Below are 242814 nucleotides of genomic sequence, written 5' to 3' on the forward strand. Positions count from 1 at the left end.
TATATATGCACAATCAAATAACTGAAGTATAAACTTCTTGTGACAAGGTTAATGTTGAATAAGAAAAACATGTCATGATAGAAGGACATGTTTTCTTTTTAGCTGCCCTTAGGTTTTTGAAATGTTGACCTTTGATGGTCCACCTTATAAATATCCTTTAATATTTTATAAAGGTATCAAATTTTTATAAAACGAGTATTTTCAATTTTCTTTTTTTTAACATTCTGTTCAAAATCTATTGTAAACACTTAATCCAATTATTTAATGGATAGAGGGCTGTAAATTCCATTTCCTCACCCTCCCCAAACTCTCAGTTCTGTCTTTTCAGCTGGGCAAGTCTGCTAGCCTCTGGGTTGGGGTCCCCTCCTCTGGAAACCCTGTGGGTAGCAAGCTGGGACAACTGTTGCCTTACCTCATTTGTTCCCAGATCCTTCTCCTGCCCACCTGTTGTCCAGTGTCCGAAATCTGTTGTTGAATATATTTTGTCCATTTTAAAATTGCTTGAGAGGGTAAATCCAGTCATTATTACTTTATCAAGGCTAGAAACAGAAATCCCTGAAAATGGATTGTGAACAGTATCATTACTTATGTCCACCAATATAACACTGAGTGATCAGTCAGTAAATAAATATTGCAGATGGTATATACTTTGTTATTTTTATGTTTCCTTATACTCACAAACATGTATCAGCTTGGATGAAAAGTTATCTGGTAACTAATTCTAGTATTTTAATAATATTTGTTGATGTTCAGTACTAAAATCACTCATAAAATTTTGGATTATATGTTTTAATTTAAATAAAATTAGAAAGTGTGTCAACACCTTAATTTCCTTCACATGCACTAATTAATGAGCCCATTGATTAAACTTTGAAATAACACTATATAATTATCTCTGATTAAACAAAGCTTTCAAAATTTAAGAGGATTCTGTCAAAAGCCTGGCACTGAGGCAGAATTCAGGATTCCATGTTATTTTTTAAAACCTGATGTGCAAAAATTTCAGTTAAATATATACTAATCAGTTTATTTCACTAATATATATCCTTGCTACATTCCTCTTGTTTTACTCTGTTATTTTTTTCATCCTGTTCCTCTTATTCCCCTTCTTTACACAAATTTGATATATATCCTTGAGATCTTTGAATCTTGATAAACATGTAGTATTTTAAGTATATATTTATTTTTAATTTACATTAATGGCTTTGTACCATAACATTAAATCTCTTTTTTACATTTCCATGCCATATATCTTAAGGTCTATCTATGTGACTATATTTATATATCTGATCCTTTGTTTTGAGTTGCTACCTAGTGTATCCACTATATTTTATGATACAGTGCTCTAGAGATGGACAACATCATTGCCTCAAACTCTCAACTATGCAAATAAATTGATGATCATCCTTGCTCACTACCCTCACTGACGTGTGTGGGGATTTCTCTGTGATAAATGCAAGAATGGGTTTGCCGGATCATAAGTTCTCTGAGTAATGCAGGTTATTATTATTTTTTAAGTTTATTTCTTTTTGAGAGCCAGAGAAAGAGAGCAGAGGAGGTTCAGAGAGAGGGAGACAGAATCCCAAGCAGTCTCCATGCTATCAGCACAGAGCCCAATGTGGGGCTCAAATTCACAGAACTGTGAGATCATGGACTGAGCCAAAATCAAGAGTCGGATGCTTAACCGGCTGAGCCACCCAGGTGCCCTGTAGGTTATTACTCTTGAAATTTATACCCAAGTATATTATCACTAGCAATATTCTCCACATAATTCTCAACATTTGGTATTTTTGTAATTTATGCTTTACCAATCTGATAGGTATAAAATAGGTCAGTATTATTTAAGTGTTCATTAATATGATTACAAGTAGGTTTAAGCCTCTGTTTTCTCTTCTTTTTCTAACTGATTTATACATGTTTCCTATGTATTTAGAGATAAAATCTTTTTATTGGTTTAGGTCTGGCTATATTCTTTCAGTTTTCTGTTTTATATTAACCTCACCTAACCTTAATATTGATATAATGAAATATGGCCCCTTTCACTTCATTATTTATGCATTTTCAGAAGCTCTCCTGTACTCCTGGTTCATAAAAATATCTCCTACATTTTTAAAAAATCTTCTTTAAGTTTTAACTTTCCCAGTTTGGTCTTTGACTCTTGTGGTATTCACTTTTGAATACCCATGCCTTATTTTATTCCACGTGGTGAGCTATTTTTTCCATTCAGTCTTTATAAACACTTTTTGCACAGTAACCAAGTTCACAATATTTGTCATATGTATGAGGTGATGTTTTCAACCTAATAGTATTTTTTAATACAAGAAGCGGTTATCTCCGTACATTGATAACATTTATAAATTTCTAGGTATTTTTTTAAATGTGTTTGTTAGATATTTGCATATTTTATTAGCTGGGATGATCTTCTGAAACCCACCTGCACAAATGGTGGCAAGTGAGACAGTATTTAGCTACTAATGACTCATAGGGGACATTTGGGTGGCTCAGTTGGTTGAGTGTCAACTTGATTTGATCTTATGGTTCATGAGATCGAGCCCTGCATGGGGCATTGTGCTCACAGCGTGGAGCTTGCTTGGGATTCTTTCTTTCCCTCTGCCCCTCTCCCCGCCTTTCAAACTAAATAAATAAACTTAAAAAAAATCTGTTTAAAAACAAAAGAGAAAAAAAGGAAGATGTATAGGTCCGAAAATGTCAAAGCTTACAGCTTTATGGTTTACTGCAGGGAAAAGGCAACAGCATTAAATAAGACCATGCATCCCAACCAAAAGCAGCCTCAGGGAAAGGTATCTGAGGAGACTGGGAACAAGTATAGTTGTCCTCCCTCTGCAGGGCTGTATCAAGATGCACCTTTTCTCTCTGATCAGGAATGTCCAATACGTGCATTTTATACCTCAGAACTAGGAGACCAAAAGGAGTCTAGGATGGTCACATAGGTATCATTTTTCTCCTTCTTCTTTTTTTTTTTTTTCTCAAATTTTTAAATATTTATTTATTTATTTTTGGAGAGACAGAGAGAGAGAGAGAGAGAGAGATTAAGGGAGAGAAAATCCCAAGCAGGCTCCACACTGTCAGCACATTACCTACTGCACTGTTCAATCTCACAACCGTGAGATCATGACCTGAGCCCACATCAAGAGTCAGATGCCTAACTGACTGAGCCACTGAGGCACCCCTAGACAGAGTAACCAGTGACAGGGTCTTCTGGGGTCTCAACAAGAATAGGCATAAATCATCCATTTCACTATTTACCAAATAATGACGTTGATAAGTTGGTACACACAGGTCCATGATTACAAAGCAACACTATTAATCAGTACAATGCATGCCTTGCCTATGGGGTCGGTGCTGTGCAGGTAGTTTAGTAAAACAGCTCAAAAGAACCTTGGGGAAACTACTTAAGACAGTAGATGACTTTCTGAAGGCTTCAAGTAACCTCAGCACTGTTCACCCCCACCCACCCCTCCCCAACCTCGCTCCATCGAGTGAAACCAAAAGGGAAGGTAGTAGGTGGAAGCAGATGTCATCAGGACGTCTGTACCAGTAGTATGTGAAGAGAGTAAGGCTGCAGAGTGGTCAGCCTACAGTCGGCTTGCATCTGAGGCTCAAGTCTTGCCTGTGTATCATCATTCCATTTGTTGTCTTCAGCCACCTCTGCTTTTGCTCAGCTTCACTTTCTTCAAATATAAAAAAATACACAGGTATGTTTTCCCAAGGTGCTGTGTGTGTGTGTGTGTGTGTGTGTGTATGTGTTTTAGTCTGATGTTTGTGTGTTTATTGGAAGGAATGTTTACATAAAAGTCACACCTGGCTCAACCTTAGAGAAACAGGGAAACCATGGTCTATTTAATCTTGGGAAAATCTATCTAAGCATTTTACAGTTCATGTTTGTTCTAGGTTCTATTACCCCATATTACATAAGAGTAAAATAGGGCTTGGAGAAGTTAAATGATACATAACTAGTAAGGAGCAGATCTATTCGTGTGATTTCTGAGCATGAGATGTTTTCCATTCACATGGTATCTGGTGGAGGACACACTTAGTGGAAGAAGCAACATGAAAAAATATGGAAGTATGGAGGAATTTCCAGGAACTCCAGATATTTCTTCATGACTGGAGCTTAGGATGTGTATAAAAGCATGGGATAGGGACCCAAAAGAAAGGACTAGAGGGGAAAGGTGGAAACTGAGGGCCTCATAATTGATTCTTCAGGCAAAAAGCAGTCATTGAGTCTTCAGAAATAAGTAACATACTCAGATTTGAATTTCCAGAAAAATTTTCTAAACTCTCCAAAAGCCCTATGGAAGATAGTGTCAAGGATACAAGCTGAATCGAAGAATTTTTTGATGATGAAAGTGATGATAAGTGTAAAATAAGCCATTAGTAGTGAATATAAAGAACCTGGGGAACTTTGAGATTTTCAAGAGTAAATATGCATGAAACTTGGTCCTGAAAGACCCTCGTGGGAGTGTGGGTAAGGAAACAGGAGAAATCAAGCATGTCTCCAAGGTTTCCTGCTTGGGTAGTTTGGGGGTTGGGTAGTTGGATCATGTGATAGTGATTTCCTGGATTGGAAATATAGAGAAGGGAGATGAGAGGAAAGATGGCAGCGTAGGAGGACGCTGGGCTCACCGCGCGTCCTGCTGATCAATTAGATTCCACCTACACCTGCCTAAATAACCCAGAAAACCGCCAGAGGATTAGCAGAACGGAGTCGCCGGAGCCAAGCGCAGATGAGAGGCCCACGGAAGAGGGTAGGAAGGGCGGCGAGGCGGTGCATGCTCCACGGACTGGCAGGAGGGAGCCGGGGCGGAGGGGCGGCTCGCCGGCCAAGCAGAGCTCCGGAGTCTGGCTTGCAAAAGCGGAGGGGCCTGACGGACTGTGTTCCGACAGCAAGCGCGACTTAGCGTCTGGGAGGTCATAAGTTAACAGCTCTGATCGGAAAGCGGGAAGGCTGGAGGACAAAGGGAGGGAGAGCTGCTGAGCCCCCGGACGACAGAGCTCAGTTTGGTGGGGAACAAAGGCGCTCCCCAGCGCCATCTCCCCCGCCCATCCCCCAGCCAAAATCCCAAAGGGAACCAGTTCCTGCCAGGGAACTTCCTCGCTCCGCGCAAACACCCAACTCTGTGCTTCTGCGGAGCCAAACCTCCGGCAGCGGATCTGACTCCCTCCTGCTGCCACAGGGCCCCTCCTGAAGTGGATCACCTAAGGAGAAGCGAGCTAAGCCTGCCCTTCCTGCCCCTGTGCACCTTGCCTACCCACCCCAGCTAATACGCCAGATCCCCAGCATCACAAGCCTGGCAGTGTGCAAGTAGCCCAGACGGGCCACGCCACCCCACAGTGAATCCCGCCCCTAGGAGAGGGGAAGAGAAGGCACACACCAGTTTGACTGTGGCCCCAGTGGTGGGCTGGGGGCAGACATCAGGTCGGCCTGAAGCCCCGCCCACCAACTCCAGTTATACACCACAGCACAGGGGAAGTGCCCTGCAGGTCCTCTCCATGCCAGGGACTATCCAAAATGACCAAGCGGAAGAATTCCCCTCAGAAGAATCTCCAGGAAATAACAACAGCTAATGAGCTGATCAAAAAGGATTTAAATAATATAACAGAAAGTGAATTTAGAATAATAGTCATAAAATTAATCGCCGGGCTTGAAAACAGTATACAGGACAGCAGAGAATCCCTTGCTACAGAGATCAAGGGACTAAGGAACAGTCACGAGGAGCTGAAAAACGCTTTAAATGAAATGCAAAACAAAATGGAAACCACCACAGCCTCGGATTGAAGAGGCAGAGGAGAGAATAGGTGAACTAGAAGATAAAGTTATGGAAAAAGAGGAAGCTGAGAGAAAGAGAGATAAAAAAATCCAGGAGTATGAGGGGAAAATTAGAGAACTAAGTGATACACTAAAAAGAAATAATATACGCATAATTGGTATCCCAGAGGAGGAAGAGAGAGGGAAAGGTGCTGAAGGGGTACTTGAAGAAATTATAGCTGAGAACTTCCCTGAACTGGGGAAGGAAAAAGGCATTGAAATCCAAGAGGCACAGAGAACTCCCTTCAGACGGAACTTGAATCGATCTTCTGCACGACATATCATAGTGAAACTGGCAAAATACAAGGATAAAGAGAAAATTCTGAAAGCAGCAAGGGGTAAACGTGCCCTCACATATAAAGGGAGACCAATAAGACTGGTGACTGATCTCTCTTTTGAAACTTGGCAGGCCAGAAAGAATTGGCATGAGATTTTCAGTGTGCTAGACAGAAAAAATATGCAGCCAAGAATCCTTTATCCAGCAAGTCTGTCATTTAGAATAGAAGGAGAGATAAAGGTCTTCCCAAACAAACAAAAACTGAAGGAATTTGTCACCACTAAACCAGCCCTACAAGAGATCCTAAGGGGGACCCTGTGAGACAAAATACCAGAGACATCACTACAAGCATAAAACATACAGACATCACAATGACTCTAAACCCGTATCTTTCTATAATAACACTGAATGTAAATGGATTAAATGCGCCAACCAAAAGACATAGGGTATCAGAATGGATAAAAAAACAAGACCCATCTATTTGCTGTCTACAAGAGACTCATTTTAGACCTGAGGACACCTTTAGATTGAGAGTGAGGGGATGGAGAACTATTTATCATGCTACTGGAAGCCAAAAGAAAGCTGGAGTAGCCATACTTATATCAGACAAACTAGACTTTAAATTAAAGGCTGTAACAAGAGATGAAGAAGGACATTATATAATAGTTACAGGGTCTATCCATCAGGAAGAGCTAACAATTATAAATGTCTATGCGCCGAATACCGGAGCCCCCAAATATATAAAACAACTACTCATAAACATAAGCAACCTTATTGATAAGAATGTGGTAATTGCAGGGGACTTTAACACCCCACTTACAGAAATGGATAGATCATCTAGACACCCGATCAATAAAGAAACAAGGGCCCTGAATGAGACATTGGATCAGATGGACTTGACAGATATATTTAGAACTCTGCATCCCAAAGCAACAGAATATACTTTCTTCTCGAGTGCACATGGAACATTCTCCAAGATAGATCATATACTGGGTCACAAAACAGCCCTCCATAAGTTTACCAGAATTGAAATTATACCATGCATACTTTCAGACCACAATGCTATGAAGCTTGAAATCAACCACAGAAAAAAGTCTGGAAAACCTCCAAAAGCATGGAGGTTAAAGAACACCCTACTAACAAATGAGTGGGTCAACCAGGCAATTAGAGAAGAAATTAAAAAATATATGGAAACAAACAAAAATGAAAATACAACAATCCAAACGCTTTGGGACGCAGCGAAGGCAGTCCTGAGAGGAAAATACATTGCAATCCAGGCCTATCTCCAGAAACAAGAAAAATCCCAAATACAAAATCTAACAGCACACCTAAAGGAAATAGAAGCAGAACAGCAAAGGCAGCCTAAACCCAGCAGAAGAAGAGAAATAATAAAGATCAGAGCAGAAATAAACAATATAGAGTCTAAAAAACTGTAGAGCAGATCAACGAAACCAAGAGTTGGTTTTTTGAAAACATAAACAAAATTGACAAACCTCTAGCCAGGCTTCTCAAAAAGAAAAGGGAGATGACCCAAATAGATAAAATCATGAATGAAAATGGAATGATTACAACCAATCCCTCAGAGATACAAACAATTATCAGGGAATACTATGAAAAATTATATGCCAACAAATTGGACAACCTGGAAGAAATGGACAAATTCCTGAACACCCACACTCTTCCAAAACTCAATCAGGAGGAAATAGAAAGCTTGAACAGACCCATAACCAGCGAAGAAATTGAATCGGTTATCAAAAATCTCCCAACAAATAAGAGTCCAGGCCCAGATGGCTTCCCAGGGGAGTTCTACCAGACGTTTAAAGCAGAGATAATACCTATCCTTCTCAAGCTATTCCAAGAAATAGAAAGGGAAGGAAAACTTCCAGACTCATTCTATGAAGCCAGTATTACTTTGATTCCTAAACCAGACAGAGACCCAGTAAAAAAAGAGAACTACCGGCCAATATCCCTGATGAATATGGATGCAAAAATTCTCAATAAGATACTAGCAAATCGAATTCAACAGCATATAAAAAGAATTATTCACCATGATCAAGTGGGATTCATTCCTGGGATGCAGGGCTGGTTCAACATTCGCAAATCAATCAACGTGATACATCACATTAACAAAAAAAAAGAGAAGAACCATATGATCCTGTCAATCGATGCAGAAAAGGCCTTTGACAAAATCCAGCACCCTTTCTTAATAAAAACCCTTGAGAAAGTCGGGATAGAAGGAACATACTTAAAGATCATAAAAGCCATTTATGAAAAGCCCACAGCTAACATCATCCTCAACGGGGAAAAACTGAGAGCTTTTTCCCTGAGATCAGGAACACGACAGGGATGCCCACTCTCACCCCTGTTGTTTAACATAGTGCTGGAAGTTCTAGCATCAGCAATCAGACAACAAAAGGAAATCAAAGGCATCAAAATTGGCAAAGATGAAGTCAAGCTTTCGCTTTTTGCAGATGACATGATATTATACATGGAAAATCCGATAGACTCCACCAAAAGTCTGCTAGAATTGATACATGAATTCAGCAAAGTCGCAGGATACAAAATCAATGTACAGAAATCAGTTGCATTCTTATACACTAACAATGAAGCAACAGAAAGACAAATAAAGAAACTGATCCCATTCACAATTGCACCAAGAAGCATAAAATACCTAGGAATAAATCTAACCAAAGATGTAAAGGATCTATATGCTGAAAACTATAGAAAGCTTACGAAGGAAATTGAAGAAGATTTAAAGAAATGGAAAGACATTCCCTGCTCATGGATTGGAAAAATAAATATTGTCAAAATGTCAATACTACCCAAAGCTATCTACACATTCAATGCAATCCCAATCAAAATTGCACCAGCATTCTTCTCGAAACTAGAACAAGCAATCCTAAAATTCATATGGAACCACAAAAGGCCCCGAATAGCCAAAGGAATTTTGAAGAAGAAGACCAAAGCAGGAGGCATCACAATCCCAGACTTTAGCCTCTACTACAAAGCTGTCATCATCAAGACAGCATGGTATTGGCACAAAAACAGACACATAGACCAATGGAATAGAATAGAAACCCCAGATCTAGACCCACAAACGTATGGCCAACTCATCTTTGACAAAGCAGGAAAGAATATCCAATGGAAAAAAGACAGCCTCTTTAACAAATGGTGCTGGGAGAACTGGACAGCAACATGCAGAAGGTTGAAACTAGACCACTTTCTCACACCATTCACAAAAATAAACTCAAAATGGCTAAAGGACCTGAATGTGAGACAGGAAACCATCAAAACCTTAGAGGAGAAAGCAGGAAAAGACCTCTCTGACCTCAGCCGTAGCAATCTCTTACTTGACACATCCCCAAGGCAAGGGAATTAAAAGCAAAAGTGAATTACTGGGACCTTATGAAGATAAAAAGCTTCTGCACAGCAAAGGAAACAACCAACAAAACTAAAAGGCAACCAACGGAATGGGAAAAGATATTTGCAAATGACATATCGGACAAAGGGCTAGTATCCAGAATCTATAAAGAGCTCACCAAACTCCACACCCGAAAAACAAATAACCCAGTGAAGAAATGGGCAGAAAACATGAATAGACACTTCTCTAAAGAAGACATCCGGATGGCCAACAGGCACATGAAAAGATGTTCAGCGTCGCTCCTTATCAGGGAAATACAAATCAAAACCACACTCAGGTATCACCTCACGCCAGTCAGAGTGGCCAAAATGAACAAATCAGGAGACTATAGATGCTGGCGAGGATGTGGAGAAACGGGAACCCTCTTGCACTGTTGGTGGGAATGCAAATTGGTGCAGCCGCTCTGGAAAGCAGTGTGGAGGTTCCTCAGAAAATTAAAAATAGACCTACCCTATGACCCAGCAATAGCACTGCTAGGAATTTATCCAAGGGATACAGGAGTACTGATGCATAGGGGCACTTGTACCCCAACGTTGATAGCAGCACTTTCAACAATAGCCAAATTATGGAAAGAGCCTAAATGTCCATCAACTGATGAATGGATAAAGAAATTGTGGTTTATATACACAATGGAATACTACGTGGCAATGAGAAAAAATGAAATATGGCCTTTTGTAGCAACGTGGATGGAACTGGAGACTGTGATGCTAAGTGAAATAAGCCATACAGAGAAAGACAGATACCATATGGTTTCACTCTTACGTGGATCCTGAGAAACGTAACAGGAACCCATGGGGGAGGGGGAGGGAAAAAAAAAAAAAAAAGAGGTTAGAGTGGGAGAGAGCCAAAGCATAAGAGACTGTTAAAAACTGAGAACAAACTGAGGGTTGATGGGGGGTGGGAGGGAGGAGAGGGTGGGTGATGGGTATTGAGGAGGGCACCTTTTGGGATGAGCACTGGGTGTTTTATGGAAACCAATTTGGACAATAAATTTCATATATTATAAAAAAAAAAAGAGTTAAAACTAAAAAAAAAAAAAAAAGGAAATATAGAGAAGGGACAGATATAGGAGAAAAAAAATGAGTTTAAAAAGTCTTGTGTGTATCTATTGTAGGTGTCTGTGGGACAGAAGGTGGAAATTCCCAGGAGACATCTGGATAGATAGCTCTAAATCTCAGTGAAGTCTGTCCTAGAAATATAGATGTGTGTCTAGATCCTACCCTAGACCAACCAAATCAATTTCTGGAAATGGGCCCATATGGTTCCCATTGAATCAGTCTTATATTGGACAACTTGAGAGAGATATATTAAGGACTATCTAAGAGAGGACAGGTAGTATATGGCAATATTTTTTTTACAATGGGAAGGGGAAGACTAATGAGTTAAGGCTATACAAGGGCTAATCAAAAAAAAAAATTTTTTTTTAATTTTTTAGTGTTTGTTTTTGAGAGAGACAGAGTGCAATTGGGAGAGGGGCCTCTGGAGGGAGACACAGAATCGAGAGCAGGCTCCAGGCTCTGAGTTGTCAGCACAGAGTCTGATGCAGGGCTCGAACTCATGAACCTCAAGATCATGACCTGAGCTGAAGTCGGACACTTAACTGACTGTTTTTTTTTTTAATTTTTTTAATATTTATTTTTGAGACAGACAGAGCACAAGTGGGAGAGGGGCAGAGAGAGAGGGAGACACAGAGTCTAAAGCATCAAATTCTTACGTTCTTCAGATTAAAAATATTCTATCATAATTTAGTATTTAACTTTGTACACGTTTATTTCATTTTATCTTCTACTAGAGAGATATCTGAACATGATTAAAACATATTTTTTTGGAATTTTTTGCTAGAGACCATGGGATCTCCAAAAACAAAATAACTTCTTTAATTCTACAACACGTATTTAAATCTTTAATACAAGCAGCCTATTATTGGTAGAGTTGAAAAAAGATGTGGTTGATGTAAAGAGACTTGGCTCTGCTATTTCTTGTTTTGGTCGAATTGCTTGCTTTGGAGTTCATTCGATGAATTTACTGACTAACTACTATGTACATAGCACTCTGCCAGCAGTATAGGGTATCCTGAGATGTATGTAATGCTACCTCTTCTCTTAAAAAGCTTATACTCTAATTGTATACCCTTATACTCTAAGCTCATATGGAGCTTATCTCTGCATACCCCAGAGATATAAATGACTTGGGCACAATCATATGACAAAGCAGAATAGGATAAGTGCAAAAAAATGGGTGGGGGTGAATACAGGGTTGTTATAAAATTTTAGAGAGAAAAAGATGGCAAGGGAAGGGATTGAGTACGTATTATGTGCTTTGTTTCTTTCTAAATAATATACTAGAATTTTAGAACATTCCATCTAAAACCAGCACTGTTTGGTACGAGTTTAATTTTAACTAATTATTATTTTTTTAATGTTTATTTATTTTTGAGAGAGAGACAGGACAGAGAGTGTGAGCAGGCGAGGGGCAGAGAGGGAGGGAGACACAGAATCCGAAGCAGGCTCCAGGCTCTGAGCTGTCAACACAGAGCCCGACGCGCGGCTCGAACTCACAGACTGTGAGATCATGACCTGAGCCTAAGTTGGATGTTTAGCCGACTGAGCCACCCAGGCGCACCTAATTTTAACTACTTATTAAATTTAGTTAAATAGGGCCATGTGGTGTGAGGCCTAAAATAAGGCTCAATATTTTGTTCTGTCTTCATACCTGGTGGAGCCAGGAGGCCTTTGGTCTAACTGCAAGTTCTCCTCCCCACTCTGCTACTGTGAAGAAGTTCCCTTACTCAAACAACCATCCTTATCAAGAGGACCAGGTGCCCTTTTTGCTTTTCTCTGAGTAGGGATTTCTGCTTGTTCACGCTGTTCCTGAATGCAACCCTGGCCCTATGTGGTGTATGATTCTCTGCTCCCCCAGGCTATAAGTGTGCGTGACAAATAAACCACTGTTGATCTCATCTGTTCAGTGTTAGGTGTCTGTATCTGGCCATCTCATAATCCTAGGGTGGGAGTCCCTTCCTCACCAACAGGGTGATTAGGGTGTGATTAAAAACAGGTCATGAATAATTAAAAATAATAATCTAACATGAACTTGACAATTTAGCAATTTGCTTAAAATTTTTTAAAATGTCCTTAATTAAAAAACAAAAGCAAATGCAAACAAACAAAAAACAAAGGGTGAACTCCTTAGATAGGTAAGAAATTTCTTAATCTTAGTTTGTGCCTACCTCTCCAATATTATTTTTCACAGCAAGAGTCTACCTCCATCCATTCTAACCATTTATATTGTTTTTTAACTCTCTATGTTGTGAAAAATAGCCATGATTTTACTCTGTTGTTTCTTCCGTCTGGTAAAACATCTCTCTCATCTCTTATTCAACTCCTAAAAACACAACTCCATATCTCCTCCACAATGAGGCTTTCCTATACACCCCACCAAAAAGCTATGTTTATGACTTCCTTTATATTCTCACCGCACTGTTTACACATCACTAAAGCCCCTATTAATCCACAATGCAATTATTTGTTTATATACTTTTCTCTTTTATTAGTTATAACTAGCTTAAGGATAGGGTTGCTTTTTTTCTTATTAATGCTTATGCTTCCTGGAACTTAACCATAGTGGCTAGCATCAGATGATGGCATTGTTCCAAAATTCTAGTTTAATACATGCTGTTGAAGGAATGAATGTATCATTGTGCAATTGTGTCTAGCCAACATGGATTTTATAGCCACAAAACTCTGTATGCAAAGAAACAGTTTGATTTCTGCTTTTCTTTCTTTCCTTAACCCTTCTCAAGATTTGAGTAATGAGAAGCTTAAGTGTCATTCTGGTAAAGGAAACTCAGTTCTTCAACCATCCCATGACATCTGATGACCACCACTGAGTTGCTATGGAATGTGTGATCTTTGGGCATTGGTGTTTATATCTAATATGGTGAGACAATTGCAGTCCCAGTGTGGCCTCACATATGTCCAGTGAATTACTCTGCATTTTCTTCCTCCCCTAATTAGACTCCTCTGCTTTCTGTGTCTTTTGTGCCCTTTTAGGAGCCAAGAGATCGTTGGCTATTCTCCCTGCCCACCTCTATGTTATGCACACTGAGCCCTTCCTTGGGCACCACACTCATCATTACTAGAGACTGCTATTCTGACTCCATACTTGTACTCTCTCTGGGTTATACCCAGGAAACAAACCACACTTTCTCTCTGCTTTAGGAATGTCTAAATTTATCTAGAGACTGAGGATTATCTCTACCATTTTGATCACTCATTTTAAAGTCCCAATCAATTCCATCTTTTTAGGTAAGCATTTCCTAGAGGGAAGAGAACACTGTTCCCATCTGAATGCAAAGGGATCTCTTCTTCTGAACTTCTATTTTATTATCTGGCTATCTAGTTGGCATTTATCACATACGGCTATGAAATAGCATATATATGTATATATTTTTCCCAACTACATTGTATATTATATATTTGTTTTAGCTTTTCAACGACAGCCTAAGCTTCCCCTCCTCATTTTGCAAAGATTTTTTTAAATAAGTGAAAATTGGGGTGCTGGGGTGGCTCAGATGGTTAAGTGTCCTACTCTTCACTTCGGTTCAGGTCATGATCTCAAGGTTCATGGGTTGCAGCCCTGTGTTAGGCTCTGCATTTATAGTGCAGAGTCTGCTTGGGATTCTCTCTCTCTCTCTCTGTCTCTCTCTGCCCCTCCACCACTCACACTCTTTCTCTCTCTTTCTCTCTGTTTCTCAAAATAAATAAAAAAACTTAAAAGAATAAGTGAAAATTGCCCAAAAAATGCCATTATCTTTTAAAAATTACATATACTCTGATTATGGTATATTATTTCTGTGATCCTCTATTGATCTGCCACTGTAAATTTAATATAGTAGCTGTGTAAAGAATGGTTTCCTGGCTAACAAGAAAGAGCAAACTTTACACTAAATAATATTTTCATTGCAAGTTAAATTCCACTAGAGCAATGAAAATTCCCAAATACCAGAAACTGTTCTTAGCTCTAGCTATGGCCCACTTATTTCAAACAATACTTAATATAATAGCATTCTAGTATGACAATAGAATTGAGACAATCCCTTAGAGTTCATGCTAATTAGGTTTGCAGATGGCTTTAAATCTTTTCAATTTTTTTTTCTTATTTAAATTTAAACACAATGGGGAAATGGATTAGATACTGCATGCCAGTTAACTCAGCTACACTGTCAAAGAAGTGCAATATCCAATTATACATGTCATCTATCCACGGGCTTACTCAACTGTAGGAAAATGGTCTAATGTGTTGTCAAACACAATCAAACTAAAATATTTAATCCAAGCAATTCAATATTTGATGAGCAAGAAAAAAATGACATGTGTTTGTCTAATGAAAGACCTAAATGCCTGGACAAACAGATATATTTCTAGAAATATAAAGGTTTTGTTTTTCTTTGGTTCAGATTGTGCCAAGTAGGAACAGTGTCTCCATTACTGTGAACATTTTATTATCATGTCTCAACAGGAGTGCTCTGGTTGAGAAAGCACTTTTCATTCTAAGTTTCTTGTCCCTTCCGGGCTCTAAGTTTCCTATTCTTACTTTCAAAGCAAAACTGATTTTTTTTTTCCCTCTTGAAATGTTTGATAAAATTTCTATGTGCCCAATTTTGAGTTACTGGAGCATAAAAATGGTAATTTTTTTCCATCAGATAGGCAATTTTTCAGGTGCTCTGGGGACAGTTCACTTAAGATTTTTTTGAAAAGTCAGACATTGTTCAGAATATAATTATTCAATAGAAACAAATTCATCAGAAGTAAGACCACTGAAATAAATGAGTGGCAGACTGAAAGTTGGAAGGTGTATAGAATCTGAAACATGAAAAATAGCTTTGTTATAAACAGCTGAATCAAGGACTTCTCTTCTTTAGTACGTGGAAGAGGATTAGCGATGGGCGGCCTGTGGCTGGGCAGTTATTCCACTTCCAATATGGGCTTTTCTATATCCTCAATATCCTTGGGCCCGAGTCCTGCCTTCGTGCAAACTCTCATGTCAGAAGAAACAGTAAAATAGGGTACAAAGAGTTAAGAATGTTTCTCCAGACTCAGTGCCCGCTCCTTGACTTCCTTTCAGTATGTCTCAGAAAGTCCAAAGTACATGGTGCTGTTCGCAGAGATTTGTCACCGCCCCATATCACAGCGGGGTCTTGGTGTGTTGCCTTTCCTTTCCTTCCCTAATTCTGTTTTTGCCCTGAGATTCCAGCAACTGAGATTATCCAAAAGAGTAACTTATTTTTTGTATTTTAAAATGTTTTATTAATTTATTTTTTTTGAGAGAGTGTGAGAGTGTGAGTGAGCAGGGGAGAGGTAGACAGAGGGAGAGAGAGAATCCTAAGCAGGCTCCATGCTGTCAGCGCAAGAGTAACTTATTTTTTTTAAATCACTTTATTGATGTATGATTGACATGATGTACATATACAATTCTTTCTGTCATGTATTTATTTATTTATTTATTTAAAGTTTATTTGAGAGAGAGAGAGTGCACACATGTGTGTGCACAAGTAGGGGAGGGGCAGCGAGAGAGGGGGAGATAATCACAAGCAGGCTCGCACCATCAGCGCTGAGCCGGATGGGGGGCTTGAGCTCAGGAGCTGTGAGATGGTGACCTGGCTGAAACCAAGAGCCAGATGCTCAACCAACTGCACGACCCAGGAGCCTCTTTCTGTCTTTTAAAAAGAAGCATAGAGCCGTCATTTTGTCCCTGAAGTTAAGACCTCATGGAAGGAGAAGCAATCTAGCCTGTTGTAGAAAGCATTAAGACTTGGTTTGAATCCTCGCTCTGTTAGTTTCAGCTACATGATCTTAGGCAAATTCTGTAAGTCTCTCAATAAGGTAGTCTCCTCATCAGCAAAATGAGAGTTTTGCAACTTTGAAGATTGAAGATAATGTATGTAATAACTTGGCGTTCAGTAGCCCCTTCACAAATGCTGCCATTAATGTCACTGAGACCTTGAACTTCAGAGAGAACTCTGGCAAAAGGGCTTTGGCTTTCTTGAGAGGGAAGTTTGCCTTGATGCCCTTGTATTGTTTGAAAAGTCTCTGTCTTACACAGAATTTACTGATTCATTTGAGACAACGTGTGGCATGATGAAAGCAGCCCCCACTTTGGAATCAGGAGACTTAAGTCTTCACCCTTCTCTTCTGCTAATTATCTCTATAACCCTGAGCAGGTCCCTTAAAATATGTGGGCTATAGTTTCCTCATTTATAATAAAATCAGGTTGGATAGAGGATCCAAAGGTCCCTTTAACATTTTTTTGTGATCTAAAATAAAATAAAATAAAATAATGTTGTGATCCTAACATTCTCTCTCTTGAAGAGCTCATGGCAGACTATGGGAGGTAGTGACAGCAGATGAGAGTAACTGTGAGAGCAGCTCCCTGAGGTATATAGGTCCAGGACAATCTGAGACAGAGACAGAAAAAGATAATCCCATCATTAAAACTAAGTTCAAAAAGAGAAACAAAGTCATTGCTCTTTCAATGTATTTTGGAAATTTGGGTTCTCACAGGGTATTTTATAGAGCTCATTGACATTAAAACCCTTGATGCATGTAAACTACATGTTTCTAAGACTGCTTCTAATGGCATCAAGAGGCCCAAATCTTTGAACCAGAGAGCAATAGATTCAAAGAAGGAAGAAAAGATGTTATGAGTGTAAGAGGGATTCAATTGGTTGGGGTCAAGGTGGTCAATGACACTGTTTTTTTCCTTTTGTACTTATGACCTCTACATTAGATGCGTCTATTTTCCAGGAGAGAGATTATCTTCATTATGATTCTGAAACATGTGCAAAGAGCTACTTCCAGCTGAGACAGACTTACCAGAGTCCCTGCTGGGAGATAAAGCATTAAGATATGTGCTGTGATTTCAGCCCTGTAGGACCAAAATGTACTGAGAAATGACTGGTTTCAGACCAGTCCACCACTGCACAAGCTGCCTGCCAAAGAAGCTGTTGCTACCTCAATGAAAATGGATCCGGTTTTCAATTTTCATCTTAAATACTAACATACACAGTACCTATAATGCAGCCAACCTCAGAATATGGCTATGAATGCAACTACCTCCTTTATTTTCTATGTTAGAGCAAATTGCAGAGAATTTGATAACTATGCTATTAAAAAAAGGTACATTGCCATAACAGCTATTGTAAATATTTTGGTCAATTTTTATTGTTGAAATACATTTTTTATTGATGATGATTAGGGGAACATATAAAGCATAAACAAGAAAATAAAAACCACCTGTAATAGAATCTTCCTGAAATAGCTCATGGATAATATTTTATGTACATCCTTTCAGTCTTTTTTTATGTGCATGTATGTAATCTCCCAAACTGGGATAATATGCCTATTAGTTGACATTTAAAAAACAATTAAAACAATATCATACATAAGGTTATATTTAATACATACAATTTAAGGTTGCTATGAAGATTTGCTGAATTGAGATATTATTAAGCACTCATAAAAATAACTGATAGTAAACACTTATACATTAGCTATTATTTTTCATATTTTCTGTAAAAATAAAATTAATAACTATGAATCACACCAGTATCAAATGAGATATTATATCTAAAAGCACTTAATCTCGGGCCTGGGACCAAGTAGCCCTCAATGATGATAGTTATGTAATAATCTGTGTTCTACCTGTAGTGAAATTGTTTCAGTTTCTCAAATGAGTGACACTCTCTCACCTCCAGATCTCTGGATACTCTGTTCCCTCTGTCTGGAAGACTGTTCCACTATGGTGACTCCTATTCATACTTGAGGTTTTTGCTTACACATTGCTTCTCTGGGAAACTGTCTTCGTCAACAGCGCAGAAGGGCTAGATGTCCTTGCTATGGCCTCCCCGTCCTGCTCTAGCACCTTCTCATGGTACAGTAGTGTGCCCTGCCTCTCTTGTCCGTGGTTCTGCTTTCCACAGTCTCAATTACCCACAATCAACACAGTCTAGAAGTACATGATCGTCCTTCTGACTTCTTGTCAGAAGACCAGTGCCTGCCTAACATTACATCACGGTGCCTACATCATTCACTTCACTGCATCTCATCACGTAGGCATTTTATCATCTCACGTGATCACAAGAAGGGTGAGTACAGTACAGTAAGATATTCAGGTATCTTGAAAGAGAGAGTCCATATTCACATAACTTTTATTACAGTATATTGCTATAACTGTTCTATTTTATTATTACTTATTGTTAATCTCTTACTGTGCCTAATTATCAATTAAACTTCATCATAATTGTGTATGTATATGAAAAAACATAGTATGTATAGGGTTCAGCACTATCTGTGGCTTCAGGTACTCTCTGGGGGTCTTAGAAGTTATCCCCTGTGGATAAGGGTAGAAACTACTGTATTTATTACCCTTTCCAGTAATTGCTGATTTTATTGTCCTTCCTCCCTACTTGCCAATAGGCAATGTGAGAGAAGCTGTGTAGTTCCTGATATATAACCTACATTAAATAAGTAACAATAATGACAATAGTAAACTTGTTGAAAAAAATAAGAGAAAACCAGGATAGAGTAATTCCATGAAATTCAATGGACAAATGTGTTCCAACAAGGGATAATTAAACAGTGCCAGATGCTGGTAGACATGTCAGGGAAGCAAAGGATTGAAAGGTATATGTGGAGTTGGGCCATTAGGAAATTAGTAGTGACCTAAGAGAGAGCAATTTAACGATGTGGTGGAGCAGGGAGCAGCCTGCAGAGGGAGGAGCAATGAAAGGGAGAGGAGAACCTGGAGCAGCGGTTTCCAAAAGGCTTGGCTATGAAGCAAAAGAGAAGCCAGGGAGAATAGAGCACCTGGAGACAGAGTATGTGCGTATGAGGCCGGAACTCTGGGGGGTGTGCCTGCGTGTGTATGTGAGACAGACAATGCGTGTGTGTCTGTGTCTGTCCAGCCATGTCTACATGTAGCTGTGGGTAAAGGTACGTCTGTGTGTCTCTCCCGAAGTGTGGTGTATATGTGTGTTTGTGACAGGGTAGGGTGTGTAAGGTGGAACAGACTCGAAGGTGTTCCCCGGTTGAGGAGGAAGGGTCAGTGGGAAGCGAGAAGTCACCAGAAAACCTGTTAAGCCTCAGGATGTGACCAGAGAAGGAGCTCGGAGGGCTGAGGTTTCTGTGAGTTTTGCCTGTGAGGATTTCTTTTTACTTGGTTTTATCATAACCCACACACTTAAAAAAAAATTTTTTAACGTTTATTCACTTTTGAGAGACAGAGAGACAGAGTATGAGTGGGGGAGAGGCAGAGAGAGACAGAGACACAGAATCTCAAGCAGGCTCCAGGCTCTGAGCTGTCAGCACAGAGCCCGACGTGTGGCTCGAACTCAAGAATTGTGAGATGCCGACCTGAGCCAAAGTCAGATGCTGAACCGACTGAGCCACCCAGGCACCCCTATAACCCACACACTTTGATTGTGTATATTGTTTCCCTAATTTCTGTCCTTATCTCTCCCTCCCACCACCCCTTTCCAGTCGACATGGGTCTGGGAAAACCCGGCTACATTTCCCTGTCAGTGAAAATACTTGAGTGTCCCTAAGACAACCAATCATCGTCTCCATTTTTACTTATAAGACACTTTTTGTGCTATCATATAGACAGAGCCTGAAAGCAAATTAACAAGGGATGCATTTATTCGTTGGAAGTATTAGCATATTCTAGATATGCTATACATAGATTTAGAACTTCTGAATTAAAAATGCAGGGGATAATATTGTTTAAGCCTCTGCTTCTGGTTTTGAAACTTTTGATATTTGTTCATTCAAAAGGACATTGGCAGGATTCAGCAGGGGATGTTGAATTCATATTATAAAGAGTACCAAGGACAAGTAAATGAGTCAGCCACTGTTTGCAATTTGTCGCTGTCTAAATTCCTGTGACATGAGACTTACCGAAAAAATTTTTATTTTCTTAGAATGCTAGAAAAGAGGGAAAACTTTGAGCAATGTTTTCAAGAAAATGTTTTTGCTCTGAAAAATATCACACACAGAAAAGAGAAAGGTTTTTATCTTTTATTTTCACAGCAAATCCTTTTTCAAAGGAGCTATCAGAAATATTCTGGCCTTAATTTAAAAAATAATGCTTGAACTTGAAAGAAAATATTTTTGCTGAGTACTCTTTAAAACTTCATTTTGAAGGGTGCCTGGGTGGCTCAGTCGGTTAAGCGTCCAACTTCGGCTTGGGTCATGATCTCACGGTTCGTGGGTTCCAGCCCCACATCGGGCTCTGTGCTGACAGCACAGAGCCTGGAGCCTGCTTTGTATTCTGTGTCTCCCTCTTTGCTCCTCCCCCACTCGCCCTTTGTCTCTCTCTCTCTCTCTCTCATAAAATAAACATTAAAAATATTCATTAAAGAAACTTCCCCCCACTTCCCCTTGGAATCCATGCGCATGTAAAATATTCACAAAGTGCCAAATGAAATAGAGTCAAAAGTAAGTCTTCTGACTCCCACTCACCAGGTCTCCACCCTAGAGGTAACCACTGTTATTAGTCTTTTGTGGCTTCTTCGGGACATATTCTCTGCCCTTACACTTGCACATATTTACATGTTTCCCTCCATTAGTAGCAGGCTATATACACTGTCACCTATGTAGCTTTTTTTTATGAATGGTCCTTGAACTAGAAAAGTATAAGAAAAATACTACCAGACATCCCCACCAGCAAAGAGCATTGGCCCATAAAGGACCAGTGAGATCTCCACCTCCCCTTCCCTTCCAGGCATTAACATGCACGGAGGCTTCTGTTTTGGACTGAGGCACGAGGGAAGAGCAGGAAGGAATTTGGGGCAAGGAGTGTCTGTGGCTGGTGCAGAGTTAAGGAGGAGAGTTATTTTATAACCTTAGACTGGGTAATATGCCCAAGGTCAGAAAAGCAAAGGATTTATGGGAAGTAGGAGATGGTCAAAAGTTAATTTCTGGGAATAAGAGCCATTTCGAGTCCTGGACACCAAAGGCCACACACAATTGGAGAGGAGGCCATTCCCCCCACTTCCCCTTGGAAACCAGCAATGATCTGACACTCCTCAAATCTGCAGGCAGACAATGTGGAAAATTATAAGCCAGAGTAGGAAGGGAAGGAAAAAGCAGACACCACGCAGTTACAGACTGGTTTGTGGGCATTTGTGTGGCATCCTTTTGGGGAACTCCCAAAAATAACTTGGGGACACTTGGAGATGTGCTAATTACTAGTCATCAAAACAGTTGGAACTCTTACCATCATATTTTGCGCATAAAAATAGACTGCAACTTTATTTTATACTCCCAATCTGGTGAGGCTCAGAAGACTTGGATTATATGTAAAACATGAAAATACTAAATATACAACATATGCAATACCTTGTAACAGAATGGTGGGACAGAAATTTTGATTTCAAAACAACAGTTACCTATTCCAAGTTGAAGTGCTGAGCCAGGATTGAAAAGTAAGAGACTGAGAACTAGCAGATAATTTTTATACTCCTCACTCTTATCAGGAATGTAGAAATGTAGACAAGAGTTTGAAATATAACTTCTTTTTTATTAAGTTTTTTTTTAATTCTAGCCAAGTTAACATACAGTGTTATATTAGTTTCCAGTATACAATACAGTGATTCGACACTTCCATACATCACCCTGTGCTCATCATGACAAGTGCACTCCTTAATCCCCACCCCCTATTTTATCTGTCCGCCCAACCCACCTCCCCTTTGGTAACCATCAGTTTGTTCTCTACGGGTAAGAATCTATTTCTTGGTTTGCCTCTCTCTCTTTGTTCCCTTTGCTCATTTGTTTTGTTTCTTAAATTTCACACATGAGTGAAATCATTTGGTATTTGTCTTTCTCTGACTGACTTATTTCACTTAGCATTATACTCTCTAGCTCCATCCAGGTTGTCGCAAATAGCCAGATTTCATTTTTTTTATGTCTGAGTAATATTCCATTGTGTGTGTGTGTGTGTGTGTGTGTGTGTGTGTGTGTGTGTGTACCACATCTTCTTTATCTATTCATCTATCAATGGACACTTGGGCTACTTCCATATCTTGGCTATTGTAAATAATGCTCTTATAAACATACAAGTAAACATTTATCCCTTTGAATCAGTGTTTTGGAATGTTTTGGATAGACACCCAGTTGCATGATTATTAGATCATAGGGTAGTTCCATTTTTAACTTTCTGAGCCAGTTTTTGACAGTGGCTATACCAGTTTGCATTCCCACCCATGGACCATAAAGATTCCTTTTTCTCCACACCCTTGCCAACACTTTTTCTTTCTTGTGTTTTTGACTTTAGCCATTCTGACAGGTGTGAGGTGATATCTCATTGTAGTTTTGATTTGTTTTTCCCTGATGATGAATGATGTTGAGCATCTTTTCATGTGTCTGTTGGCCGCTGACATATAACTTGTTAGGAGGGTATCTTAGGAGAGCTTTACTGAGAGTCTATGTCCTCTACAAGGGCAGGTTCTGAGGGATGCCTGCCCCTCACCTTATGCCACGTCTTTAATCAGACCAGCAGGAGAATCTGACAGGTGTTCTCCACGGTTGAAAGACACAGTGGGCATATAACTCTCCAGAGAAGTCTCCTGGGTGAGATTGGCTGCAACAGACAAGCGGAAGAAGTGGTGTAGTAGGAGCCATCAGCCTCCTGGAGTTCACTGGGGCTAACAACAGGTGCGTACTTCTTGTGGGTGTGCTGTGGGCCATTGGTGAGAAAGTTTGACCCTGGAGGCATCCTAGGTTCTTTCCAGAAGGGCTGCAGAGAGAAATTAGAGGTGGGTATTGCTGGATTGCTAGGGGCTAAGGAACGCATAAGAAGCCAGTCAGCACAGAAAGACCCAGATCCAGAGAACTTCAGGTGGCTGATTCCTAGCAAATGAGTGGGTTTTCAAAATAACCCATAAATGTGTTCCTCAACAGAATCAGCTTTAAGCAGCAACCGAGTCCAGATGGTGCTGCTACCACATGCCTGGTCAGAGGACTCTTGTTCCCCTTGACTCTCCCCTGCTCTCCAGCAACATCCACTCCATGCTTGGACAAGCAAGTGGGGAGGAAGAATAGAACTGGATGAGAGGAGAAGCTGACTGACCATACTCCAGGGGTGGAGGGAGGCTTCAGCTTTTAATCGTGTTCTGAATCTTGATTACCGCATGACGCATGATGGAACATTTTAACTGAAGTGAGACTATTTAGTAACTAACAGTAACTGTAGTGACCACATATTTCCATTTCATTCAAGGGCAAAGGATAAACTGCTCTACTAGATATACAAGGATGCAGTGCTGCACGATCTCACTCCACACGCGGTGTGTTTATGGCTGATAATACTCACCTGTAGAAGTGGGGCAGAACGTAGACGACATTCTTGACTTCTGCATTTTCTCTTCCTATCTTCCGGAGGTTCTTCAAGTTTTACTTCCTTTGCATGAATTTCTTTTTTGCGAGGGCACTAACACTTCCTGTCATGGCTTTTGTATCATTTCTTTCCTCCTTTTATTCTCTCAGGCTTTCTTTCATTGTCTCCGGCACTGCTCTGAGAGCTATTAGCTTTCTTCTCAGGATGATATGTTCACTCCCCACAGTGACAACACTGGCATTTTCATTCTCTTCCTTTAGAGGGAACATCCCAAGGATATTGCCCTCTAGCACCTGTGAGCACTCAAGAGCTAGGGTAGTGGCACAATGACTGCCAGAGACAGGTCAACACCTCACAATTCACTCGAGGTATCTGGCTACTTGTTGAAAGTGAAATACCTGTAGTTAGCTGTGTCTAAGAGCAATCACTGTGGATCCTTCCAACAATTTAAATCAGGCCATCATTTTGGCAGACTTAAGGCTCTAGCTTATAAACACCTGCAGAGGTATGAACACCAGACTACTGGCTCTGGAGGCAGGGAAATGAGCTTCAACTTCTATATCCACTGCAATATATATTTGTGCAGGCCTGAGATGATTACTTCTCTGAATAAGGAGGATAGTGATACCACCGTCCATTAAATGAGATAATAAGCATGGCATGTTTAGTGCCAAAATGCTAGTGATAAGGAAGCATTTGCTAGGTATTTAAAAATGTTTTTTAAATATTTATTTATTTTTGAGAGAGAGAGAGAGAGAGAGAGAGAGAGAGACAGAGCATGAGTGGGGGAGGGCAGAGAAAGGGAGAAACAGAATCCGAAGCAGGCTCCAGGCCGTGAGCTGTCAGCACAGAGCCCGACGCAGGGCTCAAACCCACACACAGTGAGATCATGACCTGAGCTGAAGTCGGACACTTAGCCGACTGAGCCACCCAGGCGCCCCAGGTTAGGTATTAACTATTATATTTATAATCCTGACTCATTTTATTAATCCCAGATTTATCCAACTCCCAGGGAATTTATTATTCCCAGGCTCTTAGTTACTTCTTCCTCTTCTTCTCTTTCTTTCCTTTCTTTCTTTTTCCTTCCTTCCTTCCTTCCTTCCCTCCTTCCTTCCTTCCTTTCTTCCTCCTTCCTTCCTTCTTTCCTTCTTTCTCTCTTTCTTCCTTCTGTTCTTTCTTTTCTTTCTTTCTTTCTTTCTTTCTTTCTTTCTTTCTTTCTTTCCTTTTTGGTCAATGGCACTTTCATTTACATAGGTTTTTCCTTCAAGGCCAGGGACTTCTTAATGATCTGTATGTACAGGAAGTTTAAATGACTTGCAAATAGTAATCCAGAAAACTGTGTCCTTGTTGCACACAGAATTGATTTCCCCTTCCAACCTACCTTAAGACTAAGGCTGTAAGATGGGAAAGGGCATGGTTAAATTATAAAATATTAGTTCAATAGGATTTCTTAAAACTTCTGCTTCTCTTGGTTGATGTTTCCCATTTTGTCTTCCTTTCTTATTGGTTCACTGCTGAGCACATGGAGAGGTTTAAAAAATACTTCTTGACATGACAGCTGCTTTGGACTGTCATTTCTAAGTCTTCATTGATGTTGGAATCCTCAGTATATTCCCTTCTCATAGCCATGTAGCACTAGAATTTTTTTGGCTCATGGGAAGACTACACATCTCTTCATTCCAGGTAGAATCAGGATCTCAATTTGCATACTATTGATATTTTTGCTCCCTAGTAACTGGTGGAGAAAGAAAAAACAGCATTTGGAAGAAGATTTGATCCCTGAGGACCTTCATTGTGGGCTTGATGGATGGATGGATAGATGGATGGAAAGAAGACACACCACGTACCTCAAGAGGATTCAAGAACAGAGCCCCTCCCAGAGGTGAAGGCAAGTACACAGCTCATCAACCTTTCTGAATGCTACCTGGTTCTATCATCATGTCAGTTATGCTTTATTTCGCGGGGTTAAAGCAGAATTTCTTATAAAGCAAAATAAGATCTATTACGGTTTGGAAACCCTTTGAAATAGTAATAATTTTACTTTTAAAAAATGTTTTAAAAATATTTATTTTTGAGAGAGAGAGAGAGAGAGAGTGAGAGAGAGAGGATGAGTGGGGGAGGGGCAGAGAGAGAGGGAGACAGATAATCCAATGCAGGCTCCATGCTGGCAGCACAGAGCCCAACAAGGGGCTCAAACTCTCTAGCTGTGGGGCGTGCGAGTGGCTCAGTCAGTTAACCATCCCACTTCAGCTCAGGTCATGACCTCGTAGTCTGTGGGTTTGAGCCCCACATCAGGCTCTGTGCTGACAGCTCAGAGCCTGGAGCCTGCTTCGGATTCTCTGTCTCCCTCTCTCTCTGCCCCTCCCTTTTGTCTCTCTCCTTCAAAAATAAATAACCATTAAAACAAATAAATAACTCTCGAGCAGTGACATCATGACTTGAGCCAAAGTTCGATGCTTAACTGACTGAGCCACCCAGTAATAACCTTACTTTTTAAGTGAGATATACATATCTCAAAGCAGGGTGGTTAAGTTGCCTGCTTGATGCATGGATACAAATATTTTATCGCTTTGATGAGCAGCTGTCAGGGAAATTGTAGGCAGTTGGAGAAATCTTTACAATGTTTTCCTGCATTAAGCCAGGGCACTGTGTGTTTCTTAGCCCATGGTTTAAGTTCTACTTCGGAGGGAAAAAAATAATAAATTTAACAAATATAGATTAATGATGATAAAAGTTTAAAAAGTTCCCATACTTAATATTTTATTCAAATAGTTTTGGGTTAACTGACTTGCAGTTTTTGTTACTCTTTCTCATCTGCCACACTTCGCAGCAAGAAAACTCATTAATATGCAATGTTTCTATCCCTTCGACTGCTTCCTCCTACTGTCCAAAATATATTCAATTCAAAATCTGTTTAGTCAAGCAGACATGAGGAAGAAAGAGAATTTCTATGGTGTTTTCAAAAGCTGATTTGTGGCAAAATCATTTTATTTTATTTGTTCAGGCCTCAGAGAGGGGAGTCTAGAGAAAATTTCCCTATGCCATGAGAGTCTCCCAGGGGAGCCAAGAGGGGATGAGCAGGAGGTGGCCTCACAGCAATTCCCCACAGACCCCACCCTCTCCTGTCACAGGAGGGTCACAAGGTGCTCCATCTAGACTCAGATAAGCTGAGGTTCAGCCTTCCCCTACAAAGACACCCCGAAGTCACCAGGGTGTCGTCATGGAGTCTTTCCCTGCATTCTTCTTAGTCAAACAAGCTAGTTAGAAACTTGTTGCAGGATGACAGGATACATAGGTTAAATAAATTTTAATGAAACTGGGTCTTAGGCCCTCCTACTAGTGCTTTTTATGTTGCTTATAACTATGCTAACTGGTAATAAAATATTATCCATTCTTCCATCCTGACTCCAGTGTCGTGACCAGCTCGATACTTGGAATTCTCCCATTTCTCATTCAAGCTTTCTCATTAACTATCACTGGGATTTTAAGATCTATGCTTTTAAAAAAATTTTAACCAAGGTCAAGTTGAAGTAATTTTAAGTGTATAACATGTATTTCTACACACACTATACCAGGTCAATATTCAAATGAAAAACGAAAAATTAAATGCACTTCAGATGCAAGCAAAACCAAGTTCCACATTTCACACCTTTTCAATAGTTTATAGAACCAGCCAATCTTTCTTTCCTCTGTAAATTGCTTCTTCCAAACCCTGAGACTATAAGACAAGTAGCAGGCAGACTAGTTTACATTTGAAGTCACTGCTTCTATCCTTTTGCCATAGGATCACCTAATGAAGTAAGAATGTATATTCCCCAGGCGCCTGGCTGACTCAGTCGGTGGAGCATCTGACTCTTGATTTCAGCTCAGGTCACAATCCCAGAGTTGTGAGATCAAGCCCTGCATCAGGATCCGTACTGAGTGTGGAGCCTGCTTAAGATTCTCTTCCCTCTCTCCCCTGCATGCACTTGCTCTTTCTCTCTCAATTTAAAGAAAAAAAAAAAAAAAGAATGTATCCTCCTTAAATGGCCAGAGCTCTTCATGCAGGACAATACGTATCCACAATTTTGGCTTGTTGTTATTTCCTATTTTTAAATTAAAGTTTTCAATTTTATGAAAATTTAGAAACACGTACATCATTTGTAAAGTCAAATGAGGCATATTAAAAATAAGCAGTGCCTTGCTGGCCCTTTTCCCTATTCTGCTTTTGTTCACCAATGAAGCAAACCCAAGACCGAATCTTGACAAGGGGAGGACCAGCTACTTATGCAACTACAGAGCCAGAGGCGTTGAAGTGGGCAAGAGGCCGCTCTGGTCTCTTTCCTCTAAGTAGGTCATCAATGAAATTACTCAGACTGAAAATATTCCCTTCTATTTTTTTAGTTTTTTTACGGAAATTCCATAATCTCTTTCTACATGTTTTTGCAGTATTCTATTACCTGAAGAAGAAAACAGAAGCTTTAGAAAATAGTGATTGTGAACATGCCCTGTTTGTAAAATCTGTGGTAAGTAGAGTCGGTAGGAGATGGCTAACTACACTTTGAGGTGGCCATGAGAATCGAGGGACTGCTAATTCTGTGTCATTGTTACAAGTCTCTCGGCGCAAATGGATAGTTCTGTATTCAGTCCTCGGTGCCCATAGCACCCACTGAGAAGCCCTGTTCCAGGACAGACACCCCTTAAGTCTGTTTTGAATAACAGTAGACTTCAGAGAATGGGTGGAACATATGATTTGAAGGGCTGACTCTGTGAATCAGAACTTCAGGAAACCACAGTGAATTATCTGGCAATTAAGCATACCCCATTGATAGAGCCTGAATCCAGATCAGCCTCGGCCCTTTGCTTTAGGATTGGCAAAACGGCCCCTGGAAGCCCAAACAGTTTTGTTCTCGGGCCATGGTTCCCACCTACTGCCTTCTTCTCTAATCCCCTTTCAATGGGAGGTGGTATCAGAAATACCATTTCCGCTACCGCATTAGAAAGCAATAGAGCTCATGATGTTTGTCCTGTGTCTTCCGAAACCAAGCGTCTCCCATTCTAAGACTTTCAAACAAAATTCAAAACAGTGGCCTTGGAGCAGAATTTCAAGGGAGGCCCCTACAAAGCCCGCCAACTCCATGGTTTCCAGTAAAAGGAACTCCTGCTCCAGTCTTTTGAAACCTGGTTCAAGTAAAATACCATTCTCATACCAGAGTGTGAATCACATTTCCTCCATCCACACAGCTTCTATAGTCTTGCCAGAGAGAGCATTTACCCCTCCACTTCCTGATTAAAACACACACACACACACACACACACACACACACACAAAATTTGGCTGGCCTATTTTTAATATGCTAATTATCTCCATCTGTAAGTGCTTCCTAGCCTCTTTGGCTTTTCTTGGCCCAGCCTCAAATCCCAACCTCTCTTCCAAGGGAAAAAAAAATGGGTATCCGCCTTACGGCCAGAAGCCAAGGTGCATAAAGAGAGAACTGAACCCTTCAAAAACTAAACATAAATATGGTGCAAATTGGCAATCAGAGTTTTAACACTAAATCTTTTTAAAGATAAACTTTACACGAATTTACTCTTTTTCACTTGGTTCCTATGAAGAACAGCTCCCCAAGATATTTAAATCATGGAGACTCTTATGTAGACGTTCCCTGATATATAAGAAAAGCAGTATCAGCCCATCTAAGTGAAGCAGTAGACGCCATGATGTTAAGCCTCCAGGCTTTCTATGGGCCATGATTGTTTTGTTCGTGGACCTTATGTTTAGCTGTAAAGGCTACATGAGCTACCACATGAAACCTCATACTGTGTGATGCAGGAAATAACAACAACTTTGAAAAATGAAGTACACTTTCAAAATAAAATGTTTTCTTTGGCCCCTGGGAATCTGTTTTTAAGGTTGGGAGAGGAGGGATGCATCTTTAGCAGAAGCATCATTTATTTCATGCCTTCTGTTTAGGGAGGAAGTCGTTGGGGTAAGGCCAAAACTTGTATAATTTCCTGACAAATGTGTAAGGACAATCATTTCAAAAAAGCCTGTTTAACCACTTGATGAGAAGTGTGCTTTTTGTTTTCCTACAAATACTTTAGAAGTCAGAGAACGATTTTTGTGTGTTTTAACTGTCGAAAAGCTTCCAAAATCCACAAAACTATTTTAAAATTGGTCATATCTTACCGTTTTCACTCTTGCCACCGAAGACTGGTTTTGGCATTTAGCCAGAACAAATTCATGGGGGCAGATGCTATTGGTTGGAAGAAGAGAGTAAAACAAAATAGAAAACAGAACCCAAAGTGACAAAGACCCCTCCTTGACCAAACTGTGGTCGGATTCCTCTCAGCCTGCTTCTTGACGAGGCTTCCTCCTTGGCCTGCCTTTAGCAAGCATCCTACTAAATCAGTTTAGTGAGAATCCCTCCCCTTGATATTTGATCAAACTCCTCATCCCTTGTCCTTGGCATTAAATATTTGGCCTCCCTTTAGCAGGAATCCTGGTAAGCCTGCTTTAACAAGAATTCCCCACCCTTGATTTCTGAGTAATTTTCTATTGCTGTCTGCCTTTGCTATATTCAGAGTTCAACTCGACTTCTCTCCCTATTGTAATAGTCTTGCACAAAGCCTTCCTTGCCATTTTTAACAAGTGTCGGAATGATTTTTCTTTAACAAGGGATATGAATAGGAATTAAGACTGGAAAAAACATCAGGAATTTAAAGGTCCCAAAACTACAAATGCTCATCCAAATAAGTATTCCCTAAACAACCTTTGAAGGTTATTTGAACCTTAAAATTACTGTTTTCTAATATTTACTATTTAAAAAAAATCACTTACCTATGATGTCTTCGTATTTCTGCACATTCCACTGCCATCCCGAGTATGACAACACTTGCTGGTGTAACTCTCGCACACTTTTTGCAATTAACCATTTTCACCTCTTGTCTAAAAATATAACAAAAAAATTCCATTCAGTTACATGTATGCAAAAATATGTGTGCATGATTACAATAAAGAAAAGAAGAAAGAAAAAAAGCAGTTAAGTAAGGATGAACAAATAAAGTCATTTTTTCCTTAAAAAGTTTCTTTTGTTGGGGCACCTGGGTGCCTTAGTCAGTTGAGCATCTGACTCTTGATTTCAGCTCAGGTCATAATCTCATGGTTGTGGGATTGAGCCCTGTGTCAGCTTTGTGCTGAGTGTAGAGCCTGCTAGGGATTCTCTCTCTCTCTCTCTCTCTCTCTCTCTCTCTCTCTCTCTCTGCCCCTCCTCTGCCCCTCTCTCCCCATTTGCATTCTCTCTCTCTTAAAAAAACTTTTTTTTGTTAACGAGACTTATTGTGGTGATCATTTTGCAATATATAAGAGCTTTGAATCATTCTGTTGTACACCTGAAACTAATGTTATATGTTATATATATATGTTAACATATAACTTAATGTTATATGTTAATGTTAATGTTATATGTCAATCATGACTTGGTAAAAAAGTTTATTTGTATATTTATTTATTTATTTATTTTTTCAACGTTTATTTATTTTTGGGACAGAGAGAGACAGAGCATGAACGGGGGAGGGGCAGAGAGAGGGAGACACAGAATCGGAAACAGGCTCCAGGCTCCGAGCCATCAGCCCAGAGCCCGACGCGGGGCTCGAACTCACGGACCGCGAGATCGTGACCTGGCTGAAGTCGGACGCTTAACCGACTGCGCCACCCAGGCGCCCCTATTTGTATATTTAAACAAATGGATATGAGTAGCTTATGACTTGGGCAAGTCGTTAAACCTCTCCAAGCTTCACTTTGCACCTCTCATTTCCCCACAAATCGGAGCCCCCGAGTGGCGCATGGCAAGTACGACATCGACTGAGGCTTTGTGTTTTACAGGAATAATTTGAGCAAACTTTGTATCCTATTTACTTTACGTTTTAAGTTTTGCTTTCACATAAAAGAAAATAAGGCTTTAAATAACTGACCATGGAGAAAATCCACCATGTTTCTTCTGTGTCTTAGAGAGCACTCTAGCACCCCGCTATCCACCACAATTTGAAAAGCCAGGCACGAGATACATGCTGTGTAAGTGTAGGAAACGAGAGCAAACAATATGCAACACCCGCTCTCTTACAAAAGTGTTTCTCACTTTCAAGTCACATACTTAATACATGAACATATACTTCTTGCAAAAACTCAAGTTAGCTGCTTTTTACCCCATTCCCTTACCAGAGATAACCACTGTAAACAATTTAGCATTACTTCAGATTAAAAATGTTTTAATGTTTATTTATTTTGAGAGAGAGAGAAAGGGAGAGAGAGAGAGAACACAAGGAGGGGAGTGGCAGATGGAGAGAGAGAGAGAGATTGAGAGAGAGAGAGAGAGAGAGAGAGAGAGAATCCCGAGCAGGATGCAGTGCTCAAACCCATGAATGATGAGATCATGACCTAAGCCAAAATCAAGAGTTGGGCACTCAACCGACTGAGCCAGCCAGGCGTCCCACTTCAGATGTTTTTTAATTAATTATATATGTATACATAATTGACTTCCCCTTATAAATAGCACACTGAACACTACTGACTAATACAAAGCTTTTTTTTTTTTCTTAGTCTTTCTGAAAGAACAGTGTACTGTAATACAGTGTCCTTCTAAAGTCTAAACTGCTTTACCTCACTTTGGTTTTCAATCCACATTTATATTCCACAGCAATAGGCAGATGAATTTAAGGAGTAAATATTAACCCTGGCAGAAACTGTATACTAACTTCTAATTTTGTATGCTGTGGTATCTAAATTTAACAATAGGAATACTATCATATCTCTAATTTTATTTAACAATGTAATGAGAAGCTTAAGTGGATCTTTTCAAAATGAGATCTTAATTGCCTTTGTAGCTTCCCCTTGCTCTCGGTAATGACAAATCCATTATTCCAAAGGCAGCAAAGATCGTGGAACTAGAGTTGTAGTCCTGCTTTAAAACTGCCTGAAATTCTGTCCTGGGATTTTCTCTTTCCGTTTTTCCTTAAGGCTGTATTTTAAAATATTTATTGGACTTTAAAATTGGCTACATTGCCTTGGAAATCTGGAACCCAGAGATATCAGCCCCCAAAGAAAGAGGAAATGAGCATCTGAGTGAGAAGTAATGTACATGAACTGGGTCCTCTGTTGTGTAAATAGTGGTCTTGCCTGACCAGGCTTGGATTCAGATTTATCCTGTCCTTTTTATTGTTCCTTAAATTTAGCAAGACAAACATTTCCCCTAGCTATACCCTAAATCATATCGAACAGGTCAATTTGATTTGAGGTCATAAAAGGCAACGCAGTCATAATAAGTTTTTGCAAATGTACTGCATTATGTTTTGTGACCACTAGGGTTCTCAGACCAGCTAATTCATTACATTTGTCATCAAGTGGAAGGAATTCTTTAGGAGCTTTACAATGTTTAGGGGCATTTTTTTGAAGAAAATAATAGTCTTTTTATAATAAATATTCTGATTTAAAAAACATCCTTGCATCTATTTTTTTTAATAAGACTCTAAATTTTTGCTTTACGATATATTCCTAGAAGGGGATGCTCTGTTCTTCGTAATGTAAGACCCTCTTGCGTTCATGCTGTTCGAGAGGAAGAATCTGAGTAGTAGACTGATTTGTCTTTTCTCCTGCTTAAACATGCCTTGCTCATACTCTCCTCTCTGAAGTCACGTTCATCGCCAGCATCTGCAGTGGCACAGCCCGTAAACCTGCACGGTCCTCATGACAGCAGCCAGGACGCAGGGCAAGAGACATAGATAATTGTGTCTCAGAGGCCTGGATGGTGTCAATCATTAGAGCAGGTGTTTAGAGCCCCCGGTTGTGCTGTAGCAGCACTGAACAGTTCCCAGGGACAGTCCCACCCAGGTGCTCTTTAATACATTTAGTGTTTGTTTGTGTTTGTGTGATGTGGGGTCACCTGAAGTACAGGGTCCAGGGAAATGCTTAGTTAAGTATGCTGTTGCATAAAGGCCACTCCTTGTTTCAAAATAAAGAAAAATGACAATTTTAACTTATAGTTTTCAAGCAATATTTAACTTAAAGAATTTTGTCAATAACTGTATGTGTGTGGAGGCACAAGGAGTTTAAATTCCTTGTTTGCTTTTATTTGTGATGACTGATGCCTCCTGTATATGTTTACCCTTTTGAAATGATTACCAGGAATTCATAAAGGGTTCTCTTGAGAGAAACAGATATATAACAACTTATGCACACATGTGAGTTAACATAAAAGAAAAAGCCATTGTGAATTCAAGCACCAGATGGCTTCTATATGAAACCTCATCCCGTACATGACTGATTTTGGAATGATACAACTACCTAAAATGTAGTGACACATTCCAATTTCTTTGCTAGAGCTCCGGTTTTCATAGGATGTGTTGTAGTCTTTGGTGCTATTATTCAGGACACATAATCTCATTATCTGTTAAATTGATCAAAACATTAAGACTAGTGTTTTGTATTACTACACATTTTTATGAAAGTAGAATAAATTTAAATAATATTATGGTTATACATGGCCCGTGTTGATGGCATTTGTGGCTGGTTTGTAGAAAAATTCATACTCAGGGCAAAAAATCAACTCCTTCTCTGTTAATATATTCCTGCTTGTTAATCTTGCGGGAATCTTGGCATATTCACTCAGGGCAGGGAAGCTGAGGGTAAGTGAATGGATACAGGGGTCCAGGAGTCAGAGGCCTTGGTATTTAGCTCTGGGTCTGCAACCAGTTACGATTTGTTCCCAGTCACCTGTCTGTCTCATAAACTCCTCTGGTAAAGTAGTTTTCTGGCTGATCCCCCAAGTAACCTGAATAACCAGGTTGTGTGGGAAGGGATTTGAGGAGTATGCAGTCAAGCTGAGTAATAAGGAAATAAAAATTTAAAAAAATTTCTGGGTGATGTGCTGAGGTGCTAGGGAAATCGGTCAGAGTACAGGCCATAATCTGCCATCATTATCGGACGTTCTTGTCTATGAAAGCAGAAAAAAAGAAAAAACCTTCCTCAGTTTAGAAAGGTCACATCTATTATCTGTGGCAATGTTGCTAAGAATCCAGTCTGGAAGTATGGAGCTGTCTTTTTACATGTAAGCCAGTTTGTTTCTTTTCATACCTTATCATAATCACCTCCACTGGGCGTAAGATGGATATAGAATTACCCAGTTGGAAGACAGATTCAAAAGCTGGTAGGAAATGTTCACCTTTTGGAACTGATACAGGAAAATACAACAGTAACTATACCCTCTGGCAGTTCAACAATTATACATTTCCTTTTGTTAAAGTAGAGACAGTCAGTAAAAATGACTTCGGAGCACCCCAAGGAAAATAAGTTAATCAGAAACAGTGTGGGTCTACTGACAACTGGAGAAATGCAGAGGGATATAAGAGAGATCCAGGCACTGTGCTTCTAATCTGTTAAAGCCACAGATGTAACCATGGTGCCATGATAGCTGAAGAAGCTTCCTTAAATTAGCACAGATACATAGAGCATGAATGCTTTACACACACGCGCACACACACACACACACACACACGTCAGACAGTAAGAATGAACATTTATGGAGCACTGCTGCATGCCAAGTATTGGGCTAAGCACTCAGACCAGTTCTTTGAAGAAGGTTCCCTTATCCCCACTTCACAGATTAGGGCACTGAAATTTAGGAAGACAACCCACTGCCTGGGAACACAATGCTAATGAACTGTCAAGTTGCAATTCAAAATCCAAGTCTGTTTGCCTCTAGATCTCTAGACCTTAACATTTATAGGATACTGGTTCTAGGTTTGCTTTCCAGAGAACCTGTACCTAAAATGACATTTCCATCACTTGCCATCGTCCTTAGCTTTCTTTATTTTTCCTTTCACTCCATTTACCACTACTATGTGCTAATGTGATACCAGATACTTTACGTGATTACATATATTATTATGTACTGTTTACTGTTATTGTATATGTATTGTTAATTCCTACCTCTTCTACTTTGTCTGCCTCCATACTTTGTCTGCTGCTGATCTCCTGGGCTTTGACCAGTGCCTGGCACAGTGTGAGTGCCAATACATATTTGTTGGATACAACTGCAAATAGCAATTTGTTCAAATGAGTGTCTCTGCAGTTCTATTTTCTTTCATAATTGGATATTTTTTCTTTAGCCAGATTTGTATTAATTTTAGCTACTGCAGATTTTTTTTAACTTACTAACTTTACTTTTAATGTTAATAGAAGATTAGATGATGGACACCAGGAGGAAGAATAAATGTCGGATAAAATATGTGAGACATATTTTAAAAACAGAAGTTGAAAATTTTTGCCCCAAGTGGGAGCTCATAAGCTGACATCAGTTCAAAACATTTCACAGCAAGAGCAAGAAAATGAGTAATTGGGCTTTGACCAGAGACACGGAAGGTCACTTTACTGGAAAATGCTTTGTAAAAACTTTTATCAGAAAATTGCTTTATCATTTCAAAGTCTGAAGTGTTCCCCTTTAGCTTCTAGGTTCCAATTCAGAAATAACTCTCTCATCTTGCCATTCAGCAAAGGTATTTGCTTTACAGCTTTCGTTTCTGTTGCCAGAAAGACTTTTTTGAAACGCTTTGTGCTGTAGCTTCCGTACTTTTCAAGGTGATGAAACCAACCTGAAAGCACCTCTTTGTGTTTTCAACAGTATTGGAATTAGCCTCAAGAAAATTTAATAATTCAGGTACACTATAAATCCATGAATGATAATTGTTTTCATTTACTGCTGTCTGCCCTTGCCCTGAACTTTTAAACTGGTCTGACTCACGTATCCCTAAGTCCCCTGGGAAATAAAAGCCATTCTATTTGCAGTGTATGCCTGCTCCCCCCACCCCCTATGCCCTAACTCCCACTTACCGTGCCCACTGAGCATGAGTTCTGCTGACCCCTTTTGCTTTGTTAAAAAGCAAAGCTTTTTCTGGTTTCAGGCTCACCTTTGGCTTTGAAGATTGAGTGACTTAAAGGAATTTGGACTTTGGGTATCCTCTGTGTAGACTTGGCTCATATTCAATGTCAGGTTTCTCCTAAGTTTAGTACTCTGAACACAATACAGTGCCCCTGGTTGGTTCAGCTCCCAAGATCCAGACTTGCCATTGTGTCCAACCAGCGCCCATTTGGTTCCTCTCTGAGGAGTGTTAGGTAACTACTGAACTGGTAGGTTTGTATTTTTACCCCACATACAGAGCTGTTCATCTGCAAGAGGCCAGGCAGTAGTCTTTCTGATGTGAAAAAAGCTCAAGCCATAAAACAAGCCAGCTGCTGCAAGAACGTAATATCTGTGATCACACAGAGGTCTGTTTACAGCTAGAGAATGTGACTCATTTTCTAATCCTGTGAAGTGCGTGGGACTGCATGGCAAAGCAGGGATGTATAGTTGCTGAATTGAATTCATCAGAGCTGATGCTCAGTATTGCCAAGAGATGGCAGATGTGAGCGTTTCTCTTTAGTTCAAACCATATTTTCACAGTTTAGCTATGACATAGTCCTTGAGCTTTCTCTGCTCTAGTTTGGGCATAAAAATCAGCTTAGCCAATGTTCATTCTCTGCATGCAATTCAGAGAGAATGAGGGGTTAAGAAGAAGCACTACTGATGTCCGTCAAGGGTATGCCACCTCACTCTATGAAACGTAGAGCAAGGTGGGTCTTCTCCTGGTTCCCGCTTGTATCGCAACAAGGCTTGAGGTGAATTCCACAAGGTCGCACACTGTGAAGGAACCGATTTTCAAAACTTACGAAGCGTGCTCATCAGAAAGAAAGGCCACATGGCAGTCTGTCTTTTATTATCTCTGAGAGAGCCTGGTGAGGTCAAAGCTCGGCAGGACCCCCCACGAGTATATGTTGCAGGAAAGAAACATTGCCCCTCTGTACTCGCTCTCCCGACAGGGTGACTATGAGGGCAGTCTCACCATTGTGAGGATCTGGAGTCCGCTTGGGTGGTAGGCAAGCAGAGGTTTGGTGCTGGTTGTTCATAAGTGCTCTCTGGGAGAGCCAGCTGCCTGGGGCTCACAGAGCTCGAGGCTTCCAAGGGGTAGTTCCTGGTGCGGGCGGAGGAAGCCCTACCAATCACATAGAAAGCGGAGTTTGGTTTCATTCTTCGCACCGACTGCCCAAAGCCTTGGATAGTTCATTGTCCAGGGAACCCAAGAGTGTCTCAGTGATTGTCAGACAATCTGGAGTGCTGCATCGGACCGCCTGTTTGGGAACATTAGTGATCATGCTATTTTAACTACGCTTAAGAGGTGATTAAGAGAATGGTCAGACTTACAAAAGATTGCACGACAGAGGTAAATGGTTTTTGTGTGGGGAGGGGCGGGGGTAGTTCTGTACTTTCTATTGTTGCATACCATGTACAGAAGCCGGGACAGGGAAATCATTGTGTGAGTTTGATTTGAGTTTTTCTTTGAACTAAATGTGGATATAGATGGAAAGATGGTAACTGGGATACACAGGTAATTGCTGCCACGGCGGATGGAGCAACTGTGTGGCTCCCAGATGATAAGGTATCCGAAAGGTGAGTATAGCACACGTTTGGGGTTTGTATCTATTTTTTCTGACCAAACTGTGGCATGCTCCAATCAGTCATCATCACACACAAAGAATATTGCTCAGAACTTTTTGATCACAAATAACGACAAACTAACTTAAACTAGCTTGACTCAAAAGTGGAAATGTTTATCCGGCAGCCAAATTAAAGGTAGGACTTCTGAGAATATAGGAATCCAGGACTGAACATCACAGGCACTACCTATCTTTCTCTCTCTCTCTTTTTGCTGTGTTTTCCTCAGCAGCCTTCTTTACACATGAAGGCGTGGCTGCCCATAGATTCAGAACTCACAGCATCCCAGCTTTCCCACCACAGGAAAAGAAATCTGTTTTTCTTAGTTCTGTTTTTTTTTTAATGTTTATTCACTTATTGATACAGAGAGAGACAGAGAGAGAGAGAACGCTTGCACACGCACGTGCACATGAACAGAGGAGGGGCAGAGAGAGAATCCCAAGCAGGCTCCCTGCTTTCAGCGCAGAGCCCAATGTGGGGGCTCAAACCCATGAACCGTGAGATCACGTTCTGAGCCAATATCAAGAGTTGGACGCTTAACCAACTCAACCACCTAGGTGCTCCATCCCACTTCTAATTTTTAAAACCTCAAGGAAGCTTGAGTTTTGTGCTTGTATGGCTAGGGCACCAAGATCATATAATGGCAGTGGTAACCCTGGAAAAAATACAGGTAAACAGTAAGGTGGAGGGGTGGAGGGTAAAACAATGGGTGCTCTCAGCAGGGGGGGGGGCTCTGCCAAGAAACCTCTGTATCAGGTAAAGTACTTAACTTTGACTCAGTGGTAATGTTACTTAGTCTACCTGAGTCCATAAATTAAAGATTAATCTGCACAGAGGACAAAGGCCCTGAAGAGGGGGGTTTCCAATGCGGGCATTCCTTCTATCGAGAGGGCTTTTCCTCTCCTGTTTTAAGCAACACAACTTCAAGAGTTAAATTTTTCTGCGTGGTTTTGCTTTCCTAATTTTGTCATTTTGCTGGGTAGCCACTACTTTAATTGTATTTTCCTGGGAATTCATTTAAATGTACATGAACTCAATTTATGCTTTTCAAAAAGTGTTTCAAAACAAACTTCAATCATGTGTTTACATGTAGATGGTTTTGTTAGGAGTTCCTGAAGTTAGGCAACACCTTGCCACAGAAGAAGTAAACTGCAGATTTATTTATTTACGGCACAAATTTTTGGAATATCAGGCTTTAAAAAATACTGATGCAAGTGTTTTGTTAAATATTTCTAATTTTTAAATTAATGTGTTAATTAGTAAAATGGAAGACACAGCCCATGTTCAATGCTGTAACACTCAATTATTTTAGTAGCAAGAGGAATGCGTACTGGGTAATTTTAAATGAGATATATATACATCAGGGAAAAATCATTGTAGACTGCTAAAATCAGTCTAGACAAGGCAACATTTGTACCAGTTACTAAAAATTCTGGACAAAGCCATATTTATACCAATTACTAAATTTCATGTGTTTGGGAGACTGTGAGTAGAGGCTAGCATCAGAAGTGTTTGGTATTAATTAGACACACATCATAGCTTTTCCAACAAACTCTGGACAGCCTGCCTAACTAAACTCTGAATGGTATGGATTTATCTCATAAGATGCAGGAATAAGCTTGGTTTTAGCAACATGAAGGCTAAGTTTATGAGTACTTAGACTCAAAACAAAACGGATTGCATTAATTAAAATCACCACGACCCACTGTTTCCAAAACAACTGACTCATGGTCTGTCTCTGTCTCTATTTCTGTCTCTTCATCCCCCTCCTCACACATGTCTCTTTCTTTAATTTTAGTGAATGTGCATTAAAACTAATTTAATGAATTTGCTATATTTCACCTGGGCATTTGGTTAATGTTTTGTGTAACATTCCATTCCACTTTCTTGTTTGCAATACGTGGCGGTTACAAAAGGCAGATGCCATGTCCATTGCTCTGTGGTCCCTGCTGTCAGGAGTTGGCTGTGTGAATGTGTGGGCCAGGCTTCCTTTATCAGAATTGGGACAAGCAGCTGGGCATTTGTCTATTAGTCCATCTGCCAACCCCTAGCTAAATCACGCAAGTATTTCCGAGGCTAATGCGGAGGCCAGTACTAAGATAATGAGCTCAGATAATGAGGCACCACTTCCTCTCAGATATCTTAGTTTTACAAAAACATTGTGATGAGAAAGTACTGTTTTGGCCTAATGGAAATATCGCTTCTAAAATTTAACACGGAGACAATTTCCCCCAAAGAAAATACATTCTTAAGCTGGAAAATTCTCATAGAGAGATACGATCTCCAAATTGGAAGAGAAGATTAATGGTCATTTGGTTCAATTCCTCTGATATATAAATCACTTCTAGAACATTCCTGACAAGTGTTATTTAGTCTCAGTTTGAAACTCTCCGGTGATAGAAACACAAGCAGTCCTTCTTTTTTTGTTAGAGGTATATTTGGAAAGGGAAGTAACCATGACGGCAACAACCACTTCAAATAAATGCTCCAGGAGAAACAGGGTAACAGGAAATCCATCACCACCCCCTTTTCACCCTCCATGATTTAGGAAAAAGTCTTCTCTTCCTTGATATGAATGTTCTGAGGAAAGTTTGGGACACAGTAAACTTCAGGGTTTTCTGAAAGGAAAAAGGTCTAAAATATCCAACAGCTTCTTCTTAAGGTTTAAAATTAGGGAAATTTTTAAAATGTGGATTCAAATGGCTCAGATCAAGACCTAGAGGCAGAGTATGGTAACGATCCTCCTGAAAAAGTTACCATAATGGAAAGAGCCAACCTGTGCATATGGTTAGGTAGGTGAGGACTGGGAATGGACGCCCTGGGTCTGGGAGCTATTTATTCCAGAACGTGTTTCTGATGAGCTTTAGAACCAAGAGGAAAGCACTAACCTGGGCACTAAGGGATTTCAGTACATTATGGGATACATCTGGCGATGGAGTGTGGGAAGGGTGGGTGGGAGACACCGTGCACCCCAACTTGAGGTATCTAAACTCTGGTTTCGTTCACATTAGGTCCTTATTCTATATTTTGAGCCCAAAGAGATCTGTCTGTACAGTGGCAGTCATTCATGAATTTGATGATGCTCTACATTGACTTCTTCATTCTGAACTTTCTAAACTCCTTCATCAAGGACATCCTTTTTACTAAGTCATCTTTTCAGCATAGACCTTTTCCTCTTGATCCTTTACTTAAATGCCCTTTTCTTCAGCACTCAACGTCCTTACTTAAACGTTGTTCTAGAGTCAAATCACAAGGTGAAAATTATCTTCTGGTCATTTGGAACATCTGGAATGCAACTGGAGAACACATTTTGTAGCCAGAGGCCCTGCTCCTTACTTGCTGTGTGACTATCTTTAAATTACGGAACCTCCCTGAACATGCTACTTTATTTATATTCCAGCTCACCTACTTTGGCAGATGTTGTCACTGTCCCACACATATACCTTGGCACTCACTTTTAGAGTTTATATCCAAGGTTTCCTTCTGCAAACCTCTGCAACTTTTACCCAAGCACTTTCTCTCAGTGCGAATGCCAAAACGTTACTATCTCTGGGGGTGGGCCTCGGGTGATAATGAAGAGAACTGGAGATTAAATAGTCCAGCCTCCTCCCCCAATGGAGGATGCAGTTCTGGGTCTGGTGTCACACTCTCCTTCAAAGTTGCCCAGCGGGGCTGGGCCTCAGACGCCCACATGGCAAAAGGCACTGGAGAACACACCTTTTTTGGATTCCTTCCCTTGTCTGTCTCACCACTCGCTCCCCTCCAATGTTCCTGGGTTACCTCAAAATTAATTAACATGCACTTAAATCCTCATTTCCAGGGCCTGCTTCTGGGGGACTCCAAACTAAGATACCTAGGGTAGTGCCTGAAAATGTAAGGGAACGTGGATAATCGTCAGGAAAACCGTTTTCTCTCCTGTAACTAGAAGAAATGATGTGTAATGTGTTTGAAGGGAAAGCACCCTCACCTTCCTGACTTGGGGAGCAGGAAAAGATTCTGCTAACATGCTAACACCTCTCTCAAGATCCAGAGTCTTCTGATTTTCTCTACAACCTTGATAAGAGTGAGGGGTTGAGAGTCACATATGACTTTCACAACTCCCCTTTTACAATTCCTGTATCACAACCTTGCACTTCACTTTGAAAGAAAGGACCCATTGACACGGAAGTCATTTTAATATCCTGTTGTGTAGGGCACACGTTCTCTCTGCTCAAGATTCCTCAAACTTTCCGGAAGTTCTATGTTCATGCTTTTCCAGTGGAAGTGGAAGTCCTGAGCACTCTCTAGAGTTGTTAACTGTATCTGAGAAGTGCAAGCTGGGAAGGAGGGAGCTACATAGGCTACAGTGGCTACGCTGCAGGCGGCATCAGCTTCAGGCAGGAATCCCTCGATGTTACAAATGCCCTTATCAGACCGAATATTGATCGGACGGTAAGAAATAATAAAAAGTGAAATATATCCCCTATTGATTTTTAGGGCCTTCCTCAAGTATGAACCCTTCCCCATTTCCTCCCTGAAGCACTTCCCCTCTGTGGTGTATATGGACAGTGTGAATGGAACAACCGTCATATAAACAGTTACTTAAAAAAAACGGAGGCAATGATGGCAGTAATTGCCTTCCACAGTCTCTAAGGTTATTTAAATGGAATATGTAAAGTTTTATATTTCCTATCTACTTCATATTTTGGATTAATTCTAATCCTTCTAGAGTTTATAACATTTTGGAAAAGAGGGGACTGACTGCGAGGGCCACTTAACTCCGTGTCCTCCACACCATCTTACTACACTTCTGCTTTGACCTTACAGCCTCTGCTTGGTCACAATCACCATGAGGGCAATCGTCATCTTCCCAGCGGCCAACTCATGTATAACAGATAGAAGGAATTCAATCAGCACATGAATGACTGGACTGGTTGGCTTTTGGGGTGCTCTACTGCCCTGGAATCTGCTTTCGTATCTTTTGCATTTCATATAGGAACTTTACTAATTGAAAGGCTATCTGGCATCTGCTGAACATCATTACTAATGATGGTATTCTGCTATGCCACATACTCCCAAAGAAAATGTCACCAAAACATTTACATTCATAGAGGTCTGAAGCTATGGGATATTCAATATAATACATGATAATCCCAGTAGAAATTTTCCACATTAATGGGAAACATTGCAATGTAAGTATGCCACCTTCAACAATTTGCACACATCCCGATACCCAAGTTTTGACCTTTAATCAAAACTTAGAAGTTCACAGTAAGCAAATATGTCCTTGTGTCTAGTTCAGATATTTTATAAGCCAATAAATATATCTTTCTTTTTATTTGAACGTAAGCTAATCTCCAAGACAGCATTTAGGGCACAGAGAAAGGCCAGAAGACAGGCACCAGTCCAATGAGGAGGTCAGGTGAGGAGTGGAAGAATGGTTTCCTGGTTATTCCCATTTAATCATTTTCTAATTGGCTACATCAGCATTTTCTCCACTGTGTTTTGTAGAACTCAGTTATTCTTCAAGTTATTTTCCTGGATGTTAACAGGTATTTCATGAGGAAAGAATATTTCTATTGTTTATTTTTAAACAAATATGCATACTTTATCCTCACACAGAGGCAAAATGTCCTTGGCATATTAAAAGCATTGGAAAATCCTGCAGCAAAGCAATCTGTCTAATCCACTGGTTGACCACAGAATCTCTTAACCACCCCCGCCCCGGCCCCATAGCTATTAATAATATATATTCTATGGTATACTGCATAGGAACCCCAGCCTGCATCTTCTTTTAAAAACATAAATTGCTGGGTTCCTGGGTGGCTTAGTCAGTTAAGCATCCAACTCTTGAACTTGACTCAGGTCAAGATATTATGATTTGTGAGATCAAGCCCTGCATCAGGCTCTGCACTGATAGCATGGAACCTTCTTGAGATATTCTCTCTCTCTCTCTCTGCCCCTCCCCTGCTCATGTTCTCTCTCTTTCTCTCAAAATAAAAAATCAAAAATTTAAAAAATTAAAAAAAAACCCATAAATTGTAAAATTAGATTAAGCAATACAGCAGGTGTGACCTAATCAGTAAAAAGAGTGGATTATTTAAGACACAATTCTATTAATGTAGCAAAATAACATATTCACTTTTCCATGCTGTGGTTGGCTTGTACTAAGCGTAGTGTCTAATACAACTTCCATGTCTTTTCTTTCACAGGTTGTACTGTGTGGTTCTTGTCAAATATTCGTAAACAGATAAGCAGAAAATATGACCTTCATCCCTGTTAAATTCCAGTTTGCTAAACCTAGTTGATTCTTTACCTCAGTCGCATACATACACATTAAACTAAAGATGAAAAACACACTTATAATATTGTAGGTCATTTAATTATTTAATTATGAAAATTGTTCCATTTAATTTATATAGTCACATACGATTTATTTTTTAAAGTGCCATGAAATGATATGAAACATTTAAAGATGCCATATTTTCTTATTTAAAAAAAGGAAATTATGGCCCAGAAAATCACTATAGTTAAGAAATTTATATTTGGCAGTTACTCTCATAAAAGATGAAAGTCAGCCTCCCAGACTGAATTTGAGGAACAGCAGAAATGGAAATGATGGCATTGGTTTATTGATAAACTCTTTAATTTTCAGAATGTAACCAAACAGAAAATTCCAATTAACCCTAAGTGCTATCTAAAAGCCACACATTGTTAAAGCTAAAACAGAGCTGACATTTCTCATTTGGAAAGTGACATGGAAAATAGGACATGAAACAAGAAGGTGAAAGACATTCATATAGGCTGAAGTAAACTCAAGAGAAATGATTCATAATAATTAATTTACTTTTTTCCCACATATTGCTGTTACAAGCAAAAGGATGTGGTGAGCAGGAAGTTCTTATGTTTAAATATATTAAATATCGGGCATAAATGTAGAACAGTATTCTGGTAAGTTTGAGAAAATATTAACAAATTATTTCCATACTGAGGATCCTTTTAAAACTTAATCATCTGAATTTGTACAACTTGACTTGTTTTTAGTGAAGAAATTATGTTCTACTGCTAGTTACCAGCAAGATGAAATTTCCTCAAATTCTCAGATGATCTTTAATGGTGAAATATTTTGTTGGTGTATCAGTGCCTGTTTAAACTTCTTTAAGTTTTTAACCAGAGTTTACAATTATATTTTATATAAGGGAAATGAAGTTTTCAAAAGCAGTTAATTTGATAATATCTATTTTAATATTATTTCCTAGTTTAGTCATCTGTATTTTAAAAATATGAGTCTATTATGTTAAAAACAATCAGGTTATTTTGCACTCACAACTATTTAAATGTATGTCCTTTTGGTAGCAATAAGCTTGGTTTTCAGGTAAGCTTATTACCCTAAATTATTATACTCAGAACCCTCAATACAAAAATGTGTTACATGCACATTGAAAGGAATCTATTATTATTGTGATATAAAATGAAAATATGGAATTAAACAAAAATAAGTTTGATGTATACTTGACCAAGAATATACAGGGTGTTTACTTCCTTTTCCTGCAATAACCAAAGTAATACTGTCATTGACACAATTATATTTTCAATCTGTGCAGATAAAATTTATTTTTAAAAGATATACTTCAATTATTTGGAATTACTGGGAAAGAATATGAGCAAAATTACTTTGTGGGAGAACAGAGCAAAGAAAGACTCAATGGCAAAATGGAAAACGGAGAAAATGGGGGAAATGACTAGAATTAAGGAAATTCTATTTTCAGGTCCCATGCATCTGGTATGAAAAAGGCTGTGGAAAACAGAATGGGATTGTTAGGTTTGGGAACAGTGTTATTGTTTAAAAGGTTAGCTATAAATATCTGCAGCCACTATGGAAAGATAGAATACAAGTTACACATTAGCCCATTCATTCGCATTTAAACGCAGGAAGTGAGACAAAAATTGCTTCAACATGACAATATCTTTAAATATTAGAAAAATGCATTTGATTGATTGAAAAAAATCTCCTCACTTTCTGTGCTGCTGGATATTTGATACTTCATGTCTGGAAAGTACTTTATACAGGAAACAAAAGGATGTGTATTCTATTTGGGGGTGAGGCTTGGAGTGTGGAGTAATACAAGACAGGGAGAAAGGGAGATCATTTTTAGCTTTTACTCTTGCCTTTAGAGCGATAAAAAATGAAGACAGAGAAAACAGTTTTCAGGGCATTCTAGAATAATGAAGCAAAATGTCAAATTTTCCCAAGTTTTTCATGTTGCCCTAGGAAAACAAATTCTTTACTGCAATATCCGACTCCAAAATGTTATCCTCAGGAATGTACCATTCTCCAATAGCACTTCTCCCAGGCTTACTGAAATCTCATTGCAGCCTTAGAAGACCTCAGTTAGTAGCTACTGTTTACCTCTGAAGTCTAGATTTGTTTCTCAGCTTTGAAGTCTCAGAAACTTGACTCTTTAACACTCCTGCCCACATGTCAGGGGCAGACCCATATTAAAACTTCAAAACCAACATATAAGACCTGAACATTAACTTTTTACTTTGGGGAGAGAAATAACTAATACAGGGACCAAAAAAATTAATTGTGAATAGCAAACACATTCTTTTCTTGTAGGAAAGCTAAAAATAATAATTAAAAGTCTGCTTAGTAAATACAGATCAAAGCAAAGAAAGCTGGCTAAGCGAAAAGGATATTCAACAGAATCATGGGCAAGTAGTCTCATGCACTTAGCCCCACCGTAGAGATGGTCTTGGGAATGATACCAAAATCCTTGGGATACTTTGGCTATGACACCTCCATTGACTCAGTGCCTCCCTAATTGGTTATTCTGCTTTGAGAGAGAGCCTCAAGGGCAGGTATGCTTACAGCAGGTCTTTGATGAGTTGAATGGTATTTTCCTAGGGAGATCAAAAAAGGGGCCAATAATCCCACAGGGCAGGGAAGAAAACATTTTTTGGCTGATGACCAATTCCATGACTGACCAGAACTAATTACTTGAAATAAAAAATTGTAGTAACTGTGCAAATGAATATCTACAATATGTCAGTCACTTGTGCAAGGTGCTCTAATTATAGAATATTAAAAATGAACATTAACCTTAATTCCCACCGTCTAAGAAGGAGATCATTTCAACAAGGAGCTTAATAGAGATAAGTACAAACAGAATCTGAAACAGCAATGGTCTACTGTAAGAAGAAAATTCTTACTTTTTGTATCCACTAAATCCAAAATCCTCTCCTCTCCACATAAAACCAAGTTTGGGTTCTTACGCAATTTTCTGGGCCTATTTTCTGCTAATCTTCAAGTTTAACAATCGAGGCAAGAGAACAAATCATACTGGGTAAACCCATTAGCTGTGTGTATAATAACCCAGAGTGTTAGAGCTGCTAGCGTTCTGTCTCTCATCCACTGCTTGTTTTTGAGCTTAATCCAGTTCTAACAAGGCACGCCTTCAGAAGAAATGATGCTCTGGGGCCTTTCACCTGACTTCTTACACTCTTGCTTTGGTTTCTGAACTGAGTCAGAATAAGGTTGATCTAGAAAGAAAACCGAGAAATCTATTTCTACTGAAAAAAAAAAAAAAAGTATTACGTAGGGATTCTTTAATTAGAGAAAAGTCCGTGGCAGGACTTAGACACTCAGTGCGACTCACTTATTTATTCTGTGGACAGAGAGGACACAGTTGTTCTCCCCCCACTACCCCCAACCTTTTCCTCACTTTGTGGGAATATAGCCGTGACCTGCCACCTCGGAAAACTGCCCAGTGGACTGACATCATGGGAATGTACTGAGCCTGTTTGTGGAGGTCATCTAATTCTTGGCAAAAGGGTTCCGGGCAGGAAACCTTCTATATTTCCCTGATAATGAACCAAAAATCACCAGCCCAAGAAATTGAGACTGCATTTCATTAACACAGCTTCCCAGAAAACAGTGTGATGTGAGGCAACCACTACTGTTGCTTTTATGGTCTAAGCTCGTGTAACCTGTATGAAGTACTGTCCCGCGTGAGTCATTATCTAAAGCATACAGCCCTTCACCTGCAGTTTCAAGCAATTTTCAAATTCTTCCCTAGAAAAATGTTGCTGTGTCTACGTCTACTGTACATCACCTATAAAGCCCTGAAATCGGGGAAACAGAGTTGCTAATCCTGTGAGAAATAGCCAAATATTTAATGCAGGTAAAATGAAAACTGTGACATTGTGTGAAAAATATATTATCAGTCATGCATGGATTTAGAATACATTATTAGCATTATCGTGATTACCATTGCTGTATCAGTATCATGTTGCGGGTATACGTAGAACAACTCAAAATCCTTTTTGCAACAAGGTTGACTGACTGTAGCTATTATGATTTTATCAATAAATACATACCAGCCAATACTTTAATACTTTATATATGTTAACTCATTTTATTCTTACTTTTTATAAATGAGGACACTGACAAACAGATTGGTGAGGTAATCTGCCTATATCCCACAAATTGTAAGTAGCAGAATGGAATTTGAACTCAGATAATCTAGTTCTGGATTCTGTACTCAATCTCTGTGATAATACTGAGTCAAAGTTCAGCATACACGGATTGCATAACAGAAAGAAAGTAGTAAGTTATTTGAGAAGTACAAGTGACTTTAAATAACACTAATGATACTGACATTCTCTTTAATATTTTCTTTCAATGTTGATTTTTTAACATTCCCACTCCCCTTTTTTATTTGAGTACAGTTGACACACAACGTTACATTCGTTTCAGGTGTACAATTTAGTGAAATGACAAGCTTAAACATTATGCTATGTTCACCACAAGTGTAGCTACCATCTGTCTCGTTACAGAGCTATTAAAATACCACCGACTGTATTCCTTATGCCGTGCCTTTTATTCCTATGATTTATTCATTCCATAAGTGGAAGGCTATTATCTCCCACTTTCCTTCCCCCATTTTGCACCCCCCCCCCCGCCCCGCTTCCCCTCTGGCTACCATCAGATTTTTATTTTGAACCATTGACAAGGTTACAGAATAGCTGCAAGTCTAGTTAGTACAAAGAGTTTTATTTTTTCCCTGAACCATTTGAATTGGGACCTGATGTCCTACCATCCCTGAATAACTTAGTGTCTACTTCCTTCATTCTCCACCATATGTACAATACAGTCATCAAATTAAGTGAAACAGTTGGATGCAGAAATGCACTCCTACTGTATTTCCTAGACTCCATTCAAATTCTGCCAGTAATGTCCTTCTTAGCAAAAGGACCCAGCTCAGGATCATGTATTCAATTTAGTTATCATTGCTATTTTTTGTAGGATTTTTTTTTACCTATATTCACAAGTGAAATCCGTTTAGATTTTTCTTTCCTTTCTTGAGTGGCGTGGGTGTTAACGACTAAACTTAAATAAATCTGGTCATTGGCCCTCTTGTTCTAGGCTTTGAGATTTTTAAATTTAATATAAGGATTGTTTGATTCATGAAAGTTGGTAAAATTTATCTATAAAAATATCTTGGCCTTGTGTCTTTTGTGGTAAAAGACTGACTTCTACAAAGTGCTAGCTTTTTCCTCTGTTGGTCATTTTTTCCTATTTCTGCAGCATTGATTTTTATACTTTTGTTTCTTCCTTCCTTCTACTTTATTACTTGTTTTTTGTTTTTGTTTTTGTTTTTGTTAGCTTACTTAATAGGATGCTTAGCTTAGTTCAAACTATGTTTTTGCTTTTGAGTGTGTCTTGCAATTTCTTCCTGATAGTTGGACAGGATATACTGCTCAAAGGAACTGCTGTAAGGTGGCCTTTGCTAATGTGGTAGAAAGGTATGTGTGGGGAGAAGTGTTCTACAGTCTAATGATTACGTCGTTACAGCAGCCAGATTTAAGTGTTAACCAAAAACCAGATAGCTGAGAAGCAGCTGAAATTTTACCTAATGAAGTAGATATGAAGAGACGTAAAAGTTAAGACTGAATTAGATGAAAATATATCTTATGGACTTCAGAACTGTGTACCTCTACTACTGTGCTATGATAGGTTGGCAATTCTCTATAGTTTGATATTTGTAGTTAACATACAGGTTAAGCTGCTTTAACAGAAGCCTACAAATGAAGGAGCTTAATAAAATAGATGTTTGATTCTTTTTTATGCAACATCTCTGCTCCATGAGGTCCCCCAAGGACAGATGGGAGGTTGGCCTTTGCCCTCGTCAAAGTGTGGCTTCTAGCTCCAGGAGGTGGTTCTTCCACTCGTCCCCGTCTCCAGTCCATCTCCAGCCCAGTCCATAGGAAAGGGGAAAAAAAAGAGAGGAACTGGAGGTCCTGGAGGTAGCATGGCAGTGCGCAGATTCCTGCGTGGTGGGAATTTGGTAATAATGCCACAGCTAAATGCAAGTGAGGCCAGGGAATGTAGTCTAGCTGGGTGGCCTTGTGCTGCTCAGACTTCTGTAAGGACTCTGTGTGATTTACTAATAAAAGGAAGAGCAGAGAATGGTTCGAGGGTCCAGTTGATGGTGTTTGTTATAATATTCATAAAGAATTCAGGATTTAAGAATACACACATGTGCATGTGCACACAAACGCACACAAATAAATTGGGGGCTTATTTCCACCAGTTTTAAGTAAAAGGAACTATGTTGCTAACCCTTAGAGATAATTTAACTTTTAAAGGAAAGTAGAGAACAAGTTGACATAAGAGCTTGAGGTAGAGTCAAATAAGACACAAAAATGGAAAGAAACAAAAATGAATTTTTCTCTCCTCTCTTCTTCCTGTTTTCCACATTCACTCCTCATCTTCAGCTCAATACAGAAACAAAACTAGGTCAGTAAAAATGTTTCCATGGTATCCGAATTTTCTCCTTTATAATAAAACTCAAATACTGGCCACTTTTGATGATCAAGCTATCACCTACTTTAAGCAAAATGGTGTCAGATTTAAATTTACTGACGTGTTGGTAGAGGGACCATATGATAATTAATCCTTTCCTTTCTCTCTATATATGTATATGTGCATGCATGTGTGTATGTGTGTGTGTGTGTGTGTGTGTGTGTGTTTGCTTGTGTGTCTGTCCTGTAACTGATTTTGTTGGATCAACTAAGTATCTTTGCATACAATCTATGTATGTTTACAAATAATCCATTTCTCCCAAGCTATGTGTTTCTGAAATACAATAAAGTATTTCTCTGGCTCCTCACTTACATGCCTTTTTTTGTTTGTTTGTTTTATCACCAGTCTACCTTACATTTCTTTCCAGTGGTTCTGGGAGTTTTTAAAGCATTGACAATGCATCTAAGCCTTTCTTTAATGGAAATTTTTGAAGTGTGCCCTCTCCTAAAAGATTGTTCCTGTCCTCTTCTAACTAGTCTCCATACAGCACCAATTATTTTCTTCCCTGTAAGCAAAGGTTTGCAGTGGCAAGTGTATCTTTCATAGACTATCATTAAGGAAAGATGAACCCAGAGGACTCTGGAGGCTCATTTTCTCTCACTTTCTAATAGCCTAGAAAAAAGCTAGCGCAGCAGGTATGATAGGAGTTAGCTCAACTGATAAACAGGCTGAAACCAGCTATTGAACTCCAGAGACTTTCTTTTTCTAACAAGCCCTTTTTTGGGGTCAGAAAGCTTCTGTTGTAACATACTGGTCCAGATCTATTCCAGTCCTATAAATATGCAGCGTTTGGCTGGGTAGGTCCCTCAAGAAGACTTCCTCATGATGCTCATCCAATTATACCTGGCTTAAGCACAGCTCTAGATGGGACCATGATGGCTGAAAGGATCACATGGGCTCTGCTATTTGACTGTAAGTTTCCTTCCAGTAAGATCCTCTTCTATTTACACAAATTGGCATCAGTGGGATGTGTTTCTAAGGCTCCTTTGTGTGATAAACATCAACATGGCCATTCTTCACCAATGCCCATTAAATACACTACCAATTTTCCTAGAATCTCTGGTCCAGGGCTCTTTATCTAGTGCAGCGGATCCTAAAAGCACCACCATTGTGCTGCTGTACTTTTAACACAAAGAATGGCATTTATGTCCCTGGAGACTACTGCTACCAATGTCTCTCCTTTCATATTGACTGAAGTTATGGAGGGGAAGCACATTTAGATTTTATTCATTGTCTTTTAAAAGCCTTTTACCCAAGAACACAGAGTGGGTTCCAGAGGAGGCTGAGCCAGAGGATAACTGAGTAGACTCTTTCTTGGTGAAAACCCAGATTTTGCTTAGCCCCTCCATTCAAGGGTTCACTAGGAGTTGTCTATTCTACCTCCTATGCATCCTTCCCATTTTCCTTCATTTCCTATCTCTAATTGCCAAAGTTCTAGTTTAGGATATCACCATCTTACTAGTTTCTTTTTCTTTTCTTTTCTTTTCTTTTCTCTCGCTCTCTCTTTTTTTTTTTTAAGAGAAACAGCATTAGAGGTGGTGTGGGGGAAGGTCAGAGAGAGGGGGGAGAGGGAGAGGGAGAGGGAGAGAGAGAGAGAGAGAGAGAGAAAGAGAGAGAGAGAGAGAGAGAGAGAGAGAGAGAGAATATCTTAAGTAGGCTCCATGCTCAGCACAGAGCCCAACTGGGAGCTTAATCTCACGAACTGTAAGATCATGACCTGAGCCAAAATCAAGAGTCTGATGCTTAACTGACTAAGCCACCTAGGCACCCTGACCATATTTCTAGTTTCTTACATAAACATATTTGACTAAATAATGAAGGAAGTATAGTTTTTAATACTGTGTTATTTGGGGTTTTTTTTTTTGGGGGGGGTAGCCATCAAGGGCTGAGAAGCATCTTGGGAACAAAGCAGGGCAAAGCCAGGGGGAAGGGGCTGATCAAGACGCCAACAGGAATACTGAGCCAATTGGAGGTAGAATTAGGAACCCTAGGGAGCCCTTTCATGAAGATGGCACTGAAGACAAATAAGGAAGCCCCTACCCCTCCCAAAGCCAAAGCCAAAGCAAAGGCTTCGAAGGCCAAGAAAGGGGTGCTGAAAGGCATTCAGTTATAAAAAATGAAGATCCACAGGTCACCTACATTCTGGAAGTCCAGGACACTAGTTCTCCACAGGCAGCACAAATATCCTCAAAGAGCACCCCAGGAGAAACAAGCTTGACCACTATGCCATCATCAAGTTCCCCCTGACAACTGAATCAACCAGGAAGAAAATAGATGACAACACACTTGTGTTCATTGTGGATGCCAAGGCCAGCAAGCCCCAGATCAAACAGGATGTGAAGAAGTTCTACAATACTGACGTGGCCAAGGTCAACATCCTGATCAGGCATGATAGAGAAAAGAAAGCATATGTTCAACTGGCTCCCGACTATGATGCTTTGGATGTTGCCAGCAAAATTGGGATCATCTAAACTAAGCCCAGCTGGCTAAATCTAAATATACATTTTTTCACCAAAAAAAAAAAAAACCCAAAACAAAAAACAAAACCAAAAAAAAAAACACAAAAAAAAAACAACCACGAAACAAAAACAAAAAACCCCCACAACTAAACAAATAAAAAAAACCTAGAGAGAAGACCAGCCATCAGAGATCAAGTCCAGGAACCGCATTTTTCATTTATGGCTCTATCTTTGGTCTGTAAGATAGTACCTGTCATATGGTAAGTGATCAATCAATATTTCTTGATTGAGTTAATAAATTAATGAATAAATGGTCAAGAAAATAGGGAGGTTGTTTCTATAACGTCCTTTAATAAAACCAAGTTTCAATATTCCAGGCTTGGCTATTGCACCAGCTGTTAAAGTATTGCCTCTGAGCCCCAAGCCTACCCTTCTCCACCCTGCTTTGTGGTACTGAAACTCAAACTTCCAAATACTTCTTTGCCAGCAAGTGCACTATTGGCGTTGCAAATAGAGAGCCCTGGAGGAACAATGAGGAGGGAGGGTGCTTCTTGTCCTGGATATGGTGTGTTTTTGGTTTTGTTTGCTTGTTTTTTCTGTGCCTTTCAGTGTGCAGCTGCAAGTGGCAGTCACCTCCCCAGTGAATCTTCCCACCACTCCAGTCAGTGGCCATCCAGTGAGTTAGGAAGCCACTCCGTGCTTGGCTTTCCTATTGGAAAGCTTCATGGGCACTTTTTTGTGCCCAGAGGGTGGCTTTTTTGCAAAACTCCATCACCCCGGTAAGTGGCTTCCATGCAAGTTTTCAGTCCTTGCTGGTACCCTGGCTGACTTTCCAAAGAGGCTAATTAATGCTCCAGTGGCAGCTTATTGTTGAGTGCAACCCTGAGTGCCAGGCCATGCTGAGGCCGTTCAGCAAAATTCTCTGCCATCTAGTGGGCCACATGGGCACCGTTTCCAATGAGGTCAAAGTCTCCACCATGGATAGGGCTCTCTTCTCAGTTATTTCCTTCCTGGGTATTGTGGTAGCTACTCCCTATATCGGTTATTCCTGTAATCTTGAGAGTTCTCCTTGCCTCTGTAGGTAGTTAATATCCTGTTACTAGTTCACAATTATTTGTATTAAATTTCTCTGTTCAGATAACTAGTGTAGCTTTTTTTTCCTGGCAGGATGCTAATGGTTATAGCCATGGAGGGGATTATAGAATCTCCCACCACCATAGGAGGTCACCTATGCCCCGTAGTCCTGGCTCTTGTTCCTTGCAGTGCATCTGCCCTGTAGAATCTCTTCCAATCACTCAAGTCACCATCATATCAGCCTCAAGGAGATAGAAATCCATTAATAAAGATTAGTTTCAGATCTGCTGATTGGAGGGGTAAATGCCATTGATATACTGCCTGGCTGATGCTTCAGTGATTGCAGAAGAGAGGCAGTGTGCCACCTATTAATAAATGGTTAGAGCCTCAACCCCCGAAACTGGGATGGAGCTAGAATGGACACACATCATCATCTTTCCAATAAAGTAATTCTTTCCATGCATGAGCTACTTAAACACATAGAAGAGGAGTATGTCATTGTAGAAACAAAGTAACATTGCAATTTAAGGAAACAGAAAACAGTCATACTACTGCAAATCTTGCTGCAGGGATTAAAGATAATTTAGTTGCTAACATCCATTTTGTGCATTTAATTTATAAAGTCCTTACAGGAAACTAAGTTTTAATACTAAAATAATAGAAATGGACCTTGCTATGCTCTTTGACTCCTTTGAAATAATAATTAGGTCATGCTAATGAGCAAGACTCAGGATGCTACCAAAATAATCAATAGTACCATGTACACTAAATTACTTTACTAATAATCAAACCGAATTTGTTTTCCATACAGACAAAATTCAGGAATGTATTTTGTGTTACATTTTCTTGATGGCTTTTAAATTAAGTTTTATAGTCTGTCACAACTGTCAGCATCCTCACCATTATCATTACCCGCAAACATTTAGTGCACACCCGCTGGGTACACAGCACCGTAGGATTCGTTAAAGAGAAAGAGCTGTTATTCCTTGCCCTTGAGATAGTAGAGGGGTAATTGTTTACTCTGAGTAGTCTAGTTCATTTAGCAGTGAAGGAGCAGGAGGTCTTGGAACTGAACGCCCTAACGTCTTTATACAGTTTTATCACCACTACAGCAATAACATTAAATTTTCTGGATTTTGTCTTCCTTATTTTAGATCATAAAATAGGGGCACCTGGGTGGCTGAGTCGGTAGGGCGTCTGACTTCGGCTCAGGCCATGACCTCGTGGTTTGTGAGTTCAAGCCCCATGTTGGGCTCTGTACTGACACCTCAGAGCCTGGAGCTTGCTTCAGATTCTGTGTCTCCCTCTCTCTCTGACCCTCCTGACTCACATCTGTCTCTCTCTCTCTCTCTCAAAGATGGATGAACATTAAAAAATAAAAAAAAATGCATTGGTGTATTGCACAAGAGTTAAACAAAACAGCAGTCACAGAGTAAAAACTAAAATTCTCCCTTAATTATAATGATGAACATTTGTTTCATGATTGCTAACTTATGTAATATTTATTAAGTGCCAACTCTATTCTAAGCAATATTCACATGAATTAATACACTTTACAGATGAGGAAACTGAAGGATCTAGAGAGGACATACACTAAGTGGTCAAGATCCAAATTTAGGAGGTCTGCACCACAATCTATACAGCAGTCTCCCGTATCCACAGTTTCAGTTACCCACAGTCAACTGCCATCCAGAAGCAGATGATCCTCCTGCTGACATATGGTCAGATGATCAGTGGTAGCCTATAATGCTGTATCATTCACCAACTAGTATCTCATCACGTAGGCAGTGTATCGTCACATCACAATAAGAAGAGTGAGTGGAGCGCAGTAAGGTATTTTGAGAGAGAGACAACATTCACATAACTGTTATTAGAGTATATGGGCATAATTGTTCTATTTTATTATTGCTTACTGCTGTTAATGTCTTACTGTGCCTAATATATAAATTAAACTTTATCACAGGTGTGTACATATAAGAAGAAACATGATATATACAGGGTTTGATACTACTTACAGTTACAGTCACCTACTGGGTGTCTTGAAATGTGTTCCTTGCAGATAAGGAGGGGCTACTGTTCCCTTAACCACACTACTCCATACGGTCCTTTTCAAATAATCCTCCCAGATGTAATCACTACCAACAAGTGGTGTTTATTCTTCTAGGGCCCATTCTATGCATTGAATACGTATTGTACATACATGCATATCTTTTAAAAATATAAATGGGATCACAGTAACATTTAAAAATTGTTTCATTAAAAAATATGGTTGTATTACCATATACACATTCAAGAGTGTGTGTGTGTATTTAGATGGATTTTTAATATTCCATAATTCAGATGTACCATTTGGCATTTTAAATGGTTCCCTATTTCCACTCATATATAAAATACTGCAGTGTACATCCTTCTGAAAATCTTTGTACATAGGCGGGATTGGGGGGGGGGGAAAGATTCCTAGTAGTGAACCCGTTGGATCAAAAGGTATGTATGGCAATGTTTTAGTGCTTATTTTTCTCCTCCCTGAAATGCTGTATTCTGATCACACACAATATAAATACAACACCATCAATAATATGTGTTATTCAATGGTTTACCTGAGATGCCCTTTCACTCTCTTGCTCATGTATCGGTGTCAGATTACAAATGAGAGAGAATAGTGACATTTTGTAGTGCACATATCAGTGTATTGCAAGATCACGTTCTTAAGGTATTCTTGATACTTATAATGGCTTTTTACGTAAGGCCAGAGTCTCACCTGCCTTTAATTATGTTTCAGTGCACTGAATAATATCTCCACTGATATAAAGTCCCAGTATCTTAGTCCAACTGGGCTGCTATAACAGAAAACCATAGCTTGGTTGGCTTACAAACAACAAAAATTTATTCTCACAGCCCTGAAGCTGAAAGTCTAAGATAAACATGCCTGCATGATCGGGTGAGGACCCTCTTCTGGGTAGCAGTCTTTTCACTGTAACCTCACATGGCAGAAAGGGACAGGATCTCTGGGGGACATCTGGGGGCACTACTCCCATTCATGAGGGCTCCACATCATCACCTAATCACCTCCCAAAAGCCCGACCTCCCACCTCCATCACACTGGGTGTTAGGATTAAAGCATGTGAATTTGGCGGACACAGACACTCAGGCTAGAGCACTCAGTGACTTTGCTGCAAGAATTCTGGAAGTCATCTTCGACTTTCTTTGACTAAACTTACTACCATCCCTTTGCCGTAAATTGACTGGTTTTATGACTTATACTTGAGGCTTTGGATAGGTAAGGAATTTTTGCAGCTTGATTTCAGGATAAACAAATCATTCTGAATACAAATTAAATGTTTCCTAGCCCAACAAGTGGCCATAAATAGTGAAGGTACTGCCTTCATTGGGCTCCTTGTGGATTTTTAGGTTGACTGCTCTTTTTCATTCTCTCATTATCTTCTCCTACTGTCTGTGTCCCTCCTCCCCTGACCCCCAGATAGCTTCCAGAAGTAAAAGATCTTAAGAGGTAGAGTTTTGGTATCAAAGCATCAGTACACTAGATATTTATATAGTTAGTTTGTGACCTTCAGCATCTCTTGGGGACATCAAAATCTTGGTACTTTTTTTCTCCTGCAGGTTGTTGGATTATTAATATCTGTCACTTGAAATCTTCCCACATATATATAACTGTTTAGGAATGAATTTTAAATCTCTATTATAGCTAGCACCATACTTCAAGTTCCTAAAATTCAATAATCCCTTTAAGCTAGTAAAGAATGATGAAGAAAAAAAATCAGTAGGCTTTTCCTCTCATTAGAAAGAATAGGCAATATCAAGAATAAATCAAATGACAAATGAACAGCATGGATATTACAGAGCTTCTTTTTTTTTGTTTTTTGTTAAATTATTATTTTTGTCATAGTTACACAAAGACATAGGTTAAGGGTCAAATACTTTTCAAGTTTTATAAAAAAAAGTTTTATTAAAAATAACAACAGAATCCCCCTACCCCAAAACACCCATCTCTCCTTCACCAATTTAAGTAATTATTTTGGTGTTTAGCTCCACATTCCTAAATAACATGCTTGCTTTGTCATTTCATGGTGTTTTAGTTTTAGGCTGGGCTCATTAACTTCTGTGTTGGAAAAAAAAGAAGGTTTTAACTGTCTTTGCTTTCCTTGCCCTTACCTCCTAATGGTAGACATTCCTCGGTTTAATTTTGATTTTAGATAAATATTTTGTGTTTATATGAGCATAACAATGCAAATACAATTTCCTTAAAGCCATTTGGTAAGCCATGATCATTTTTGTCTTTCCTGCACATCTTTTGTTCCCCGGTATTTATGGCTTATTATGTTCTGTTACTAACTCTTTGTTCGGATTTCTAGGGACTTTTCCCTGTTTCAACCCCAATCTCCTCAGCAAATGTCTCACTCTGCTCTAAATGCATTCAGTGTCAGGTATTCTGTCAATTTTATCTTCCTGAAGACATCACTTCAGGAACCTTCTGACATGCTCCAAATGAGACTGGGTGCCCCTGTGTTCAGTGCACCTTTCTTATACCAGACCCCTCTTCATGTCTCCTATTGGCTCTCCTATTCTCCACATTGCATTCTTTTCTCTGTACTTGTTCACTCTCTCATTTTGGTAGGGCACATTTCAGGAGCTTCCTGAGACAGAATTCACGGGAAGTAAATTTTCTGAAATTTGCTTTCCTGAAAATATCTTTATTCTATCCTGAGCATGCTTTGGTGCCTTCTAGCTTCTGAGGTTGATGCCGAGAAGTTTAAAGATATTCTGATTCCCAGTCCATTACTGGACTCAAAGGATTCATCTTCCTTTTCAAAAGCTTAGCTCTTATCTTTGTCTGAAGTTCCCCGAAATTTTCAAATTATATGTTTCGGTGTGGGTCTGTTTTCATCCATATAGCTCAACTAGTGGGCTCTAACAGTCTGAAAAGTTACATGGACCACATAGCTGGAAATTTGTTTGAATTATTTCATTTCTAATTTATTTCCTTTTCAATCTTGTTCTCTCTTGGGTCTTATTATATAAATGTTTGACTTTCTGAACTGGTTGTCAGATTTTCTTATCTCTGTTCTTACAGTTCATAGTATTATTTGTTAGCATCATTTCTTAAAAGATTTCCTATTTTTTTCCAGTATACCCCATATATTCCATATTCCACTATTATAAATATTTTATATTAGTATGGTGCATTTGTTATAATAATAAGCCAATATTGATGCATTATTGTTAACTAAAGTCCATACTTTATTCAGACTTCCTTAGTTTTTACTTAATGCCCTTTTCATGTCCCAGGATCCCATCCAGGTTTTATTTAGTTGTCATGTACCCTTAAGTTAGATTTCCTACATTTTTATATCCCAACCTTTCTGTTGAGTTTTTATTTATTTAAAAAATATACAGATACATTTAAAATGCCTCTTTATTTGTCTGAGTATTACTTTGTAAAATAGTATTATCGTTTCATGATTAAAATATCTTTTATTACCTATTGATGGATAGGTAATAAATGAGTTGTGGGGATTACTTTGTCTCCTTATATCTGCAAGACCTTTATTCTCTCCTAATTGATTTTTAAAATCATTTTTTAAAAAATTTGCTTGTTTGCTTCTCAAACTTTCATTTCAGCAGTTTTCCTCATCTATTTGTTTATATTTACTGATAGGGTACTAAGGAGTTGATTGGAGACCCTGAGTTTATGGTGGGAAACAGCGGGTTTTACTGCAGGCAACTGGCTGGGCCACGTAGTTGGGAAAACCCTGATTTCAATAGCTCTTAAGTTTTTCCCACCGGCTGTATCAGGATCCTCAGAGAAGAGTCTTTCCATCTCCTGTCTAGAGAGTGGAGCTTTTGCTGCATTATTGAGTCTTAGAGATGAAAGGGGGTTGGATGGGAGGGGACATTTGTCTCAGCATCCCAGTATGTTGACAGTCACCTATTACTCCTCTTTTTGGTTCTATCTGTTTGCATGAGTGATTTGGGGGATAATTACGTGTTTATCATAGGGCTGGCGTAAGGTTGAAATGAGTCAATAAACGTAAATGCTTACAAAATACTGGGCACACAGTAAGTTCTATGCAAGTATAGCTGTTATTTTTTTCTCATGTTTGGCAGTCTAAAGAGCCTATATTTGAAATAAAATTCAACTACTTATTTGCTTATTTATTTACTTTGCTGGAGATGACAGATGTGAGGACCTATGTATTACTCACATAGACTCCTAACCATTTTCCACTTTCAGGGGATGGTATCACTAATTCCTAAAACTTTAAAGGATTCAAAGATTGTTCTTGGCTCTCCTTATAGCCAGTTTAGAATTCATTTTTTTTAAATGTTTTTAATGTTTATTTCTGAGACAGAGAGACAGAGCATGAGTGGGGGAGGGGCAGAGAGAGAGAGGGAGACACAGAATCGGAAGCAGGCTCCAGGCTCCAAGCTGTCAGCACACAGCCCGACGTGGGGCTTGAACCCACAAACCGTGAGATCATGACCTGAGCCGAAGTCGGTCGCTCAACCGACTGAGCCACCCAGGCGCCCCTAAAATTCATTTTTGAAGAGTTTGCTAAATCTACTTATTCAACTTCTCTAGGCCTTCCAAAATTTTGTTGCTGTTCCTTTTTCTTCTGTTCTTCACATCTTTGTGAGTATATACCTGCTAAAAGTCCCTTTATTATTGTTTCCATGGGATTAGGAGGAAATAAAAGTAGATACTTGCATTCAATCACTTTTTTTATCCAATAGTTCCTGAATAGTCTCTCTTAATGAAAAAACTGACACCAATCTGAGTGATTTGAGCCCAGCCATGCCTTTTCAGATATTTTCACATTATAGAACCTGAGGATGTATATGTACTATATTTATATGTACCATACTATGTATTATAAGGATATATTATGTGTGTATATGTATGTATATATACAATAATATATGTTATGTGAACATAAATAAATAACATAAATGTTGATATTGTTTGAGGTATGATAAAAAAAGATTTATCTATAGATAGATATAGACAAATATAGATACAGATAAAATAAGGATATATAGCTGCTACTGCCATAAACATAAACAGCATCCTGCTGGGGTACATTTATGATAATCCTTCTCTTGATTTCTGCTCAGTTTCAAAGAAAGCATGAAAAATTTTTGGTTAAAATTTGTGGAGTTTTGAGGCGGATCAGTAGAAGAAACAAGGAAAACATATTCCATCATCTCTAAACTGTTCCAGCATTTGTTTATACCACATTACAGCTCTGATCACACTGTAAAGCAAATTATTTTTACCATGTCTGTTTCTAGTTGAATGAGAGCTTCTCCAAGGTTGGGGGACTTTTTCTTCCAATTTTGAGTCTCCTGAATCTTGCACACTACTTACCAGGAGGCTGGAACACACTGAATCATGCTGATCGAAAAAGACTGAATACTTAACTACAGAAAATCAACTGATGGTTACCAGAGAGGAGGTGGGTGGGGATGGGTGAAATGGGATGATGGGGATTAAGGAGGGCACTTGCTGTGATGGGCATTGGGTGTTGTATGGAAGTGTTGAATCACTATATTGTACACCTGAAACTAATGTCACTCTGTATGTTAACTAACAGGATCTTAAATAAAAGCTTAAAAAAAGAAAAAGACTGAATATCTAGCATCCCCAAATATATCGCTTGCAGGACTGGACAGTTGTCATTTTTTTATTTTTTATTTTATTTTATTTTATTTTATTTTATTTTATTTTATTTTATTTTATTCTATTCTGTTTGATTTTATTGTAATGTTTATTTATTTATTTTGAGACAGAGGGAGAGCCAGCCAGCATGGGGAGAGGCAGAGAGAGAGGAGTGAGAGACAGAATCCGAAGCAGGCTCTGTGCTGTCAGCGCAGAGCCCAATGTGGGGCTCGATCTCAAGAACCATTAGATCATGACTTGAGCTGAAATCAAGAGTCGGACGCTTAACCGACTGAGCCACCCAGGCACCCCCAGTTGTCATTTTTTAAAAAGTTGCTTGATGGCATTTGATAGTACCAATACATGCTGACGTGCATCAATTTCATTTTAACCAATTCATTCACTTCAGATCATTTAAAAATTGGTATGACTTACCACATGGCTGATTTAGATGTGACCATCAAGATTTTTTTTTATGGGTAATAAAAAAAAGGAATAGATTAAATGACTCTATTTGGAATCTTGATGAAATAAATTTAGGGGAGGAAGTACTGGATGGGGAAAATTCTCCAACTATGACCTTGAATGCCCGGTCATATGGTAACTTTCCTTTCAAAGGAAGGGGTATTATTAGAAGAGAAAAGCTAGAAAAAAAAAAACACACAGTAAAGGTGGGGGGGGAATAAAATGATACAAAGTGAAACATTTTGAAGAAATTCTAAGAGTGATAATGTGCTTTTTGAAAAATGGAGGAACAGAATTCCTTCTGCAAAAAAAGGATAAACTCTCCCTGCCCCAACTCTTTCCTCCTTGTGTGCTCACAGAAGCCTCAATAAAACAATATCTAAAATCTAGAATGACACTAAGGGTTAACGTTGAGAAAATTCATGAGGAAGGATGTTTCCCCTATGTAGTTAGAACAGATGCTAGTATGTGAGTTGGGAGCATTGCTTACTCAGTGGTTCAGCAAATGTGTTCCAGACATATGGAAGATTCCTGGAGAGGGGAAGGTGGTATAGATTCAATATTAACTATTATTTTGTTTTCAAGAAGTTCAGCACTTTCTCATAAGATGAGAAAAGCAGACAACCAGTATGTAAATACAGGAATAAATGTAATAAACCTAAGCCATAATTAAGGAGAAAAACATGGTTTAGGAATTTTCTCATGCAATCTCTTCTGAATAGGAGCTCCTTTTTAAATTTTGGAGCGAGATCATCACTTCATGTGTCTGTTGGCCATCTGTGATGAATGGATTAAGAAGATGTGGTTTCTATATACAATGGAATACTACTTGGCAATGAGAAAAAATGAAATCTGGCCATATGTAGCAACATGGATGGAACTGGAGGGTATTATGCTAAGTGAAATAAGTCAGTCAGAGAAAGACAGATACCATATGTTTTCACTCATATGTGGATCTTGAGAAACTTATCAGAAGATCATGGGAGAAGGGAAGGGGAAAAAATAGTTACAAACAAAGAGGGAGGGAGGCAAACCATAAGAGACTCTTAAATACAGAGAACAAACAGGATTGATGGGGGTTGGGGAGAGGGGAAAGTGGGTGATGGGCACTGAGGATGGAACTTGTTGGGATGAGCACTGGGTGTTGTATGGAAACCAATTTGACAATAAATTATATTAAAAAACTTTGGAGCAAGAATTTAACAATCTATTTTTCTGTTTCTTTTTTTTTCACTTTTAATGGCTTTATAGAGCTATTATATACCAAACAATTCTCCCACTGTAGATACACAGTTTGATAATTCTTGGTAAGGTTATACACTTGTACAACAATAATCACAGCCACATTGCAGAACACTTTCATCACCACTTAGAAGATCCTTTGTACTTGTTTACAATCAATTGCAGCTCCAATTACCAGGCAAACTTTTTTCTTTGTACAGAGTTTGGATTTGACTCTTCTAGAAATTGTATGCAAATGGAATCATGCAGCATATAGATTTGGGGGTCTGCCTTCTTTTACTTAACATGATTTTTGAGGTTCAGTCTGTGGCCATATGGTCAGTTTCTTCTTCGCTGCTATTATTCCACTTTATAATGGTTATACTGCAGTCATTATACTGTATTGTGTTTATCCTTTCACAAACTGAAGGATGTTTGGATATTTTTCCCTAGTTTTTGGCCATGATGAATAATGCAGTGCCGAACATTTGTGCACAGGTCCAAAGACTTGGACATATGTTACCATTGCTCTTTGGTAGATACTGAAGACTGAAATTTCTGGGTTGTAACTATCAAACTTTTCTCAAAATGACTCATTTTATATTCCCATTAAGAACTAGAAATGGGAATTACAAATTCCCATTTCAAATTAGTTTTACCACACGTATATTAGCTTCCTATTACTACCATAGCAAATTACCATAAACTTAGTGGCTTTCCGCAACACAGACGTATTATCTTACAGTTCTGGAGGTCAGAAGATGAAATGAGTCTTATGAGGCTAAAATCAAGGTGCCAGCAAAGCTGCCTTCCTTCTGTAGGCTCCAGGTGAAAATGTGTTCCTTGTCAGGCTGCCCATGTTCCTTGGCTCCTCGACTCACATCATTCCAACCTCTCCTTCTGTTATCACTACTCTTTGACTCTAATCCTCTCGCCTCCTTCTTATAAGGACATTTGTGATTATATTGGGCCCACCTTGACCCAGGATAATTTTCCCATTTTAAGATCCTTAACTTGTCCATATCTGTAAAGTCTCTTTTGCCACACAACGTAACATATCTGCAGGTTTGGGGGATTAGGCAAGAACATCTCTAGGGGTGCAGAGGTCATTACTCTGCCTATCACAACATCCTAACACTTGGTATTGTCAATCTTTTTGAATGGCTGCCAGACCCATTCTGACTTCATTGTCATTTTGTCATTTCCCTAGTGACTAATGAGATTGAACATATTTTCATTTGCTTATTAACCTCATGTATATTTTTTGATAAAATGTCTATTTAAATACCTTGATTTTCATTGTTTTTTTTTTGTTATTAAAAAAATGTTTATTTATTTATTTCAAGAGAGAGAGAGCACATACACAGGGGAGAGACAGAGAGCCAAGGAGAAAGAGAATCCCAAGCAGGTTTCTTACTGTCATCACAGAGCCTGACATAGGGCTCGATCCTAGGAACTATGAGATCATGACCTGAGCTGAAATCAAGAGTCTGACTGAGCCACCCAGACATGCCCCCCTTTTTTGTTATTATTAATTGATGTGCTCTTTATGTATTTCAGATACAAGTCTTTATCAAATATGCGATTTGCAAACAATTTCTCCCAGACTCTGACTTGTCTTTCTCTTTATAAAAAAATTTTTAGTATTTTTGAGAGAGAGAAAGAGAGAGAGAATGAGTGGGGGGAGGGGTAGAGAGAGAAGGGGAAAGAGGATCTCAAGCCGGCTCTGTGCTGAGAGCCTGATGGGGGCTCAAACTCATGAACCATGAGATCATGACCTGAGCCGAAGTTGGACATGTAACTGACTGAGCCACCCTTTTTATTTTCTTAATAAAGTCTTTAGAATAGCAAACATTTTAAATTTTGGAAGATCTAACTCCTTGATTTTGTCTTCTGTGGAACCCTATGTTCTTGGTGCCCTATCTAAAAAATCTTTGACTAACTCAAGGTCAAAAATTTTTCTTCAATGTTTCCTTCTAGGAGTTTTATAGTTTTAACTAATGTCTATGATTCATTTTGAGTAAAAATTTATTATGGTGCTTGAAATGTACTAAGTTCACTTTTCACAATGAATATCTGTGATAGCATGTTTTGTTGAAAAAATAATCCTTTCTCCATTGAATCAGCTTAGCACCTACATCAAAATTCAATTGACCATGAATGTGTAGGTTCATTTCTAGATTCTCTATGCTATTACAATGATCTGTATTCTTACCCTCATAACAATACAATTCTGTTTTGATGGCTGTAGCTTCAAAGGAAGTTTTGAAGTTAGGTAGTGAGTTCTTTTTCTTTATTCTACTTTTTCGAAATTGCTTTAAGTACTTTGAGTGTTCATATAAGTTTTGATTTTAGCTTGTTAATTTATTTAAAACATTGGATGGGACTTTGATAAGGACTTAACTGAATCTTCATTTCTCTTTGAAAGGAATTGCCATATTACCATTATTGAAACTACTAATCCATGAGCAGTTTGTCTTTTTTTTTTAAACCAGTTTGTCTTCTTTGAATACTTCACCTATGTCGTTTTACTGCCTTCTGATTTCTATGGTTTCTGATGAGAAGTCAGCTGTTAATCATATTGCTGTTCCTTGCACACGATGAGTCATTTTGTTATTGCTGCCTTCAAGATGTTCTTTTTGTGTCTAGCTTTCAGTAGCTTACTATGGTGTGTGGATGTCTTTGTGTTTATAAAACTTAGAGTGTGATGAGCTAGTTTAATGTGTACATTAATGGTTTCCAACAAATTAAGGATGTTTTCAGGCATCATTTCTTTAAATATTTATTCTGTTTTTTTTTTTTTTTTTATTCTCTCCTCCTGGAGTTGCAATTACAGGTATATTTATGTGCTTCATGGAATCCAACAGATTTCTGAGACTTTTTTCATTTTTCTTCAATCTTTTCTAACTGTTCTTTAAATTGGATAATTTGTTTACCTACTTTCCACTCCTGTTTTTATCTCGTCCTATATTATCTGATCTGCTATCAAACCTATCTTGTGAAACTTCTATTTAAATCATTATACTTTTAAATCTAAATTTCAGTTTGGTTTTCTTTCATATTTTTATTTCACTATTGAAATTCCTTATATGTTAATTTTTATTTTTTGAATATAATTGCCTTTAATTCTTTTGCACATATTTATAATGGCTGCTTTGAAATCTTGTGCTACTCTTACTTGAAGCTCTAGCAGTTTGTCAAGAATAAAAACTCAATTTATCTGCCTTTGGTTGATTTCAAGACATTTGGTTATTTTTGTCAGATTTTTTCTAGTTTTATTCTTATTTTTTATGGAGAGGATTTGATGACCTTTTCATGTTACAGTAACAGAAGTTTTCATCTGTTTCGTGTTGAGTAATGGAACCTATGACTTACTCACTCTGTAACTAATTTGATTCTTTTCAGGCCAGCCTGTTACTTTAATTTACCATATAAGCCTTAGGTGAGGGGAAAGAAGTATATTCTTCCCTGTGGTCCTGGCTTTACTGGCAGTGACATTGGCTGGAGAATGATAGGCTAGGGAAACTCTAGCCATATTAGTCCTCCAACATCTCTATAACATTGAATGAGTCTTTTCCTTTGCACCTAAGAAACCATAATATATATATTATAATATATAATTATAAAATATAATATTTTATTATATATACAATATATATTTCTATATATATATAAACCATAATATATTATAATATATAATTATAAAATATAATATATAATTATATATATTAAACCATAATATGTATATTATATATATGTATGTATATATATATAATATATATATGTAAGATTGCTGTTTTTAATCACATATTTTAAATTCTGCAACCACTAACTGAGGAAATAAACTTTCCAAACATGAGAAACATGAGAAAGGGGGAAGAGAAACATAGTGAGGATAATGATAGACAGTATGGCAGATTTAGGAACTCATTGCGAAGTTCTATTTTATTACTCTGCTATGAATCACTGTCCTCATAAAAACATTGATAGATACATTTAATAAATTCCTTGAAATAGGATGATACTGAATCATCATCCGTCATCTCTGGTGGGGCCTACTAAAGCCCTTAGACTATAAATATAACAAATTACTCCCCTCAACTAATGTAGAATCTTATTTTAAAATATGTGTGCCTATATCTCCTTTTTACATCATAAAATAACTTCCTGAAGGACAGGAACCTATGCTGTCAAATTTACTTTCTTAAAGCATCTAACAATGCCATATACAACTGAGTGCTTTAGTCTTTTTTTGATAATGATAGATTTAACAATACTTTTTTAATAGAAATTCAGTATAAATGGAAATGAGGTACTTTATCAACAACAGAGTCATTATGGAGCATACAAAGAATTCTGGGCAAAAGAAAAAATAGACATTTTTTCTAATGGGTAATCAAGAGATTATGCCTGGGAGTCAGCCTGGGGAGTGTTAAATTAAAGATTTGGGTTATACCTTGGGAATATAAATATGGGAACAAAAGATGAGATCTTTATTTGAGCCGTGTATGATACTGGGATGGGGACACAGGCAAGAAGAATGAAACTGGGATACAATGAGTGATACATGGGCAAAACTGAGTCTAGTATTCAGACCATCTACATATGTGAGACAAGAGTAAGCCATCATCAAGTAAAGGATGTAAGTGGAGATCCAGGCAGTGAATGGTCTAGAACGTCAGACAAATGTGCCAAAGTCACGGTTAATTGAGATTTAGGGTCAGGAATACCAGTCACTGGGAATATTCTTCTGCTACAGGAACTGGAATCAGTCAGGGGTTTCACTAATTGAAGAATTATGGAACATGAGTGAGTTCTGCAGCAAAAGTGATTTGATGCTGAACTGGGTATTAGAGAAATACTTTTAAGTGAGTTCAGTCTAAGCAGCTATAAGGATGTATTTATTAGCTCACTCGGCTGGCAGGTTATAACCACTACAATCCAATTTTCTCCACAGTTTTAAAGTTTGGTCCAACCCATACTATCAATTCCATCTCTCCAGCTAGTGTCATATATATTGTGTTTCAAAACTATTTTTGACATAACTCAACCTATTCATGCCAGGATCTTCCAAAAATACGGTTTTGGTCATTTATCCCCACTTTTTGGTGTTAATGGTAATGTGTAGTCATTTCTCTGAGGGGTAAGAAGGATCATGGGAAAATTTATGTGAGGCTAAATCTTGTTACCTAACATCATTTTGAGCCTTGGTTCAATTATTTTTCCTGAGCAGAAGCATCAATGTCATCGTATAATGATAATGCCTTTGATTTGGCAAGAAACACAAGAAAAAATAGAAAATTTTGAGTTTCAAGCTATGAATCAAATAACCTGAACTACAGTACTAGTCTCTGGACTACCACTCAAAATCCTATGTAGTATATAGAGATATAATCTTTACTATATGTTACATAAGAACATTAGAGTGAACAACAATTCTAATTATTACAACAACCGATCAATAGATGGCAATCCTTTTAAACAACCAGCATAGACATTTAAGAATAATATCAATTTACTTTTTCCAAAGTTCACTATGTCTGTATATATTGAAGAGAAACCCTTTATTAAGAATATTACAGGGGCGCCTGGGTGGCGCAGTCGGTTAAGCATCCGACTTCAGCCAGGTCACGATCTCGCAGTCCGTGAGTTCGAGCCCCGCGTCAGGCTCTGGGCTGATGGCTCAGAGCCTGGAGCCCGTTTCCGATTCTGTGTCTCCCTCTCTCTCTGCCCCTCCCCCGTTCATGCTCTGTCTCTCTCTGTCCCAAAAATAAAAATAAACGTTGAAAAAAAAAAAAAGAATATTACAATACTTGTATTTTTGGGAGTATTTTTATTAAATGTAAACTATGCTGAGGAATTCACTTTTGACTTTATACAACTATAAATGTTAAAATTATTATGTGACTTTTATTATCAGCAAAACAGATTTCCATTTTAAAAGTGATAACCACTGTATTCCTACAAACCAAATAAGGGAGAATTTGACATGCCTTTTGTCAGGAAACCTGTCTAATCTAAATTGGATGTGGGAAACAGAAGGACAAAATGTAAGAGTTAAAATACCTCAGTTTTGAGAGTCCAAATATGTCAAAAAGTGTCTGCTTTTCCTGATGGTTAATTTCCTGACAGTGCATATAGTAATTTTTTTCCTTATGATATCATTCCTTAGCTTTCAGAAGATAATGATTCATGCAGAAACCATTCTGTTAGTCAAGACTTATAAATCACAGGGCTGTGGCTCTAAGAGATGAGAGAAAAGATGACCAAAGGCCTAAGGATAAAAACTATGTCTTTTCCACCATTCACAACTTTTGAAATTAAATGATAAAACTCAGAGAAATAAGAGGAGGGAATGTCTCCTGGATATCTATACTTAAATCATTTAACATGTTTCTTAAGACTTAAAATGATTTGAAGCAGAAGCAATATTAGATTGTGAAGAATATGCAAGCTATTAAATTCCTTCTCAAAGAAAGTTTCCTAATGTAAAGTTCATACTAAATATTTGCCTTCTTATAATTTAAAGAATTAATTAGTTCCTTTGGATGGTTACTATACAGCACTAATGATATTTTTTTATTGCATGTAGGAATCTGTGTATTCATAAACATACATATCATTTTATTTTACTTTTAAAACTTTTTAATGATTTATTTATTTTTGAGAGAGAGACAGTGTGAGTGGCGGAGGGCAGAGAGAGAGAGAGGGAGACACAGAATTCGAAGCAGGCTCCAACCTATCAGCATAGAGCCCAACATGGGGCTTGAATTCATGAACTGTGAGATCATGACCTAAGCAGAAGTCAGATGCTTAACTGACTGAATCACCCAAGTATCCCAACATACATATCATTTTAGGGAAATTCAAAGGAATTAAATTATCAACAGATTTAAATAGTACTTAAAATCCTAAATTAAATTCTAGAAAACAGAGAAAAGATTCAATCAAAAGATGATTTGGAGGCATGTTGGCTTTAAGAAATTTGTTTTGATGTTATAAAGGCATCAGGATCAGGTTTCAGTAAGGAAGGATATTTTTTGTTTTGTTGTATTGTGTTTTTGAATTTGTTTGCTTGCTTAAACCAAGTCAGATCCATAGGCCTGGAGGAAAATATCAACTTGTATGCATTTGGGGAAGGACATAAAATGTAGTGTTTCTCATCCAGTTGTATATGCCTAAGTGAGGGGACTCAGCTTTGAAATATGTACCTTAAGAAATGCAAAGGAAATAGAATTTAATTCACCAGTATTTTCATTTTCCATGTTGATTCTCTACTCATATTTTTTGCTATACATTAGCTGCTTCACAAAATATTGATTATTAGTAACTTTTGTGAGAATAACATTCACTCCTTTGGAATTTTTTTCCTATAAATGGTATAAAGCATTTAGCTTATAAATTACAACAAACATATACATCCTTATAATATCCATTAAAACATATTCTACTATATTCTTTACTTTTGTGTATATTTTTTCAAATTCTATTTTACTCCCATCATCTCATTTTAGTCTACTTCAGTGTATTCATTTTTTCAAATTCTCAAACAATTTCCTTTCTTTCTCCCCCCTTTTTTTCTCTAATCTGTCAAACCACTTTCAACACCCAGACCAAAACACACCTAGGATCTTGCATCATTTATTCGATTTGTGTGTGTTTTTAATTTCTTACTTTTAATACTTTTTTACTTTTAATTTTTTTAATTTTAATTTTTCTACCTCATTAATTACTTTTCTCCCTTCAAAATGACAAAACGAAGGAATTCACCCCTAAAGAAAGAGCACAAAGAAACGACAGCCAGGGATTTAACCAACACAGATACAAGCAAGATGTCTGAACCAGAATTTAGAATCATGATAATAAGAATACTAGCTGGAGTCGAAAATAGATTAGAATCCCTTTCTGCAGAGATGAAAGAAATAAAAAATAGCCAGAATGAAATTAAAAATGCTATCACTGAGCTGCAATCACAGACAGATGCAGCGACAGCAAGGATGGAGGAGGCAGAACAGAGAATCAGCGACATAGAGGACAAACTTATGGAGAATAATGAAGCAGAAAAAGAGGGAGATTAAGGCAAAAGAGCACAGTCTAAGAATTAGAGAAATCAGTGACTCATTAAAAGGAAACAACATCAGAATCATAGGGGTCCCAGAAGAGGAAGGAAGAGAAATGGGGGTAGAAGGGTTATGTGAGCAAATCATAGCGGAAAACTTTCCTAACCTGGGGAAAGACACAGACATCAAAATACAGGAAGCACAGAGGATCCCCATTAGATTCAACAAAAACTGACCATCAACAAGGCATATCATAGTCAAATTCACAAAATACGCAAGCAAGGAGAGAATCATGAAAGCAGCAAGGGAAAAAAAGTCGCTAACCTACAAGAGAAGACATATCAGGCTTGCAGCAGACCTATCCACAAAAACTTGCCAGGCCAGAAAGGAGTGGCAGGATATACTCAGTGTGCTGAATCAGAAAAATATGCAGCCAAGAATTCTTTATCCAGCAAAGCTGTCTTCAAAATAGAAGGAGAGATAAAAAGTTTCCCAGACAAACAAAAATTAAAGGAGTTTGTGACCACTAAACCAGCCCTGCAAGAAATGTTAAGGGGCACTCTCTGAGGGGAGAAAAGATGAAAAATATATATATATATATGTATATATAAATACCAAAAGCAACAAAAGATTAGAAAGGACCAGAGAACACCACCAGAAACTCCAACTCTACAAGCATCATAATGGCAATAAATTCATATCTTTCAGTACTCACTCTAAACATCAATGGAGTCAATGCTCCAATCAAAAGACATAGGGTAACAGAATGGATAAGAACACAAGATCCATCTATCAGCTGTTTACAAGAGACCCACTTTAGACCTAAAGACACTTTCAGATTGAAAATAAGGGGATGGAGAACCATCTATCATGCTAATGTAATGGTTAACAAAAGAAAGCCGGAGTAGCCATACTTATATCAGACAATCTAGACTTTAAAATAAAGACTGTATCAAGAGATGCAGAAGGGCATTATATCATAATCAAGGGATATATCCACCAAGAAGATCTAAAAATTATGAATATTTATGCCCCCAATGAAGACAACCTAAATATATAAATCAATTAATCACAAACATAAATAAACTCATCGATAGTAGTACCATAATAGTAGGAGACTTCAACACCCCACTCACAGCAATGGACAGACCATCTAATCAAAAAACCAACAAGGAAACAATGGCTTTGAATGACACACTGGACCAGATGGACTTAACAGATATATTCAGAACATTTCATCCTAAAGCAGCGGAATATACATTCTTCTCCAATGCACATGGAATGTTCTCCAGAATAGACTATATACTGGGACACAAATCATCCCTAAGTAAGAACAAAAAGATTGAGATCATACCATGCATATTTTCAGACTAGAACACTATGAAACTCGAAATCAACCACAAGAAAAAATTTGGAAAGGTAACAAATACTTGAAGACTGAAGAACATCCTACTAAAGAATGAATGGGCTAACCAAGCAGTTAAAGAGGAAATTAAAAAGTATATGAAGTCAATGAAAATGATAACACCACAACCCCAAACCGCTGGGATGCAGCAAAGGCAGTCATAAGAGGAAAGTATATAGCCATCCAGGCCTTCCTAAAGAAGGAAGAAAGATCTCAGATACACAACCTAACCTTACGTCCTAAGGAGATGAAAAAGGAACAACAAATAAAATCCAAAACCAGAAGAAGACAGGAAATAATAAAGACTAGAGCAGAAATTAATGCTATCGAAACCAAAAAAAACAAACAAACAAACAAACAAACAAAAAAAAAACACAGTAGAACAGATCAATGAAACCGGAAGCTGGTTCTTTGAAATAACTAACAAAATTGATAAACCACTAACCAGCTTGATCAAACAGAAAAAGGAAAGAACCCAAATAAATAAAATCAAGAATGAAAGAGGAGGGATCACAACCAACACAGCAGAAATACAAACAATAGTAAGAGAATATTATGAGCAATTACATGCCAATAAAATAGGCAATCTGGAAGAAATGGACAAATTCCTAGAAACATATACACTACTAAAACTGAAACAGGAAGAAACAGAAAATTTGAACAGACCCATAACCAGTAAGGAAATGGAATTAGTAATAAAAAATCTGCCAAAAAACAAGAGTCCAGGGCCAGATGGCTTTCCAGGGGAATTCTACCAAACATTTAAGGAAGAGTTAACACCTATTCTCTTGAAGCTGTTCCAAAAAATAGAAACGGAAGGAAAACTTCCAAACTCTTTCTATGAAGCCAGCATTACCTTGATTCCAAAACCAGACAGAGACCCCACTAGAAAGGAGAACTAAAGACCAATTTCCCTGATGAACATGGATGCAAAAATCCTCAACAAGACATTAGCCAACCAGCTCCAACAATACGTTAAAAAACTTATTCACCATGACCAAGTGGGATTTATACCTGGGATGCAGGGCTGGTTCAATATCTGCAAAACAATTAACGTGATTCATCACATCAATAAAAGAAAGGACAAGAACCATATGATCCTCTCAATAGATGCAGAGAAAGCATTTGACAAAATACGGCATCATTTCTTGATAAAAACCCTCAAGAAAGTAGGGGTGGAAGGAGCATACCTCAAGATCATAAAAGCCATAGAGGAATGACCCAACACTAATATCATCCTCAATGGGGAAAAACTGACAGATTTTCCCCTAAGGTCAGGAACAAGACAGGGATGTCCACTCTCACCACTATTATTCAACATAGTATTAGAAGTCTTAGCCTCTGCACTCAGACAACACAAATAAATAAAAGGCATCCAAATCAGCCAGGAGGAGGTCAAATTTTCACTCTTTGCAGATGACATGATACTCCTTGTATGGAAAACCCAAAAGATTCCACCAAAAAACTGCTATAATTGATTCATGAATTCAGCAAAGTTGCGGGATATAAAATCAACACAGAAATTGGTTGCATTCCTATACACCAACAATGAAGTGACAGAAAGAGAAATCAAGGAATCAATCCCATTTACAGTTGCACCAAAACCCATAAAATACCCAGGAATAAATCTAACCAAAGAGGTGAAAAGTCTATACACTGAAAAGTATTGAAAGCTTATGAAAGAAATTGAAGAAGACACACACACAAAAAAATGGAAAAAGATTCCATGCTCTTGGATAGGAAGAACAAATATTGTTAAAATGTCGATACTACCCAAAGCAATCCACATATTCAATGCAATCCCTATCAAAATATCACCAGCATTCTTCACAGAGCTAGAACAAATAATCCTAAGATTTGTATGGAGCCAGAAAAGACCCTGACTAGCCAAAGGTATCTTGAAAAAGAAAACCAAAGCAGGAGGCATCACAATCCCTGACTTCAAGCTATACTACAAAGCTGTAATCATCAAGATAGTATGGTACTGGCATAAGAACAGACACTCAGATCAATGGAACAGAATAGAGAACCCAGAAATGGACCCACAAATGTATGGCCAACTCATCTTTGACAAAGCAGGAAAGAACATCCAATGGAATAAAGACAGTCTCTTCAGCAAGTGGTGCTGGGAAAACTGGACAGTGACATGCAAAAAACCGAACCTGGACCACTTTCTTACCTCATACACAAAAATAAACTCAAAATGGATGAAAGACCTTAATGTAAGACAGGAAGCCGTCAGAATCCTCGAGGAGAAAGCAGGCAAAACTCTTTGACCTCGCCCACAGCAACTTCTTACTCAACACATCTCTGGAGGCAAGGGAAACAAAAGCAAAAATGAACTACTAGGACCTCATCAAAATAAAAAGCTTCTGCACAGTGAAGGAAACAATCAACAAAACTAAAAGGCAACTGACAGAATGGGAGCAAATACTTGCAAATGACATACCAGATAAAGGGTTAGTATCCAAAATCTATAAAGAACTTATCAAACTCAACACGCAAAAAACAATCTAGTGAAGAAATGGGAAAAAGACATGAATAGACACTTCTCCAAAGAAGACATCCAGATGGCCAACTGACACATGAAAAAATGCTCAACATCACTCATCATCAGGGAAATACAAATCAAAACCACAATGAGATACCACCTTACACCTGTCAGAATGGCTAACATTAACAACTCAGGCAACAGCAGATGTTGGCGAGGATGTGGAGAAAGAGGATCTCTTTTGCATTGTTGGTGGGAATGCAAACTTGTGCAGCCACTCTGGAAAGTAGTATGGAGGTTCCTCAAAAAACTAAAAATAGAACTACCCTACGACCCAGCAATTGCACTACTAGGCATCTGCCCACGGGATACAGGTGTGCTGTTTTGAAGGGACACATGCACCTCCATGTTTATAGCAGCACTATCAACAACAGCCAAAGTATGGAAAGAGCCCAAATGTCCATCGATGGATGAATGGATAAAGATGTGATATATATATAGAGAGAGTATTACTCGGCAATCAAAAATAATGAAATCTTGCCATTTGCAACTACGTGGATGGAACTGGAGGGTATTATGCTAAGTGAAATTAGTCAGAGAAAGACAAAAATCATATGACTTCACTCATATGAGGACTTTAAGAGACAAAACAGATGAACATAAGGGAAGGAAAACAAAAATAATATAAAACAGGGAGGGGGACAAAACAGAAAAAACTCATAAACATGGAGAAGAAACTGACGGTTACTGGAGGGGTTGGGGAGGGGGAATGGGATAAATGGGTAAGGGGCACTAAGGAATCTACTCCTGAAATCACTGTTGCACTATATGCTAACTAATTTGGATATAAATTAAAAAAACGAAAACAAAAACATCCCCACATATCTATCCTTAGCTGCAAGTGCTGTTTGTTTGTTTGTTCTAATCCACTTTATTGAAGCATAGTTTACATTCAATGAAATTTTGCCATTTTAAGTACACAGTTTGATATGTTTTAACAATCATGCATATAAAATATATACAGTCATGTAAATACCACAACAAATGAAATATAGAATGTATCCATCATCCTCAAAAAAAAAATAATCCCTAGATAAGTGGGCCCATGCAGTTCAAACCTGTGTGTTCTTTTTACTATCTCAGCAAATATAAAAGTACGTCAATTTGGGTTTTTTTTTCCTAAGAATCATAGAATTAAATTGCTTGATTTTATAAATTTAAAAAATATTTATGAAACAATTACCATAAGTCAAGAACTATTTTTTAAGTGCTTTGTTATTAATACTAACTCCCTGGTTGTTTTTTAAAAGAATAATGTCTATGAATAATATATGGCATAATACCCATTATCTCTGCGAATATCCTCTCATTTCTTAAAATTTCCCACATTTTTTGTTGTTTTATAAGATCCTTACTTAATTTTCAAAGGCTATTCATCCAGAATTTCTGACTCATTTCCCCTGTTTCTTTAAAAGCAATACTAAGATTTATTAAGTGCTTACCCTGTCTCAGTCTAAGACTGATGCTTTTCATTCCCTTACTTTCATATTCGCACTATTTTTTTTCATGTGGATTTGAATTATTTTCCGGTGTTGCTTGCTTTATGTCTGAACAAATTCTTTTAGTATTTGATCTAAGACATGTGTGATATCAACAAACCCTCTTAGTTTGTTTTTTAAAATCTGTCAATGTCTTTACTTACCCTCTTTTATAAAAGATACTTTTGCTAGACATAGGATTCTTGGTTGACAGCTATTTCCCCTCCAGCACTTTGAGCATATTATCCCACTGCCTTCTGTCTTCACTGCTTCCTATAGAAAGTCAACTGTTGGGCCACCTGGGCAGCTCAGTCGGTTAAGCATCTGACTTTGGTTCAGGTCATGATCTTGTGGTTTATGAGTTTGAGCTCCACTTTGGGGACTCTACCATCAGTGCAGAAACTGCCTTGGATCCTCATTCTTCCTCTCCTCTGTTCCTCCCCCACTTGTACTCTTGATGTCTCAAAAAAAAATTTAAAAACTTAAAAAAGGAAAAAAAATCAACTATTAATCTTATCAGTTTCCTTGTATGTGCTTTCCAGATTTACTCTTAGTCTTTTAACATTCTGACTATGAAGGGTCTTCATGTGGACCTCTGTGGATTTAACATAATTGAAATTGTTTTCACTTTTGGGATGTATACATTAATGTTTTTCATCAAACTTGGAAACTTTTCTGATCATTTTTTCTGTCCGTTTATTCTCTTGGTACTCTCATTTATATATTATGCTGGACTTAGAGGTTTCTTCCATTTCTCTGAGATTCTGTTCCTTTTTATCCATTCTTCTTTCACACTATTCTTTAGATTTACAATCTCTATGAAGCTTCTTGATCTATCTTTAAGTTTACTGATGTTTTTTCCTGCCACATCAAGTCTGTTATTGAGTCTCTGGCGAATTTTTCATTTCGATTACTGATCTTTCCAACTCCAGAATTTCTATTTGGCTCTTTTAAATAATTTCTATCTCTTTATTGATATTCTCTACTTGATGAAACACTGTAATCTTCCTTTGAGTTTTTAAGCATACTTTCTTTTACTTTTTTGAATGTATCTTCAATAGTTTGAAGTTATTGTTTTCTGGATCAATCATCTGGGGTCCTTTAAAGGCAGTTTCTGTCGCCTGCTTTTTTCTCTGTATGTAGGTAATATTTTCCCATTTATTTGCATGTCTCATAATTTTTTTATTGAAAATGGACACTTTAGAAAACATATTTAAGCAACTCTGGATGTTGATTCCTACCACCCCCACACCAAGGTTGTTTTTGTTGTTGTTTTGTTGATTGTTTATTTTCTGAGTGACCTGGCTGAACTAATTTTATGAAATCTATTTCCCCTGCTGTGTGCAAACTTTGATGCTCCTGCTCAGATTTCTTTTCTTGTTTTTATATTTTAGTCTGATAAACTAAGATTTGTGTCTGTGCTGGCATGAGCCACTCATTGACTAAAGTTTGTGCTTAAGCTCCCTTAGTTTGTTATATTTTTACCCTTTAACGTTGGATGTAGATGTAAGGCTTGGAAGCTGCTATTACAGTTCAGGGATTTTATGTGTGTTTTTCCGTGTTCCTCCAGGACCCAGTATCTTGGAGGTTCCCTTTCTGACCATTCCTTAGAGTCCACAGTCTTAGGTATGCATACATTCTTCCAGAGTGCTAGGGAGGGCTATTATTTAAGTTTTGAGCCTGGCTTTCATTCTTGGATCAGAGTGACCTCATTTTCAGCCAGTGTTTAATCTGAGGTTGTATTTAAGACCTTTGTGGCATTGAGGCTTATGTCCTGTGTTGATGGGGACTATGGGACTAGAATGGCTTTTCAGAACTGCACCAAATTGAAGCCATCAGTCAAACACTGGCTATGTATCACCCCCGGGTGCAATAGTGGTAACTGATGCTATTGAACCACTTGAACCTGAAGTTTATTGCAGCATTTGGTTCTGTTCTTACCCAAATATTGATGTACCATTTCCATCATATGATCAGTTGTTGTTGGATCCATGCAGTCTCATGACTTGGTGGATCTGAATGAACCCAGATCTTTTTTTTTTTAATTTTTAAAAAAATATTTATTTTTGAGAAGGGGGAGAGAGAGAGAGAGCGAGGAAGGGAGAGAGAAAGAGGGAGCCACAGAATCTGAAGCAGGCTCCAGGCTCTGAGCTGTCAACATAGAACCCGATGCAGGGCTCGAACTCACAAACCATGAGATCATGACCGGAGCCGAAGTCAGATGCTTAACCGACTGAGGCACCCAGGCACCCCAAGAATGAACCCAGATCTTAACCTTTGATTTTGGTCTCTGAGTTTCTTTTTTTTTTTTTTTTTCAACGTTTATTTATTTTTGGGACAGAGAGAGACAGAGCATGAATGGGGGAGGGGCAGAGAGAGAGGGAGACACAGAATCGGAAACAGGCTCCAGGCTCTGAGCCATCAGCCCAGAGCCCGACGCGGGGCTCGAACTCACGGACCGCGAGATCGTGACCTGGCTGAAGTCGGACGCTTAACCGACTGCGCCACCCAGGCGCCCCTGTCTCTGAGTTTCTATACTAATGTCAGGTCACTGATGGAATTAAAACATATTTTAAAATATTTTATCTGTCACTTCTATTTTTTAGCAGAAAAGGTGGCGATATATCTAGTCTGGCCACAGTAAAAGATAGGAAAATTTCAGACATGGGTTTATGATTGGGCACTGAAATGATAGGTACTTGTTTTAATACTACCTCTAAGAGCTTTTTACTATTTTCCCCTCTGACAAAATAAGTACTATCAGATCATCTCCTCTGTCACTTAAAATTCTCCAGGAGAAGACACTAGGACAGAACTAGAAGTGCCAGAGATTTAAGTAGAAAAAGAGGGAGAGCAAGCAGGAGCAAGCAAGGAGGGTCTTCAGATAACAACGCAGGTGAGGCACTTGTGAAAAGAGGGAAGGAAGGAAGATTTGGTAAGAAAAAGCTTAGACTGCATTGCATCTCTTAGAGAGTCTCAGCCAGGTCAGGTGGGAGGGAACGCTAACATGATTTTCCACCAGAGGAGTGCTGTACTGGGCAGAAGTGGTCGCCGTACTCAGTCGTCTGGGGTCATCTGGGGAGAACATGGCCTCAGCGTTTGTGCTGCAGCAGATCCTGATGGGACAGCAGCTGGCTGCTGTCAGCTAACTACACTCCTCACAGTAGCTTCTCCCTTGAAGGGAGATACGAATGGCACACCTTGATGGTTGCAGGACCCTAATCTATACCATGGAGCTTGCACTGATGCTTCTCCAGCTTATTTTACTGGGAGAGTATAAGTGGTTTCTACTCTAAATACCTCGTATTTAAGATTCACTGAATGATCCCATCTTCTCTTCTCTGGGTAACCTTACCCCTAAGTGTCCGCTGCAGTATATCACAGTCTGTCATTTCAAACAAAAAAACCCATTCCTATTAACATATAAGGGACTCTGGATTTAACATACATCCCTCACTAGGAAATGGACAAGGCTGATATCTCCTACTTCTTATAGTAAAGGGTTAGAATGCTGATGGGTCTCTCTATGACTTTTCCTTTTCCCCTACCCTTCTTATTACAAACTACACAAATCTGTACTCTTAGCATCATTGATTGGTCTTGCTGGCTCAAACCACTTTCATTCTCACATCCACCTGATGTCCCTTTTATAAAAAGATGTGAAATAGGACTTTTGCTCCTGTCCTGGAATTGACATTAAGGCCCAAATTGGGAAGTGTCCAATTAAGGCCCAAATTGGGAAGTGTCAGACAACTATCCTCTCTACTCCCTTTAGTTAATATGAGAAGAGGGAAAGGGATCAGTCCCAACAGGACTCTAGCTCCTCCTTCCATGTGAGGTCAGAGAAGGAGGAGAAAAGACCTGAAACAGCACCAGCAGAAAGGCAATTTCCCCTTTGCTATATTTCATAATGGCTGAAGAGTAAGGAGAGCCCTCGGCTCACTGGTGTTGATTTTATGTAAAAGAAAGTACAAAGTCATGATTCTTGCCCGGCTCGAGGATTCTTCCTCATAGATCTGGCACTTTGGCCTCAATCTGAAGTAAAATTTGCCTATAACTACATTAGCATAACACAACTCAGCCTATTGCCATCCTTACCTCTAGCATTTTTCCTGAAGCATTAGTAGAATACTGGAAACTCCACCATACACACATTAGTCATACTTGCCTAAAATTCTTCGGATCATTGTTAATTTATAGGAACCTGAGAAAAGAAATCTGAAGGATTTCAGGATTTCTTTTCTCCCTATGCCATGAAACAGGTTCAGAACAGCTTACTATTTGCTATCATGGGTCAAATAATATATCAAGCTTTCAATATTGGCTTTCATAGTCATTGGACAGGCAGAGCTGATCACAGTTACACAGTAAACCGTTCTTGGCACCAACCCATTACTTATTCTCTCTCCATTCACGAAAATACAAAACCCAACTTCATTATGCGCTATAGCCATTAGCCACTTCTAATAATTTCCAGCTAAATTAGTTCAGAAGCCTAAATTCTATTTTAATCACAGAGTGATTTACATTCTCCTTCTTTAGAGTTTTGGTTTCAAATGTCAAGCCAATTATATGAGTCATTTTAGACAGTTGTTTCTATTCATTACTAAATAAGTGTCCTTAATCTATAACTCTTTGCAAAGTATTTTTCCTAATTACTTGCCATACAGTAGCTGTCTTGTGATACAGACACTTTTTTTCTAGCTGGCAGTCTTAATGTATTAAAACCACCTGCTACTCATATGTAATTTTTAAAATAAAAGACTTTTCCTCTTTTTTTTTTTTGGCTTTTAAGGCCAGAGTCTGTAAAGAAAATAACTTTAGGAAAGAAAAGGACCTTAATTATATTAACATGGTTTTCCTTTCTATAACATAATTATTCTTCTATTTATTTTCAGATGATCACTAGAATTTATAAAGGGGAAAATCACTCATGTGAAAATGAGTCTTCAGATATATTCCCAATGACGAGATCTGACTAAATAATGAAAGGTATATGTTTTCTAGGAAATAAATTCCATTTTTTTCTATATATCTTCTCCATGTGTAATGGGAGAATATTGCATGAAAATATTTTTAGGGGAATACAAAAAACTTCCTCCTATTAGCTGATCACCTTCATATTCCGGGTGCCATAGACCCACTCAGGATCAAGGTTCATCATCTCACTTTCAGGTAAAACTTGCTCTTTTCCTATTTCACAAATGTAGAGAGGTGGATAATAGTGAGTGATGGTGAAGGTGTGGATAGAAGGGAGCTCTCGCCTGGCTGGTGGGAGATTAAATGAAGAGAGCACATTGACAAGCCCTGCAAGGACCAATGGTGACAGTGCACTGTGGAGTAAGGACTTTGATTGCTCCAGTCTCTGCAGCTGAGTTCCAAAACAAACAAAGTAATAGTACTAAATATAAAAAAGTTCCTGAGGGAGATATATAAGGAAGTTATTTTATATGTGTCTCCCATGTTCACTTGTTACAAAGGTGGATATTCTAGGAGTGGTTAGAGATCACTTTAGTATTTTCACTGGGCATGATGAGGGTCACTTCGGCCAAAGTTAATACTAGTTCAAGAATAGAGCTTTTTGGGGGCACCTGGGTGGTTCAGTCGGTTGAGCATCTGACTCCTGATTTCGGTTCAGGTCATGATCCCAGGGTCGTGAGACTGAGCTCAGCATCAGGATGAGTGCTCTGTATGGGGCCTGCTTGAGATTCTCTCTCTCTCTCTCTCTCTCTCTGTCTCTTCCTCAACCCTTCCCTCACTCACATACATGGTTTCTTGCTGTCTCTCTAAAATTAAAAAAATATATACGGTTTTCCAATTTTATAGGGGAGTTCTGGGTTTCCAAAAAATTAATTCATTTTGAAAAAAATCCCAGAGAAAAAATGTGTAAATGAAAGTACGAGTATACTTAAGTATTATTTGTATTTATTATAACATATTAAAATACATATGTGATATGAGCCAAAACTCATAGTTCATATTGCATCTTCTATGGGCTTCTCAACCATTTTTCCCATACTCTGAAGATCATTTTTAGTAGACTGGAGATTATAATGAGTAAAATCAGGTTAGTTAGAAGCTTTCTTATTCTAATTTTCCCTCATACCCTTAGAATTTGTCACAACCAGTAACGGAATTGTATCTCTACAATCCCTATCTTCTGATAGATGGGAATGTATACACATATATCTTCACAAAAGGAAGAAGTGAGGCTTAATTTCTGGTGTGAATCAAAGAGTGATATGTTCATACCACTACATGTTTAGATTACTTGCAGTGACTTCAATGAAATTAAGCCTATGACTTAGCTGCTCTGAAGTGAATAAAAGAGCGTCTCCCAGAATATAGGATGGACAGTAAGTATCTTAAGAGTACAATAAATATTTTTAAAGTGTGTATCACTCAGGGGCCCAGTGCCATTCTTATAATTGAAAGGTGTTACCTTAGAATCTTTATGAAAATTCCAAATCTGTTCCCCACCACTGCTAGAAATCTGTAAGTCAAATATCCACCATTGTCATTAACCAACACTTACTGTTACACCCACCATGTATAGAGCAGAACTAAAAAAAAAAATTCAACAGGTTATTTTCCTACTTAGTATTATTCTACTGTAAAAGTGGCTACAATTTAGTAGAAAGTTTAGTCAATACGGAAAGTTAAAACCTACTTACAATATGTACTAATCCCATAACAGTCTACTCAAGATTATTTTTTCAAAGGTATTCATGTAACTTTTGTTACTCCATCTGGCATTAAGAGTGTCTCTGCTTTCTCAATTCAGTGACTTTTATGCTACCATGTAAATCAAGTAAAATGTCTTTAGGTAATAGGATACTTTTATATAGCTATAAATATTTTATCTTCATTAAGCCTTTAAATTAGTAATAATTTAAGAATTATTCACGAATTCAAAGTTATCTTGATATCAAGAAGTACTATGTGCCTATCAGTACATTAGTTTGAATGATATACCCATGTCAAAAAGATATGACCTCTGGGGCATCTGGGTAGCTCAGTCGGTTAAGCATCCAACTCTTGATTTCGGCTCAGGTCATGATCTCACAGTTTGTGAGATCGAGCCCCGCATCAGGCTCTGCACTGGCAGTTTGGGATTCTCTCTCTCTCTCTATGCCTCCTCTCTCTCTCTCCCTTCCTCCCTCTCTCTCAACAATAAACATTTATGAAATTTTTAAAAAAAGATATGATCTATGATGGTTAAATAATTCAAGAACAGCACACATAATGCCTTGAAATAATTATAGATCTGAATTTTCCTTCTCTAGACTGAGATTTTCTAAAACTCAAGGACTCTGTTTTATATATACTTTTATATTGAACATCTAATATAGTACTTGGCATGGGACAGATGTTCTAGGGAGGCTTGTGGAATGAATGGATACCACTTATAATCTGGTTGAGAGGGCAACATTGAATATTAAAACAAAAACAACAAAGAAAGGTAGGTTGGTGCTTCAAATTCTGTCTCCCTCTCTTTCTCTCCCGCTCCCCCCCCTCAAAAATAAGTAAAAACATTAAAAAAAAAGAAAGGTATGTTGGGTTCAAAGCATCTAAAGACCTTAAATATCAATCCAAAGAACTTTGTTTTTATTTTCTAGGAAATAGTGGTTTACAGAAGAGGACAGAAAGGAAAATGAACATTTATTGATTACTTGTTCCATAATTATGTCCATCTAATTTTATTTGCTCATTTTAGTTTATAAGGGCCCAAGTCAAGGTACAGTTTGATCTTCACCCTGCATAGGTAACTCAACTCTGACCACCATTTGAAGAAGGAGCCAAAAAGGCTAGAAGCTACAAGAAAACTGAGCAGGAAGTGCTTATTTAGGAAAATATAGACTTATTTGCTAACCATAGTTCTATGATTCTTACTACCTGAATGGATTGAGTGTTGGGTAAAACATAAACATTTGTGTTGGTACCTACCATAGATGATAGCAAAAGGGCCGGAGTCAGATGAAACTCTGGATCCTTGCAACCACTTATTAGCTACACAGATTTGGGTAAGGTTTTTAATGTCTCTAGGTCTCAGCAAAAGGGATATAACTGTCTCCACTTCACAGGGTTTGTGTGAAAATTATTGGAGAACTTTTCTTATAAAGTGCTTTCCCAGCATGCCTGGCCAGGTTCCAGGTTATTCACAGTCAAATGTGGTGCAATTTTAGACGTCATAATTCTACCTTTATTTGGGTGGCCATTTGATTAAAGCCTGTCTCCCCCACTGATCTGCTCATGCTCTGAGGGTCAGGACCCTGCTCTTTTTTGCCCACTTGTGTTCCAGATCTCAGCAGAGGGACTAGCTCATGGTTCTGCTCAAAATATGTGCTGAATTTATGAAGCTGTTACTGTTAAGCAGAAGTGAGTACTTGGACTATATATATATATATATATATATACACACATATTTTTTTATTTTACTGATTCCAGTCATAATTATATCTCTAGGAAAAAAGAAAGAAAGAAAAAGGAAACAAAGAATAACAGCAGAGGTTAATTTAATTTTTAAAATACACTACACAACTTGCACAACAAAAGAAGAGAATCAAGAGAATAAACCAGAGAGTGCCTGACAGGTTAACTTACTAGCAAATTTTCCCATTTTCTTGACTTGTTCCTTACTTGATATATTTTCAAAATTAAAAAGCAAGTGTTTGTTGCAACAAAGTAAACAATACAATAAATCACGTTTGAGGCAAAAATAATTATTTCTTCTTCTCCTTCCTATTCCCATCTATTGTAAAAGTCAGTATTAATCGTGTGGCATCTGTACCTTTATATGCTTCGGTCCTTGCTCATACAACCACATATAGGCCTACAGATACGGATATGGATATGGATGTAGATACAGATATAGATATAGAGACATATATGATATTATTCGTTTGTATTTTAAATTATTACAAGATATAAAAACAAAACTATATGAAACATATAGAATAAAAATAATTTGAATAAAATAATAATAATAAAGTCAAAACCAATGTAAAAATTATCCACATAAAGATCAAAGATGCTTTCAGAACTAAGCAATCCCAGTATGTCTTTTTCTATCCTGAGATAACCATTATCCTAAGTTTAAAAAAAAAAAGTTAACTTTTTTTATTTTTGAGAGACAGAGAGACAGAGCGCAAGTGGGAGAGGGGCAGAGAGAGAGGAAGACACAGAATCCAAACTAGGCTCCAGGCTCTGAGCCGTTGGCACAGAGACCAACAAAGCTCGAACCCACGAGTGAACCATGAGATCATGACCTGAGCCAAAGTTGGGACACTTAACCCATTGAGCCACTCAGGCACCGCTATCCTAACTTTTGTAATAATCATTTGTATGCTTTTTAAAGAGGTTTTGGCACTTATGATTACATTCCTAAATATAGTATAGTTATGCATATTTGAATATATTAATTGCTTCATAATGTATGCAGCTTAGGGGTGTGTCTTGTATCTCCTATTCATTAGTTTGTGAGAATCATTATTACTGTTTCCACCTGCAGATGTTCACTTTTATTACTTTACGGCAGTGGTACTCAGAGTGTCAACCTTGAACCATCCACGTCAGCAGTATCCTAGAAACAGGTTAGACATGGAATTTTAGGTCTCTACCAAGATCTACTGATTCAGAAATTCTGGGGATGAGGACCAGCAATTGGTTTTAACAAGCCTTAACTCTAATTACCTCTCAAAGGTTCCATTTCCAAATACCATCACACTGAGTTCTTAGGACTCCAAAATATGAATTTTGGGGGCACATAATTCCGTCCATAGTACTTAACGTAACAGTTTTTATTGAATGGGATAGATTTCCAAGAGTGCAGCAGCTATGTGGAATTATCTAGTAAATAGTACCAGGTCGATATCCACAGATGTTATAACAATTCTCATTTTTGCCACTATACATGAGAATATAGGAGAGTAATTTTTTCATCTCATCCCCACCAGCACTGGAATTGGTTATTTATATCCTTTTTCTATTTTTCTATTGAGTTGTTTGCTTTTCTGGCCAATGTATAGTTCTATTTATATTCTGTCTGGCATTACCCTTTATAATTCCTCTATCCTGGAAATAATTTTCCCTATCATTTGTCCACTGCCTTTGTTTTTAGGACTGTTTCCACATAGTTAAAAATTACATAATCAAATATGTCCATCGTAACTTGGGTTCTATAGTTTTGATTAATAAAGTGTCTCTTATCCCTATATTTTTAAATCTGGGATTTATTTATGCATATATTATATGATAGAAGTTCCACTATATTTTCTTTTAAATAGTAGGCACTTATATGCATTCATTTAATAAATAAAACACCTTTCTCACCTAAACTGAAGCACCAACTTTGTTGCATGCATGTTAACTTCTCATATATTCTGGGATTTATATCTGGCTTTCCAATATTGTTCTTCTGATTTATTTTTTTTCCAACAACAGCTTTTCACTTATTTGATTGCAGTGTAAGGCCTTCACTCCTTCCTGTCAACTCAATTCAGTTGAGTAGTTGAGTGCCTTTCTCCCTTTTTCCCTTTCTTAGTTTCTGTATTTGTCTAGATTTTCTGGACATTTGTTTTTTCATATGAACTCTAAGATTATTTTAATTCAATATTTTTAAAAATTCTTGTTCAAAATTGAATTGTACATGTATTAGATTTATGCAATAACTTTGGTAAAAGTGTCTTTTTAATGATTTACTTAATATACTTTATTTCTTCTGTTTTTATTATGTTATTATTTGTTTTGGAGTGTAGCTTTCCTGTTTTATTTTTTCCTTTTGTAGGGAAGGTTGATTGAATCACTACTTATTCCTCTTTCTCTGTTATTAAAGCCTAGAAAATTCCCTTCCCTTTTCTGGATCTCATAGGTTAGCACTTAGTTCTCTGATACAAGAAAACCAGCCTCCAACTGCTTTTCCAGTGAGATGTTCTTCTTTTCCACTGTTTTTATCCTCCCTCCAAGCAGTAAGCAGTTTGAAACACTTTCATTTCCTTCAACTCCCCCCTCCCCTCTCCTCCCAAGTGTTGCTGAGATAGACTAGTATTTTTAGTTCTAGACTATTATTAGAATTTCCCTTGCAGTATTCCAGAAATTATCTTCTATTTCAAAAGTCCTTGTTTAGCAGTTACACTACATATTTCCAGCACTCTACAAGTATCCAAGGTTTATGGCTCACCACTTTTCATCTCCTATTTGAAGATGTAGTGGGTTTAACAGTGACCTCCCAAAAGATATGTCCAAATCCTAATCCCCATTCCCTGTGAATGTGACCTTATTTGGAAATAGGGTCTTGCTGGAGGTGATTTGTTAAGAATCTAGAGACAAGATTATCCAGGATTTAACATGGGCCCTAAATCCAATGACTAGTGTCCTTAAAAGAGAAAAGGAGATGGGGATTTGAGACACAAGGAGGAAGACCATGGGTGAAGACAGAGGTAGAGATCAGAGTTATGCTGCTACAAGCCAAGGAATGTGAGGAGCTGCCACAAGCTGGAAGCAGTCCCTGGGCAGATGTGACTGCTCCCAGACTATCGAGGCCAATGTCAGGGCCACTTCCATCTGTACTGTTGGACTGAGGTCAGTGGGTCTACCACTGGGTAATCAGAAGGATGTGTATCCCCTAGCTAGACAGGAGTATTCCTGATCTGTGGCTGAGAGGGGCTGGAGCCAGGACACAGGCCAATTCAGGGTCCCCAGCCAGGGCTGAGGTTGGCTGGCCCATTACACAGAGCAGAGGCAGGCACACTCCTGCTGAGTCCCTGGTGGGTGGTGCTGATGGCAGCACCGATGTCAACAAGGGCTGTTTCCAGGTCTGTTGCTGGAACTCTGGGTTGGCCTGTCACCTGGGCATGGGCCTGCCATCTCAAAACAGCCCTCTTTGGTTTGGCTCCACTAGGGTTTCACAGTCTCTTACCTGGATCTCCAAGCTCCCACAAAGGCACTTTTGTCCATGGACAGTTGCCAAATTATTGTTGCTGGCAGGGGATATGAACAAGAGACCTCCTGTTCCACTGTCTACTGATACTACTGCAAGGTTGATTCTCTCAGATGGCTTGTGAGAGAATCAACATCTCTACATCTCTACCCTAGCTTTTGATGGGTTTCTGGCAATCTTTGATGTCCCTTGGCTGACCTCTGCCCTCAGGTTCACGTAGCTGTTTTTCTGTGTGTATGTGCGTGTGTCTGTCTCCAAATTTTCCCTTTTTATTACGACACCAGTTGTATTAGAATACGAGCCCGTCCTACTGCAGTATGACTTCATTTCAACCACTTTGATCTGCAACGACCCTATGTACAAATAAGCTCACATTGTAAGGTACTGCTGGTTAAGACTTCAACATGAATTTTAGGGGGATGTGGAGCTTCCTGGAAAACAAGTAGAGTTCTTCCTAAAGTGTAGGAAACTAGGATTTAAGAAAATGAGCTTACTTTATTTTGTGAAATCATTGGAAATATATAGATGAATTTCTTAACTATATGTGTATGTGCTTTATATATTCATATCTTATGATTTCAAGATACCCATTGAGCTTTATATTCTACATCTGTTTTAAAGTAAAAATGTTATTTTGCCCTTCTCTTTAACTTCTTTTGTAATTACTACAATGACTTGGATCTATACTCAGATGTCACACAGAGAAAAGAAAGTGTAGGTGTTAATCATCACCAAAAAAGCCTTTCATAGTCTGCAAACTGTAAGTTAGTCTGGTTAGTGTAACAAATCCAAATGAACATGCAAAGGCCCACACAATAATTGCAGCTGTCATTGAGCAAATGAGCCAAACTCCTTTTCTAGTTGCAATAGAAAGGGAACGGAAAAAGGAGAGCAAGGCTTCTCTGATGGTGTGACTATTGATATGTAGGAACAGTAATGCGATTGGAAGACCAAGAAGCTGGGACAGCAGCAGAAAACCAGGATCCAGAAATAAATACAGTGAGGGAGGGTAGGATCCAAATAGTGATTGGCCTTGTGCCCCTAGAATCTGCCGAGACCATGTTCCTGGATATGCTTTCTTCTAGGAATTTCTTAATTTAGTCCAACAATTTATCTTTCTAATAGCACAATTTTCTAATAAATAGAATCCACAGATCTCTGAGAAGACATTCTTTTAACACATGGCCAAAGAAGGAAAATATATCTTCAATATTGCTGTAGGACTTAAATAGGTATTTTAATTTCATTTTTTGCACATTTTAAAGAAACTATATTAATTATTAATCTTTGAGGGCAGACTAACAACTGTAGCGAATACGTCCTAAATCTCAGTGATTTAATATAACCAATGTTTGTCACTTATGTTGTATCAGATCTGGGTCAGCAAGGAGTTGTGTCATTATTCAAGCACATTTAATCTTTTTAATCTGGTAGTTTCCTCATTTCTTAGGGCCTCAGAGTCCTCTACCAGATCCTGTTCAGGTGGTAAGACAAGAGAGTGAGCGAAAAGTATCACCCAGGATGTTCTCTTTTTTAAAAAAATGTTTATTTACTTATTTTGAGAGAGAGAGAGCCAGCAGGGGAGGGGAAGAGAGAGAGAATCCCAAGCAGCCTTCATGCTGTTGGCACAGAGCCTGACATGGGGCTCTAACCCACAAACCATGAGATTATGACTTGAGCTGAAATCAAGAGTCAGACACTTAACCAACTGAGCCACCCAAGGGCCCCTCACCCAGGATGTTCTTATAGCCTAGAAATGGCAAATATCACCCCACTCATTCATGGACCAGAAATTGGCAACACGACCCCATGTCAGGGAAGGTTAGTTTCTAAACTGTACCTCTTGTCTTTAGAAAGAAAAAGAAGTTTAACAGCCAGATAGCAGTGCCCTGCCACACACTGGAACACAATAATTCTAATCTGTCATTATCAAAATAGGTGAGAGGTAGATAGATAATGCGTGTGTAGAGACTCTTAACGCATTGACAGTGTAACTGAAATTCCAGATAGAATGGTTGCCTCCTTAAGCTAACAAATTCACTCAGGTATCAGAAATAATCGCATGCATAAAAAATGTAACAGAAAACTGAAAACAAAGAGGCTTGTCATCGGTTAAGTCCATGCTTTGATAAGCCTATGTACTTGAAAATAATGCAAATATTTCTTGGGATGATTGATAACGCAGGCTCTAGTTATCTCAGGCAGACTTCTCCCCAGTTGCTCAGTTCACAGTTAGTGAAGTTATATTAGCCTGGGTTCTATTGAGATAGTAAAAATCAAGGATGTACTATTTCTAAGAGCATTTATATTTGCACTAATAAACAGCTCACCCTAATTTTTTCCCTTTCATAACCCTTGTAAGTAATTAAATAATGTATTTTGGGGGGAAGTATCTTTGTTAATATTTCACTAAGTTTGTGTCAGCATGTGGAAAGTAACAGGACCATTACAGCCTACCTGAATGCTGTTTAAAGAAATGGAAAGGTTAGAAATTCTGTCCTCATGCTAGGGCCCGCTATTACTTCTTGAAGGTCAAAAGTAATGCTTGGCACTTTGAAGAGAGGAGTCTTGCAGGATCTTGACTGATGGAAACATTTATATGCAGAGATATGTTGCCATGTATACTCCAGGGATACAGATCATATCCCACCTTGACCACAGCCAATTACCAGTAGAAAAATAATGTAATGGAAGTCTCACCACTTTTCTTGGGAGGTGTCATGCCCGTCTGAGGCATTGCTGGAGATATTACAGTGCCATAATGAGACTCATAATTCATGTCAGCCCGGAGCCTTTTCATTCATTTATAAATGTTTTAAAGCCCTATGATTCATAGTGCCATGAGCTGGTCTTCTTTCAGAACCGTCATGCTCCCATTAATACCAACCATTCTTGCTTCTTGACAACAGACAAGCCCTGCAGTAATATATCATAAAGTTTAGTGCTCTCCTTGAATTGTTATAGTCAAAATTCTTTCCTAGGTGCTCAGTTCATGTAAAAGAAAAGTTTTTAGAGAAATACTGAAATTTGAGAAAGAAATCAAGAAAGCGAGGAAAGATCTCTTCACCATCTAAGATGTCCGTCTAGAGTTATTCCCCATTAGTAATATAATTCCCATTTTCTTTGTATGCAGAATGATTATACTCTAAGAAAAGGGCTTCAATGCTTAACTGACACAAAGCTAAAATGAAACTGGACACCTAAACCAGAATACTTAAAATAAGAAGTCTTTTGGGGCATCAATCTGATTTTTTTTATCTCCTTCCTAATAAATACTGTATACAATGTATATCTTTTTTTCAAACCTCATTCAACAATTCTTTTTTCTAGAAACAGTTAAACATTATTCTATTAAGCAAATAAAAGCAGTTTTTAAGATTGTTCACAGTCACATGGCATAAAACACATGTCAAGGTGCACGTTACCCTGTCACTGCTGAGGCCTTATCTCTACACCTGCTGTCCTTTGCTGGCAATATCCTCCCCAGAATTGTTTGCCATTCTACTTGGCATGGTTGATTTGTTATCACCGAAATCACAACGTGGCACAGCAGTGTGGCACTGCAGAAATAATCTTTTATCCTATTCCATTCAACATAGTTATTTGGACCCACCCATTGTTTGAAAGGTCCACTGAAGAAGGCTCTATCCAATTCTGGTTCCTGAGCTAATTTTGATTCAGGTAGGAAGTAACAGCTACTGATGCCTCATACAACAGGGCTTGCAATTAGTTTCCTCTGACAGATCTGGAATCCCATTTTCTAAAGATGACTTCTGCAAGTCTTTGTTTTTGGTCTTCCCACTGCCTTATGTTGTTAAAAGAAAGCCTGGTTTGGGAACCTGGGTGGCTCAGTTGGTTAAACATCAAAATTTGGCTCAGGTCATGACCTCACAGTTTGTAAGCTTGAGCCCTACATCGGGCTGCATGGAGCTGGCTTTGGATCCTCTGTCCTCTTGTCTTTCTTCTCTCTCTCTCAATCTCTCTCTCTCTCTCAAAAACAAACATTTATGGGGCGCTTGGGCGGCGCAGTCGGTTAAGTGTCCGACTTCAGCCAGGTCACGATCTCGCGGTCCGTGAGTTCGAGCCCCGCGTCGGGCTCTGGGCTGATGGCTCAGAGCCTGGAGCCTGTTTCCGATTCTGTGTCTCCCTCTCTCTCTGCCCCTCCCCCGTTCATGCTCTGTCTCTCTCTGTCCCAAAAAATAAATAAATAAACGTTGAAAAAAAAAATTAAAAAAAAAAAAACATTTATGAGAGGGGAAAAAAAAAGGAAAAAGAAAGAAATTCTGGTTCCACTTCTTGAGTTTCAACCCACCACCTCTCTCTGAATCCTGGATTCATGGCTGAGGGGTCTTCTGCTCCAGACTCTCCATGGCTCTCACTGGGGAGAAGAATAGGAAATAGGAGAAGCATGGATTCCAGAGAAAAGAAAAAGGGGGCCAAATTAGAGGTCTATTTCAGTATCTCTAAATGATTTCTAGTCAATTCTTTTTTCCCTTAAAAATAAATAATTAAGAATAAAAAGCAAAACAAAACAAAACAAAACAAAACCCTAACCCTAGGGATTGCCTGGGTGGCTCAGCGGATTAAGCATCCAACTCTTGATTTTGACTCAGGTCATGATCTCACAGTTCATGGGATTGAGGCTTGTGTTATGCTGACGGCACGGAGCCTGCTTGGGATTCTCTCTTTCCCTCTCTCCCTCTCTGCTCCTCCCCTGCTTGTGCTTTCTCTCTCCCAAAATAATTTTTTTTAAAGTTTAAAAAATTTAAGAAATAAAAATAAAAAAACTTAACTCTAAGAGAAAATAAACCAATAAACAACTTGGGAGACAGATGACACTTAGGATCAGAGTACAGCCTTAATTCTAATATTATTATTATTGTGTCTCCTTCACTCTCCTTACGGGTTCACATTTTAGGCTGAGTAGTAACTGCCTTACTTCACCCCAAATCTGTCATTGTAAACCATCAGTTCAATTTATTTCAGCAGATCTCGATTAGGCAATGACTATAGTAAGTAAGTGGTTGAGGGCTTATGATATTCCAGAAACTTTTCTAGGAGTTTTATATGTATTATATAATTCACTATTCAATAATCTCCATGATGTAAATATTATCATCATTCTCATTTTACAGAGAACACATCTGAGATACAATGAAGTTAAGAAACTTGCCCAAATTCACACATCCATTACATGATGGAGCCAGGACCTGAACCCAGAAGGTCTGTCATCAGAGGCCACACTCAACACTATAGCCATGCACATGTCATATATGTACATACAGAAATTGTCTCAATGATTCCAACACTCAAGTTGGCTATTAAAGAAACGGGAATATATGTGCTGTACAACATATGCAAAAATCTGCTTATAAATACTCAAAGCACAGCTGCTTTGCTTGTAGAACTTTGGCAATTCTGGCAAATAAAGCAATGCTACATTTCACATTTCATGATCATTTTCATTCATTTTATTCTCCAAACCAGCTCCCTTTCTTGTTTTAACAGGAAATGATAAAAGTGCCATACTATTTAGCAGTGTTTTTTAAAAGTGTGTTCCATGGAGCATCTGTATCCAAATCAAATTTTCAGATTCAAAGTTTTTACCCCAAAATTTCTGCATCAGGGTCTGGGGTGGGGCTTAGGAATCTGTAGTTTTACAAGCTCCTCTGACACGTTCAACGTTTCTAGAATTTGTGTTGGAAACTCAGAGCTTCCTGGCCAGCTCTCAGTTTATCACTTTTAGCCTGCTCCAATTCAGACTAATTAGTTAGAATATATTGACTATCCACTCTCCAGTCTTAATTAGATATCGAAGAAATATAATTTCTTTTAAGTTGTTTGCACAGCCTTGATCTCTCCTACACAGATCGCAAAGAGAAATAAAGAAAACTCACAAGCTTGCGTCCCTGATTATCCAGTCCTTACTAAGTGAACATGTTTCCCTCACTGCCTTATTAGCAGATACATCATTTATACTTTCCTCCTTTAAGTATTTCTTTAAAAAAATGTTAATTTACCTTGAGTCAATTCTTCGCTAAGCACTGGCTCTAAATGTTTCATAACCTGTGTTCTACACGTGTCTTAAATCCAGATTTCAACCTCCTAGTGTGCTTCCGAGGAAACTTTAAAACGTTTTTTGAAACGTTGAAAGGTATTTTGAGCAGAATAGCGTCCCACCAGATTCATGTCTCCCATTGCATATTACACTACCAACATAATTTCATTCTTGCTCAGCCATAGTTAAAATTAGCTCGGAAGCCAGAGATTATCGCTACCAACGGAGTACTTTACCACAACCAGCAAGGCTTCCTATGCCTTGCCCAGCTAATGTGTGCAGCAAGTGAATGGCAGGATCCCAAACAATAGCTGTGGGTCAGCTGAGGCGGATGCTATAACTACATCTGCGGGATAGGCCGCCTGGGTGAGCCTGGCTGGCTCGGTTGGTTGAGCATCCGGCCCAGGTCATGATCCCAGAGTCATGGGATTGAACCCTGCGTTGGGTGCTAAGCATGGAGCCTGCTTAAGATTTTCTCTTGCTCTCCCTCTGCTCCTCTCCTCTGCTCTCACTCTTTCTTTTTCTCAAATAAATAAATAAATAAATAAATAAATAAATAAAATAGTAAAAGTAACATGGCAGGGACATACTGAGAGATAACTGTAAATGGTGTAGATTATTTGTAACCTGTTAAGAAAGGTCAGAAGAAGAGCAGATCCCCTGGGTAACATTCAGAGTTACGATGATTAATTTTGAAACAGGCCACTCCTCAAAAGCTGACACATTAGTGGGTAAAACAGAGTGGGATAGGAGCACATTTCCCACAATCACGTAGAAAAGAATACAATATGAGAATATATTTTACAAACCACAAAGCCTTATACAGGCTTTATTATCATTCTTATACACTGAAAGTACAGCTAGTCGAATGTCAATCTTTTCAAGCCCCTGCTAAATTTGTATTTCACTATCGGTCATATTTCTAATTTATGTTTTCAACTGCATTGAAATGTCATGCTTACAAATATCAAAATACTTACAAATGTCATGCTTACAAATATAAAATATCAAAATCGTTAATCAAAATAGGGTGACCACTATCTGGCACACATGGAAGTCTTTTAGCTGGAGATTGGGGCAAGTAGGTATGATATATATATATATATACACATACACACACACACATATATGTATATATACATATATATACATATATATATACATATATACATATATATACACATATATATACATATATATGTATACATATATATATATATACACACACACACACATACACACACACACACACACACACACATATATATATAGTGCTACAAGAGGCTTGTTCTTGGGTGAAATAAGCATGGTTTTGCTCAAAAGTCTTTACCTTTCACATCAGAAGTAAATGTGAAGTGTGTTACATCAACTTCAAAAATATTTCTTAATTATACTGTTAATGTTAACAATTTACATTCAAAGCCTAGAAGCTTGTGACAAAATAACTTAAGAATTCCAATTCCATCTCCTATATTTGAGTAAGTAAAGTATTTTTGGCTATACCTAATAACATTAGAGTGATATTGAATTACATTAAATCAATGTGTACTATTCTTGTTAATTAAATGAATTATCTGGGTTGAGAAAGTACACAATATATATCTATTATAACCCATAATTTTGAAAATAATCGTTGTCATTTACAAAAAAAAATATTTCCTGGTAAATTTGGTATCTATCTTTCGGGATCCACTCTAATACTCAAGTTATCTAAGGGCCCAAATTTTAAAAGGTGCAATTCTGACCTCCCTATTCAAAGCCCTCCTTGCTGGAGGTTGCTTGCCTATTTTCTCATTGATAGCTTCTTTGAAGTCATCAAGCTCACTCTTAGCACTCACTGGGACTTAAGGTTTAAGTAGAACATTTCTGAGTTTCTAACACTCTGGTTCCTCTTTCAGCAACCTCAGATCACCACAACCCCAATCCTACTATGGGCATTATACATACCGAACACTAATTTTGAGGGGTCAGAGTTCCAATTGCAATGATACCTACTCAAGTATTTGGCTCCTTTATTTTTCATTGCTTAGTTCTTTGCTCTCCACTTTTTTTGTTTGGCTGAACTGTGACAAACTTCTCCCTGGTAAGGAAATGTAGCACTAATCGTGGTTTATTTAGCAAAAAAAGCTACTATCTTCAATGGCCAGGATATCCAGGGGTTGTAATTAAGACATGTCCTTAAGGTATGCCCTCATCTTTCTTTAAGCCAGTTTTACTGAATTAAATAACAATTTGGTTAAGTAATCTATCTCATACTACTGAAAAAATAAAGCAACTCTGAATTTAGATTTTTTAAGTATCTAATTTCTCTTTTTTCTTCCTCCCTCCCTCCTTTCTTTTCTCTCTTTATCCCTTTGTTTCTCCCTTCCTTCTCTCACTTTTCCCTTCCTTCCTCCTTCCCCCCTTTCCTCCCTCTTTGCCTCATTGCACTCTCTTTTTCTTATATTTTGCTAACTGGCTTTCTAAACATTAATGAATGGAATAGGATAGTTTCTCAAAATAATTAGCCATGCATCAAAAATAATTCCAAATAAATCTTCCAAAGTGGACCAAAATAAGGAAATTTCCCCTCATTTTATTAAAAAACTAATGGCTCGATAATGAGATTCTATGAAAAATTTAAAGCACTTGTGATTTTTTTTTTATCTACACTTTGTGTACTTTACTTTTCAGTGGTTTAACACATTTTCCCTTAATTTCTGTTAGAATAATGTGTAACTTCACTAAAACCTCTACCCTGCATGAGCCTGAAATAATTAGAAAGGCATGAAACTTTTGATAATGCATAGCAAACAAAGAGAGACCAGAATATCAGTAGATGTGCAGGGCTTCACTCAGACGGTAAGACTTAATGTGAGGAATAAAGAGTGCTTAGAATTTGGATGAAGGGGTGGATGGGTGGAGGAGAAGATAAGGAACCGTTATCAGGAAGGGGAACAGATATAGGAAAGATAGCAATGAAATGTTACCTATACTTCCTTTTCAGAGTGTTTGTGTTTGGGGCAATTTCCATAAATGTATTAAAGGAATCTCTTTATTTATTTATTTATTTATTTATTTATTTATTTATTTATTAATATATGAAATTTATTGTCAAATTGGTTTCCATACAACACCCAGTGCTCATCCCAAAATGTGCCCTCCTCAATACCCATCACCCACCCTCCCCTCCCTCCCACCCCCCATCAACCCTCAGTTTGTTCTCAGTTTTAAACAGTCTCTTATGCTTTGGCTCTCTCCCACTCTAACCTCTTTTTTTTTTTTTTCCTTCCCCTCCCCCATGGGTTTCTGTTAAGTTTCTCAGGATCCACATAAGAGTGAAACCATATGGTATCTGTCTTTCTCTGTATGGCTTATTTCACTTAGCATCACACTCTCCAGTTCCATCCACATTGCTACAAAAGGCCATATATTTCATTTTTTCTCATTGCCACGTAGTACTCCATTGTGTATATAAACCACACCCAAAAAACAACCCAGTGAAGAAATGGGCAGAAAACATGAATAGACACTTCTCTAAAGAAGACATCTGGATGGCCAACAGGCACATGAAAAGATGTTCAACGTCGCTCCTTATCAGGGAAATACAAATCAAAACCACACTCAGATATCACCTCACGCCAGTCAGAGTGGCCAAAATGAACAAATCAGGAGGCTATAGATGCTGAAGAGGATGTGGAGAAATGGGAACCCTCTTGCACTGTTGGTGGGAATGCAAATTGGTGCAGTCGCTCTGGAAAGCAGTGTGGAGTTTCCTCAGAAAATTAAAAATAGACCTACCCTATGACCCAGCAATAGCACTGCTAGGAATTTACCCAAGGGATACAGGAGTACTGATGCATAGGGGCACTTGTATCCCAATGTTTATAGCAGCACTCTCAACAATAGCCAAATTATGGAAAGAGCCTAAATGTCCATCAACTGATGAATGGATAAAGAAATTGTGGTTTATATACACAATGGAATACTACGTGGCAAGGAATCTCTTACCAGTGGTTGAGACATATTTAGAAATCTTGCTACACTGATTCCCAATATATTACTGTTTACCTACTTTCTTAGGCTATTCACTGCATAGTTATGTTTAATTTGTTAGTTTACATTATGTTTATCTGTTAACCCCAGATTTCAGAGATTTACCACAATACAGATTTATTTTTCACTCACATTCCAGGCCAATTCCAGGGCTCCTAGTTGGCAATTAGGTGGTTTTTGTTCATCTTGAGATTTAGGTACGTGGATCCTTCCATCTGGCACCTGCACCATTCCCTTAGTGTCTCTTAACAGGTGGGACAAGAGAAGACACACCAACCTCATCAAAATCTTGGCCAGAAATTGATCACTTCTGTTCACAATCCATTAGGAATAACTGGTCACACAGCCCTACTTAAATGGAAGGGAAGCTTAGGAATGTAATTTTTGTCTGGGCAACTGTTTTCCCACAACTCAAAACTATGGGAAGCACCAGTTTTGATGGATAGTTAGCTATCTCCAGCATACTTACCAAAAGTGTTAGCTTTCTATAGATATACTTATACAATGTGGAAAATTTAGAGGAAAATATTCAAGAATCCTTAGAATTTATCCATTTCTTTAAAAAGACACTTCAACAAGTAAATAGTCTTTGAAAGTACCTCATATTCTGCATTTTGGTCCTATAATCTTAGATTTTTGTATAATAGTTTGGCAACCAAATTGTAATTTGCCATTTTAATTATTTTCATATAATGTTCATCTCAGCTAGAATATGACACATGTTCTCAGCTCATTAACATTTCCTGATTTTAAAGTATTTCCCATTCAACTTCCTTTCCCAGTAGGTCAAGTCCCCAGGACTTTCATTGTGGTTGTCTGTGGATACCACACAGAACGGTTACAGGGAAAAATATATAGACTCTGAATTATTCTGCAAAGGGGCCCTAATTGGGTTCTCCCTTTCATAGAAATAGATCTTTCATCAATGACAATTCAGTGCAATTAGGGAAGGTCTCCTATAACTTGCCATGGGTGCAGTCAGTTGATACTAATGTTTCTTTGGGAAGCACTTGAATAAATGATGTCTCATCATTTTTATGTGAGAATTCCGTAGCATGAGAGTTGCCTTCCAATTCAATACTTAGGACTGAACTATTTTAATTCCAATGGCTTTACACTGAATTCTAATTTCTTTCTTCTTTTTTTTTAATGTAAACTTTGCTGTGTGGCTTCTTGAGGTATATTCCACATACTTATTTGATACCTTCTAATAGGCCTCTCCTTTATCTAACCCTGTAAAGGATGTGTTTTTCTATACAGAAATGACATATTAACAACAATAATACTGGCATTGCATTTAGAGCTTACAAAACTACTTTCTACCTTATTTGTTTAATATTTAAAACAACTTTGTGAGACTCAGAGAATGATTTGCCAAAGGAAACACAGCTGATCAATAGCAGAAATGATTTTTAAATTAAGTCATTAGATTTGCTACTACATGATGATGCCCATTTAAATTTATTACAATGCATGAAACTGAAATAATCTGAGAGTCATGAAACTATGTTATTGATAGTAAGTGCATAGAAAGGTATCAATATGTAAAGCTTCAAAATATATGTAAATATATTTGTAAATATTGGTAATATGTAAATATGCAAAACTATGAGTTCACATGTCATAAAGGGTGGAGAGAATGAATGGATGAGTGGGTTGAGTGGGTAGAGAAGATAAGAAAGAGCTATTCAGTAAGAGGAGGTGATTCTTGCGTAAAATCAGGAAAGAGAGGCTGTGTACAGACACTATGGGGACACTGAAATATATGGTGAGAGGGGGTTGGGGGGAGGGGGAGAAGAGTGATAAGGAAAGAGGCTAGTTAGATCAGCTAAGAAGGCCTAAGTCTGAAGAGCTTTGAAACTCTGGCAGAGAAATTTAGACTTGACTAACAGGGTGACATGAACCAATGTGATTTCATGAGATAGAAATATTCGGAGAAAGTGCTTTAAAGGAGATATTTGGCAGAAGACTGCCTGATAGCTTGAAAACAGAAAAGCTGAAGTCAGTCAATCTGTTGCTGCCAGATCAAGATGTGAAAAAGATCTGGAGCCGGTGGCAATGAAGTGTGAAACAAAACAGAGGCCACGGCTCAGGGCTACATTGGGCAAAAAGAATAAATTGTTAAAGATAAAGCTTTAAGGTTTTAACCAAGGAAGACTAGAAGAATGTGGAATTCAGGAATAACCTGTTTTCAAAAATAATGGTGAGATAATCTAAGTCTAGTTGTCAAATTACAACTTATTGATGTCAAAATAAATACCTGTTTTCTAATGTAAGTGCTTTTCTTATTTATTTTCTTACTAGAGAGAGAGAGAGAGAGAGCAGGGGAGAGGGCACAGGGAGGGAGACAGAGAGAGAGAGAGAGAGAGAGAGAGAGAGAATCTTAAGCAGACTCCATGCTCAGCACGGAGCCCAACAGGGGCTCAATCCCGTAACCCTGGGATCGTGACTGAACCCAAATCAAGAGCCCAAAGCAAGATGCTGAACCGACTGAACCACTCGGGCACCCCCTAATGTAAGTGCTTTTCCGTTGATTGTCATATTTCTAAGCTATGCAATTTTGATTTAATTCCCAGGTATTAGAAATTTCAAAGAGACTGTTTATTAGATAAATATTTAACAACAGAGCCACTTTATTTCTTTTTTAAAAGTTTATTTATTTTGAGCGAGAGAGACTGAGAGAGGATGCATGTGTATGTGCGCGGGTATGGGAGGGGCAGAGAGAAAGGAAGAGAGAGAATCCCAAGCAGGCTCCACGCTGTCAGCGCAGGGCCCCATGCAGGGCTCGACCCCATAAACCGGGAGATCATGACCTGAGCTGAAATCAAGAGTCAGTCACTCAACCAACCAAGCCATCCATGCACCCTGTCACTTTATCTCTTAAGAATAGAATTCTTTGGGGTGCCTGGGTGGCTCAGTCAGTTGAGCTCTGACTTCAGCTTAGGTCATGACCTCACAGTTTGTGAGTTTGAGCCCTGCACTGAGCTCTCTGCTGTCAGCACAGAGCTTCCTTTGGATCCTCTATCCCCATCCCCCACCCCCACCCCCACCCCCCACTGCTGCCCCTTGCACCTTTCCTGCTAGCTCTCTCTCTCAAAAATAATTATAATAATAAAAATAAGAACAGGATTATTTTACCGTCCTGCTGTGACTACTGTGTCAAAAATAAGTCAAATACTAAATGTCTTCATAGAAGAAGCCTGTATGTTGTTCATACTGTGAAGCTATTAATTCTGACCTTTAGAATAACTTGCCAATTTATACACAAAACAGGACTTTGGCTATTGGACTTTGAAGTAAACATGCTTAAGACATTGTTCTTCAAAACAGCTGGTATTTATAGAAACACAAAAAATTTTTAGAGATTATATTTCAGCCTCCAATTTTACAGATGGTAAAATAGAATTTATCCAAAACACAGATCCAATTAGTAGCAGAGATGGATTGGGATTTAGGTTTTTGACTCTGGATTCAGTATTCTAGAATATTCTTTGTAGAACATTGTTAACAATAAATGTGAGAACTTGGATGCCAGGAATAGTTCGAAATTTACATCTATTACCTGAGAAATACTACACAACAGCCCAATGAATTGGATACAATTATGACACCTCCCTTTCCAAGAAGAGCAAATGAGATGTGTACAGGTGGAGTAAAGCCTGATTCACTTACGCAAGATTACATACTAATGAAGCTGGAATTTGAAGCCAGGTAATCTGGTTCCAGAGGCTGCACCCTTGCTGCTTCCCAAGCCTCAGCCCCAACTCTATTCTTTCCAAATGTTGTATGTGCCAACTTGCAAACACAGAATAGTAAGTATAAGGAAATGAAATAATAGAACTCCCAACCATGTTCTGCCTTTTCTGTTTTTTCTTTAAAAAAAAAAACCTTTAAAAAAATGTTTATTCTTGAGAGAAAGAGAGACAGAGCATGAGCAGGGTAGGAACAGAGAAAGAGGGAGACACAGAATCTGAAGCAGGCTCCAGGCTCTGAGCTGTCAGCACAGAGCCCAATGGGGAACTCGAATTCATAAACCGCAAGATCATGACCTGAGCCGAAGTTGGACGCTTAACCGACTGAGCCACCCAGGCACCCCCATGTTCTGCCTTTTCAACCAAAGATAATCTGTAGTTTTTGGCAAGAGGTTATTTGATCATTAAAAGCCCGAGGCAATTACTATTACAGACTCCAGTCAGTGTTGAGAGTAGTAGGGCATTCAACCAGGAAAAACAAACTGAAAAAAAAAATCTTTCTTATTCCACTGTTCCCAGGACCCAAGGGAGAGTGAATTCTGTGAAGGAAAACCTGAACATTAGGACATTGAGAATGAGGACTCTAGAAGATGGTAAAGTGTAAACAAAGATGCTGTGTTTCAGTAATGAAGGAGGTGGACGCATCAAACACTGCAGGAAATTCAACGAAGAGTGGGATTGGAAAGTGGTTTTTGGATTGGGGCCGTCAGTGAGTTTTGAGAGAGCAATTTCACTGGAACCTAGATTGCAGAAGGCCAGGGAATGCACATGAAGAGGTAAATGTATGCTGCATGCACCCCTCCAGTTTATAAATGTGTAACAAAACTGGATTACATTTCAGAAAGTTCACCTTTGCAACAGTCAGACTGAGAATATTTATTTTAGTTTAAAAATTGTTTCTTTAATAAGCTGCTACTGTTTTATAAGCATGGAGCAAGTATCAAAGGTTTAAAAAAGTGAGCAGTGCCAAGTCTTCTTCCCTTCCCCATTCACCATCTGCACTGTTCCCATCTTTTCTTTTGAGTAACTCTCTACTTATTTCTTCATCTTTTTTTTTGAGGTATTTTTCTTTAAGTAAGGAAAACATACACATATTTTGACATGATGGTCATGTACTATACTGTTAAGGATTTCTTTTGTTCCCCATTAAATGCATCTTGAAGACTTTTCCCATCAATACGTGGGTTTCCTTATTAGTTTTTAAGATTTGGACAATATTCCATTAGGGATGCAGTACAGTTTATTTAACTTGTTCTGTATAGAGGAAAATTAGGTTGTTATATAATATTTGCTGTCACAAACAGAGCTGCTCTGTTTCACATATATATCTTTGCACATATTTCATTTATATAAATGCAAGTAAACCTCTTAGGTAAATTCCTGGAAGTGAATTTGCTGGACTGGTTTGTTTTTCTTTTCTTTTCTTTTTTTTTTTAATTTTTTTTTCAACGTTTATTTATTTTTGGGACAGAGAGAGACAGAGCATGAACGGGGGAGGGTCAGAGAGAGAGGGAGACACAGAATCAGAAACAGGCTCCAGGCTCTGAGCCATCAGCCCAGAGCCCGACGCGGGGCTCGAACTCACGGACCGCGAGATCGTGACCCGGCCGAAGTCGGACGCTCAACCGACTGCGCCACCCAGGTGCCCCTGGTTTGTTTTTCTTAAACCATTACAATATTGTTATATACTGTCAAAGTGCTAGCTACTCATGGATACCGTGCCAATTTGCCATCTCTTAATCAACGCATGAAAATACTTGTTTTCTACATTTTCACCAATCCTGTGTTATCAAATTTTGAAATTTTATTTTGCAAATCTTATAGCTAAAATAGGAGATCCTAATACAGTTTTCAATTACTTCTTATGAATGAAAAATATTTTATTATATGTTCAAGAGCCATTTGTAGGTATTTGTAGGTAGGGATTTTTGATTTTGGTATTAGGATCTAGTTTTAGTGCCCTAGGATTTTAATTGCTACTTTTAGGAAACTACTGCTATTTTATTCATGGTGAATATTCCTTAGGCATTTGAGAAAAGGGAATAGTATCTATTTTAAAGATACAGTATTTGATATTTATCTATTAATTATATTATTTAGTATATATATATATATATATATATATATATATACACACACACACTAATTTTGGACTGTTACAAATAATTTGTAAATTATAAATTGATAAATCACAAAATTTACATAGTTGTATTATTTATTACACATGCACATATACACACATATACAGACACATACACCGAGCTTTTTGCTTGTCTAATTGATCTGTTATGGAAAAGCAGTAGTAAATTTTTCTCCTATTACTACTATGTTTCTATTTATCCTTGTTTTGACGAATGATGAAATGATGATGCCCTGTTGTCTGGTTGGTAGATATTCATCAATATTTTATTTTCATTTTGAACTGCATGCTCAAGCATTATAATGTGTCTTTTCATTTTTAACTGCATACTTTAGCATCATAACACATCTTTCTTCACTTTAATGCTTTTTGTCATGAATTCAACTTGGTCTGACATTAAGATCATGACCTTTGCTTTTTTTGTTTGCATTTGTGTAATATAGCTTTGCCCATCCTTTTATTTTCAGCTTTTGCTGTGTGTTCTGTGTATTAGAACCATGTACTTCATCTACATTAATGATGGCTGTATACCACACAATCTTGGATTTCATTCGCATAGACTACTGGTATCTTTTTTTTTTTTTTTTTAATTTTTTTTTTCAACATTTATTTATTTTTGGGACAGAGAGAGACAGAGCATGAACGGGGGAGGGGCAGAGAGAGAGGGAGACACAGAATCGGAAACAGGCTCCAGGCTCTGAGCCATCAGCCCAGAGCCCGACGCGGGGCTCGAACTCGCGGACCGCGAGATCGTGACCTGGCTGAAGTCGGACGCTTAACCGACTGCGCCACCCAGGCGCCCCAAGACTACTGGTATCTTTAGAGTAGTTCAGTGCACACATACTTTTGTCTACTTAAGCCCTATTCAGAATAGAATTGGGCTTTGTTTTGTGATCTAATCTGAAATTACTTTCCTTAATAAGTGAATCCAGTTGTCCAAAACACAGATATGTTTAGCCTTACATTTATTATGTTACTTCGAATTATATTTTCTGCAATCATAATTATCATCATCATCACCATCATCATCATTTTATCTTTCAATATGTGGCTTGTTTTCTTTCATGGTGTGTGTGTGTATGTGTGTATGTGTGTGTGTGTGTGTGTTTCATTAGTTCCCCAGTAAGAAAAAAATAATAAAGTTGCAAATTTTTTCCTTCCTATTCATCTTCCCTCTCCCTTGCACAACTTTATATTAGTAATATTATTTGTTTTCACTTTCATGTAATGCATATCACATTATGATATGCCTATAATTCTATTACTTTGTCATCCAGTGATTAGGAATGAGGCAATCAGTAAATTTAGTGTCTACTTCCTTCTTTACCCTTCCAATTTTTGTCAATGATATTTCTAATTTATAGGACATATAATACTTACATTCTGATGTGTCACCATAAACCCTTCTTAGTTCTATTGTTAAGTATATTCAATGTGCCTTATCTTACAGTGGCTAAATTTATCCTCCTGTAGTTTCCTTAAGGAGGGATCATGGGAATAAAAATCTCTGGTTTCTTGCATGTTGCAAACTACTTCTCTGTGGGCTTTATACCTGGAAGTCAATTTGGCCATATGAAGAATCTTTGACTCACGTTTTTTTTCTTTAGAGGCTTGATTAGATCATTGTCTTCTGATAGTGCACACTCTAGTGGAGGCTGAAAGAGCCTAATTTTTGCCACCTTTTAGTGACATCAGTGTGCTTGACTATGCAGAAAGCTCTTTATCTTTGTAATCTGGTATATTTCCTAGATTATATTTCAGTATTGACTTTTTTAAGATTACTTTCCCCTAGAAGGTGATATGTCCTTTCAATACAGATGTGTAAATCGTTCTTTAAAATAATTTCAAAAAATTTTCTTGAATTATATCTCTAAATATTTGTTTTGTGATTTTATCTTGGTTTTCCTTCAGGAACTCCAATTATCTGTATGTTGCATCATCTTTGTCTTTTTTTTACTTAATTATTTTCTATTTAACTTTATCTTTAGTTTTATCTCATTTTCTTTACTTTTCTCATTTCTATTCTCTGTTTCTTACTACATTTTCTACAGTGTTTATTTGCTTATTCCTTCTAATATCCTTTTTATTTATTCGCTGATTTTTTTTCTTATTTAACATAAGTTCACTGAGCACACTGTCATCTCTTCTGCTCTTTTGCCATCTTTTCCCTGAGATCTGCATTTCTGTTCTAGAAACAACTTCTTCACTAAATGTTGTTTGTTGTTTTGTTTTAATTCAGGGAAAATTTTTGGTCCACCTTTTAATAGGTTCCACATCAACTTTTTTTTGTTTGGGATTTTTTTTTTGGGGGGGAGCATCCATTTGTTTTTACATTTTCTGACATTTTCCTTTCTTTTTCCCTTTTAGCATCTTTATATGAATAACATGCTAATCATTTTTTATATTTGCCTTTAAATGAGTTGCACTGGTTCTTTGCAAACCGTTATTATTACTTGTCTTTTGACGAGCTGGGCAGCTATTTCCAGAAATTCTTACCTGCTGGGGTGGAACAGAATTGTAGTATACTTATACTTCAAAACCTAAGGGCTTTCTTCTAAGCTGCCACAAAGACAAACTTCTTTCTGAAAATGTGATTTTCATGTAACACATCTCCTCAGCTTCTCTGAATGGAACTTGTTCCTGAGGGACATTCGGCATGAAGCTCTCACCCCATTTCTCTCACCTGCTATTCCAGTATACAGCATAGTTTTTATACATGACATGTATAAAAGCATGTCCAATTTCTTTAGGAAATGCATTCTTTGAGGGGCTTTCTGAAATCTTCAGCTGCTAGGTTTTCTCCTCAGCTTTTCTTTATCTATCTGCTAATTTCCTGCATTCCACTGGAAGCCTTAGATACTCTTCAAAGTATCTTGTAGTTTGTCTTCAAATTTCACTACAAATAGAATTTTTACTTTTGTCATCAGTTCTCCTGGTTATTTTGGGAGAAGAAAGAAGGCTTAGTTTATGTAGCTACATTTGTCTTGTAAATCTTTTTCTCACTTATCCATCCCAAGTGGTAAAGGACATTAAAGCATTACAACTTGCCTGTCTTTCTCTGAATTTTGTGATTTTCAGAGAACTGTGGAGAGCAATACAAAAACAACCAAAAAAAAAAAAAAAAACAGAGTCTATTTCTAGTTTCACATCACTGTTTTTGATAATCACAGTTCCCTTCTCTTTTATGGTTCATGTTACATCAGTACCATGGGCACAAAAGCAAATCTCACTTCCATTTCTTTTCTGTATTATTTCCTTCCCAAGAGCCTGTGTCCTTCTGCCTTTCAGGGGCCCAGAGCCATAAAGACTCTTTGGGGGTTGGTTGTTTCTAGCCATTGCCAACACAGACATGTTGCACCTGCCCTATAGCTGATACTAGCCACTGGCTCATCTCTGTGTATAATTCAAGTTTCTGAACTTATGATATAAAATTATGCAGGCTCCGATTCTTGGCTCGTTTAGAAATTGACTTCTGTTCCTCTATTTCATTCGTGCAAGCAAGGATAGCTGGGCCATCTCTGTTGACAGTGTCCAGGTTTGAACTGCAGAGTAATGGAAGCCAAGTCACCCTTCATAGTCCAGAACACATCTTCTCCCAGCGTCTCTGACACAACCTGAGTGCTGCTGACACCCAGGGTGGGGTGTCACACCCCAAGCACATAGCCATTTCCCTAGGAAACCACCTAATATAGGACTTTTTAACACTGCTATTTTATTTCTATGGATGCCATTAAAATACTGGTCTATGAACCAGAAAAAGAAAACATTTCAAGTGAACAAACAGAAAATTTCTCCCAAAATGGCTGAGTCTGTGGGGCGGGCATTTAAATATAACACATAGTAAAAACAGTAAGTACAGAAATGACACAGTGTGGTTTGACCTTATGAACTTTCCTTTTAACAATCTCGTTATCTTTGTATCCTAATCATATTTTAATAAAATGTAAAAGCACAATTATTATCCAGTGTTTAGCTAAGCTCAGAACTCTACTGTGTATGACAGCATCTTTTATTTTTACTCTTAGGGCATTTTGATAAATGAAAAGCAGAAGACACTATTTATTCACATATACTGTTCATTGCCAATTTTTAGCATTAGACAACTGTAGGCAATCTCTCAAACCCACTACACAAATTTGTCAGTCTAAAATGTATGTATTTCAGGGGCACTTGGGTGGTTCAGTTGGTTAAGCATCTGACTCTTGATTTTGGCTCAGGTCATGAAATCACAGTCATGAGATCAAGCCCCGCACTGGCCCCACATTGGGCTCCATGCTGGGCATGGAGACTGCTTAAGATTCTCTCTTTCTTTCTCCCTCTGTCCCTCCCTTACTTGTGTGTGTGTGTGTGTGTGTGTGTGTGTACACTCTAAATAAGTAAATAAATTAATTAATTAAATGTATATATTTTAAAAACCATGTCCATTTAGTGAAATTAAAATTTCCCAAATATGCAGATATATGTCAATATATTCCCATATATTTAGTTTTAATTTCATCTGTTTCAAAATATAAATAAAATTCCATTGGGTCAGAGTCTCTCTCTCATCATTCTTATTTGTCACTCCCTTTCTTTCCAGCTCCCTCACTCTGCTTGTCATATGCATCATCGAACTTGCTTGTCTTTGTTTTCCATCTCCAACATACCAATCCTCTTTCACTATTGCTAGTGTAGTCTCAAACGCTCTTCAGGAGAGTGTTATATCATTTATACATACAATACTCATATCACTGTTCTGTCCTGGAGAATGTATCGATCAGCTATTAGGGGCCTAATGTTTGGGAACTTTGTTTAATATTAACTTAAGATACATTACTATATAAGAGAAGCTGATTTAGGCTGATTCAGCAGAAGTTTGTTAAAAGAATATTGGATAGGTCACAGAATTGTTGGAGGAACTAGAGAACAAGACTTGAGGTTACGCTTCTAGGCAGAATGGTCAAGACTGTCTCAGAATTGAGCTAATGAAAATCTGCCACAATAGTGCTAACCCACAAAACATTACACAAAACTGCTACTAATGTTGCTGCCCACCAGTGCAAATTCTGCAAGAGCAAAATGACCTTTCACACACTGGGAAATCACTCCCACTCCCACCATGGTCACCCCCGGAACCACTGCCACCAAGGGATGTCCCAAGTTGAGTTTCCTCTAAGATAAGAGCTTAACATGCAGGATCTCCCCTGTGCAAGAGAAGGGAAAGAATTAGGACTAGCCAAGGCCAGAAGTCAGGCTATCATATAAACTCAAAGTAGACCTCAGCTGATACTATGGCAACCTTTGGGGCTAAAGGTTGTTCCTAGTTGGGCCAAAATGGCAAGATTTTTAAGATACTAGGAAATCAAATTCAACAGCATATAAAAAGAATTATCCTTGTATCAAACAATCATTGGATATGCGCTACACAGAGAAGGGGCGTGACCTTGGGAAAGATGGCTCTCTATAGCTGAAGCAATGGTTGAAGTTTGTTTGCCAACTACATCTTCAACATCGAGGGAAACAAACACAGTCCACATGCTGCAGTGCTCAGATCACATCCATGGTGTAGTTCTGTGACCTCGGTTTCCTGATTTAGAACATGGGGATAATAGTATCTATCTCATTAGGATTCCTGTAAAATAATCCATGTGAATGTGGCATCCCTTACAGGGATCCAAATGAGATAATACTATTATTCCTTGTTCTAAATCAGGAAACTGAGGTCACAGAATGACTGCATGTCCGAACAGGGATTTCAACCTTTTTGCCACACTATTTTGAAGTGAGGAGCTAACTACATTAAGCACAATCTTTTTCTAAATAAACAGACCCAAAGATTTGTCTTCCATGAAGACTATGGATATGCAATACTGTACACACATTGAGATATTTGTTTTTAATTTTTTTAATGTTTTTATTTTATTTTTGGGAGAGAGAGAGACAGAGCATGAACAAGGGAATACACACACACACACACACACACACACACACACACACACACACACAGAATCTGAAGCAGGCTCCAGGCTCTGAGCTGTCAGGACAGAGCCCGATGTGGGCTTGAACTCACAAACTGTGAGATCATGACCTGAGCTGGTCAGAGGCTTAACTGACTGAGCCAGCCATGCACCCCAAGATATTAACCAGGAATACACATATGTGTTTTGTGTGTAAAACACACATACACAATGCTCTCCATAATCTATTACCAACATACCTCTCCAATTTCATCTCCAACACCCTTATACCTTATGACTTCAGTCATTTTATATCATCTGTCTGGAGTCTCATTCCAGTAACCTTAGCCTAAAATTCTGCTGGCTGCAACCTCCTGACAGCCAGTCTCTCGGTTCCACCTAACCTTTCTCTTGGTGCTCCCTTCGTCTTTCTATTTTACTCCTCTTTTAATACTTATCACAGTATAGCTCTCATTAGAGGTAATCATGTACCTTCTTCGTGTTTCCAACAGTCTATGAAGTCCTTCAAGAGTGTGATTAGACTTCACTCATTTTTTCAGCTTTACCACAATACTTTGTTCATAGTAGGCTCCAAATAAGTGCATGTTCTACTAAGCTCCCAACTTTCCCAAGACTTTTCAGTAAGTGAACTAGGTGTTTATATATACAGGTCATGTTATTTTATAACTAGTTCATGTGGGCTAGTTGTACTGATTTGGTAGTGCTTCTCTGATCGACTGGAAATGAAGTTTACTGGAAAAAAGAGTCTTCTGTGGGTCAACCTCACCCCAATCTCATTTCTGGAGTTAATGATGTTACTCAAAGGACATTCTCAATGTTCTGACATCAAATTCATTTCACTGGGAATATTTAATGCTTTTTAAGAAGAATAATTGGTTCTCATGGTGTTTTCATGACAAGCAGTAGAGCATGGTGGGTAAAAGCATGAACTTTAGAGCCCAACTCTCTGGGTCTGAATCCTGGCTCTGCCGTTTGCTAGTCACGTAACCTTGGGAAACTTATCAGTGCCTTAATTTCTTCATTTGTAAAGGGATATTCAAAATACCCACCTAATTGAATTTATATGAGGATTGAATGGGTGAATATAAGCAAATCACACTGAACATTTCCTTGATGTGATAAAGCATATGTAAGTATTGGCTATTACTGATGGGTTTTTTAAAACTTTTTAAAAGTTTATTTTTAAGAGAAAGAGAAAGAAAGAGACATACACACTTGCAGGGGAGGGGCAGAGAGAGGGAGAGGGGGTTCCATGCCTACAGCAGAGAGCCTGATGAGAGCCTGATGTGGGGCTCAAACTCATCAACCATGAGATCATGTCCTGAGCTGAAGTCCAGTGCTTAACCACTGAACCAAACAGGCACCCCTGACTATTGATGATGGTTAGCATACTTTCCTAAGTTTCCCTTCTCTTAAATAGTAAATTCTTTTGAAACAGCAGCCAACTATAAAACATTCTTCTACTTTAAAAAACTCGCAGAATAGCATGAAAGAATATAACTATTTCTTAAAATATCTGACTTTTGGAAACACAAGTGATTTCAAATAAAATGTCAGACCTAACAAAACTATGCAAGTCCTATAAACATAAAAAGTGTAAAAAAAAAAGGGGGCACTTGGGTGGCTCAGTCGGTTGAGTGTCCGACTTCGGCTCAGGTCATGATCTCGCGGTCCGTGAGTTCAAGCCCCGCGTCAGGCTCTGTGCTGACAAATCAGAGCCTGGAGCCTGCTTCAGATTCTGTGTCTCCCTCTCTCTCTCTCTCTGCCCCTCCCCCGTTCATACTCTATCTCTCAAAAATAAACATTAAAAAAAGTTTTAAGGCTCAGGGAAATGTACAAAAGGGGTCATTATTTCATAATTATTGTTATACCCTAGTGCAATTAACACTTGTCTGCTATCTAAGTTATAACACTCGTCTGCTATCTAAGTTATAACACTCGTCTGCTATCTAAGTTATAGCACTCGTCTGCTATCTAAGTTATAGCACTCGTCTGCTATCTAAGTTATAACACTTATCTGCTACCTAAGTTATATCTTAAACTCCACAGATCTAGCTCGCACCAACGAAACCTCTTTTATGTGCATGTGCCTGTGTGTCTACTATCATAGTGATCTTATAATATCTAAGTATCATAAAATCAAGTTGAAATGTCAGATTAGGTAAAAAAAAAATTTTTTTCTCCTTTAAAAATTGTTTTTCTCTGGCTAATAAACCAGAAAGGCAATGCCAGTTAGCATATCTAAATTTTCTTGGGTAATATAATTAGCAATTTTATTATCTCATAATTTGCCGTTTTAAAACCACAGTTCTGAATTTATTGTGCAATTATTTCACTTCATTTACCCATAAAATGCTACAGTTTCTACAGTAAGATAGTTGCCCTGTGGAATTTACTATCAATAATACATGGTATCTTTTGAACAGAATTGAATGGGTGTCATCCAATTGAACTGATGGGGGAAGGTGGGCAAGCTGAATGTAATTACCAAAGATGGCATGTGCCCAGCATCCTGTAAATGACAGCCAGATGCTCTTATGAATGATGGGGTTGCTAGGCTTGTTGCTAGATGGACTGCATGCCATTGGTCTTGCAGAATCATAAAATTATTTTCTTTTTCATTATGCAAACTTGTAAAGATTACTTAGGGTTTTTGAAATGAAATTAGAGCAGCTAGTGGTAGGTCACATCAAGGATGTTAGAGCAATCTGACAGTGACATCTGTCACTCTATTGTATGCCAGGTTTGATTCGAGGGATTTGGCTAGCAGGAAAATGTCCAGTGATTCCCTCACCATGCTATATTTGTCATTCTGCCTTTGGCACTGGCCGCATCCTCAGGATATCACTCAAGTCAAAGAGGGTGATACTCCCAGATGGAGGAGGACCAGTGTGTAGTCCAAGCAATAGAATTAGCTGAACACTCCTGCTAAAACCTCCAAATAGGTCTGCAAGATTCATATTGAACTGACAATTTAAGTTTTAGTTTGTGAAACGTTGAACATATTTTAAAATGTAGTGAAATTGTTCAATCGAAAGCAAATACATTCAAGGAATCTGCTTGTTGATGGATCTTTAATGTACTCTGTTCTGGGAAAATATTACTCATTTAGTCATTAATTTAACAAATATTTAGCAATTTCATTCCATGCAAAAAGAACAGTATTTGAAAGGGCCTGGAAATGAGAAAGGATATGGCAATTTCAAGAAGGAAAGGAGGTAATTATGGCAAAACCAGATTGGGACTAAGAAGAAGAAGAAGAAATTTACTAGTTTTAAACAAGGAATTGCTTATCATACTGCATTTTCTGGTATATTACTTTGGTACACAATGTAGAAGTATACTGGAGGGGAGGAGAAGGAAAAAATGTGGCGAGAACCACTAGGAGGTTATTACAGAAATCTAGCAAGGGGTGATGCCCCGACATAAGATGGTGGAAATTAAAACAAGTGGATCACTTTAAAAGATATTTAGAGGGGCACGTGGGTGGCTGCGTAGATGGGAGATCAGGGGAGATGATGAGTTCAATTTAGACATTCGGAATTCAAAGAAGATGTGGGATATCTAATAGAAATATCTAGTAGGCAGTTGCAAATATAAGTAGAAGGTCAGGAAGAAAGACGGGAGCCTAAGATGTGCTCACTACAGCCATTTTGAATAAAGGAATGGAAAACTTCCGAGGAAAGTACTCAACTCAGAAAAGAGATAAAGTGATTTTGGATAATGGACCTGAGATAAGTATTGTAGGGAAGGAACAGTCCTTTCCACCGTATGTTGTCTACTTTCAACAGAGCTCTTGGCTAAGCTCTCATAAGTTTTACATCAAAAAGTCAACCTTAAAAATGTAATGGCTGGGGCACCTGGGTGGCTCAGTCGGATAAGCATCTGACTCTTGATTTTGGCTCAGGTTCTGATTTCAGGATTGTGAGGTTGAACCCGACATTGGGCAACATGCTGGGGGTGGAGCCTGCTTTATATTTTCTCTCTCCCTATCACTCCCTTCCTGTCTCCAAAAAAAAAAAAAAAATGTAATAGCTAAAAAGGGTGATTTTAATAAATGTTTCAGGATACCTTGAAATCAGGGTGTCAGCAGCCTTGGTGAAAGTTGAGTAGGCTGTGCTGACAAATGGAAGACTTCATGAGACCTAGCATAAATCCCTGAAACATGGTATTAGCAGATCTAGGCTCACATACCCATAGGCATCACCAGCAGAGGGGTATCTTTACAGAGAGCTTCATGGATGGCAGAGCCTTGGCAGACATGGGTAGCTTTGACTGGAACTACCACCAAGAAAATAGCAAGTGCTATAGAGTCACTACGATGACTGATTGGTGAAGGACATGTGAAATTGGGTATGTAGAACTAATTTAACAGAGAGTTGGCATGCTCTCTGGATGTGGTGGTGATAGAGCCAGAGACACTGTCTTTTTACTGTTTGGAGGACCTTATTTTTTTTAACACCAAGCTGGGGCAACTAAGGAGGGGTGGTACAACCTACTTGTCGCGTATCTGTGGTACATATTGGAAAGTTGTGATTTTAAATGTGTTTTTAAAGATGAGTTTTATGTCTTATATTTATATTTTAATAACCCAGTCAATTGCTTTTTAAACAACATGGATCCTATATTTCATTATCCCCTTAGATCAGTGGTTTTAAATGGAAAAGTGTGTTCCAGCTTCTCTTTACAGTCAAATAGAAGGAATTTTGTTAATTATATTTATGTGATTATGTTTTATATCAGGGATAATACTCAACTGAAACAAGTCTCCCCACCATGAGTGAAAAGTAAAGAATGTGCTTCTCTAATTTAGATTTTAATTTCACCTGATCATTAATTATTTTCACACATAAAGTATGTTTTGTCAAATTAACTAATTAGGGCAATTGCTTCTGGTCTCATGTGTCAAACATTATATGAGGTTGGAGAAATGCTATCAAATTATGTTTTTAATTTGTTAAGAAGCAATATCTGGTGAAAAACTTGCAAAGACAAATAAGAAGCTGCTAACTTTGAATTAAAATACTCAAAACTTCAAGTTGCATCATGCTATCATTAAGCTTTACAGCTGGGCTTTGAGGCTAGGCTCTGCTACTTTGCAATCAAGTTACTTGAATCTCTTTGAGCTTTAGCTTTCTCTTGGGTAAAATGAATACACTACTTGGAAAATATTAAATCAATGTGCTTTTATTTCTTTCTATAAATCAAGTTCCCTTGATGTCACCTCCATTAGGAAGAGGCTAGGACACTGGGGGCAAAACCCTGACATATAATAATGGGAAAGAAAAGAAAGCTTTTCTGGCTCTAGAGGAGGAGGTGGGAAAGGGAACAGGTTGTGAGAGAAGGGATCAGGCAGTCAACTAAATTCCAGACCACTCTCCCCACCCCATGTGTACTGCCAAGTTCAGTCCTCAAGTATGTATGGGAAAGCAGTGATTCATTTCAAAAAGAAGCATGGAGGGGTATGTAGGGTAAAGCTTCAATCCAACTTCCTTGTTCAGACTCTGAAAGGAGTTCACCTCATGAGAAACCAAAATGGGGCAGTACCTCAGAATAAAAAATGGTGGCCAGATGATAAGATGCCTGAAATGAATGCACTGAATGAGACATTCATCCAAGCCATGGGAAGATTCTAGACACGGTGAAAGTCAAGATTAGGCTGACGCAGCACAGGAGATGGATGGCCAAAGAACCTGAGAGATTTGCCAATATTTCACCACCATGGACTTTCAGCACCACAGCCCACGATGCCTTAAAGCTTATAAGTGCCTCCTCACCAATATGAGTTCCCATCCCCATCACAAGAAGGCACATAAAACTTAACTTCCTTCTTTATCTGGAGACCATCTTGAAAAGGATGAGATGGGGGCGCCTGGGTGGCGCAGTCGGTTAAGCGTCCGACTTCAGCCAGGTCACGATCTCGCGGTTCGGGAGTTCAAGCCCCGCGTCAGGCTCTGGGCTGATGGCCCAGAGCCTGGAGCCTGTTTCCAATTCTGTGTCTCCCTCTCTCTCTGCCCCTCCCCCGTTCATGCTCTGTCTCTCTCTGTCCCAAAAATAAATAAACGTTGAAAAAAAAAAAAAAAAAAAAAAGAAAAGGATGAGATGGAAGAAACTATGCAGTCTAAAATACACTGTCCATGAAGGAGGATGGGAATGTACTAGAAAAGACTGATTTTTTTTGATAAGTTATCTCTATTCCCCTCCCCACTACAGTTTGAGGCCCACAAAGAAGGTAAAATCAGTTATGGAACATTTTCAAAAGTATATACATTTTGGCACTGAGTTACAGGTATAAATTTCCAACCTTAAAAAGTGCAAGCAAAGCCCAGCTAATATTTCTTTTTTCTTCTGCTTTTGTTTTTTTTTAATGTTTATTCATTTCTGAGAGATAGACAATGTGCGAGTGGGGGAGGGCGAGAGACAGAGGGAGACACAGAATCCAAAGCAGGGTCCAGGCTCCTGCTGTCAGACATAGGGCTTGAACTCATGAACTGTGGGATCATGACCTGAGCCAAAGTGGGATGCTTAACCAACTGAGTCACCTAAGCGCCCCCAGACAATATTTCATATATTTAAAATATTTGTTAAACACCTAAGAAAGCATTTTTCGTTCACATTTTTTTCAGTATTATTGAGATCTAATTGACATATAACGCTGTATAAGTTTAAGGTGTACAACATAATGATTTGATAGATGTATATATTGTGAAATGATCATCACAATAAATTTAGTTAGCATCCATCACCTCATATAGTTACATTTTTTTCCTGTGATGGAAACCTTTAAAATCTACTCTTAGCAAATTTCAAATATGCAATACAGTACTGTTGTACTGTTGACTATTAGCTGCCATGCTGTGCATTACATCCCCAGAACTTATCTTGTAACTGTAAGTTTATACCTTTTGACCATACCCCCTGCCCCCATCCCATTCACACATAACAAATATTTGTTGGGTTATTGAATGTCATATGGCAGGCTATCTGCTAGACATAGAGACAGGTGGGCAGGCACAGTGGCATGTCCTTGACTACAGTAGTTCGTAACACTGCAGATGGGGAGAATTAATTCAAGTTGACCATCAGATTGAATTAATGCCTCTGGGTGTACTGGCAAGCCTAAAGTATATCAGTGAGGAAGAAATTATATGAAAAGAAGGGAGGTGAAGAGAGGCAAAGGTGTAGATAAGATAGCACGTCATCAACAATTATCCCAACCATCATTCAAGGACATTTTAAACTTCACACTGCCAATGCTCAGGCTTGACCTAATTCTGAAAAGGAGTCTAATGGGGTTGAAACTATGAATGGCAACAGCATGGCTCACTGCCTCTTCATGAGCTGACTCAATATGCCCCAAGGAGATTTGCTTTGCTCATGAAACCACATACATCTCTGGAGCACTAAGCATATTCCAGGCTTTTGCTGCTTGTAACACTAGATACTAAAAGCTAGTCCAAGTTTTTGTTTTGATTTTCTAAATTGAACATAATCTCACAGTCTTATAATTCAAAAATGTTATACTTAACAGCAATATTCTCATTCAATTATTTAAGGAGAACAAGAAGGAGGATATTTATTTTTCCACAATGCAACAAAACTCATTGACGGGGGCTGTTATTAATGTTTTGGGGTATTTCACATTCCTAACGGCAAGCCATTTAATACTACAATGAGGTTCTTAGAAATTAAGTGACCAGGGATCATTATCAATTCAGTGACTTTAAATTTAAATATTGCAAAAATCCTTAAAACATCAAAAAAAGATCCCAATTCCACAAAATATCTGTAATGAAATTTCATTGAGTTTATATAAAATTTCTAAAAGAAATGTTGGGGTTGGACCCAGCAGAATGTGGAGAGTGTAGTGTGAAAATTTTCATAGATTGAGCCAAGGAATGGGTCAAGAGAGAACTTGTAAACAAAGGTTCATTCATGTTCTAACACAAGACCTTGGTTTGTGGTGATGGTCCTTTTATGTGGATATAGACTAGAGATGAGAAAAAGCATTATTTATCTACTAAGTCAGTAAGGGCTTCTGCTAAAAGGCTCATACCACATCCCAGGAATACTCAGAAAAATGATTTCATGGCCAAGTTCCATAGACGCTACAGCATGGGTAACAGTAATAACCCAACACTAGTTGTCACCTAAACATTGTTATGAATCTATATTGTAGGGAACAATATGCCTTTCTCTGAATTTGCCAGGCTTTTTTATATAAATATGTTGATTCCTCCGCTTGAAATTCCTCTTCCTTCTGCCTGAAATGGCTTCCCTTCCTCCTGCCCCATCCTTCTCAGACTTCCATTTCATGTTATGTATTTCCTCTGAAAAGTGTTCCTCGGCCTTTCTTTGTCTATTCTCCTAGGCATCTTCTAACAAACTCCATTAAAGCACTTTTATTTTTTTTAATTTTTTTTTCAACGTTTATTTATTTTTGGGACAGAGAGAGACAGAGCATGAACGGGGGAGGGGCAGAGAGAGAGGGAGACACAGAATCGGAAACAGGCTCCAGGCCTATGCGGGGCTCGAACTCCCGGACCGCGAGATCGTGACCTGGCTGAAGTCGGACGCTTAACCGACTGCGCCACCCAGGCGCCCCTCCATTAAAGCACTTTTAATGCTGTATTTCAGTTGTTTGATGGCATATCAGATCTAGGCTGTGAGCAAGGTGAAGACAGAGACAAACCATGCTTTCAATTTTCATAACTGCAGTGCCTCTGGAGTGCCTGGCACATAGGAGTGGCCCAATATATATTTACTGAATTGATTTTTAAAATATCAAAAGTGAGTCTGCGTTACCTGAGAGGCTCAGTCGTTTAAGCATTCAACTCCTGACTTGAGCTCAGGTCATGATCTCGCAGTTTCTGGAATGGAGCACAGTATTTGACAGTTCAGAGTCTGCTTGGTATCCTCCCTCCCTCTCTCTCTGCCCCTTCCCCACTCGTGCACATGTGCACACACTCTGTCTCTCTCTCTCAAAATAAATAAATAAAAATAAAATAAAATAAAATATTGGGGCACCTGGGTGGCTCAGTCAGTTAAGCATCCGACTTCGGTTCAGGTCATGATCTCAGGGCTCGGGAGCTCGAGCCCCGCGTAGGGCTCTGTGCTGACAGCTCAGAACCTGGAACCTGTTTTAGATTCAGAACCTAGAACCTCTGTCTCTGCCCCTGCCCTGATCCTGCTCTGTCTCCCTCTCTCTCTCTCAAAAATAAAACAAAATAATAATAATAAAATTAAAAAATAAAGTAAAATAAAATAAAATATCAAAAGTGAGTCAAACCAGGTCAACTAGGTATCAAATCACAAAACTAGTTTTGTATTTATGTACTTCCCCTTGCACTCTCCTCTGGTGAACTGTGCAGCCATGGTATCATTCACTGAGCAGGCACCACACAGCAGGCACCATTTCAGCAGGTGTTGATAATGGGGAGGGGTTCACCAGCGGGACAAGGAGAGGAAGAGCAAGCTGGTGAAAAGACTAGCACATAAAGAGGCGGAGGCGGAGCATGGAGCAGGAAATAGATCTTGAATTTCATTAAAGGAATCTGGGTTTGACTGTGGGCACCGACAAGCCACTGAAGAGTTGAGTGGATATTCATTTATTTGAAAAATAAAACGGCAGAGGTTAATAGAGGAAGAGCATGATTAGCAGGAAAGATGATGTTCACTTTTTAAAAAGTGTTCATCTTGAATAAATTATAGGAAGACCAAACCAGATCACCACTGGAGACCATGGGGCCGCATCCAGCAATGGCTACCCTACCCAGTGTTTAAAATAATATACAGCAAATTTAAAATTCAGAGAATTTCACATGAAAATCCAGATTTCTGAAACTTCTTTAAAATCGTGGCGATTTGGTGATGCTTTGTTCACATGTCCACATGGCAACATTCTTGAGGAAGCAGCAGCCCGGAGCAGTAAAGACCCTGGGCAGTGGGGCCAAACTACTAATACTTATTTTATGAGTTCTTAAACTTAGTAGCATTTATGCTAAAAGAAATGTTAAGATTACTAAATGTATACTTTAATCCCTATATTTAATTGCAAATAGATATTGTAGTGTTCTTGTCTTCTGGCCCCATTTGGTTTTCAAGCACCTTCCTTTCCAACTACCATACACCAAAAATGTTACAAGGACACACTCCTCCCTTCTCCTAACCAAATCATTTCAAATGTAGCTATGAAAGAAAAAGTTCTCTTTGGAAGCAAAGGAGTGAATTACCCCATGTAATCTCTTCTTGTCTATTATTGCGAAACCCATTCCCCATGTGAACAAAAGTCATCCTAGAACTTGGATAATCAACCAGAAAATAATTCTTAGTCTTGATTCTTGATCATGACCTCTAACCACCCATCAAAAAACTGAAAGAAAAGTAGGCATAAATAAAAGCCTTTCAACATCTTAGAGGTTTCATGTAAATACAAGGTACTATTCATAGATACCACACCTTAAATAACTTTCTCCTTTCAATAGAAAAGAAGATGAAATACAGCCCAACCCCCGAAAAGCCTGCTGATCAACTTGACTACAACGTGACACTGATTATAGACTTAGGAGGGTTAACATAGCTATTTGGAACCATTAGGGTTTTCATCATTCAGTGAAGAGTTTAACAAGATTTAACTCTGAGTTAAACTTGTATCTATTTAAAATACAACTTTTGAGACTCTTCACTTACTATGAATATAGTAACATATGTGCCTACCAGCCAAGAGAGAATTAACAGCCCACCTCACCCCACACCCACTGGGAAGTAAATCCTTTGTAGTCCAGTTCTTTTCTGGCCTTCAGATAAATCGTCATTCAACTAAGAGTCAACTCAGGCTTGGTCAGTTGGGCATTCTTTTTAATGGAACCATACACCTGTCTGGATAGTGATGTTAAATGAGCACGTAATGGGGTCCAGCTGTCCATGTTCATTACTTGGCCAAATTACTTAACCTCTGTGACTCAGTTTATTCATTTGCAAAAGGAGGAGGATAACATCACCTACCACTTAGGACTATACGGATTAATCAGGTCATCTTCGTTAAAGGTCTTAGCACGTGTGCATGCCAAGTGCATGTGTGCCGATATGAAATCCCTCCAGCAGAAGCAAGCATCTTGCAGATTGGGGCTTCTGCCCAGCACACAGTGGGTGTTTGCTAAGTATTTGTTAAATGACTGTTACTTTTCTATGGTCTCTATATATATGAAGAAAGACATTTATATAGTATTTATTACATGCTAAACACTGTTCTAGGTGTTGTATGAATATTCACTCATGAAATTCTCAAAACATCCCCAGAAGGGAGGCACTAATATTATCCTATTTTTTCAGAGGAGGAAACTGAGGCATAGTATAGGTAACTTGCCTGAGTTGCCCTGCTCTTACTAGGGATTTAAACTCAGTCTAGCCCCTAAGTCCATGCTGCACTTCTGCACACAGAACTTCTCACGCTTCAGTGTGTAACGGTCTCCTGGAGATCTTGTTAAAAAATACAGATTCCAGAGCCCCATCTTTGATATTCAAGCATATACAGTTGAAGGTGGGATCCAGAAATGACCATTTCCACCAGCACCTGGGAGTCTCTGGTGCAGGTGATCCCTAGCTCACACTTAAAAAAATGCTGGACCATAGTGATGACAAAACAATGTGATTAACTGGCCACTACATTAAATAAATGGCAGGACTGAGAATAAGTCAACCTTTTGATCAACGTGATACTTAAATAATACCACTGAACTCAAAATAATACTTTTGCTCCATTTTGGAATGAAGTCTGGGCTTTGTCACACTTCTGGATAAAATAAGAGATACAAGAAAATGCACCAGAGTCAAATCATGGACTGGTAGCAAAATACCAAGACTGAAATGCTCAGCCATGAGACAGTGCACCTGTGCATGTGCAGACAGAAAAGCAGTTCAGCTTGGACAAAAGTCATCTGAAGTACCACCATTTCTTCATTGTAAAGAAATTAAGCCTTTCATTTCGTCATCTTTAGAAGGCAGCTGGAATTCTCTGTGTCCGTTTGACACATTTAAATAGAAAAAGATACAGTATACTTGTATAGCATGGACCACATAATCAAGCTTGATTTCTGGCAGAATGAAAAAATACCTGGTATATCTTTGATGTCAAAGTGCTCATTTTTATGTATTTAATATTCTAAAACTAGGAATATATCTAACAATCAGCATATTCACTAAAGGAGGTAGTAATTTTACCTCTCTATCCAAAATAGGACCTTAGAATTGAAGAAATACAGTCACTTACTATTGAATCAGTTTTTAGATGGCACAGATTACAATACATATGTATACATATATGTATGCTTTAAGTAATAATGTTAACTTTAAGTTGTAATCAAAGAAAATGGTTTGTAACTACTGTTTTTTAAGTTTATTTTAAGAGAGAGAATGAGCATGGGAGGAGGGTCAGAGAGAGAGAGAGAGAGAGAGAGAATCTCAAGCAGGCTCTACGCTGTCAGCACCAAGCCCAACGTGGGGCTTGATCTCACGAACTGTGAGATCATGACCTGAGCTGAAATCAAGAGGTGAACACCTAACCAACTGGGCCACCCAGGTGCCCCTACTATTTTTTTTTAAGTCAAATAAATCCAGTGTTTTTTAACATACAGATCAAGATTCAAATTTCAAAATTAGGCTAACTTGTCTAAAAATGAGCTCTTTATTTAAAGCAATTTAAATGTTTCTGATGATGGCCACTTACAAACTGTTAATCGCTTCTTTCTCACATTCTCTCTCCACCCCCTGCACCTCTCTGCAAAGCTGTATAGTAGATGCTCCCTGGAACATGTTTTACCAGAGAAAGTAAGTAGTGATATTAATAGATACGTATTTTTTCTCTTGTTTGTACTTTTTGATTTTTGGATGAGTCCCAATACGAAGTAAGTTGAAATAAAGAATAATAAGAAAGAAAAGAAAGAGACAATGAGGACAAGACATTCTCTAAATATGGTTCTGAAAAATCACCAGTGAATCATTGAGCTATGTAAGAGTTTTATTAAGCAGTTGATGGATGAATGAATGAATGAATGAATGAACGCTTAAAAGTTATGTTTAAAAGGAGAATTTTTTTAAAGTTTATTTATTTATTTTAAGAGAGAGAAAGAGACAGAGAGGGGAAGAGAGAAAGAGAGACTCCCAAGCAGGCTCTGAGCTGACAGTGCAGAGAGATCGTGAGATCATGACCTGAGCCAAAGGTGGATGCTCAACTGACTGAACCACCCAGGTGCCCCCACAAAGGAGGAACTTAAGCCCCTGAATTTAAGACCATAATTATATATAAATGATATTTTCAGAGCAGCAAAATTCTAAATATTTATAAAGAAATTACCTGTGCCAAAACATAGACAGCAAGAGTGAAGTTGGTAAAATAAGAAGAGGTGAGAAGAAACTCCGAGTCCCATGCATTAAAATAGAATTAATGAAGTGTTTGCTTACTCACTCATTTTTATGATCATTCAACAAGTATTTTTAAAGGATGGAGTTTATAGGCAATTTCAGTCCTGTGAGATCAGTGACCATGCCCTGGTTGGCAGAGTCCTATAAGGCATGAAGGAAAAGTACCATTTAACCAGATGGAGGGAGGTAGTGTTATTGGGAGCTACCATCAGAGGTGAAGGGAATGACAGAGTAGAGGGGGACAGAAAGGGTGGCTCATTCTCAAGGCTGCAAGTTTTCAGTACGGCTTGAGCACAGAAAGCAGCAGGAACAAGGGATGTTGAGGAAGAAGGTGAGGGGACCAGGCGAGCAGAAAAGTAGTTTTGATTTGGGACCACCTGGGTGGCCACTGAAGCCTTTAAAACAGGAGAAAGCAATAAGATACGCATTTAAAAACATCCCACTGGCTTAATTTTGAACTATAGAGAAAGCTGTCACTTTGATCTTTTTCTAGAGTATTATTTTTATAATATTTCAAATTTTGTTATTAATGTTTAAGTCCAAATAACTCCAAGTCAATACAACTGACTCCTTAGTACAAAACAAAAAGACTTTTATCTTGGGCGAGCATGCTCTTGATAAAGAAGAAAGAGCATCCTGAAACAAACAAAATGGGGTACAAAAACAAAACAATAAAAATGATTTGTTCCTTTTTTACTATGGTTCTTTCTTGAAACAAAGTAAAGAAAGCAGAACAGTATCACAACGCATCTGGAAAACATAGTTAAGTTTAGAGGCTAAAACCTCTAAAGAGGATATCATATTTCAAAGAATAAGCAAATAATAAGAGCATGGTAGAATAAAACTGATTTAACAGAGGTTTTTTTAGATGCATGCATGCTTCTCGAAAGTAGGCTGCTTAACAGCTCTGGGATTTAACAAAATTATTTACCCTTCTTTTCTAATTAATTTTCAAAGCTCTTTCCACTACATTTTATTCCCCTTTTATCTCTAGTTATGATGTCTCCTGTTGAAGGAGAACAAAAGCAGGGAGCTTAGTGCTGGAGTTCAGGGGAAGTGGGGAGAGGCAAAGCGTTTCTTCCTGCAGGACAGGATTGAGACCATTGGAAACACCGCATATGGCTTCCAGGTCCCTAGATTCTTTCCCATGATTCACTCCTTGATTCATACTTGGCTGTTGGGTATAACGTCTCCCCTCTGATAGTAAGGAAACCCACTCAGAACATCAAGCATGGACTACTGCATGGGCTCCAAGCCTTTGATGGTGGTGCCAAGTTATCTTGGTTTCTAAAGACACCCCTGCCTTTCTTTGACCACTTTAAAAAGAAGTTCTTTGCAGAACTAGTATAAGAAGCATTCGCTCACTTATTAATTCAACAGCTATTTGCCATGTCTATACATGTCACTATTGTAAATGCTATCCTCCCCTAAAATTTCACTTCTAATATCACAAGATATTTATGCTTTTCTTTTGTGTTGATTAGAAGAATATCACTAGCTATCAGTGGTATATGCAACAAGAGGGGCCTCCAATAATACATTCTGTCAGACATAAAGTTGCCATGTGAGTTGAACCATAAAATCGATAAATAGCTCAAAACAGATATGCAAAGTCACTGGGCTCTAAGAACCATCAGACTTTATCTTAACCAGAGTGAAGATGTTCTTATTTCTAAAGAAGGGATGTGTCTTGTAGAAGGAAGGTTTCTCAGTCACGAAAGCATTAAAAAAAGAGATTTCCAGAGAGGAAATCATTTTTCATCCAAGTTCCATAGGGGTGGGCATCAAGTTATCTGTTGGATCAAGATGAAGAAATAGTCCCCTTGGCAGCTATATACCTATGAGAGAAACCCATCAGCTTGCAGAACTCAATGGTATAAACATTTACATCATACAGCTAAACTCCTGTTTTGGTTCCTTGTTCAATCTGATTTTCCCCAAGGGAGAAGATACTCTGGTCAACTTAATGTTAGCATTAGGTCCACTTGCAGTTGTGGTTTTCACTGCAAATTAAACTTTTCCAGCATTTCTCAGTTACTTGGTTGGTTATTTAGCAACAGTGATTGTCCCTAAATCCAATCCATTCCAGAACACGGGCAAATTCAAATTCTGAGCCTCTTAGCTTAAAAGCTAGTCTCCGGTCTTCATTGAGTTCAACATGATAAATATTTCCTTATTAGATCCAGCAGTGGCCACCACTTGTGATATCTCAGTCTCATTGCTTAATGTACTTTTTAAACACTAACACCAAACTTAGAGGTGTGGCAAGTGGGATAGTGGCACAAATCGCTGGTTAACTGACTGAGGGTGGCAGAGGAGGGTGCTACATGACATAAAGGAGTTGACTCTGTAAGATCAGGTCTGCATTTAAAAAAATATTTGAAAAAAACAAAGATTTCTATTTTTATCTCCTCCCACATGCACACATTCAAAGCTGTTATTATTCTATTGTGTGAATAAAAATTTGAGAGCAGGTTTTAATGACTCATGAAAATGAGCATTTTGATGGAACAAGGAGACTAGATGTTGAATTATCTGCATTCACTTTAAAAGATTTTGAACAGCGTAATGTATATGTACATAAGTTCATTTTATGGCTATCCTGGGGATGGCGGGGGGGGGGGTAAGTTAGCAAACATTTTAAGGACTCTCATCAGATAGACACACTTCAAGCATGGTTTGTTAAACTATAAAACTGTAAAACTCTGATCAGATTCCAGAGGCAGCTTCAAAAAGTTCCAACACTCCATATCCAGGTATTCACTAGAGGGTTCTAAACTGCATGAAGGGTATCAGAAATAGGTTTTAACTGGTGAAATAATTGGTGTCTGAGATTTGTGAATTGGAGTGAAATAGTGTTTAAGCACTGCACAAACTATAAAATGCCTAAGACTAAGGATTTCAGTTTAGTGCTGGGTCTTGCCACCAAAGGATACTGCAGATCTCACTGAGGTTCCTGGACCTCAGTTCTAACCAAAAGGCTAGCTACATCCTGCTTCTAGAATAGTATCACATGTGTCTCTAATGAATGTTTCAGACAACATACCCAAGTGTGCATAAAAGGTCTGAGACCCGGGAATTTCCTGGAGTGGAAAAAAAAAACAGCGTAATATGTTGGGGTCTGCTGACTCATAAATCTTTGCACTGGGGCAGATTTGTTCTGACACTTGCCTTGATTTGACATTCTACGTGAAGGAGAATGGAAGAGGAGATTTATAGACCTTCCCATTTCTAAGGTTAGGTTCTTCTGTATCTCACAGTGGCGAGTAGCCAAGTGGGTTCAGGTCAGGTCTTAACACTTTGGCTCCAAATGAGAATATACCATTTTCCAAGTTTAATTGTAGAGCCAGAATTTGCCCCAATTAATCACTGAAAAGACACATATTAGTGAGCATCTAGGCATTCTTATAATTTATTTTTTGCTGCTAAGATACAGAGTTGAGTAACATGGTAGGCACTAGGAAGTTTTTCCTCCTCTCATTTTTTATTGCTCGGACTCTTTTCAGGAGTTATTATTTTCAAGGAATGAAAACAAAATGCTAAAACTCCATTGACTTTGTGTTGCTAGGAAACTAACTCAAAAGATTTGCTTGCTGGTGCTTCCATCCATCTCAGACCACAGAATTTGGGTGTCTTAGTTTCTCTCTCCCTCAGAGAATCTCCTCTCTCTTCTAACAGCTTTGTGAGGCGTGTGTGTTGCAGGTGGGGGGCTTATGTTTCTTTCCAGGAGGCTTAACATTTCTTTCATTGACCTGTCTCAAATCCCCTTCCCAAGAAGAACAGGGTGGATAACATCTGTTACTCAATTCCCTTTCTTTAAAAGGCATCCAGGCTCATAACTAGGCCCTTCTTCAGGGAAAGAAACCAACCGTCTAGTACATTCATTAACTAACCTTGACAAACAACAAGGGATTCAGCTTATTAGCTGCACTCCCAAAGAATCACTGGGTCCTGGGGACTTTCTTTGTTTGCTTACACTTCAGTTCCCAAGGTAAGAAAAGTCCCAGAACAGCTTTCTAGGGAACTGTTGGCCAACTTTCAGCTAGCAAGGTTTTTTAATTAGCTATTTCATTTCATTTCATTTCATTTCATTTCATTTCATTTCATTTCATTTCATTTCATTTCATTTCTTTTCTTTTCTTTTCTTTTTCATTTCTACTAAAGATATTGGAGATCAGTAGAAACCTTTTCAGAGGTTACTAAGACAAGGAGGAAGAAAAAGAGAAGAGGAAAAGCAGGGAAAAGTCAGGAGACAGAAAGATTAGAAAGTCGAGGAGGCAGGAACTGAACAATGTCCCACTTCCATTCCCCCCCCCCCCCAAAGGCCTGAAAAGAGTCCCAGCTGTTGGGTTCCTTCAGCTATCCTGGAAGCTACCATATGCACCGTCCTCAAGGAGATTCCAGCCTCCATTAAGCTCTGTAGTCAACTTCAATCCACAGGTAAAAGTCTTTACATTTTTACATTTATCAGTACATTGTCTGTATTTTCTTGGCACCATTCTCTAGGAGCAATAAGAAAATTCTCCGTTTTTCAATTTTTTTTAGTTTCCATCCTAATTTTCTAGGGCTGCTGTAGCAAAGCAACAAGATGTGATGGTTTAGAGCAACAGAAATTTATTCTTTCAAGTTGTTGGTGGGGCCATACCTCCTGTGACTTTTTTAGCAGAGGATCCTTCTTGCCTTTTCTAGCCCCTGAGAGCTCCAGCATTCCTAGGCTTTGGCAGCATAACCTCAGAATTTGCTTCCAGTGTCACATGCTTTTCCTCTGTGTGTTTCTGTGTCTCTTTTCTTCTTATAAAGTCATCAGTTATATTGGATTATGTCCCACTCTAATGATCTTATCTTAAATTGATGACATCTTCCAAGATCCTTCTTCCAAATAAAGTCACTCACAAATACTGGGGTTTTGGAGAGTAATAGTCCTCCAGATACGGAAATTTAAGAAGCAGAAAGTGAGGCAAGAAGGAAAATAGTTGCCTGAGACACTTAATTTATCTAACTTCAAATTGCCAGCCTATGATAATAATTGTAATGTGTACTACTTATAATACCTTCATTAATATTATTTTATTTTGTTTTGTTTTCAAGAAATCTGTTATTTCATTTGACTCCTACAACAAACCATGAACTCTCACTAATAAGGGAGGCCAATATGATCATGTCTTTTATTTTCTTAGTAATGACAAAAGGTTCTGTCTACTTTATTAATAATCAGACATCTCGCTTTTCAGGGTTATGTCCTTCTCGCCCATGAACTGTCAAACGCCACACAGTTGACAGTATTTGAAAGGAAGGGGTCAATCCAACTCTTATATGGAAGTGGGGAGAACACTGGAGGCTTCAGGCAAGGTTTTTTCTTCTTTCTGCCACACGGTGTCACTGTTGAGAATTGGTGCTACTCTAACTGGTGATGCTGATCCCCCCCAGAACCTCGTGGATCTTTGTAGATGGAGGGTCTCATTCTCTTAGACCCAGTTAGCCTAGAGGACTCTGCAGTTGAGCAAGTTTGCATCACTGAGCCTTAATTTTCAGGCCCTACCATCATTCTCAGGCTATAATCTGGTCCCAAGAAGGTTGTTGAGCCTAACAATGCATTCATCCAGAACCCTTGCCTTCCCCGCCCTCTTTGGAGATGCCTTGCTCAGTCTTCACAGGTCACCTTGTCTCCAAGGTTAAGGTTTCTTGGACTCATCCTGCTCAAAGACACAAAGAAGGGTTTGGAGAGTGTATCATAAAGAAACCTAGGAATCTGGACTTGGAATGCACAGATGGAAGCCCCGTCTTCAACTAAAGCCCTGCCCTGTGCCACCTTGCTTTCGGTTCACTCTCAAAGTCACATGCTGAACCTCCCATGGGCTTTGAGAGGGCTGTGTAAGAATTGGCTCTGCAGTTCTCCACTTTTTGGATCCTGAATCTCATTCCTATTTCCCCAAGGATATCTTTCTTACTCAGATCTGCCAATTTTTCCATTTTAGGAAAGGTTCCTGGAGAACCTTTCCATACTCTATAAAGTTATATTCTGTAATTGCCAGCTACAAAGGGTCTCATTATATGCCCACGTTGTCAACAAAAGAACTAGTTGCTCTATTCCTGCCCTTCTGAACACAGCAACCCAAAATGACCCAAAATGTTCTTCTCCATGTTCTAATGGGGTGGAGGTAGCTTCTCTCCTTAAATTTCAGATGGCTTCCTCCTACTTTAGCAGGGCCCCTTGTGCTGTGAAGATAACAATGTTTCTTTATGTGTGGCAAACTGTCTGAAGCCAGTTTGGCCATTCACAACTGTTAAGTTTGGGAAATTGGAAGCGGATGGAGTTATGTGTCTCTTTCCCCACAACTTCACTAAGCAATGGAAAAATAAGTCTTGCGCTATATCTTGCCCTTTATGCAAATATTTATTAGCAGGCAGACACGAAAAACATCATACAGCCTGTTCTGTAAGCTAGGTGAAGTCCTAGTCCTGTCCTTGCAGGGACTCTGACAAAACTTGGCAAGGAAGAAAGAAAGAAAGAAAGAAAGAAAGAAAGAAAGAAAGAAAGAAAGAAAGAAAGAAAGAAAGAAAGAAACAGAGAGAGAAAGAAAGAAAGAAAGAAAGAAAGAAAGAAAGAAAGAAAAGAAGAAAATCCTTCCATTTGTGAAAGAAGCTGATGTTCTCACCACTGCTGCCAGAGACTGTGATCCCCTAAATCTAAGCCCTTCGACAGCTGAGTTACTAGTTACAACAAAGACAGGACACCCACAAATCCTAAAATATTTAGTATCAGATCTTTATAAAAAAACATGTTGACCCCTTGTCTAAAGCTTTTCAAACTCTCTGCGTTAGAGGGCTTGTTTTTTCTTTCTTTGTTCCGAATTCCCAATCTGTAGTGGGACAATGCTTTTAAGTACAATAGAAATGAATTTGTATAAAACATAAAAATACAAAAGTATGAGGCCTGATTTTCTTTAAATGTTAGGTTCCACATGGGGTGCCTGGGTGGCGCAGTCGGTTAAGCGTCCGACTTCAGCCAGGTCACGATCTCGCGGTCCGTGAGTTCGAGCCCCGCGTCAGGCTCTGGGCTGATGGCTCAGAGCCTGGAGCCTGTTTCCGATTCTGTGTCTCCCTCTCTCTCTGCCCCTCCCCCGTTCATGCTCTGTCTCTCTCTGTCCCAAAAATAAATAAACGTTGAAAAAAAATTTTTTTTTAAAAATGTTAGGTTCCACAAACAAAATTACTCTGTCAAATTGCTAAGGACGTCTTTCAAGTGATTACTCTTGATGTCTGTACCTACTGCAGACTGAGTCCTATTTGCAGATGTGCTCTAGCCTGTGGACGGCGCTTTGAGAAGCTTGCGGGTTAGAGGTGCACAGTCAGCTTCTGGCATTTCCATAGCAGCTCTCCCAACCTGCCTTCGGACAGCTTGTTTAGTTGCACGACAACGAAACCTAGGAATTATAAATGTTTCCTCGGTATAGGATGCCATCACTCTTTGGTAAGATACTTCTTTCAAGAACTTCAGCTGATGTTTTATTTACCACTTTCTCATCACAGCTGCTAGTTTCCATCTGCCTTCTCATTTCAGAAATGTATGCAGCCAACACTGCTACTTTGCATTAAGTGGTGCTCACTAACTTACTCCTGAGCTTTCAATTTTAAATATAGTATCCATGTTCACACTGCTGAAGGAACAGAACCCCCAAAGGGTATCACTCTGCATACAGGAAGAACTCACTAAAGTTTGTTGTCTAATTGACATGCAGAGAAAATGAAAGACTCCAGAAAAAAAAGGTACAGGAACACACTTTCCAAACTCCCGCTGGAAAAATTACCTGCAGTCTAGGAAAATAAAAAGCCTCCGACTCCCTTTTATTAGCTGATGTCATGTTGCTAGGCGACAAGCTATCACTAGCTCTTGGCTTGTGTCTGCAGCCAGGATCTTAGGAGTCAGGCTTGTGTCTCTTAAGTCCCTAAGAGTCCTCAGCTAGGACTCCTGTCTCTTCTACCTCCTGGTCACTTTTTTTTTTTTTTTTTTTTTTTGGAGACTGCCTGATTCTGGGATCCTGGCAGGATCCCTCACTGACAGCCCGCCCAACAGAGCTATGACCCTCAGGAATCACAGGTGGGAGAAAACTTAACAGGACATCTGCCCCTGTGTTTGGAGCCTCGAAGAAACACTGCAGGCCATCACACTGCACTGTGGGCTGACCAAATGCTTTCATGCAGACCTCTTGGAATCTCAAATGTGTGCATGAAACAGACTGAGAGTATATACAGGACAGGGATAGAAAGCACATTGGGTCAGAGAGTAGCACCCCCTGCCAGCACACAACTGTTCTCTACTTTTTACTCTTCAAGGGCATGAATAGAGCTGTCCATCATCATAGAGAATAAGTTCCCAAAGCCCAGAAAGTGGCATTTTTGCATTATCTGTAGAGCACACACCACTAGGTAGGCACATAAATAAATGTTAAATATTAATAAATGTTACTTTCTAAGACATAAAGGAACAGAAGAAGGGTCAGCTGCCAAGTAAAGTTGCCGTAATAATAGTCAGTGAATTTCAATAATATGTTCCATTTATCACCATATATAAGAACAGGAAAAAAAAATGTCCAGGACCTTCCATCAGCACATCACAGTTCTGAGCATTAAACTGGCCCAAATGAGAAATCCAGGAGACAGAGGGAACTGAAATCACATAATTTTCCTGATGAAGGTCAAGGCAGGAACAAGATGAAAGAAACTGCTCATTGCTCTCGTAAAATGCAACTATTCATTGAGGGCTCACAGTGCACCAGGCCACTTATAATGAATCCGGACAACAGTTAAATAGTAACTTAAACAGTTACTTAAACAGTTAAGGTAAGTAAACCTTTTCTCACTTTAAAAACAAGGACATGTTGGCTCAATTAAGCATCTTGTCCAAGTTTGAGTTTTTAAATGGCATGGGCAGGATTTGAACCTGGATCTGTTTTTGTTCATTCTCTTCCTACGAATTGCAACGCCTCTATCAGTGCCTCCTTGGTGGTGAATCCTAGTGCTCAGACAATTACAGGGTCTTAAAAAATATAGCTGGAGTTAGAAAATAAATAATAAAAACTTCTTGACCATCAATATCTGAGACGATGATAAAGAGGAATGCTCAGGCTTTCAATAGCAAGTGTCAAATGGAGAAGGGGTGAGGGTGGGAGGAAGGACTAAGGAGACTACAGAAAATGCATCAACAGGAATATGAAACACTTTGAAGCTTTTTGTGCTTGTTTCTCAGTCTCAACTGGCATTTAAAGTGTTAAATATACTAAAATAATAGCTTCTAAGAATAGATTCAGTACATGGTATTTTCGAGTTATGTTGTACTTGTACATCAAAGGGTAAACATATCAAGCTAAATTATTCAGTGAGGATTTAGTATTCATCTCTTGCTGCTGAATACTAATGAGGAAATGAGAACATGGTTTATCATTTTCTATTACAATAGAAGAGAAAGCTATTGGCAGAATCCCTGAGAAGTGTCTTTCATAGGTCACTAGCCTTTAAATATTTTGGACCATCAAGCAAGAAGCAAGTGCTTATGAAGTATCAATTATATATGGTGACTTTTGTATGGTACACTTTTTTTGCTCCCATCCCACTCTCCATTCTTTGACATCTTCGCAACTTCTTTTGCTGGCTTCTACCCTAACTAATTTTCAAATGTTGACATTGCTAAGAGACTTTTCTCTTCTTGTATATTCTTTCTACCTTTCAGCTACACAGATGGGTTTAATTATTACCCACTTATATGACCTCTAGCCATATGCAAAATATTTCCAAATTTGTATTTGGAGTTCATACCTTGTTTTTCCTGAATTCCAGGTACAAATACATTTCCCTAATCAGCACCTCTACTTTAATGTCTCCCAGGTGCCTCAACTCAACGTATTCTAAGATGAATTCAGATTCTTTCTTTCTGCTTTCCCCCACAAATGAAAATGAAAAATGCAGCATTCTGAAACATGGATGCAGTGAAAGCAGTGCTCAGAGGAAAGTGTTAGCTGAAAATTAAACAAAAAGAAGGATCTCAGAACAACAACCTAATTTATACTGTAAGGAACTAGAAAAAGAAGAGTTAATTAAACCCAAAACTATCAGAAGGAAGGAAAAAATAAAGATTAGAACAGAAATAAATGAAATAGCATATAGGAAAACAATAGACTGAACTGACAAAACCAGAAGTTAGTTCTTTGAATAGATGAATAAAATTAACACACCTTTAGCTGAACTAAGAAAAAAAGAGAACATATAAATAACCTAAATCAGAAGTGAAAGTGAGGACATTACTATAGTCCTACAGAAATAAAAAGGATTATAAAAGAAGGCTATGAACAATTGCTCACCAACAAATTAGATAACAACAAAATAGATAACCTAGATGAAATGGAAAAATTCCTAGAAATACACAAATTACCAAAACTGACATAAGAAGAAATAGACCTATAAAAAGATCTATAATAATTAAAAGACTGAATAAAAAAAAATTCCAGTGAGATCTACAGTTTCATCTACATTTCTGTCTTTCTGGATGGCCCTAGAAGGTTAATGGAACACCATCTATCACAGTCTCTGTTCCTGAGACAGCTTTGAGAAAATGCCAGTTGGCATACAGAATGAGGCCAGCACAAGGCCTTGATCCTGCCTCTGGAGGTTGACTGAGGAGAAACACCATTGCTTCGTAGAAGAGGCTGGCACTCTGGCCTCTACTCAGCTGGAAAGTATCCATAGTTCCTGAGCTAGGCAGATGTGATGCCTTTCCTCTACGACTGTAACTCCAAAAGCAAGGGTCAGCCCGTACCTCCTGGCATGACAAACCTGTATATCTATGGCCAACTGATTTTTTAGAAGGCCAAGACCATTCAATGGAGAATGAATAATCTCCTCAGTAAATGGTGCTGAGACAACTGGATAGCCATATGCAAAGGAATGAAGTTGGACATTTCAGCTATGCAAAATGAATAAGTTCTGGAGATCTAATGTACAATATGGTAATTATAGTTAGTGACATTGTATCATATACTTGAAATTTGCTAAGAGGGTAGATCCAAAGTGTTCTCACAACAGAAAAAGAAAGAAAGAAAGAAAGAAAGAAAGAAAGAAAGAAAGAAAGAAAGAGTAACTATGTGAATGTGTTAATTAGCCTGATTGTAGTAATCATTTCACAATGTATACATATGTTAATGTGCACATATATCATGAACTATTATAGTAGGAAAAGACATAAAAGAACCTTAAATGCATGTTATTAAATGAAAGAAGCCAATCTGAAAAAGCTACACCCTATATGATTCCAAATATACAGCATTCTGGAAAAGGCAGAAATATCGAGAAAGTAAAAAATCAGTGGATGCCAGGGTTTTGAGGGGAAAAGGTGGGAATGAGTAGGTAGAATGTAGATTTTTAGGGCACTGAAAATACTCTATATGATGCTATAATAATGAATACATTTCATTATACATTTGTTCAAACCCAGAGAACATTACAAGAGTAATGTAAGCTATGGGCTTTGGGTGATTATGATGTGTCAATGCAGGTTCATCAATTATAACAAATGTACCACTTTGGTGGTGAAATGATGATAATAGGAGAGGTTATGTATGTGTGGGAGCAAGGGATATATAGGAAATCCCTATACCTTCCTCTTAATTTTGCAGTGAAACTTAAAACTGCTCTTAAAAAGGCATTTAATTTTTTTTAAAAAGGAGAGAAAATAGTAACTATGTGAACTGACAGGGATGTTAGTTAGCTTGATTTTGGCAATCATTTCACTATATATGTATTAGCAGAACACTAAGTTGAATATCTCAAATATATACAATTTTCATCAATTATATGTCAATAAAGCTGAAAACCATAAAAATTAACTCAAGATGCATCAGTAACCTGGGGCTCCTGGGTGGCTCAGTCAGTTAAGCGGCCAACTTCAGCTCAGGTCATGAACTCACAGTTCATGAGTTTGAGCCCCATGTCAGGCTCTGTGCTGACAACTCAGAAGCCTGGAGTCTGATTCAGATTCTGTCTCTCTCTCTCTCTGCTCCTCCCTTTCTCTCTCTCTTTCTCTCTCTCCCTCTCTCAAAAATAAACATTTAAAAAAATGCTAAAAAAAGGATGCATCAGTGACCTAAATACAAGAACTAATAACATAAAACTCTTAAAAGAAAACATAGAAGTAAATATTTATCACTTTGGATTTGGCAATAGATTCTTGGTTATGAAACCAAAAGCAACAAAAGAAAAAAAACATAAATTGGACTTTGTCAAAATTAAAAACTTTTATGCATCAAAGGACATAATCAGGAAAGTGAAAAGATAACCAACCAAATGGGAGAAAACATTTTCAAATCATACATTTGATAAGGGTCAAGTGTCCTGAATATACAAAGAACTCTTACAATTCAACAACAAAAAGATAAAGAACCCAATTTAAAAATGGGCAAAAGAATTGAGACTTTTTTCCAAAGATATATAATGGCCAAGAAGCACACAAAAAGCTGGTCAACATTATTAGTCATTAAGGAAATGCAAATCAGAACTACAATGAGATACCACTTTAGAAAAGGAAAATAAGCATTGGGGAGCATGAAGAGAAACTGGAACCTTCATACATTGTTGGTGGGAATGTAAAATGATCCTGCTAGGACACCTGGGTGGCTCAGTCGGTTAAGCGTCCAACTGCAACTCAGGTCATGATCTAGTGGTTTGTGAGTTTGAGCTCCACGTCAGACTCTGTGCTAACAGCTCAGAGCCTGGAGCCTGCTTCAGATTCTGTGTCTCCTCTCTCCTCTCCTCCCATGCTCATGCTCTGTCTCTCAATAATAAATAAATGTTAAAAAATTTTTTAAAAAAATAAATAAAATGATGCTGCTGCTGTGGAAAACTGGCAGTTCCTCAAAAGGTTAAACATAAACTTACCATGTGACAGATACTCCATCCCTAGATATATGCTCACAGAATTGAAAACCATTCTCAAACAAATACTTACCCATCTATGTTCATAGCAGCTCTATTCACAATAGCTTAAAGGTAGAAATAACCCAATGCCCATCAACAGATGAATGAATAAGTGAATTGTGGTGTATACACGCAATAGAGTAATTGCATGAATAAAGTACTGATACATGCTACAACATAATGGAACCTTGAAAACATTTTGCTAAGTGAAAGAAGCCAGACACAAAAGATTGCTTATTGCATGATTCTACTCATATGAAATATCCAGAATAGATAAATGCTTAGAGACAGAAAGCAGCATGGTGGTTGCCAGGGGCTGGGAGGGGGGCAATAGGGAATGACAGCTTAATAGGTATGGGTTTTCTTATGAGATGATGAAAATATTTTGGAACTAGGCATAGGTGATGGTTTGTACAACATTGTGAATATACTAACGGCCACTGAATGTACATTTTAAATGGTTAATTTTATTTTATGTGAATGTTACCTCAATTAAAAAAAACAAAACCACTGGTATTATATAAGACCAAGAAGATAATCAACAGAATCTTCCTACTTTCCCACACTTCATTTAGAGTCAATAAGTCAGTTATTATACTTTATATGATAGTAAAATTTTAAATGCTTCCATCATCTTGAAATAAATACATGATTAAAGAAACTAATTTAAATATTTTAATTGCATAGTTAGGTCTTCCTTTATTAATTGAATGGCTCGTTGCCAAATTATATTTCTTTTAACACACAGAATCAGGAGTTTTTTGATGTAGTTTAAATTAAGATGATAGAAAGCCTAGTATCTTAGATTTCTTGGCATGTCACACATCTTCCACTTGTTTAGTTTTGTTTCGTTAGCAAGCCAAAGAAAAAGTAATTTTTCTTTTTGTCCTTTCTTTCGTTAGAGTGAAAGTTAAAGTAAAATAAAATGATTCAAGGAAAACAAATGTAATGGCATACAAACTGAAAACTTGTAACTTTTATACATCTTATCTCCCTTACTAATAAAAGTTATAAAAATATTCACAGTAAAAACACATTTCACTGCAATCAGCAAAGGAAGTGAGTGCTTTCTTTGGTATCTTGATTAGATGGTTTTAAATGGAAACATCTACAATGGGTTTTCTTATTTTTTTTTATTTAACTATAGTTGACACAATGGGTTTTCTTTAAATATTACTATTCACAATGTTCTCTACAGATGAACGGAGACCAGGTGCAATAAAAGTATTAATATGATCCTCCTACAGCCCCTGAGTGTTATTTTCATAGTCAGTATGTGGAGTCCTATACCATTCTTTTTTGAATGTTGTATATTATTTATGACTTAAATTATTTAAACTTCCAACAATAATAAAGGAAGGTGAGAGAGACACAATAACAATATGCACGGATCAAAAGGGAGTGAATTATGAACTACAAATCCTTAGATCTTGTCTTAGTTTGGAGTCCCCAAAGCAGACCCCAGAAAGGTTTGGATGCAGTTAATTCATTTGGGCATGAGCCGAGGAAGGCAGTGAGGGAGTTAGGAGGTTAAGACATGAACGGGAGAGTGGTCATAAACCGGCCATATGAATGAACCATTATTACTGAAGGCAACTGGAAGTAAATCTGAGAACCCTCTGAGAGACTGTAGTGCCTTCCTCCCAGTTTTCCCTCTGAGATGTGAGAAGGCTGGGATATTTGTCCACCAGTCCCCCACCATCCTCATCCTCTTTAGGTTGGGCACTGCTCCTGGCTATTAACCGTTTCTGTCTGAAAAGAAAAGAACTGAGCATGCTTCCACAGCTAGAGAACACCTGTAGGCAGAGACACAAGAAGCTGCCTATAGGGTCAGGAGCTGTCTGCAGGAGACCTCTGGGGTGTCCCAAAGGGATACTAGCAGGACACTGTTGCAGGCTGAGTTCTCCTGGAAGCAGACTCTGACATGATGCATAATGTGCAGGAAGTTACCTAATCAGTGTCCTGGGGATCAAAATTATGAATGCAAAGAAAGGGAAGCACCATTAATCAGAGGGCAAAGTCAAGCTTCTAAGATGTAACATATTTAACTTAGACATAGAATGAGAGCAAAGTCTACCTAGAAGAGTGAAAAATCTTTACCACAGGATATTCTTAAAAGAATATGGCCAAATAGAGGATTTTTCTACCCTTCTGTTAATGATAAATTGTAATCTATGGCAACTTGCCCCATTATCAAGTGTACTCAAATGCAAATAGTTAACATACAAAAGCAAGTAAAAATTAACTTGTAACACTCCTTATATGTTACTACTAATTGACTTAATTTTAAATTCTTCAAGTTAAAATGATGAACTATTTATTTTAAATGATGAACCTTTCAACACAATGTGTGTCTTAGAAACATTAAATTAATATATGGTCCCCATACCACTCATTGGTGCCTTTCTAGGTTGCATATGCATTGGAATAAAAGTGGAGCACATAAAATACACATTTGTAAAGATTTTCAGACCAAGGTGGTGATTGTGTCAATGTGGAGCAAATTTTAATGTGCCAAAGAGAGGCTCCTGGGTGGCTTAGCCGGTTAAGCGTCTGACTTCGGCTTAGGTCATGATCTCATGGTTTGTGAGTTTGAGCCCTGCATTGGGCTCTGTGCTGATGGCTCGGAGCCTGGAGCCTCCTTCAGATTCTGTGTCTCCCTCTCTCTTTGCCTCTCCCCTGCTCACACTCTGTCTCTCTCTCACAATAAATAAAAATAAATAAATAAATAAATAAATAAATATTAAAAAAAATTAATGTGCCAAAGACTTCATTTGGCATATTTAATTTTCAGATATAGTAATTCTTTAAAAAAAAGCTTTGCTGGCGGGTACAATGAACACACATAAAATTGCATATATTTAACGTACACAGTTTGATGAGTTTGGACATAGGCATACATCCATGAAACTATCACCGCAATCAATCATAGACACAATAGACACATCTGTCACATCCAAAAGTTTCCTTGTACCTGTTTTTTTGTTTTGTTTGTGGTAAGGATGTTTAACATGAGATATACCCTCTTAAAATTGTTTAAGTGCCTAATAAAATATTGTTAACTATAGACACTATGTTGTACACCCACCCTACATGTGTCCATCATCAGATGAACAGATTTTTAAGAGTGGGTTGTACATACAATGGAATATTATTCAGCTTTTAAAAAAGAAAGAAATCCTGCAATTTCCAAAAAAAAAAAAAATGCTGGTATTCTTACCACCACCTCCAGGGATTCTGATGAAATAAGTCTGAACAAAGTGCAATTAAATAAATATTTCACATCATTCTCAGTCAGTATCCCAGGTACCAAAGTCATGAAACACTGAGTTAATGGAATGTTTAGAAGAGCTAATCATTTTTATAGACAAGGAAAAGAAGAGTTCTATGTGGAAAGTAGGATAACAATTATAATCCTTATTTTTAAAAATATAATTCATATTCAAAAAGTTTAAGAGATGTGTCCATGGTTATACAGACAGTAAATGGAGTAAATGAAATCAGGAACTAGATCTCTGGGCTTTAAATTCTATTCTCTTTCAAATATACCACCTTGACTGTCAATTTAAAATTACTTCTTACTATGGATCACATCAATGAACAATTAAATTCAAGTTGGAAATGACCAGAGAAGAATATTTTACCAATTAGTAATGGAGAAAGGCATGTAGCAAGCTAGAAAAAAATGAAAAGTCAGTTCTAATCAAGCCAACATCCATGGATCCGTTCTCAAATTTCATAGCCGAGCAAGTCTGGCTGTCTTGGGGGGGACCCGAAAGAGGCTGAGATCTTTCTCCATAAGATGGGCAGAGAAACAATGCAGTGACTTAGCTGAAATTAATAACAAAGTCTTCCAGCCGCAGAGGTTAGTACCATGCTGTGAAAAGCTATTTTCTTTTCCAAATATCATTTCACAGCATAGTTTGTGATCCTTAAATTTTATGTATTTTAATGAATGTTACAAACTATTATAGTTTCACATAATTTTTTATTCTGCTCATTTTCTTTATGGCTATCCTCAAGTCAAAAGGATTTAACAGGGATTTAAGAGAAAACAAACAAACCAAGATTTTTAATAAAACAGTTATAAATGAAATGCAATGTTGTTTTCTTATGTTTATTTATTTTTGAGAGACAGAAACAGAGTGTGAGTGGGGGAGGGGTAGAGAGAGAGGGGGACACAGAATCCCAAACAGGTTCCAGGCTCTGAGCTGTCAGTACAGAACCCTACGCGGGGCTCGAACTCAAGCTTTGAGATCATGACCTGAGCTGAAGTCAGATGCTTGACTGACTGAGCCTTCCAGGCACCCTGAAAATGCAATGTTTTAAACCCTATACTTCTTTACACCAAGTCAGGATGTCATGCTGAACACTCTCTTGCACCTGCGAGAGAGAGACTCTCAGCCAGAAGAGAATCTTAGGGTACATGTAGCCAAGTGTCAAACAGAAGGGCCCGAACACTTCACCCTGGCAGGACTCTGTGTTTCCAGTCTCCCACAATGAACACTGCAACAGCATTGCCTCCGGGACGCATAAGAGCTAAAGAGGAAAAACCCTGCTCTAAACATTTCACACTGACCTTTTTCAATAAATTAAAATCTGCTTTTCTGTACACTGACTGTATTTCTAGTAAAGATTTCAAAAGGGCAGAGAATCAAAAATTTTTCTTTCTCTTTCTCATATACCAGCAAAATGACTTTATTTCTTTATTTTTTAAGTAGGCTCCATGGTTGAACTCACGATCCTGAGATTAAAAGTTGCATGTTCTACCAACTGAGCCAGCCAGGTGCCCCGCCAATAAGATGATTTTAGAAGATTTAGATAATCAAACAAATTGATACTAAATACTTTAGTGTCAGGTACAAAGAATAAGCTCCAGAAATACTGTGGTTAAGATAAAAAGATACAAGAGAAAAATGTTCAATAATTTTAAATGTCTAGATTTTGGTCATTTTCATGATTCTTTCATGCTATTATTATATACTTGCTGGGACATTTAAAACATAAAGAGAGTGTATCATCCATTTCAAGAATAATCTGGCATAGAACAAAGAGGCAACAAACCACAGGTGATAAAGACAATTTAAACTGTGGAATTAAATGCATTCATATACAATGAAATGGCAAACACCAATGCTTGAAATGAGGGCTCTGGGGAAGAAAAAAGTTTCAAGCAAATTCTGTCTTGAAAGCCCAATACAAAGTGAGCTGCTAATAAAAGGGGACCATGTGCTATTCAGCTTATATCCTTAGTACCTGGAACATAGTACCCAATGGTTGCTCAATATCTGTTATCTCTAAGGAGAAAAGCTAGGTTTTGTGTATCTAGAAATAGGAAAATCTCCTAAGTCCAACTTTGGCCGAGGTTGTAGATTGTAGGCTTTTGGAAACATCCTTCAAAAATATACTAACACATTTCCATATTTTCATAACTGATGTTCAAAACATTATAGTGAATCATACAGGATATCATGGACTTATGGTCCAAAATTAGAAATTTATCTCTTATTACATTAGAAGATGAAAGATAAAGGGAATCAGAAAGAACAAAGAAATTTAGTGTGAAGGAATGGAGAAAGAGAAGAAACAAAGAGAAATAAAAAGTTAAAAATCATGGACTACAAATAAAATATACATAAAATAAAATCTCATAAATTGTTAAGCAGGGACTTAAATAATAATATGATTTTATGAGTTAAACTTAAACCAATTTTTAAAACTGGCTTTATCTATGGTAGAGGTTGTTGGAATTATTGAAGGGCTTTCATTCATTTATTCTTAAAGCATCACTATCACTACTGTGTGTATTACTCCCAAATCACTGAAGCCTGAACACTCCTCTGGATATCAAGACCAGGGTTTCAACCCTCAGATGCCTTCCCCAGAAAATCCCTACCAGTGTTTTTTAAACTTAATATGGCTAAAGCTGACATGGTTATCACCTGCCGCACCAAACCTTCATTGTAATGGCATCATTAATATTTCAGGCATATAAGGCTACAGAATCAGGGTCAACTTCACCTTTTCTTTTTTCTTCACATTCAATTAGTTCTGAAGCCCTACTACTTCTGTCTCTACAAACTTTCCCTTAGCTGCCCCCAACTCCCCACCCCCACTGCTTCCATGATCATATTATTCCTGCCCTCATCCTTTTGGATCTGGACCTGACCGGTCCTGAGACATGCTCCAACTTTTCAACATTATACCCCTTTCCTTGCCATGCATCAGTATCAAGCACCTCACGTTTTCCCTACACATGCTATGCACGTTCATGCATCAATGCCTTTGCTTTCATTGTTCCTCTGCCTGAAATGTTCTTCCTGAACCAAACTTCTACTAATATCTGAAGTTCTTCCATGTTCTAAGAGTGTAATCTGTATTTTTTCTGCTTTCTTAATCATTTTGATCTATGTTTCTCTTAAAGCATTTTTTCCACTCTGCTTTATAATATACTTGCTTTTTAATATACTTATCCCTGCCAATAAATTCTAAGTAGTTAAGGGAAATGATGGTGTTTTTTATGCTTAAATCCCTCAGAGAGACTTGGAAAGTACTTGACTCATAGCAGGCATCCAAAAACCATTGATTACTTACACTTTTAACACCAAAGTGGTTTAAAACTAAAGACAATAGGAAATATGGTTTCCAACAGAAAAGTAGATTTTTTTGGTGAAAGTAAAACAATGATTCTAAAAAATATACTTGTTCACACTGATATTTAAGTCTTAGAAACAAAAGTATCCTATCAAAGATATGAGATTTTATGTACTTATCTTAAATAATCATAATGACTGACATTTATGAAATGCTCTCTATGTGCCATGCACATAGATTCAATTATTTGATCCTTAAAACCATCCCATTCAACAAATGAGCAAACTCATTTAAGATGTGGACATACTAATAATTTTCCAATGTCTTAAAGATTGTAATCAACAACAAAAGGGTCTGAAAAAAAAGAATATAGATGTAGAAGAATCACATCATATTTTATTGATTTTTTCCACCAAATTTCTTCCAAGTAATTGGTGTTGCTGTAGTTAAGAAACCCACCAATGATTTCCATTGCCAATTGTTCAACATATTCGTGCTGTTTTAAAATAAAAATTTCTGGGGCACCTGAGTGGCTCAGTTTGTTAAGCCTCCAACCTCGACTCAGGTCATGATCTTCCGGTACCTGGGTCTGAGCCCAATGGTGGGCTCTGTGCTGAGAGCTCAGAGCCTGAAGCCTGCTTTCGATTCTGTGAGTGCCTCTCTCTGCTCCTCCCCCACTCGTGTTCTGTCTCTCTCTGTCTCTCAAAATTAAATGTTAAAAATTTTTTTAATAATAAAAATAAATAATAAAAATTTCTAAATCATACGCTACACTAAATGTATATTTAACAAATACTACTTCACAGGCCATTTCAAGGTAAAAGTAAGTTTGAAATTTTACAAAACATAATGATAATACAGATGCTTAAGGAAATGTTTGATTCTGAATATAATTTTCTACTCTTAGATGAATTTCCTGGAGGTCAAAACATAATTTTGGGGGGCCATTTATTTGCATTTTTACCACTGCTTCTTCAGAGTTAAATGCTAGTGCTTGGCTAAAAGGACCCCAAGCATTAAAGTAAAATAAGAATAATGTGAAATGATTCCTTATCTTCTAAAAGCAATGCTCACCACTAGCCCACATATAATTCTACATAAGTTCCGTATGTGACTCAAGGCAAACATCCGTAGCAGAATATTAGACATGGCATTTTTCAAAGAAAGCCCAGGGAGTTTCAACTCTTCCATCAGGCACTAATGAAGGCACGAGTTGTGCCCCAGATTTTCAGTGAAGGGAAATGGAATGAAGAGACAGAGGTTTAATCCAGTCCTGCAATACGATGGCTTCAGCATAACTTAATATTCAATCCCTGTGAGAGAAGCGAGGGGATGAAACTATACACATTTGCACAAGATTGTGATCCTGACGTGACTCCCATCAAGTGTGAACCTCCAACAGCCTGTCATCTTCCAGGGACATGACTCAGTTAAACAATGCGACTGAAGAGGATCATAGTATCACTGTGTCCAGATACTCCTTCATTCTCAGCTTTCTACAAATTCCCATCTTTTTTCTTCATTGCTCATGATTCCACCAACAAAAATAGTTCCTTATAGGAAAGGAGAATTTTTTTCTAGAATGAAAATGGCTGAACTTCACAAACATATAACAACCAGAAGTATTTACCTGAGCTTCACTTTAGGTTTTTATTGCACACCTTAGTGACAGAATCATGTATCAACAAACTATGTGTTTCCTTGGTGTGTAGCATTGCCTTTTTTAGTAGGAGTCCAAGAATGTCTGGGAAGCAGCCCGCCAGAATCGTCCTTATAATTGTACATGTTTTACCAGTTACCAAATTCTTTCACACATACTTAGCTTTAGCTTCGTAACAACCCTGTGAGGAACAAGGCAACGTTACCATCACTTTATTTTAAGGAGATGCAGAAATTGAAGCTTAAGACATTGTTTCCTTAGGTCTCAGGGATGGTGAGTATGAAGACACAGGACTAGAACCCACATCTCATTTGTCAAGATTCAAGGATGGTTCTATAAGTCACACAAACAAGCATGAACTAAAGAGAGAGCAGGACATGTTTATCAAAATGGCAGGCTTAAATCAGGGAAATATTAAAAAGCACAGAGCTCAAAAGCAAGGCAGGGTCTGGTCAGCATTGGATGATCATATATTTTAAAGTATTTTGAGAGTAAGAGGATATTGCAATATTATGATCATTGTTTATAAGAAATATGTATTTGGTCTTTGTCCCCATTTCATACACAAAATTCCTAAAACCCTTGGAATTTCCTCCGATGAAGAGTAATAAAGGTGTCTTTTGTTATATTAATGAGGTGACTTTGGGAAAGCACTTAAAGATGGGGGCTAGTTGCCAGTGGGGCCAACCACGTGATCAGAAGGTTGGAACTTTCACTCACACCTCCCAACCTCCAGGGAGGGAAGACAGTGGCTGAGGGTTGAATTAATCACCAACAGCCACTGAATTAATCAATCTTGCCTATGTAGTAAAGTCTCCATAAAAACCCAAAAGGATGGAGTTTGGAGAGCTTCTGGGTTGGCGAAGATGGGGACATGTGGGGCAAGTGCGTGCCTGGAGAGGGTAGAAGTTTGGGCCCCTTCCCACATGCCTTACAAGATGCATCTCCTCCATCTTGCTGTTCCTGAGTTATATCCCTTTATAATAGACTGATGATCTAGTAAATAAAAAGTTTCTCTGAATTCTCTGAGCCACGCTGACAAATTAATCAAATCTGAGGAGGCGTTTGTGGGAACCTGATTCATAGTCAGTTGGTCAGAAGCACAAGTGACAATTTGCATTTGTGACTGGTGTTTAAGGGGTGAGGCAGTCTTCAACCTGTGGAATCTGATGCCATCTCTGGGTAGGTAGTGTCAGAATCGAGTTGAATTGTAGGACATCCAATTGGTGTCAGGGCATTGCTTGAATGTGTGTGGAAGCCCCCACTCTACACTTTGGAAATTGAGTACAGGAACTCAAAAAAGGTATGTTAATAATATGCCAAGACAAAAGGTGCTTACCAGGAAATGAGAAACAAATCACTCCAAGCTACAAGATTACTGTGAGTGAACTCTCACAGATAAGTTAGGGTATTTGAGGACAAAATTTCCAAAATGGGAACCCAAAACTGTTCGTTATAACTTAAAGTTGATGGAGGTCAGTAAGGAACAAATAGTGAGAGGAGGAAAGAGCAGACAGCCAGAAAGAATTGAACACTGTTTCTGGAGACAGGTAGTAAATGGAGATGCGGAGTATTATAATAAAAACGATTACAATAACATAAATGTCTGCCATTTATTGAGTTTCTGCTAATGCCTCAAAAACCCTGAAACTTACCCATTCCCACTCTTATTTTACACAGGAGATAACTAAAGTTCATAAGGGTTAGGTTATCTACATTCCCTGAGCTAGTAAAAAGCACAAAGTGGATCTGAACCCAGATCAGTCTGAATCTTACAAAATATTTTAACTATGGGGTAAAAAGACCAATACAAAACAAGTTATTATTATTTGTGGTCTAAAAACCAGGGCAGGAACTCAAGAGACAGCCTGACTGTCAGAGCCAAGAACAAATGAAAGAAAAGGGCTACTAGCCAAGGTCAAACTAGGTCATCTGGAGGCGAGACAGAGTCCGAGACAGGGTCCTATACGTAAAAAAGATGAGTTTGTCGATTTCAATAGGCAAGGTGCTATAGAGCAAAACTCCACTACAGTTTTCAGCTTCATCTCCTGCATCTTTCCTCATCTTAAGGCTTTGATACAACCCATTAACATAGGAGACCTAGTACTGAGAAAAGGGCATTTGAATCCTTGACTCAATATGATACTGCTTCTCCAAGGTGTGAGGTCAAGTGAAGGAAGGAAGGTTCATCTAGAAACGAATGTGAGTATGTAGTGATCTTCGGGGGCAGAAAGATGAATAAAATAAGTTGAGTATGGAAGGAAGTTCCTGTCCATAGTAATATATCTGAGCCAAATAAATAAAATACCATGAGAATTTGGGTTAGATTAATAGTGTGATTAGAACCCAGAGTTTTGCCCAGACTGGAGTCTTTAGAGTAGGACTATGTATAGAGTGGATTCTGTTGATCCCTGCTCTTTTTAAAAAAAAAATTTTTTTTTACATTTTATTTATTTTTGATAGAGCACAAGTGGGGGAGGGGCAGAGAGAGACAGAGACACAGAATCCGTAGCAGGCTCCAGGCTCTGAGCTGTCAGCACAGAGCCCAATGCGGGGCTCGAACCCACAAACTGCAAGATCATGACCCGAGCCGAAGTCGATGCTTAACCAACTGAGCCACCCAGGTGCCCCTGTTGATCCCTGCTCTCAAGTAAAGGGGCACTGAAGTCCAAATCGTTGTCCCAGGATTTGCAGGGCCATGACAAGCATATCTACAGTAAAGGATTAAAATGGACAGCAGGCAAGTCATAATGAGCAGGACTGGGAAATGTGTCCAAAGGTCATCAGATGCAAAGGGGGTACTTTTGAGACACATGTGAATAGACAATGAGCAATTGATGTCATAAACCGGTCTGCTTACCAACCCTAAACTCTCTGTTTTTAGTAACGCTTAGTGCACACTTGAAGAGACCATGAGTGTACCATTTAGTAGACATTGTGTTACAGAAAGAGGTATGATCAGAGGAACACCAGCAGGAAAGACCTTGAGATCAAGGATGTAATCTCCTATGGCGGATACCCCAGAGCTCCTTAAGATCCTGCTATGGTGGGTGAGGCCTTGGTAACTTCAGTTGGGGATACACTTTCTTGACAGAAGCCTTGAGCGGGACTAATTCTTCCCAAGAACGACGGTATTTGCACATTCTTGGGTAAGGCTGGTCACAGGGAGTATGAAGTGTTTTGTTAACTTCTTACCTCTACATCCACATCTCCTTGATAGTTTGTGGCTCCTCTCTGTGGCCTTATACCTTGTGCCTCATGTCCTCCCCAGAACGGCCCTTCTGGAGCCTGCAGAGGACCAGAATAAAGGAGCATTTTTAATTCCTGAAGTGATATTTTTGATGTTACTATTTGTAATATGTCCCACCGATTAGGAGATGCTAACGTTAACAAAACCTTGTTATTCCTTTGCAATTGGCAGTAATTGATAGTGACAAGTGTCATGACTTGCATGAATGGGCTGGACAATAAACAGCCATATTTTGATCGAGGTAGTAATTACTGTTTCTTCATTAATTCATCAACCACATGGGTCTTTGAAGTGTCCCTGTCTAGTGATGCCATCTCATGTCACTCTCGGTGGGGAAGAAAATCCTGATTGATTTTCTCTCACAGTCACTCAGAATTGTTTCACTCTCTCACGGTCAATCAGAATCAATTTTAATGTAAGCTCCTAAACTTTATACAGTGAAGGGTGGTAAGGAAAGAGAACTAAAACAAAAAGGATGTTTTCAGATACTGTTGTTGTTGTTGTTTTTATGACATGTCATTTTCCCCTTGGGTTGCTAAAGTCCCAGCACCCTTTATCAAGGGTTCTATCAGGGTATTCAAAGCAATGTCTCAATCCTATAGAGTATCCTTAAATTTACCTATCTTATCCACGACTATAAAGCCAAGTGAGTATATATGTATAGGGGGTGCATGTATAGGATTTTATACACAGACCTTTCTTGATTAATGGTGAGGCTACATTCAGATAAACCCTCATTAGCCTGTAGTTGGACAAAAAATCATCTAACACAAAGTCTACTTTATAATAGAGTGTTGAATATTTCCTGTAATTTACTGAATACTGTATTGAAAGTGAAAAGCAGAATGGCTGTATGGCTACAGAATGTATGGGCTATAAGTGGATCATAGCTTACTCTCATGGCTGCGTGGCTGATTGGGAGCTGTGGCTTGATGCCACTGCCCAGCATCACAACACAGCATCATACTGCATATTGCTTTCCAGGAAAAAGACCAAAATCAAAAACTGGAAGAATGGTTTCAGTGGAATGCGTATCACTTTTGCACCATCATAAAGTCAAAAAATTGTTAAGTTGAGACACTGTAAGTTGGGGACCATCTGCATATGTAGATGTACACATCGATATGTGTATTTTATACACCCCATGTATCAGGGGAATTATTTAAAATTTAGACTACTTCTAGGTCCTCTAAAAGAAGCAGCATCCAAGAACATTTGTCAAGTTTGGTAATGAGTATGAAAGTGAAATTTAAAGACACCAAAGAAAATCAAATTTTAGTTCACAGTAGAGTCAGATGCCAAGAGAGGAGATGTGGAGGGGAGGCTTACAAAAGGAAAATGATGGAGCTGACATGGCTAAAGAAACTAACAGAAGAGGGTTAAAGTGACTGGCACTGGAATCGAATTCTAAGGAAAGACAAGACAGTTCTCAGAAATGCCCCGTGTGGATGTCATGCCCTCACCCCAAGCTGCATATCAAAATATTTCTTCCGACATGTATAAAACCCTCCCGGTGAAGAGTTCTAACAAATAAACTTTTAAGACAAATATGTAAGAAAAACAATCACAGATATAAATACACTTTCATTAACAGGAAAATGCAAATGTGATGTTGTGATTGTTAGTTTTATGTGTTTATTGACTAGGCTATTGGCGGCCTATATAGTTGATCAACATTATTTCTGGGCATGTCTGTGAGGGTGTTTCCAAAAGAGATCAGCATTAGAATCCATTGACTGAGTAAAGAAGATCACTCTCACCAGGGCAGGTGGACATCATCCAACCCCTTGTGGCCCTGAATAGAACACAAGGGTGTAGGAAGGGTGAAGCTGCTGTTTGCTTGAGCGGGACATCACCTTTCCTGCCCTAGGACATCACTGAATTACACAACTGGCTTTCCTGTTTCTCCAGCTCGCAGATGGCAGATTATGGAACTCCTCAGCTTCCATAACTGCATGATGCAATTCCTATAATCTCTCCCCCACCCATAAATGCATACACACATGCATCTGTATACATTATAGATATGTCACAACTATATCTGTATCTGTATATACATTTATATTTGTGCATAACTATTCTGTGTAGGTTCCTATTGGTTGTTTCTCTAGCAAAACTTGGCTAATACAGATGTGCTACAACTTAGTGATATTGGTAATAATCCATTTATTCCACTATATATAGACACTACCTCTTTTTTATCCATTCATCTATAGATGGACACATGGGTTGCTTCCATATCTTGGCTCTTATAAATAATGCTGCAATAAACATAGGGGTGCATATATCTTCTCAAATTAGTGCTTCCATTTTCTTTGTGTATACCCAGTAGTGGTATCATATGGTAATTCTATTTTTAATTTTTTGATCAATCTCCATACTGTGTTCCATAGTGGCTTGCACCAGTTTGCATCCCAGAACTAATGTTTCTAAGCACTATGTCACACTATTTCTACTAAACTGCATTGTGCATGATGCAATCCCCTATACTTGAGACTATCTGCATCTATTCACCTGAATTATAGAACTTTCTGGCAAAATAAAGGCTATTACCTACCCCTTTGAACTTTGGCTAAGTTTCCTTAGTATGCAGTGTAAGGAAATCTTGGTAATACTTCATAGACATCTATCAAACTACTGAGCTTTACTTTATTTGTTTTTAGAAATTGGAAACCATTCTTTTAGTGCCTATTATTTAGAGCCTCTGTTAAAAATACCATCCCCTCCAACCGACTCAAAATATATATTCCAAATCATAGTATTTAGCTAGGCATATGCAGGAATACACAAGTGTATATCTAAATTAATTACAGTTAAGAATTTGATAAAATGTCAAGCCCTGTATGCTTGAAGTAATAACAAAATAACCCCTCAAAATCATGGTTTCAGAGGTACATAAGTTAAAGCTAAATACATCATCACTATTTGTGAATATCAAAATTAATTCCATTATGGTGTTCTATTTCTGAAATCACAGAACCATCCTCTGAGAATATGACAGCAAAATAATAGATTTTATATCCACAATTGATTCATCTTGCCATATCAGTGGATTAAAGTGAAGGAGATCTATGTGGCATTTATTACAACCATCAATCATTGAGATTATTGCTAGCTTTCCCATATTTAACCATTGTCACTTTTCTTCTATTTCCGTGGTTCTCTAACTTGAATGTCAAAATATTAACCTACAGATTCCCAGGCACAACCCCCAAATATTCTGATTGTAGGTCTGGCATGAAGCTTTGATAAATAGCCGAGATAATTCTTAAAATAGCCGAAATGATTCTCATACAGCTTATCTCTGCCTCACACTTGAAAAGATAGTGCCTCATTTAAATATTAGAATAATCTGTCCCTTATTTTGTTTTTGGTAAATGAAAAATAAGCTTTTTATTTACAAAGATTATTCAACAAATATTTAATGAAAAACTGACAATATAGAAAAATAAAAGAAAAAGAGACAATAATTGTTACCTATTATCTGTTAACTCCTTGGTAAATACGTTTCTGGAGCTTTCTTCTATTAATATATGATATGATTATTTATGTATTCTACATTTATAGTATATTCTATATTCTACTATTTGTGTATTCTTTTGGGTTGTTTCCAGTTTCACAGGTCAACATTTGGTTTCCTTTATTTTTAATTTTGTCTTTGTTTCTTAAATTCCTATGGAATCCTGTTGATCCGTTTCAAGTTCACTATCTCTTCCTTTGGTGTGCACCACTAGGGCTTATATAGAAGTTGTTGCAGATAATGTTCTATAGTCACCCCTTAATTTGTTGTTAATTATGTTGTTCAAATCAGAAAATTTAAACGTCAGATTTCTTTACTGGTTTTTTCTTTGTCTTTTCAATCACTGAGAAATTCATGCTAACCTACCCTATTCTGATTTAGATTTGTCAATTTTGTATTTTTGTCCATTGTGTTTTCTATATTTTGAGACTACTGTAATTAGGTGCTGACAAATTATAAATTGTGATGACTCACTGAAATGAAATTCGATCATTACTGACTCTCTTCATCTCTGATAATGCTTTCTGGTTTTAATTCTATTTTGTCTATGAATCTAGATAAATCGGCTTTATTTTAGTTTAGTTTGCACAGCTATCTTTTCCATTCTTTTAACTTAAATGTTTCTCTGTCCTAACAGTTTATATGTGTCTCTTCCAAATAACATTTTATTTATTTTTTAACGTTTTCTTTCAATATTTATTCATTTCTAAGAGAAAGAGAGAGGCAGAGTGTGAGTGGGGAGGGGCATAAAGAGAGGGAGACACAGAATCCGAAGCAGGCTCCAGGCTCTGAGCTGTCAGCACAGAGCCCGACGCCAGGCTCAAACTCATCAGCTCATGAGTTCATGACCTGAGCCAGTCAGGTGCCCCTCCAAATAATATTTTAGCTGAATCAAATGAAATCGCAATGCCTATGGTCTGAAAATTATCAACCATTAGCAATTTCATATGATTTAATCTCATGTTTGTATTTTTTTTTTTACTATACAATTAGACAATATTTGTCTTTTAACTGGAGCACTCAATCCTCTTTCTTTTAATATAGAGTACATCATGTGGCTTTTAGTCTGCTAACCTATTTTGTGCTTTCCATTTATCACACTTTTCTATTTCCTCTGCTCTTCTTTTAAATACATTTTTAATATTTTAAATTTGTTCTCTTTTTGGAAGTTATATATGCAATTCACCTGCTTTTAATTCATAGTCTATGAATTCCTACATGTATTCCTAATTTATAAAGTTTAATGTTAATCAATATGTTGGCCCTATTCTTGGACAAATTCTTAACAACAGTTTCTTTGTACTCCCTTCTCAACTAATTGTTATTTTTTTATTTATTTTAGTTCTTTTTTAAGAAACTTCAGGTCATCATTATTTTTACATACAGTTAATATTCATTTATATATGTCAACATATTTACCATCACTGCTGTGTTCTTTCCTATTCTTAGATTTCTGACTTCCATCTGAGATAATTTTCCTTCTGCCCAAAGCAGATTTTTAAATTTCTCTTGAAATTGTCTGTTTGGTTGTTTGTTTTTCTTGCCTCCATTGTGGAAAATACTTTTCTCAGTATGGAACTCAAAGTTGGAAATTATTTTCTGCCAGTACAATGATATTTTTATTTCACTGTCGTTTGGCTTTCTTTATTACGAGCTATATTAGAAACTAGTTCCATAAATTCTTACCATTTTGTGAAGGTTTTCATACTTTGAAGGTGTTTAAAAAATTTTTTTGTCAGCTTCATAGATGTCCCTAGTGGGAGGGTTGTTCATAATTTTCATTACTGAAAATAGCAATTTGAGCCTTTAACTTTTTACTCTATTTAAATACCATTTAAACATTTATTCATGTGTTATTTACATGCTAAAAAATACCAAAGTTACCTGTAATATACTTTTTAGTGGCTGAATTCTACTGTATAGTAGATAAATTTTGGCTTATTTATTAATCTGTTTTAATTTTTTTGTCATAATTTTTAAATAAGTAATAAATACAGAACATCTTGTAGGTGAATCTCTAAGTTCATGCTTAATTATTTCCTTAGGATAAATTTCTAGAACTTAATTGGTTATGCCAAAGGATTTGTACCATTTTAAAGCTTTTGGTATATATTGTTCATATCCTCCTATTAATATTCCCAACAGTATGCAAATTTCCCCCACACTTTCTGTAACACTGGATTTTATAAATGTGCTATATCTGCAGTAGTTTTTATAGTTTTAATAATTTAGGTCTTTCACATGAAGAGAATACATTCTGGAGAAATTAATAATTAATAATTATGCTTTTTAAAAAAGAACGTAAATGTACATAAGAGTTTGCTTTAGGCCAAATTGTAAATTAGGAAATTCCATGAGGTTGCCCAAATTATTTCATGTGCTAGAATATTATCGTACAGAATACTACTTGAAATAACAGGAAATTAAACAGATTAGAAAATACAAGGGCATCTGGGTGGTTCAGTTGTTCAAGAGTCCAACTCTTGATTTCAGCTTAGGTCATGATCTCACCAGTGGTGAGACCGAGCCCTGCATCAGGGTCCAAGTTGGGCATGGAATCTGCTTGGGATTCTCTCTCCCTCTGTCTCTCTCTGTCTCTCTGTCTCTCCCTCTGTCCCTCCCCTATGTTCTCTCTCTTTCTCTCAGAAAGAAAGAAGGAAAGAAAGAAAGAAAGAAAGAAAGAAAGAAAGAAAGAAAGAAAGAAAGAAAGAAAAGAAAATACAAGGAATTTGTAGTGTTGTTATAATGAAAATAAAATAATCCTTTTTCAAAGAGATTCTTTCAAGTACCCTGCAATTTGTAAGCCTGTCTTCTTGAAGAGAATTCTTCATAATTTCTAATATTTATACAGCATCTACTGTATGCCAAGCATCTTGAAGGACTATTCTTCCTTTATTATAAAGGAGTCTGTCTTACATATATAACCTGTTGCCATGCTCCATGTGATTGAGTACAGCATGCCCTAAACACAAACTCTAATCATGAGTAGCTCATTTTGAAAACATTAAGCAATCCAGGACATGGTTCGAGATGATGCCAATTATAATCCTGTTTCTTTTTTTAACACCTTGAAGTGCCCAGATACCTCTGACATTCTTAGTGCAAAAGGACTCACTTCTCTCCATGATCTAGTTCCCTCAACCACTTTTCTCCTCCCCACCAGAGAGCCTCTTCCGGCACGTCACATTTCCTTCTACCTGCACATCCCTCTGGGGGAATGCAGTTAGGGGCTCTATGATAGCATTACTCAAGAGAACTGCACTCTTCTTTTTAGAGGGCAGGAGAGGGAGACACGATAAACTGGCAATACCTGTTCTTTCCGGAGGGGAGGGAGAAGGAAGGCTGCGAACTCCTACTCCCCCTCCAAAACACACACACTGACCACCACCACCACTTTTGCCCAGCCACCTTATACACCAAAGAAGAAACTTCTTATTAGGGCTTTTCAAGACCTTGAAATTTAATGATCATGTAAGTGTGTCTTTGTTTTAAGCAAGGAGCAATGTATAAAATATGCACTTACTCAAAATTAAATTAGCTATTATGTTTCACTTTATACAAGGGTACTTCACATATTTCTTTTACGTTGGTAGCTGTTCCGGTACAATTGTAATGTAAGTCCAGATATAGAATAAATATACCCGTGATTTTAGAAACACTGGTAATAACATAACAAAGTTGAGTTGCAAGTCTAAAAATTAATTTATAAATATACGTATTTATACGTATTACATACAATTACATCATATATTTGACCAATATAAGTGGGACCCTGAAGAATTCTTATAGTTAAAGTATAATCTGGGAGAGGGGATAGGAAAAACAGAAAGGGAATTAAGAAATACAAAATTTCAGTTATAAAATAAATAAGTCACAGAGATGAAAAAAGACGCAGCATAGGGAATATTGTCAATAATATTGTAAAAACGTTATATGGTGACAAATGGTGACTACACTTACCATGGTGGGCACTGAGTAACGTATAGAATTATGAAATCAATATAGGGGCGCCTGGGTGGCTTAGTCGGTTGGGCGACCAACTTCATCCCAGATCATAATCTCACAGTTTGTGGGTTTGAGCCCCACATCCGGCTCTGTGCTGACAGCTTGGAGCCTGGAGCCTGCTTCAGATTCTGTGTCTCCACCTCTCTCTGCCCCTCCCATGCTCATGCTCTGTTTCTCTCTGTCTCTCAATAATAAATTAAACGTTAAAAAATTTTTTTTAAATCAGTATGTTGTACAACCGAAGCTAATATAATATTGTATTGTAATTATACTTCAAGTAACAAAAAGATCATCTTCCCTTCTGGAATTAAAAATTTTCCAAACACTGAAATTTCAGCACATACTTGAATATAGAACACCCTGATGCCTGTGGTTATAATTTAAATTTAGAGTCTTACTACAGTGGTACAGTAACATTTGAGCATTTTTTAATTATTATTTAAAAAAAAATTTTTAATGTTTATTTATTTTCGAGAGAGAGCATGTGAGCAGGGGAGGAGCAGAGAGAGAAGACGACGCAGAATCTGAAGCAGGTCCCAGGCACCAAGCTGTCAGCACAGAGCCCAACGCAGGGCTCAAACTCACGGACTATGAGATCATGACCTGAGCTAAAGTCAGATGCTTAAGTGACTGAGCCACCCAAGCGCCCCATTAAAAAATTATTATTATTGCAGGGATGCCTGGCTGGCTCAGTTGATTAAGTGTCTGACTCTTGATTTTGGCTCAGGTCATGGGTTCGTGGGTTTGAGCCCCACGTCAGACTCTGCACTGACAGCTTGGAGCCTGCTTGGGATTCTCTCTCACCCTCTCTCTCTGCCCCTCCCCTGCTCACATGTTTCCTCTCTCAAAATAAGTACATAAATAAATATTGTTTTCAAATTTGTAATTATTATTATTGCAGGTTTTGGTATATCTCCAAGCTCATCAAGTAGGGGTCCTCAGGTGACTATGCACAAACTGTGTATTTCCCTATGTTTAAAGTGCAGAGCTAGGATCCTTGATGAAATACTGAATAGGAAAAGCAGAAGTCTCCACTTTGGTGTTAATTCTAAAGAACTATTTTAATGAAGTAATGCACTTGTCAGGCATTAGGTCAAAATCTATTAAAAGAAAATCAAATATTCATTTTTACCAGATATCAAAAATTATCAAGTTAAAATTTTCTTTTCATCCCCCCACCCCAAAAGATGCAAATGGTTTTGAGGAAATATTTTTTTTAATGCAAGGTTTTTCTGTAAGACAATTTTCAGCTAGAATACTGATATATATAAAAGCTATCTACCCTGCAATGTCATTTCCCTCAAGTAGGAAAAAAAAATGCTCCTTTTGGCAGTTTCATTAAGCACTTTATTAATCTCAGTTACAGAATTTATTTCTTACTGGCACTGACATTTTATTCCTTCTAACTCATTGAGGACAGGACTAGACCTTCTTTATCCCATTCTCTCCCCAGAGCAGCGCTGAGTTTAACACATTTTTCACCTGCATTGAATTAGGAATTTTGGAATATCAAATATATTATTTATAAATTAATAAGTCATAAAAATATATTAATTGAACCATAGAACTAGAAATAAGACCTCAGAGAGTTAAATTATTAAAAGTCAATACCCTGTTAATGGCAAATATATATCTAAATCCCAAGCCTTCTAATGCTCTGTACAAGATTCTTTCTTTAACCAAAGTTTCTTGAATATTTATTCAAATATTAATTAAAAATTAAAATTTACCATTTGAAATTTGCTTAAAAATTTTTTAAGTTATGGATACTCAATATAATTGCCGTATTTTCACTTATTAATAGTGGCATTTAAAAATAGTCTAGGGGCGCCTGGGTGGCTCAGTTGGTTCAGTGCCCGACCAGCTCAGGTCACAATCTTGCAGTTCATGGGTTTGAGCCCTGCATCAGGGTCTCTGCTGTCAATGCAGAGCCCACTTCAGATTCTCTGTCTCCCTCTCTCTTTGTCCCTTCTCTCTCTCTCTCTCTCTCTCTCTCAAAATAAATAAACATTAAAAAAAAAGGAACAGTCTATATTGGGTTGTTTGGTACTCTTGCTTTACTTTTGTTGTTCTCATATATAAAAAAATAAGTTCCAGCGGGGCACCTGGGTGGCTCAGTCGGTTGAGTGTCCGACTTCGGCTCAGGTCATGATCTCATAGTTTGTGAGTTCAAGCCCTGCGTCGGGCTTTGTGCTGACAGCGCAGAGCCTGGAGCCCGCTTCAAGTTCTGTGTCTACCTGTCTCTCTGCCTCTCCCCTTCATGCCTTCTGTCTCTCTCTCTTTCAAAAATAAACATTTAAAGAAACTTTAAATAAGTTCCAGCAAGTTTAATGTTTTAAAACATATTGTGTTGCTAATCTTATTACCAGAGAGTATAAATCAGATTTTATGCTGATGTTTCACAGTCAGAGAATCAAGTGAAGGACACCAAGAAGAGCTAGTTCCACTTCGTCCACTCTGGTCTTCCTCATTTTATACAAAGAAGAATGTTTTCATGACTTCAAGATATTTCTCCTGTATCAGATTAAGAATTAAATCAACTTGTATTTGTAGAACACTTTATTGTATAGAAAGCACTTAGTGTTGTATAGAAAGCACTTAGTGTCTTGAATCATGTAGATGTTGAATGAATATTTATCAACTATGACCTGTGTGGAATCGTGTTTCCTTTATCTCATTGAATCTTCATGTCAACTTCATGAAGTAGGGATGTATATGTCCACTTTACAAATGAGCTTATATATGTCAGAGCTGAGATTTTAATTCAACTTACCCTATTCAAGTTTTCTTTCTCTCTAGTAACATTCAGAGATGCAAATTTCATAAGAACTATTTTGTGTAAATCACATCTTACCTTAAAATATTTATAGTATAGACTTGTTGAGATTGTTTATTATCTGTTTCAGTCAGAGCCATGACACTGCACACACGATACATTCTAATAGGTGTTGAAGGAGGCTTAATAAAAGAACAGTGTACAAGAGTGTAAACAGGATGAAGAGAAGCCAACAGGTTCTAGGGTCTAGGGAGCTAGCCACAGTGGGTGGAGAGATATTGCCATCTCTTGCCTGAAGGGCAAAAGAGAAAAGATGGTGATTCCACTCTTTCAGCCACCATAATAAGCCAAGCGATGAGAAAAAAGTGGGGAATCCATCTAATTTCCCCTTGGGGAGCAGGATTGGGATCTGCCTTCAGTGCTACTTAGTTAAAAAAAAATGAATTGGAGAAGTACAGCAGTACAGGGACTCTACTGGAGCAGTCTATACTTCTCAGATACAAACTCCTAGGAGGGTATCCATGCTCAAGTTGTCTTACTAATATTATGACCAGGAGGACCACAGCAACAAGAGAATATGAGAGGCACCCTTGAGTAGGAACCTGCGTAGAACTCTTTAAAAACTCATACTTGCATTCCACGTAAGAGAGCCAGCCTTCTGGAATGCAGGTATGAACATTTGGCCTTTCTCATATTTCTCTTCCCAGGCTCCAATGTAGGAGGAGAAAAGAAACCCAGAAAGGGATAGGACAGAATTAGAAAGGGAGAAGAAATGAAAGAACAGGACCCACAATGCAGTTTCCTTAGACTACTAAGCACAAAACATAAAGAGAGGAACTGGGTTAATTTGGCATGTTGCTGAACTTACGTCATTCCAGAATGGAATTGATTTTTTAATATCTTGGAATGGATGAAAAGTTACAAAAACAACCTGAGATAATTTTAAGAGGACTAGAAAGAGTGATTTAACAGAGCGTGGTTGAAAATAGCAATTGGAGAAAAAAATATAATCATTTTATGCTTATACTTCACCAGGATAAAATTGTTTAATAAACCAGTTGACTCTGTAAGCAGTGACCACCATGAAATATCTATTTGACAGTGGTACTGCAAAGAGTTAAGTGCAAATAACGTTCAGCCTTGTTAGCTTTACATTACCAATAAGCTTGGGTAAGAAAATTGACCATAAATCTTCAGGTTAGTAGGAAGTCATGTTTCACCATGTATTACAAAAATTTATTTAAACATGATCTACTGTTTGTCATCAAATGCATATAGACTCCTATTAAAACAAACAAACAAAAACAAAAAACAAGGTTCACTTCTGTTTCACTTCCTCTGTGAATGACAAAGTCACAGAGCCAGGAGCCTAATTGTCAACTTCAACTTCCGACTTATTTTCATGTCCTTCTCCTATGTATTTTGAGTGAGCATAGAAATGAGCTTTCTTTTTCTGTTTTCCACAGGATTAAATTCTTTACTGTTTTCCACTTCCAGCCCTTTGAAAACCAAGCAAAGCAACAGAAACATATCCAGAAGCCTTGGTAACAAGTTACTAAGAACAATCCAACCCTTTTAAAATGATTCATCCCCTTAACATGTAGTCAATTCTTCTAGCTGGAAGTTGAGTTGAACTGCTTATCTTCAGCATCTGAGGATTAGAATTACCTGATTTTTTTGAACCATACAGCTTTCAGCAGCAAAATTCTAAGAATCAAGTCACTATTTATTTATTTAGAATCACTATTTATCTCCCCATATTAAGATTAGTATTAATCTCCTTGAAAACATTAATAATACAACGTCCACCTTCAAATTTTTCAATGAAATATCAAAAAGGTTGTTAAAAAAAAAAAAGAAAAAAAAATTTCCCCTCCTCTGCCCCTAAATGAATGAATTTTCCCCTGAGCTTTCACGTGTCCAACTTTTTGGTTTCCTTGACTACAGTTGACCCAGTTGGTGACTGTTTCCCTGAAATCTTCCTTCTCCTCTGAAAACATGATATCCTCTTTCCTCAGCTATAGTTTCACTGTTTCCCATCTCCTCCTCTCTTCTTGACCCACCTGTGAGGTCAAAGCTTACTTTAATATTTTGTTCTCCTCTTTCTATGGATTCTATTACCCATTCTTGCAGTTTTCAGCTATCACACTCATGTTGGTAATTCCTGAAGTTTACAAATTTATGTCTTAACATTTCATCCTTTCCCATCATCTATGTCAGAGGGCATGTCTTAGGGAGTCTGTGACATCTGAAATGTAAATAAGCCTTAAACCCAGCCAACTGACCCTACTCCTTTAACTGGCACCCTGAATCTGCCCTTAGTCAATGCTGTCCTGCCCCCACCTCTCCTACATTTATAGCTTCCTTTTCCTTACCCTAGAAACCTCTCAAGAGCAGACCTTCATCTTACTAGGATATGCTAAGCCTCTAGCTTCTGAACCTGTCATTCTATGCTGCACACAGCTGCCAGCATTATGTCTTTCAAACACTTCTCTTATCATGCTAGTCTCTTAGAATCTCTTGTCTATGACATCTAAATCCTTGAGTCTGGCATCTAAGGCCCTTCATCACTGGAATCCACAATTCTCATATTTTCTAGCCAAATACCTCATTACTCCTCAACATACCATTGCTTTAGCTTCATTAAGTAAACTCTCACTTCCCATATATATCTTAATCATCCCCTTTGTGTTTTTTTCACAACCTCAAATTCCCTCTTTTGTCCTTTTTACTGGCCCATGCTTATTACTTGCCATACTTACTATCTTTGGCTGTATAATTACCGAAGCATTGTCATTCCTGAGACTATAAAATTTCCTCTACTTCTCATCTAGTCTATTGTTTTTTTTTAATTTTCCAGGAGGGTCTCATGCTTAGCACTTTCTATATGTTGCTGACAATCACAATCTCATATCATTACATAAATAAATTGTCAACCTGAATATAAACAAACTATGTATAATTTCAGATGAGAGGACTAACCCTTAAAATGCCTCATTTATCCATGAAATCAACAAACATTTATTTAGTATCTACTCACGGCAGCAACTATACCAGCAGCTAGGAATAAAAAGATATATTTAAAAAAAAACTCAAATAAAAATGTGCTCAATAGTTTGAAAAGCTCCTCTTAAAAATTATTTTCCCATCCATTAGCAAGCACTAGTCATTTTTAGAGTTTAGTTATCATTGGGTCATTTAAAAATATATGCACTTTATTTCTAGAAAGCATTTATATAATAGCTAAAATAATTCCTTCATTCAACAAATATTTATTGAGTATCTACCAGATGTGGAAGGCATCAATGAGTTAGTTCCTTAATGAGGGGGATTTTTTGTATCTTATTCTATCCTTTGTCAGAGGAAATACATTTTACATTTTAAAATATACTGACAAAATACATAAGAATGTAGAATACTTGCTTTTAGGAGCATTAAAAATTACTCTCCATATTTAATAATATCACGCTAAATGAAAACTCCAAACAACATCCTTATAATTACATCAATGATCTAAATATCAACTATTCTACCTTCAAAGGCAGACCAAAACTTTACCCACTCTTCATTGTAAAATTCTCTAGGAACATGCAAGTATGCTTTTCTTAACTTCTGAAAGAAAAAGATATTTTAAGCCAAAAACAGGAATGCCATATTTATCTTATACAGTTGAACTGTTTACATAATTAAACCAATTACGATTCCAACTAATTGTTATGGAAAGAAATCCTTTGGGTACTAAAATATGTTCTTAAAATAAAATTATCACAATTCCTCAGTGAATGCAAACTAATTTGTATTTTGTACATATTAATTACCCTGTTAAATTTCTAGACTCTTTCCTTTATACTTTTTTAGTACAGGTCTGTTGGTTTCCCTTACATTATTCCCTTTATCAGCTCTGCTATGTAGTTATCCAGGAGTTCATAAACCTATGAACTCCACATTGACCCCAAAGGTTTCCATCATACATCCAAGTGTCAATGACCTGGATGTGTCCAGCTTCTGCCTGTTAGTGTGGTGTCTCATTTTTCTTACATAATATATATGATGAACAGGTTCTTTTTTTATCTCTTAATAGCTATGTATTAGAAAACTAAATAACAGCATTTGTGCAATCAAAACTGTTAGAAAGCAGTCTCGTACAGAAAACCTCTTCTCTGTTCCTGACCTTGTCTCTGAGATGGGTCTTTCTAAGGCTATCACTGTGACATGAGTAGCAAACACTACAGTTGTTCCATAAACTATCTGTTTACAGGATATGTATTTCTAAAGTGTCAAGAAAGAATCCAGCTACCTGTCTGACATTGTGAACAAACCACAAAATAAGGGCAATCCAGATTTTGTTTGGCCTGAAGCTTATACAATATTGGGAGAACTTCCACAAAGAAATACAGAAGTGCAAAGACAACATTAGGTACAAAAGTGGACATTTCACTCTGTCATCTCTGCACTGGGAGCAGCTCTCCTGCCACAGCCCCTCATCCTCTGAAAATGTCTGCCTGCCCAAAGTTAGTCTCCGCCCCTTCTTGGTCAGGAGCACCTCTCAGCTGCTGAGCCAGTCACTGCCTGCAGTGTCGCTAAAACCACTGGAGACACTGACAGATGGAGCCTTAGCAGCTTGGCAGTCCCACACCCCCCGACCTCACGTATTCCCAGCCGCAGCTTCCGAACCAGCGCCATTTCAAGGGACAGGACACAGCAGCCAAGTGCACTGGGGCTGGGGCTGCCACGGCAGGGGTGGCTGGCTCCAGGGCTGGAACTGGGACTGCATTTGGGAGCCTCATCATTGGTTATGCCAGGAGCCCCTCCCCGAACAGCTCTTCTCCTACACCATTCTGGGCTTTGCCCTCCCGGAGGCCATGGGACTCTTTTGCATGGTGGTGGCCTTTCTCATCCTCTTTTCCATGTGACAGAGCTGTCTCTACTTCCCATAGGTCTTTTTCCAGTGTCTCCTCTGCCCTGTTTGCTCCTTTTCCTCTATCTCCCCAGGCAGTCTGGGGAACGTGGCTGGCTCAGGATTTGACAGAGGGAAGACAAATAAATACTGTATCAATAATAAAAGAGAGTAAGCATTTAGTTAGAACAAGAAAATAAACCACCAAAAATTAATGCAGATCCAGGTCCTTTTCTTGTGAGAGCTCTTGGGCCATCTACCAGAGGTATCGACAGAGAAATGCTTCTTGATGGCAACCTGGCTTCTCCTCTCTACCTGAGACTCACAAAAACTCTCAGAAACTCTCAGCACACACCAGGTGAGGCACCCTGAAGTTTCGATTCATACGCTACACAGTAAATTTGCTCCCGAATAGTTGAAACAAGCAAATGACCAAACAAAACCTTAATACTCTTTTAGATGGTTGCTTGGATCCTAGTCTCAGCCTTCTACTAAGCTTCTGGCCTTTTCTGGGTCTCCTATGATATGATCGTCATCTTTATTAAACAAGCCTATTTTTATGCTACAGAACATGGTATCCAGGGACCGCTAGATTCACATCTTGACAAAGCTGTGACCACTCTCCGTCATCCCTCATTGTGCAGAGGAGATCAGCATGGTAACTGTGCAGCCTTCATTTTTGCTCCCCCAGATTCTGTCTGTGTTTTCCAGACAAACATCCAAACATTTCAACTCTTTGTTTGCCTTGTTTATTCTCTTGAGTTTCTCCATGTCCACCATCAGCATGACATTCAGGGCCACATACCCTCAGGACTAGGCAAACTAAGGGTACTAAGTTCTTAGACAGGTCTTCCAGTTTCCTGGAGCACCTGTAACACAGCGGCTAAGCCAGGACATTTGCTGAAGCCAAAGAGAAACATTTCCAAAAGATATTTCACATAATGAAACAAAATAAAGCGAAATTTCCCTACATACTCTAGAGATCTATGGTGCAGTTTATAAAATAGCCCAGTTTCACACACACACACAAATTTATATTGCCCTTTTCTTGCATCTACAGATTTACAAAATGGCTTATACTGAAAGTATATTTTCTGGTTATAAATAGCATATTTAAGCACACTATGCACTGGGAGATCTTGAGCCCTTAGTGAGCTACAATAGTAATGCTAGGCTGCTATGGGGATTATCTCATAAGGATAACGATAATAAATTTTGCTTTGATATTTCAGATCAGGCTTTTAGGAACACTAGCTGGGGCAGAGCCTTGGACTGGGAGTTTGGCCCCTACAGGTCTATTTCTAGTTTCTGGGAAAAAAATGTCTTTGGCAGTTCACTTTAGACAACTCTATTGAAGCTCATTAAGAAGCTACTGGACATTTTTGTTATGGTTCATTTAAACGTTGTTGAGCTGCTTTTCCACTTAAGGAAAAAATTGGTTTGCCTCAATTTTAGCAATTCTAAAGTAAATTCAAAATAATACCAAGCTGCCTTTGTTAGAGGCCAAGCTGTAGAGTCTGCAGCAGTGTTATGGAAACTGTTTAATGGGTAGAAGAAAATTTTCTCTTATATAAATATATTGCTAATCAAAATCAGCAGCCAAATTTGCTAGAAAAAATAACCTCCCAAGAGAATAATGCTCATTTTGGCAGGTACATTCTGGTATGTTTCTGAGTGGATCAATCCCTTCTCAGTATCTGTTAACAGAAATTTATACATAACTGATAATGTGCTTGTTATTGCTATTTTCTTTGTACCAGTTTTTAAATAAGTCCCCTAAATATAAAACTGTGTCATTTCTATTAGCACATATAGGATATGAATAGCTAATACCTTCTAAACATATATTGCTATCAGATAACCTAGGACATTTTTCCAAGGTGAGTATTTTGAGATTCAACTTTACTAATATAGATATGGAAAGCACATTAATAAATCTTCCCTTATATCCCAGTGGTTTTCCTTTTGGAACCAAGCCTTAGATCAGTGACCTTCAGAGTATGACCTGAGGACTGATATGAAGGCTCTCTTCATTATTTAGAAACTTATTAAGTGAGCTATAAAGTTTATTAATATTTTCCATTCATAAACCAAAATTACTTTGTTAGAAAATTTTTCTTAAGGATTTAATGCAGCATTCTGTTCAGAAGCCTGGCTGCTGTGTTCTGCTTGATAATGTTGTAAAGTCCCACTGGGCAGATTGCTTCATAGAGTTAAGATTCCTAAAATTTTACACTATTATCAGTGTATCATCAGGGGCACCTGGGTGGCTCAGTTGGTTAAGCGTCCGACTTCACCTCAGGTCATGATCTCATGGTTTGTGAGTTCGAGCCCCGTGTCGGGCTCTGTGCTGACACTTCGGAGCCTGGAGTCTGCTTCAGACTCTGTGTCTCCTTCTCTCTCTGCCCCTCCCCAACTTGTGCTCTCTCTATGTCTCCCAAAAAATAAATAAACGTAAAAAAAAATTTTTATCAGTGTATCATCAGTACAGCTTTTAGTCAATTACAGCATTCACTTGCTGCTATTCTTTCTTTGACTTTAATTCCATATCATTATTCATCTTACTTTATCATTTTTTTTTGTTATAGATTGTTTTTGTTTTTTTCTCCTTTAGTTTGTATTGATACAGATTTTCTTAAGCATGTTAAAAGGTCTCGGGGCGCCTGGGTGGCTCAGTCGGTTAAATGTCCGACTTCGGCTCAGGTCATGATCTCAGTTTGTGGGTTCGAGCCCCACGTCGGGCTCTGTGCTGAACACTTGCTTGGAGCCTGGAGCCTTCTTCAGATTCTGTGTCTCCCTCTCTCTCTGCCCCTCCCCCACTTTCACTCTGTTTCTCTCTCAAAAATAAATGCACATTAAAAAAAATTTTTTTTTAAAGGAAAAGGTCTCAACTTCAACAGTCATCAGAGAAGTACAAAGTAAAATAAAAAGGGGGTAACATTGAGCTTACTAGTATGGCTAAAAATAAAAAGAGTAAATTTATATCTATATCTATATCTATATCTATATCTATATCTATATAATCTCTCATGGATACCATAAAGTTGAATGTATTCCTACCAGAGTTAGGGAGAGCACACTGTCGAGAGAGTTTTAGTAGTATCTCAGAAAGGGGACAGAAAAATCAGGGTATTTGCAAGGATCGGGAGCCAGGTTTAAGGTGGATATTCAATTCAGGGTCTTTAGGATTGGTATGGATCATTATAATTTAGTACTGGTGGACACACATTTTGAAGCATGAGTTTTGAAGAGTTTAGGGAAGTTCACAGTTGTTTGATGCTATCTGTTAAGCATTTGAACAGTTTGGTGCTTATTTAAATGGGGTTATTTTTTGTTTGTTTTGTGTTTTGTGTTTTTTTTCAAAAAGTCCCTGGAACAATCTATAAAGATATTTGTATCTTTTATTTTTCTACACAAGAGCTTCCTGGAATAGTAAATTCATATTGGTGAAGAACAATAAAGTCAATTAAGACAGCGAAACAAAGTCATGTTTATGTAGACCATAAGCTATAGGCATGTAGATGCTTTCAGTATCACTGTCCCACCGTGTGGTCATTCTTCCAACCTGACCTATGAGAAGGTTCATTTTTTAAAGTTTATTTATTTATTTTAAAAGACAGAGAGAGAGGGGCGCCTGGGTGGCGCAGTCGGTTAAGCGTCCGACTTCAGCCAGGTCACGATCTCGCGGTCCGTGAGTTCGAGCCCCGCGTCGGGCTCTCGGCTGATGGCTCGGAGCCTGGAGCCTGTTTCCGATTCTGTGTCTCCCTCTCTCGCTGCCCCTCCCCCGTTCATGCTCTGTCTCTCTCTGTCCCAAAAATAAACAAACGTTGAAAAAAATTAAAAAAAAAAAAAATAAAAGACAGAGAGAGAAAGAGAGAGAGAGAGGGGGGGGGATTGCCAGAGAACAAGCAGAGGAGGGACAGAGAGAGAGGGAGAGAGAGAATCCCAACGAGGCACCACGCTGTCAGCACGCCCAATGCAGGGCTTGAACTCACGAACCATGAGATGATGACCTGAGCCAAAACAAGAGATGCTTAGCCGACTGAGCCACCAGGTGCCCCAAGAGGGTTCCTTAACATCTGGGGATGTGTTCGGTCCAAGTTCTCATCAATATTTGAGTTGCCGGGATATTATATCATGTTTCCAGAGATGGTTGTTTCAACCTCCACAAGGATAAGGTTTTCCTATTCTTTTTGTTGGAAGATCACCTGTTGGATCATTTGATGGCACGGCGGCTGTTCAGCAATATTCAAATTTCTGGTGATCACACATCTGAACGTTACAACCAGGCAGTTGTTAAAGGTATAATTATGATTAGAGTTTATATTTCACTTGTCAGCCAGGAGACAAGGTGCCCAAATTAGACAGAAAATAGATCTCATCCCTAAAGCAAAAAACCCACATACCAGATAGAAGTTTCTTAGCTAAACTGACAATCCTATGGTTTGTTCCTTCCCAAATCTCTTTCACAACATTAAAGGTACCAAAGAGGCCTGTAAGAATCTAAGCACAACACACCTCCCCTAAAACATCACATATTCCCTCTCAAGAGGCCAATGTTATATCTAAAGAGGCTCTCTTCTGGACCAGCATCTGCCCAATTTAATGAAGGTCTCAAGTGTCACTTCCCTTGGTGGCATTCTCTAGTTCTTTAGCTAGTTTGTAAACAATGGCATATTGGATTCTTCCTACTCTCCAGGCCTATTTTAAGGCACAGGGTGAAATTTTTCTAAAAGGGAAAACTGAGGGCCAAAATGGTCCCTAAGTGATGCAGAGACTATCCTAAAGAAAGGAATCAGATTACCAACATATAACAAGTCTCTTCCCATTTGGCAGTTAGAAATGAGTAGTCATTTGTACACAAATCCAATACCAGTCATTAGGAGCCATTAAATGATCTGTTTTTAGATAATCTACCCCAACAGATTGCAGTGTTGTAAAATCTGGAACTACTCGTCAAGCATGGCCCAGTACCAGGCAACGAGTTTGCAGGACTGAGATGAGATCCTTAGGTAGACCTAAGGCCAAAGAAAAATAGTGTGTCTTTCCTTTGAAAGTTAGTTGGTCTTCCAGTGAATACCATCTCTACTCTAGTCCTCTTCTCAGTTCTATTTTTGTGCAAGCTCAATTTCAAAACTGAGGCCCAACAAAAAATCACTGAACGCTGTTTCAGTGAAGACAGGAACTTTCTTTTCTAAGTGCAATATGATATGGGGTTTCAGATTTCTCTCTGTCTGGTCTATTGTGGGGTTTTCTACATACAATGTTAGCTGACAGTCAAGTACAGTTACCCTGGAAACCAAGAGATTTATTATAAGGAACTGGTACCAAAGGAAGCTGGGTGGCTCCAAATGGAAGTATGTTTTCTGATGTTTAGTCATATGCATACATTTATTAACAAATTGTAGCCATTCATGGGATTCATACAATGGAGTGACTGAGATGGCATAACACTGAAATTAGGAATGGAGTTCTTACAATAACTTAGTTAAATATAGCCTTACATAAGCAACAAAGGAAATAAAATGTCCAGAAAAATAAACAACAAAATAAGGCCTATTAAAGAATTATAATCTACAGTATTATTTTGTGAATCCTGGGTGAAAGCTGTCTGTGTAACACTTATCTCCTTCTGAAGATGGTCTGACTCTTGAGATATTCAGAGAATCCTCATCTTGAGATCTCTAAGAACCACCTTCTAGTGACTCAAAGATAGTTTGTGCCTCTTTATTTGAGAGGCGTGAATCCAAGGAACAACTGCTTGGAATTTTATTGCTGTTCTAGTTGTAAACAGTACTTAATGGGCTCTTTCTAGAAGACCTGGTCTCAGGTTTTAGAGCCTTCAAAAGTTGTTTAGAAGGATTATAAGAAAGGCTGCTCAAACCTCTTGAAAAAAATACTGCATGCATTCCTAGAATCTCCTGCAATATTGGACTATGTCTGTTTTTAGTAAATGGAGTCCATAATTGCAAGTGATGTTTCTATAAGTCAACCATTATCAACTGAAACGGGAGAGTCAATGAATCCCAAAGGGAGATGATCTCAATGGCAATATCTTCAGCCTCAGAAGTTTGAGAGTCTCTGAGAATTTTGCCAGTCTGAGTTCTCCAGTTCTGTTCTTTCTTCCTTTTCTAGAGACTGGGGGCAATATGAGCAGTAAAGTTTCTGAGTGGCAGGATTTTGCAAAGCTTTTTAACAGTCAGAGTAAAATGGGTACTCTTGTCATTAGAAACATAGGTTAGAAATTCCTAGTTTGGGAACACAAAATTAAGTAATATTTTTGATACTGTTTCTAGCTCTCCAGGCAGAAAATGCTTCAAAAATCCTAAGAAAAAAGCAATGACCAGAACATACCAAAAATCTGCTGGGCGAATGCAATAAAACAGAAAGCTCAGAAATAAACTCATGCATACACAATCAACTGATCTTCAACAACAGTGCCAAGAATACACAATTGGGAAAGAATAGTCTCTTCAATGAATGGTGTTGGGAAAAGCTCTCTGCTTTCCACCATGTGAGGATACAACCAGAAGCAGCAGTGTGCAAGCAGGAAGAGAGCCCTCAACAGAAGTGTCCATGCTGGCACCGTAACTAATCTCATACTTTCTAGCTCCCAAATATGTGAGAAACACATTTCTATTGTTTAAGCCACCCAGTCTATGTTATTTTTGTTATAGGAGCTTAAACTGACTGAGACAAGGACTTTGATTCTGATCACCAATTCTGAAGTGTGGGTTTTTTTTCCCTACACCAAGAAATTTTCTAGTATCAGCTGGATATTCTACAATTCAGTTCAGTTCTGACACTAGTATACAGGATCCCACTTATACTAGGAACCTAAAATAGTCAAACTCATAGAGTGCTAGTTACCAAGGGTAGGGTAGAGGGGATATTGGTCAAAGGTACTAAGTTTCAGTTCTGTGAAATGAAGAAGTCCTAGAGATTTACTCTATAGCATCATGCCTATAGCTAACATATTCTTAAAAATTCTCTAAGAAGATAGATCTAATGTAGTATTCTTATCACAAGAAAAAAAAGCAGGAAGAAACTTTTGGAGGAGACTGATATGTTTATGGCATAGATTATGGTGATGTTTTACTGTTTTATACTTATCTCCAAATTCATCAAATTGTATACATTGAGTATGTCCATCTATATGTATGTCAATTATACCTCAACCATGAATAGAAGGTTGCAACTTTAAGTCCTACCCTTGATTTCTAGAAAGGGGTGAGGGGCTACAGTTGGCCTGTTATTCTGATTCAACTTCATCAAAATCATCAGAATTAATAGCTTACTATAGTCCCTATAAACACAATGGCAAAAGCCTACCTATGATGTCTAAGGGCACTAACCACAGTAGATAAACTAATGGAGGCTTCTGTCAATTTGGTTTGGTTCTATATGTAGGTCAATCATACACCTATTCATTGTTGATCCCCTTGGCAATCAAACCCCATCTATAGGTGCTTTAGAAAGTCACCTCATTAGCATAAACCAGTGGTGAAAAGTGCTTGTTATGAATAACAAGACACTCATTTCACCTTATGGCTCTGAAGTATTTTCAGGAACTGAGGACAAGAGACCAAATATAACAAATGTTGTTCCCATTGCTCCTATCTCTCAGGAAATTCCAAGAGTTTGGTTTGCTGTGAGCCAGGAACTGTGGGCGAAGACCAAATATATATGAGAAATGACCAAATATACGTAAGAAATGACAAAACATGCATTTCTTATATATCACAAGGTTGCAATAATAAGGCAGATTTCTGGAAAGAGTAGGAGGTTTACAAGTCTGATTATTTCATCAGAGAGTTCCTTAAAAGGCTTATGAAGAGTAGGAGGGTATTTTGTTTATTCCTAGAAGACAAAATCAAGTCACTATCTGGGGAGCTAAGGAAAAGAAAAAAAGGAAGAAAAGAAAAAGATTGAAATAGGAAGTTGGACCCAATGCAATATCCCTGAGTTGAAAACTCAAGAGGTCTCAGAAGATTGCTCTATTTCCAGATTGAGAGTCTTGGGTTGTAGAAGTTTGATGTCTTTATCAGATCTCAGTGGGCCTCCAAGATTGTCAAAGAGTGGCTTGCTATAAACATCACCAAAACAACCCCTTTTTTATGTTTATTTATTTACTTATTTATTTAGAGCACACAAGCAGGGGAGAGGGGCAGAGGGATAAAGAGAGACAAAGAGAGAGAGAATCTTAAGCAGACTCCACACTCTGCACAGCCTGACACAGGGCTCAATCTCACAACCATGAGATCATGACCTGAGCCAAAATCCAGAGTCAGACACTTAACCAACTGAGCCACCCTGGTGCTCCTAAACTCTTGATGAGACAAAGTTGAATTTATTCCTCATGGAATAAATAAAGATAAAGGAGAACACTATTTTATCAGCGTTTTCATAGCCTTTCCAAGGGGGAACTACAAAGTTGGGAAATACATGAGATTTTGAGATTGGTTTAAGACAGTCTTTCAACACAGAGAACTTTACTGATATTGTATAAGGATCATGATTAGAATTGGTGAGCATGGTAAGATGAGGTTTTCTAGAGGATGGTTTCAAAGAGTCTTGAAGAGGCATCTGACAAAGCATGTGCAGGGGATGGGCAGAGAAAGAGGGAGACAAAGGATCCAAAGCAGGCTCCAGGCTTTGAGTTGTCAGCATAGAGCCCGATGGTGGGGCTTGATCTCATGGGCTGCGAGATCATGACCTAAGCCAAAGTCAATGCTTAACCAACTGAGCCACCCAGGCGCCCCTATTTGGCACAGGACTTTAAAATCTAAAGTATATAGGGGCGCCTGGGTGGCGCAGTCGGTTAAGCGTCCGACTTCAGCTCAGGTCACGATCTCGCAGTCCGTGAGTTCGAGCCCCGCGTCAGGCTCTGGGCTGATGACTCAGAGCCTGGAGCCTGCTTCTGATTCTGTGTCTCCCTCTCTCTCTGCCCCTCCCCCGTTCATGCTCTGTCTCTCTCTGTCTCAAAAATAAATAAACGTTAAAAAAAATTAAAAAAAAATAAAGTATATATATATATGGTAGTTTGACATAAAGGAATATCAAATTTCTTTCCATCCCCTTTGATAATCTATTACAGATAATATGAAGCTGCCTCTGGTTTTTCAAGTAGTGTTTTTCAGATACACACACACACACACACACACACACACACACACACCCTTTCCTTTTTTAACATTTATTCTTAGTGCTTACTCACTAGCAGGCATTTCACAAATATTTCTTAATTAAATAAATGAACTTAAATTGACTTAGATCTGGATTCAAAAAAAGAGACAAATGCACAGAAACAGAGCAGACACAAACACCGAAAACCACAGTAGAAAATACACAAATAACTGCTTTATTTATTAAAACAATAGAAAAGTATGAAGAAGCACACATTAACACACATATAGTTAGGAGCTAGAAGCCTAGGTTACATTTTTCTAAATTGTGTTCTGAATTAATACCAAGTCATTTCCTTGACTTTTTAAAGTTTACACTGCTTAATTAGGTTATCTAAGTTCCCTATGAGGTGGCTACATTCAACCACTGTAGATTAAAACTTTTGCAAATATTATATCTTGGAGCCATTTTATCACAGCTTCCCTATCACTGTCTTATTCCAGAGTTCAGCCATTATCTTTCCTTCTTTTATAAGAAAAACACCCTTAAACCAGGCCCCAACTTGCTTCAAGAGTGCAGAGAGATCCTTTATGTGTTGCAGTATATCAAGTACAGAGGTATGTGCCTTGAGGATTTATTTTCCAATGTGAGATAAGTTTAGACTTGTATCAGGGATTCTAAGGTAGAAATCACCCATATATATTTTTTTTTACATCAATTGGCACACTGATTGTATCTCCCCTGAACTGTGACTCATCAGTGACTAAAAAACAGGAACAGCTGCTCAGAAGTTCTGGCAGATAATTCAAAAGACCCATCCTTAACCATTATCAATTTCTGCCCCAAAGTATAGTCATAATTTACACAAGATGTTCGCAACAACAAAGTATACGCCTAGTGCCTATGAGAATGACCCCCAGGATCAGGCAAGCTTCGGGTTCCAATGCATTCATTTTTCAAAATATTAGTAATTTTTGCCCACCTATTCAGTTCTAAATGCACAGAAATCCCTTTGGGAAAATGAACAAGCCACAGCATGATTAGAAATGATAAAACATGGCCTTTCTCCTTTCTCTAGCCTGGAAGTTCTAAGAAAGCAGGGAACATGTCTGTCTTATTTACAATGTACCTGGTACAAAGCAGGCAGTAGATAAATGTTTCTTGTTTGAATTAATTAAAAGGATGAATGAACAAAAGTCTTTGCTAGCAGTTCTCTTTAAGCAACAACAACAACAACAAAGATACTTACTTAACTCATACATAAATATGGCAAAAATATGCTTTCTGGCATCTTTAATTGGTAGCCATGGATTAAGAAGGAGAAGCATGGTACCTGCTAGGTTTCCATGCACTTAGCTCCAGCTTCTCATGTGCAGTCCATCACAGTTCTTTTTCTAGGTTATAAAGCCTCGGAAATGAGAATCATACAACCAGTGTATCTGTAAACCAATAGAAATCTCCTAAAGCTTTACCTGTAAAAAGAAAGCCAGCATTTTGGGCAAAAAAAGGTACAGTGCTCTCCTATTTCACACCGTAATTGATTTCTGAATAGCTAGTTTCAGGTAACATCTGACTATAAATATTTAATATATCCATATTAACACAAATGTCTGAAGTTTCTCTTGGAAATTTTATCCAGGATCCTAAGCTTTTGAAGCCTTTGGTTGTCAATCACCCCATCTGTTTTGGGCAGCATTTCCCCAGAAGTGAGATCTTTGGGGTACTTGTCCAAGCAAATGTTCCCATGGGGGTAGGGGGAGAAGAAGGAATCTTTCTTTTAAAAATGGCAATGAACATTAGCATATTAAGATTCTGAGAAGTCATGCAGTTAAAAGAAGTTTCATTTTGTCAAGACCAGCATTTCCCACCCAAATTTATGCAAGCTGGAAATTCTCATTGAAGTCAAAACATGTATGTACCTATCATGGAACACTGTTAAGGAAGTAGCTCTAACACAAATTGCTTCATGCAGTTCTGTATCTCCAAACTTCATCTTGTTAAACTTTCTGACAAATAGTGTTATGTTGATGTTTTTGTTTTTGTTTTAATGCTTGCACTAGGAGTACGAGACTATTTTGTTTATTCTAAATGTTTGCCATATGTTCTAGGAGTCTGAAGCCATCTCTCTGTGGGCAAACTGGAAATGTTAACATGTCCTAGCTCTATTGTTAAACAAATGTTCAGTACCTGGAGACACAGTGTGAGATTATAATTTAATGTGATCCCAAACACAGGAAAATACCATGGAATGAAGGACAAGAATTCCTGGGAATTTCCCGGGAAACCCAGGGAAATGCAAATAAGCTTCACTTCCTCTTCAAGACAAATGACGTGAATAGCCAATCAAAGCGTGTTTGGTGATAAAGGAAAATGGGGAGGCCTTGGGCCATACATTTAAACACATCCAATGAGCTTCCTTTCTTAAGTGCCTACCAGTGAATGAATCTATATTTCAGGCTCCTTAATAAAATCACTATATAAACCAGTTTATGATTTTCTTTCTCCGATCATTGCAGCTGGTCATTACTGAAAACGATGATCTCAGAGTCGGCTGTTCCTGCCAGAGAGCTTGCACACAGAGAGATGCCTTTGTGAAGCCAGCCATAGAAACCTGCATAAAATTGGCCTTCTTTCCTTAATAGAGCCACACGAACAAAGATGAGTTTGTTGCTGACTCAGAGCTGAAAGCTTTGTTTTGTAAAGCTCTCTGAATGTATTGCACTCTGCCAAAGGAGAAGGGCTCCTTCTTAAAAAAAAAAAAAAAAAAAAAAAAAAAAAAAAAAATGAAGAAGAACAGTAAACGGAAACCAGACAACAAATCAAAGTGCTCACCCTTCGGGTGGATATTTGTGACTAAAGTGGCCTGAAACTTTTTTTTTTTTTTTTTTTTTTGTGTGAATACTGGTCACATTTCACAAACTGAATAAAAATGAAAGGGAAAGGAACTTTAATTAATGGGATGTCTTTTGATTTGCAGAGCAAAACTGCCAGAGCAGATGTACTAGCAAAGAGGATTAGATTGTCCCTTCTATGATGCACTGAAATTTTCCTTTTTCCCCTGTAGTAACCCCATTGAAGAGAGGCTGTCTTTAGTGTCTAAGATTCAGCATTGCAAAGAAACCGTTGTCCTTGGGCACAATGGGCCACTCTCACAAGACTAGACAGAATATGTGAGGAGAGAACTAATATCCCTTTAAATATTGGCAGGACAGTTTCAGTTTTACTATTTTTAAATGGCCAAAAGAGAAATTTGTGATGTAGTCAAAATTGATAAAATATGCATTAAAGTGAACCTTAAAACACTCATGAATACTATTCACCAATTTGAAAACATAAATTGAATCAAGAAGGACTCTGCTAATTTTCGTTTGTTTTAAGTTAATCATTCCCAGGGTGTTTGAGAGGGTTTTTGTTTTGTTTTGATTTATTTTCTGATTGTTGTTGAGATCTAAAAATATAGGGCTACTTCCATTAAAGGGAATAACTACCAGAACTGTTGACTTTAAATGCCATCTGAGAAACCAAAATGATCTGGAAATCATTCAGTTGGTAAATGGTATGCTTCCGTGAGTCTTAAGTGAGGGGAGAAATAACATGTTGTCTCTGTTGTTATCTTTAATATGCTTCTGGGAGGAACAGGAATGGTGGAGAAGTGCATTTGCTCTTAATGTCTAGTGCCAGGCCATTTTGTATTTCTTCGGCTCTGGGAAAAAAGTGAAAGGGCAGAATGCCACTGAGCTGGGATCTGATTCTACTGAAAATAGCTGTGGTTCTCTGCACAACTCAGGTTGTGGAAAGCAATGAATGCTGGCACCACCACAGAGTCACTTATTCAAAAGAAAAGTGAGGTCAAGCTACTGAGGAAGGGAAAGAAATAATCCTCTCCCTCCTCATCCTCCCACTACAGCTCCTCAATGAGGAGGTGCAGATCTGCCCCAGGGTAGGGAAAAGTATTTATGGAAATGATTTCTTTCTCTCTGCACTCAGCTAACTCTGGGGTCTATCTCTTTTGCAGTTATGAGGTTTTGTCTTCTGACAAACAAGTAAATATGAAATTCACATACATGCAAACACACAACCACACAAATAAATCTACCCTCCCTGCTCCCATTTTAATAGCAAAACTGTGTTTGTTAACAGTTCTTGCTCCTTAAGACAGAATCAATGCTCCTGTGCAGAATAACTTTCACATTACAGTGTAAGCGATTTTTTAAGTACCATCTAATTCAATGCATACCAGTACAGGCTGATTGAACAGCTAATAGATGGTGACCATTCCTTCTTCCCCAGTCTCTTAAATCTCTAAAAGATTGGCCAGTCTTCTCATTCTGACAGGTGGAAAAAGTTCTGAGGCTTCTTTTGTCATATCCCAGATAATTGGGCAATACATTCTTGGATTTCTCTTTTCCTCATCTAGACCAGCACTGCCATAAAGTGTCATCAGGAGAGAGTACCACCACCCCAGGCCTAGTCTAACCATGGTCATTAGACACAATTACATAAAGAGCACACATTTGGGAGGGGGCCCTGCACATGTAACAGACAAGAGAAGAGCACTCTAGGAGACCCTTGTAAGGCAACAGTCAACACCAACTAATGTTTAAATGAATTTCAGACACATGGACAATGGCCCAGACACTGGCCACTCTGTATTCTCACCTACCAGCTTAATAAAAATCTTAATGGCCTTTAAAGTATCATTGCTCCCTTTGTTTCTATAAAGTTACACAGAAACATGGTGGACAAAGAAAAGACCCTGATGTTGAAAAATACGTGAAAAATAATTAAGCAAACTATATTGTGTTCTCCTTAGTTGCATCCTCAGTAGAACTAAAACCCAGCTGGGAACCTTCTTTTGCTTAATCACTTGATGTAAATAACTAAAGCCTGTTTTTTTTAATTTTCCTATATCCTTTTGTTTCCATGCTAAACCATCCCAGTTCCTCTGATCTTTCTCTGAGTGTTTATTTCCCGGACCTGTAATCTCCTTGTATCTGAATACTAGAAATCCTCCAAATTCTTTCTTCTTTCCATCATTTCTAGGAGCGTGTTTCATCAATGCAACTGGTTTTTCCCTCCAGACTACAAGATTTTCGCAGCTTCCTCTCTGCAGTTGAGCAAATAAGTACCTACTGTGAAACTTCTGATTAACTGTGGAAGAAGCGGTTGAGGGAAATAAAGTCTTGAAAGTAAAGATCCAGGGTAAGTTCACAATCCCTTGACAGACACAGATATGTATCAAATAGGCCCTGATTTAAGACATAATGAAATAACTGTTCTAATAGAGGTTCGAGAAATATGCCATGGGTGGGCAAAAGAAATGAGTAATGACATTGGACTTAGGGCCAAGGGATACAGTTCAGGAAACATGGCCTATGGATAAGTGGTATGAGCCTGAATTGGAAAAGGAGCCAGATTTTACTTAGGTAATGAATGATCCCTAAAGGAAGGATTGGTGGGTAAAGGTCAGCCTTCTAACATTCCAAAGTGTTATAGGACACCTTTTATGCAACCATACTTTCTCAGCAGGATGACTGGCAGAAGCTTACAGGTGCACTTTGCCTAGGGACAAGTGGGTCCTTGACCTTCTCAGCCCATCAGTGGGTCTCCTTGCATCCGAGGTATATGTCTTTACTGTTTTTATTGATATCCCTCCTTTCCCATCAAAGGAGCTTTGGTAGATTAATTTGTTTGGAAATTTTTACCAAGATGACACAAAAATGAGCTAAATGTTCAGAGAGGTTAGACGATCCAGTGTGAATAGTTCAGTCGTTGAAAAATTGAACATAGCGATTAAAAGCACACTTATCTGCTCACTCCTTAGGTATCCTATTCTTTGGCTACATTTCCCAAGTGGGCATTAGGAAAGGGTGGCTGAAATGTATTTTCTGAAATGTATTTATGCCTCTCGTTTCCACATACTATTTCTGTGCTGTGAAAGTCCTCCTGCCCTTCTCCACCCCTCAGCTGCTTGTTTTCGGTAACTTGAGCTCCTTTAAGATCTCTATGCAAATGACATGTTCTCTGTGGCGTCTATCTCTCACCAGACCCAAGCAGATATATTCAGTAGCTCCACTGTGCTCTCAAAGCACTGTGTACGCATTGTGAGAATCTCTTAACCATACTTGACGAACTTGCAGCAGCATGCTGAATTCACCGACATCCTCTCCATTCCCTCTGAAAGCATATGGACAGTTGTCCACTGCCTAATCAAAGATCCTAATGAGTAATCTCTGTCCAGTATGCTTGCATCCTTCTGCCTCTGCTAGGAGGTGTATGCTACCAAGAAGCAGTTGATTTATTCCCATACTTCTTTATGCCATTTGTATTTAATACTTTATTTATATATTATATGTGCCAGTAAAATATGAATGAAATGAAAACCAAGTCATCCGGTGGGCAAGCCTCTAAGAAAAACTTCTATTGAGTTAGATGTGGGTTAGGCAATAATAAAAGAAAAGGGGAAAAATCATTACAAAATGACAGGATTCTATAAGCGCTTTGTATGTTTATCTGTTTTCCAAGAGTCTTGGAGATCTCATTCTACACTAAGAAAACTATAATTACTAGGAGTTACACAGCATGTCGTACAGGTTATGGTTTATGGAAGAAAGGTAAGTCAGACTTCAATCAGTTGAGCCATACTCAAAGGAATTACACAAAATATTAAAAGACTGATCATAAATGTATATTTATATGGGCTGAGTTAAAGTTATATATGTATCACTTATATGATATTTTACTTAAAATCACTTTTACATATAACCAATCTTTTATCAGCATGAATCTAATGGGTAAATGGGTTTCTGTTGTATCTCTAATTATGTATTTATTATGATAAGCAGCCATGATTTTTTAATGTTTATTTTTGAGAGAGACAGAGAGAGAGAAAGTGAGTAGGGGAGGGGCAGAGCAAGAGGGAGACACAGAATCTGAAGCAGGCTCCAAGTTCTGAGCTGTCAGCACAGAGCCTGATGCGGGGCTCAAACCTACAAACCACGAGATCATGACCTGAGCCAAAGTCATATCTACCTGACCGACTGAGCCACCCAGACGCCCCATAAGCAGCCATTATTTATTGTCTGACTTCCTATCTGTGGAAAGGGACTGTGCTTTATTCATCATTACACCCTTAATGCCCAGGAGATTACCTGACACACCTTGTTCCATATGTTTCTTGAATAAAAGTTCATGTATTATCTTAGTCGATTTTTATAATAATTGGTAAAATAGCTAATGTAGATATTATACTCATTTTACAAAGGAGGAAACCAAGTTTCAAAGGCTGACTTGCTCAGGGGCAAGAGTTTGACGTAAAAGAAACCTAGGCTTTTGTGTCCTGGCCAGAACTCCAAAGAGCTTATGGCATCAATAAGTTTGATCAAGGAAGTTTGCTTTGGTAATTTTCCAGAGAAGCTGAATCTTGTCTCTCATAGGAAGTGAGACCTATTCAGTGTCCTATATAGAACTATTTTTCCTTTTCTAGTCAGTCTTATGGAAAAGCATGTGTTTGTTAACCCTTTTGGTCACAAAGTCTACATAAGGGGAGTCAACTGGGCATGTACATCACAGTTCCAGAAAGGTTACAACCTATGGATGATTATTGTTGCCCCAAGTCTCCAAAAGCCAAAAGGAAAATCAACCCCCCTTTGATAACCCACAAATCATCTTAAAGTTGTTCAAGTATTTGCTTTACTCATTCTACCTGGGTCTTAAGAAAATAGCATGGGAAGAAATGATAATGGTATTGAGGAAATTCAAAAGTCATCTGAAATAAGAAGTAAATTGGAACAGCGCCTGGGTGGCTCAGTAGGTAAAGTGTCTGACTCATGGTTTTGGCTCAGGTCATGATCTCAGGGTTTGTGGGATTGAACCCCGAGTCAAAGCCTGCTTGGGCTTCTCTCTTTCCTCTCTCTCTGCCCCTCCCCCACTTGCACACTTGTGTGCACGTGCGCGCTCTCTCTTTCTCTCTCTCAAAATAAATAAATATTAAAAAAGAAGTAAATTGGAGTCTTCAGTTGGCAAGCATCTGAGGAAATGTTAGCATTCAGGAAATCCAGAGTTTAAGGAGTCACTGGGCAGGGCCTTTGGTGAGTGAAGACCTGAGGCTAAGTCAAAAGGGAAGGAAGAATGGCTTAGGCTGAAGTGAGAGAAAATCATCAGCCTTGTTTTCACTGCTGCACACCCACCTCCTGAAGGGTTCCTGGTATTTATGTGTTCTCCCCTCAATCTCAAAGTCCAATCTGATATTAACCATTGATATCTCAGGATGAGTAGTTTTAGATTCAGAAATGATAAGGAGAACTACCTGAGGCTTCTTTTTAAGAGTTCCTGGGACTGCAGGAGCATGTATGTGGCAGGAATGTTTCTCTGGTTCTTATAACAATTACATAGAATTTGAAGAACAATGTCAGAAGGAGGTTTTCAGCTGGCTGTAGACACCTAACAATCATTTACTTTAGCTGTTTTTTCCTCTATTATAAAAACTACTCTTTTTTCAGCACCTTCTAAGTGCCACATGCTCTGCATACAAGGTCTTATTTAATTCTCATAATAAACCATCTCTCTTCATTCATATGTCAGATACCTGAGCTCCCCTGATTAAAGAGAGATGTGATGAAATATTGATCAGGTGACTAACCCCTGCTAATGTGTCAGCTAGCTAATTTGTAACTCTAGCATTTGGAAGGGGGAAAAGTATTCATTTATTTATTTAGGAGATGTGTATCTCCGGAAGGTGACTATGGCAGGAATTTCAGATCAAGTAAATATGAATCAAATTTGTATTCAAACTGGCCTTTTGAGGGCCTTCAGATTAAACAAAGTAGCTGCCTCATCAGTTTCTTTATGGAACCAGCCCTGCTGAAAATATGCTCAGAGGGCAGGGTGCTTCAGTAACCTTGGTAATGACATGTGAACACCCTGTCCATAGACTCTCCATGACTCATCGTAAAGAGCCATTTGGACAATTTTAGTTGAGGCAAGCAGCCAGCTCCCAGGCCAACTCTTGCCCACCCTTTACTGTCAGTAGCTGTAGAACCAGATTTAGAAGACATGTGCCTCTAAATATTATGTAACTGGGGATCTAACAGCTCTTTAGCAATGGTGCAGACACCTTAAACACTAGGAGCAGATCTAGAGCTTGACACAGAAACCCAAGGAGTGTCCTGCCAAGGCCCCTCTGATCCCATTTATAGCAAGACATCTGCTATAAGGATGCAGTAGAGGAATAGTCCTACAAGTAAATTTGAGGAAGAAATACAGCTCACAGAAGAAACACATCTGAGGAAGAATCAGAATTCAGAGAAGATTTAAAAGCATTTGATCTTGAAATCATAGATCTTTGTTTTGTACAATCGGTACTTTTGAGGAGCTGACTTAAGTTGTATGGATAGACCAGAAATAACATAGGGTACTGATAAAGTTTTAAGAAGAAACAGAAACTAGGAAAAGTGTGAGTCAGTGAGGAGGTGGGGGAGTGATATTCAAGGGGAGTATCCAGGGAAGTCCTTGAAGAAGGGACATGTAGGCAGGGTGTAATAAAGTGAGAGAGCAAATCTCCCTGAGCACACTCTTCCGAAGTGGAAACTTTTAAAAACACAGAAGACTATAGTAAAAAGCTAATAGAGGAAGCAGGGTAAAATATTTAATGGGAGGAATGTATGGAGGTAATAACTGGAGGTCACATGTTAACTAAGGTAGTAAAAGGTAGTAACTAAGGAGAGATGTCGATATGTGATGACACTCCTCCAAACTACAGCAGCCTCCCTCACACCCAGCATTAGGACATGGCTAGAGCTTGGATCCAAGTCATTATGAATGTCCCTGATACCCTGGTTTCCAAGTGCTCCCCCCAAGAACTGATCCCTGTAAGCCTGTAAGCATTAGCCCTTTATCACCAGACCTAGTCATGGGAGTGCCCGAATGGTGGGAAGAGGGCACCACTTTTTTCTCTTTGTGGGAATAGGTGTGGTAGTCAGGATCTTAGTGCACCTGTCATACCTGCCTAAGGCTGGTTCCAATTAGACTCCTCCCAATGGAACCAAGCAAAAGTTAGTTAATGTTTTTGGTATTTTCTTCTTTAGTGGTTCAGCAATTATTCATTTCAAGCTCAGCCCTTGAATGAGTATCCTTCCAGGGTTACCAAGCACTGCTCTGATGCCATGGGGTTTATATTTTCCATGGTGTAAGCTCTTGACTTAAATGACATTATATACTCTATAATATACTCTACCAGTGAGTGTTGCTTTACTAGCATCTAAGGTAAGAGTCTCTTCTGATGCAGAGGAAATTGTTATTACAAATAAACAGACCATTTTCCTGAAATTGCAACCTTTAGGAAAGCATGCAGGAGTGGATTTGGATGAGTGTCCTATGAATTTTTCCTAGGTGACTCCAGTTATGATCAAATAGAAAACTTCAAAGGAATAATCTATATTTGTTTCTGGAAACGTTCAGGATTTTTTGAGTCTGGAATACATTAGTTTACTTCTCTCCAGGTTTCAGCTTACCAAAGCTAGGTACAGAATTTTATCACCTTTAATAAATGTATATCATTGCAAGGTATAAACTTTAAATCTTGGTATGATACCCTCCATAGAGTGCACTGTCCTCTTGCTTATTCAATAATACTTAGAATATTATGATTCATTTTAGTGTTTAATCAAGTACTACAAAATGTACTTTAGTTTTTTTGTTTTTTTGTTTTTTTTTTTTCAACGTTTATTTATTTTTGGGACAGAGAGAGACAGAGCATGAAGGGGGGAGGGGCAGAGAGAGAGGGAGACACAGAATCGGAAACAGGCTCCAGGCTCTGAGCCATCAGCCCAGAGCCTGATGCGGGGCTCGAACTCACGGACCGCGAGATCGTGACCTGGCTGAAGTCGGACGCTTAACCGACTGCGCCACCCAGGCGCCCCAAATGTACTTTAGTTTGATACAAAAGAATACCAATAGCTAACATGTAGTAAGCATAATATATACTTAGCTTATTCTAGATGAATATTTTAATATAAAACATATAATATTTTATAACATATACTACATGTAATATAATATATAATATATAAACATTATTTTATTTAATAATATTTCTTATTTATTCTACATGAATATTTTATTTAATCCTCACAACAACCCTATTAGGTAGGTACGATTATCATCTCTCCTATCTTATAAAGAAAATGAGGCATGGTGAGGTTACAGTGATTACTGGAATTTGCGCAACTGGGAAGTGCAGTCACTAGTTTTTCAACCTGGGCAGTATACCACCACACTCACACATATAACCGTCATGCCATACCGCTTCCCTTTAAATAGTGCCCTAACTAAATTCTGAATCTCTAGAACTTTCACACATACACGTTGTGTAACGTCTGGCACTTTAACCTCTTCATACTATCATATTCTCTCCTATGGCAGCAGGTACATGTGACCTAAGTGGGCTCTGACTCACACCAGGCCCGTTTCTCCAATTACACATCACCTCTACCATTGTGACCTGATTTATATTTTTTTTCTGTAGCATCTACCTTCACATAATTTATGGAGAAGAAACTCTTCATTCCTTAATATTGTTAATAAGGTCGTTGCTCAAAGTAGCAATATATAAACCTAAGGAAAACTTGAGGGACAGAGGTAGTTTCTATAGTATGTCCTATATTAGTGTTATTCAAAGTGCAGTCTGAAGACCAGCTTCCCATCTATGAAGTGTTTTGTTATCACTATGCGATGAGATAAGGAGTTTGTGTCAGAAGGTAAATCAACTATATCACTGTCTCAGTCAGTTCAGGTCGCTATAATGAAATACCATAGACTAGGGTAACCTATAAACAACAGAAGTTTATTTCTCACAGTTCTGGAGACTGGAAGTCTGAGATCAAGATGTGGGAGATTTGGTGGGATCCCACTTCTAGACAACTGTCTTTCTGCTGTGACCTCACATGGCTAGAGGGGCAAAGGAGCTTCCTTGGGCCTCTTTTTTAGGACCACAAATCCCATTCATGAGAGCTCTGTCCTCATGATCTAAGTACTTCCTGAAGACTCACTTCCTACTGCTATCACCTTAGGGGTTAGGATTTCATTATATGAATTGGGGAGGGGGGATACAAACATTCAGTCCGTTGCAATCAATAAGCACACTATCTAGTTTAGCTGACATTTTTTTCCACATTGAGACTTTCTCAATGAGGGATGTAGCGAATTGATTTACATTCTCTTACAAGCTTTTTACTTCATCATGAATTGGCACATAAAGCAGCATGGTCCTACACTACATAAGGCTCCTGGGTGGCGCAGTCAGTTAAGTGTCCAACTCTTGATCTCAGCTCAGGTCTTGATCTCAGGGTTGTGAGTTCAAGTCCCACGTTGGGCTCCACATGAACCTACTTAAAAATTTTTTTCATACCTGTCTCATTTAAACAGGAGCAAAATGCTAGATTATGTCAGTCATGTGATATCTTCTCTGGAATTAGTATTGTCATTCCCAAACACAATTAGGTGTTTCAAGCAGGCCAAAATACTTCAGGTTGCTCATAGTCAATATAGCTTTTTTATATGAGTAATTAGAAAATGACGAGCTATGGAGGAGAAAGCAGGCAACAACCTCTTTGACCTCAGCCACAGCAATTTCTTACTCGACACATCTCCAAAGGCAAGGGAATTAAAAGCAAAAATGAACTACTGAGACCTCACCAAGATAAAAAGCTTCTGCACTGCAAAGGAAACAATGAACAAAACTAGAAGGCAACCGACAGAATGGGAAAAGATATTTGCAAATGACATATCGGACAAAGGGCTAGTATCCAAAATCTATAAAGAACTCACCAAACTCCACACCCAAGAAACAAATAATCCGGTGAAGAAATGGGCAGAAGACATGAATTAGACACTTTTCCAAAGAAGACATCCAGATGGCCAACAGACATATGAAACGATGCTCAACGTCACTCACCATCAGGGAAATACAAATCAAAGGCACACTGAGATACCACCTCACACCGGTCAGAGTGGCTAAAATGAACAAATCAGGAGACTACAGATGCTGGCGAGGATGTGGAGAAACGGGAACCCTCTTGCACTGTTGGTGGGAATGCAAACTGGTGCAGCCACTCAAGAAAACAGTGTGGAGGTTCCGCAAAAAATTAAAAATAGAACTACCCTATGACCCAGAAATAGCACTGCTAGGAATTTACCCAAGGGATACAGGAGTGCTGATGCATAGGGGCACTTGTACCCCAATGTTAACAGCAGCACTTTCAACAATAGCCAAATTATAGAAAGAGCCTAAATGTCCATCAACTGATGAATGGATAAAGAAGATATGGTTTGTATATACAATGGAATACTACTCGGCAATGAGAAAGAATGAAATGTGGCCTTTTGTAGCAACATGGATAGAACTGGAGGGTATTATGCTAAGTGAAATAAGTCAGTCAGAGAAAGACAGATACCATGTTTTCACTCATATGTGGATCTTGAGAAACTTAATAGAAGACCGTGGGGGAGGGAAAGGGGAAAAAATTACAGAAAGGGAGGCAAACCATAAGAGACTCTTAAATACAGGGAACAAAATGGGGGTTGATGGGGGTTGGGGAGAGGAAGTGGATGATGGGAACTAAGGAGGGCACTCGTTAGGATGCGCACTGAGTGCTGTATGGAATCCAATTTGACAATAAATTATATTTTTAAAAAAAAGAAAGAAAGAAAATGACCAACTGGTGGCCCAAAAATAGTTTGATGTACACATTTAAATTGGTAAAAGCCAACAAGGAAATCAGTGTACTCTTATCTTTATTTTCTTGTTAAGGTGAGAATCAAAATTAATCCACATAGAATTCAAGAATTATCTTGAATTTACAGAATGATTTAGTAATTTCTTTTAATCTATAAATTCAAAGCACAGATATTTATCTACCTTCTAGCTATTTCTTGTCTTCTTTTACATCAACCAATATTGGGTAATATATAAGAGCTACAGGGTTCCATAATAATTCCATTAATTAAGAATTAGTTCAAGCACTTATTTTGGCTCTCTAACTCTGAAAGAATAATTCTCAGATTAATCCCAGGAAAGGCTCAAGTTTTTCTGAAATGAAAGTTTTCACAGAATCTCCATATTTGAAATATATAAAAGTATAGTCTACTAACTGGAGTAAAATCAGAGGGACTGAAACTTTTTCTACCCCCAACCCTCATCTCCAGGAAGCACTAAGAGGAGCTTCTTAGGATTCCATGCAACACAGTTTCGAGAATCACTGTTACACTCCCCAATTTCTGGGATATCATTTACAGACTATAGATATCTGAAGTCATCTCAATCATCATTTGGAATTGTAGTTAAGAATATACCACACAGAACCGCTCATATTTCTTCATGCTTCTAACCTTAGGGTCCAATTGCCAGAAGTGACCATGCACAGTGATAAAAGGCTTATCAACGTTTAAAACATGAAACTACAGGAGGCAAGCTTCCCAAACATTCCAACAAGCATTGCTCCTTCCCAATTCTGCAATTTTATCCAGCCAAAGTTTAAGAGCTGTTCCTCATAATATGGCAGCAAACAACCTCTAAAAACAAAACTTAGCTTTTAGTAGTATATCAGGTCAAATAGTACCACTTACTCATCCCTACATATAATATGTTCCAGGCTTTTGACCCAAAAATATGTTCCAAGCTTTTAGCCAACCTATTCTAGCAATTTTGTCATAGATTTCTTTTCTTTCTACAAAAAGAAGTAATTTTTCTAATAAGTTATAATGTTGAGGTTAGATGTTATTTTTCTATGTACTCTTTCTAAGATATTTAGCTCTCCCTGGATCTCAAAGATCATTGAAGATGCACAAGGCAATAATTGAACAGAACTCCCTCCTAACCATCCCATTCACTACATAATAGCCTCTGTATTAGTCTGCAGAAACCTTTGATATTTGCCAGCCATCCTCACAATTTACAGATATATCTGATATCTCAAAGTTTTCCCACTTAAAACTCATAATAGCTTTGGCTTTCTCTTCTACTCATTCTATTTAATCCTTAAATGAAACTTTTATGCAAGTATGATATTTGTTTATACATTATTTTTTGTATACAGCACCAAAGGAGTGTGTGTGTGTGTGTGTGTGTGTGTGTGTGTGTGTGTGTGTGTTTATTTGTGGTAAAGATGAAGAGAAGACATAAGCCTTATTTTATTTGACACTTTTTCTGGAGTCTTGATTAAGAAGTTGTACTGAGTTCTGAGTTTTCAAAAATTTAGAAACATTGGTAGAATATACACAGTTGTTTTGTTTTGCTTTTGCCTTGGTGATGGAAAATAATTAGCCTAAGAATGAGCACTCTTCTAGGCCCTAACAAATCTTATAAGCAAACACCTGAAACAACCAATTTCTCAAAAAAAATGCAACTGTATCACAGAACAGAGCTCAAGAATACTTATAAAAATACAAGTATATCTAACAGCCAACAAGGTAAAACTAAAATGTCTCACATCCAGTCAAAAATTATCAGGCATGCAAAGACGCAAGAAGATATAACTTATAAAAAGGAAATAAATTAATTAAAGAAAAACAACCAAGAATGGACACATACATTAGAATTATCAAACAGAAATAGTAACAGAGTTATAACAATATTCTTATATTCAAAAAGTTATGCATAGACATAGAAGATACAAAAAGAAGACCCCAGTCAGATTTTTAGTGATTTAAAAAACACCAGAGGGAATAAATGGCAGAAGCAAAGATTAATACACTAAAGACACGCAACAGAAACTATCAAACATTAAATAGAGAAAAAAAAGCGCATCGGTGAGCTCTGGGACAATTTCAAGCAGCTTAATATATATGTAATTGGAGTCATAGATGGAGAAGAGAGGGAGAATGGGGATGAAAATCTGTTGAACAAATAATGCCTAAAAATATTCCAAATTTGATGAAAATTATAATCCAACATACTGAAGAACTCAATGAGCCCAAGGTATGATATGCATGAGGAAAACTACATCAAACCACATTGTAATTAAATGGTTCAAGAAACAGAAAAACTTAAAAGTAGTCAGAGAAAAAAAATGACACACTATGTAAGAGGAATAAATGTGAGAATAACAACAGATCTCTCATCAGACACAATGCATGTGAGAAGACAGTGGAGCGATATCTGTACTATATTGAAAGAAAAAACTCAGATAATACCTTTCAAGAAGCAAGGCAAATAAAGACTTTTTCAGACACAAAAAAGATGAAAGAACTCATCACAAGCACACCTGCACTACATGACATGTTAAAGAAAGACCTTCAGGCAAAACAAAATGTTACCCAGGGTGAACCTAATCTGTATCAAGGGATGAAGAGCATCAGAAACTATAACTTCATGGGTAAAAAATAAGATTTTTTTCCTATTATGGAAAGTTCTTTAAAAGACAGTGATTATTTGAATAAAATAAAAACAATGTATTATGGGGTTTATAACACGTGAAAGTAAATGTATGCCAGTGTTAACTCAAAGGCTGGAACAGAAGAAATTGAAGAATATTATCATAGGATTCTTATACTACTGAAAAAATTGTATACCATTTGAAGGTAGAGTGTTATGAGCTGAAGATATATACTATAGACCCTAAAGCATCTACTAAGATGATAGAACAAAAAAAAATCATAGATAATAAGCCAACAAATAAAACAAAATTAAATCACAAAAGAAGTATTCAATTAATCCCGAAGAATGCAGACCAAAGAATACTACCAGGTATAAAGAAAATCATTTCATAAGGTAAATAGGTCTATCCATAAAGAGGACATAATAATCCTAGACATTTATACACATAATAAACCACATGAAACGAAAACTGAAAGAACCACATAGAGAAATAGATGCAAACATAACGGTAGTTGGAGATTTCAATAGTCTTCCCTCAATAATTGGTAGAACAAGTAGAAAAAAGATCCATAAGGATATAGAAAATTTGAACATTATTAACCAAACTGGTACAACTAACATTTATAGAACATGATGTGCAACCACAGAATACATATTCTTATCACATACATACATTATATTTTACCAAGGTAGACCATATATTAGGTTATGATAAATGTCCCCCAAAATTCAAAAGAATTCAATTATACACGTATGTTTTCTGACCATAATAGCAGTCAATTAAAAATCAGTAACAGAAAGATCTCTGGAAAAGTCCCCAAATATTTTAAAATTAAACATACTTCTAAATAACCCATAGGTCAAAAAAAGAAGTCAAAAGGGAAATTAGAAATTTTAAACTGATCAAAAAGAAAATATACCACATAAAAATTTGTGGGCTGCCTGTATTTAGAAGATAATTTATAGCACTAAATTCTGTATTAGAAAAGTCTCAAAACAATGACCTCAGCTTCCAATTAAAAAAAAAAAACATAAATGAAGAGCAAGTTAAACAAACTAAACAGAAGGAAGGAAATAATAACTACCAGAGAGGAAACCAATAAACAAAACCAATAAAGAAAATGAATGAAGTCAAAAGCTGGTTTTTGAGGTTGTTAAAATTGATTAACCTCTAGCTAGGCTTACAAGAGACAAAATGAGGTAACACATATTACCAACATTAAGAATAAGAGAAGTGAGATCACTTCACAATCTGAAGATATTAAAAGGATATACAATATAGCTTTTTTATGTATTATATATAATTATATATATTACAATACAGGCATATTATGGAAAAATTTATGCCATTAAATTCAACAATTTGGATAAAGTAGACAACTTGAAAGACAAACTAACAAAGCTCATTCAAAAATAGGCTTGACTATCCTGAAAAGCTTCCTTATGTCTATTAAAGAAATTGAGTTCATAGTTACAAACCTTCCCACAATGAAAACTCCACATACATACAGCTTCACTTGTAAATCTTCCCAAACACTGAAGGAAAATTACTACTCTACACAATTTTTTTTCAGAAATTTGAAGGGGGGTAAATATTCCCAACTCTTTTAAATAAGGCCAGTATTACTCTGATACCAAAACTAGATAAGAACATACCAGAGAAGAAATCACACATAGTTATTCCTCATAAACTTAGATGCAAAACTCTATGACAACATAGTAGCAAATCAAACAGAACAAAGCATAAAGAGAATACATGATGACAAAATGGAGTTTATTCCAGAAATGCAAGGTTGATTTAACATTCAAAAATCCATCAAAGGTATTTCCCATAACAACAACCAAAAGAGAAAAAAAAATACATGATTGTCTCAATAGACAGAAAATGCATTTGAAAGAATGCATTTGAAAGAACTGAAAGAATGCAATATCCATTCCTGATTGGGGAAACACACACACACACACACACACACACACACACACACACACACACAACTCGTACCAAAGCAGAATAGAAGGAAATTTCTAAAGTATGCTATACGTGGTGGTTAAATTTCTAGGGTACCTCACAAATATATTTGGTCCTTGTATAAATTATTATATCTATTGCAGTTATAAAGAATTGGATACAACTCTGCTGAAATCTATAGCCTGATATTTCAGTTACACATATTCCTTCAGCACCAGGGTCCTTTGGGGATAAGCTGGCTGCTGTCCCAGCAAGCCTGGGCTTGCCTATGAAACTCAGTGACATTAAAGTGTAAATAATTAGTGCCAGCTCAGTCTTGACTCTATTAAAGGGATGAAAACAGAAGACCATGTAACACTACAGAGGAGACGGAAGGACCAATTTGGAATTGCTTACCTTTTTAATCCTATTAAAGGTTCTCCTTGTCCACCTCTCTCCTAGAATAAAGGCAAGGTTTTAGTACATATTGAAAACCCATGGGAGAAGACATTATGGAGGAAGAGGACTTATCCAGGCCACACCAAACTTGAGCAGGGTAAGATCTATAGATATCATAGATCTGGAGGAGGGAAGAAGATTCCCTCCACAGGATTTTCATCCCATTAACCAAAACAGGTCTTGTACTCGCTGTACCCTGAAGTCAAAGCTGATCGCTGCTCAAGGCCTGCTCTGTCCTGAAGAATCTATTGTCTTGCAATTCAGAAACCTAAATGGAAGGAATCATACAATTTAGCTCTCAATAATAAAGGCTCCCATAATCCTTCAGACTGCACAGAAGCAGTTCAGAATGAAAGAGAAAAAAAACACTATGAAGGGACATTTCCTGTTTATGTCTCTTAGGTAAGTGCCTATATTTAAGTATGTGATCTACATCACTACGAAAACTCACATGCACAAATGCAAGACTATTTCTGCTTCAGCACTGTCTAACCTCTTCACTCTTCCCCGGAAGTCCCTTCTCTGCTCCCCACTGCTGACATGGACAATGGGAAACTGGTGTTGGGTGTATCATTTATATACCACAATAAACTGAGGTAGATTTCTGGAACTTATAGATAGAGGAGATGAGAGGGAGGATGAGGCGGGTGCAGAACCATAAATCCCATGGAAAAGAGTAAGAAACTCATCTGCTTCATCTTCTGACCGAGTCCTACTGACAGGTTTCAACTATGAACAGACTATTATACACTGTCTGCAGAAAGTACTTGAGAAGTTTCATTGCCAGGGGCACCTGGCTGGCTCAGTCGGTAAAGTGCACGACCTTTGACCTCTAAGTTGTGAGTTCAAGCCCCTCACTGGGTATAGAGATTACTTCAAAGCAAAATCTTAAAAAAAAAAAGTTTCACTGCCAAAGAGGCAAACAGCTCAGGGGATAGAGGCTACTTGCCATACGACATCTCCCATATGACAGGTACTATGCTAGGTTCTAGGGTTACAATGACAAGTGTAGCATGCTTTGAAGAACCTGAAGTCTAAACAGAGGCAAACAGATATCATGACATGTACAGGCAATAAACACTAATGCTATTATTGAAAATCTCACAAGAAATAAACTATGCTAAGAAAAAGAAGCAAAAGGGCTCCTGGGTAGCTCAGTTGGTTGAGCCTCTGACTCTTAATTTTGGCTCCGGTGGTGATTGCAAGGTCATGGGATTGAGCCCCACTTTGGGTCTGCACTGAGCATGGAGCCTGCTTGGGATTCTGTCTCTCTCTCCCTTTGCCCCTTTCCCCCACTCTCTCTCTCTCTAAAAGAAAAATTAAAAAAAGGAAGCCAGACAAAAAAGAGTTCATACTGAATAATTCTGATATATATGTATATAATATACATATATATACACACATATATATACATTATACAAAATGTAGTTAATGTCTAAGGACAGAAGGTAGATAAGTGACTACTTAGGGATGGGGTCATGGGGCCAAGGGGAGTAAGGAGAGGAGCTGGAAGAGATTACAAAGGGGCACAAGGAACCTTTGAGGGGTGATGAATATGTCCATTATCTTAATTCTGGTGATGTTTCATGGGTATATACATATATTAAAACCTTTTAAAATGTGCACTTTCAGTTCATGCAGTTTATTGTACATCAGTTAAACCTCAGTGAAGCTGTTAAGAATATATCATAGGGTACACACAGGTGGATGCAAAGGATGAGATACTCTGGAGAAGCCTCCTAAACGGATATTGATATATACCCAGTTGCAGCTCTCTGTATCAGACAGGGTCTTCACAGGAAACAGAGGGCACATTCAAATTGTGTGATTTGGAAGAAATCAATGAAAGGACTATACACAAAGGTGTGAAGAAGATGTGGGAAAATATGAGGGATCCTCTGGCTAGTAGCACAAGACATGCTTAATTTCCCTAGACTGGAAGTGGAGAGAAGTGGTTCCTGGAACCTGGGGGGTAGGTGTCCTGCAAAGAAGGTCACTTAAAAGGGAGCAAAGACCTTAGAGAAAACATCCAACCTGCATGGACCTTTTAGGAAAGGAACACAGCAAGAAAGACAGACCCCAACTGTACTTCTACCTCCCTTTCATTTTCTCCTGGTGCTCCTCACTGTCCAACCCCAACCAAAAACAAAAGAATAAGGAGGCATCCATTCAGGTCAGCCTCCTCAGTCTCAGAACAGCATAGAAAATGAATCTGAAAAGACAAATTGATGACACGCACTATAATCCTCATTGTAGCCTGCTTTCTCATTTTCTGTTCCAGGATCTAAAGATATAAAATTATATAGAGGTTATACAGAATCACAGTTTTTCTCTGGAGAACAATTACTTCAGACTTTGACTTCACACTATAAGCCTTAGTGTTTACTCTCATTGGATAATCTCAGTTCTGACATTTGGGCAGTTGTGGAGAGCGTGAGTCTGACAAGCAGTGCCCTCCCTATGCCAGGAACTGACAAGCCAACTATGGTTTGTGGGCTAAATCTGGCCTACCACCTATTTTGCACAGCCCATAATGTATGAATGGTTTCTGCGTGTGTGTGTGTGTGTGTGTGCGTGCGCACGTGCTTTGGGTATTTTTGTTTTTAATTTTTTTTGGCGGGGGGGTTGAGGGGCAGAGGGAGAGAGAGAGAGAGAGAGACAGAGAGAGAATCCCAAGCAGGCTCCATGCTCAGCACAGAGCCCAACACGGGGCTCAATCCCGCAACCCTGGAATCATGACCTCAGCCAAAATTAAGATTTGGATGCTCAACCAACTGACCCCAAGGTGCCCCGGTTTCTACAATTTTACATGGTTAAAAAAAAATCTCAAAAGAAGATTTTGTTACGCATGGGTATTACATGCAATCCAAATTTCAGTGTCCACAAATAAAGTTTTACTGGAACCAAGACGGCCCATCATTTACATATTTCCTGTGGCTGCTTTTACACTACAATGGCAGAGAGTTGAGCAGTTGTCCACAAAACCGAAAATCTTTACTTCCTGGCTCTTTACAGAAAAAAACTGATGACCTCTACCCTTCACTAACGAAGCTGGAAAAGAGACAAATTTACCTGAGACCAGACCTTTGCTCTACCACTACTTGGATGTGTTATCCTGACATACTCAATCTCTGTGAGCTTTGGTTTGTAGGTTGTTGTTGCTGTTGTTTTTCCAAAAAGAGGATTATAAAAAAAGAGGGGGGGGGATGATAATGTCTACTATATAGAGTGACTGTTGAGGATAAGTCCTGGAAAAGAAGTGAAGTGTCTAGCCTAGAGACTAATACACATGGAAAATTATTTCTGTCCTTAAGCAAATAATGAAGGTGAAGAACCATGCAACATAAAGCAACACAAGTCTTCTTACCTTCCTTTCCACATGCCTTTTGTACTTCATCATATACTAAATATGTCTATCTTCTTGTCATTCCAGCTGGCTTCAGAGGAGATTTACCCCTTATCTAAAGCTGCTCTCTTGCCTGTAGATATTAAATTCAATCCCTTTTCAACCTGCTTACATAATAGTTCTTAATCTTCAGTTTGCTCAAAAAGCATCTCAGTGTTAAAATATAGATCCCTGAGCCCAATGAGGGATCTGAATTTTAACAATTACTTTAAGAAATATTGACATAATATTCTCCAATTTCTCTCTCTTTCTCTCTCTCTCAAAAAACACATACACACAGGCATCCTTCCTATCTACCATTTTTCAATCTTTTTTTCACAGACTCCTTCCCCCTTTCAGTATCCTTTATCTTAAAAAAGATTAGCACTTCTATTGTCCTAATATACCCTCTGGCTACCTTTTTTACTTTTACCATGAAACACCTCCTATGTGCAATCTATAACACATCTGAAGCTATTTTGGGGGAATTTATTGTATGATTATTATATCTGTACGTTCCTGTTATCACCTCTCACTTTCCATCTATTTTTTCCCTCTTTATTTCCTTTCTTATCTCCTTTTAATTTTCTTTTCATCCAACAGAAGACCTGCTCTTTTCAATTTACTGCCATAAAGTCCCTTACTTTCAGTGAGTTCCTCCAGCTCTGTTCAGAGCCATCACTAGGAAATGGCATAGTGTAAGGTTAACATGCTTTTACTTCAGGTATTAGAGTTGTATTCAGTGTATCCAGACATGGTTCCCAGGTTGTGCAGTTAGGTGGAGCTCAAGAGGTAACATCCATTTTTCCCTTCCTGAGTTAACAGAAGAGCTAGACTGAGAGATCACAAACATAAAAGGAAAAAATATATATATTCTCTTTTTTATCAATAAGGCTGACTTATTGGTAGGGTATGTCAGTAACTAAATAGGCTTTGCAATACTGAACTGCTGATTTGGACAGATTTCCACAGTCACAGTCACTGCCGGGAAATATCAGAAATGAAAAGGAATCCCTCATACAACTGTGAGTCTACTCAGAGGAAGAAAGACCCTCTAGCCAATCTTAACCATCAATGAAGAACAAATTGATAATGTGGAAATGCAATAATGTTGGGTAGAGGCTGAGATGCTACACAGGACTTGGTAACAATGATTCTTACCAAATAACAGTATGGTATAGGAATGGAAAACTCTGCCTGACTTTAAGAAAATGTATTTCCAAAGTTGATAGAAAAAAAATGCTGTTATAAAAGGACAGGACTTGTGATAATAGGGATAATCTGGAATGATCTAGAAGGAAAGAATCTTAACTAAGAAATCATTTAAAATGCTCTAAAATTTTAAGGAGGGAAGCAACTTCTACAGAAAGAAACTTTCTAAAAGGGACTAGGACAAACCATGGAATGTGGCCCCACACCCAAGGCTAAGGCAAAAGATCAATGTGAACTTGTATGAATAGTATCAGGAAGACTAAAGTCCTCACTGAACAACAGGAGGCTCAAAAATTCTAAACACAACAAAGAAAACTTCAAAGATGTGTTCCAAATAAAAATACAGAGAAAAAGACTCAGGAATATGATGTAATGTTCACAGATGACAAAGAATAGGCAACTGACTCAATATTCCTTTTTGGGCAAGTCATTTCATCTTTCCATGACACAGTTTCCTGCCTCTTCAACAGGTGAAAAGCTGTTGGACACCAAGGTCCGATTCAAATTAATTTTGTTTCCAGTGTTCAAAAAGGAGAATTATCTACAAGCTAAGAAAGAGAGTATATATACCAAAGAGCTTTAATTATATTCATAGCATAGTGAGAAAATATAGGTTGAATCAATAAATCAAACAGCTACTGTAAGTACACTAGAAAATAAGGCATGTCATACTGACTACATTTCTGCTGATGTATTGAGAGGAAAAAGTCACTGACATAAAATTTCTTGATTTCAATGTGTGATGAATTCAGTGTGTGAAGAATCCCCCAATTATATAATTTTGGATAAAACAATTAGAGAGTAGAGAGAAAAATAAGAGTGGAATTAAATACGAACAATAGTAATAGTATGTATTTTTATTGTTTTACCTGTGTGACTTTGTAAACATTATTAAATTTCTCTGGGTCTGTTTCCTACCTGGTTAAAAAAAATAAGCACTTGGGGCACCTGGACAGCTTAGTCTGTTAAGGGGCCTACTCATGATCTCATGGTTCATAATTCAAGCCCTGCATCTGGCTCTGCACTGACAGTGCAGAGCCTACTTGGGATTCTCTACCTCTGTCTGCTCCTCCCTGAGGTGATTTCCTATTCTAAAATTCCAAAATTCTAAAGTTCTAATAATTTGATATCAACACATAAGATGACCTTACTAGACTGTAACAAGACCTTGTCTTGGTTTTGCATTGCCCAGGATTTTTATCAGAAACTTGCTTGAAGATACTGAAGACTTGCTTGGAATCTACAGATAACACAAAATCTGGATTCGGTAACTAAAGTGATATGGTGCAGACATAGGATTTCAAAAAAGTTTTAAGAGATTAAAACTTATAATTGCTTTTGTATGCCGATGAGAGTATCTATTTTATATGTGGAAAAGTGCAATAATGACCTCAAATTTAGTATGAACAGTGTAATATAGATGTGTGTGTATGTGTACGTGTGTGTGTGTGTGTGTGTGTGTGTGTGTGTGTGTGTGTGTGTGAGAGAGAGAGAGAGAGAGAGAGAGAGAGAGAGAAAGCATTGCACCATATTGTCAATATGTATCAAAAGCCTTAAAAGAGTACCTTAGCCATAAGTTTCCACTTCTAATACAGTTCATTCTAGGGAGGCAATGAAGAATATATCCCTAAATATCAGTTACACAAATATTTATTGCTGAATTATTTGTACTTACTCAAAATTTTTAAAAATATATTCAACAATAAGAAGAGGGTATGGTTGAGTAAGTTGGTGACAATCATTTCAACAGATTTTGACAAAACCAAAACTGTGTTTATATATAATTATAGATACCCATATGAAAAGTAGTCATGACATACTATTGAAATAAAAAAGTAAAAACAGGTTTACCAGACAATGTACCTAGGATGCACTTCTTTTTGATAAATAAAAATGATACATAACAGATTGTCTCAGAATTCCAAGTATATATATGCATAGTACACCTTTCCAGGTATAGATGGACAATATCCCACTGGTTCGTATTTTCACTAGTATACCAAAGGACAATGGCAAGTAGTAATTGTAGTAGATATTTGTTGGCTTCACGCAGTTTGGCATCCACTTATTTTTTTGTAAGAGTGATCCAGTTCCTTCTGGGGCTAGCCCTATCCACAGATCTAGAGGTTGGCATATGACCCAGTACCTTTCATTCTCCTGTAATTATCAATTCAGGAATTGTCAAAGGACAGATTTGAGCCTAATAATAACTTTCTGAATGAAGCTGAGAGACCTATTTTTCCCTGAATTTGAAACTGGAAGGATGTTGGTTCAATCTATACAGTAGCCATATTTCCATGGAACAACAGAGAAAGTAGAGCTCAGATGTACAGAGAGAATCCAGATCCTGGAAGCTGTCATCTGAGCCTCTGTCTACAGCTCTACCTGGAATCAGTTTGTCTCACACTCTACAATTTTCTGCTGGTAAATTCCTGATAAATTCCTATTTGGCTTTGCCTATCTGAATGGGGTCTTCAGGTTCTTATAACCCTAAGTATTCTAATGATACTGTGGGGCAAAGTGACAATAAATCTAGAGCTTACTGTCGAGGATACTGATGTGCCCCCTCTGACCAGCCCTGCCCACTGGAAAGTCAGAGTCATCTGAAACTCCAATGAGGTAGACATTTCTCCAGTATGTGGGTGAAAGAGAAATATCAAGGTGGCCTTCACAGCCCATGCCTCTACCAACTTTCCTGGGAGTGGAGGCAAGTGCAATGGGAAGACCCTGAGACAGGAAAGTGATCAGAGGAAAACCTCGAAGTCAATGTCTCCTAGAAGAGTGATTTGGGTTTCAAATTGGCATTAATTAGAAATGTCAAAAGGAGTCATATATCAGGCATTGAAGCCACCTGTGCGATGGCAATGACTACAGCTAGGAACACTTCCTCATGGTGTGGGCATCACCATATGACTCTGACAGCCATGTGGGTAGCATATGATGTAGACAGGAAATCCACTAAAAACTAGAAAAGAATGGCAGTGGTGCCAAATCCTGACAAAGAAGGAGCAACTGCCCACAGACCCCGGAAAGGGCTGCAGGCAGCTTCTTCAATGCAGGGAAATGACGCCGGTACAGGAACAAGCAGCAACAGTATGATGATCTCCAAGCAGCAGGCCGGTGCAGACAGTGGCAGCAGCCTAGATCTGAGAGGAGGGCTAAGATCTAAGAGCCAGGGCAAGGTAAAAGCAAATGCACACATATCAGCTGAAGGACTGTGAAGAGTGGGAGGTGCCAGCCAGGGGTCTCAAAATCTTATGAAGGAGTAGGAACATCCGTCCTGCAGTCATGCAGCTGCTGGCCACAGAAGCTAACAAATATCTGAGCTAAATGGCTAAGTGACTGCTCTGTATCTAAAAACTGGAATTCGGGAATATGGAATTCTGTGTTACACTCTTCTTTTTTTCCTTCTATTTATTTCCTAATGTTTCCATAATGACCATAAATGTGTAATTTAAAAGGTTATATATATTTTTTCATAAAATGGCAAAAAAAGAGGTCTTTGCTTGCATTAATAAAAAGATAATTCCAAGGAATTCTACCACTACAAATCATGGCCATACTCTAACCTTTGCTGGTCAGCTTGCCTGTACATATGATTTTGATATCACACTTTAAGGGCAACATTGATAAATTAGAGGGAGAGTGGGAGTAGGAAAAAGGACTTGACACCACGTTTTTAAGAGGAGCAGTTGAAGTAACTGAAATAACCAGCCTGGACAAGAGACTTCCGAATGTAGAAAAGAGCAGCTGTACTTAAGCACAACATAGGTGCTTATTTCATGCTCATAAATAATCAGTAATTAAATAAATGCCATTTAGATTTATAACTAGATTATGGCTAACTAGATTATAAGATTCTTATGAGAGGAAATTAGGAATTATACTTTCCTCTATCCCTTCAGAGCCTATTACCATGCTTTGTTTAGGTGAGGGCTCAGTAAATATTTAGTGGTGGATTATATTTAATTTGTAGTCCCCACCCTAGTTTGGATATATAGCTAGAAGCAGATTCTAGGATCTGGGAGACAAGTAAGAAATACTTTTTTATCTGCCTTCTCTTCCAGCTCATCCTTTACCTCCAGACTACGGAGCACTAAAAATTTCATCTTATCTCCAATGACCTTCACCTCCAATCCAGTTGATCCATCCACTGCTCCTCATGTCGGTATTGTCCGTTATCTACTAGCTCTAACAAGATTTTAAACTCTGAAATGCCAATTGCATTGTCAAACTTCCAAACAGAGGCCTATCAGTGCCTCTGATAACATGGTTAAGACTACATTCATCATCTTGTCATCCAAACTTGTTCATCATAAGGTTTTCCATGTTTCTGGTAGCAGTGCCATTAGTGCCCTATTAACTAATATTTAAATCCTCCAAGTTATCACTCTGCCAAATGCAAATGCTCCTCCTTCACCATACTCCTTGAATCTGCATTCTGGAATATAACAATAGCATTCTGATTCGACTCCTTACTTCCCTTTCTCCACATGACAAATCTCTCCTATCGGTCTCAGACTGGTCTTCCCAACGCTTCACTGGCTTTTCCGTGAGTAATACCATGCTTAAAGTGAGGAATTGGGAAGATCAGACTGAGAGTAATAGATGCCTTACTGGCTCCCTTTCTGACTAAATAGAATCTTAATCCTCTGGTTTGTCACACAAAGTTTTTGACAAGCTGATCCTAATCTCTTTTCCATCATGATTTCCAACAACTTCCATAAATCAACCTCTGCTTCAAACAATTTGTTCTACCTAAATATGTTTCATGCTTCTCAGCCCCCCAACTTTTTTATAGCTCTCCTATTTTCAAGCCCCACTTCAAACACCATCCCCCTGACTTGTAGCCTATTCTAATCTCCCATCCTTTGAGTCAAAAAAGGTAGTTTCTCCTCCTCCAAACTTCTGTATCACTTTCTTTCTCTCTTGTTACTCCTACCGCTTCCTCATATTTTCATAGGGATGCAAAAATGTAGCTGGTTTTTCATAAAAACATATGATATAGTGAGGCCTTACATAATACATCCTTGTATTAGTTATTCATCCAATGATTTGAAATGGTTATTGAGCACTTCATATGTACTAGGTGATGGGGATAATAATAAACAACATGGCTTTGTCCCTATTTCCTCAGGACTTCATTCAGCATGGAAGACTGTCAGTAAACAAATGACTAATAAGTAGCCCACTAAATAAAATTATGATAAATGCTAAACATAAAAAGTATAAGATGCTATATGACTATATAGAAAGTGCACATATACAATAATTTTGCTTTATACTGCAAAACACCTTTTCAAAATGGAGCCATATATAGTCTAGCTTAAAAGTGTTTGCTAGTTTAGTAGAAACGATTTTCCTTGATTTACAGCATGATATGGCCATTACGAGGAAAGACAATAATACCTGAGGGACAAAATAGGAAACAAAATTCCCATTCTGGGGCAAGCATAACTGACTAATTTAGTTGCAAACCTAAGGCAGAAGTATAATATTGCTTTTTTTCTTCCTGTTGTTTTACTCTAAAGTAGCTATTTTCTGCTTTCACTAGTTGCATGGAGCCATCAATCATGGCCAGTAATCTCCAACAAAATAAGAAGAGCAAAAATTTAAAGAGGCAAGTGATTCATCACTAAGCCTGATGCCAGCTGTAAAGGAAAAGGCCCTTTCTGACTTAGAGCTCGCAGGCACAATAGCACATTATTCCCAAAGGAACTATGACTTGAAATTTCTGAATGGGCTCACCACCAGTCTCAGCTGGCAGCCCAGGCATGAAAACTCTTCAAATGTACTTTTTCCCCCAGTGTTGGGATCTTTCCTGGTATTTGTATAATCATTAAAAAAACAAGGTTAGATTTTCATTTTTGCATTCTCCTTCTGCATTAATGCTTCTAACAGTGAGAATATGAAGCTCTTAAACAAGGGCTTTCTCTTTCTCAAACATAAGGTACTAGATAGATTTTGGCACCTCTGAGTGTCAGTCCATGAGTACTGAGAAGACCAATTACAGGCAATTGATAGACATATAAATGGAGCAAGAAGGCCACCATCACGGCCACTTTTATCATGTGGCATGTGGGTGAAAGAAGGGACGCTAGGACAGAAGGCAACATTCCCGGTAGAGGCTGCCCCATTGGGTATGAGACTGCCTAGCAGAATTACACACACGAAAGGCCAGTTACTAGGGAGAACTAGTTATTCTATGGCCATGAACTGAAAGGAAAATGTAGTGAACTAATAAAGCCATTGCTGTTGTGTCCTATAATTAAATGTCATTTACATGAACCTAAGAACTATGATGAACACACAGGGCATACAGGAAATTTTCCACAAAGAGCCATGAATGTTGCCTCTGCAACAAAGGGTAAAGGGGGAATGGAAAAATAAAATATGCTTTTCCATGCATTCTCCCCTTTTTCTTAAAAAAAAAAAAAAAGAGACACAGAGAGAGAATTTTTGTGGCAAGCATATTGGAGACATTGTTGAAGAACAGTTCCTCTTCACATAAAGGTTACCTCTGTAAAGCTGCCAAGGTCAGCGCCCTGGTGGATTATCTGCCAAGTAAGTGCCAGTTGTGGGATCTATACTGTGGCAGTCATGGAGGCAGGCTGCGCTCTCCCGCCCTCCTTATGAATCACCGTTCTTTGCTCCTTTGTACCAGAGTTGCCACTTTTCCCACTCTCTGCCCTCCCTTCTCATTGGAGCATCTCTTTCCTCACATATGAGCTGAATGTTCCGTTGTTTGCCAGGAAGCCAGGCTTGCTGAATGCTGATTTCATGGAAGTCACACAAGAGAGACAAACAGTAATTTTCCAAGCAATCTACATAAATAGTGACCTTACAAGACATAAAGTGTTCATCTTAGCTCATGATGCTATTTTAAAGGACAGAGGAATACACACACACACACACACACACACACAACTACATGTATTATGAAAATATATATGTACATATCACATATATATTTTCCCCTTAACATATATATGTACATGTATATGTTTTTATTTCCATTTATTGGTTGAGTGTTTCAAACAGCTTTGTCTTGGGGCGCCTGGGTGGCGCAGTCGGTTAAGCGTCCGACTTCAGCCAGGTCACGATCTCGCAGTCCGTGAGTTCGAGCCCCGCGTCGGGCTCTGGGCTGATGGCTCGGAGCCTGGAGCCTGTTTCCGATTCTGTGTCTCCCTCTCTCTCTGCCCCTCCCCCGTTCATGCTCTGTCTCTCTCTGTCCCAAAAATAAATAAACGTTGAAAAAAAAAAATTAAAAAAATAAATAAAAAAATAAATAAAAAAATAAAAAAAAAAAAACAGCTTTGTCTTTTTTATGCAATGACTTATTTTTTTCTCTTTTTTTAAGAACCACAGAAAAGGGCAACTTAAAACTAGCTGTTCCATTTTTTAAATCTTTCTCTAGTATATTCAGACCACTTAATAACTGATTTCTAAGATATAATATGATACACATATTTCATTTATTTTTCCATATAAGATGAAAGGAGCCATTCAAATGACATATATAAATGTTCAAAGATATTCCTCTAATGTACAAGATAGCTCCATAGTTACTTGCATATTGTATTACTTTCTACAGTCCTCAAATGTAAAATTTTTTAGCATATGTCATCTCTAACTGTGACCCTTTGGGCATTTATTTAAATTATTTTTATGCTGAGACTTAACAGAAATTAAAGTGAGATTAGATAATTGCTTGTAGTAAGCTGTGTCTTTTTTTACTCTAAACAGCTCTATAAGGTGAACTGTCACACATCTTTAAGTCATCTGTCATTAAAGTGCATATGGCTTGATAAACCCACAGGGCAAACACTGCTTGATTGTAATGATTTGTTTTTACATGGCAGAGGGAAAGGTTTCAAAGTTATATTTTGAATAACACACATTCATAGGTACAATTCTTCAACACCCTGGAAAACAGTTGCTTACAACAAAAAGCATTCTATATGTGTATACATATATATATATATATATATATATATATATATATATATTTAAGTTTATTTATTTAGAGAGAGAGCACAAGTTGCTTACAACAAAAAGCATTCTATATGTGTATACATATATATATATATATACATATATATATATATATATTTAAGTTTATTTATTTATTTTGAGAGAGAGCACAAGTGGGGGAGGGGCAGAGAGAGAATCCCAAGCAGGTTCTGGGCTGTCAGCAAAAAGCCCGATGCGGGGCTTGATCTCACGAACTGTGAGATCATAACATGATCCCAAATCAAGTGTCAGACATTTAACTGACTGAGCCACCCAGGCACCCCCACCCCCATAGTATATTTTAATATCAATTGTCTATATTGTGCTAAAACATAAACTATGTCTAATTTTTCTCTTCCTGATGTCACACATCTTGTTAATGAAGTAAAACTACCAAAAATAGTCCTGTTTAATATATGTTTCCATATTTATGATAGTTATCAAAAAAATCAAAGTAAGGTAATGTCACACAAGAGAGAAATGTATTTGTTGAAAATTCAGCTGACACTGAGTTGCAAATTGTGACAAGGACAACCATTGAGAAACGAAATATCCATGTTAGTAATGTGATTCCACTATGGACATTTTTCATAGTTGTTATTCATTTTTCCCACTGTTTTCACTAATGAAACCAACAAAAGCCATCAAAATTAAATCTGATGGGAAGTCAGATCGCTCAGAATCTGTGAGGGAAATAAAGACTTAGTGTAAGCCTGCCTGTCAGCTCAGTCCAAATCTACAAACAACTAAGAGCCGTTTGGCACTGGGCAATCTTGGCAGAAATTTGAAAGATTGAATAGAGACGAATTCTTAATGACTTCCTAACATTTAGGTGGGGGTGGCTCGCTCCAGAAGGAGATTGAGACACAAGAATTACAATTACAGAATGAGGGAATTGGGTACTTTGAGGCTTCTCCTTAGGATGGAAATAGAAGTCAATTGTCATCAGACATGATTCTGCCATTAGATTTAACTGTAAACAAGGGAGTTCTCAATATACATTTAAAATATTAGTTTCTTTTGGGGCACCTGGGTGGCTCAGTTGGTTAAGCATCTGACTCTTGATTTTGGCTCAGGTCATGATCTCACAGTTTGTAAGATGGAGCCCCATGATGGGTTCCGCACTGATGGCATGGACCCTGTTTGGGATTCTCTCCCTCTCTCTCTCTCTACTCCTCCCCCATTCACATTCTTTCTCAAAATAAACAAATAAACTTTATATATACGTATATATGTATGTATGTATGTGTATATATATATGTGTATATATATATATATATATATATATATACCTTTTTCTCCCTCTCTCCTCCTCCCCCATTCACATTCTTTCTCAAAATAAACAAACTTTATATATATGTATGTATATATATGTATGTATATGTATATATGTATATGTATATGTATACATATGTATGTATATATATGTATGTATATATATGTATGTATATGTATATATGTATATGTATATGTATATATGTATGTATATGTATATATATATACCTTTCTTTCGAACAAAGAGTGTTCGTGTTGGTTGTCTTCTGAGACTTCTTAAGATATTTAAAGATAATGCTGTTTTCTGTAATCTTCTCTAGTCTAGGATATCAATTTTCCTTTCGGGTCAATGTCAATTGGAAATTACATTGATATTTGATATTTGGTCCTAATGCTATGAATCTCTAGGTAGTCCAATTTGAATTTTAAGGAGGTAAAATATCATGTGCTAGATTAAGTACCCTTTGCCCAGTTTGTATATTTTGTAAAGTCGTTTGAAAATAAGAGTCATCACCAATCATGAATTCCAGGATGAGAATATCTTTCTCTATGCAACCACATTTTTCTTTAAGTCACATTGGTCATGTGTCCTCCCTGTTGTCCAATATGGAAGGCAACAGCCACAAGAGGCTATTTAGCACTTGAACTGTGGCTAGTCTGAGTTGACTTACAATGTGAATGTAAAATACATACCAGATTTTGAAAATGTCATGTGAAAAAAGAATGAAGGTATCTCAATATAGTTTTTATACTGGTTACATGTTGAAATGATATTTTAGATATGTCATGTTAAATAAAACAAAATTAATTTCAATTGGTCATTTTTACTTTTAGAAATACGGTGGCTAGAAAATTTGAAATTACAGTGTGCCTCACATTGTGTATTATTAGATGGTACTAATAGTTAATATAGCTGCAAATCCTGAGTAAATCACTTCATATCTTTTGCCCAGCCTAGTTTGTACCTTTTATGCAGCCTACAGAGATATTTTGTCTAGGAAAATCTGTGAAGATCATGTTAGGCAGAACCATTTATACAGAAGATGCCCCTCAAATCAGCAGTACTGTTATGATCTTCAGGAAAGAAGGGTCCTTAATAACAGAGGTGATGGACATAATCATTGACTTATCCAGGTAACGATCACAAGCACAACTCAAAACGGGAATAGAATTCATTGTAATGAAAACATTCCCTTTAAAATACACACACAAAACTACAAAATTATCTCAACACTGAACTTACCATTTCTTATTCTCATCAGACAGCTCTAGTTCTGGCTTCTACCATCTAACAGGGCAAATTGGCCTTTCTACTGGTTTGGTGCCTACATCTTCAAATATTTGGTAAATTAAGTAAATTTTCCAAACAATTCTTCAGTTTTAGTTGAAACACCTCTACATTTCCTTAGGTCTTTTATGGTCTCCAAAATCAAACTGACATTCCCTATGTGTCCCACAGCACTTGTTCCCTCCTGGTCACTGTAGGAACCAGTAAAAGTCATGAAAGGTATTAGACTAGGGAAAAAATTCTCTTTTCATAAGACTGATTTCGATTTGTTGAAATAACTTTTTTAGGCCTAAGATGAAGTCACTCCTCTCAGGATGCCACATCACAAACAAGATTGAGTATGGAGCCCAGCCAATCAGGTATATTCTATTTTTCTTGTCCTTGTTCTTTATTCTTTACTCTATAATAGCTTCCTGCCTTTGGCCTCATTTTGCACTTCTCCAAAAGGAGACTATCAGCTTCATGAAATGTTAAATGAAGTTTGTTTTTATCACCTAAACTATCAACTTTAATCATTTTTTCATACATCAATGATCATATTTTCTTTACATAGAAGTAAAAACTTAGCCAAATACTAGTTTATGTTCAATTCTAAAAGATGTATGTCATGTTTTTTTAAGCTAACACCTTACTACACTTATTTCATTTAATCCATATCACAACTTTGTAATAAGTACTGTTGTCCTCATTTTACAGATGAGGAAACTAAAGACTAAGTTGGTAAATAATTCATCCATATTCACACAGCCTGTGACAAATGAAGGTCTATCTGACTCTAAATTGGTTCCCTTTAGTCATGACTGCACTGCCTTTCAATGTATGAATTATGCACACCAAAGCCAGATGGTGCATATGTTCTAAATTTGCAAAACATTTCATCTGCCTAGTGAAAAGTGTGAACAAGAAGAGAAGGACATAGTTAGTCATCCTTTAATATAAAAATATTGGATTGTACAAGGGGCATCCTTTCCCTCAACATAGAACAAGAAACTTGAAATATATAGCTCAAACATGGATTTATAATAGAATAACAAATCTAAAAACCAAGAGAATATAATATAGTTAAAAAGCAGAGAATTATAGATAAGTTATCAATTGAAAAATTTGTCCTTTCCTACTTAGTACCAAGTGCTTTGAAAAGTATTCATTTGTATCTCTACACTTTTTAAATATTTATGTTTGACTCACAAAGAAAGCAATGTATACATTTCATATGATTTTGCTTTCAATTACTTTTTTATGCCTTTTTTTCTTTGAGAATTTCTACTAAAATTGCTTTTAGAATGCAGGGATTTTTCCTTTCAGCCATGAAATCCATCTGTTGTTATGTACAAAGCCAAGGGCAATTAACAGAAGACTGGGATAGAATTTCACTGGAACAAGTAGGGAATATTTCTGATCATTTTTTGAATAATGTGCTCTTTTTCAACAAATATACCTGGCTTAATATAAATTAACAGCTGGTCAGTGCATGACACAATAACATAATAACAAGTTTCACCCACAAACTAACAGATTGCATTTTAGGTACCAAAAAAAAAAAAAAAAAAGGCAGTCAAATTTACTCATTAATTTTTCAGTGACATGAAAAAAAAACTTCTAGCATGTTTTTTTTTAAGATTGGATTAAATATACCTTAAATGTAAATAAAATTTGGACACATAAATTGGACACATAAATTTGGACACATAAATTGGACACATAAATTTTAATGTATGTACATATTAATTGAAAGAGTACACGCCTTCTGGATTCTAAATTGTTTCCAGTAGTTTAAGATAGTCCTCTCCTCTCCATCTATCCCATCTTCTGCCATAAAATTTTATGTTCCTTTAATATACAAGCCATACCTTCTTTTATTTTTTAACAATCTGTGACATACTAAGATATATCTATCTATATCTATATCTATATCTATATCTAGATCTAGATATAGATCTAGATCTAGATATAGATATAGATACAGATATTTAGTCTCTGCTCCTGTTCATGGCACAGATCTCCTAAAACCCTTAAAATTTCCTGAGTAATAAGGATGAGAGGGGTACCTTTGTTAATTACGAGAAGTCTTGTTTAATGATACCTGAGTGTATGCTAATGAGGTGATTCTTGTGGAAGGAGACTGGTTGCCAAAGGGACCAACTATTGAAAGTTGGATCTTTCAGCCCCAAATCTTTATCTCTAGGGAGAGGAGAGGGGCTGGAGATTAACTTAATCCCCAGTGGTCAATCATTTAATCAGTCATGCCTATGTAATGCAACTTCCATAAAAATCCTAAATTAAGTGCTTTGGAGAGCTTCTGGGTAGGTGAACATATGGAGGTGCTGGAAAGGTGGCAGAGCAGAAAAGGACATAGAAGCTCCATGCCCCTTCCCCATACCTTGCTGTATACATCTCTTCCATTTGGTTGCTCCTAAGTTACATCCTTTTTAATAAGTGAGTAATAGTAAGTAAGTAAAGCATTTCCTGAGTTCTGTGAACTATTCTAGCAAATTATCAAATCCAGGAAGGGGGCCGTGCGAACCCCTCATTTACAGCCAGTTGGTCAGATGTACCAGAGGTCTGAACTTTCAAGTGGTGTCTGAAGTGGGGAAACAATTTAGAATCTAGAAGGAGCGTACTCTTTCAATTAATATGCACATACATTAAAATGTATGTGTCCAACTTAATTTTATTTACATTTAAGGTATATTTAATCCAATCTTTAAAAAACATGCTAAAAGTTTCTTTTTTGAAGAATTAATGAGTAAATTTGACTGCCTTTTTTTAGTACCTAAAATGCAATCTGTTAGTTTGTGGGTGAAACTTGTTATTATGTTATTGTGTCATGCACTGACCAGCTGTTAATTTTTTCCCTTCACTCCTCTTACAGAGAGGTCTGTTGATTCTTAGGGCCTCACACAAATACAATTTTTATAATCTAGCATATAAAATAATATGTTAAGGTATTAATGTATTAAAATATTTACCTACTTTAAAAAAATATTTACCTACTTTTACATATTCTGAATTATCTTAGTATTTTTACTTGTCTTTGGAATGCTCTCTACAGAGACCTGATCCAACTTTAGGAAAAGAATGGCATAAAATGCCCTCACCTTCCTAGTCTGGATTGAAGGTAAAGAAGTAAACTTGTTGTTATACAATATTGCTCATTATTTAGTCTTTTATGCTTTATTTTTTTCCCACATAATAGTGGCCTCATAAAGTGTCTGTATTTTTAAATATTGGATCTTTAGGTACTTTTAATTCTTGGGGTTTTTTTATCCTTGGGTATTTTTTATCCTTGGGATTTAGAGGTGGGGGTGAAGAGAATGGCTGTGATGGGCAAATGGAGGCTCCATTTATCCTGAGTGAACACAGATCTATTTGTATTTCTTACTAGAATTTTACTATTTAGGTTATTATTAACTCGGGAAGAATTAGCATCTTTATGAATTGCATCCTTGTAACCTAGAGCATGGTAGTGCATTTCCATTTGTTCAAGTTTTCCAGACTTTGCGGATATGAGGGTCGCTTAAAGAATTTTTTATAGGTCTTCAGATACACACATTTTATACTAAGTATATTCCTACCTACAATATATTTTTCAGCTGTTATTTAAAATATTTTTTTTGTTTTGTTTGTAGTTGCCTAGATTTTCTTTACCCATCCTTTTAATTTTTAACCACTTTTTTATTTTATATATATGTGTACATATATATATATATATATATATATATATATATATACACACACACACACACACACACACACACACACACATCACACATCACGTCACAGAGTTGGGGGTAGCAGTATGATCAAAATAGCAATTATTTTTATTTTAACAGATGACTTATAATATTTTACATTTGTCAATATGACAGGAATGGGTGGTTTGTTAAATTATTTGATACGTTCTCTGTATATCTTAATTATTCATTCTGTTGTCTGTTTTCTTAGTTTTTGGTATATGCTTCTCCTGAAAACTGAGTAGTGTTATATTCTACTCATTACCTACATAACTTTATTATTAAAATAATCATTTTCTTTTAATTTTTTTTCACATTTATTTATTTTTGAGACAGAGAGAGACAGAGCATGAACGGGGGAGGGTCAGAGAAAGGGAGACACAGAATCTGAAATAGGCTCCAGGCTCTGAGCTGTCAGCACAGAGCCCGACGCGGGGCTCGAACTCACGGACCGCGAGATCATGACCTGAGCCGAAGCCAGCCGGGCCGCTTAACTGACTAAGCCACCCAGGCGCCCCTAAAATAATCATTTTCATTTTGGGCAATATATTTCCAAATTTCCTTCTGAAAATTATTAGTATATTTTATCTGTACCCCCTTCCATTTCCTTCTGCACCTCATTTTAGGTAATTTTAATACCTTAATATTTTTCTTAGATTTTGCATTTGTGCCGATACAGTTATATATACATTAATTGGTTTATAGGCTTACATTTGTTATCTTTAGGTAATAAAAATAAGTAAATTGGTGCATTTACAGCAGCTTCCATTTTCTTTCTCCTTTGCCTCCTACTGTTTTTTATTATATTATCACCTTCTTTGCCTTCTAATTTTTCCTTTGGTTATGTTGTGGCTATCAACACTGAATTCCCTTTAAAGTCACTTGTGAAAATTTTGAAACATACCAATGACTGGGCTCCAGCCCAGAACTATTAAAGAAAACACCCACAGACATGGATTTGGGGCACTGGTATGACTTCAGAGTTCTACAAGTGGTTCTAATAGGCAGCCGGGCTTGAGAACTGCTGATTCACATGATGATATTATTTTACTGTTTTCATTTACTCTGCCAATTCAGTTTCCGTTATCTGATGCCTCATCATATCTTTCCATACTCCTCCACAAAGAGGCAGTTTTCCTTTTGTATGGTTTTCATGGTGAAAGCTTGACAATTTTCCAGCATTTCATAACACCATTTTCTTTCTTTTTTTTTTAAGTTTATTTATTTTGAAAGAAAGAGTGCATGGGAGGGGCAGAGAGAGAGAGAGAGAGAGAGAGAGAGAGAGAGAGAGAATCTCAAGCAGGCTGCACACTGTCAGTGCAGAGCCCAGCTGGGGCTCAAACCCACGAACAGCAAGATCACGACCTGAGCCGAAATGAAGAGTCAGACGCTTAACCAACTGAGCCACCCAGGAGACCTATGGCATTTTCTGTTGCAGGTTTTGTTTCTGTGAATTTGTTTTCCTGTTCCCTTCCTTCCATATTTCCAATTAAACCCTCTGCTGACTGTTCTTTATTTCGTATTTTAAGGAGAGGAGTTTTTTCTAGGAAAGAGAGTTCCCTTGAGTCAAGGTTTCACAGACATATAACATATACAGTAGCACAACATCCTTTGCACAGAAAGGCTCTGTGCTTGGTTTAATGTTTTGCTTGTCACCATCTTAAAATTTTTAATAATTGCAAACAAAAGGCTCCACGTTTTCATTTTGCATTGGGCTCTGAAAACTACCTTAACCAGTCCTGTACTGAGGGAAGGGAAAGGAAAGAGTTTCAGGCTAGTAAGAATTTTCCCTATGACCCTAATGGAGATGGGCAATATAGGATTTTTATAATACTTGCCTTCCCACTAGGGCTAAAGAGACAGCCCTAATTCCAAAAATGTGGCTTCTTCATCAAGTGGTTCCTGGTTTAGCCTTGACTCCTCGAACTCTTAGAAGAGAATCAAAGGAAAGTCATAAAACAATTTGGGTAGCACATTTCAATTGTTGCCAACAAGGAATTTAGGATGGACTATGTCTTCTGAAACTCCTGAAGTGGGTGGATATGAAGTCCTGCTTCCTATTCCTGTTCTGACTACTGCTTTGCCAGCCCTCTCTCCAGAACTTTGGGAACTTAATGTCTTTGTTGCTACCCAATTTAAGAGAAACAGATTTGTATTTGTAGTTTTAGTTTTTATTCTCCTTATTGCTTTTGAATGGTTTATAGGGGAAAAACAGGTATATCTGAATTTACATGGCCATTTTTAAAAGTATATCAACTTTCTGTAACTTCATGGTTTATATATATTTTCTGAAGGTAACATGTAAACCAACTGTCTGCCTTTTAGCTCTGTGTGTGGGAGTTAAGGGGAGGTTAATCCACTTACATTTACTTTTACTGATATATTTAACCTTCTTACTTTTTATATTTACCAATATAAATACTGATATATTTAACCTTCATTTCTTTCCTGTCTTCTTGCCTTCTAGTGGCATTTTCTATATCGCATTTTTCCCTCCACTACTGATTTGAATGTTACTCTATTTTTATTATTAATGGGTATTCTACAAGTAACATGTATATTTAACTTAAGACAAAAATTAATCAGTACCAACCTTCTTTTTAAAAAAATTTTTTTAACGTTTATTTATTTTTGAGACAGAGAGAGACAGAGCATGAACGGGGAAGGGTCAGAGAGAGAGGGAGACACAGAATCTGAAGCAGGCTCCAGGCTCTGAGCTGTCAGCACAGAGCCCGACACGGGGCTCGAACTCACATACCGCGAGATCGTGACCTGAGCCGAAGTCGGATGCTTAACCAACTGAGCCACCCAGGCGTCCCCCAACCTTCTTTTTAACATACACTTAACATACAGGGCTTTAACTCCTATAGCACAATTCCTATGTAATACAATTCTTTTGCCCAGAAATAAGTTTTATCTGGTTGTTTACTAACCCACAAATTAGACATTATTATGGCTGATGATTTGTGGCTAACTCACATGTTTTAAAATGTCTTAGTTTTCATTCCTAATTGCATCTTAGACTTTGTTTAGTCTGAGATAGATTTTTTCCCTTCTTTCTGTATTATTTCCTCTTAAGAATGTGTACTTGTAATTAACTCTGTGTCTTGCTTGCTTGAAGAAATATTTATTCCTCAATCTTGAGAAATAGTTTGCTATGTATATGATTCTATGTTGATAGTTTTTTTCCTAAGCTTTATCTAGATATTACTTTATCATCTTCTGGTTTTTTGCTAATGTTTTTAAGAGACCTGCAGTGAATCAAACTACACTGAATTATAGGTAGGCTGTTTTTCCATGCATTTTGATATCTTCTCTTTACCTTTGGAGTTTTGCAGTTTAATAAATATATCTTGAATTGGATTTATTTTTATTTATCCTTATGCGATTTGAGATGCATTCCGAGCCTGATAATTTATGTCTCCTCAATTTGGGAATAATCAGCCATTATCTCTTCAAACATTATTTCTTTCCACTCTTGCAATTCTACCCTTTGGGGACTCTGATTAGATGTATGTAACCCTTTCACATTCTATTATCTACATGTTCTAACTTGTCTTTTCGATTTCCTCCTCTTTGCTGAATCCTTAATAATTTCTTTAAATCCATCTTGTAGTTTCAATGGTTATATATTTTTTTATTTTTTGAATTTCTGGTTTGTTCTCCAGGTTTGCTTTGCTATTTTAAATCTTATCACTTACTTATTTTTGTGGTTTCCTATTTTTATTCCCTTAAACATATATTCATAAATTGTTTTATATTTCTGATCATTACTATGTTTGGATCCTTGAGGGTCTAATTTTGTTATTTATTGTTTCTACTGACACTTGTTCATAGTAGCTTGTTTCCTCTTCTGTTTTGAAATGTTGATTTATTAGATCATTTTTTCTTCTGGCTTTCATCTAAGAAAATAGGGGTGCCTGGGGGGCTCAGTCGGTTGAACGTTCCAACCTCGGCTCAGTCATAATCTCACATTTTGTGGGTTCGAGCCCCATGTCAGGCTCTGTGCTGACAGCTCAGAGCCTGGAGCCCACTTTGGATTCTGTGTCTCCTTCTCTCTCTGCCCTTCCCCCCACCTCAAAAACAAATAAATGTTAAAAATTAAAAAAAAAAATAGAAAATAGTGTTGGACAGTAGATGAAGACACATCATTTCAAACCTATCTTTCTCTTGACCTGTGTTTCAAATTTTTCCTTCTGTTTCTCTGTACTTTTCCCCAGAAATGTCCTTAGGCCTATTTTTCAATTTACTAACACTTTTTTTCAGTTTTTTTGCTCTCTAAATCACTCATTGTTTATTTTTAATTAAATAATTATTTTTCATTTACAGAAATTCACCACTGTGCTTCACATATTCCTGTTCTATTTTCACACTGCCCAAGGCTTTCCTTTGTTTCTTTTTTTAAATTCCTTCTACTTCACTTTTAATAAAATACTAGTACATATTTGTTTTGTATATAAATCCACACACTAGAAAGTATTCCTGAAATGTTAAAATCATTGTTGGTGTGGCAAATTCTACCCTGCAATTATTTAAGAAATCATGAGAAAGAAAAGTTTATAATAACTGAGGAATTGCATCTTCTATTACTATCTTGCTTCTATCCTTTAGTGTTTTGACAAGAGTTACAGCAATTACTTTACAAGAGTGCATATTTTTATCACCAGCCAGATAACGTCCACAACCTTTCACCTTGATTTCTGACTGCAGAACAGTGGGATATTTAATCTTTCACTAACCACACTGGACCCTGTGGAACAGTACTACCATCATGAATGGATACACCTCTGTCACTGTCCCAGTGTCTCTGGTGGCAGTTACTGTGTCAGTGGAGACTGCCTCAGATTCTAACTGCAGCCCCTCATTATCTTTGTGGACACGAGGAATGAAGTCTTTCACTTCAGGCATAGCACAATATGGGGATGCAAATACAGAAAATGTTTCTTTATCTAACTGACAGTTATTCCCCTTTTTTACCTGAAGTTTTAAAAATTATATCTCCCAGTCCAAAAAGCTTGGATCATTTTTGATAATGGAATCTGGACAGTTTTCACAACAGGCCTGTTTTACTTTTTAGATGCTCGAGGCTTTGAATTGTTTGTTCATTACCTGTTATATCTTCTTTACTACTGAGGCTTGTTAAATGGCCTCCCTTAAATTTGTATTGGTGCCCCTGGAAATTTAATATTGGCTTGAATTTCAACTATTCCCTTATGGATGTCAGCTATCTTAAAATCCACATCATTTCATTTTAAACTTCAATTTCCATTAATTCTGAACAAATGATACACTATTTTACCCTCAGGATTATTTTTGGTAATTAATCACATTGCCACATACACAAGAGCAGACAAAGCTGGAACCCTTACATTCATTCGACACCAATCAGTGCTGTAGAGATGGAGAGCCTGATAATGTAATCATTGATCACATGCAGCTATTTGAATTCAAATTTAAACTTAAATTAAATTAAAAATTCAGTTTCCCAGATATTCTAGCCACATTCTGAAATCTCAGGAACCACACATGGCTGATGGCTACCATGATGGACAATGCAGGTATGGAATATTTTAAGCACCACCAAGAGTTCTACTAGAGAACACTACTGTAGAAGATGAACCATTTTATTCAAGGACTTCAACTGTGACTCTCACAGTGAAAACAAAATCTTTGTAAATAACAGTGTATAGAGCTTTAATCTGTGAGAGCACCAAGTTCCTTTCTACTTATGTGAATGACTTCACCAATTTTATTAGTGGTGTAGGTAGGAACCTCATAGTGCAACATAAAACTTGTACCTCTTATCCCATTTACAGCTACTATAATAAAGTCAGACTTCACGGTGAATTTTCATGTGACCGCACAGAGTGCCAGCAACTGTCCTTTTTTAGAGTAGTGCTGATCCATGAAGAGTTTTAACACATCAACCTTACAATTTATATTTTTAAGTGCAGTCATATCTCAACCATCATACCTTCTGTAGCCATTCAAAATAAGGCTTCTAAAAACCTCCTGTAAAATGATATTAAAGGATTCCATTTATATGGAATCACCTCTAGAAACTCTCATTTTGTTATCCTCCATCTTGTTGATAGCTTTATCTCTGGAAATTTTAAATGTTGAGAATTAAAATGAAATAATCTTTCTTTCCAAAGTGCATGTATGACTGAATTTCACAGTCTCTCAGAAAGCAGTAAATAATGTCTTACTTACCTGTTTTGTAACACCAATTTCTTTTACTCATTGCTGTATGGCCTACACTATTCAGTGGGTGGAGTTCACTGCCACTTTGATGCTGTGGCAGGAATCCTGAGGCACTACATTTTTGGCAGACACTTCCAGCATAACAATCCGACTTTTTGGTGTTTCTGTATCCGTCAGGTTTAGAGTATGAGAAGACATTTGTCTGTATGTTTACATTATGTTAACACATTCTCCATCAATCGTTCCTAATTATATCACTCCAGTAATACCCATTCCAGAAATATCTCATAACAAGAGGGCTACAAAAGCTCCACTGCTTGCCAGGACACCAGGTTCACCAATACCATCTACTGCAAAAAAAAATTACAAAGGAACTATGTATCATAATACTAGTCATCCAGAAAGAGATGCTTAATTGACCCATCTATTACTTCCTTGTAACCATTTCTTTATCAGAGAAACCAGCCAGTCTTCTCCGAGAGCATGTGGGACTTCCACCTGCTGTGGTAGTTTTCTGTCTATTGTCAACCACCACAATCACAAAGAGAGTGTGAAGATTTTGCTTCACTGATCACGGTGGCCATCACTACAGGGTCGCCTAAAGAAAACTCTGGATTTACTCTGGACTAAGTTCACAGCGGCATTGCTAGAGCTCACCCACACTTTCCACAGCACCTAACCACATCCACAAGTGAGTACAGAAGCCTACTCTGGCAGGTGGAGGACTGGTTCCCAGTGAGCGGAGTCACAAGAAACTTATGTTTAAGGTCTTTCTAATTGTTCTCATATTTCTGGTTCTTATGGTAAAAATTCTATTTTCAAAATGTGATACTCTCCCTATAATAGTTCTTCTTATGTTGTGTGTAGTTTTTAACTGCAAACATAAAAAGTGTGTGTGTGTGCATGTGAAAGAGATAGAGAGATCTCATAGAACCTGAATTATGCAAATGTCCATATACCATGGTTTTCATAAATCCTGTACCAGTTTTTATATTAATTTCCTTCTGATTTTGAATCTTCTACTGGGGCCACTCCTGCTTGGCAACTTAAATTGTTAAGTACAAAACATCACTATCTCCACATTTGGTTTTAATCATAAATTATGTTCAAGTCTGTGCCATATGAGAATTGAGCTGGGACTGTAATCATCAATCATGAATATGTACTATTCTGAAAAGGAGCAAAATAATGGAAAGTGATAGGAATGAAGAAAGGGAGGGAGGCAGGGAAGAAGGAAGGAAAAAAGGACTCAATTATTTTTCATTGGACAAATATGGCGTTACATTAAGATCTACCCTTGTTATGAGGACCATATAATTGAACCAGTTTCCTTTTCTCTGGAAAGAAAAGATCTACTCAATAACAGTCACTGATTTATCCTAAGTAATAGGTACTAGATTTCTCCTGGATACAAGAAAGAGATGGTAGGAGGTTGGTTTTTAGAGATTGTGAGCTTTAGAGAATAAGTCAGTCTTCAGTCTCCAACTCACCTTCTTCCCTGGCCTGATCTCTTTTCCCCACATAAGAATTAAAACTCTAGCTCCACCTTCCAAATCCCATAAGTCATGTCGTTATCAACACGTGTTTATTGCTTTGCTTTGATCTCCCCAGCCCCTTTTTATTTTGGCACCTGAAATTTACCTGTCTCCGTTGAGTTCAACTGTATATTGTTTTTTTTTAGTTTTTAGGTTTTTTTAATATGAATTATTGAAATTATTTTTGTTTCTTCTCTCCCTTTATTTTTTTATTTTATTTATTCTTTTTTTTTTTTTTAATTTTTTTTTTTCAACGTTTATTTTTGGGACAGAGAGAGACAGAGCATGAACGGGGGAGGGGCAGAGAGAGAGGGAGACACAGAATCGGAAGCAGGCTCCAGGCTCTGAGCCATCAGCCCAGAGCCTGACACGGGGCTCGAACTCACGGACCGCGAGATCGTGACCTGGCTGAAGTCGGACGCTTAACCGACTGCGCCACCCAGGCGCCCCTTATTTTATTTATTCTAAAGTTAGTTAACATACAGTAAAATCTTGGCTTCAGGAGTAGAATCCAGGGATTCATCACTTACATATGACACCCAGTGCTCATCTCAACAAGTCCCCTCCTTAATGCCCATCTCCCATTTCCTCCAGCCCCATCAACCCTCAGTTTGTTCTCTATATTTACAAATCTCTTATGGTTTGCCTCCCTCTCTGTTTTTATCTTATTTTTCCTACCCTTAGCCCTATGTCAATCTGTTGTGTTTCTCAAATTCCACATGAGTAAAATCATGTGATATCTGTCTTTCTCTGACTGACTTATTTTGCTTGGCATAATACCCTTCAGCTCCATCCACATTGTTGCAAATGGCAAGACTTCATTCTTTTCCATTGTTGAGTAGCATTCCATTGTATATACCACATATTCTTATCCTTGATGAACATGAATGCAAAAATTCTCAACAAGATACTAGCAAATCAAATTCAACAGTGCATTAAAAGAATTATTCACCATGATCAAGTGGGATTCATTCCTGGGTACAGGGCTGGTTCAAGATTCACAAATCAATCAACATGATTTATCACATTAATAGAAGAAAGGATAAGAACCATATAATCCTGTCAATAGATGCAGAAAAAGCATTTGACAAAATGCAACATTCATTCTTAATAAAAACCCTCAAGAAAGTTGAGATTGAAGGAACATACCTTAACATCATAAAAACCATATATGAAAGGCCCACAGCTAATATCATCCTCAATGGGGAAAAACTGATCTTTCCCCCTAAGATCAGGAACACAGCAGGGATGTCCACTCTCACCACGGTTGTTTCACATAGTGTTGGAAGTCCTAACCTCAGCAATCAGACAGCAAAATGAAATAAAAGGCATCCAAATTGTCAAAGAAGAAGTCAAACTTTCACTCTTTGTAGATGACATGATACTCTACATGGAAAACCCAAAAGACTCCACCAAAAAACTGCTAGAACTGATACATGAATTCAGCAAAGTCACAGGATGTAAAAGCAATGTACAGAAAGTGGTCTTATTTCTATACACCTATAATGAAGCACAGAAAGAGGTATCAGGGAATTGATCCTATTTACAATTTCATCAAAAACCATAAAATACCTAGGAATAAACCTAACCAAAGACATAAAAAATTTCTATGCTGAAAACTATAGAAAGCTTATGAAAGAAATTGAAGAAGTCACATAGAAATGGAAAAACATTCCATGTTCATGGATTGCAAGGACAAATATTGTTAAAATATCAATACTACCCAAGCAATCTACACATTCAATGCGATCCCAATCAAAATAGACCGGCATTCTCCACAGAGCTAGAACAAACAATCCTAAAATTTGTATGGAACCACACAAAAAAAACCAATAGTCAAAGTAATGTTGAAAAAGAAAACCAAAGCTGGAGGCATCACAATCCTAGACTTTAGCTTGTATTACAAAGCTGCAATCATCAAGACAATGTGGTATTGGTATAAAAAGAGACACAGAGATAAATGGAATAGAATAGAGAACTGAGAAATGGACCCAAAAATACATGGCCAACTAATCTTCCATAAAGCAGGAAAGAGTATCCAATGGAAAAAAGACAGTCTCTTTAGCAAATGGTGCTGGGAGAACTGGACAGCAATATGTAGAAAGAATAAAACTGGACTACTTTCTTACACCATCTACAAAAATAAATCCAAAATGGATGAAAGACCTAAATGTGAAACAGGAAACCATCAAAATCCTATAGGAGAAAACAGGCAAAAACGTTTTTGACCTCAGCCACAGCAACTTCTTACTTGACATGTCTCCAAAGGCAAGAGAAGTAAAAGCAAAAATGAACCAGTACCTCATCAAGATAAAAAGCTTCTTCACAACAAAGGAAACAATCAACAAAACTAAAAGGCAACCAACAGAATTGGAGAAGATATTTGCAAATGACATATCAGACAAAGAGTTAGTATCAAAAATGTATAAGCAACCTCCCAAACTCAACACCTGAAAAACAATCCAATGAGAAAAAGAGAAGAAGAAATGAGAAGATGGCTAATAGAGACACAAAAAGATGCTCAACATCACTCAACATCAGGGAAATACAAATCAAAACCACACTGAGATACCACCTCACACCAGTCAGGGTGGCTAAAATTAACAACTCAGGAAACAACAGATGTTGGCAAGATGTGGAGAAATGGGAACCCTCTTGCACTGTTGGTAAGAATGCAAACTGGTGCAGCCACTCTGGAAAACAGTGCAGAAGTTCCTCAAAAAATTAAAAAAAGAATTATCTACAATTCAGCCATTACACTGCTTGGAATTTATTCAAAGGATACAGGACTGCTGACTCAAAGGGGCACAAGCACCCCAATGTTTACAGCAGCAATATCAATAGCCAAATTATGCAAAGAGCCCAAATGTCCATCAACTGATGAACGGATTTTTTTAGTTTTTAAATTGTACTAATAATGTTTCCAAAATTATTCATTTTGTGTGTGACAAATCTTTTAGCATTGGTTATGGATTTATTGACAGAGAACAAAGTTTTCAAGATTCAAAATGTAGACAGTAAAGGGAAAAGGTAAAATCAGTTAAAAATAAAATCAAGCATTACAAACTGTCATCATTTATAATTCAATTAAATACTCTCTTTGGGGGCTCCTGGGTGGCTTAGTCAGTTAAGCTCCTGACTCTTGATTTTGGCTGAGGTCATGATCTCATGGTTGTGGGATCGAGTCCTGCATTAGCCTCTGCGCTGACAGAGCAGGGCCTAAGATTTTCTCTCCCTCTCTCTCTGCCCCTCCCCTACTAACACACACTTGTGCTTGCATGCTCTCTTCTCTCTCTCAAAATAGATAAATAAACATTACAAAATACTCTCTTTTGTTTATAATAGAGTTCTTTTTAAACTTTAATGAATAAAACTGGTACCATATCAATCATTTTAGGATTATTACCTCTGAGCATGAGATTTGATCTGGATTTCAATTATTTTCAAAGAACCCTCACCAATTAGGCTGCCATTGTCTTATTTTAAGTACTTCTCCAGGTTTTTTACTTTTTTTCATTATTTATCTTGTTTCTTTATCATGATGCCTTTTTCAACTATGAATCTTATCAGCCTTTAGTGACTATGATTCACTTTTAAGTGGACCTAATAGTTCTTAATATTGCATCTCTGTTAACTCTGTATTTTAACATTGACCAACCCTCTTATATAAGAAATCCTGAAAGTGAGGGGATGGTGGGAGAAATGTGGGAGCAAGAGGTAACCAAACCTGTCCTCTCAGCACATACATACACCTGCACGGGCACCCATGTGTAGCCAGTCCTAAATAGAAGAACATAAAAGAGAGCTGCTCCCCTCAAATCATTTTCTTGTCTGATTCACTCAAAGATAAGAAAGAACAATAAAAGCAATAGAAAATTAAAACAAATTTAACACCACAGATAACTATAAATCATCAAATATTTATCTTTCATGTGTCTCCGGGGCTTATGGGGAGACCATCAATAGTTAGTCATACAATCAGAAAATAAATGGGACCCATGAAATTTCTTGAAACTGACTCCAATGTTATGAAATCATGTGTGGTGTGGACAGTTGTAGCAATTATCCACATGGGTCTTCCTCTGAAGAAGGTGAGGAACCCTCATGCTGAGATGAAGGGCAAAGTTTTTAATAATTTGGAAAATATTTCCTGAGAGGCCACGCATTTGAATCCACTGTCTTTCTGGAAACGAAGCCTTTATATTTAATAATTTCTCATATATGATCCAACTTATTTCCTTGTTTTCCCACTTATTTCTCTCTCATTTCATTGTTAGGTTGAGGGGGGCTGTTAGAATTATTTTTTAGGGGTGCCTGGGTGGCTCAGTCAGTTAAGCATCTTACTTCGGCTCAGGTCATGATCTCCCGGTCTGCAAGTTCGAGCCCCGCGTCAGGCTCTGTACTGGCAGCTCAGAGCCTGGAGACTGCTTCAGATTCTGTCTCCCTCTCTTTCTGCCCCTCCCTCACTCGTGCTCTGTCTCTATCTCTCAAAAATAAATACAAACATTACCAAAAAAGTTTAAAAATATTTTTAATCATACTTGGGTTCTATTTTCTCAAACTGCATCATTTTGCTTGACTTCTCCCACAGCCTTTACCACTTTACCCCACTCATAAAACCTGGCCTTGTAAGTTGCACTTGCTAAGGGCTTGTAAGGACTGCCGTAAGGGTTGCCATTCTTTCTTAGTTGGGCCCTCTCCTCAGCAGGGGACACAAGAGTCTAGGGAGATAGGTTTGTAAATAGTTACAGTGATAGAGGAGAAGGAAGGGAGTTAGTGTGGTGGGACGCCATGAAAGCACAGCAGAAGAACCTATGTAGTTGTAACTCTTTAGGTTCAATCATAGATTTTCTCATCTCTAATTCAAAATAGGAGCTTTAAACCTATGCCATTTTAATCTTTACCTAAAACTCAAAGGTTTTCTGATTCCTCTCCGCCAGGTACTTGCTTCATTGAATACTCATTCTCTGTTGAAATGTTAAACTTCTTTTTCTCCAGTGACTAAAAGAGGAGGGATGGAAGACAGAATGAGTGCAACCAGAATTACTTTTGGAAATACAGTAGAGAGAAGTTGAGTCACCTCCGGATGGTGGCTTCTATTTCCTCCATAGAAGTTTTCTGCTGAGAGTTGAGAGTGTAAGGGTACAGACAGGTCAGATATTTAAGGAGAGGAGAAAAGGAATAGAATAGTGTGTAGTTGAAGAACAAGCTGACTTGGAAAATGAGATCAAGTTTCTGGCATACTTGGAATACATTTTCAGCTTAATAATTATAAATTTATAATGAAATCCATATACTTTATTTTGGATTTTTCTTCCAGTACTCTAGCTGTCATCCAAAGGCATAAATAAATAGATAATTGGGTTCATTCTAGTTTGGCATTCTGTCAAACAAGGGGAAGTGAATTTGGGATATTGGCAACAGGAAAATTAAAATGATGAACTGTAGAAATGATGAGGCTAGAAAGGGAAGTGGAGACAGGAGCAATCTGACAGATGGGAAGAAAATATGAGGATAAATGGCCCAGAAATCACAATAGTGTTTAAGTACAATCCCAGTACAATTAGTTAAATAAGGAAGTTGGAAATATCAATTGGGATTAAAGAGTGGACTATTTAAATCAGCACTTTTGAAGGCAAAGATGCTTTGGGTGAAGAAAAGTTCCATTGCTGTGCATGAAGTGAACATGTAGTAAGATGGAATAGAAGTGAAAATAATCAGAGAAGAAGCATTATCAGTTGGGGTAGGAATACTCCCTACACTCATGGAGTCGGACAAGAACCAGAGCTATGTTAAGGAAATACAAAATACTATGGGAGGCTATGAGATAATCTGTGGGCTTCCTTAACATAGCTTTAATCACTATAAATATCTGGTGCTTCTTTGTCTCCATGAGCATAGAAACTATGTCTACTTTGGTTATCTCCAAGATCTAACACAGTTCCTGGAACACAGAGGCTTAATAAGTATTTACAGATGAGTGAATGCATAAATAAATGATGGAAAAAAGGATGCTGTGAAAGGTGACTGTAGCCACTTTCCAAGATAACTACCAATGAGCTTTGGCTCCTAGTGTTCATATCCTTATGTACTTATGTCCCATATTTTATCGAGGCTGACTCATGTGACCAGTAGACTATGGTAGAAGAGAAAGTGTGTCCATTCTGAGAGTAGTGTATAAAGCCTACAGCCTCCATCTTGGATTACTTCTGCTGACAGAAGACACATCATGAGCAGCACATGGTGAGAAACTGAAGTTTCCTGCCACATCCATATGAATGAACTTGGAAGCTAATCCAAATGCCACTCAAGTCTTCAAAGACTGGAGTCTCAGCCAACAGTTTGATTACAATCTTGTAAGAGATCCTGAGCCAGAATCACCCAGCAAAGCCATTCCTAAATTCTTAATCCTCAGCAACTGTGTGAGACAGTTATGTTAGTTTCTTAAAGCTGTTAATTTTTGAAGTATTTTGTTATGCAGCAATACATAGCTAATACAGATGGTAAGCTATTTTCACAGAACATTTCACAATTTGTTCTCCACTCTTACTCCATCCAGATGAAGGGTTCCCCAAACTTCCACCATCCTCGGGCCCCTACTATTGATTGGTATCATTTTAGGAAGAAGAGTCTTTTCAGCCTGTAGGTGCATGGAATAATCAGGAAAAAACAATTGTTCCCTAGTCTCAGTACATAATTTACATTTCCTCCTATTTGTGCACAGAATCATAAACAATGTCTCCTCTTTTTACTATGTATTATAATAGTTTCAAGAGTCTGGTACTTCTACCTTAGCAATAAAATGTCACATGAGTACAAATTTTATGTTTAAAGACATAAAATACCACTATGTTATGGCACCATGACTTATTTTCTCATTTTGTGAGATTATATAGGCTGCTACAAAAGGTGTAAAGACTTTTGAAATTTCAATGATTTCCCAACCCACGCTGATTTATTGCCATATTTGGCATCTTCTTCAGTTCTCAGAAGCAAAAGCAAGTCAGTATAAGCCATAATTGACACAAGCCACAAAATGCACTTTCAGCATAGGATGACTCCACTAAAACTTAGTTTAGTTCATTCCATTTTTAATTCTAAGCAATTTAAGCTTCAATAATAATAAACCCAAAAATAAATTGAAAATTTTAGGGATAATTAATCAGGTGCAATATAATTCCTGCTCAAGTATTGCTTTTAATTCATCATATTGCTGAAAAAATGAAGCCTTACACGATAAAACATATTATATTAAGGGTAGTTTAAAAGGTCATTATATTTGTCAGAAAAAAGCAGCTAAATGAATTAAAAGGAATGCTGCCTATTTTGCAGATGGCATGTTTATGTTCAATGGATATTTTAGACAATTCCAGAATAAACATTTTAATGAATATCAAATTGACACAGTTAATTGATAATTTCCCAAATAAACTTTGTAAAACAAAATAACAGCTATTTTATAAAAATATAATTTTACCATATGAGGTATCTCATCTGTATAAGATATAGCGACATATAATAACCAAAATTTTAGATAATATAATTTCCTCTACATGTGTGATGAAAGTACAAAATGTTTCTTTGTATCTTACTTAAGGATAATATATATTAAAAACGTGGACCTATCTTTATGAGACTGAGTGGATATTGAAGAATTATTACGAATTTTTTGCCCAATTTTTCATATCTATCAAAAAATGTTTATACTTATGTAGTGTTATCCTATGTCACAGTAATAAATTATGATTGAGTTTTACATTTGTTATAATAGATGGCATTCAATTCTTTGGTTAGATTTGACTTCTAAGACAGATTACTTTGAAGGACAATTAGCATTGTGAAATTTGCTCTAAAATAACTTCAACATACATTGAAACTTGTTCTTGTTCACCTCCAACACAGGCATGCATCATTATATTTTGCAACTCACTTATCCTGAAGGACAGCTTGAAAACTCAACACATCAGACAGAATGGAGGGCCCGTAATTCCTAATAAGATATCTATTTCCATAATAAAAAAGAGCTTGGGTATATCCAATAACCACTTTTTAAAAATGTGTTAAACATAAGCACAAGAACAGTAGCTGAAGAGGCGTCTCATTTGCTCATGTACTTACACGTTGGCAGTAGAGACTTCAGCGCTTCCACACCATATTTACAGACAGCAAAACTGCGACACATGCATGCATACACAATATAGATTTCCCCTAATGTCCATATGGCTAGTAGTACTCATTAAAACAGAGCTTGCTAGCTCCTTGAGGGCAAGGACAGACCTCTCTTGTGGTTCTTCGTACCTACCTTCTCTCCCCATCCCTAGGGTACGTAGTACAAGGTACAAAACAGGTAATTAATACACATTTTTAGTTGAGTTGACAATGCTCACGCAAACATTTTTTTTTAATGTCATAGCTTTTTATCTGCTGCTGGATCTTACTTTGTGTTAACTATGTTAGAGATATACTGCAACTGAATTTATTTATGTTCTCAGTGCTAAATATTACTTTAGACATTTTTGTTCTGCCAAAAAACCTCGTGAAGATAGACACAGAATAACTAAACCATTAAGTTAAGAACACTAGTGTTAGCAAAGCAAAAAAAAATATTGTTAATGGATTTTAGTCCCATTGGATATACCACTTAGGTAGACACCATTGTGTATTTGGCTGTTCACAAAAAAAGAGCTTTCAATCTCCGGACACACTTGACTGAGAACTAGATCCAAGGCTTACACATGAGAAGGGACCAGCCAGTTCACCTCATCAAGTGGTCCACAATTAAGCTGTGTTCTTCTAGCAGGGCTCTGAAAAGTAGCACAGTCCCTGCTTCCTCCCTTTCTTGGTGCTCCCAATCATAAATGCATCCCTATTCATTCAAATTATTTTCATGAACATTACTAAGGAAATTGGCAAAGTTTAATGATTTAAAATGGGAAATTTCAAATTTTTCATAATTGTATAACAATTATAAATTATTTAAATAGATATACAGTAACTGTGTCTAACTCTATAAATGTCTGTAGATCCCAATTTTCCTTCTCAGGGTCTGCATAGAAGCCAAGTTGAAGTTTTCTTCTCCATTCCTACTCTGTCCAGAGGGAGGATTCCCTAAACTTCCACCATCTTTCCTGCCCCTAATTTTGAGTGGCATAAAGAGTCTGCTCAGCCTGTAAGTATGTGGAAGAAGTCAGGACAAAACAACTGTTGCCTGCTCTTAGAGGGTAACTTACATGTCTCCTAGTTTTAACATCTATACATACCTCTGTCCTCTGTCCAGAAGAGGCCCCTACACAGGCATCTCTTCAGAACAAAATCCTATAGAAGTGAGTATGCCCTTCAGCTCCTAATCTCATATCCATGAATTTATCCTCAGGTATGATAATTTTAAAGGAGATAAATTTAAACATTTAGAATTATATTCCAACAGTGTTCATAATAGTACAAATTGAAAAGAGTCAATAACTTGCAATGGGGAAATTTTTAATAAAATTGTGATTTAGTCATTTAGTGAAATATCAAGGAAACATTATGGTTAGGAACATTAGATTGTAAAGTATAAAAATCTGCTGCCTGTGATCACTAAGGTATTTGTACAATGGGGAAATTCCAAAACAGCTGCCAGACCCAGAATTATGTCACCTTGGTCCGATTTGCGATGAAAAGTGGGGGGACCACATGCCTACCCACATTCACTTCCAAAGAGGCCTCCCTCTGGGGCGCCTGGGTGGCGCAGTCGGTTGGGCGTCCGACTTCAGCCAGGTCACGATCTCGCGGTCCGTGGGTTCGGGCCCCGCGTCGGGCTCTGGGCTGATGGCTCAGAGCCTGGAGCCTGTTTCCGATTCTGTGTCTCCCTCTCTCTCTGCCCCTCCCCTGTTCATGCTCTGTCTCTCTCTGTCCCAAAAATGGATGAACGTTGAAAAAAAAAAAAAAAACAAAGAGGCCTCCCTCAGGTCATCTGATGAGTGTAACTGTAGCTTCAAGTAAGTCTGAGAAATGTAGATTTTTTTTTAGCTTTCCAGCTTCTGCATGCTACAAGGGGTTGGAATACATGTTGAGGGAAGTAATCCACATGATTTGTTGCTGCTGTTAGGAAATGAACAGTTGCTTTTATCCAGCATAGTTATATAGGTGGGGAGGAGCCAATGAGGCACAGGTACAGGATCAATGGGCATTTTTCAGGAAGCATAATTTCTAAAACTAGCATATTCAGAAAAAAAATTATTATTTAAAAAAATTTTTTTTTTCAACATTTATTTATTTTTGGGACAGAGAGAGACAGAGCATGAACGGGGGAGGGTCAGAGAGAGAGGGAGACACAGAATCGGAAACCGGCTCTGGGCCCTGAGCCATCAGCCCAGAGCCTGACGCGGGGCTCGAACTCACGGACCGCGAGATCGTGACCTGGCTGAAGTCGGACGCTTAACCGACTGCGCCACCCAGGCGCCCCAAAAAATTATTATTTTAAAAGAAAATGTTTAATAATAGAACGTTTGTCAATAACTAAGGTATTCTAAATTCTTGTCAAATGAATGAAATCATAAATGATAGAATTGTCGGCCTAGTGTTGTAGAAAGAGGACTAAGCTGAGGATCAACAGATTCGTGTTTCAGTTCTGGTTTTATTATCCACTAAATAGATTACTTAGTAACTTAGTCATTCAAGTAAATAACTAGTTACTCATACGAGATCTCTGAATAATGCCAGTTTATTGAAATATAGAAGAGATTTCTAAGTTTCTTACCAATTCCTCAAAAGTGTTAAATTTCACCATTATTATATCATGATCATCTAATCTATTGACTTAGGTAAATTTTAGCTTACTTAGTATTATTTTTGTGAAAAGGAAAAACCACTTGTGCCATATATACCATATGTGCATTGTCACTCTTTTTCTACAATAATGATAATCCTTGGAAAACTAGGTTGTACGAACTTTAGAATATTCCATGTAATTGTCTTCCCCCACCCCCCAAATGTTTATGCTGTGCTGGAATCGCTATGGTATCTTATAATTGCTCATTACTGGGAAATTTATTTTTATTCCTTGGATAAAGAAAGGAACTACTATTTATTGAGCATATGCTTTATCAGACACCGTGCTAGACAGTCCTGAAATGCGATCTAAACTACCCTCGGCTATAGAAAGCATTAAACAATCATACCAGTTGGATTTCCATGGAATTTTTAAATTTACAAAGGACATTCACAAATTTTATCTCACTGAATCCTCAGGAGAACCTTGTAAGATATAAAATTTTTACCAAGGAAGCAAGTGAGCTTCAGGTCAGTAATCTGTTCACTGTCACACAGCAAGCAAATGGCTGAGTCCTGACAGGTCTCTGTGTCTCAGAACCCACATCAGCCTTTTCACTATAATATCTTGTCTCCTGCACATGAAGACAAACCTTCATTAATTGACACTACTCTGCTAGAGTTCATTTTTCCCTTTTGCGTTGGGCAGGATGGCTCAATCCCAGGCAAAGCCAGCACTTGCTCCCGTTATGTTTCTTTCCTGGTTGGCGGCCTACAAAATGTAGTCATTCCCTTTAACAAAGATTGAAGCTTCACCTTGCTAAGGAAACACCCTAATGTGATCAATTTATGGCAACATAGCATTATTTTATTTTATTTTATTTTACTTTACTTTGATTGAATCAACTACCAGAAATTATAGTTCTAACATATTTAAATCTTTGTAAAAAATGATATCGTAAAATACTGTCAAGAGGCATGTGCAAGATATATAGGATGAGGAAAACTTTCTTCTACCAACATCACATTTGCAGTAGGCTTGTAAGATCAAAAATGAGGCTGGAAATTAACTCTAGGTCCTAGGCACAGAAGCAATGGAGCTGTCTTTTGGAATATTGTCACTAGCAGTGCCATACCATCAGGGGAAAAATAAATAAATAAGAAACCCTTGCATGTGAAAATTAATCGATCAATAGTCTACTTTCCATCATAGAGAAAAATAAACTCACATTTGAATTTGCTTCATAAAAATAGAATAATATAAAAGAACAATGACAATGAATAAAAACTATTATTGCTAGAAACAGATCCAGGTCCAGGGTGAGTTCCTTAAATGGAATTAGAGGACATTAAAACGGGAAGTGATGTTACAGAGCTATAAACCATTAATTATGATACTACTTAACCTTATGTCCTAAGAATTTATGATGTATGTACATATATGTTCAAGGGATTAAAACTAGTGTTAAAGTTGTTTTGAGCCGTTAAATATTTTTAAAAAGTAAGAAGGGAAAAATGACATACTTCAAATACAATAAGTGTAGTCTACTTGATTTGATTGAAGGTATTATACAAGGATTTTTCCTACAAGTCCTAATTCAAAACTTCCACTCTTCAACACACAGAACCATATGTTATGAAATATTCCTAATCAGGTCTCCATTTAGGATGACATACTCATTCTTGGCACGAAATAAATAGCATTTGAAGACCTGCATAAGTTTGTGGGAGTACAAACACAAAGAAATCTGTTCCTACTCTTATGTTTAAGACCAAGGACACAGATAATCAAAAGGTACAGGTGAAAGAAATCCAAACAAAATAACTATCATCAACCATCTGATTACTCGGAACAACTCTGTAATTTAACTTGGGGAAAAAAGACTTCTTAGGAAATATAATAACCAGGTCAGCATATAATAGGATTTTGAGTGGAATTTTCCCTGTAATCTCAGAATTTTAGCTAAGGTACAAAGCCAAAACTTAAATGCAAAATTCTAAAACAAAACACAAATTTGGGTGAGACCCTTAACACAACATTTTCTAACAGGCTATAGAAATAGGTCTGCAACCACCACCTAGGGAATGGCAGAAAGCATTAAGTTCTCTAAGAAGTATAGTGTTGTGTTGAGAGGGTTTTCTTTCTTTGTGCTATCCTTCCCCACTCCTGCCAAAGCCAAGTGATTAGAATGGGAGGATGATTCTAAGTGAATTGTTCATAAACATGTGTGGTGTCATCCCAATTAAAGGTATTTAATACAATGAACTGAACATATACTTTTATCCCTACTCATTATAAAAACCCTACTTAAACGACAGTTTGCAGAATTTTTAAAGGAATGATATCACAAGAACAAAGAAAACAGGAGAAAAAATACTTGCAAAAGCAGATAAACTGAGAAAAATCAGAACCTGAAAATCAGAATGAAAGTTAATGGATCTACCAGCTCTGAGAGAGCTGGATCCTAAACTGGCAGTGGTGAAGGCCAATAAATAACCCAATTTGCATTGCTCATCCCTGAAAACACTCCAGTAGTTGGAAGCACCAGATGCTTTGGAAGTAGGGGGAAAAGATGGTTTTAAAAACAGCAGATTGGCTAAAAGTCTGTTTAAGAAGAAGTTAGAATCTTAGATCCTCTCACTTATTTCATATATTCACATTACCATATATATATATATATATATATATATATATATATGTATATCAAGATATATTACTATATCTTACAGTATATAAAATCTGTATAGTATATATCTATATAGTATATCTATATAGTATATATATCACAAGATATATTACTATAGCTTCTCCAATCTGGTAGACAATGGAGGTTTTAGTTTCTGGAGAGGATAAAACACAAGGTAGAATGCAGCATACACAAAACAATTATAGGATACTACTTTTAAAATGCACTTAGAGACCAAAAAGAGCCCTTGAGAATTAAAAACATGTCAAGGGAAACAGTAAACTCAATATGCATGTTGGAAGCAAGGTAAGATCTCCTAGGAAACAAAATCTCCCAGGGAGGGAGGGAGGGAGGGAGGGAAGGAAGGAAGGAAGGAAGGAAGGAAGGAAGGAAGGAAAGAAGGAAGGGAAGAAGGGAGGAAGGGAGGGTGGGAGGGAGGAAGGAAGGAAAATTTATGGAGTGCCTTAGTTTGTTTCGGCTGCTATAACAGAAATACCATATACTGGAAGGCTTATAAGCAACTTATAAGAAATTTATTTGCTATAATTCTGGAGGCTGGAAAATCCAAGATCAGGGCACTGGCAGATTCAATATCTGCTGAGGACTAGCATCTGGTTCATAGAACAAGCCCCATGTTGAGTGTAGAGATTACTTAAAAAAAAAAAAAAAGAGTATGAACAGCTTTGGAAGTCTGACATCAATATTGTTGACAGCTGGAAGAAAACAGAGCAATTGCTTCAAAATTCTGAGCAAAAATTATTTTCAGTTCAACTCCCAGACAAAATCAAGACAAGGGTAGAGACAAGGCTAAGAGATGTTTTTAGATAGACAAAATCCTCAAATTTTACCTCCTGCTCATACTTTGCCAGTAGTGGACACTGGAAACATATCTGGCACAAGCAAGAGGTGACAAGAATCCTCAGGAAGATGGGGCACCTGGGTGGCTCATTTGGTTAAGCGTCCAACTTGGGCTCAGGTCATGATCTCCAGGTTCGTGAGTTCGAGCCCCGCACTGGGCTCTGTGATGACAGCTCAGGGCCTGGAGCCTGTTTCAGATTCTGTGTCTCCCTCTCTCTCTGCCCTCCCCCACTAATGCTCTGCCTCTCTCCTTCAAAAATAAATAAACATTAAAAAAATTTAAAGAACCCTCAGGAAGACAATGGAAGGAGATCTCAGGAGGAATGGTTTGCAGGGACGTAGAGGCAATGAGTCCAGATTGAAGCAGATCAGTTTATGGCTGTGTTTTCTCTGAAAATACTAAAAGTAGAACACCTGTTGTCTCTAAAAGTATTGAGAGAGGATTTCTATTATTTGGCAAATATTTGAGCTGGAAGCATAATGTGTACCCAGAAAATTAAAAAATTAACAGAAAAGACAATTTTAATCCCAAAGATGATGAAAATCATAGTATACTGTGTGAGGATTTACATGTCATAACAATGTAAATTCTTGTTTTAAGATTTGTAAAAATGTTTATTTAGTTATTTTGAGAGAGACCATGTGTGTGTGTGTAGGGGGGAGGAGCAGAGAGAGAGGGAAAGCGAGAACCCCAAACAGGCCCCGCACTGTTAGCCCAGACTCCATGAACCACAAGATCATGACCTGAGCCAAAATTAAGAGTCGGGTGCTAAACCGACTGAGATACCTAGGCACCCTAACAATATAAATTCTTAACAGTTATTAAGACAAAATTATAACATAACCCTCTTGGGAGGTTGGGAGGGAGGAGATTTTATGTATGGTGGGCAAGGATGTAGGTAAAGGATGGATAATTTTTCCATTTGGGGAAGACAACAGATATAGAAAGATCAAGAAGTAGCAATATAAGCATGTCATTTAGAGGTATGACTACCAAAAGACATAGCTAAATGAATTAAAGTCGGTTGCCTCTGTAAACGAGGAAACAGTAGAAGGTACTGATGGCAAGAGGCTGCTGTGTTTCTGCAAAGAGCTTTGTAAAACATTTACTCTAGCAATAAATGTATACTTTCAGGAAAAAATGAACTCAAAAGTAAGTAGAAGGCCACTGCTTGTGTGAAGGGAAAGCACCCCTCGTTCCCCATGTTGACACTACCTGGGCTGCAGAACTGCTAGTCTGTACCTTTACAGGCCTGAGTTGAGGAAAGGGAACCCAGGCTGAAAGAAGAGGCAGCCGGGTGGAGCAACTGGAAGCACTGGCATGGCAAGAATGCAAGGATTGTCCAGTGTACTCGTTTTCTAGCTGTCATAACAGATTACCCCAAATTTAGTGCTTTAAGACTAATTTACAGCTTTAATTGACAATTTTATAGTTCTGTAGATCAGAAGTCTGACCCAAGTCTCACTCAACTAAAGTCAAGGTGCCCCTAGGGCTGCCTTCTCTTCTGGAGTCTCTAGAAAATGATGTTTCTTTGCCTCTTCCAGCTTCTAGGCGTCTCCCACATTTCCTGGCTCGTAACCTTCTTCTTCCAGCTTCACAGCCAGTAACAGCGCGTCAAGTCCTCCTCACGTCACACCACTCTGACCCAACCTTCTGCCTCCGTCTTCCACTCTTAAGGCCCTCCATGATTACACTGGATCCCCCCAGGTAATTCAGGAGAATCTCTCATTTAAAGTCAGTTGATTAGAACCTTAATTCTGTCTGCAACCTTGATTTCTCTTTGCCATGTAGCATGACACATTCATAGATTCCAGGGATTCGATGTGGAAATCTTTGGAGGACCATCTATTCTTACCATGATTTAACACACCTAGGGACAGAATGGACAATTCAGAAGACATCTGGGCTTCACCCATCTTTCTAGTACTTCACCTGAGACAGATTCCCAATTCCCACTGATGTACTGTAAGGTAACCAGCCAGAAAGTTCCAAGGGGTAGATCAGTGGTTGTGTGCTTTAAGGGGGAAAAGTGGAGACAACTCTAGATGGTGTACAAAAGAAAACTTTGTAGTGGAGAAGCTCAAAAGGACCAACATATTTGCTGAACTATCAAGAGTTAGACCAAATATTCTTCAAAAAGCATAGATAGATAATCAATGACAGAAAAGTGACAAAAACAAAACAGAACAAAAACACAGTAAGAGGAGGACTGTGTCATCACACAGACAAATGGGGAAAGATTTGCCACTTCTCTCTGATATCTCTATCCCCAGGCTTAGAGAAGTCAGAACTTTTAGGAGATTTAGGAGCAGGAATCTTGTAAGAAGAAAGTACCACCACCAAGCTACTCGACTCTATCCTTGAAGAAGAAGAGCTTTGAATCCATACAATATTGATGCTGCAGACTTGATTGGAATCTTAATAAACAAAAGTGGCTGGAAAATTTATAGACTCTGACAAAGATTCAGTAAGAGATGGAAAAAGTAATTTATAGCATAGTAACTATCGAGGACAGTTCGGGAAAAATGTTTAACTTATATTCTTACCTCTATGAGTCTATATTCTTCAACAACCTGTTACAAGTATATGAAAATCTGGAAAGCCAATTCAATTTGTATGTCACTTAGATTACATTAGCTCTGAGGAATACAATAGAGAGGAACACGATGTCCCTCAAGTGAGCTGAAGGACCATGCTCTTTCCCCAGGCCCTTATTTCCAGCAATGGTTCTCTTTAAAACTATATTCTTTAAAATGAAAGAAGTGGGGTCCAAGCTAAAAGCAGTAAAATTATTTTTCATTTTCTAAGCAGCAATAGAAAGACTGGTGCTATTATAAATACAACCAATGAGTTCATGCCTTCATGATATTCAAGTATATAAATGGAATCAACATTTTTCTTTTCAAAGGTAAAAAAAAAAAAAGGTAGGAAAAAATCAGGGAAGTGATTTGCTTGTGCAATATAAACTATTTGCTCTGCTGTCATAGTCAGTCTCTTTGCCCTTACTTATCTACCTCTTCAACCCACTAAAAAGCCTTCAGGGACGGAGCAACATCTCAAAGACTGATGGAAGGTACAGGGTAACATGTAGTGAGCTGTTTCAACTCTAACAGTGGAAATTCATGTATTTTTCCTCTGAAAGACTGTAGAATAATTATTTTAAGCTTATTTATCTTGAGAGAGAGAAAGAGAGAGAGAGAATCCCAAGAAGGCTCCACACTGTCAGTGAGGAGCTCAATGGGAGCCTGATTAGGAGCCGCATGGGGGCCAGACGCCGGGCTTGAACTCAGGAACCATGAGATCATGACCCAAGCCAAAATCAAGAGTCAGACGCTTAGCTGACTAAGCCATCCAGGCATCTCTAGAATAATTTTTAACATTCAGTACCTAAAATAGCAAAAACATGATCAATCATGCAATCATAACACAGTTCACTCTATCAATTTTCTCTGTTTATTTTATACTTTATATTCTCTCTCTCTCTCTTTTTTGATTTTTGCTCTGTGTAGGAGACACTTGTATTACTCACTGTTTGTTTCTCTTTTCCTTCTAGGCACACTGGAGAGCCAATGGGTTGGAAGTGAAGTGATATATGTCACGTCTGTATGGAGATATTTAAGTTGACAGTACAAGACACATCAGCACTCTCCTTCCCTGAAATTGTGAAAACACGTGTTGAGAAGAAGCCAAAAGCTCCAAGCGGCCTGGATTGCCAAACGACCACATTCAAGGTGACTATCCCGGAGAGTCACCTGAACCCTAAACTGGCTTCAAGTGAGCAAAAAATAAACTTTTGTCTGGCCAAATCACAGACAGTTTAATTTTTTGTTATTGTCATTACTGTAGTATAACCTAGCTCATCCTGACTGATATACTCACTATGCATAACCTATTTCTCTATTTTGGTGTTAATTTTAATTTGCACTTATCCTTAGGCATTTCTTCACATTACTAAACATGCTTGATCACCCTGCAAATTTTGATTTGTCAGATATACACATAGACAGAGGTATAGGCATAAATGTGATGAACAACCAGTTTCTTTGGAATATAAAGCTGGCAGGAATCTTGTCAATTCAGCTTGAGCCACAAGTCCTCACTAGGTGATATGGGAAATACTGGGCTACTGCTGCTTGAGATAGATGCTTTCCTAGGACTGACAATGCAAAGTACATTTACACACTGGAATCAGAGAAATTCCATTTTTCATTCCACTTCCACAACCACAAGTTCTTTGATTCTTAGTAATGCTAAAATCTTGCAGCCTTGGAAAACATCTGCAAAATGGGGGGATGATATATCTAATTTGTGGGGTTTGGAAGTAATTAAAGATAATGTAGGCAAGAATATTTGGCACAGAGTTAATAGTCAAGAGGATAAATATTACTGTAAATATATTATGCTTTCTGATGAGATTTTGGAAATTTACCAGGTGCTAGGGGCTTCGGGGAAGGAAACAAGGGTCTTAATGGTACCCCTTTGTTCTCTAGTTTTGATGACTCCTTCCCTTCAACTCTCCTGTATTGATTTCCCAAATCTCTGCAGGGATTAGTTCCAAATGTATCTACTTATGTAACTGAAGAGAAACACAGGCCAATATGGCAGTTCGTGCTTATCCACAGGCGATACGCACCAAGACCCCCCGTGGGTGCCTGGATAGTGCTGAACCCTATATATGCTATGCTTTTTCCTATTATAAACATACCTATATAAAACATACCTATATAAAATAAAGTTTACTTTATAAAGTAGGCACAGTAAGAGAGTAACAAGTAATAATATAGAACATTTACAACAACAGACTATGATAAAAGTTACGTGAATGTGGTTTTGATCTCTTAAAATATCTTATTGTGCTGTACTCACCCTTCATGCGATGATGTGAGATGATAAAATGCCTGGGCGAAACTAAGCGAGGTAATGACGCAGCATTCTGACGTAAACTTAGGCTTCTATTGACGTTCTGCCGATTCGTCGGAAGGAGGACCATCCATCTGCTTCTGGACCGCGGTTGATAGCAGGGAACTGAAACTGCAGAAAGGAAAACTGCAGATAAGGGGGAGTAACCGTATTCTTCTCAGGCTAATAATAATGTTGTTTGGGCAAACAGCACATTTGGATTCCTGGAATGGCGTTTACCTCTCACGTCGCACATTGTTTATGTTATTGACATTTGACATGGGACAAGGTTTTTAAAGTATACTATGTATCAGGAAAGCAAAGTAGGATCACATTTCCAACCACCTAAGGCATCGGTCTGAGTTTGGTAAGGGATTACTTGGCATAGAATCTCTTGATTTTCTTCAGGGTGTGGCAGTGTAGGTTAATAATTAAGTATATGGGTTCACACCCAAGGTCTGTCACTTGCGATCGATGTGATAGGACAAGTAATTTTGCCTCAGTTTTTTTTTTTTTTAATGAGACTGGGAAAATGGTAATGTTATACACATCGTTTGCTGAAGTCTTAAACAATTATAAACAGCGCCTTTAGAACAATGCTTGGCACTTGGTGCTATGTTAGTGTGGCTGTAATTACTACTGTGGTACAAGATTTCAGTATAGGTTGATCATTAGTTTTCTAGAACTCTGATTTATATTTATACCAGCTTCTTAATTGTACATTATCTGTTTGAGTTATAGCCTTTCTTATGAGAGTAACAAATCTAGCACATGAGGTGTTCTAGGCCTGTTAGCCTGAATTCTAAGTCAAGACAAATATGTTATGAGCAGTCTAAGTCTGTTATCAAGGGAGAGGGGATGCCTCCTTAGTCCGAGGGTCTAGGTTAGTGACCAGGAACTGAAAGGGAAACATCAAAGGGGCTCTATGGAACCTTGTTAGAAGCAGACAAGAGAAGTAGCCAGTATCATTTGCCTGAGAGATGCCCTTCTTTGATAAATTAGTTCACATATTTAAACATTTATTAATCATGGAATATGTGCCAGGCCCACTGATTAGGTGAAGAAATAATGGTAGAAACAAGATGGAATTTAAGAGTAAGCTGTGGAACATGACTGATTACATTGGGGGAGTGAGGACCAATGGCCAAGGAGACTTCTCAGGTTTTGTGGACCCTAGAAAATACCATTTGGGGAGGAATGATGAGTTTTTAGCTTCAGGTGCACAGTATTTACAAGGCTATTAGAGGGACGCCTAGGTGGCTCAGTCAGTTAAGCATCTGACTCTAGACTTTGGCTCAGGTCATGATCTCATGGTTTGTGAGTTCATGCCCCATATTGGGCTCCACGCTGGCAGTGCAGAACCTGCCTGGGATTCTCTCTCTCTCTCTCTCTCTCTCTCTGCCCCACCCCAGCCCTCTCTCTCTCTCTCTCAAAGTAAATAAATAAACTTACCATTACAAGGCTATTAGAATATGATTTTTTTTACCTTTAAAGAGCACTATAAATGGAATAAGGAAGGCAGAAACTTTAGTGGTTTGAGAAAAATTGGAAGGTGAGGAAATGGAGATAATAATTGTGGTCTATTCTTACAAGAAAATTATGAAAGAAGACACACCTGGTACCATAATTATATAATGAGACATGTGGTCAAGAGAAGGATTTTTTTTTTTACTGGAAAAATATTTTAATAGCTTGGTGAGAAGAATAAATTGGGAGAGAGAGATTCAGAGAAATGATGGAGCATTGGCTCCAGAAGACGTGGGGGGTTCAGATTAGGTTTAGCAAAAGAAGGAAAAATCTCATTATCTGGGAATAGAGTAAAGGAAAAGTTATTTCTACAAGGGAAGGGAAGAGATTTGTTCTGGGTCCCTAAAATCAAGGGGATGGCAGTTATAGAGATACCATATTTTGGCTAAAAATAAAGACAAACAAAGTGGTTTTTAATGTCAAAAATATAATAGATCAGGGGCATCTGGGTGACTCAGTTGGTTAAGCGTCCGACTTCAGCTCAGGTCATGATCTCACGGTTTTTGAGTTCGAGCCCCGCGTCAGACTCTGTGCTGACAGCTCAGAGCCTGGAGCCTGCTTCAGATTCTGTGTCCCCCTCTCTCTCTGCCCCTCCCCTGCACATGCTCTGTCTCTCTCTGTCTCAAAAATAAATAAAACATTAAAAAATGTTTAATTAAAATATGTATATAATAGATCACGTAGAGTGGTTTTACATTATTTTTGACGGTGGATAGGCAAGATACAGCTAAATGACCATTTATCAGAAATGTTTATGCATTTGAAATACAGAAGCTCATTTGAATGACCCAATCCAATGCTGATTTTCTGATTTGCAGAACTTACTTTACACATTTGCTTTCTACTCTAACACCATCTTGGACAGTTTTCAAAGACCTAGAGAGCAGACAAATATTGATTTTAAATTAAGCTTGTTGAAAGACTTTAAATCCCATGCTTGCCTCTAGTAGAATAAAGAGAAGTGCATTTTCACCTTTAAATGGCAAGGAAAGGAAAGTAGCATTTAGGTTGATTAAACCAAAATTTGGTTATGTGGGTCTTTGTAATACAATACAAATTTGAAGAGATTCTCTTGGAACTCATTTGAATAATGGAGTTCAGATAATAGTTGTTGGGGTAAAAGAAAAATATGATTATTCTGATTCATAATGGAGAGTTAGTGAAGTGGGGAGAAGGGAACCAGATGTGTAGATATTGAAATATCAGTCACTATCTTATGACCAGGACAGTGTAGAAGAGGAATCGCCTTTCTCTTCCAAAGAATGCAATTCTCCTAGTACAACGAACAACTATCTTAATACAACCAACAATTAACAATATAGCACATTTCTGACTTACATTGAAGATAGTCATCCACAAATAATTTGCAAAATGTCTGGTTATTTTAGTTATAATTTTAATTTTTAAGCTATTTTAAAATGAAAATATATAAAATATGAAAAAAGATTATTCTGCTAATATACATAGGAAGAGTTATGCTGAGTCTTGTACTATATTAAGGATTCCTGACATGGACAAAAATTGATTCCAACTTTTTTGTATTTTTAATACAATTTGAATCACTGAATTATATACTTCACATATAATAAGAGTAAATTGTTTTATAGTCAATCATAGCAAGACACGAAAAGGCAAAGTATGTAATATGCTACAGTTTTCTCTTAATCATAATTATGCTTCTTCCGAATGGACTCTAAGTTCTGGACTTACACATGGAGGATGTTCCCACCAGTTTTATGCCTCACGGTGGGGAAAGGCAGTAACAGGCCATCCAACTAAACTCCTGAGGGCCGTTGGGCAGATAGGAAGTAATTGCTTTTTAGGTAGAAAGTCACCAGTAGGACAAATCCAAATAAAAGTGTTGACCATGTTGCAGAAAGTAAAATTACTCTTAACTCTTGTCAGAAATTTCACTACAAGATGCCATGAGTAGATGCCATTGTGTCAATCAGAGTGAACAAAATTTGTTAAGTACCAAACACAAGATGGATCTATCCTCAACAATGTAAAATTCAGGGTTTCGAGAAACATGAGAACTCCTTCTGGCAAGCATCTTATAACTCCAAGAACTGTATTTTGCTTCTAAGCAAGTAACATTACTTTCTAAACCTGTAAATATTTAAGTGATCTAACCTAATGACTTCTACTGAAATGACAATGGACAAAAAAGTGCAATAATGTATGTGAGCCAAACAGGAAAACAACTTGTTACTGCCATAGTATAAGAAGTAGAGATATTTTACTTCCCCTTTAATTCCATGTTTTATTTAGTGGCTGTACAATATTCTGTAGTCTTCTAGCATTTCCACTGAATTTATGAGCCAAATACATTCTGCAAAGGAAACATTCTGTTTCTCCCATGTGCACCTAACTGTATTCATGTTAAAGATACTTTGGAAATAATTTGTAGAGTAAGGAAACTTATGGGAAACTATGGACATTTCACAACCTCAAATGATACATCAGGCAATTCTCAGACACACCAAAGTGAGATGGTCAGCTTCAGTAAATAAAAATACAAGACACCCAGTTAAGTCTGAATTTCAGACAAATTTTTAAAAATATAAGTGTGTTCCAAACTTTGCATGAACTGCACTAAAATATTAGCTTGTACTAAAAAATTATTCATTACACAAAAAATTCATTCATTAAATTTAGTGCCTCACAGTGTACTAAAATTATTTTGTACTAAAAATTATTCATTGTTTATCTGAAATTCAAATTTAACCAGGCATGCTGTATTTTATTTGGCAATCCTCCACAAAGACATTTTGTAGTATCAATGTCTTTGTCTCCTATTAGACTGAGTCCCTTTATGGTAGGCATGGAGTATTCATATTTGAATAGTCAGCCCTTA

General features: G+C 37.9%; 2 long non-coding RNA genes and 2 pseudogenes across 2 annotated transcripts; 3 read left to right on the top strand and 1 right to left on the bottom strand.

The window, feature by feature from the left end:
• Positions 1-414: 414 nt before the first annotated feature.
• On the bottom strand, positions 415-238557 carry LOC123606772. The gene is made up of 5 exons (XR_006716494.1): positions 238398-238557; positions 237061-237185; positions 149430-149522; positions 30743-30850; positions 415-555 (listed from the first exon to the last, which is right to left on the bottom strand). It is a non-coding gene; the product is annotated as an uncharacterized LOC123606772 (long non-coding RNA).
• LOC123606770 lies at positions 53333-53875 on the top strand (annotated as a pseudogene).
• Positions 85988-95102, top strand: LOC123606773. Its single transcript, XR_006716495.1, has 2 exons — positions 85988-86097; positions 94792-95102. It is a non-coding gene; the product is annotated as an uncharacterized LOC123606773 (long non-coding RNA).
• On the top strand, positions 164229-164698 carry LOC123606771 (annotated as a pseudogene).
• Positions 238558-242814: the final 4257 nt, after the last annotated feature.

Source organism: Leopardus geoffroyi, chromosome A2, assembly GCF_018350155.1.
Source record: "Leopardus geoffroyi isolate Oge1 chromosome A2, O.geoffroyi_Oge1_pat1.0, whole genome shotgun sequence".
Lineage (NCBI taxonomy): Eukaryota > Metazoa > Chordata > Mammalia > Carnivora > Felidae > Leopardus > Leopardus geoffroyi.